The following is a 260,375-nucleotide window of genomic DNA, read 5'->3' on the forward strand; positions in this document are numbered from 1 at the left end:
GAGTGCAGGCACATTATAGCAGGAATGGAGAGGATGGGAAACACAAGGTCTGACAGACTGTAAGCATGAGAAATGAGCAGGGCAGATGTGGGCACATAAATGCAGCACTCTCTGTCCTGGGAGAGAGGGGTTACAGCTATAAAGATATTAACATCACAGTAGTGTTCTCTGATGCAAGCCCTAGCCTGAAGTGGATCTGCCATAATTTGGAAGGTGAGGGAGACTTCCTGGGTCGGAGTACAGTGCTGTAGACCTTTCCCCTCCCCCACTCTCCCTCCCACCCAGTACAGGGAGCTCTTAAACCAAAGCAATGCTCTTAAACCAAGTTACAATTTTGATAAACTGTGAGCTCTTCTTCCAAAATGCTGTTAATCCAAGTTACTCTTAAACCAAGGTACCACTGTATATATAATTTTTTTTAATAACAATGTCTGTCATGTATCTACTACTGTATGTGTATATGTATCCATACATATAAATAGAGTAGATTGTTAGCAGTTCTTAAGATGCAGGGCGCTGCCAGCCATATGCAGCTTTGTGACCACAGGCGTGTAGTAGATAGCCATATAGAATCACTATGGCACTCCATTACAAAAGAGAAAAAGGTATTTTTTTGTACCACAAAAGCAACGCCACATTTCAGTCCAACAATTTTACCTTTCTCAGCATTTCCATGACAAGGTACTAATGTTGTACCCAACCATTATACAAGATCCTAAGAAAGCTGAGTCCCCACATTATACTCGATCCTAGGTATGGATTTAAAAATTGCAGATTGACGAAAACGGCGGAAGAAATCATATGTTTTAATGAGTTTGCCGCAATTGCCAGTTTTAACCCCTTCATGCCGGATCACGTACCGGTGCGTCCAATTCTGCATACCGTTCTGGCATGTGCTAAAGTGCTAAAAGAAGGGAGAATCCTTCCTTCATACTTCATACCTTACCAAACAGCCCCAATGGTTGCTGTGATGTCTATTATTCTAGTTTGGGTTACTAATTGGCCTTTGGTTGTGTTTTAATTGAAAAGTCCATTAAATTTAATAGTAAAAACGAAAGAACGGTGACAAAAGAAAAACTGTGTGTGAACAACTAATAAAAAACGTCCGCTGTTTTCAAAAGACGTCTGAAAATTATGAACATGAACATTATTTTGACGTCTGCAACAATAATGTCCATTATTCAATACATTGTGCACATTGGAAGTCCGTCTTTCCATTGACTTCAATGCATTGCCATTGCAGTCAGTTAACCCTTAGAGGACCGAGCCAATTTCAAATTTTGCTTTTTCGTTTTTTCCTCCTTGTGCTTAAAAGGCCATAGCACTTGCATTTTTCACCAAGAAACCCACATGAGCCCTTATTTTTTGCACCACTAATTGTACTTTGCAATGACAGGCTGAATTTTTTCATAAAGTACACTGTGAAACCAGAAAAAAATTCAATGTGTGGTGAAATTGAAAAAACAAAACGCATTTCTTTTATTTGGAGGGTATTTTTTTTACCCCATTTGCCCTGGGGTAAAACTGACCTTCGCCACTAGACACCAGGGAACGGCTGCATCAGGTAATTGGTTGCAGCTGTCATCTTTGACAGCTGCATCCGATTATCTAATTAGCAGGCACGGCAATCGGACCGTGGCCGCTAATAGCTGCGGTCCCGAGCTACATGCGGCACCCCGGACCGCGGTGGTTCAGAGCGCGGCCGCCGTGTGGCCCCGTTCTGAACACCTGTTGGCGGCCCTGAACGTACAGGTACGTCCAGGGTCGCCTAAGGGTTAAAGAGAGAATCATTCACTAATATATTTTTACTACTAAATATTTCATTGTAGCATGATATAATATTCTAACTAGGGATGGTCCGAACCGAGTTCGGTTCGGGTTCGTACGAACCCGAACTCTCGGTAATGATTCCCGCTTTTAACAGATACTACAGATGGGTGGTCTATCGTTCTTTCACTGTCACTGTCACTTCTATAGGCGGATAGCGGAATACGCCGGCCCATAGAATGGTGTCTATGGAGCCGGCGGAAAGGTTCAAGGCCGTGTGCGCGGACAGACAGCGGAATTCCGCAGACATTATCCGCCAGAATTTCTCAGTATGAACCCACCCTAAGAGATACATTTCCTGATCCAGAGGGAAACTATACAGGTTTTGAGTGGTTTCCAAACTACCCCTCTTTACAGACCCATCCAGCACTTAATTTGTAAGTTAAATTGGTATTGGTATTATTAACCCCTTGTCATGAATGTGCCTGGGATAAACTCCGAGCGCCCCTCAGCTCGTGCTGCGCGGCTGAGATGGCGCTGATATTCAGTGTTTTGTATGTCTTGTGCAGTAACCTGAACCCTGTCTGAACACTGGCCTATTTCTATCATGATGTTCAGCCCCACCCGTCTGCTGTGTGCTCTGGCTATTAAGGAGTTAGGGTCCTTTTACACGGAAAGATTATCTGACAGATTATCTGCCAAAGATTTGAAGCCAAAACCAGGAATGGATTTGAAAAGAGGAGAAATCTCAGGCTTTCCTTTATTACCTGATCTCTGTTTATAGTCCATTCCTGGCTTTGGCTTCAAATCTTTGGCAGATAATCTGTCAGATAATCTTCCCGTGTAAAAGGGCCCTTACACTGCTGCCAGTTCTTATCAGCAGGTGATTCTGTTTGGAAACAGGAGCCTTGTTCAATAGAGGCTGGGAGTTTCTCCTTATTCCCTATAAGTGTTTGGCTGAGGCTCTTTCTGGTGCCGGTTATTGAGCTTGTCTCAGCCTGCTTCTGCCTCTGTTTAGTTCTGTGTTTATTCTGACTATTTTTGCCTTGTATTCTGACTATCCCTGCTTGCTGCCTGCCCCTGACCATATTGCCTTTTTATTGACCTTGCTTGTTGTATTGTGTTTTTTTACTGCGCTGCCCGATTGTTGTGACCCGGACTGTCTACCATTCTTTATTGTGTTTTGTCTGTCTGTCTTGTCTTTGTGTCCCACCAAGCCAGTACAGGGACCGCCGCCAAGTTGCCCGCCGCCATCTTAGGGCGGATTGCGGCAAGAAGGTATGGACAGTGGGCGGGTTTCAGCGTCAGGGCTCACTGTCTTGTATTGTCCTGCTGTCCGGTTCCTGACACCCCTTCAACACATAGCCCTTTGATGCCCAGATGTCCGGGTCAAATTATTGCAATGTTCCTCCCCACCTTCTTAGAGCCATAGCTTTTTATTAGTGATGAGCGAGTACTAAAATGCTTGGGTGCTCGTTACTCAAAACGAATATCTCCCGATACTCTAGTGCTTGTTTCAAGTAACAAACCCCATTGAAGTCAATGGGAGACTCAAGCATTTTTGCAGGAGACTCAAGTTCGGTAGAGGGAAGGTCGTGTGAAAACCTGTCAACCTCAGAAATTGATGGAAACACAACAGAAATTGACAGGAAAGAGCAGGGGCAGCATGTATGCATGCCTCTGAGGCTGCCTAATGGCACCATTATACCTTATTCTGTGCAACAGCCTGGTTAAAACAGAGGTAGGCATATGGACCACCAAAAAACTCAGCCTGACACAGCATGGCAGTGAGAACACAGGGAACCATTAAAACAGAGGTAGCATATCATGAACCACCCAAAAATTCAGTCTGACACAGCATGGCGGTGAGGACAGAGTGAACAAGGTAGAAGCGGTAGCCAGTGAGCCTTCCAAAAATTATACCAGACCTAGCATGGCAGTGAGCACACAAAGAACCATTAAAAGTGAGTGAGGAAGCAAGTGAGCCTTCCAAAAATTATAACATACACAGCATGGAAGTGAGCACACAGAGAACCATTAAAAAAAAAATAATTAAAAATTAAATTGAGAAAATAGTACAATATATCTATACATGGTGTCTTAGTAAGGGTTGGTGTGGTACAAGTGAACTCAAACTGTGCAATCAAACAACAACAACCAATGAAAAGTGAGATAAGTGCAGAACTTTAAACTTTTACAATGTGAACTATGAACTGAAAACAGTCACCCAACATTAGTGACATCCCATTCCCTAGTTGACTAATGTGACAATTCTAAGTGCTAACTGGTTTAAGTGCTGACAAGCTACTGTAGATAGATTTCTCTCTCATACTGTGCAAACCTACAATATGTATATATCCCAACAAATGAAACTGAAGGGTAACCATCATTTCCAAATTTCTGACATGTCACCAAACTTGTTAGGGTCCAAGTGCTGACCCTAACCCTACTTGCTTAAAGGAAGGGGCAGAGGGCCCTCAGCAGAGTGCGGCATCTGTTCCTTCCTGACCATCACTTCCCAGATAGACAAACAAAAACAAAAATGTGATGACCTGACCACCTCTGTCCTATTTTGGCAACTGATGGGGGGTAAGGAGGCTTACATGTCAATATGAAAGTTATAGTCACGTCAATCGTTCTATGAAGTGATAGTTACCCTCCTCTTTAAGGCACAAACAGCATTAACAAACTATTAACTGTGGCAGTGTGTATCCTAAACGTCATTTTTGTCAACTCCATTTCCTCACTCTCCTCCTCACTTTGAGTTACATCCATGACAACAACCTCACTGTCTGACAACCGGGTCTCATCGTCATCATTAGACATCTCTTCCAACCTCGCTTGCAAGTTCCCACTCTCATCAACCACTGACTGCATGAGCTGCATAGTTTGGGCATCAGGACAGATCGACTGCTCCGGTTGCTCTGACTCATGGAAGGGTCCAGAAAAGAGTTCCTGGGGGCATGGTGGTGGAACTGAATCCCTTCTTTCCCTAGAGGGGCCAGGCTGTGGGGAAGGAAGCTGAGCTAATGGAGCAAGGGTTCCACTCCCTTGGGTAGCGTGGGTGGAAGACTGGGTGGTGGATAAGTAACTGGACACATTATCTGCTATCCACGTGATCACCTGTTCACACTGCTGCGGTTTCAATATCGGTCTACCTTGAGACCCCGAAATTTGGGCAGAGAAGCTAGGGAGTGGACGTCTGCGGTGTGCCACTGCTACCTCCTCAACAGGTGCTGCTGTGTCACCCTGCCCTGAACCACGGCCTCCGGCAACGGCATCACTTGGAACCCCACGCCCTCGTCCTCAACCCTTACCCCTGGGGTTCACCATTTTATGGACACTGCAAATTATGGAACTTAGATAGGCCTTGCGTATGAAATACAGAAATCAGGAAAAATACTAAGTTTTGGGGGGCTGTACGGTACAATCTGGTAGTGGCTGGACCTATGCACACTCTGTGAGACCCCATTAAAATGAGCAGTGAAGTGCTATGCAGGTGTACTACAAATCCCAGCAATACAGTTTAATACCCACAAGTTTTGGGGGGGCTGTACGGTACAATCTGGCTAGGCCAGCTGTCAGTCATCATTAAGGGTACACCTGATGCCTCTCGACCGGGGGTGGTGAAGCCCCAGTCATGGCTAGACAAAAAAAAAAATAAAACAGCTGGCTGGTTGGCGGGGGCACGATCGGCGGGCCCCCTGGCAACCAGTCCCGCTCCTCCGCAGACGTAGTGTGACGTCAGAGCATTGCAGTGAGGACACAGAGAAGCATTAGAAGTGAGTGAGGAAGCAATTGAGCCTCCCAATAATTAGGCCAGACACTGCATGGCGGAAGAAGACTTGGCAGTTGGCTAAGAATTGAAGGAAGAGGAGGAAGAGGAGGAGGAGGAGGAGGAGGAGGAGAGGAGATAACAAGAATTTTCATGTTGAGCTGCTTTTCCCGGATGGACAATTTGAATTCAGATAAAATCCAGGCTTTGTTCATTATTATAAACGTCACCCTGTCAGCGCTTTCAGTTGACAGGTGGGTACGCTTATCAGTGATGATGGCACCAGCTGCACTGAAGACCCGCTCTGACAACACACTAGCGGCAGGGCAACCCAGCACCTCAAAGGCGTAAAGCGCCAGTTCGGGCCACGTATCCAGCTTTGCAACCCAGTAGTTGTAGGTATAGTGATCGGGAAGGACGTTGGTATGGTCAGCAAGGTACTCCCTCACCATCTTCCTGAAGGCTTTCCCCCTACTCTGTCTAGACTGGGTACAGTTGACATAGTCTTGCTGGGGTGCCATGAAACTGTCAAAAGGCCTTGGAGAGTGTTCCCCTGCCCCTTGACAAGCTGCCTGCTCCACCGCTCCTCTCCCCCGCTGTTTGGCTCACAGAACTACGTCCTCTGGCGCTAGTGTTGTCAGATGGGAAGTACATTTTCAGCTTCTGCACCAGGGCCTGTTGATATTGATTCACTCTCATACTGTGTTCCTCGGCAGGAATGACAGTGGAAAAGTTCTGTTTGTACCGAGGGTCCAGGAGGGTGAACACCCAGTAATCTGTGTTGTTCAAAACCAGTAGTCAACATGGATGCCATTTAAGGCCCAGCAACAAGGAGGCAAGGGCAGGCACACCAGTAGTCAACATGGATGCCAGTTAAGGCCCAGCAACAAGAAGGCAAGGGCAGGCACAGCAGTAGTCAACATGGATGCCAGTTAAGGCCCAGCAGTAGCCAACAAGGAGGCAAGGGCAGGCACACCAGTAGTCAACATGGATGCCAGTTAAGGCCCAGCAACAAGGAGGCAAGGGCAGGCACACCAGTAGTCAATATGGATGCCAGTTAAGGCCCAGCAACAAGGAGGCAAGGGCAGGCACACCAGTAGTCAACATGGATGCCAGTTAAGGCCCAGCAACAAGGAGGCAAGGGCAGGCACTCCAGTAGTCCACATGGATGCCAGTTAAGGCCCAGCAACACGGAGGCAAGGGCAGGCACACCAGTAGTCAATATGGATGGCAGTTAAGGCCCAGCAGTAGCTAACAAGTAGCCTTCTACCCCCAGAACCCTTTTGATTTTCAATTTGACGGAAGCAGTTGGGGTAACATTCCCTGCAAAATGTATCTACTCACATCTACCACCACCACCCTTTCGATTTTCAATTTGACTGCAGCAGTTGGGGTAACATTCCCTGCATAATGTGACTCACCACCTCTCCCCCCACCGCTGTTTTGATTTTGAATTTGATCCTTGATGATCTGGCAATTGTCTCATGCAAAGGGATCATCACTTGAGGGGTAGTGTACTACAAATCCCAGCAATACAGTGTAGTACCCACTAGTTTAGAGGGGCTGTACAGTATAAACTGGTAGTGGCTGGGCCTAGACACACTCTGTGATACCCCTTACAATTAGCAGTGAAGTTTTATGCAGGTGTACCACAAATCCCAGCAATACAGTGTAGTACCCACTAGTTTAGGGGGGCTGTACGGTACAATGTGGTAGTGGCTGGACCTAGATACACACTCTGTGATACCCCCTTACAATGAACAGTGAAGTTTTATGCAGGTGTACTACAAATCCCAGCAATACAGTGTAGTACCCACTAGTTTGAGGCGGGGGGGGGGGGGGGGCTGTACGGTACAATGTGGTAGTGGATGGACCTAGACACACTCTCTGACACCACCGTCCAATAAGCAGTGAAGTTCTATGCAGGTGTACTACAAATCCCAGCAATCCAATGTACTACAGCAGCACCACCAGCCCCAAAATCAAAAAGGAGTACACTGAGTACTTCTTAGGGGTCTGTATGCAACACCTAATGTCCCCTTTCTGCCAGCAGCCGATCACCACAGTGTGCTGCTGAAATCGTAATAGCAGCACTGCAAGTCCCAGCCAGCAGTCTGTAGTAATACTATTAAAAAACGATTTGAAGCCCTGAAAAGGGCTGTTTGTTTATATTGCTAGTATATACCCTGCCTACTGGAACGCTAAATCCTACACTGACACTCTCCCTAAGAAGCAGCAGCTCTGTCCCTAATCTCTCACAGCATGGGTCTGAAGCGAGCACTGCCGGCTGCGTGTTTTATATGGCAGGGTCATCTGATCAAGCCAACCAATTGCTGCTATCAACATGTATGGGTCCCACATGATCGCAGGATGTACCAAAGAGTCTCCTGCATGTTTATTGGCTGAGAAATAGCTCACAAACTTACAGGAAACGGATGATGAGATTTTCTTGAGTATCGCGAGATGCTTGTCCGAGTAACGAGTACCATCGAGTACCCTAATACTCGATCGAGTACCAAGCTTGGACGAGCATGCTCGCTCATTACTACTTTTTATAGATTTTTTTTCTAATATATTTGAAAAAAATCAGCAATCTTGGTATTTTTTTTTCTCATTTACGCGGTTCACTGTTCGGGAACAATATACTGTTATATTTTAAGTTCTGCATGCTACGATATATATACAGTGGTGCCTTGTATTACGAGCATAATTCGTTCCAGGACTGTGCTAGTAATCTAAATCCACTCTTTAACCAAAGCAAAACTTCCCATAACAAATCACTGAAATGCAGACAATTGGTTCCACACTCTAAAAATAATGATTTTTTATTCTGAATAACATGTAAAACAAATGAAACAAACATGTAGAACCAGCTGAATATGTAATATTATAAGTTACTGTACAGCATAGCAATCAGCATGAGGAGTATAATGTATAGTAAGTGCATAAACCTGATAACACAGCAGCAGTTTGTAGATACAGGATGGAACTGCAGATCCCCGAGGATGGGAAACACAAGGGCTGACAGAGACTGCAGAGAGTATGAAGGAATGAGCAGGACATATGTGGGCACATACATGCAGCCTCGCTGTCTGGGGAGGCAGGGGTTACAGCTATGGAGAGATTACCTCCAGCGTCCTGTCCCCTGATTTGAGCCCCAGCCTGAAGTAGATCTGCTATGATTTGGAAGGTGAGGGAGACTTCCTGGGTCCTAGTACAGGGCTGTAGACCCTGCTATGCAGACCATGCCTCACCTCCACTCGCCCTGCCCTCCAGTACAGGGAGCTTTTAAACCAAAGCAATGCTCTTAAACCAAGTCACAATTTTGAAAAACTGTGAGCTCTTAAACCAAAACACTCTTAATCCAAGTTACTCTTAGACCAAGGTACCACTGTATTTATTTATTTTTTTGAAACATTTTTTTTTATAATGGGCAAGGGGATATTTTAAACTTTTATGGGGAGGAGAGGTTCTAAGGTTTTTTTAATATTTTTAAAAACTTTTTTTTTATTACACTTTTTTACACTTTTTTTTTTTCACTTTAAACATGCAATAGATCAGTTTTATCGGCGATCTGTGCATAGAACCTGCCTGAGAGCAGACTGTATACACAGAACGCCGATCCGACAGGATGGAGGTAAGTGACTCACCCCCACCTGTTGGCACAAGCGACCGAGACCCTGACCCGATCACTCAGTGACGGAAGCTTGTTCTGTCACTGAGTACATTAAATGCTGCGATTGCATTTAAGGGGTTAATGGCAAGGAGTGTGCGAGCAGTGCAGTCGCACAGGGCACTGCGCACCCCCAGCAGGAAGGGGGCGCTACCTGTGGCCCCCTGAGCCTGAGAGACAGCAAGGAGAAAGCTCCTCTTCCCGACATGTGACTGCAGCCTGGCCCCATTTCCCAGCCAACAGATGCCCCTTACCCCACCCCCCCTCAGAACGGAGACAGATCAGCAGTGTGATCCTCTGCTCTACCTAATCCTCATGGGGGGGGGGAGACATCCTCCACTGCTACTTTTGTGTGGGTGAGTATATGTGTGTATCTGTCTGTGTTCATGTCTGTGTGATAGTGGAGTGTGTGTGTGTGTTAGTGCTCTGTGTGGCTGTGGTAGGACAACAACTCCCAGCATGTTGTCACACCTGTGTGGCTGTGGTAGGACAACAACAAATCCGAGCATGCTCCTGTGTGGCTGTGGTAGGACAACAACTCCCAGCATGCTTCTGTGTGGCTGTAGTAGGACAACAACAATTCCCAGCATGCTCCTGTGTGGCTGTAGTAGGACAACAACTCCCAGTATGCTTCTGTGTGGCTGCGGTAGGACAACAAGAACTCCCAGCATGCTCCTGTGCGGCTGTGGTAGAACAACAACTCCCAGCATCTTTCTGTGTGGCTGTGGTTGAACAACAACTCCCAGCATGCTCCTGTGTGGCTTTGGTAAAACAACAACAACTCCCAGCATGTCCCTGTGTTGCTGTGGTAGAACTACAACTCCCAGCATGTTCCTGTGTGGCTGTGGTAGAACTACAACTCCCAGCATGCTCATTTGTGGCTGTCGTAGAACAACTCCCAGCATGCTTCTCCACCGGACTGGATACAGATGAGCAGTATGATCCTCCACTCCACCTCCTCCTCATGGGCAGAGACAGTATCATCCTTCAGCTGCAACAGCTCCCCACGGACCAGACATAGCAGCGGCATATAGTCTGGAACTCCACCACTCTGAGGGACAGTGAACTGGACCCCTGTAAAATGTTTGATGACCCCTGGTCTAGGGTATATATGTAAATATATCCTAAAAAAGAACATCCCCTATGCAAAAAATCAATATTGTTAACTGAGGTCACTGCAATGCAATACTACCTTAAAAAATCCCAAATAAATGATTACTCCAAAATACTTGAAAAATTCATAAAGTTTATTTTTGACACCAATTAATTTCCCATAAAACACATACACAATTACATCACATTAGACAATTCAAAAACAACACCATGGGGGACCGGGGGATACAAGTACATTGTGTAATTACAAACATGGGATGTGCAAAATGTAGATCCAATAAAAAAGTGCAATGAAAAGTTATCCCAAGGGAAGCTGCCACAAACAATGATGGGCCGCCAACCAATACTAGTACTATGCTAATGCAAAATATATATGCGAATATGTTCTAAAGGATATTGCACTATGCCCTGTATTCACTTTTAAGTTGATTATATAAGACCATAAACAATATTGCACAACCCCAGCACTTACATTTCAGACCCAGTGGCCATTTCCCGACACCCAGTCCTCCTCACTCCAACGCATTTCACTGCTTGCTTGTTCCCGGTGCGATGGAGTCAGGGAGGGAGTGAGCTATTTGTAGCCAGGACACATCTGATGGCCATTAACTACTCACTCGAGGCCTCCTTATAGGTGCGTCCATGGGCGCCACGCTACCAGTGAACGGTCGCGACCCAGGCAGCCCCACTTCCAGGTTCGGTGTTGATGCGCCATCGCCGGCATAGGGAGTAACCTGCATCACCGTGGACTCACCAGGCGCACGCGCTCAAGGTGCCACAGCACCCGGGCGCCATCTTAGTTATGGGAATGAGTGGCAAAGTGCCCATAACAGAGAGAGCTACTGAAGAATTGCTGGAACAAAGCGTAAGCGCTTGTGCAATCAGTAAGCAGCTGTTAATATCAGGGGGAAGAAAAGATCCACATCGGCACTATAGGTTATCTTGCAAATGCATATTCCTAAAGCAGCATGATTACTATTAAATAAAAAATAATTCATTTACCGTGTCTACATAATTCAAAGATGATAGTAACTCATAATATATACAACTGAATTTTGTGTAATAAATACAAATTAAAAAGTGCAAATAAAGATAAAAATTAAAAAGAACTATTGTGCTATGAAATGATATAGTGCGAATGCGGAAAAGTGATATATAATACTGATATGTAGTGTTGAGTATGTGTGAATGTGCGTGCAATGATTGTGCATGATGTGAGGATAAAAATAAAGAATGTGTATATACCAATCAAATAACCAATATTATGAGCATAATTGTGACAAAAATGCAATCCTGCCGTGCACATGAATTATAAAAACATGATTGAAAAAAAAAAAAAATATCAAAAACATAACAGTAGTGCCAATTGAAATGAATGTGAATGTTGTGCATATGAAAATGAATGAGTGATATGTGACTGATGAGAGTGATTGATTTTGTGTAACCATACCAATGTCTTGTGCATATCAGAAGAGCGAGTATTTGGGGTGTTGTCTCCCTCATTTTACTACTCCTGTACATTCATATATTTATGTGGTATTTTTGTATCCATGTTAGTGTTATAATAAAGATTTTTGTGATGTGCTACCATTTTTTGTGCATATGCTTTTTTTCTTTTGAGAGGATGATTGGATTAAAAAAAGCGCCAACCGTGATGGGAGGGCTTTCAAATGTTTTCCGCGTATTCGCCTCACTACTCGATTGAATTTGAATCCTTCGAATACCAAAATATTTGATTGAATACCTACTCGATCGAATCGTATTCGCTCATCTCTAATAATATTGTGCAGTGTGATGTGATACTGACACAATGTGAACCAAAATGAAATAATTAATATGAAGTTGTTATAAAAAATACATGTGTTAAAAAACAAAAAAAGATATTAAAAATGAAAATTCGTGATAAATGCATCTGCTTTGCTGTGGCAGAAAGCCTCAGCCGATTTATCCCGTGTATCTTCTGAAGATTGGTATCCACTGGGACGAATAGAGTGATGAGGAATCCCGTCTCTAGTACACAGATACCCTCATCATATCCCCTGCACTGGAACACCTAACAAAAAACACAGAATAATGTTAGTGCCAAATTACCTCACCATTCAAATCGCCACTCCTTGGATACCCTAGCTCTATACTGGTTTCCCTATTCTAAACAAAAACTCCATTTCCCTCACCTATTAAAGTCTGTCACACTGTAAAGAGACCCAGACTACAGGATTAAATATTACAAAAAGCTAGAAAAACTTGTTCATTCAAACCATAGGGGGGACATTGTTCTCAAGGTACATATCCACTTACACTAAACTTTTGCATGTTTCTTCCTGATATCGCCTCCTCTCCCGCCCAGATGTACCACGTCTATTTCTCTGAATTTTAGATCTTGCCAATGCCCTGGATATGCCCATCGAAAATGTCTCGGAATTGGCTTTAGTTTTTGCATTTTCTCGTGGTCTGCCAGATCCACCCTCTGTGCTGCTTTTATATCTCGATTGTGTTCCATTATACAAACTCTCAGCTCCCTGCTTGTTAGGCCAATATATATGAGGCCACATAGGCACGATGCATAGTATAGCACTGCTGAGGACTTGCAATTAATGGGGTGGACTATTCGATATTCTTTGTCACCCATGGAATTCTGAAAGATTTCTGTTTTTATCTTTTGATGGCATGTTGAGCAATTCCCACATGCTTTGGATGCCCACTTTGGGCCTCTTGAGGAGGATATGTAGTTACTTCTTGGTGCCGCATAATGGCTTCTCCCCAACATGTCCTTAATCGTCGTTCTCCTTCAAGCTGTTATCTGTGGCCGAGCTGGCAATATCCCTCTCAAATCACTGTCTTGTTTCAAGATGGACCAATATTTTTGAATGATCTGAGTGACCTCATTCCACCGTGTATGGAAACCCATAATAAGCCTTACTTGGTCATCCTGTTTAGTTGGTACGTTTGGTCGCAATAGTTCTTGTCTTTGAATTTGGCTCTAGTGTATCCCTTTGAAATATCACTTGGTTTATAGACCCTTCTCAGGAATTGCTGTTGAAGATCAAATGACTGTTCCTCAAAGTCGCCTTGTTGTTCACATATCCTTCCTGTTCTTAAAAATTTTCCAATCGGAATTGCTCTAACTAGAGATGAGCGAACCTGGAGCATGCTCGAGTCAATCCGAACACGAACGTTCAGCATTTGATTAGCGGTGGCTGCTGAACTTGGATAAAGCCCTAAGGCTATGTGGAAATCATGGATATAGTCATTGTCTGTATCCATGTTTTCCAGACAACCTTAGAGCTTTATTCAAGTTCAGCAGCCCCCGCTAATCAAATGCCGAATGTTCGGGTTTGGATGGACTCGAACTCAAACCTGGTTCGCTCTTCTCTAGCTCTAACCTTATGACCCGGATGTGAGGAGCCTGCATGTAAAACAGAATTAACACTTGTGTGTTTCCGATACAGTGTTGTATGCAAGTCATCAGCGTATATTTTCAAATCCAAAAATTCACTCTTCTTTTGACTAATTGTGTGTGTTAATTTTATATTCAGCTCTTTCTCATTCAGATCCTGTATAAATGATAGGAGTGACCTTCTAGTGCCCTACCAAATAAACAGTACATCTTCGATAAATCACATCCACGATACAACTTGGCCACTTACCGTTGTCTCATTTGTTAAAACTTTCCCCCAAAATCCAGGAAACAAATTTGCATAGGATGGGGCACAGGTCGCCCCCATTGCCACTCCTCATGTCTGCAGGAAGTATCTGTCTTTAAAAAAAAAAAAAGACGTTATGTTGCAACACAAATTCTAATAGGCACATAAGCAGATCCAGCAATTCAGATTGGATTCCCCTTGCTAGCAGGAAGTATTTACATGCTCGCAACCCATGACTATGGTTGATGCAGGGATATAGCGACTCTACATCACATGAAATCAAGAACATGTTGTCTTCCAAAATTGTTCCATCCAGCCTCTGTAGGACCTCTCCCGAGTCCTTAATATATGAGGGGAGGTACCGCACACCCGGTTCTAGATAGTGATCAAGAAATCTGCATACAGGCTCACGTAGACCCCTCTGCCAGAAACTATTGGCCTTCCAGGGGGGGTTCTCAATATTCTTTTGGACTTTTGGAAGTAAATATATTGTTGGAATAACCGGAATTTCAACCATCAGCCCATGAAATATTTGTCTGGATATTATTCCCAGCTCCTTCCAAAATTTCCACCAGTTGTTGGAATCTAAGGGGTTACCATCAAGTTGTCGATAGCAATTATGATCTCTGAGTTGCCTAAATGCCTCCGCCTCATATTTCTCCACCGGCCATATAACAATGTTTCTGCCCTTATCGGACGGTTTAAATACAACATCCTTCCATCTCTTCAATTCCTTTGATTGTGACCTAGATTATCATACATACTTTGTTTTGACATTTTCTCCAGATCTTCAACTACACATCTTACAAATGCCTCAACCTTGGGGCTAAGGGCTAATGGTGGAAATAAGATGAATTTTTTTTTTATGTGAGATGGTAACCTACTTGGGTCAATGGTCTGTTCATCAAGCAATTCCTCTAGCACCTCTTCGAGCTCCATTTCCGCTGTAAAGATAGGGGATGATATATTTTTAGAAAAATATTTTTTTTTAATTATAACTTCCTTGCAAATAGAAAGATATCCTTAGTTGCAGAAAATGTTAGTCCCAAAGGACAAAATGTTAGTCCCAAAGACAATACAGATTTCTGATCCTCAGTAAGAACATGTTGTGACAAGTTGATTACCTTTAGATGACCAATCTATCCGGGCATCCAATTCCTGAGTAGGTTGCTGCTTTAGTTTCCTCCCTCCTTGTTCTAACTCTCGTCTGTATCCATAGCTGCATACCGAGCTGCTTCTAGACATCATTGTTCACTGTGATTGTTCACTGTTAACCGTTGTCATCGATTCCGTCCTTTCCAACAACTTTTGCTGTTGCCACTTATAAATTTTGTTAGATTAGTCGTCTACCAAATCTCTTTAGGTTGTTGTATGTCTTTATCCCATTTGATCAGTGACTCATTCAACTCTTCCTTAAAATTTGTCATCGCCTCAATGCCTACCGACAATGTGAACTAAAATAAAATAATTAATATGAAGTTGTTATAAAAAATACATGTGTTAAAAAACAAAAATAGATATTAAAAATGAAAATTTGTGATAGATGCATCTGCTTTGCTGTGGCAGAAAGCCTCAGCCGAATTATCCTGTGTATCTTCTAAAGATCAATATCCACTGGGAAGAATAGAGTGATGAGGAATCCTGTCACTAGTACACAGATACCCTCATCACATCCCCTGCTCTGGAACTCACTCAACTTGTGCAAGTTTGTGCAACTTCATATTAGTTATTTAATTTTGGTTCACATTGTGTCAGTATCACATCTCCCTGCACATTATTATCATTCTGATATGCACAAGACATTGGTATGGCAACACAAAATCAATCACTCTCATCAGTCACATATCACTCATTCTTTTTCATGTGCACAACATTCACATTCATTTCAATTGGCACTACTGTTATGTTTTTTATTTTTGTTTTTTCAATCATCTTTTTAAATGAATGTTGTGTTTTATTCAATTGTAATCATGCTGCTTTAGGAATATGCATTTGCAAGATAACCTATAGTGCCGATGTGGATCTTTTCTTCCCCTTGATATTAACAGCTGCTTACTGATTGCACAAGCGCTTACTCTTTGTTCCAGTGATACTGTTCCATAGCTCTTTCTGTTATGGGCACTTTGCCACTCATTCCCATCACTAAGATGCTGTGCGGCCTTCAGCGCATGCGCTTGGTAAGTCCGCAGTGACGCAGATTACTCCCTATTCCTGCGACAGCGCATCTGCACCAAACCCGGAAGTGGGACTGCCTGGGTTGCGGCGGTTCACCGGTGGCGTGGCGCACATGGATGCACCGATAGAGAGGCACTGGATGAGTAGTTAATTGCCATCAGATGTGTCCTGGCTACAAATAGCTCACTCCACTCCCTGACTTCATCGCTTCGGGAACAAGCAGGCAGACAGGGGATCAGCTGGACTAAAAGGAGTGAAGGGATAGAATATGATAACCCTCAACTGATAGAGTTGTGCTGAACAGGAGGCACAACTCTCGGAATAGCATGAAAGGTATAAACCTGCGAACCGCAGCCACTCCCGAACTCCACAAAGGGAACAATGAGGAAAACACCACCAAACTCCAACAACGGGGATCCAGGCCCAGGTCCGACTAATGGTGACCAGATAAATAATGTAAAACTATAAAAGTTTATCAAAAAGATCCAACAGTGTGTTTACAGTGTGCTGTAGTTGGCAGTCCCCTTGTGAGCTTGGTGCTTTTTGGTAATTTTCCGTGCAGTGGGTTATGCACAATTTCATACCTCCTACTGTACTGAAGACGCAAAGAGGAGTTGTTTGTGCCACTCTCTGGCACACCTCTCCACTCCTTCCCCTCCCTCCTCTTCATGAATAATCAAGGTTGCCCGGCCTCCTGCTCACTCAGCTGTCAGCCAGTGTCTCTGATTGCAGATCAGTCCACTGTAGGCAGTTTATGGCTGAAAGAAACATTCAGCTATAGTTGAAGCCGTGGTCTAGGGGTAACTCTCCTGTCTAGTAGACCTACCAGCAGTTCATTCTCTGTTTCAAATCCCCTGATGGGAATGAAATATAGGCCCAGGCTATGTTCACACATAGTATTTTTGCTCAGTATTTTGCAACCAAAACCAGGAGTGGATTAAAAACACAGAAAGGCTATGTTAACACACTGTTGAAATTGAGTGGATGTCTGCCATTTAATGGCAAATAATTACTGTTATTTTAAAACAACGTCCAATATTTGCCATTAAATGATGGTCATCTGCCCAATTTAAACAGTGTGTGAACATAGCCTTTCTGTGTTGTCAATCTTCTCCTGGTTTTGGTTGCAAAATACTGACCAAAATACTGAGCAAAAATACTGTGTGTGAACATAGCCTTAAAAATTATACAATCATGAGAAAAAATGATATCTATTTAATTTCTATCAGGGGATTCAAACCAGAGAATGAACTGCTGGCAGGTCTCTAGGCTGGTGAGTTACCCCTAGACCACAGCTCCAACACATTAGGGAGAAGAGATTTAATTATACCTGAGTGTTTGTTTCAGACATAAACTGCCTACAGAGGACTGGTCTGCAATCTGACAGTGATCAGTGAGTGAGCAGGAGGCCGGGCAGCATTGATTATTCATGAAGAGGAAGGAGGATGCATGCCAGAGTGTGGCACAAACAACTGCTCTTTGACTCTTTAGTACAATAGAAGACATAAGATTGTACATAATCTGCTACACGGAAAATTACCAAAAAGGCAACATGCTCGTTGCAGCACACTGTCAGCACCTCAGGTAGGGCCCAGAAGCTGACAGATTTCCTTTAAGTCTCTGTTTGCTAAAGTGGGGGGTTCTGCTAGATGTAATGAAAGTATTGCTAGACATGTGTTCCCAGTAACTGTAGAAAGGAAAGCGGTACAGGCTCTACTTGATGTTGACAGCCTGATCACACTGGTTAAAGCCTGGTTTTAAACCCTGATAGACTACAGACACATAACATAGGACTTACTTGTATTCATGGTGAAACTTGTGAGCATAATACTGCACTAGTCACTATAGGTGCCCGTGATAATGTAGTAACCTGGCAGGTTGCAGTTGTTCCTGCATTTGTGTATGATGTAATACTAGGCCAAGATTTTCCTTTTTTCTGGCACTTGTGGGAAGAAAGGATAAAAGAGCCTCAACAAGGAGGGGAATTGGGGACACTTGACCCTGATCCTCTTCCTGAGGATGTGTCAGAGGAGGATCCTCCTTTCCCATTTAATGTGTTAGCCAGTGATGCAAAGGCTACCAGTGAAGGTGATACACAACCTAAGGTTAATGAAAATGTGCTACCAGATCTCGAGGTTACCCGAGATAATTTTGTAACTGCCCAGTTGAATGACCCTACTCCTATTTGAGCAAGGGAACATGTTAAGGAAATAAGTGGACAACTGGTGTACCCAGGTCTCCCACTTGATTTTCCTAACATGGCTGTATAAAATAAATTACTGTATTGGGTAGACAAGCAAGGTAAGGATATAGTGGAACAACTAGCAGTACCCAAGCAATTTAGGAAAACTGTCTTAGATCTAGCACATGGGCATCTATTGGGTGGACAGCTTGGTGTGGAAAAAAGCAAAAGAGAATATTCTGAAGCTTCTTTTTCTGGCCTTGGCTTATAGCAAAGATTAAAGATTACTGTGCTTCTTGCCCAGATTGCCAGTACACAGCCCCTTTTCCCAATTACTGGAGTCAGTTATTACCTTTACCCATTGTTGAAGTGCCATTTTTAGATTATGCCACCAGATATCCTGAAGCTATACCGTTACGGAATACAGCTGCAAAAACCATTGCAAGGGAGTTGGTACAGGTGTTTAGCAGAGTGGGAAACCCTAAAGAGATTCTGACCGATCAGGGAACTCCCTTTATGTCCAAGGTTTTATGCCCTGGCGGGAAAATAAATAAATGAATGAATAATTGGATAAATAAGTGGAAGTACCAGAACTGAAGGTTAAGTCTGTAATGGGTGATGTCCGAACAGCAATAGGCAGAGTAGCTATAGATTAATAGGCAGCTATTTGCCACGGAGCTTGCTGTGTGCAATAAATCAGGAGCAATCACATAGTTGTGGCAGTTTTTGCTACCTAAGGGCCGGTTCACACTGAGCAAACACGGCGCAATTCCCACCATGCTTAGTGTGCTGCTTTGAGTGGATGGGAGAGCACGCGCCTGTCTGCTCCCTCTCCTCTCCGCTCAAAGAATGAACATATTCATTCTTTGAGCAGAGAGCGGCGGCAGCGGACAGGCGTGCGCTCTCCCATTCACCCAAAGCAGTACACTGAGCAATGTGGGATTCTGCCATGTTTGCTTAGTGTGAACTGGCCCTAAGGGTATGTGCACACTGCTTAAAACAGACGGAAAGTCCATTGCGTAATTCTCCGCTCACGGACTGCGACATGCGCGCGCGTCTCCGTCCGTGTCACAGACTCCATTCTTTGCACGGGCGTATTCCTTCCTCCGTCCAAAGAATGAACTTGATCATTCTTTGGACGGAGGAAGAAATCCGCCCTTGCATAGAATGGAGTCTATGACATGAGCAGAGATGCGCGCATCCATCGTTGTCCGCGAGCGGGCGCGAGCAACAGATTACTCGACAGAGTTTCCGTCACAATTACTCAGTGTGCACATACCCCAATGTAGCGACCCTGTAACAATCAGCAACAATGAATGTTATGGTGGATAAAGAGATAGCAATCCATAGATCTGTAACCTATAGTAGAAAATCACAAACTGCAGATTTTTAGCAGGATTCTTTGTGATTAGCTGCTGTCAAAACTGCTCTGGAGACATAAGTTTGCTGAGCATCTGTAGCAGGGGCGTAGCTAGGATTCATGGGGCCTCATAGCAAAAAAACTGTATGGGGCCGCCCTCCCCTACACACTATACACAATGTATATAGAGAGAGAGAGAGAGAGAGAGGAGAAAGCCAATGTCTGCTTGTTCTGTCTATCCACTGTAATTAACTATAACAGCCTATTAGAAGCCTCATGGTTATATACTAGGTGCAGGAGCAGACTACCTTCTGCTTAACCCCTCATGTACTACAGTGTGTAAGTGACCCAGTGTTCTCTAACATGCTGTAAGACAAAAACGGGTTAATAAGCTACAGAAAATTAGCATTCTCCTTCACTACTCCTGCACTGATAACCTCTGACCTCTGTTCTCTGAGCTCCTGCAGTGGTCAGGGGTTATCAGATCAGTAAGGCACAGAGCTAATTTTCTTTAGCTTATTAACCCTTTTTTGTGTTGCAGCATGTAAGAGAATACAGGGTCGCTTACACACTGCAGTACATAAGGGGTTAAGCAAAAGGACACAGGAGGCTCTTATCTTCCCTGTGCATTGGGCCCCCTCCCCTCAGGGGCCCCATAGCAACTGCCTTCCCTGCCTCTATGGTAGCTACGCCACTGATCTGTAGTATGTTTGTCAGTATACCGGTACTGAAATGACTGGGATTGCTGGGATCTGTAGTATGTTTGTCAGTATGATATATGAAAGTAAGAAATAAATCCAAGCACTCACCAAGTTTATCTTTGGTGGGATTAATTAGACATCACAGGGAGGGAGCGATGACACTGGTGCGGGAGCGTATAGCAGACAACGGTTTCGTGCCTCAGCGCTTTGTCAAGTCCTACGTTACATTGTGCATAAGTGATTAATAAACAAATAAAGTGTAACAACATAATAAAGTAAATACAGACATGCTCACAAAAAAAAACACCAATCGTTCCTCTCATTGAGGCCATTGGGGCCGGTCGAATCAAGGATAGCAATCCATACCGCTTCTCTCCTAAGGAGGTACTGGTGTCTATCTCTACCTCTATCAGGATGATCTACCCTTTCCAAGCCCAGAAACCGCAAGGAGCTAGTATCTCCGTTGTGGGCGGAATTCACATGTTCAATAAGGCGGAAAACACCCTTCCCCGTCCTTATCGAATAGGCATGTTCCTTATGCCTAGTCCATATCGGGTGTTTTGTTTTGCCCACATAGAAACGGTGACATGGGCGTACCAGTGCATACTAGGTTATTAATATAACAATCTACCCCGTTAAGATTTATGAATGCTGTAGAAATCAGTTGTGGGCAGTATTTACAGCTCCCACATTTCTTGTTACCTGTCAGAGGAGATCTGGTAAACCAGTCATTCACTGTTTTCTTCTTTTTGCACGTGTTCACATTAAGATTTTCGCCTATCGTGCGGCTTTTGCGGTATGTGATGAGAGGTCCCTGAGCTGCAATCTCTTTCAGGTCATAATCCTGTTCTAGGATGTACCAATACTTCCAAATGGCTTTTGCTATACATTGGTTCATTGGTGAATTTTGAAAGACAAAAGAAAACTTATTAGCCCCTTTATATTGTGCAGTTCTGGATTTTAGTAGGTCAGATCTATTAAGGGTGTTAGCTCTATTTCTAGCTTCGTTTATAACTTGCTTAGGGTAACCCCTGGCTAGGAGTCTTTTCTCCATATCTGCAGCTTGGGTAGTAGTAAAGATTGGTTAGTGCTATTTATTCGTTTAAGTCTGACTAGCTGGCTGAATGGAATAAAGTCTTTGACTCTCGCAGGGTGAGAGCTAGAATAGTGTAAAATAGAATAGCGCGTTGTCTCTTTTCTGAAAACAGAAGTATATAGAGCATTGTTCACCACATCAACCTGCACGTCTAAGAATTCAAGAGAGCGATTCCCTATCTTGTACGTGAAAAACATGTTTACATTATTAACTTCATTAAGGTAGGTAACAAAGTCTTGGAACCCTTTAATGTCTCCAACCCACACAATAAAGACATCATTCACGTACTGAAAGTACGCTCTGAAGCCTCCGATGTGTGGGTTGCGAGCGGTAAATACATAATCATTCTCAAGTTTGGCCAAGAAGAGGTTAGCGTACGTGCAGGAGACCGACGTGCCCATGGCAGTGCTGATCTCCTGCCCATACCATCGATCCTCGAAAGTGAACACATTGTTCGGCAAAATAATGTATAGTGCTTCCCTAACAAAGTCCCTGTAGGCCTTGGATTGGCTGGTCCTGGATAGAAACCAATCGATCACCTCTACACCGCATCATGTGCGATGCAGGTATAGAGGCTTTCAACATCGATTGAAGCCAAGATGCAATCGTCGGTGAAGTGCACCGTCGGTGAGTCCAGCATATTAATGAAATCCCCTGAGTCTTTCAGGTAGCCGAGTGTCTCTGCCAGGAGGGGTCTGAAGGACCAGTCCAGACACTGAGATAAAAATTCAGTGGCGGACCTGATGTCTGACACGATCGGACGCTTAGGTGGTTTGTCCAGATTTTTGTGGACTTTAGTGAGAAAATACCACCTGGGCGCTCGGGGTGATAAGGGGTGCAGTTTTTCGGCCTTTTTTTTTGTCGATCGCTCCGGTGCTGCCGTGTTTAAAGCGGACCAATCACAGGGGTTTGGTAATTTGGTATTTTACAGTAATGCAATGGCCTTAAAGGGAACCTGTCACCCCCGTGCCGGGGTGACAGGCTCCCGACCCCCCGTTAGAGCCCCCTATACTCACCTAATCCCGCCGGGTCCCGCTTCTGGAGGTGGTCGGGTGACGGAGATCTCAGCCGCTGCAGCCCGGCGCGCGCGCTGAGAGATGAGTCCAACACCCAGAGAGAATGACAGGAGAGTCGTGCCAATACATTACTGTAAATATATGTCATTACTTTTTTGGCCTCTGTGAGGCGCTATAACAGTTTTTAAAAACTGCCACAAGCCGGCTCTTTTCAAAAGAGTCGGCGTGTGACAGCTTTGACGGATATTCCCGGCATCCTCTGTGCTTTGGAGATACAGAGCAATCTCGCGAGATTGCTCTGTAGCTCTTACTGTCAATGTCCCTGCAACATGTAACTTAGACTGCAGAGACATTACAGTGCCAACCACCCCCGTGCAGAGCAGGATACAGACACAGGGGAGAGAAAGCTGCTCCCTGTCCTGCATCCTCAGCTCACAGCCCGACCCACAGAGGAAAGGATTCACTGCTTTAACCCTTCCTCTCCTGGCCAGCCTGTGAGCTGAAAGTAGAAGTGCTACATACCTACGGAATGGCTGCGCTCAGGGGCGTAACTAGAAATGGCTGGGCCCCATTTCAAACTTTTGATAGGGCTCCCCCCCATCTACGCCATCAACACACTCAGCTCTACACAGGTTCTGTACACCATATAAATTACAGTACAGTTATATCAGGTGACTTACAGGTGACGTCTATTCTGATAAGAGTTGTTTCCTTTTCATCATCTTCTTCATCCTTCCTGGGCCATTAGAACGTCTCCGAGCCACGAATCCACAGAATCTGCCAGACAAACATATTAGACTCCTCACTCTGTCACCATCCTCATCTCTTTACACACTGCACATCTGTATTGGCCCCTTTACTCCCTCATTTAGTGGGTAGCCCTGACACTATGTGACCCCCTTATAGTATATGCCCCTCTGTGTATTCCCCCTTACAGATGCCACTCGTGTTGGCCCCTTATAAATGACCCCCCTGTTTTGTCCATCCCCCTTATAGATGGTCCCCCATGTTTTACCCCTTATAGATGCCCCTCATGGTGTCCCCCTATAGATGCCATCTCATTTGGTCCCCCTATAAATGCCCCCTTATGGTGTCCCCCAATAGATGGCCCCTGTATTATCCCCCTATAGATGGCCCCCTGTATTATACCCCATAGATGCCCCCTGTATATCCCCAATAGATGCCCCCTGTATTATCCCCTATAGATGCCCCCTGTATTATCCCCCTATAGATGCCCCCTTTATTATGCCCCTATAGATGCCCCCTGTATATCCCCCTATAGATGCCCCCTGTATTATCCCCCTATAGATACCCCTGTATATCCCCTATAGATGCCCCCTGTATTATCCCCTATAGATGCCCCCTGTATTATCCCCCTATAGATACCCCTGTATATCCCCCTATAGATACCCCCTGTATTATCCCCCATAGATGCCCCCTGTAGTATCCCCCATAGATGCCCCCTGTATTATCCCCTATAGATGCCCCCTGTATTATCCCCTATAAATGCCCCCTGTTTTATCCCCCTATAGATACCCCCTGTATTATCCATCCATAGATGCCCCCTGTATTATCCCCCATAAATGCCCCCTGTATTATCCTCCCTATAGATGCCCCCTGTATTATTCCCCATAAATGCCCACTGTATTATCCCCCAAAAATGCCCCCTGTATTATCCCTCTTTGCAAAGCAGATAAAAAAACAAAAAAACAAACAAACAAACACAACTCGCCTAACTCCCCGTCGGCTGTCTTCTCCTCTTCTCCCGGGGGGGGGGGGCGTCCTAGGGATTCCCGGGAAGCACAGGTGACGGGCTTAGCGTCTGCCGGGGAAAGTACTTCCGGCGCACGGAGCGCGCCCGCATCAGTTTAACAAGCACTCCTGTGCCGAAAGTACAGGCCGGGGCGGACGCTGAGCTCACTAGTACCTGTGCTGCCGGGACGGCAATACGGTGGTGGCAAGGGGGGTAGCACAGGTACCAGAAAGCTCAGCGTCCGCCCCCGGCCTGTACTTCCGGCACAGGAGCGCTTGTTAGACTGATGCGGGCGCCCTCCATGCACCAGAAGTACTTTCCCCGGCAGACGCTGAGCCACACTGCGCCCGGAATCCCCGGGACACCCCCGGACCCCAAACAGCTGCAGCACCCGGGAGGCCTGCTCAGCCGCCGGGTGCTGCAGGCTATGTAAGCAACGGGGGCCCGCGTCACGGTAGTTCCGCCAGTGGCTGCGCTGATTCCGATGGTGCCGTTCTTTTAATAATAATAATAATTTTTATTTATATAGCGCCAACAGATTCCGCAGCACTTTACAATTCTGGGGGTACATACATAGACAAAAAATCAACATTACAGAGATACATATAATTATCCATACATGAGGAGTGAGGTCCCTGCTCGCATGCATGAGCTTACACACTATCAGGAGGGGGTGCGAGACAAAATGGCAGAGGGGCAAAGTGCATCGTTGTTCTTATGGTCCAGCCATCTTTATAAATAAGGCAGTGCGGGTAAGGGGGGGGGTGAACCTGTCACCAGCCAATGCCTGCATGCACAGGTCTAGGTGCTTAAATGCTTGGTGTGTGTGTGCGTGTATGTATGTGTCTGTGTGTGTGTGTGTGTGTGGAGGGGGGGTTGAGGGTTGAGTCAAAATTAGGGAACCTGGTAAGCCTGTTTGAACAGATGTGTTTTGAGGGCACGTTTGAAGCTTTGGGTATTGGTGGTGAGTCTGACAGTCTTGGGTAATGCATTCCATAGAACTGGTGCAGCTCGGGTGAAGTCCTGGAGACGTGAGTGAGAGGTGCGGATCAAGGTGGATGTTAATCGTAAGTCATTAGAGGAGCGTAGGGCACGGGTAGGGCGATAGACAGAGATGAGGGAGGAGATGTATGGAGGTTCTTTTACAGATCTGGGGCTCGGTTCGTAAGATCGTAACTCAGGAACGGATCTGTTAGCTGAGGATACAGGCACAGGGGAGCAGCTTTCTCTCCCCTCTGCCAGTATCCTGCCCTGCATGGGGGCAGGGGGCTCTGTAATGTTCTTCAGCCTAAGTTATTGGCTGCAGGGACATTAACAGTGTGAGCTGAGGATGCAGGCACAGGGGAGCAGCTTTCTCTCCCCTGTGCCTGTATCCTGCACTGCATCTCTCCCAGCAAGGAAGGGGGGGCACTTAATCCCCACCCTTCCTTGCTTTTATGGGATAAAGGTAAGATCAGTCTGGCCCCCAGGGGGTTATTTGGGGATGCAATGCATTCTCACTTAACCTCCTGCGAGGCTAGATTGTTCAGTATGTCACCCAAAGGGTTAAACAGGAAGCATCCTTGCTTAACCCCTTGGATAACAGACTGTAAGCAGCTATCTGGAAAGATGCTGCATACTATAAGGAGAAGAACACCTGTCACAATTGAGTTTTTCCCTTTTGTTTTTCAGATATCGGTATCCTGTGGATTATGTCGGATTCGTTGGACTACGTCGATGACTGTATGTCCTCGCGCTGGTGGGGGAATTCGGAGCGGGGTCCCAGGTGCCGCATGTAGCCCGGGGCCGCGGTGATTGGACTGTGCCCGCTAATTAGGTCTTCAGATGACAGCTGCATCTGAAGACTTCAGAACAGCTCTTCCCTGGTGTCTAGTGGGGAGAACGCTCCCCCGTGATGTTGTCACAGAGAAACGATCTCCTTGACCTGTGCCGGCCGGGTCTGCGCCGTAATGGCACTGATCCCGGCTCGGCACTCGGTTGCTTCCGGCTGAATAGATCTGAATGAGAGATCAGTGCACTTATACTAGAAGTCGCTCAGGGGGGCTTCTAGTATAAGTGTAAAAGTTAAAAATAAAGTGTCATTATTAATAAAAAGCCCCCTCCCCTAATAAAAGTCAGAATCACCCCCTTTTTCCATTTTATAAATAAAAATAAATAAATAAACATGTTTGGTATCGCCTCGTAATCGCTCAAAATATTAATTTATCACATTCTTGATCTCGTACAGTAAATGGCGTAAGCGCAAAAAAATCCCAAAATGCAAAAGCGCATCCAATCCAGAAAAATTGTAATAAAAAGCGATCAAAAAGTCGCATATGCACAATCAAGGTACCAATAGAAAGATCACATCATCGCGCAAAAAAATGACACCTCACACAGCTGCATAGACCAAAGGATAAAAGCGTTATAAGCCTGGGAATGGAGCGATTTTAAGGAACATATATTTGTTACAAAGTTTTGAATTCTTTACAGGCCATCAGATACAATAAAAGTTATACATGTTACATTTTGTTGTAATCGTACCGACTTGAGGAAAATACACAACATGTCAGTTTTTCCATAGGACACACGGCGTAAAAACGAAGGCCCCCCAAAGAAATTTTTTAAGTTCACCGCGCATATAATTTTTTTCTGATTTCGCAGCATATTTTATGCAAAAATTTAGCCTGTCATTGCAAAGTACAATTAGTGACGCAAAAAAATAAGGGCTCATTTGGGTCTGTAGGTGTAAAAATGCAACTGCTTAAAAGTAGGGATGGTCCGAACCCTCCGAGGTTCGGGTTCGTATGAACCTGAACGCTCGGCATCAGATTCCCGCTGTCTGCCCGCTCCGTGGAGCGGGTGGATACAGCGGGAGGACCGCCTGGAAAACTGGGATACAGCCGTATGGCTGTGGCTGTATCCCAGTTTTCCAGGCGGTCCTCCCGCTGGATCCGCCCGCTGCACGGACAGCGGAAATCATTACCGAGAGTTCGGGTTTGTACGAACCGGAACCAAACTCGGTTCGGACAAGCCCTACTTAAAAGCACAAGGAGGAAAAAACGAAAATGCAAAAACGAAAATTAGGGGTTAATAAAATGGTCAACGAGGGGTGTGGGGGTGTTCTTTTTTAAATAAAATACTTTTCTCTGTTGTTTTGTGTTTTATTTGTCTTTACTTTCAGACTTAGTAGTGGAAGCCGTCTGATAGACGGAATCCATTACTAAGTCGAGGCTTAGTGTTGGCTGGTATAAAATCACAAACACTAACCGCCCCCCATTATTACCCCAGAACCCAATGCCACCACGGGTACTGGGAAGAGCCGGGTGCCAGTAGTCCTGGGGCGTCAAATATGGTGCTCCTGGACTGGGCGGCAGCAGGCTGGTAATATTAGGGTGGGAAGGGCCAAAATAAATGTCCCTTCCCACCCTGGTGTTACTAGGTTGCTGTTGCTTGGTTTTTAAAACAGCTGGTTATGGAAATAGGGGGGGAAAAAAGCATAGGGTCCCCCTTATTTTCATAACCAGACGGGTTAAAAACCAAGCAACAGCAGCCTAGTAACACCAGGGTGGGAAGGGCCATTGGTTTAGGCTCTCCCCAGCCTTAATATTACCAGCCTGCTGCCGCCCAGTCCAGGAGCGCCAATTTTGAGGCTCCCGGACTACTGTCACCCAGCTCTTCCCAGTACCCGTGGTGGCATTGGGTAGTGGGGTAATAATGGGGGGGGGGGGTTAGTGTTAGCCATTTTATACTGGCTAACACTAAGCCCCGACTAAGTAATAGATTCTATCAGACGGCTTGCACTATGAAGTCTGAAAGTAAAGAATAAGAAAACACTACACAATAGAGAAAAGTATTTTATTAAAAAAAGAACACCCCTAGTTGACGTAGTCCCCCAAATCCGATATAATCCACAGGATATTGATATCTGAAAAAAAAGGAAAAAACCCATAAAAAAAGGCCACAAGCAGAACACCCATCATTGTGACAGGTATTCTGCACCTTACAGTAAACAGCATCTTAGCAGATGCTGCTTATGGTCTGCCACACAAGGGGTTAAGTGAGGATGCATAGCATCCTCAATAAACCCTATAGGGGCCACATTGCTGTCACAATGTACACATCACAACAAGGAAGGGGTTAATTCCCCCCCCCCCCCTTCCTAGCTAGGATGGGTACAGTGCTGGGGGAAGAAGGGGAAACCCTATTGATACTCACCCCAAAATCTTTTATTTTCAGCAGAGCCTGGCACACTGAGATACAAGTGTGCCAGGCTCTGCCTCTTCAAAAAAGCTGCCCCAGCATCAGTGTCTGAAGCAGTGTTCCAGCTCAGCCGCTGAAGAAAAGATGAGAGGGTATGTTATAGATACACCTGCCGTGCAGACAGTATCACACATGGCGGGCATAGATGCAAAGTCAAAGAATTCCATGGGTTTAGATTTATCTGACAGATGTTTGAAGCCAAAGCCAGGAATGGATGTGAGAAGAGGAGAAATCTCAGTGTTTACTTTATGACCTATTCCCTGTTTATAGTCTGTTCCTGGCTTTGGCTTCAAAAATCTATCAGATAAATCTCTATGTGTAACATATATGAAGTACCATGTGATTGGATCCAGGAGTTTAGCAGCACAGTACCAATAATCTTTAGATACACTGGAGAAACCCTATAGTCCAAAGCACTGACCCTGCTGCTGATAAGGGGCTGAGGCTGCGGCAAGAGACCACGTAATTGCTCATGAATTTTAGGAATAGGATTTTTGGTAAGGAGTTTATAATTACGGCGATCAACTAGTTGTCTCTGGGCCTCCTCTATATAGTACGAGCGCGACATTACGACAGCTGTCCCCCCTTTGTCAGCCCTTTTCGTTATGAGGTCTAGGCGACTACTAAGCCATTTAAGTGATCTGTCCTCCGCCTCAGATAAATTCTTCACTGCCGCAGGGTACATCAAGGCCTTGACTTCTTGCACCACAGACTTGTGAAGGTGTCAATGGCTCCTCCTGGGGTGACTTGAGAGCAAAATTTTGATTTGTTCCCACCTAGAAACGTTGCTTCAGTGGAGGAGCTAGCTGTGCCTTCATACCCGTCTAGAAAACGTACACACTCAATTTCTTGTGTGTTAAACTCTGCTGGGACTTGGAATCCCAAGGGACCCACAGTGCAAGGAGACTCGGCTCCAGTTTGCTGCTTGGTGTGACTTTTATTAACAGAAAAGTGTTTGACTAAATTCACTTTACGTATACCTTTAAACATGTCAATATCAAATGTTGTAGGAGAAAAGTCCTCTGCGAGACCGTAATTAAGGCCTTTATCCAGCAATTGCTCGCATTCAAGGGGCAGAGGTACACCAGAGGTATTTATGACATTTGGTTTTTCGTTTGGCGTTTCCAGGTGACCTGCTTCCTGTAGCCTTCTTTTTTGTTGTCCTTTTTCCCTCTGGTATCGTGCCTTCCAGCCTCCCCTGCGTGTCTTTCGCCTAAAGGGCCGCTTCTTGACTCTTGTGGTGCACTTAATTTTCCTGTTGTCGTACTAGTGGTAGGCTCATAAGAGACACTAGTGTCCGACTCTGTGGTCCAGTATTCTAAATATATCTCTTTTTCGGGCGTTGATTTCTCCTGTTTTTCTGCACGGTCGATTGCCAGCTGAAAATTTTTTGTGTGTCGTAATCTAACTTGTCACGCATGAATTTATCACGCTTAATTTGTTTAACTTCTTTTTGCATGTCGGTCAGTTTTCTGTCCAATCTAGAAAAGAAATTTGTGGATTGGCCTTCTCCTGCTCTTGCTCTGTATTTACATTTCATGCGGCATAGATTAGCTGTAATGGTTTCATACTCTTGTTGGTTCCGATGTTTGTCAGTATACCGGTGCTGAAATGACTGGGATTGCTAGGATCTGTAGTATGTTTGTCAGTATACCGATGCTGAAATGACTGAGATTGCTGGGATCTTTAGTTCTAAACAGTGCTTGTCCAAGTATATCCTACAGATACTTACTTATTTGTCTAGGGTGAAGGTTATGTAGTAGCAAGGAAAACGTCTGGTGTCTTGGACACCTCTCACCTGTCCTAATGAAGACAATGTAGCAGGAGCGATCAGGGCCAGCCCGTTGCAATGCGTCCTTGTGAAGTGGAATTAGCAGTTCACACACTCTGCGCGCCCTTGTTCTAGCTGCTCTCACCTTCCTCTTGTTGTCAGTTTCTGATGCAGCAATATTCAGGTACAACCACCAGTTTGTTTGGAGAAAATAGAATATGTTGAGTGGGGCCCCAATAGTTAAAATGGTGTATTGGACTTGCTCTTACATATGTGTGGGAGCATAATGTTTAGCCATAGAATATACTTGGACTAGAACTGTATAGAACTACAAATCCCAGCAATCCCAGTCTTTTCAGTACCGGTGTAACAGGCCAAAGTATACCCTCAGCCCAGACTATACCCAGGGTTAAAATGGCCTAGGCTAGATTATACCTCAGGTATATTTTGGCCTAGGCTAGATTATACCCCAGGGTATATTTTGGCCTAGGCCAATTCAAACCCCCTCAGGCCATTTTATACCCCCATGAAATGAGTAGCATTGAGTGATATACACAAGAATTACTTAATTTTTCAGCATTGGGGGATTTCATTTGTTGGGGATTTGGCTTTGGGGATTTGAGAAGCTACCTGATGTACTGACTGACTGACTAAATCTTAAAAATCTAAACACATTGGGGGAGATTAAGCAACCAATCAGATTACACCTTTCATTTTTCAAAGAGTCTGTGAGGAATGAAAGGTGGAATCTGACTGGTTGCTAGGGACAACTAAGCCACTTTCACTTTACACCATGTTTGATAACTCTCCCCCATAGGGAACATTTTTATTTATTTTTATTTTTTTGGCTAATAAGGAGATTTTGTGCACTTCATAAATATCTGTGCAACAAGTAGTTTCCAATGCCTGCACCTTTTTTCATTGTTTGTAGGGGGGGTGGGGGTGGTTGTTTTAGTTAACTAGTTTTCCTTTTTAGTGCAAACATTTTTAGGCTGGGTTCTTACTATGTTTGAAGTCTGAAGCATTTGTGTGCCTCTGTTTTGATCAGTTTTTCCATTGACTTCCATGATCAAAAACAGAGTCCACGCTATTCAGAATTTTTTTGGCTCTGAGCTGGCATAGGTTTCCTGCCGTGCGCAACGGCGCACACGGGATTTATGTAGAGGCAGTGCGCCTCTACATAAATCTCTGTAGTGCCAGAGCTGCAGAAAACGCCGGACTTAATAAATGTTCCCCTTATTCTGCATTCCACCAGTGCTCCGCTGAGCCTATCAGTCTCTAATAAATCAGATTCGGTATGCTTCTGTTCCCCGTACAAAATATGTCCATCTCTTTGCTGCCAAACACTTATCACACTCTGATCATTCTCCCACAATTAAATGTGTGGTGAAATAAAAAAATAAAAAAAACATTTTTTTTTATTTGGAGGGTTTTTGTTTTTACGCCGTTCGCCCTGGGGTAAAATTGTCTTGTTATAGATTTTCCTCAAGTCGTTACAACGATACAACGATATGTAAAATGTATAACTTTTATATTATGTGGTGGCTTGTAAAAAATTCAAACCATTGTTAACAAATATATGTTCCTTAAAATCGCTCTATTCCCAGGCTAATAGCGCTTTCATCCTTTGGTCTATTTGCACCATGATTTGTACTTTCTATCGGTACCTTGATTGCGCATATGCAACTTTTTAATCGCTTTTTATTACAATTTTTCTGGATTTGATGCGACCAAAAATGCGCAATTTTGCACTTTGGGATTTTTTGGCGCTTATGCCGTTTACCGTGCGAGATCAGGTGCGTCTCTAGGTTAAAAAAAAGCAAGTGCTATGGCTTTTTAAGCACAAGGAGGAAAAAACGAAAGTGCAAAAATGGAAATTGGTCCGATCCTTAAGGGGTTAAAGAGCTATACTTAAATGTAAGTGTTGCAGCGACAGTCATGCTTAAATGCACACAACACAGCAATAACCTGTCTAAGTATTACTAATTGGGAAACTAACACACTCCATGGTCCCTATTAACACGGGAAGAACTGGATCGGATCTCCCATTCTGAGGACAGTCCCCATCTCTGGTGGCCATGTCCAGGTCCAGGTCTGGGGGACCACCACAAGTACAATAGGGGAAGTGTTACAACATTTAATACCGACCAACCTACGACAATATTGTAAAGCTGATATAAAGAAAGTTCTAGGTCTGAAATTAATTATCAACAATAGTAGGTGGTGAGGAATTTCTCTCTCTCTCTATTTTTTTTAAATTAATACCCACCTCCCTGTTCACATCTTCATTGTTAAGTTGTTCTTTCCCCAATTTGAGAAAGAATGCGCAGAGAGTTTATAGAAACAGTTTGTTTTCCTAGTGATGTCTCTAGGACACACCCTTTGTCTTCCTTCATTTCCCATTAAACTAGTTTTTCTTCTACAGTTCCAGTTTGCAGATTACACAGACAGCATTGTGGTAAGTTTGGCTTTGAACACATTTTTGTACAAAATAAAATAGAGGGGGGGGGAGGGGGGGTATGCATCTATGGATACAGATAGTTTACGTAATCTAGTTTTGTAATATTTTGTATTGTTTCTCCTCAGACATAATGAATTCTTTCCTAAAGTATCAAAATTATGTGATATCATTAGCTGCCTTCATTTTTCTGATGAGCTTCGTTTATCATCAAAACCATCATCAAAAAAAGGTAAGAAATAATTCTAAGTTTTAAGATTTAATGATACTTATACTTTTTTGTGTTAGTTACAATATTAATATAGAATAAAAGAAAATGTATCTGTTCTCTAAGCATTAAGTGCTAATAGGGTGTTTTGATCATAAACATATAAAATCCTTAGAGTCCTTAAAGCATAAATCTTCAAACACACAGAGTTATATAAGCTTCATAAAATGGGTAATATGGTTTTTGGATTCAGATCTAGAGAGGTATTCCCATCATCCTCTCAATAGCTTGCAGCAATGACTGTCAGTGATAGTGGACAGATGAGGGTTATACTCCTAACCCTCTGTGTTTGTGCAGCACTGCTGATTGAGCAAAATTCAAAGTTCGCTTATAATAATAGATGAAATGTTCCCCCTTAAATGGGGTATATGCATGTTTCTACAACCGACAGATAGCGCTACCCTCCTGGCGATCTGTCTATAGTACAATGCGTGTGCTCAGTCTCTCTCTGTGGGCAGAGCGGGACACCGGTGTTACCAAAGGAAATACTGATCCTACATGGGTGAGATGCGCACCTGCACCAAACGACTTGTATAAGTCTTATGCTGCATTTACACGGAACGATTATCGTTCGAATTTTAGCAAACACTATCGCATTGAGCGATAATTGTTCCATGTAAACACAGCAAACGATCAAGCAATGAGTGAAAAATCGTTCATTTTGATTTTTTAACATGTTCTTAAATCATTGTTCGTCGTTCGCTAAAAATTTGCAGATCGCTTCGTGTATACAGTCTTTCAAAGATTCACCCTATATAAAAGATGGGCTTAAACGATCTTAAAAACGATCGCAATAACGATTTTTCTTACGAATTTTCTCACAAATTTTCTAACGATTTATTCGTCTAAACGCTGATCGTTATGAAATCCAAATCATTGCTACAAAATCGTTAAACGATTGATTGGGTGAATTATCGCTTCGTGTAAATGTAGCATTAGTGTGATAACATCACCATCCCCGTTCTAACTAAAGCGGGGCCTCGCTTCTGGTATATACAAATAGAGTGATAGCTTGGCCAACTCCTTCCTGACTTGTACAGAGGATACAGAGGTTCACTCAGATTTGTTAAGTGTAGACAAATGAGGGGTGACTGCCAGTTGTAAAGCCAGAGAGACTGAGCGTACGCATTGTAATATAGACAGATTGCCAGGAGGGCAGCGCTATCTGTCCGGTTGTAGAAACATGCATATAACCTATTTATTTTAAGCAAACTTTAAATTTTGCTCCATCAGCAGTGCTGCACAAACACAGTGGGTTAGGAGTATAACCCTCATCTGTCCACTGTCACTGACAGTCATTGCTGCAAGCTATTGAGAGGATGATGGGAATACCTCTCTAGATCTCAATATAAAGACCATATTACCCATTTCATGAAGCTTATATGAACTCGGTGTGTTTGAACAATTATGTTTTAAAGGGGTTATCCAGTTCTACAAAAACATGGTTCAGGGAAGAAAAAGAGCGCTGCACCTCACACCTATGGCTGATACTAGTGCCTCTCGGCTGTATAAAAAACATCAGAATTTTGTGTATGAATTGATCAAGCCACACTGCCCCATGTACCATCGTGCAGGTATCTGATACACATGGGTCCCTACACTAAGTCCACACTGTGCCGGTCAGTGACCACCAACCCCGCAGGCGTGCATGGGCAGGGAAGGGGGGCTATGGAATGGCCCTGCAACCCCCATGTCACAGGACCAGACCATCCGAGAGGCACTAGTGCCAGCCATAGGTGTGAAGTGCAGCGCTCTTTTTCTTCACTGAACCGTATTTTGTTTCTCTCTTTTCTCAGTGTTTTTGCACTCCTCCTGGAAAACCCACATGACCGCAATTAGCAGGAGACACCTGAGTGCATGAGCTTTTATCCCTCCTGTTTGTCCCATTCTATTTGCAGTAGCAATGGTGAGCGCAATACTTTATCCAGACTTGTGCTGTTTGGGGGCAGCTTCCTGCGCCGGCGGTGCTGACTGGGAGTTTTTTGGGGGGGCATTTTGGATCTGGTCCTGTGGCATAGGGGTTGCAGGGCCTTTCCATAGCCCCCCTTTCCTGCCCATGCACGCCTGCGGGGGTGATGGTCACTGACCGGCACATTGTGGACTTAGTGTAGGGACCCATGTGTATCAGATACCTGCACGCGGTACATGGGGCAGTGTGGCTTGATCAATTCATACACAATATTCTGATGTTTTATGCAGCCGAGAGGCACTAGTGTCAGCCATAGGTGTGAGGTGCAGCGCTCTTTTTCTTCCCTGAACCTACAAAAACATGGTCACGTTCTTCCAGAGAGAACACGACTCCAGTTCAGGTGCAGTTTGCAATTAAGGTCCATTCACTTCAATGGAACTGAGCAGCAAAACCCCACCCAAGCTGGGGACAAGAGTGGGGGTGTCTCTGGAAGAAAGTGGCCATGTTTTTGAAGTGCTGGATAACCCCTTTAACCCCTTAAGGACAGAGCCTGAAATGAATAAGGACTGTCTTAAGGACAGAGACAAATTTTATGAATATGACCAGTGTCACTTTATTCATTAATAACTTCGGGATGCTTTTACCTATCCAGCCGATTCTGAGAATGTTTTCTCGTGACATACGGTACTTTACATTTCTGGTAAAATGGAGTCGATACTCATAACAAATCTTTATGAAAAACACCAAAATAACGTGAAAAATTTTGAAAAAATGCATTTTTCCAACTTTGAAACCTTTCTGCTTATACAGAAAATGGTTATGCCACATAAATTATATATTAAATAGCATTAGCAACATGTCTACTTTATGTTGGTAGCTTTTATTAAACTATATTTCATTTTTGTTAGACAATAGGAAGCTTAAAACATTAGCAGCAATTTTCCAAATTTTCAGTAAAATTTCAAAATCAGATATTTTTAGGGACCTGTTCAGGTTTAGGCTAGGTTCACACTACGTATATGTCCGGCCGCATATTTTTCGCGGCCGGACATATACGTATGAAACTCCGGCCGGGACTTTACGCAAGTTGGACCAGATACGTACGGACCGCGAACTTACGCCCGTAGCGTACTTACGCTTCCTGAGCGCTCTTCGTAGCGATCTAACAGCGGTCTTTTACTTGGAAATCTTCGCCTAGCCCCGGACACCCCACAGAACCTTTTGGATTGGAACAAAAAGCTGGCAAAATGAAGAAATCACCACTACGTACGGGACCGCATGTTACGCTACGGGCGTAAGTTACGGCATTTCCGTCCCGAAATAATGGTCTGGTTCATTTTTTACGGCGCTGAATACGATCTGGGCGTAAGTTTGTACGTAGTGTGAACTGTGCGCCCGTAGATCGTATACTTTCCATTGTACGCAAACTACGTAAGTTTCCGGCCGCTTATTCACGGAACGCGCTACGGCCGGAAACTTACGTAGTGTGAACGTAGCCTTAAAGTGTATTTGAGGGGACTGTATGTTAGAAAGCCCTACAAAGCACCCCATTTCAGAAACTGCACCCCCAAACTCTGCAAAAGCACATCCAGAAAGTTTTTTAACCTTTTTAATGGAGTCACAGAAATAAAAGCTAAGTGTGTAAGAAATTTGAAAATTTTTATTTTCTGTGCAGAGATTTTATTGTAATCCAATATCTTTCATAATGATAAACCTATTAGCAGAGAAATGCACCCCAATATTGATTGTCCCGTTTCTTCAGTTTATAGATATACCCCATATGTGGCCCTATTGCGCTATTTGACGCAACCACAAGCCTCAGATATAAGGGAGCGCCTAGTGAATTTCAACGCCTCCGTTAGATTTGGTCATTTTTGACTGTACCACTTCAGGTTGGCAGAGGCTCTGGGGTGCCAAAACCTAAAAAACACCCCTAAAGGGACACCATTTAGAAAACTACACCCCTCAAGGAATGTAACAAGGGGTGCGGTGAGCATCTAGACCCCACAGGTGCTTCACAGATTTTCAGAACAATGTGGTATAAAAAAGGAAAAATTCAATTTTTTACACTAAAATGTTGTTCTAGCCTTCATTTTCAATTTTTACAAGGGAATAAAAGAAAAAAAAACACCAAACGTGTAGCGCAGTTTCTCCTGAGTACTGAAATACCCCACATGTGGACATAAAGTGCCAGGCGGGCGCAGCACGAGCATCCAAAGGGAAGGAGCGCCAATTGGCCTTTGCAAGCTGGATTTTACTGGAATGGATTTCAAGGGTCATGTCGCATTTACAGAGCCCTCGTGCTGCCAATACACTGGAAACCTCCCACAAGTGACCCCATTCTTGAAACTACACCCCTCAAGGAATCTAACAAGGGGTGCAATGAGGATATGGACCCCACTGGTGACGGGCACAAATGTGGAACAATGTGACGTGAAAGTGAAAATTTTCACTTTTTCACTTTCACAGCACAAATGTGCCCGTCATCAAGGGATCCATATCCTCACTGCACCCCTTGTTAGATTCCTTGAGGGGTGAAGTTTCCAGAATGGGGTAACTTGTGGGGGGTTTCCAGTGTTTTGGCAGCACGAGGGCTCTCTAAATGCTACATGGTGTTCATCATCCAGTCTGGCCAATTCCAACCTCCAAAATCCAAATGGCTCTCCTTCCCTTCGGAGGCTTACCCTGCACCCGCATGGCGCTTTATGTCCCCATGTGGGGTATTTCCGTACTCAGGGGAAATGGCTCTACACATTTAGTGTATTTTTTATCTTTTAACCCCTTGTGAAAATGAAAAAATCAAGACAAGATCAATGATTTAGTGTAAAAATTAAACATTGTTTATACTATATGTTAGTCTAGCCTTGATTTTTTCCTTTTCCACAAGGGGTTAAAAAAGAAAGTGAACACAAAACGTGTAGGGTAATTTCCCCTGAGTACGAAAGTACCCCACATGTGGGCATAATGTGCCATATGGGCACAGGGCAAGCCACCAAAGGGACAGAGCGCCATTTAGAGGCTGGAATGGAGGATGGAGGCCATGTCGCAATTAAAAAGCTCCTGTGCTGCCAGGACAGTAGAAACCCCCCACAAGTGACCATATTCTGGAAACTATACCCCATAAGGAATCCAACAAGGGGTGCAGTGAGCATATGGACTCCACTGGTGACAGGCACATATGTGGAACATGTGCCGTGAAAATAAAAAATACAATTTTTTCATTTTCACACCACAAATGTGCCCGCCACCAGGGGGCCATATCCCCACTGCCCCCCTCTTTAGATTCCTTAAGGGGTCTAGTTTCCAGAATGGGGTCTTTTGTGGGGGGTTTCTACTGTCCTGGCCGCACAGAGGCTTTGTAATTGCATCATGGTATCCTCTAATGGGTATGGCGGCCATACCTATTTAGCTGGGGAAAAGGGACAATTCTAATTTATTTGGGGGTATTAGGCCAATTTTTAGTTTATAAGGTTGAAAATGACAGGAAGGCAAAAAAACCCTCGTGAGGCAGACGGCAGTAGCCTCATCACAGGGGAAAAATTCCTTCCCGACTCCATATTGGCAATCACAATAATCCCTGGATCAACGTGACCCCTGAAATAGGAATAAGGGACAGAATTTAGATAATGTAGAACTCCGATGACGTGTGGAGCGCCTTGAAGCGATCCAGTATGCAGAGGCCGGGGGGATCAGGACAGGTGTCACACTGGAAAATGGCGTCCTTCCTGATCCCCCTGTTACGCCACACTCTGCACTTCTTCTGGGGTCTCCTTTTTTCCAGTGTGCGGGACGTCACCTGGAAAATGTTTTCCTGGTGCAATACGGGGTCCTTCATATCCAGAAGCGCTGGGTCCGCTCCATGGCTGCTAAATATTTGGGCTTTATTACTGCTTCTGATATTTTCGGATCGTGTCGCAAGCTACAGTAGCTCGGACAGCGAGGGACCAGAAGAGGGGGTGCTGGTATAAAAGTTATCCCCGTACAGGTGGTAACCTTTCTCCAGCAGTGGGAAGATCAGTTCCTGAACGATCTTCCCACTAACTTCGAGGATGGGGGGCCATCTGGGGGGCTGGATTCGGGTATCCCTTCCTTCATACATTCTTAGGGTACGTGCACACTGCGGAATGGCGAAGGATAACCCTTTGTGCATTCCGCAGCTGGCACCCGCAGGCGGACTGATGGAGGCGCGCGTGTCCTCTCGTGTCACACTCCATTCTATGCACGGGCATATTCAGCCCTCTGTCCAAAGAATGAACGTGTTCATTCTTTGGATGGACAACGGAATCCGCCTGTGCATAGAATGGAGTCTATGACACGGGTGGAGACGCACGACTCCATCAGTCCGCCGGCGGGTGCCAGCTGCGGAATGCACAAAGGGTTGTCCTTCGCCATTCCGCAGTGTGCACGTACCTTAAATCTGTAAGTGTACCCTGAGGTACTCTCACAGAGTTTGTAGAATTTCACGCCATACCGTGATCTCTTATTGGGATGGTACTGGCGGAAAAGACGTGTCTGGGGGGCAGCATACGCTACGCTACCCCCAGACACGTCACTGGGTGATGAGAACGATGAGGATGAATGGAGGAACGAAGGATCCCCCCCATTCATCCTCACTGGTTGTTTTGGTGTCGGAGGCAATAATAACGTATGTGTCCAACGCCGAAAACACCCTGAGGGCCATCTTTATACGGGGATTGGTATATGGGGTATGTAAATCTGTAGTGGTGTTTATTTCGTGTAGTGTAGTGTTTTTTACGTGTTTTTTTGACAGTAAGAAAAAATATCCCTACGCCAAGAAAGGAGCTGCTGATAAATGCCGCACTTATGTGCGGCACTTATCAGCAGACAGTGGCGGTAGGATATAGGGGGGAAAAAACGCCGCTACGCCAAAAAGGAGGAGTTGCTGATCAGCGGCGCACTTATGTGCGATGCTGATCAGCACTCAGCGGCTTTAGGGCGCAAAAAAAGAAAAAAAAATAGGAAACAAAAAAAAAATCTTTTTAACCCAAGCGACGCTGCAGGAGATTGCTGAGGCCCGCCGAACCCGAGGACCCGAGGGTTTCCGAAGATTTCTGACGCTGGACGACCGAACCTGGAAGTGACCCGAAGAAGATGCGAAGACGGCGCGGACCGCAGATCGTTGCTCCAGACGCCCAGATCAGGTGAGTATGGTACACCTACACCACACACCTGTTCTGCACCCCTCAGCTACCTAGCTGAGGGGTGCAGAACCCGGCAAAACTGTTTTTTTACAGTTTGATCGCCATGATGGGCTGGCCGGTACTGGCCGGCCTATCAAGGCGATCGTGGGGGGGGGGGCATCGGCGCCATCTTTCCCCAGGACACTAATGGCGATTGGTGCTATCTCGGACAGCACCAATCGCCATTGCTTTCCGGGTCACCGATGACCCGGAAAACTGTTTTCAGCTGCTATATGCTGATCTGTATTGAGCAGAGATGACCTGCTATACATTATAGCAGGCCATCTTCCCCGACCACTGTATGTGAACACACAGCGATCGGGGAAACATCGGGCGTAAGTATACGCCCGTTTACGTTAAAGCCCACCCTGCGGGGGCGTATACTTACGCCCGATGTCGTTAAGGGGTTAAGGACTCTGACATTGTTATTTTACCGCTTTGTATTTTATTCCTCAATTATTTGTTTTGATTTTATTGCACCACAAGGGCCCTGTGGCTTATGGATTTTTTCATATGTTTATGATTAAAACATCCTATTAGCACTTTATGCTTAGAGGACAGATACATTTTCTTTTATTCTATATTTATTTGTTTATGCTCAGGTATTGACATTTTTCTGTTAACCTTAGCATTGGGATTTATTTTAGTGAGCTGCACCTACCCCCAACAATATTAATATAGCATAAATGATGGCAGCATGTCATTCACTGAATGAGAAAGGGAAAAAATATATTAACAGTAGCAAACCATCTGCAAGAAATAGTCATGCAGTACAGTATGTCTGAACTCCAGGTTGCTTCTTCAGACTACATCAATGATATCTTTACCTCTACATTGTCTGATGCTGCATGTTTATGCTTACCTTATTGTTTTGCGTGCTTTTGTGTTTTGTCTACATGTTTTCAAAAGATTTGTTTTATTATTGGCTTCAGTGTAGAACAGTATTCAGTTCCTCAAGTGACAGCTGTAGGTAGCCAGCTTGATATCTTTTAAATCTATGTCTATGCAGGAGATTTGAAGCTATTATAAATACAAAGTTACATCATTATTTCGGGTAAATATATATGTCAGGGGTTATCCATCAGTGACAGTTTCAAATTGCAACTATCTCAGTGATCATCTGATCACAGCTAGTCTGCTCCTCACCCCTAGAGGACACAAGCGGTTTTCACATTTTCGTACTGCCTTCTTAGAGCCATGACTCATGTAAGAGCCATATCAGGATGTTCTTTGGAGGACCAATTTTCAATAATAATAATAACCCCCTAAGGCTATGTTCCCACAATGTCTTTTAAGGTAAATGACCATGATCATTATTAAAGGCCGTCATTATCTAACAATTGCCTTTCTTTTGCCCACAAAAGGCGTTGTGGGAATGTGGCCTAAGGTCGCAGTGGCATGTTCAATAAATACATTTGGTGCTACGGATGGACCTTGGAACTCCCAGAAACATAATTCATTAGGATGCTGTGACTGTACTGCAACAGCCACACATCCTAAAATAAAAGAAAAATATGGCCACAATTTTGAGGTTAAAAGAAGGCAGTATTTTCAATATAGTAATAAGCTCCATTGGAAAATTGTCCGGCAGTGCGCACACAGTAGAGAATAATGACCAAAATATTGGGGGAGATTTATCAAAGTAGAACTGCCCCAGTTGCCCCTAGCAACCAATCAGATTCCACCTTTCATTTTCCAACGAATCTGTGAAGAATGAAAAGTGGAATCTCATTGGTTACTAGGGGCAACACAGTCAGTTCTACTTTACCCCTTTTTGATAAATCTCCCCCATTGTTTTCACAAATTATGGTGGTATGTCGCTGTTATTTTCTGTGTGTAAACCTAGTTTTTGTCATGAAGCACAGAAGGAAAAAAAATAGACGTGTACTACATACATGTATGTAAAGGAGAACAAATATGCTATTTTAGTAAAGTAGCTCACATCACTGTACAATTTTGGCTGGTTTCACACTACATTTTTGCAATCTGTTTTTTTTTTTTGCAAAAAAACAGAAAAAACTGATTAAAAAACAGATGCAATTGTATGCAACCGTTTTGATCCGTTTTTCTATTGACTTCCATTATAAAAAAGATCTGTTTTTTTTAACGGACACAAAAATGAGGTTGACTAAGTTTTTGTGTCTGTTTTGTGTCCGTTTTTTATATTGGAAGTCAATGGAAAAACGGATCAAAACAGATGCACACAATTGCATCAGTTTTTTTCGGATGAAAAAAAAAAACGGATAGCAAAAACGTAGTGTGAACCAGCCTTTGGCCCCATTCACAGAGGACGACTCACAGCGGAAATCTCGCTGCGAGTTTTGCAGCAAGAACCGCTACAAGGTAAGGTCCTGGCAGGTGCCTGTGCTTTGATACTCGCAGCGGTCTTTCGTATTTAATTCACCCGCCCCCTTAACCCCTTAATCGGCTCCCGCTGTCTGTATACATTACCTGTCTCCTTGCTGCACGGGGTCCCGGCTTCCTGCTCTTCCGCCCGGCCAATCAGTGTGTTGCCCAGCCGCAGCCCCTGATTGGCTGGGCGGGAGAGCAGAAAGCCAGGACCCTGTGCAGAAAGGAGACAGGTAATGTATACAGACAGCGGGAACCAATTAAGGGGTTAAGTGGGTGGGTGATTACATACTCGCAGCAGTCTTTCGGACCGCTGCGAGTATGTATTCACAGGGACCTGCCAGGACCTTATCTAGTAGCGGATCTTGCTGCAAAACTCGCAGCGAGATTTCCGCTGCAAGTCGGCCTGTGTGAACGGGGCCTTTCTTTGAACTTATTCACTTTTTGGTTTTCCTGTGACCCTGCTGTTGCCATGCAACACAAGTGCAGACACTTTCCCACAATCCCCCCTGCTTGCATGTGAAGCTGTAACCAACTGCCAGTACTAACAGAACTGCAACTGAATTGAGCTTGAGTGACCTTAGTAAATGCCCTAAGGCAGGCGATATTCAAGACAACAGGTTATGAAGACAAAGCAAGCACAGGAGGGTTTAGGAAGTCTAAAACTCTCAGTCAAAACAAAAGATATGGCAAGCACAGCCTAGATAGCTACAGTAATTTAGGTGCAAATCAGTGTGTCCATATAGACCAAAGAAAAAAGCTACAGATAGATAGATAGATAGATAGATAGATAGATAGATAGATAGATAGATAGATAGATAGTAGCAAGGAATTGCAGCACTTCCAAAATAGTGAAACAACTGGTGGTTTAGTTAGTGAAGCAAATAACAAAAATCAGCAACGTTTCTGTCTCATCACGAGACCTTTCTCAAGCAAAGTAATCAGTGACTCATATCCTTTTATATACTTAGTGAAATAAGAAACAGGTGAGTAATCACAGGGAAATCATGTGACTAATAATATACACAAGTGTTGTGAAAATTTACAAAATCGGATTCCGATCGGGAACATTGTGTAGTTACAGATTACATATATAATACATCTCATCCCCTCACCTAACCCAAAACCCCAGCACATACTGAAGATTTGCATTCCACACTGCAGTATGTCTATGTCCATTGAAAACTGTGCAATCATCAAAATCAGGACAGTGTATGGAGAACAAAAAAACAGCAATAGATCAGAGCAGTGATTGGTGGGCCGATATCTGTGTTGATTTAATCTTGTTCTCGAGATATGAGAACAAGATTAAATCAACACAGATATTCGATCAGAACAAAAAGGTAAGACTTGCCAGTTTCCAAACATTTTTTGGACCTAGGGCATGTTGAAAGGGATCTTAACCCCTTAGTGACCGCCAATACGTCTTTTTACGGCGGCCACTAAGGGTCCTTATTCTGCTGCCATCAGCTTTTTACGGCGATGGCAGAGAATAAGGCTGCGGGGCCGAGATGGCCCCCACTCTATCCCCCCAGCTACCGGAGGTAGCTGAGGGGTTGGGGCAGTGTGTGGGGTCCGTCCCGGCCCCCCCCCCCTTACCGACGACCGCTGCTATTAACGTTATAGCGGCGGCCGTCGGTAAAGGGGACCAATTTGGTCTCTGTCACTGAACTATGATTACTGTGATAGAAAATATCACAGTAATCATAGTAATACAGTGAAAATGTATGTGTAAAGTACAAAAAGTGACAAACATACAAAAAAATAAAACACACACTTTTTATTATAGTAATAATTGCAGTTTACTCCCAAATTACCCCTAACCCTTCCCCAGATTACCCTTAACCACCGCACGTTCCCCATAACCACCGCACGTTGCCCTTAACCACCGCACGTTGCCCGTAACCACCGCACGTTGCCCATAACCACCGCACGTTGCCCGTAACCACTGCACATTGCCCGTAACCACCCCAAATTGCCAATGACCCCCTCCAGATTGCCCGTAACCACCCCAAATTACATTTACCAACCCCAGATTACCTATAGGCACTTCAGTTTAGCAGTAACAATCCCAGATTGTCTGTAACCCTTCCAGGTTGCACATAACCCCCCAGGTTTCCTGTAATCATGCCAGATTACATGTAACCCCCCAGATTGCACGTAACCACTGCATGTTGCCTCTGACCACGCCACGATGCCTCTAACCATCGCACGTTGCCTCTGACCACCGCACGTTGCCTCTGACCACCGCACGTTGCCTCTGACCACGCCACGTTGCCTCTGACCACCCCAAATTGCCAATGACCCCCTCCAGATTGCGGTAACCATGCCAGATTACAGGTACCCACCCGAGATTACCTATAAGCACTTCAGTTTATCCGTAACCACCCCACATTGCCCGTAACCACCCCACGTTGCCCGTAACCACCCCACGTTGCCCGTAACCACCCCAGATTGTCTGTAAGCACTGCAGGTTGCCCGTAACCACCCCAGGTTGCTGTAACCACCCCAGATTACCTGTAAATACCTCAGGTTGCTCATAACCACCCCAGGTTGCCCGTGACCACCCCATGTTGTCCGTAACCACCCCAGATTACCTGTAACCACCTTAGGTTGCCCATAACCACCCCAGACTGCCCGTAACCACCCCACATTACCTGTAATCTCATTTTTTTAATTTTATTTTAGTAACTGCGCTATTCTAATAACCATTACTAGCTGCGGTTTTGTTCCAGCAAATTGGCGCTCCTTCCCTTCTGAGCCCTGCTGTGCGCCCATACAGTGGTTTATGCCCACATATGGGGTACCGTTTTACTCAGGAGAAACTGAGTTACAGATTTTGGGGTACGTTTTCTCTCCTGTTCCTCGTCAAATTGAGAAATTTCAAACTAAACCAACATATTATTGGAAAAATTCGAGTTTTTCATTTTTACTGGCCAATTTTGAATACTTTCCTCTAATACCTGTGGAGTAAAAATGGTCACCACACCCCAAAATGAATTCTCTGAGGGGTGTACTTTCCAAAATGGAGTGACTTATTAGGAGATTTTACTCTGCTGGCACTACAGGGGCGCTGCAAACGGACCTGGTGCTCAGAAACTTCTTCAGCAAAATCTGCATTGAAAAAGCTAAATAGCGCTCCTTTCCTTCTAAGCCCTCCTGTGTGCCCATGCAGTGGTTTATGCCCACATATGAGGTACCTTTTCACTCAGGAGAAGCTGCGTTACAAATTTTGGGGTACTTTTTTTCTCTTGTTCCTCATAAAATTGAGAAATTTCAAACTAAAAGAACATAATATTGGAAAAAATTGAGTTTTTCATTTTTACTGTCTAATTTTGAATACTTTCCTCTAATACCTATGGGGTCAAAATGCTTACCACACCCCAAAATGAATTCTTTGAGGGGTGCACTTTCTAAAATGTGGTGACTTATGGCGAGATTTTACTTTGATGGCACTACAGGGGCGCTGCAAATGCACCTGGCGCTCGGAAACTTCTGCAGCAAAATCTGCATTGAAAAAGCTAATTGGCGCTCCTTCCCTTCTGAGCCCTCCTGTGTGCCCATACAGTGGTTTACACCCATATATGGGGTACCATTGTACTCAGGAGAACCTGCTTTACAAATTTTGGGGTACTTTTTTCTCTTGTTCCTCGTGAAATTGAGAAATTTCAAACTAAACGAACATATTATTGGAAGAATTCAAGTTTTTCATTTTTACTGTGTTCTTTTAAATACTTTCCTGTAATACCTGTGGGGTCAAAATGCTCACCTCACACCAAGATGAATTCTTTGAGGGGTGCACTTTCCAAAATGGGGTGACTTATGGGGGTTTTTCTCTCTGCTGACACTACAGGAGCACTGCAAACGCACCTGGCGCTCAGAAACTTGTTCAGCAAAATCTGCATTGGAAAAGCTAATTGGCGCTCCCTTCCTTCTGAGCCCTGCTGTGTGCCCATACAGTGGTTTACGGGGTATGGGGTACCGTTGTACTCAAGAGAACCTGCGTTACAAATTTTGGGGTGCTTTTCCTCTCATTTACCTTTTGAAAATGAGAAACTTTAATCTAAACGTATATATTATTGGAAAATTTTAATTTTCCATTTTTTTACTGCCTAATTGTGAATACTTTCCTCCAGCCCCTGTAGGGTTAAAATGCTCATTATACCCCTAGATTAATTCTTTAAGGTGTGTACTTTCCAAAATGGGGTCACTTATGGGGGTTTTCAGGATACCAGACTTCTAAATCCATTTAAAAAAAGAACTGGTCCCTAAAAAAAAATCAGTTTTGGAAACTTTCACAAAAATGTGATAATTTGCTGATGAATTTCTAAGCCCCGTAACACCCTAAAAAAGTAAAATATGTTTACCAAATTATGCCAGAATAAAGAAGACATATTGGTAATGTGACTTAGTAACTAATTTATGTGCTACGACTTTCTTTTTTTAGAAGCAGAGAATTTCAAAGTTCATAAAATGCAAATTTTTTTAATTTTTCATGATATTTTGATGTTTTTCACAAAAAACACACAAAGTAGTGACCAAATTTTGCCACTAACATAAAGTGCCATATGTGACGAAAAAACAGTCTCAGAATCGCTAGCTTACGTTAAAGCATCACTGAGCTATAAGAGCATAAAATGAGACAGGTCAGATTTTGAAAAATGAGCCTGGTCATTAAGGCCCAAACTAGCTGCAGCACGAAGGGGTTAAATTTAAGATCTTGGATCATATACCACCCCTTAAAAGAGGAGGTGATCGAACCACACTGCTCAAAAAACGTGAGCTGATGTGGATTCACAGACTCGATACATTGCAACCGAAAGGGTTAAACGCGGAATTTGTAATCACGACTAGAATGTACAGATGAGTCTTGAAAGGTAGTGGTTTGTCCGAAAACTCATCTAGGTTTTTATGTGTTGTTTAACTTTGTATAATGTTGTTACTTATATCCTTTGTCTCTTTTTTCTTTGTAGATTTCTTTATGACACGGCGAGGAAAGCTGCCCACCAATCACTGCTCTGATCTATTGCTGTTTTTTTGTTCTCCATACACTGTCCTGATTTTGATGATTGCACAGTTTTCAATGGACATAGACATACTGCAGTGTGGAATGCGAATCTTCAGTATGTGCTGGGGTTTTGGGTTAGGTGAGGGGAAAAGTTTGCAGAGGGGTTTGGGTGACTTTCTGGGGGTCCCGTGGTCCACATCGTGGGTCCCGGTTTTGACCCCGAGTTTTTCGACTGGTGAGTGAATCCGCAGTGCGGGAACACTCTCCTCTCCACCGGATAACCCTACAACACTGGAATGAGTTCCTATCCCCTGACATCTATAGACCCGTTCCCAGCTACTTTTCTGTGTGCCCGAGTACAGACAGTGTTCTTACTTCATTTTGTTTACACCTGCGATTTTCACAGACTGAGATTCGTTGTATGGGCCACAGATTGACTGAGCATTCCCGAAATTAAGACCACTGTGAAGTTACTCTATAGGCTTCATAAGATCTTATGGCCAAATACTGAGTACTTACTTGACTGTAGTTACACTTTTCCATGATGTTATGTTTCTCTCACAATGACGTAAGCAAGTTGATCACAACCACAGACCCGCGCATGCGGGATGGTAATGTTTACAAACCATTCACCACGAGGGCGGATGAACATGGAGACAGCCGCAGTGTATCTTTTTCACCTTTGAGCAGTGGTGAGTGGAAGCTGACCCCGCCGATTAAACACATTTTAGTACTTATAACACGCTGTATATTTAATATCACTGTATGAGATGTATTATATATGTAATCTGTAACTACACAATGTTCCCGATCGGAACCCTATTTTGTAAATTTTCACAACACTTGTGTATATTATTAGTCACATGATTTCCCTGTGATTACTCACCTGTTTCTTATTTCACTAAGTATATAAAAGGATATGAGTCACTGATTACTTTGCTTGAGAAAGGTCTTGTGATGAGACAGAAACGTTGCTGATTTTTGTTATTTGCTTCACTAAATAAACCACCAGTTGTTTCACTATTTTGGAAGTGCTGCAATTCCTTGCTACTATTTGAAGAGGAGACGTAGATCCAGTTTCCGCTGCTGGCACTCCGAACACCTTTTCTGTGAGTGCACTCCGCTCTGCTGTTTAGATAGATAGATAGATAGTTTGTATCTTGAAGCAGCACAACTGTTGTCAATCAGAGTGGGTGCCAGCAGGTATAGTCCTGACGAGACTTTGCTATGTAGATTTAGAAATCGCCCACAGCACACCGATTGTAGCAAAAAACATGTGAATTTATTCCATAGTGAAACAGCACAACATAATGTTAGATAACAGCGACGTTTCAACGACCTCCGTCGTCTTTTTCAAGCGTGAAAAAGACGACGGAGGTCGTTGAAACGTCGCTGTTATCTAACATTATGTTGTGCTGTTTCACTATGGAATAAATTCACATGTTTTTTGCTACAATCGGTGTGCTGTGGGCGATTTCTAAATCTAGATAGATAGATAGATACACTTAAAGGGGTATTCCCCTCAAAATTATTTTTGCATTAATACGTTGCCCACCCCTAGCTTTCCATCTTTCCAATACCAATGTATTATAAATTCTGCACAGTTTTGCTGTTATCTAGGCGCACTCACCCCCACCAAATGCATAAAATCATCAAATCCAAGTCCAACCCGACACGCTCCCTGCTCCTGGCCCGCACCCTCCGAGACGGCATCACGTGTCCTCCTCCTTCAATGGGCTGGGTTAGCGCTTCTAACCCAGCTCATTTGCGGCATCTCCCACAGTACCCCTGTCACCGGCGGTGGCACTTACCGGCACCCCTGTCACCGGCGCTCACCGGCACCCCTGTCACTGGTGTCGGCGCTCACCGGCATTAGCCTAGCCCCGCCCCCCCACATGTCACAAACTACACCCCCCCTCTCACCCGCGGCCCCCCAACACCTCCCGCAGCTCACCCATGCATGGTGCTCTGTTACACCATCTCAGCTCTGCTACACCATGTCACCATCTCAGCTCTGCTACACCATGTCACCATCTCAGCTCTGCTACACCATCTCAGCTCTGCTACACCATCTCAGCTCTGCTACACCATGTCACCATCTCAGCTCTGCTACACCATGTCACCATCTCAGCTCTGCTACACCAACTTACCATCTCAGCTCTGCTACACCAACTCACCATCTCAGCTCTGCTACACCAACTCACCATCTCAGCTCTGCTACACCATGTCACCATCTCAGCTCTGCTACACCATGTCACCATCTCAGCTCTGCTACACCAACTCACCATCTCAGCTCTGCTACACCAACTCACCATCTCAGCTTTGCTACACCATGTCACCATCTCAGCTCTGCTACACCATGTCACCATCTCAGCTCTGCTACACCATGTCACCATCTCAGCTCTGCTACACCATGTCACCATCTCAGCTCAGCTACACCAACTCACCATCTCAGCTCAGCTACACCAACTCACCATCTCACCATTTCAGCTCTGCTACACCATCTTATCGTCTCAGCTCTGCTACACCATCTCACCGTCTCAGCTCGACTACACCATTTCACCTTATCATCTCTGCTACACCATTCACAATCTCAACTCTGCTACACCATCTCACCTCTGCTACATCATCACCATCTCAGCTCTGCTACTTCACTATAAGCATTGCATGATGGGAAATGTAGTTTCCTATCTTCATAATAGACTATCTTTTAGAAAAACTCAGGAACGGCAGCAGCTAGAAAGACGGGAGACGGCTCAAAATAGTCAGGGGGACTTGGTGAGCAAGACCAGCTAGATTTGGGAGCATTACATTTTTTTTTTGCTCTTGGGGGGAATACCCCTGTAAAGTGGCTAGTAATACAACTAAAATAGACCTAATAAAAATGATCCATTATTTCCTATAATAACTAAGGTCACCTCATACACCCAATATTCATATACAGTATGTGAGAAACAGCTCTTCAATAATAACTCAGGTTAGAGGAACCAAGTCCACAAACAAACCCATCATGTATCTTAATATAACAAGAAAGCAAACATGGTGTATAAACCATACGCAATCCCACATGTTCCGCTTTATATTCATAGCTTCCCCAGTAGTGATGGGGGAAGAATGTGGGGGTCAATATACACATACATTTATAATTACAACTTAAGGCTATGTTCACACTACGTAAGTCTCTGGACGTAGCGCGTTCCGTGAATAAGCGGCCGGAGATTTACGTAGTTTGCGTACAATGGAAAGTATACGATGCATGGCTGCACAGTTCACACTATGTGTGAACTTACGCCAGGATCGTACGCGGCGCCGTAAAAAATGAACCAGACCATTGTTTGAGGACGAAAATGCCGTAACTTACGCCCGTAGCGTAACATGCGGTCCCGTACGTAGTGGCGATTTCTTCATTTTTCCACTTTTCTTTGCCGATCCAAAAGGTTCTGTGGGCTGTCCGGGGCTAGGCGAAGATTTCCAAGTAAAAGACCACTGTCAGATCGCTACGTAGGGCGCTCGGGAAGCGTAAGTAGACTACGGGCGTAAGTTCGCGGTCCGTAAGTAGCCGCTTGCAACTTGCATAAATTCCCTGCTGGAGTTTAACACGTATATGTCCGGCCGCGAAAATATGCGGCCGGACATATACGTAGTGTGAACATAGCCTAAAGGGGTACTCCGGCGCTAATAAAAAAAAAAAAAATCAATCAATGAAACATAGTTTTTACATTTACCATTCCTCTTGAGTTTGTCTCTGTTTGAATTTCCCGCTTTTTGCAGGTCTCTGAACCTCCAGTTTGTGTCTTCATTTTTTCTTTACTTCCTGGTTTGGGCTTTCCCTTGATTAACTTTGTCTACTGTGATGTCTAATTGACTCTGTAAAATTGTTAGATGGCTTACAGCTTGTTCAGCCAATCAGAGCTGAGCAACCTGAGTCATCTGACAAAGGGAGGCTGGCCTAACAGGGCTTAGACCTGCCTCCCTGTTGATGGTGTCATGGTCACAAAATGTCTGCCACAGAAAAGCCTGGGGTCAACAGTCATTAGGTAGGAATGAGTTTACTTCACTTACTGGTGGGGGATTGAGGGGGGAAAAGATAGGGAAGAGGGGAAGATAGGTGATTGAAGCATATAACAAAGTTCTATAAGTTTGTAATGTGTTTCAATTACTGGGGAAAAGCTTTTCGCTGGAGTACCCCTTAAAATACCTATGTGGATCATGCATAGCTGCCAACATGCATGCCTGAGAGGAGTACAAGTCCTGGAGATACAGATCAAATGTTCAAGAGATCATGTGATAACATAAACTACAGCAAGCTGCAGGAGTTAGAAGGATAAGAAAGTCAAATTTGCATATAGAGGCTATAGATAAATATTAGAGATAAGCAAAGTAATAGCGTGAATTGCTTTATTATTTTGGAAATCTGCTCATCAGCCTGCAGCCTTTTAAAGGCTCTATTACTCAGAATGATTATCGGCTGTATTCAGCTGACATGATCAACCGACTGTGCCCACAGCTGAGGGCAACGATTAGCCCACAGCACATCAAGCCCCCCCGCCGGTACTTACTTCCCCCATTCTGGGGGGAACCAGACCCCAGTGGAATGATGCCAGCCGCAGCCTTCCACCCACCAGTTCCCATTTTTGCCGGAACTTTACCGCCAAATTAAGGCCCCGCGGTATGTCCCGGTAAACCCGACCCCCATCCTAACAAGCCCTGCCCCCAGGTGCCGACCGCGAGTGGAGAATTAGCCTGAGGACGCAGGGCCTGAGGATGAGAAAGGGGGCTGTAAAGCAGGAAGGTACTGCTAGTTGGAAGTCACCCAGCATCATGTATGGTAAAGCCCCTAGTAAAGCCCTGGGATTTTTTTGCACTTACGCCATTTACCGTGCGAGATCAGGAATGTGATTTATTAATAGTTCGGGCAATTACGAATGCGGCGATAGCAAACATGTTTATTTATATATTTATTTTTATTTATAACATGGGAAAAGGGGGGTGATTCTGACTTTTATTAGGGGAGGGGGCTTTTTACTTATAATAACACTTTTATTTTAACTTTTACACTTATACTAGAAGCCTCCCTGGGGGACTTCTAGTATAAGTGCACTGATCTCTCATTCAGATCTGTGCTGCATAGATATGCAGCACAGATCGATGAGATAGGCACATCGATTGCTTCCGGCTGCCATTACTGCGCTGAACCCGGAAGGGGTAAGATTTGTGGATCGCTCCTCCCGGAGGAGCGATCCTCCCCACTATACACCAGGGAACGGCTGCATTCGGTAATCGGATGCAGCTGTCAGTGTCAAAACACTGCTGGTGCTGCTGTACTACTGACTACTGACTACTGAGAAGATATTGTAGAAAAGCAAAGACCAAAAGATTAGGAAAACGGAGAGGAGAAACATATAGTGATTAAAAGAGAAATATAGAGAGGGCGAAAGATACATTCGTCATAGGAGAGCAAAGGGTGCATGGAACATAAACATGCTCTACAGATAGACAAGTCCTATAGTTGGACCCTTGTGATAGTGTCTATCACATACGTGTTATCCTGAGAGACAAATATACCTGGTGCATGTGTGTAGCATAAAACTGTTGGCTACTTTTGCTCCTGCCTGGCCTCCATGTTGGCTACTGTTGCTCCTGCCTGGCCTCCATGTTGGCTACTTTTGCTCCTGCCTGGCCTCCATGTTGGCTACTGTTGCTCCTGCCTGGCCTCCATGTTGACTACTGCTGCTCCTGTACTGGCCTTGAATGACTATTGCTGGACCTCCACTGGCCTCCAATGACTACTGCTGCTCCTTCACTGCATTTGTGACCTTTTTCCTGCATAGACCCTGTAATTGTGAATTTCCTGCATAGACCCTGTAATGGTGAATTTCCTGCATAGACCCTGTTATGGTGAATTTTTAAGTCTAAAAAAAAAATTACTTTGAGATTTTGAAAAGATAACGATGTTACTGACATGTAGAGCCCTAAATTCAACCAAATACACTACCCCCGTATCATATAGATCAGACGTGTCAAACTCAGGCCCGCCAGCTGTTTTAAAACTACAATTCCCATCATGCCTGGACAGCCAAAGATAAAGCTTTGGCAGTCCAGGCATGATGGGACTTGTAGTTTTGCAACAGCTGGAAGGCCTGAGTTTGACATCCCTGATATAGATGCTTTAAACTATAGAGTCCACCAAAAATCTTTTTCTTTCAAATCAACTGATATCAGAAAATTATATAGATTTGTAATTTACTTGTATTAAAAAATCTCAAGTCTTTCCATACTTATTAGCTACTATATGTCATGCAGGAAATGTTTTATTTTCAGTCTGACACAGTGGTCTCTGCTGACATCTCTGTCCGAGACAGGAACTCTGTCTCGGTTTTATACGAATCCCCATAGAAAACCTCTCCTGCTCTGGACAGTTCCTGTCTTGCAGAGATAGGAGAGAGCACTGTGGCAGACTGAAAATAAAGCAACATTTCTTGCATGACATATAGTAGCTAATAAGTATGGGAAGACTTGAGATTTTTTAATAGAAGTAAATTACAAATCTATATAACTTTCTGATATAAGTTGATTTGAAAGAAAAATATTTCCGCTAGATAACCCCTTTAAACTAACTTGTCCCTTATTCTCACCTCACTAAAGGGGAGATGAAGGGGCAGGGCACGTGCACCTGCCCCTTCTTATTAGTGGTCGGCAACAGGGTTCTCAGCAGCCGGACCCCGACCATTCTGCACTTCTGACATGTCGCTATGACATGTCAGAAGTTTTTTAAAATGGTAGTTACACTTTAAACGTTACCAAGACAGCACAACTTGAAAACTTTGCCCAATTAGGCCTACATAACATACAGTAAACAAGAACTGCACAAAGGGTGTATACTACTGAGGCTGTATCAGGGGTGTTGCTAAGGTCCTAAAACATCAGGGGCACAGGCCCTCTGACGATCATCAAGTTGTTTTCACTAACTGTTAACTAGGAAAAAGGGAGAACTGATGTCTGATATATTCTAGCCAATTTCAGTTACATTTACTAGTAATCCCTCTTCTCATCCAAGCAACATAAATCTACATTATATTGCAAAATACAAAACAAAATGTACCCTATGGACAAAGAAAAAAATCTTTTGAAACTACTTAACATAGCAAAATAACATCGCCATTCCATGACCACATATTGAAATAAAATGCAAAAAAGAAAATGTGACTTAACCGTAATGGTTAGCGCTGTCCAAATCACTCCAGTAGTAAAAACAGAATAAAAGATAAAAAGTTTAAAATGCACAAATATTTATGCGTTTCAAGAACCATGTCCTCTTCATCAGAATAGCAGTGCATACAGTGGTGTGGATAAGCAGGACTTAAATAATACAGCACATTTTGAAATTGGCACTAGAAACGCCACCTGTGGGCGGGCCTACATTTACAATACAGAAGTAAACAGACAGAAATGCATCAATCATAAAACAAAGTGTATTATACATGTCTAAGTAAAAAACAATAAGAAATGGTAAAAAGAAACATTCATAAATAAAAAATAAAGCACAAGCAGAAGTGACGGCAGGTCTCCATATAGCTGTCATGTAGTACAATGCCACAGATTTTTCAGAAGGTGGATAGATCAGGGATTTTGATCACATGTTGCCGGCAGCCAATCGGGGGCAGAAGGTGTGTGGTGCAACCACAAATCACACAAGGTACGCTGTGAATTTAGAAAGAAACACAAAAATACAAATAAAGATACCAGATGGATAGTCTATAATGTATCTAATTAGCCTGACTTTAAATAGGCTGCGTACAGAGTGGTTGTGGTGTTTATATTAGTAGCGGCTGCCACTCACTATACTAGCAGCGGCAGCTACAGTATTTAGTGCTTAGTGGGCTGAAATGTGAGCACTCCACTAGCACCTTGCTTAACTAACAGACTTGCATTACAGTATCACACAAGGCGCTGCTGCGCCAGGCTTTTTTCTCACTTCTCTTTGTCATGACCACATTTTACCACCACCTAATGAAAAATACCATCAAACCATATACAAAACCCTACATGCAGACCATTTATACCTCTATACATTGAACATATTACAGCACAGTTACTGTACATCCAGTGATTCACAAGTGACGTCTTCTCTGATTGGAGTCTTCCTCTCTTGTTGTCTTTTCCACTTGGCTCAGGCCATGATGACTTCTTCTGCCTTGGACAGAAAGTAGTCAAAATAACCACTTCCTACTATCCTAGCAAATTTACAGTACTAGTGAGGTGCTTGGCTGAGCCGCTGGCTTATCAGCTGGCTGCCTTTGAACACTGTGCTGCTCCATGCAACTCTGCTCCGGGTGCCTGGATAAACTGGGGAGGAACGACGCAGAGTTAAAAGGCAGCTGGCAGACAAGTCCCCGGGATAGCCTAGCGAAGCACTTCGCTAGTACTGTAAATTTACTCATTCCATATTGCCCCTCTAACATCAATGACAGCTTGAAGTCTTTTGTACTTGTTGTGGATGAGGCTCTGTATTTTCTCAGATGGTGAAGCTGCCCATTCTTCTTGGCAAAAGGCCTCCAGTTCCTGCCAATTTCTGTGTTGTCTTGCATGAACTGCGTGCTTGAGATGTCCCCAGTGGCGGATTAAATGTACCCTGGGCCCCGGGCTGTCCACCCAACCTGGGCCCCCCCCCCCAGCCACCCCAGCAGGCTGTGTGGGGTATATAAAAATACAGAGGTCTGAGGGGGATCAGTATATAGAAGTGACCCCAGAACATCACTAATAGGGGATAGGGGGGATGTTTTTATTCTATCCCCTATTAGTGATGTTCTGGGGTCACTTCCCTACACTGAGCCCCCACAGATCTATGTATTCTTATATGCCACAAAGAATCCAGTGTATAATGCACCTAGGACCAAACTACAACAGCTACATGCACTACAACTCCCAGCATGTACTGACAGTCTGCAGCCCTGTCAGACTGTGAGTTGTATGCTGGGAGTTGTAGTGCCTGCAGTTGTAGTTGGGTTCTAGTTTAAAAGTTTTCGCTAGTGTACTGTAGTGACCCTGGGGCTGTGTCAGTACACTACCGCAAACAAAACACTGACCCATTTAGACCCCAATGGTACACAGGCTCTGCACACTATAGGGCTGGGTTCACACTATGTATATTTCAGGCAGTATTTGGTCCTCATGTCAGGTCCTCATAGCAACCAAAACCAGGAGTGGATGGAAAACACAGAAAGGATCTGTTGACACAATGTTGTAATTGAGTGGATGGCCGTCATATAACAGTAAATAACGGCCATTATTTCAATATAACAGCCGTTGTTTTAAAATAACAGCAAATATTTGCCATTAAATGGCGGCCATCCACTCAATTACAACATTGTGTGAACAGATCCTTTCTGTGTTTTCTATCCACTCCTGGTTTTGGTTGCTATGAGGACCACAATACTGACTGAAATATACTGTGTGTGAGCCCAGCCTATAAGTGATTACAGTGCAGTTACTAATGACTCACAGGTGACGTCTTCTCCGATTGCCGTCGCTCACTTTTTCCTTTCTTCTCTATTTGGTGCAGCATCATGAAGACTTCTCCGGCCCCAACTCAACTGCAGGCGGGGAGCTGGGGGTGACTGGGGAAGGGAGGCAGCTGGGGCGACAGGGGGAGAAGCTGGGGCAACAGAGGCCGGGGAGGGGGGGGGGGAAGCTGGGAAGGCAGGGAAGCAGCAGGGGGTGAACATGATGGGGGTAGCAGCAGGGGGAGAAGATGATGGGGGTAGCAGCAGGGGGAGAAGATGATGGGGGTAGCAGCGGGAGGAGAAGATGATGAAGGGTAGCAGCAGGAGGAGAAGATGATGAAGGGTAGCAGCAGGGGGAGAAGATGATGGGGGTAGCAGCAGGGGGAGAAGATGATGGGGGTGGCAGCAGGAGGAGAAGATGATGAAGGGTAGCAGCAGGGGGAGAAGATGATGAAGGGTAGCAGCAGGGGGAGAAGATGATGAAGGGTAGCAGCAGGGGGAGAAGATGATGAAGGGTAGCAGCAGGGGGAGAAGATGATGGGGGTATCAGCAGGGGGAGATGATGGGGGTAGCAGCAGGGGGAGAAGATGATGGGAGTGGCAGCAGGGGGAGAAGATGATGGGGGTAGCAGCAGGGGGAGAAGATGATGGGGGTGGCAGCAGGGGGAGAAGATGATGGGGGTGGCAGCAGGGGGAGAAGATGATGGGGGTATCAGCAGGGGGAGAAGATGATGGGGGTAGCAGCAGGGGGAGAAGATGATGAGGGTAGCAGCAGGGGGAGAAGATGATGGGGGTATCAGCAGGGGGAGAAGATGATGGGGTAGCAGCAGGGGGAGAAGATGATGGGGGTATCAGCAGGGGGAGAAGATGATGGGGGTAGCAGCAGGGGGAGAAGATGATGGGGGTAGCAGCAGGGGGAGAAGATGATGGGGGGTATCAGCAGGGGGAGAAGATGATGGGGGTGGCAGCAGGGGGAGAAGATGATGGGGGTGGCAGCAGGGGGAGATGATGGGGGTATCAGCAGGGGGAGAAGATGATAGGGGTAGCAGTAGGGGGAGAAGATGATGGGGTATCAGCAGGGGGAGAAGATGATGGGGGTAGCAGCAGGGGGAGAAGATGATGGGGGTATCAGCAGGGGGAGAAGATGATGGGGGTGGCAGCAGGGGGAGAAGATGATGGGGGTGGCAGCAGGGGGATAAGATGATGGGGGTGGCAGCAGGGGGAGAAGATGATGGGGGTGGCAGCAGGGGGAGAAGATGATGGGGGTGGCAGCAGGGGGAGAAGATGATGGGGGTAGCAGCAGGGGGAGAAGATGATGGGGGTAGCAGCAGGGGGAGAAGATGATGGGGGTATCAGCAGGGGGAGAAGATGATGGGGGTGGCAGCAGGGGGAGAAGATGATGGGGGTGGCAGCAGGGGGAGAAGATGATGGGGGTAGCAGCAGGGGGAGAAGATGATGGGGGTATCAGCAGGGGGAGAAGATGATGGGGGTAGCAGCAGGGGGAGAAGATGATGGGGGTATCAGCAGGGGGAGAAGATGATGGGGGTAGCAGCAGGGGGAGAAGATGATGGGGGTAGCAGCAGGGGGAGAAGATGGGGCGGCATGGAGAGCAGCTAAGGGGCAAGGGGTACAGCCGGGTGGCAGGGGGTATATTCGGGCGGCAGGGAGCCAGGGTGAGCTTCCGGCAGAAAGAGCAGGCCGGAAGCTCACAGTGCAGCCCCGCGGTGCCCGAACTTCTCTGCTTGGCGGCGCGCAGGATGTGACGTCATCACGCCGCCAGGAGAGAAGTACAGGCACCGCAAAGACGGCAAGGAGAGAGGGGGCGGTGCCGCAGCGGACTCCGACAACAGCGCGCCACAGCAGAACATCACTCGGGGGCCCATTGGGCCCCGAAAGTGATGTGCTGCTGGCGCTGCTATGTAAGATCTTAATGTGGGCGGCGCGGGCCCCCCCGGAGCCTTGGGCCATTGGATGTCCCATCATGTGGCTTATTGATATTGAGATAAGGAGACTGAAATGGTCACTCCAGAACTTTCACTTTGTTCTGCTGTAGGCAATGACAGGTCAACTTGCCGTTTTGCCCGTTTTAGATCGTTGTCATGCTAGAACTTCCAAGTACATCCCATGTGCATCCTACGGGCTGATGAGTGCAATTTGCCTCCAGTATTTGCTGATAAAGTTCTGCATTAATTTTCATTTCATTTTCTTCAACTTTGACCAAGTTTCCTGTGTCTTTGTAGCTCACACATCCCTAAAACCTCAGCGATAAACCTCCTTGCTTTACACTTTCAGCTGGCATTAATGTTAGAGGGGGCAATACACCGGATTAAGAACTGGGGTATGTAAACTTTTGACCAGGGTCATTTGGATGTTTTTGGTTGTCATTATGATTTAAAAAGAGAAAACACAGACAATAAATGGCTTCACCTATCCACTAACCATGACTGCAAAAAAAGTTTTTTGTGTTATAATTTTTATTCTCTAAAAAAGGGAAAAGAAAGCAAAAATTCACCTGGTTGGTGTAATGTGGAGTGGCCTTAAAGTGAGGTTCAAATCACAGCAAGAGACTAACATAGCTTGGACACCTTAAACTCAGTTTTCTTTACTTGACAAGAGTATTTAAACTTAAATGGGTTATCCATTGGTTGAGAAAAACATGGCCTAGTTCTTACAGAAACAACATCACTTTTGTCTGCAGTTTGGGATTGCAGCTCAGTTTCACTAAAATCAATGGAGCCAAATTGTACCACACGATTGTACCACACACAACCTGAAGAGAGGTGTGATGCAATCTTGCAAGAAAAAAGCTTTGTTTTTTCTAATCCTGGATTACCCCTTTAAGATTGGGACACATTGTTTAACAAGGCCACACCCTGGCTATGCTGAGGCAAAATTAGGTTTCTCTTTTACTCTAACCTGCAAAAGTCAGGTGTCATAAAATGCAGGCAGGCGACTGCTGTTTTTACAATTCTTGTTGAGCCAACTGTCTCCAACTGTTTGTGCACGAACTTGGGTACTGAAATTCCCAGCTACGGGAAGCAGATGTTCAAAATATGCAGCAGTTTAGCTGGTGGGATAATAAGCCAGACCTAACCCTGTGAGTTAGTCCATGATTGTGAGGCCCTTGGTTACATCTCCTCAAAATCTTCTCCTGTCTGCCCCAGGGGCGGATTAACTTTACCTTAGGCCCCAGGCTGTTAACCGAACCTGTCCCCCCTCCCACTTCACTGTAACTATGGCAGAACTAGTGTGGTGCTCATAGTACAGGATAGATAATGTCATATTTACCATGTACCTGTAGAGTTTTATGAAAAATGATTATCAGGCAGCAATGTACTCAATTTTATTTTATCTAAATTGCTTCCATTTTGAATTTGGTGCCTAAATATCATAACAGAGGCGCCAGTGTCTCTCTGCTGTCTGGTTCTATGGAGGCGCCATTGTCTCCGCTCCCTGCTTTCTGTAGCTGTGAATTAGGAGGCAGAGCTTCCTGATCCAGCTCCAGCTTAAGCATGGTTAAACACACATAATATCTGAAGAGTCAGATATTTAGAATATGTTTACACAAGGTAAAATAATACCAATATACAGTATGGCCATATTTTTTAGTATAAATAAAACAAGGTGTGAACACTCTGTTATTCTATACTGCGTGTGCCAGCCAATTTTCCATCTCCACTTTAATGGAGCCTATTATTACGACTGTATTTTTACCTCATATTTTACCATATTAGTCTATGTTCCCACACAGTATTTTTGCTTGTTTTGCAACCAAAACCAGGAGTGGATTGAAAACACAGAAAGGCTATCTTCGCTCACTGTTGAAATTTAGTGGATAGCCGCCATTTAACAGAAATAAACAGCCATTATTTCAAAACAATGCCGGTTGCTTTGAAATAACAGCAATTATTTGTCATTAAATGATGGCAAGCCACTAAATTTCAATAATGTGTGCACATAGCATGTCTGTGTTTTCAATTTCCTCCTGGTTTTGGTTGCAAAATACTGAGAAAAAATACTGTGTGGGAACATAGCCTTGAAGTATTTTTACAGTATTTTGGTATTTAGTTCACATTCACATATCCATAGTGCACTACAAAGTTGCGCAAGGGCAGCACTTTGTGTATCTGTAGCCATCGACAATTGCATGGACCCATTCATTAGTGATCCTTCAAAACAGTCTGTATATTGCCTTGTCCCTGGAAGCACCTCCATTTACAATGGCTCTGTCTAGTCGTTTACATTCTTTTGCCCTTTGTTAAGGTGTATCAGATTTTTACAGAGTGTAGTCCATGTTGGCTCCACACTACGCCCCTTTGTGCCTGAATGGCACACAACACTTGGAACACACCCAGAATGAAGTACATATTTTGCTTACGCAATCATCTCCATCATCTGAAAACAGTCCTTTATTTCCTGGCTCTGGCTTTCCTTTGGCTCTTCTGTGCTAGCAATAATACATTTAAAGGGGCTGGGCATTCATGGTCACACTATTCAGTCATCCACATTCAGACTTCTTTCAAACTGCTTGCAAAACATACATTATATTTACTAAAGGGGAGATTTATCAAACATGGTGTAAAGTGAAACTGGCTCAGTTGCCCCTAGCAACCAATCAGATTCCACCTTTAATTTTCCAAAGAGTCTGTGAGGAATGAAAAGTGGAATATGTACACATACATATTTTGACAGCTATATAACACCATTTTAATCAAGAAAAATTATTATCAAGTGGAGAATGCAAGAATAAACAATTTCCTAATTCCTTAAAGGGGTTGTCCGGCGATAAAAAATTATTCACAGAATAACACACATTACAAAGTTATACAACTTTGTAATGTATGTTATGTCTGTGAATGGCCCCCTTCCCCGTGTCCCACCACCCCCACCCGTGTACCCGGAAGTGTGGTGCGCTATACTCACCTGTCACATGCCGACCACGGTCTCCGATCCTCAGCAGTGACGTCTTCGCAGCTTCGCAGCTAATGACGTGGCCGCGTCATCAGCCGCTCAGCCGCGATTGGCTGAGCACAGTTATGCTCAGCCAATCACGGCTGAGCTTCGGATGACGCTGCAGAGGGCGGCCGGCACTCGGGAAGATCCGCCGGCCGCCCGAAGAAGACGTCACTGCTGAGGATCGGAGACCGTGGTCGGCACGTGACAGGTGAGTATAGCGCACCACACTTCCGGGTACACGGGTGGGGGTGGTGGGACACGGGGAAGGGGGCCATTCACAGACATAACATACATTACAAAGTTGTATAACTTTGTAATGTGTGTTATTCTGTGAATAATTTTTTTATCGCTGGACAACCCCTTTAACTAATTTAATGCCATAGTTCGTGATCAGGCTATAACTCCAAGTTGTGAATGTCCATAAAACATAATTCAGTATGATTTTCATCAGCCAATCTCTCTTGCCAATTAGTATGTACAATGATATTCCTTTAGTTGGTAATAGAAAGTCTTTAAGAAAACATTTATACAGACAAAAGGTTAATTTGACTGCCATCACACATATGGCTCATATTCACATCCCAAGATCCAGCACTTGCCAATTTTGCCTTTGATTCACCAAGGGTCCTGAAAATGAAGAACAAGAGCAGATACAGATTCCTATTAGTATAATGTGATAATTGTAACATTAACATTTTCTATATATTAACCCTTTGTGCACCAAGCCCAAAATGACCCAGTGGACAGCGCAAATTTTCATTTTTGTGTTTTTGTTTTTTCCTCCTCCCCTTCTAAGAGCTGTAGCACTTACAGTTTTCTATCTACAGGGCCATGTAAGGGCTTGTTTTTTTACAGGAGTCGTTTTACATAGAATGAAAGACACCATTTCAACCATAACATATATGATGGAACCCCAAAAATATTATTTATGAAGATATAAATTAGTGAAATTGTAAAAAAGAATGTAATATGGTAACGTTTGGGGGGTTCCTGTGTCTACGTAATGCACTATATGGTAAAAGCGACATGATAACATTATTCTATAGGTCAGCTTGAACACAACCACATGCAGGTTTACACATATTTTCTAATGTTATATTTTTTTTATGAAATCCTTTTTTTTTGCAATTAATTATTAATAGAGTGGTCTACTCTATATTATGTTTTATATATATATATATATATATATATGTTTTATTTATATAATGGGAAAGGGGGGTGATTTAAACTTTTATTGGGGGAGGGGCTTTGGGGTATTTGTAAAGACATAGGGTCAATAAGGGAATCCTCATGTGGGTCTGTAGGTGAAAAAATGTAAGCGCTATGGCCTTCTAAACACGAGAAGGAGAAAACAAAAGCGCAAAAAAATAAATAAAAATGAGTCTGGTCCTGAAAGGGTTAACACGTATTGGCACATTGTGCTACTACACAAAGCGATTATCGGCTTTATCAGCCTAGCAATGATCTGCTGCCGTCGCAGATGATCTAAAGATCACCCACCCAGTTCCCTGTAGCCCCCTCTACACTTACTCCCGACAGTGAACGGGAGAGGATGAGCAAGAGAGCTTACTTGCTCCTCTGAATCGTCCCGTGTAATAGGGCCTTAAGAGAGGTCAAGCAATCTGAGATGAACTCCAGAATAGCCAGAATGGTAAATTTTCCCACAAATTGTATATTGGGATATTAACACATTCCTTTTGCGCTTTACAAGATGCATTTTGCTGTTTCTTTGTCTCTCCTTTGTTTACGTTGGGACTTTGCATTATTTGCAGCTCTCTTGTGTACAGTGTCCGTATTAGGACATAGTCAAAAGTCAGAGTGAAGAATAAATTTTACACAAGCGTGAGACTTGACTCTGAGTATTGACAACTAACTTCTCATAACTGACTTCCAACTTCTGACTACTGACTTTGACTCCTGATTTTGACTTTGACTACTGACTACTGACTTTGACTACTGATTACTGACTTTGACTACTGATCACTGACTACTGATCAATGACTACTGACTATTTACTTTGACTACTGGCTTTGATTTCTGACTTTGGCTACAGACCTCTGACTTTAACTACTGATTACTGACTACTGACTTTGACTACTGACTTCTGACCATTGACACCTGACAACTGACTTTTAACTCCATACTACTGACTACTTAGGGAGGGGCAGCGGGGAGGTAAGAAGATAATGGATCACCTAAGAATCAACAATTTGTTGGATCCAAATCAGCATGGCTTTACTGAGGGCCAATCATGTCAGACTAATCTAATTGATTTCTTTGATTATGCCACAAAATTGCTGGATGAAGGTGGTGCTGTGGATATTGCCTATCTGGACTTCAGCAAAGCTTTTGATACAGTTCCCCATAAAGAGCTGATAGAGAAGTTGGAGAAAATTGGACTTAATCCCTGGATAGTTCAGTGGATTTGTGGTTGGCTGAAGGACAGATATCAGAGGGTTGTTGTTAATGGTGTATATTTCGAGCAGAGACTGGTTACAAGTGGTGTGCCTCAAGGATCTGTTCTGGGTCCTATTCTTTTTAATATGTTTGTAAGTGACATAGGAAAAGGTTTGGTGGGTAAAGTTTGTCTGTTTGCTGCAATAGGGTTGATATTCCTGAAGGTGTCAGTAATATGGAAAAGGATTTAGCTTAGCTAGATAAGTGGTCCAAACAGTGGAAATTGAAGTTCAATGTTTCCAAATGTAAAATAATGCACTTGGGGAGGAGGAATCCTCTATCCGAGTATCACATCGGCAGTACTGTGTTGGAAAAGACTTCAGAAAAGAAGGATTTAGGGGTAGTGATTTCTGACAGCCTTAAAATGAGTCACCAGTGCAACCAGGCGGCTGGGAAAGCAAATCGTATGCTGGGGTGTATAGCTAGAGGTATAACCAGTAGGAAGAGGGAGATTGTGATCCCTCTGTACAGAGCTCTGGTGAGGCCACATCTGGAATACTGTGTCCAGTTCTGGAGACCTCATCTAAAAGAACGGGTCCAAAGACGGGCTAAAAAAATGGTGGAGGGTGTGAGGCATAAACCATATCAGGAAAGACTTAAGGATTTGAATCTGTAGAGTCTGGAGTAAAGAAGGGAAAGGGGGGACATGATTGAAACCTTTAAGTATGTTAAAGGACTAAATAAGGTTTAGAGGGGAGTGTTTTTAGTAAAAAACTGAGCTCAAGAACAAGAGGAAACAGTGAGAGATTAGTTGGGGGAAAGATCAGAAGAAATGTGAGAAAATATTATTTTACTGAAAGAGTAGTAGATACCTGGAACAAACTTCCAGCAGAGGTGGTTGGTAAATATACAATAACAGAATTTAAACACGATAATAAGAAAGAAAATACTAAAAGGGCAGACTAGATGGACCCAGTGGTCTTTTTCTACCGACATATGCCCAAACGATGTTTCTATGATCGTTTGGGCAGCCCATAAAGGATAGTGGCGGTCTCCTGTCGCTGCTTCTATTCCACCGAGTGACGGCAGCAGATCGCTGCTATCACAGTCGTTTGTCTTTCATCATGGCATAGCAGTAATCAGTGAATGCAATCTAAGTATTGCATGTAAAAGTCCCCCAGGGGAACTTTAAGTGTGTAAAAAAAAAAAAAAGTAAAAATGTTTCTTACAATACCCAAAAGCCCCTCCCTCAATAAAAGTTAAAATCACCCCCCTTTCCCATTTGATAAATAAAACATATAAAAAAAAATAAATAAACATATTATATACCTCAGCATGCGTAATTGTCCGATTTTTTTTTATAAAAAGTGATGAAAATGTCTGAGCTACACAAATGTGGTATTAATAAAAAGAAGAGATCATGGCGCAAAAAATGATACCCCATACAGCCCATAGGTGAAAAACTAAAACCGTTGTAAGAGTCACAAAAGGACCATTTTATTAATAACATTGCAAAAAAAAAAGGATTTCAATAAAAAAAAAAGAATCATCAGAAAATCTGTGTAAACCTGCATATGGTTGCGTTCAGACTGACCTATGGAATAATGGTATCAGGTCACTTTTACCGTATAGTGCATTGCGTAGGCACAGGAAACCCCCAAAAGTTACCATATTGCATTGTTTTTTTCCTATTTCACCAATTTATATTTTCATAAATAATATTTTGGGGGTTCTGTCATACATGTTATGGTAGAACGGAAGACGCCATTACATAGTACACTTATTCCCTGAAAAAACAAGACCTTACGTGGCCCTGTAGAAAAAAATATGAAAGTGCTAGAGTTCTTAGAATGGGAGGAGGAAAAACAAAAACATGAAAATTGACGTGGTCCACTGGGTCAATTTGGGCTTGGTCCTCAAAGGGTTAATGGAATTTTTTTTATATATATATATATATATATATATATATATATACGTATATATATATATATATATATATATATATATATATATATAATGCTGTGCCTGCTCATTTCACTCTCCCTACTGAACGGCACAAGAATGAGGAAAGACTGTGAGAAAATTTGCCTCAGCATTGCATTTTTATAGCATGTACATAATGTATGTCATGGCGCTAATCATACAGCCAATCACAGTAATGCCAGTAGTGAACATGACTTCTAAATTCGCAGTTGCATACATTCGCATGTTCGAAAATTTTCTTAAATGATTGTTATAACAATTCTGATAATCGAACAAATTGTTTGTGATCGGCGGACATGAACAATTAGCGGCATGCTTGTAAGAACATACGAACATTTATGAACATGTTTGCATATTGCTGGTCATAACAATGCATTCAAACAATAGGACAGATTACTGTGTTAGGGTGGTATTACACTGAACGATTATCGTTTGAAAAATCGTTAGATCATTGGTCGTTTAATAGAATTTGCACCTATTTTTATCGTTAATCATTTGCAAATTGTTCGGTTGTTCGCAGTAGTAGTGGAGACGACAGGACGAAAGCAATAACAATCATTAGTAACAATCATCGTTACTAAGCTTCTAAAGGACACTTATACCCCGTAAAGGGGATTAAGGCCCTATTACACCAAGTTATTATTGTCTATCTTTGGCAATTATCGGTTTTTAGGGCTGATAATCACTTGATGTAATAGCACCTGTTAAAAAGCAGCAAACAGCTGACATGCACAATGTTGGCTGATCCTTGTCTTTCAGCTCCACACCACTGCCCATCCCTCCCATAAACAATGCCTGCTCGGGCTCCCGCTCACCCCAGCCCCCAGCACTGTATCACCCCAGCCTCACTCACCCGCGCCCCCAGCCCTGTATCAAGAGCTGGCACTACCTTTCAGCTCCACACCACTGCCCATCCCTCCCATAAACAATGCCTGTTCGGGCTCCCGCTCACCCCAGCCCCACTCCCCTCCATGGGCAGATGCTCACCCCAGCATCTCCCCCCCACTCCATGAGCTGATGTCCGCTCCAGCTTCCCCAAGCCCCCACCCCCACCCCTGAGTACCAGTGAGCAGGAGCAGGCATCTCCGCTTAGAGGGGAGCTGGGGTGAGTGGTGGGGGAGCTGGAGTGAGCATCTGGTTATGGGGGTATGTGCTCCAACTCCCTCCTGCTCACACCACCAATCCCCTCCAAACCACCTACCCCGGGTGGATGCCTGCTCCAGCATCCACACAACATGTCAACTCTGCAACATCGCCAGCTAGTAAGAAATACATTGTGGGGTGATGTGATGCAAAATCAGAGGAAAAAAAACAGTCCTTTGTTTTAAGTGCAATAGTAATGACAGCAGTGGGCAGAAAGGAAAGCTAAGGGGACGAGTATGCAAACAGACCAATCAGGAAGATGCATGATGGGAAATGTAGTTTCCTGGCCAGAACCATATTGGATATAAATCAGCTTTTAGAGAAACTTGTAACTCAGGAACGGTAGCAGCTAGAAAAACTGCTGGCTCAAAATACTCAGTGTTTGGGAGCATTTCATTTTTTAGCTCTTAGGTGGATAACCTTTTTAAGTGACAGGCTTCCATGATGTACTGGTACGTCATGGGTCCTTAAAGAGGACCTGTCACCCCCGGTGACGGGGTGACAGGCTCCTGACCCCCCATTAGAGCCCCCTATACTCACGTGATCCCGCCGGGTCCCGCTTCTGGAGATGGTCGGGTCACGGAGATATCGGCGCCCGAGAATGACAGGAGAGTCCAGCGCTCCGTCATTCTCTATGAGTGTTGAACTCATCTCTCAGCGTGCGCGCCGGGCTGCAGCGGCTGAGATCTCCGTGACCCGACCATCTCCAGAAGCGGGATTAGGTGAGTATAGGGTACTCTAACGGGGGGTCGGGAGCCTGTCACCCCGGCACGGGGGGTGACAGGTTCCCTTTAAGGGGTTAGTTATTGAAATCCTGGTGATTGCTTCTCTTTAACTATTTTAGGGCCCTATTCCACGGGACGATTATCGTTCGCATAATCGATAATGATAAACGATCCAAACGACCACTACTGCGAAAGACCTAAAATCGTTCACTTATTTACATGGAGCGATAATTGTTACTTATGATCGTTCTTGCAGTCGTCTTGTCGTCGCTATTGCGTTCGTCACTACTGTGACTGACCGAACAACGTCTTATTCAATGCGAATGACTTGCAAACGAGCAACTATAAAAATAGATCCAGGTCTTATTAAAAGAACAATGGTTTCTCGTTCAGTCGTTAATCGTTAACTGCTATTCAATCGAACAATTATCGCTTAGATTCGAACGACTTAATGAAAATCTGAACGATAATCAGATGGAATAGGGCCCTTAGTTGAGAAAACAAAAATTTATATGTTGCATTTAAGCTGATGTTATGTTTCTATTAATATTGTCTATTTTTACAACTACTTATAATATTTTTTCTTTCTGACAGGGTTCTCATAAAAAGACTGTTAATTTAACAACTAATGCTCCTGAGAAGGTTTTGGAAATGGAAAAGCAGATATGGGAAATCTTCAATCCGATAGATCAGAAGATATCTAAAGTAACTTTTATGCATAAAGATAATATAACAATTGCGAAAAATAGCAAAGGTTTCATTATTAACCCCCAAAACAGTTATTGTGTTGGGGATCAAGTACCTGTACAGGTTGATGTGTATGATTATCTGGGAATGAGGAAAGCCTCTTTCAGTAAGCCTTTGCTTTTGCAAATAGATATGATTAAAATGGCCCTATTATAACCTTTTATAACGTTTTTATTTTTTTGCCTACATGGCTTTACAGGATGTAATTTTTGAGCCATGATCTCTAGTTTTTATTTGTACAAGACGTTATGATCACTTTTTATTTTTTTTATATGTAAAATGTACGAAAAAAAATCATCAATCCTGGCGTTTTTTAACGGCTTTTCATTTACAGCGCTCACCATACATGAACAATATTCCTTTATTTTAATAGAGCGATCAATTACGCATGCTATGGTATATAATATGTTTATTTATTTTATTGTTTTTTTAATGTTTTATTTATAAAATGGGAAAAGGAAGGATTAAAAAATTTATTGGGGGAGGGGCTATATCATGTTTTTTTAAAAAACATTTAGATTTTTTTTACTTTACACTTTTTAAGTCCCCTAGGGGACTTTAACATTTTTACATTACTAACACTGATCATTTCTGTGCTATGGCATAGCATTGATCAGTGTTATCTGCCATCATTACATAGAGTTTACCAGCGGTAAAGAGGAAGATAAGAGACCTCCGGCAGTCAGTAAAAATGTTCAGGACCCCCGTATTACACTACGGGGTACCAACTGGACAGTGACAGGAGTGCATCTCCTGTCACTGTTTTGAATGCTGCGGGCGGCTAATGGTGGGTGGCCGCACAATCACGGCAGCCCGTCATTAACAGTGAGGACCCACATACTGTGAAGTGAGTTTAGCTCCTGAGCTCACTTCATAGCACCGCCAGAAACACTGATGTACCAGTACATCATTGGTCCTTAAAGGAGAAGTCCGGCGAAAATTTTTATTTAAGTATTGTATTGCCCCCCAAAAGTTTTATACAAATCACCAATATACACTTATTACAGGAAATGCACATAAAGTGCTTTTTAGTTACCACTGCATCAAGGCTTCACTTCCTGGATAAAATGGTGATGTCACAACCTGACTCCCAGAGCTGTGCGAGCTGTGGCTGCTGGAGAGGATGAAGGCAGAGGGATCCCTCCAGTGCCCTGTGTCCCTCAGTGTCCCTCTGTAGCCCGGGATCGCGGCTATTAGCGGGCACGGTCCGATCGCCGTGCCCGCTAATCAGGTAATCGGAGGCAGCTGTCAAAGATGACAGCTGCTTCCGATTACCGGCTGCAGCACTTCCCTGGTGTCTACTGGGTGAGATCGCTCCTCCGGGACGTTGTCCTGGAGAAGCGATCTCTGTACCTGATGCCAGCCGGGGACCTCTCCAAGATGGCGCCGTCCCCGACTCGGCACTCGTTTCTTTTCGGCTGCAGCAGCCGAAAGCAAACGAGTGCCGATCTCATTGATCTTTGCTGTATAACTATGCAGCAAAAATCTCAATGAGAGATCAAAGTGTATATACTAGAAGTCCCCCAGGGGGGCTTCTAGTATATGTGTAAAAGTAAAAATAAAAGTGATGTTATAAGTAAAAAGCCCCCTCCCCTAATAAAAGTCAGAATCACCCCCCTTTTCCCAGGTTATAAATAAAAATAAACAAATAAATAAATCAATAAACATGTTTGCTATCGCCGCGTCTGTAATCGCCCTAACTATTAATTTATCACATTCCTGATCTCGCACGGTAAATGGCGTAAGCGCCAAAAAATCCCAAAGTGCAAAATTGCGCATTTTTGGTCGCATCAAATCCAGAAAAATTGTAATAAAAAGCGATCAAAAAGTCGCATATGCACAATCAAGGTACCGATAGAAAGAACACATCATGGCGCAAAAAATGACACCTCATACAGCCCCATAGACCAAGGGATAAAAGCGCTATAAGCCTGGGAATGGAGCGATTTTAAGTGACATATATTTGTTAACAATGGTTTGAATTTTTACAGGCCATCAAATAAAAGAAAAGTTATACATGTTACATATTGTTTTAATCGTAACGACTTGAGTAACATGCACAACAAGTCAGTTTTACCCCAGGGCGAACAGCGTAAAAACACAAACCCCCCAAATAAAAGAAATGCGTTTTTTTTTTTCAATTTCACCACACTTTGAATTTTTTTCTGGTTTCGCAGTGTACTTTATGCAAAAATTCAGCCTGTCATTGCAAAGTACAATTAGTAGCGCAAAAAATAAGGGCTCATGTGGGTTTCTAGGTGAAAAAATGGAAATGCTATGGCCTTTTAAACACAAGGAGGAAAAAACGAAAATGCAAAAATTGAAATTGGCCAGGTCCTCTAAGGGTTAAGTGACAGGGTCCCATAATGTACTAGTAAAGTTTTGAGAAACCAAAAACTGATATGCTGCGTTTAAACTGCTGTTATGTTTCTATTATTATTGTCTATTTTTACAACTACTTATAATATTTTCCGTCTGACAGGATTCTGATAAAAAGACTGTTAATTTAACAACTAATGCTCCTGAGAAGGTTTCGGAAATGGAAAAGCAGATATGGGAAATCTTCAATCAGATAGACCAAAAGATACCTAAAGTAACTTTTATGCATAAAGATAATACAACAAGTGCGCAGAATAGCAAAGGTTTCATTATCAACCCCCAAAACAGTTATTGTGTTGGGGATCAATTAACTGTGCAAGTTGATGTGTTTGATTATCTAGGAAAAAGGAAAACCTATGGAGGAGACTATCTTAGAGCAAGAATTTATGATCCAGTCAAGGGAGCCGGATCTTCAGGGAGAATTGAAGATTTTAACAATGGAACATACCATGTTCATTTTATTTTATTATGGGAAGGTAAAGTTGTGGTGACTGTATTTCTCATGCACCCAAGCGAAGTCATCTCTGCTCTCTGGAAGTCAAGAAATAGCTGGTATGGTCAACTAGATTACTCTGGAAAATTCACAAGTGGAAATAAAGAAGTGGTGACAAAGTGTGGATTTGTTCTGGATAAAAAAGATGAACTCTGTGAATATGCTGACCATGAAAATGAAGAATACTTTTATTGTGTCAAGCCTCAAAATTTCAGCTGCGAATCATTTACTGATTTTAAAACTTTGGTAACGTACGCTACACATGTGTCCAATCTGGAAAACAGTCTCCTTACACCGTATGTATTCCAACAAAATGTTGAAAGTTTTTTATAACCAGCCATAGCGCTTTTACTTTTCTTCCTATAGGGATGTTTGGGGCATAATTTTTTGGTATCATATTTGTGTAGATGGGAATTTTTGCGTATTTTTTATAATTTATTTTTCCCCTGAAAGATAATGTGACAAAAAGAAAATCAATTCTGCCCCCCCCCCCTTTTCTTTTGAGCCGTTCACCGTACAGGAACACTATTGTTATATTTTACTAAGTCTGATAATTATGCACACTGCAATGTCAAATATTTATTTCAAGTTTTATATGTAAAATAGGGTTAAACTTTTATTGAAGAAGATGCTTTGTCCAATTTTTTTATTTTAAATTTTTTTTTACAACGGCTGGTATTTTAAGTATCAAATAAGGCGTCATTATAATAAAAAAAGCATTGTGTAAATCATTAGGTAGGTTACACACTTCAATGCTATGTAATAGCATAGCATTGATCATAGTTAGGCTATGTTCACACAACATTTTTTCAGCTCTGTTTAAAATGATGTCCGTTATTTTAAGTCTAATTATTTTAAGTCTCATTATTCTAGTTTAGGTGGACTAATTGGCCTTTGGGTGTGTCTTAATTTAAAAATCCATTGGATTTAATAGTAAAAATGTTTTTTCCATTGACTTCAATGCATAGCCATTGCAGTCAGTTAAATTGCGGCTATAACGTTATTTTAAAGGAGAAGTCAGTCAAAAATTTTTATTAAACTGTTGTATTGCCTGCCAAAAGTTATACAAATCACCAATATACACTTATTATGGGAAATGCTTATAAAGTTATTTATTCCCTGCCCTTACTACTGCATCAAGGCTTCACTTTCTGGATAAAATGGTAATGTCACCACCCGACTCTCAGAGCTGTGCGGGCTGTGGCTGCTGGAGAGGATGATGGCAGAGGTACACTGAGGGACAAAGGGCACTGGAGGGACACTAAGCATCCCTCTGCCATCATCCTCTTCAGCAGCCACAGCCCGCACAGCTCTTGGAGTCGGGTCGTAACATAATCATTTTATCCAGGAAGGGAAGCCTTGATACAGTAGTAAGTGCAGGGAAAAAACACTTTATGTGCATTTCCCATAATACGTGTATATTGGTGATTTGTATAACTCTTACGGGGGCAATACAATAAAAGCGTACGCCTTTTTTCTATTTTTGACCTTGTATGAACATAGCATTATCTGTGATCTTCTCATAGAGTCTCCTGCACTCTAGTTTTTTTTATCTCCTGCAGTCAGGGAAATGATTGGGACCCCTGCAGTCACACTGCAGGGGTACCAAACGGAAAAGGGTTTAAAGTGTACCTGTCTTTATAGAGACATGGCAAAAGTTTTGATACCATCCGATTTGATACCGTACGATTCCGTCCGCAGTTCGTACGCCACCGTACATGTGCGGCTGAAACTATGGGCGTGGGAAAAATCGGCATGCGGCCAGATGCGTACGAACTGCGAACATATGCCCGTAGTACAGTTCTGCTTCCCTAGCTTTTTTCGAAGCGATCTGAAACAGGTCATTAACTTGGAAATCTGCCCAATAAAACTCACAGAACCTTTTGGATCGAAAAATCAAGTTCAATTTGGCTGAAATAAGTACTTAGTACGGGACCGCATGGAAATCCACGGCCGTGAGTTGGAACATTTCCGTCCTCAAACAATGGTCTTGTTCATTTTTCACGGCGCCATATACGATCCGGTCGTAAGTTCATACGTAGTGTGAACTGTGCGGCCGTATATAGTATACTTTCAAGCGAACGTATCAACCTCAAAACTACGTGCGTATATTCGCGGTTCGCACTGTGAACGGAAAGATACGTAGTGTGAACATAGCCTAAGAGGTTAATGACAGCAAAGGTTATCGACAATTGCTATTGCTGTCATTAAAGAGCATGTATTTTCTTTTACTGATTAGAATGAGATACTAAAACATGTTCTTTTACTCAAATCTGTTTCTATTTTCTGACTGTAATTTATCAATTTTATTTTTTGTACATTGTTATGGGGGGCGGCCAATTTGCCGGAGCTTTTTTAAACAGCATGTAGTGACCTGCTGTACAGTGCTGTACATTTAGTGACCTGACTCAAGGACATAGAAGACAATAAACAGACTCTGTTACCTTGAGATGATTGTAAAACATTACCTTTAACCTCTGGACGACCCTGGGTGTACAGGTACGGCTATTAGCGGGCACGGTCTGATCGCCGTGCCCGCTAATTAAGTAATCGTATGCAGCTGTCAAAGTTGACATCTGCATCCGATAACCCTATGCAGCCCTTCCCTGGTGTCTAGTGGGGTGGATCGCTTCTCCTGGACGTTGTCCTGGAGGAGTGATCCACACATCCGGCTCGGGCCGGGGTCTGCGCCGTAATGGCGCTGATCCCGACTTGGCACCCGATTGCTTCCGGCTGCAGCCGGAAACAATCGAGTGCCTATCTCATTGATCTATGCTATATAACTGTACAGCATAGATCTCAATGAGAGATCAGTGTACTTATACTAGAAGTCCCCCAGGGGGGCTTCTAGTATAAGTGTAAAAGAAAAAAAAAAGTGTTGTTAATAAAAAGCCCCCTCCCCTAATAAAAGTTTGAATCACCCCCCTTTTCCCATGTTCTAAATAAAAATAAATAAATAAATAAACATGTTTTGCATTGCCGCGTGGGTAATAGCCCAAACTATTAATTAATCACATTCTTGATCTCGCACGGTAAACGGCATAAGCGCAAAAAAATCCCAAAGTGCAAAATTGCGCTTTTTTGGTCGCATCAAAACCAGAAAAATTGTAATAAAAAGCAAGCAAAAAGTTGCATATGCGCAATCAAGATACCGATAGAAAGTAAACATCATGGCGCAAAAAATGACACCTCACACTGCCCCATAGACCAAAGGATAAAAGCGTTATAAGCCTGGGAATGGAGCGATTTTAAGGAACATTTAATTGTTAACAATGGTTTGAATTTTTTACAAGCCATCAGATAATATATAAGTTATACATGTTACATATTGTTGTAATCGTAACAACTTGAGGAACATATATAACAAGTCAGTTTTACCCCAGGGCGAACAACGTAAAAAATACCCTCCAAATAAAAGAAATGCGTTTTTATTTTACATTTTCACCACACATTGAAAATTTTTCTGGTTTCGCAGTGTACTTTATGAAAAAATTCAGCCTATCATTGCAAAGTACAATTAGTGGCGCAAAAAAAAAGGCTCATGTGGGTTTCTAGGTGAAAAAATGCAAGTGCTATGGCCTTTTAAACACAAGGAGGAAAAAATGAAAACGCAAAAATTGAAATTGTCCCGGTCCTCTAAGGCCCCCTTCACACGTCCGGAAAATCTGTCTGAATATCCTATCAGGAAATCCGGACGAATTTCCGGTCTTATAGGCTAACATTAGACACGGACACCCTACCGGATTTTTTAGATCCTGTCCTATTTTCGTCCGGAAATCCGGCACGGACGCCCCCATAGAAGTCTATGGGAGCGCCGGAATCACGGGCATTTTCCTGATGTATATCAGGAAAGTGCCCGCGATTCCGGATTGGTAGAGAGCCAGCCTCGGACCCGGACCTCAGCACAGGACTGCCTGAGATCCCCCACCACCCGCCCTGCACTCTGGCCGCTGGCTGATCACCCGCACCCCCCCCGCACTCTGCCCGCCGGCCGATCACCCGCACCCACCCCCTCCCCGAAACTCACCGCCGGCCGATCACCCGCACCAACTCGCCGCTCCCCCCCAGCCACGAAACTCACCACCGGACGATCAACCGCATTCCCCCCAGGAAATCACCACCGGGCCGCCCGCCGCATGCTCCGCACCTCAGACCACCGCCCGGACATCTGCACTGCACTCTTCCCGGACCCCAACCTCGACAGAGCAGGATACAGGACAGGTGAGTTTACCCCTTAGGACTACTACTCCCACCATGCTCTGCTGGCAGGCCATGATAGGAGTTGTAGTTATGCAGCCTGTGGCCATCCAGGTTGTAGAAGTACAACTCCCATCATGGCTCTGCTGGCAGGCCATGATGGGAGTTGCAGTTATACAGCCTGTGGCCATCCAGGTACACTAGGGGCTGTGTGGGTACCTGTGATTTATGTTGGCATACTAGACCATATTATCTCATCAGGAAATCCTGAAGGTTTTTCCTGATGGTTTCCTGATGGTAAAAACGGATTACTGTCAGGAAATCCTGATACTTTCCTGATGACCTTTGAGGTCTCCTGATCAGGATTTCCTGACAGTAAAAACTGACACGGACGTGTGAATTGGGCCTAATCCTGATCAGGAGACCTTAAATGTCATCAGGATAGTATCAGGATTTCCTGACAGTAATCCGTTTTTACCTTCAGGAAACCATCAGGAAAAACCTTCAGGATTTCCTGATGGAAGAAGTAAAAATAGGACATGATGGGAGATGTAGTTCTGCAACCTAGATGGCCACAGGCTGCAGAAGTACAACTCCCATCATGACCTGTCAGCAGGGCATGATGGGGGTTATACTTCTGCAAGCTGTGACCATCCAGTTTGCAGAACTACATCTCCCATCATGACCTGTCAGATGGGCATGATGGGAGTTGTACTTCTGCAGCCTGTGGCCATCTAGGTTGCAGAAGTATAACCCCCAACATGCCCTGCTGACAGGACATGGTGGGAGTTTTACGTCTTTGGGGGGGGGGGAGGAGAGCGAGAGCAGTGATCTCACCTGTCCTGGTCTTCTGCTGGGTGAGCGATCGGGCGAGCGAGCAGGCGGGCGGCCGAGATTCGGGGGCCGCCGGTGCTGGCGGTTGGGGGCGGTCCGGGGGGGGGGGGGGGGGCTCGTCAACCTGAAGTCCGGGGGGGGGGTGGTGTCTGTCGGTTGCCGCCAAGCGAGGGGGCCGGGCGGGGGCCGCCAACCCGCGGCCAACAGCAGGACCCGGTGCACTCCAGGACGCGCGGCACCAGGGAGCAGGAGGACGGAAGAGTCGGGTGCAGGGTGAGTTGTGGGGGAGAGGGGTATAGGCGGTGGGGGGTGAGAAGGCAGTCCGGAATCCCGGCCACTTTCCTGATGTACATCAGGAAAGTGCCCGTGATTCCGGCGCTCCCATAGACTTCTATGGGGGCGTCCGGGCCGGAATTCCGGACAAAAATAGGACATGTCCTATTTTTTCCGGATCATTTTTCCGGAACGGACACCCTTCCGGAGAAATCCGGAAGGGTGTCCGTGCCTAATTAAAGTGTATGGGTCCGGAAAACCGTCCGGATTTCCTGATAGGAAATCTGGGTGGTTTTTCCGGACGTGTGAAGGGGGCCTAAGTGTCTCCTTTATCTACTGGTGTCACATTGCACTGCTGTTCAGATCATTTTACAGCAGCCGCCTCTGATTACCACAAACAGAACAATAAGGGGGAGATTTATCAAAGGGTGTAAAATTTAGACTGGTGCAAACTGCCCTCAGCAACCAATCACAGCTCAGCTTTAGGCAGTGCTGAAAGTAAAGCTGAGCTGTGATTGGTTGCTTTGGGCAGTTTGCACCAGTCTAAATTTTACACACTTTAATAAATCTCCCCCTAAGTCTCCGCTTTGTTTTAGCCCCAGTGGGGAGAATGAGAACTGCAAGATTTTAGGATTATTTTGTAATAAAGATAGAAGAATGGAAAATTAAAAAAAAAAACACCAAATATTCTTTAAAAAAAAAACATTATTTAAACAATAAGTAATTTTCTGATGACACACTCCCTTTAACTGTGAGGATGCTCTATGAAGCAAGCTTAAAGAGGACCTGTCACCCCCGTTAGAGCCCCCTATACTCACGTGATCCCGCCGGGTCCTGCTTCTGGAGATGGTCGGGTCACAGAGATATCAACGCCCGAAGCCCGGCATGCGCGCTCCTCAGATGAGTCCAACACTCATAGAGAATGACAGGAGAGTCCAGCGCTCCGTCATTCTCTATGAGCGTTGGACTCATCTGAGGAACGCGCGCGCCGGGCTGCAGCGGCTGATATCTCCATGACCCGACCATCTCCAGAAGCGGGACCCGGCGGGATCACGTGAGTATAGGGGGCTCTAACGGGGGGTCGGGAGCCTGTCACCCCGGTACGGGGGGTGACAGGTTCCCTTTAACTCCTAAGCTCGCTTCATAGAGTCTTGGGACTTCATGGTGTAAATGTATGCCATGCATCGATAAGTGACAGGCTTCCATGGCATTTTTGTCATGTAAGGGGTTAAAAATAAAGGGGCTGAAAATTCTAAACAGCAACAACAAAAAAGGAAAATATATTGCTATTGATCCTGCACAGTGAATGCAATAAGGAGGCTAAGAGGGAATGTATTGTGACCAGTGAACTTATTGAAGTGAGTAAATTATTGACTGCAAGGAGAACAAATCTGGAAAGTTTAATTCAGTCAGATGCATATGACTGTGCTCAACTGCATTTCTGGCTTTGGATTCAATAATTTGTCAGATAAATCTGTCTGTGTAAAAGAGCCCTGAGTAGTGATGGACAGTTGCCATCTCCCTTCCCTGTCAGTCTGTGTTCTGTGTGGTCTGGATATCAGAGAGGTTCAAAAGAAGTTCACTTGTGCTCTGGGACATTACTTGCAATAGTCTCTTGTAGTAAGAACTGGTGTATTGTATCAGATTGCTTGGTATTCTCACGGACTAGCTAGTTGCCAGTCCTGTCAGGGTTCCAAAAGGCACCCCTCGCAATGCAATTGCAATATACCTGATTGTCATTGCAGCCAGGAGCCTTCTGACAAATTTCCACAGACTGTGCTAAGAGAATACAGATGGCAGTAAGCTGCAGGGCTGTGGAGTCAGAGTCATGGAGTCGGAGCTACTTTTGGCTGGAGTCGGAGTTGGAGTCTGAGCTACTTTTGGCTGGAGTCGGAGTCGGAATTGGAGTCGGAAAAAAATGTACTGACTCCGTCTCCAGCTTTAATTTAAAAAAAAAAAATGTAGAATTAAATTTTGATATGAATTTTACAAGTTTTGCTCATGAATATATATTATGAGCAACATTCTAATAGGACACTGGCCCTATTACATAAGGGGGGTCAGGGAATATATCAGTAATAGGACACTGGCCCTATTACATAAGGATGGTCATGGAAAAGTTGTCGGTCACCATTTGGCAGTTTGTTTCTGAGCTGGAAGAGTCCATTGTGTAGGGGGAGATCTGTGCTGTTCTCTTCCTGGATGCTGGATGACTTTATATGAGCAGCAGTGCGTCCGTAGAGCATCACATTTTCACGAGTATCACGCATTTTGCTGTACGAACGCTAGGTCGCAATCTGAGCAGAGATTAGGAAAGGTAGTGGACTACTGCAACAGTATGTATCACGTGCCCTTAGTGGGCTACTGGAACAGTATGTATAACGTGCCCTTAGTTGGCTACTGGAACAGTATGTATAACGTGCCCTTAGTGGGCTACTGGAACAGTATGTATTACGTGCCCTTAGTGGGCTACTGGAACAGTATGTATCACGTGCCCTTATTGGGCTACTGGAACAGTATGTATCACGTGCCCTTAGTGGGCTACTGGAACAGTATGTATCACATGCCCATAGTGGGCTACTGGAACAGTATGTATCACAAGTCCTTAGTGGGCTACTGGAACAGTATGTATCACATGCCCTTAGTGGGCTACTGGAACAGTAAGTATCATGTGCCCTTAGGGGGCTACTGGAACAGTATGTATCACATGCCCTTAGTGGGCTACTGGAACAGTATGTAAAACGTGCCCTTAGTGGGCTATTGGAACAGTATGTATCACGTGCCTTTAGTGGGCTACTAGAACAGTATGTATTACGTGCACTTAGTGGGCTACTGGAACAGTATGTATGATGTGCCTTTAGTGGGCTAGTGGAACAGTATGTATAACGTGCCCTTAGTGGGCTACACCAGGGACACAATGAGTCACTTTTACATACAGGGTACTGAAATGAATACACCTGCTGCTGTTGCTGCTATCTATGTCTTAGCACTAAGAAGTGCTTTAGATTTAGAGATGACTTTTTCGCTACATCTTCGCCCTTAAAAGGACTTTTGGGTTCTGTAGTAAGCCTGCCTGACCAAAATGCTACTAGAAGCGGGCGCCAAGTATTTAAGATTCAAGGTCATGTGGTTCAGCCATCCAATGAGGGTAGACGCCGTTATCATGATTTGAGCAAACTCCCAGGGTCCCTTACAGCCTCCCTGCATGGTGATTGGAAAAAAAGCACCAACTGCGATGGGAGGGCTTTCTTTTGAATACCGCAATATTCGATTGAATACCATCTCGATCGAATCGTGTTCGCTCATCTCTAATAAACACAATTGGTGCTATGTGTGAAAATGTTTGAACCAATAAGATACCAGACATTTCCAAATACCAGAACCTAGTCTTAAAGTTTTTTTTCAGCGAAAAAAACCACAACTTTTTTTTTTGTTGTTTTTGGAATTCCCCTTTAATCCACTGTGTAAGAGTAAAATAATTCTGATTTTCAGATTTTCTGATGAGGTACACATTTTATTTAAATCTTCAGGAAGGTTAGCAAGTTACCTACATTTTCTAAATAAGAAAATTTGATGTAAGAATAAGCATCCATAGAGTAAAATGATTATAACAGGAATAATGACTTCAGTCTAAAAAGAAGAATGGAAAATAAAATATGATTTTTCGGCAAAAGAAATTAGGAAGATCATTAGAAAACCTTTGACATTTATTAAAACAAGATCCAAATTTAGGTCCATTATTACCATGTCATCCTGGGGTGATTTTCACACCCACCCCTTTTCTAAAAAAAATATACTAGCTCCTAGTATTCTCAAACAGCATAAACAACAACAACAACAACAACAACAAAAAATCACCTATAACCAAAGGTAGCTTCAGGTGTAAAAGAGTAAGGTTGTTCTATTCAATCATGCTATTTGGCATAACCGGAAGTTCTGTCCAAAGATACAAAAGAAAAATTCCAAAACAAGCAAATGCTAACCTGTCAGACTATAAAAGCTACACTATTTGAATGTTGCTGTGGAAAACAATTGGTAGGGTGGGCAACACAAAAAAATGTACTGTAGACTAAATAAACACCACAGCCAGCAAAAATATAATTAATGCTTATCTAAAGCAGTGCTTCTCAATTCCAGTCCTCAGGCCTCCCCAACAGGTCATGTTTTGAGGATTTCCCATACAAAGAGTAGCTGTGATAATATCTGACGCACTGAGTATAATTATATCACCTGTGAAATACTAAGGAAATCCTGAAAACATGACCTGTTGGTGAGGCCTGAGGACTGGAATTGAGAAGCACTCATCTAAAGTATACTGTTTTTAGTATACTATTTTTATTTTAACAGCAGGTGTCTGCAACACATACTGTAGCAGCAGATACCCGTTGTATATAGAGTGGTGTCAGCTCCTAGGGCTTCTTCCCCTGCCTAGCCCATTAAATAACATTGGGCAGCCATGAAGGGGTTGATTATTGTTTCAAAATGTTTATAAAATATATAAAACATTAAGTATTTTGTGTCTAAAACCTCTGTACTAAAGCTACCAAACTGTGTTAAAAAATAATATAGTGATTATACAGCAGGTATACATAAAGTCATATGCAGATGATTCAGAAGGTTTATTCAAATCATATTTGTGAAAACATATTTACTAAATTAAAGTATCTTTTATGTTTCATTTAGGTCAAATGTAAGAGTGGAAATTCCAGTTCATATGCAAGCCCTCAATGTAGTTCCCTGTAACAGTAAGTATACAGTTCTTCAAAGGGGGTACATCATCAAAATGAGCTTTTGATTAAAGATGAGTGAACCATAATTCCCAAACCCAGATTTGTTAAAATTTTGGCAAAAAGTTTGGTTTGTGACAAAACCATACTTATTTGCAAATGACATTTATTCTGCTGCCAGACAGTTTAAGAAGTGGCCACTTGATATCACCTGACAGGTGACTCAGATACTTAACTTCACCCAGGAGAGCTGTGGATGTTGGTGGATCACTGACTCATTATACGTCAGTAAACCACAACTGTCCACAGTTCTCATGGGTGAAGTTAGCCCTGTTAAAAAGAGAATATGTTGAAGCAATAATAAAGTGTTGCCACAGCCTAATTCCTATGACTCTCTCTCCTGAGGAGGTCTGCCACAGAGATTGAAGGGGGGCTGCACCTAAGTATTGGTGATATTGATGGATCTTGTAGTTTACCCTGGGGCCAACTCTTATACTGTTATCTGAGGTGATCACAGGAACACCCTTGGTGTTGGTGAGGTGCAGTAGAAATCAAGCAACAGAGAGACGTGGTATTGTGGTTCAACAGTGACTTTACTTGAATATTAGGTAGAACGGGTTACAGCCTTCAAAATGGCCGCTGGCCAAAGATAAGTCACTTAAAAAGACACATCTCTGAATCGGCCCATCTCTTTTGTATACAATAAATTAAACAACAAAAAAAGGGAAGATCCACAAGGGATCACAGAAAATGCAGGAAGTCAAAAATAAATATTATTATAATCTTTATTTGAATAATTCATATTTGATAAAAACTCATACAATACAATACAATACAAAGAATGGTGAGGGGACATATAACAAACTTTATGAGATCATATATTGCACATGCATAAAGATAATACATAGACACTATATACTTGTCACTATATAGCTGGCGAAACGCACGTTGGGGTGAGTAAGTGGGACTTAGTTGAATACACGTATCCTCCTTGGCTTATTTACATTTAATATTCTTTGGTGACTTCACCTTGTGTACAGTACTCACTGAGTACTCTTGGCACTTTACAAGGCTCTCCACCTGTTTAGATTTTTTCTTATTGTTACCTTTATTTAATTATATTTTGTACTTGTTTGCCATCTTGTGGAGGCTACCTTTATTACAACAGCTATATAGTGTCCATGTATTATCTTCATGCATGTGCAATACATGATCTCATAAAGTATATGTCCCCTCACCATTCTTTGTATTGTATGGTTCTGTTTCACTTCCTCTATTTTAATGAGTTTTTATCAAATATGAATTATTTAAATAAAGATTATAATAATATTTATTTGTCTTTCTTTTTCTGTGATCCCTTGTGGATCCTCCCTTTTTTAGTTTTGATTTATATTCTTTGGTGCGTTTAGGACTTAATATTTTTGGGCTGTTTTTTTCTGTGATTAATAAATTAAACATGCATCAAATTACACATAAATATATAACACAGGTCCCATGCTAGGCCCAGCTTAAGGATTTAACATCAGTATGCTGCAAGTTGCCTCTCTTAAAATAAGCTGTCCCCGTGCTTTTCATAATCAGGAATGCTCTAGGCAGATTTTCTACTATTCATCACCTGTGTGAACTCAGCACAAGGCACCTGTGCAGTGTTCAGATAAGTGAGGAATAGGAGAATACCTGGCTGGAGCAATCCTAATGATGAAGAAGGCGGGGAGGAGGGACAGAGAGGTTGTGCCAGCCTAATGCACAGTCACTCTAGGCCACGCCAGTTTGATACAGGGCTGCAAGTTTAAAAGTAGTTTTTCAGGACAATAACTGCATCACCTGCCGAATGGCCCTCAGGACAGATCATGGATTAAAAGCCACTATCCGAAGGTACAAGTTAGGGGGGGGGACAGATTGTGGGTGCAGAGTCACGGCTCTCTGCCTGTCAGTGCACAGTGGGATAACTGACAGGCAGAGAAACCCATTAGTGGCCTCCCTTTCTGTCAATCATCCCCAAACTGCGTGCTGATAGACAGAGAGCCATGAATAGTCACAGGCGGCTGCCTGCCCAGATGACTAGTTGCCACCGCTGTCTTGGTTTTGCGCGGCATAATAAACATCTCTTTACTGATAGCAACTCGACACTACCAGCAATCCAAGTTCATGTGGGAGTGGTGTATGAAAAACCCAGGTGGAAACAGGAGACCAGTGAGATACCGAAGGTGCTCAGGTCACAATTAAAGCTTTGAGAGTATAGAAATCCAGCAGTAAAGATACACAGACAAGTGGCACTCACCGAAAAAAAATCTCTTCTTACAAAAACACAATGGATCAAGCCAGCTTCAGGTGCAGGTGATGGAAGACAAACAAAAAGTGCATATCGCTTCAATAATCACCTTTTGTTTGTCCTCCCTCACCTCGGTGAGGGTGGAGGTTGTGCCACTGCCACAGGCCTCAAAAGTAAGCCATCAGGTGTAGACACTAATGCTGTTGTGGATTCCGTTCCCATTCCACAGAGAGATCCAGGTGGAACTACACCAGTTCATGTGATGGCAGCCTCCCACCAGCTGCACAGGCCTTGCATGGGAGTGTTCTCCACTTCTACTCCCAAAATAAGATTGTGCATATACTCTGGGATATAGTTCCTTTTCACTAAACATTGGCTGAAAAAGAGGGTATCGCTGTTCTGCATCCCTTAGGAAACCATAGCCCTTGACTATATAGAACTCCACCACTACTACTTCTCTTCTGACAGATGCTATGCCCAGCCACCTCCTGAAATTTATCTCCTGCTCTCATCTGTTTTAAAAACAGCTCTGGTAGTTTAAAGGTGGCCGTGAATGAGGTTGTGTAGGTGGGGGCAATTACCATGAAAGCCTGTCAGGAGTGGTTTGTGCTCTGATCATCATGCTTCCTTCAACTGTGCTCACTTCTCTGACACCTACCCACCTACCCTACTTCTCTGAGTACCCACCTACCCACCCTGCTAGGGAGCATGTCACAGTTTTCACAGGGGCAAAAAGAACATTGTGGAACTCCTTGGACTCCAGGAGTTTTCGTGGCAAAAGAGCCTCTATAAACCACTATTGTACCTGCAATTGTTTTTAGTTGTGGTTCGTTTTAGTGTGGTTCGATTAACCCCTTAACGACATCGGGCGTAAGTGTACGCCCCCCACAGGGTGGGCTTTAACGCAAACGGGCGTATACTTACGCCCGATGTTTCCCCGATCGCTGTGTGTGAACACACAGCGGTCGGGGAAGATGGCCTGCTATAATGTATAGCAGGCCATCTCTGCTCGTCAGCACGGGGGGGGGATTAACCCCTCCCGTGCCGACGATCGCTGTTATATGCTGATCAATACAGATCAGCATATAGCAGCTGAAAACAGCTTTCGGGGTCATCGGTGACCCGCTGACCCGGAAAGCAATGGCGATTGGTGCTGTCCGAGATAGCACCAATCGCCATTAGTGTCCCCACCAAAGATGGCGCCGATGCCACCCCCACGATCACCGTGATAGGCCGGCCAGTACCGGCCGGCCTATCATGGCGATCATACTGTAAAAAAAACTGTTTTGCCGGGTTCTGCACCCCTCAGCTAGATAGCTGAGGGGTGCAGAACAGGTGTGTGTGGTGCAGGTGTACCATACTCACCTGATCTAGGCGTCCGGAGCGACGATCTGCGGTCTGCGCCGTCCTCACGTCTTCTTCGGGTCACTTCCGGGTTCGGCCGTCCAGCGTCGGAAATCTTTGGAAACACTCGGTTCCTCGGGTTCGGCGGGCCTCGGCAATCTCCGACAGCGTCGCTCTACTGCCCCCTAGCGGCTGATCAGTGAATAACATTCACTGATCAGTTGCTTTGGGTTAAAAATATTTGTAATTTTTTTTTTCAATTTTTTTTTCTTTTTTTGCGCCCTAAGTAAGTGCGCCGCTGATCAGCAACTCCTCCTTTTTGGCGTAGGGGCATTTTCCCCCCCTATATCCTACCGCCACTGTCTGCTGATAAGTGCCGCACATAAGTGCGGCATTTATCAGCAGCTCCTTTCTTGGCATAGGTATATTTTTTCTTACTGTCAAAAAAACACGTAAAAAACACTACACTACACCACACTACATGAAATAAAGTTTTACACTACACCACTACACATTTACATACCCCATATACTAGTCCCCGTATAAAGATGGCCCCCAGGGTGTTTTCGACATCGGACACTTACGTTATTATTGCCTCCGACACCGAAACAGCCAGTGAGGATGAATGGGGGGATCCTTCTTTCCTCCATTCATCCTCATCATCCAGTGACGTGTCTGGGGGTAGCGTAGCGTACGCTGCCCCCCAGACACGTCTTTCCCGCCAGTACCGTCCCAATAAGAGATGACGGTATGGCGGGAAATTCTACAAACTCTGTGCGAGTACCTCAGGGTACACTTACAGATTTAGGGTACGTGCACACTGCGGAATTGCGAAGGACAACCCTTTGTGCATTCCACAGCTGGCACCAACCGGCGGACTGAAGCAGGCGCGCGTCTCCACCCGTGTCATAGACTCCATTCTATGCACGGGCGGATTCCGTTGTCCGTCCAAAGAATGAACACGTTCATTCTTTGGACAGAGGGCAGAATCCCGTGCATAGAATGGAGTGTGACACGAGCGGAGATGCGCGCCTGCATCAGTCCGCCGGTGGGTGCCAGCTGGTGAATGCACAAAGGGTTATCCTTCGCCATTCCGCAGTGTGCACATACCCTTAGGGTGTATGAAGGAAGGGACAGCCGAATCCAGCCCCCAGATGCCCCCCCCCCATCCTCCGAGTTAGTGGGAAGATCGTTTGGGACTGATCTTCCCACTGCTGGATAAAGGTTACCATCTGTACAGGGATAACTTTTATACCAGCACCCCCTCTTCTGGTCCCTCGCTGCCCGAGCTACTGTAGCTTGCGGCAAAATATCAGCAGAAGTAATAAAGCCCTAATATTTAGCAGCCATGGAGCGGCCCCAGCGCTTCTGGATATGAAGGACCCCGTATCGCCCCAGGACAACATTTTCCAGGTGACGTCCCCCACACTGGAAAACAGGAGACCCCAGAAGAAGTGCAGAGTGTGGCGTAACAGGGGGATCAGAAAGGACACCATTTTCCAGTGTGACACCTGTCCTGCTCACCCCAATCTCTGCATACTGGATCGCTTCAAGGCGTACCACACGTCATTGGAGTTTTACATTTTCTAAATTCTGTCCCTTATTCCTATTTCAGGGGTCATGTTGATCCAGGGATTATTCTGATTGCCATTATGGAGTCAGGAAGGAATTTTTCCCCTGTGATGAGGCTACTGTTATTTGCCTTACAAGGGTTTTTTGCCTTCCTCTGGATCAACACAGGTTGAATTTGATGGACACCTGTCATTTTCAACCTTATAAACTAATAATTGGCCTAATACCCCCAAATAAATTAGAATTGTCCCTTTTCCCAAGCTAAATAGGTATGGCCGCCATTCCCATTAGAGGATACCATGCAATTACAAAGCCTCTGTGCTGCCAGGACAGTAGAAACCCCCCAAGTGACCCCATTCACTGGGGGGGGGGGATATGGCCCCCTGGTGATGGGCACATTTGTGCCGTGAAAATGGAAAAAAAAAATGTTGTTTTCACGGCACATGTTCCACATATGTGCCCATCACCAGTGGGGTCCATATGCTCACTGTACCCCTTGTTGGATTCCTTATGGGGTGTAGTTTCCAGAATGGGGTCACTTGTGGGGGGTTTCTACTGTCCTGGCAGCACAGGAGCTTTTTAATTGCGACATGGCCTCCATCCTCCATTCCAGCCTCTACATGGCGCTCTGTCCCTTTGGTGGCTTGCCCTGTGCCCATATGGCACATTATATCCACATTTTTGTATTTTTGTACTCAGGGGAAATTACCCTACACGTTTTGTGTTCACTTTCTTTTTTAACCCCTTGTGGAAAAGGAAAAAATCAAGGCTAGACCAACATTTAGTGTAAAAAATGTTTAATTTTTACACTAAATCATTGATCTTGTCTTGATTTTTTCATTTTTACAAGGGGTTAAAAGATAAAAAAAAAACACTAAATGTGTAGAGCATTTTCCCCGGAGTCCGGAAATACCCCACATGTGGACATAAAGCGCCATGCAGGTGCAGGGTAAGCCTCCAAAGGGAAGGAGCACCATTTGGTTTTTGGAGGCTGGATTTGGCTGGAATGGATTTCGAGGGGCCATGTTGCATTTAAAAGGCCCCTGTGTTGCCAAGACAGTTGAACCCCCCCACAAGTGATCCCATTATGGAAACTACACCCCTCAGGGAATGAAACAAGGGGTATAGTCTGTACTCGGGAGAAACTGCGCTACACGTTTGGTGTATTTTTTTCTTTTATCCCCTTGTAAAAATGAAAAATGAAGGCTAGAACAACATTTTAGTGTAAAAAATAGAATTTTTCCTTTTTTACACCAAACTGTTTTGAAAATCTGTGAAGCACCTGTGGGGTCCAAATGCTCACCGCACCCCTTTTTACATTCCTTGAGGGGTGCAGTTTTCTAAATAGTGTCCCTTTAGGGGTGTTTTTTAGGTTTTGGCACCCCAGAGCCTCTGCCAACCTGAAGTTGTACGGTCAAAAATGACCAAATATAACGGAGGCGTTGAAATTCACTAGGCGCTCCCTTATATCTGAGGCTTGTCGTTGCGTCAAATAGCGCAATAGGGCCACATATGGGGTATTTCTATAAACTGCAGAAACGGAGCAATCAATATTGGGGTACATTTCTCTGCTAATAGGTTTATCATTATGAAAGATATTGGATTACAATAAAATCTCTGCACAGAAAATAAAAATTTTAAAATTTCTTACACACTTAGCTTTTGCAGAGTTTGTGGGGTGAAGTTTCTGAAATAGGGTGCTTTGTGGGGCTTTCTAACATACAGTCCCCTCAAATACACTTTAAGGCTATGTTCACACTATGTATGTGTGCGGCTGTATTTTTTATGCGGCTGTAAATGTGCGGATGAAACTACGGCCGTGGGAAAAAATAGACATGCGGCTGAAAACATACGGTCATTTACTTGGAAATCTCGTTCAACTAAAAATAACAAATAAAATCTTAAGAAAGTGATGCAAACACCTCTGGATGCATCTGGGAAAGCAGGGAAACAGTTTACATGAATTGCTATTACCAGGGTTTGCGATCCTCTGCAGTAATGCCGATGTTGATGTCTCTCATGGTTAATATATTGAATTAATAAAACACATTTTCATTGTAATAAAGTCCCTTTCATTGTTCAATAATTAAATTTAAACGATTCCATCATTTTGCAATTAAATATACTGTTAAAATAAATATATACATAAATAAATGTATATTTATATATATATTTATTTTTTGACAGTATATTTAATTGCACAATGATGAATTCGTTTAAATTAAATTATTGAACAACTAAACTGATTTTATTTCAACGAAAATGTATTTTATTAATTAAATATTAATTAGTACAGAAAGCTCCAGTAAGCCGTTAATTCATATTGCCGGCAATAGAGCATTCTGTACTAATCATCACTTTACTTTAATTAAAACATCAAATGTTTCTTCTAATTATGTTATCACAATAGCATTATTAGAAGAAACATTTAGAATTATATGTGCACTCAGCTGATTGGCTGATCGGCTGAGCGCACATATAAAGAGCCGGTCCGCAGTACAGTGACTTCATTGTGCTGCGGACCAGCGAAGATACAACATCGGGGTGAGTATAGAGCTCTCCCCACCCCCTCCCCTGCACTGCACCCCTCCCAGCAAGGAAGGGGGGTCACTTAACCCCTTCCTTGCTGGGATGGGTGCAGTCTGACATCAGTCTGGCCCCCAAGGGGTTAAGGGGGATGCAATACATCCCCCCTTAACCCCTTGGGGGCCAGACTGTAAGCAGCGATCTGTAAAGATGCTGCATACTGTAAGGTGCACAACACTGCTCACAATGATGGGTGTTGTGCTCCTGTTTGTGTGTTTTTTGTGTGTTTCTCCCTTTTTGTTTTTCAGATATCGGTATCCTGTGGATTACGTCGGATTCCGTGGACTACGTCGATGACCAGCGGTCGTTTTTTTTTTTTAATAAAATGGTCAATGAGGGGTGTGGGGGTGTTTTTATTTGAATAAAAATTTTTTTTAACTTGTGTCTTGTCTTTATTTCTTTACTTTATAGACTTAGTAGTGGAAGCCGTCTAATAGACGGAATCCATTACTAAGTTGGGGCCTAGTGTTAGCCGGTATAAAATGGCTAACACTAACCCCCCATTATTACCCCAGTACCCAATGCCACCAGGGGTACTGGGAAGAGCCGGGTGCCAGTGGTCCTGGAGCGTCAAAATTGGCGCTCATGGACTAGGCGGCAGCAGGCTGGTAAGATTTAGGCTGGGGAGGGCCTAAACCAATGGCTCTTCCCACCCTGGTCTTACCAGGCTGCTGTCGTTTGGTTTTTAACCCGGCTGGTTATAAAAATAGGGGGGACCCAATGCGTTTTTTTTTTAAATAAATAAATAAATAATTAAAAAAAAACGCATAGGGTCACCCCTATTTTTATAACCAGCCGGGTTAAAAACCAAACGACAGCAGCCTGGTAACACCAGGGTGGGAAGAGACATTGGTTTAGGCCCTCCCCAGCCTAAATCTTACCAGCCTGCTGCCGCCCGGTCCAGGAGCGCCAATTTTGACGCTCCGGGACCACTGGCACCCGGCTCTTCCCAGTACCCCTGGTGGCATTGGGTACTGGGGTAATAATGGGGGGTTAGTGTTAGCCATTTTATACCGGCTAACACTAGGCCCACACTTATTAATGGATTCCGTCTATTAGACGGCTTCCAATACTAAGTCTATAAAGTAAAGAAATAAAGACAAGACACAAGTTAAAAAATTTTTTTATTCAAATAAAAACACCCCCACACCCCTCATTGACCATTTTATTAAAAAAAAAAAAAAACAACCGCTGGTCATCGACGTAGTCCACGGAATCCGACGTAATCCACAGGATACCGATATCTGAAAAACAAAAAGGGAGAAACACACAAAAAACACACAAACAGGAGCACAACACCCATTATTGTGAGCGGTGTTGTGCTCCTTACAGTATGCAGCATCTTTACAGATCGCTGCTTACAGTCTGGGCCCCAAGGGGTTAAGGGAGGATGTATTGCATCCCCCTTAACCCCTTGGGGGCCAGACTGATGTCAGACTGCACCCATCCCAGCAAGGAAGGGGTTAAGGGACCCCCCTTCCTTGCTGGGATGGGTGCAGTGCTGGGGAGGGGGTGGGGAGAGCTCTATACTCACCCCGATGTTGTCTCTTCACTGGTCCGCAGCACAATGAAGTCACTGTGCTGCGGACCCGCTAATTATATGTGCGCTCAGCCGAACAGCCAATCAGCTGAGCGGACATATAATTCTAAATGTTTCTTCTAATAATGCTATTGTGATAACATAATTAGAAGAAACATTTGATGTTTTAATTAAAGTAAAGTGATGATTAGTACAGAAAGCTCTATTGCCGGCAATATGAATTAACGGCTTACTGGAGCTTCCTGTACTAATTAATATTTAATTAATAAAACACATTTTCGTTGAAATAAAATCAGTTTCGTTGTTCAATAATTTAATTCTAACTAATCCATTATTGTGCAATTAAATATACTGTCAAAAAATAAATATATATATAAATATACATTTATTTATATATATATATTTATTTTAACCCCTTAAGGACAGAGCCTGAAATGGCCTTAATGATAGAGACAAATTTTATGAATATGACCAGTGTCACTTTATTCATTAATAACTTCGGGATGCTTTTACCTATCCGGCTGATTCTGAGATTGTTTTCTCGAGACATATTGTACTTTTCTTTTGACATTTCTGGTAAATTGGAGTCGATACTCATAACGAATCTTTATGAAAAAACCCCAAATAATGTGAAAAAATGTGAAAAAATGAATTTTCCAACTTTGAAACTTTTTTGCTTATACAGAAAGTGGTTATACCACATAAATTATATATTAAATAGCATTAGCAACATGTCTACTTTATTAAACGGCATTTTATTAAACGATCTTTCTTTTTTTTTTTGGGCAATACAAAGCTTAAAACATTAGCAGCAAATTTCCAAATTTTCAGTAAAATTTCAAAATCAGATATTTTTAGGGACTTGTTCAGGTTCAAAGTGTATTTGAGGGGCCTGTATGTTAGAAAGCCCCACAAAGCACCCCATTTTAGAAACTGCATCCCCCACACTCTGCAAAAGCATATCCAGAAAGTGTTTTAACCCTTTAGTGGAGTCACAGAAATAAAAGCCAAGTGTGTAAGAAATTTGAAAATTTTAATTTTCTGTGCAGAGATTTTATTGTAATCCAATATTTTTCATAATTATAAACCTATTACCAGAGAAATGCACCCCAATAATTATTGCCCCGTTTCTGCAGTTTATAAAAATACCCCATATGTGGCCCTATTGTGCTATTTGACGCAACCACAAGCCTCAGATATAATGGAGCGCCTAGTGAATTTCAATGCCTCAGTTATATTTGGTCATTTTTGACCGTACCACTTCAGGTTGGCAGAGGCTCTGGGGTGCCAAAACCTAAAAAACACCCCTAAAGGGACACCATTTAGAAAACTACACCCCTCAAGGAATGTAACAAGGGGTGCGGTGAGCATTTGGACCCCACAGGTGCTTCACAGATTTTCCGAACAATATGGCGTGAAAAAAGAAAAATTTATTTTTTACACTAAAATGTTGTTCTAGCCTTCAATTTTTCATTTTCTTAAAGGGATAAGAGGAAAAGAAAGACACAAAATGTGTAGCGCAGTTTCTCCCGAGTACGGAAATACCCCACATGTGGCGATAAAGCGCCAAAGGGGCGCAGGACGAGCCTCCAAAGGGAAGGAGTGCCAATTGGCTTTTGGAAGCTGAATTTCACTGGAAAGGATTTCAAGGGCCATGTCGCATATACAGAGCCCTCGTGCTGCCAAGACACTGGAAACCCCCCACAAGTGACCAAATTCTGGAAACTACACCCCTCAAGGAATCTAACTAGGGGTGCAGTGAGCATATGGACCCCACTGGTGACGGGCACAAATGTGGAACAATGTGACGTGAAAGGGAAAATTTTCATTTTTTCACTTTCATGGCACAAATGTGCCCGTCATCAAGGGGTCCATATCCTCACTGCACCCCTTGTTAGATTCCTTGAGGGGTGCAGTTTCCAGAATGGGGTCACTTGTGGGGGGTTTCCAGTGTTTTGGCAGCACGAGGGCTCTGTAAATGCGACATGGCGTTCATCATCCATTCTAGCCAAATCCAACGTCCAAAATCCAAATGGCGCTCCTTCCCTTCGGAGGCTTGCCCTGCGCCCACATGGCGCTTTACGTCCACATGTGGGGTATTTACGGTCTCGGAGGAAATTGCTCTACACATTTTGTTTTTTTTCCCCTCTTTTAACCCCTTGTGAAAATAAATTCAAGGCTAAACCAACATTATAGTGTAAAAAATTTAATATTTCATTTTCACGCCACATTGTTCCACATTTGTGCCCGTCACCAGTGGGGTCCATATGCTCACTACACCCCTTGTTACATTCCCTGAGGGGTGTAGTTTCCATAATGGGGTCACTTGTGGGGGGTTTTGAATGCAACATGGCCCCTCGAAATCCATTCCATCCAAATCCAGCCTTCAAAAACCAAATGGCGCTCCTTCCCTTCGGAGGCTTACCCTGCACCTGCATGGCGCTTTATGTCCACATGTGGGGTTTTTCCGTACTCAGGGGAAATTGCGCTACACATTTAGTGTTTTTTTTATCTTTTAGCCCTTTGTGAAAATGAAAAAATCATGACAAGATTAATGATTTAGAGTAAAAATTTTACAAAAATTACACTAAATGTTGGTCTAGCCTTGATTTTTTCCATTTCCACAAGGGGTTAAAAAAATAAAATGAACACAAAACGTGTAGAGTAGTTTCCCCTGAGTACGAAAATACCCCACATGTGGGCATAATGTGCCATATGGGCACAGGGCAAGCCACCAAAGGGACAGAGCGCCATTTAGAGGCTGGAATGGAGGATGGAGGCCATGTCGCATTTACAAAGCTCCTGTGCTGCCAGGACAGTAGAAACCCCCCACAAGTGACCCCATTCTGGAAACTACACCCCATAAGGAATCTAACAAGGGGTGCAGTGAGTATATGGACCCCACTGGTGACGGGCACTTACGTAGAACATGTGCCGAGAAAATAAAAAATACCATTTTTTTCATTTTCACGTCCCAAATGTGGCCGTCACCAGGGGGCCATATCCCCGCTGCCCCCCTTGTTAGATTCCTTATGGGGTGTAGTTTCCAGAATGGGGTCACTTGTGGGGGGTTTCTACTGCCCTGGCAGCACAGAGGCTTTGCAATTGCATCATGGCATCCTCTAATGGGAATGGTGGCAAAATCCGGAAAAAGACAAGGCTGGAGCTGAAAATAGCCGAAAAAAGACGACGGGGACCGCCGGAAAGAGCCGAAGACCGAAGGAGAAGACTGAGGACGCCGCGAACCCGGAAGACGCTGATCAGGACCCCGGAACAGGTGAGTAACGTACAAATACCTGCTCTGGACCCCTCAGCTACCTAGCTGAGGGGTCCAGAGCAGGTATTTACTATTTTGGGGGACTCTGATCGCCGTGCCACCGGCCCGATCGCCGTGAACGGCCAGCCGGCCGTTCACGGCGATCGGGCTGGTGGCGCTGTGGCCACCATTACTTTTTACAGTAATGGCGGTCGGTGCCGTCCTCGGACAGCACCGACCGCCATTTTTTTCCAGATCATCGGGTCACTGATGACCCGGAAAGGTTCCGATCGCCACTGTTGGCTGATATGAATTGATTAACCAATAGCGGCGATCGTAAGCATGGGGGGTGTTAACCACCCCCTGTGCCGAGAAGCTAAGATGGCCTGCTATGATTTATAGCAGGCCATCTTCCCCGATCGCTGTGTTTGAACACGCAGCAATCGGGGAAACATCGGGCGCAAATTTACGCCCTGATGCGCTAAGTACCAGGGCGCGAGGGCATAAGTTTACGCCCGATGTCGTTAAGGGGTTAACAGTATATTTAATTGCACAATGATGGATTCGTTAGAATTAAATTATTGAACAACGAAAGGGACTTTATTACAAAGAAAATGTGTTTTATTAATTTAATATATTAACTATTAGAGGCATCGGCATTCGGCATCATTGCCGGCTATTTTAGAAGTACTCCGTACGAACCGCCTGTCAATCCACGGCCGCATTTCCAGCCGCAAACAATGGTCTTGTTAATTTTTTACGGGTGCGTTTACGATAGGGCCGTAGATTCATACATAGTATGCACTGTGCAGCCGTATATCGTATACTTTCCAGCGTACGCATGAACCACCAAAAATACCGCCGCACAATTACAGCCGCAAATACAGCCGCACAGTTACATAGTCTGAACCTAGCCTAAACCTGAACAGGTCCCTAAAAATATCTGATTTTGAAATTTTACTGAAAATTTGGAATATTGCTGCTAATGTTTTAAACTTCCTATTGTCTAAAAAAAATGAAATATAGTTTAATAAAAGCTACCAACATAAAGTAGACATGTTGCTAATGCTATTTAACAATAATAATAATAATAATATTTATTTGTATAGCGCCAACATATTCCGCAGCGCTTTAACAAATAATTTATGTGGCATAACCATTTTCTGTATAAGCAGAAATGTTTCAAAGTTGGAAAATGCATTTTTTCACGTTATTTTGGTGTTTTTCATAAAGATTCGTTATGAGTATCGACACCATTTTACCAGAAATGTAAAGGACAATATGTCATGAGAAAACAAACTCGGCCGGATAGGTAAAAGCATCCCGTAGTTATTAATGAATAAAGTGACACAGGTCATATTCATAAAATTTGTCTCTGTCCTTAAGGCCATTTCAGGCTCTGTCCTTAACGGGTTAACGTTCAGTTCAGACTAACTAAAAGTGTCACTGTCATTTCGTTTTTTTGCAGAAATCAATAGTCCAGGCGATTTTAAGAAACTTTGTAATTGGGTTTATTAGGCAAATATTCCATTATCTGCATTCAAAAAGCCTTTCGCCAGGTCCCCCCTCCCTCCCTCTGTCTCATCCACTTGCTCATTATCGGGAAATCTCGACTCTTTTACACAGTCGGGTCCCGTCTGTTCTATGAAGAGGGGAGGGGGGAGAAGGGAGGATAGAAATTAGTCACCAGCAGAGAGCAGAGAACAAAGGATTACACAGCAGGGAGCAGAGGTCAGAGAGGTCAGTGCTGACCTCAGAGGAGATAGCCTGGTAATGTAGCTGTAAATTAACTCTTTGTTGTCCTGTTTTGGTGCCTAATCTCCCTCAATCTCCCTCAACCAATCATGAAGACAGGAGGGAGAGCTCTAAACTGCTTTTTCATTATAAAAATCGCCAATTTCTGTAAAAGAAATGTAAACAACAGTGACACTTTAAACTTTTGAAAAGTTCAGTGAACTCATCTCTAAATAAATAAATGTAACAATCATTACAGTATTTTGCTTCAGTTTTTGCAAGCCAGAACCAGGATTTAAAGAGTCACTGTCATGAATTTTTTTTCCAGAAATCAATAGTCCAGACAGTTTTAAAAAACTTTGTAATTGGGTTTATTAGGCAAATATGCCATTATCTGCATTTAAAAAGACTTTTCCCAGCCCCCCCTCCTCTCCTTTCTGTCATCCACTGGAAAAAAGGAAATTGTGACTTGTTGCATCAGACACAACCTGCCTGTCTGAGAGGAGGGGGGAGGAGGGAGTTAGCTGGCAGCAGAGACCAGAGAACCAAGGATTACACAAACATGGAGCTGGGTGAAGCTGTATTCAGAGGTCAGAGAGGTCAGTGGTGACTGTCAGAGAAGATAGCCATGATATATTTGTAAATTTACTCTTTGTTGTCCTGTTTTCTTGTTTTATTTCCCTCTCTCCATAGGAGAACAATGAAGACAGGGAGAGAGCTTTAACCTGCTTTTTCATGATAAAAATTCATTTTTCGGCTAATAAACTCAATTACAAAGCTTCTTAAAATTGCCTGGACTATTTATTTCTGCCAAAAAAATTTCACGACAGCGACTCTTTAAGGGTATAAACCCACACACCGTATATGCAGCAGATATGCAACAAATACGCAGCAGATTTGTTGGTACAGATTTGATGCTGTGTTCAGTTATTTAGATCTAATCTGCTGCGATTTTGCTGCGAGTTTGCTGCGAGTTTGCTGCGTATCGCAGCAGTAAATACGCTGCATATACGGTGTGTGGGTTTATACCCTAAATATATTTAGATAACACACCTTGACACAATGGTTATCATAGTTTCTATAATCAGCTACCATAGGTTCTATTTTACGAGGTAACTAGAAAAAAACCTGGCCCTACCCAAGTATAAAGTGCTTATATGTCTTTTGGAGTGTTCATTGAATTTGTTCCAAGGGTGGCAAGGAGGCACCCATGCTTTTTTGTTTATTCCTCGTAGCCCTATATACCCCAGCAGTTAGACAAAGTCATGGGACTGTATAACAGAGCCTGTTGATAAACAGCATTGACGGTTTTTAATTGTTTGTTTCATGCCAGGTACTGTACATAGCTTTTTAACTAACTCTGGAGCAGGCAACATACAATCCTCCATGTGAGAGAGATGCAGAGTTAAGATTTATGCCAGTTACCTGCAATGATTGGCCTTGGGCCTTATTTATCTTAATTGCAGATTAAAGCTTAATATGTCACTGTCGTTATAACTTTCATAATCTAAATCAACAGTAGATATAAAATACCTGTACGTACTGGATCGCCTAGGGGAGTTCAGAGCTGAACCGCCGAGGTCCCGGGTGCCACTTGTAGCCCGGGACCACGGTTATTAGCGGGCATGGTCTGATCACCATGCCCGCTAATTAAGTATTCAGGTGCAGCTGTCAAAGTTGACAGCTGCATCTGAATCCTAGCTGACGGGCTTCCTTGGTGTCTTGTGGGGTGGATCGCCCCCTCCCCGCATCGTTGTCGCAGAGGGGCGATCCTTGCTTCCGGCACCGGCCAGGGTCTGCGCCGTAATGGCGCTGATTCCAGCTAGGCACTCGATTGCTTTGCAGCAGCCGAAAGCAATACAGTGCCGATCTTATGTATCTATGCAGCATAACTATACTATAGATCTCAACAAGAGATCAGTGTACTTATACTTGTCCCCCAGGGGGGCTTCTAGTATAGGTGTAAAAAAAAAAAAAAAAAAAGTGTTATTATTAATAAAGGGCCCTCTCCCCTAATAAAAGTTTGAATCACCCCCCTTTTCCCATGTTATAAATAAAAATAAATAAATATATACATGTTTGGTATCGCCGCGTAATTGCCCAAAATATTAATTTATCACATTCCTGATCTCGCACTGTAAATGGCGTAAGCGTAAAAAAGTTGCAAAAAAAAAGCAAAATTGCGCATTTTTGATCGCATCAAATCCCAAAAAGATTTTAATAAAAAGCGATCAAAAAGTCACATATGCACAATCAAGGTACCGATAGAAAGAAAACATAATTGCACAAGAAATGACACCTCACACAGCCCCATAGACCAAAGGATAAAAGCGCTATAAGCATTTCAAGATTTTAAGGAACATATATTTGTTAACAATTGTTTAAATTTTTTACAAGCCATCAAATTAAAATAAAAGTGATACATGTTACAAACAATAAAACAATAACCCCCCAATTAAAAAAAAACAAAAAAAAACACTTCCCCCCCCCCCCCCCCCCAATTTCCTGACACATAAAAAATTTTTTTCTGGTTTTGCAGTGTTCTTTATGAAAAAATTCAGCCTGTCATTGCAAAGTTTAATTAGCGGCGCAAAAAATAAGGGCTCATGTGGGTTTCTATGTAAAAAAAAATGCTACTGCTATGGCCTTTTAAGAGGAGAAAACGCAAACACAAAAATTGAAATTGGCCCGCTCCTCTAAGGGTTAAAGTTATCATGGAAAACACACCATTGTGTTTAGACTTTTTTTTCCCCAAAGAGTCTATAAACAGGAAGTCCAGTTTTTCCTAGGTCATCTGAACACTCACAGTGAAGGCAATCATGTGAATGACAGACATATTGAGCTGTGACACTCTATTGGATCGGACTTTGTGTGTTTAGTCTCTTTTTTCAACCAGAACAAGACTAAAAAGCTACCTTCAGAAGACTGGACCTGGACACAAGTAAGTATACCTTTGTTCTAAAGCATGATAACTAAAAAAATTATGATTGTAAATAGCAAATTTGCTTTATTTCACATCTACTTTTCATTTAGATTTTGAAGTTTATAATGACAGTGACAATTTAACCGGAAACCAAAATCGTTTAAGTGGGACCATTTCTCAAAAGAAAAATGAGTCAGTTCCCCTAGCAACCATTCACATTCCAGTTCTCATCTCATCACCTGCACTACCTGCTACTGCTAGGTAAAAAATAATAATAGCTGTCAAATTACAAGCATACAATCATAGAGACTGTGCCAGACAAACTCTAATTTTATACTGGTATATTAAAGGCCATTTTGTGCCTAGATGTTGGTCACAATTCCTGTTGTCTGATGAACTGAACTAACAGCATCACAGATCACTATTATTACAATAGTTCAGGTCATTTAACCATCAGTCAGCCAATAGAACACTCCTATGAAACTGGATTAAGGTTATGTTCACACTATGTATTTTTTTCTGACAAGCTCATCAGTTGTTAGCACATAAAACAGCGCCTGTTCTTGTGATAAAATAATGAGCAGCATTAAAGTCAAGGCAAACAGCAGGCGTTGTTCACACATTTGGGACTGTTGTTCGGAAACAGCGGCCACAGATAATTGACAGTTCACACAGAGTGTGGCTGTCATGTCAGCTGTAGTGTGTCTAAAAATCAATGGTTAATTGATTTCCTGGAACACCCATATGGCAGCAGGATTTCATTGATTTTTAAAATAATGTTCATCTGGCTGATAATGTACTATCCGCCAGATTAACATGTAAAATAGCCGCCGTTGTTTGACACTCCCAACACCGGCTGTGTCAAACAATGTTCGTTGTTATACGCCATGTGAACATTGTCCAATAGTGCAACAGAAAAGGTCTTCTACTTCTTCCAGTGTATATTCTAAAATTCACATGTCACAGGGGCACGGTATGTTCCCACCTCGAAATGCACTGACACATACTTCTTTAAAGGGGAACTCCGGATAGGGAAAACTTGTTTTCTATTAAAAGTACATTAAAAGTTATATAGATGTGTCTATACAATGTATTACCATATCTGTACAGTTCTGCCACACTGGTAGCTGATAGAAATCCAGGAAGTGAAGAAAAATGGCCTCTGTGCCAATCCACATTACCTCCTGCTCCAACTGCTCTCCTACCTTAGGAGATAAATATTTCATGCCTCTGTCTCACATTGTGTGTGTTTGCTAGACACAGGCTAATGATGCAGACAGGGCAAAGGGCGTGATTCACCATATCTGACCGGCCAGAAGCAGGTGTTTCACCTTCGCTGATTGTGCAAAAGTCTACAGAGAAATTAGGGCTGTGTTCACACATGTAGGAGTGTCATTGTAGTACTGCAGCATCTGCACAAAGATGATGCAGTAACACAATAAAATGATGCTAAACGGCAGAGGGGATCAGAGCTGGCACTGCCAATCCCACCTGCACAAAAAACAAGGCATAAACAGTATATCCCATGTAAGATAATATCAAATAATTTCCTTATTGTGGAGCTCAACCTCAAAGATAAAAGATACTTGATCATAATATGTGCGTGGAGATGAAAAGAAAAAAAAAATTAAAAAAGTTTTTTGCTTTATTCCAATATCATCGTTACAGGTAGAGAATACAGCGTGCTGTGTGGTGTTACAGGTAGAGAATACAGCGTGCTGTGTGATGTTACAGGTAGAGAATACAGTGTGCTGTGCGGGTGGGACAGCTATGAAATGAAAAAGTACTGCAAATAATTCAGTAACACAATGAAACTGCAATGTGTGAGAACAGCCTAGATTTTCTGCAACAGATTTGGGCGGGGAAAAGGTTAGGGTGGGGGGCTGTGATGGAACAGCTCAGGGAAAGCAATGCATTTTAGAACCTGTAGTGCTGAGTACATCTGCTCAACCAGGAAATACAGATACACAATAATTAATGCTATATGCTTCTGCAGAAGTTTCATTTTTTTTACCTCTACCCAGAGTTCCCCTTTAAGGTTAGAGCAGGTGCAGATGTAGCATGAGGAACCACAGAGTCAAGTAATTAACTTAACCAGGAAAATGTTTACTGAAAAATCTTCTTAAAGTTACAGTACATGCTATACAGTTCTCTCTCAATAAGGTGCAATACTTTGCAGACAGGGATCCCTTAGTGAGCTGGGTACTTGGAATAACTGAATATGATTGAGTATGGAGGGGCCCTATCCAGACCCTCAGGTACTTAGCTGTTGGGATGTTATGGTGTTTTTACACGGAACGATAATTCGCCCGATCAAATGATTAACGATTTCAAAATAACTATGTGTTTTTTCTACCGATCAGCGTTTAGACGGAACGATATATCGTATGGAAAATCATTATGCGATCGTTTGTATCTCACACATAGAGTAAATCGGTGAAAGACTGTTTACACGAAACGATCTGCGAATTTTTAGCGAACGACCGACGATGGTTTGAGAACATGTTGAAAGATCAAAATGAACGATTTCTCGCTCGTCGCTTGATTGTTCGCTGTGTTTACACGGAACGATTATCGCTCAAATGCGATCGTTATCGTGCAAATTTGAACGATAATCGTTCCGTGTAAAAGGACCATTAGACAAGAGTACATACACCCACGGGTTATAATAACCATGAGTCTAATGCTGTCTGTGCAGGGCCGGCCTTTGGGGTGTGCAACCTGTGTGCTTGCACAGATTGCCTCACTCTTGGCCAGCTGGGGGGAGCTCTCCGGGACTGCAACTGAATCCATCTGACACTGTCAGCAGATCTGTCAGTGGCCACTGACAATGTGAGATCGCTTCAGAGACGCTTCAGAGACGCTCTGTCCCTTTCACAGCCAGCCTCACACACACACAGCTACCTTCCCCCAAAGCTTCTATCTCCAGTCCCTTGGCGGCTGCACTCCCATGCTTATCTTCCACATGTCAGGGACAGGCAGGAGAGAAGAGAGTGCAGCACAGTGGAGCTGGATATAGGAGCTTCGGGCGAAAGGAGCTGTGTGTGAGGCTGGCTGGAAGATCCATGTGTGTAAAAATAGCCACTACTGGGACCAGAGCCTCAGGAGGAGAAAGCTGCTGAGAAGAGAGGTGAGTAGGAATGGTCCGAACCGAGTTTGGTTCGGGTTCGTACGAATCCGAACTCTCGGTAATGATTCCCGCTGTCTGCCCGCTCCGTGCAGCGGGCGGATCCAGCGAGAGGGCCACTTGGAAAACTGGGATACAGCCATAGCCATAGGCTGTATCCCAGTTTTCCAGGCGGTCCTCCCGCTGTATCCACCCGCTCCACGGAGCGGGCAGACAGCGAGAATCTGATGACGAGCATTCGGGTTCATACGAACCCGAACCTCGGAGAGTTCGGACCATCCCTAGAGGTGAGTATCCTCTTTTTTTTTTTTTCTGCTACATAGGGGTGCTGGGGGTGGTAGTTGTCTTGGGGGATGGGGGGGTAGTTGTGTTAGGAGATGGGGGTGGTAGTTGTGTTGGGGGATGGGGGTGGTAGTTGTATGGGGAGCTGGGGGTGGTAGTTGTGTTGGGGATGGGGGTGGTAGTTGTGTGGGAAGCTGTAGTTGTTTTGGGGGCTGAGGGTGGTAGTTATGTTGGGGGATGGGGGTGGTAGTTTCGTGGGGGGCTGTAGTCGGGTGGGAGCTGTAGTTGTGTGCGGGGCTGGGGGTGGTAGTTGTGTGGGGGGCTGTAGTGTGGGGTTGGCTGGGGGTGGTAGTTGTGCGGGGGGCTGGGGGTGGTGGTTGTATGGGGAGCTGGGGTGGTAGTTGTGTGAATGGCTGGGGGGGTAGTTGTGTGTATGGCGTGGGGGTCGGGTAATGGGTGTTGTCTGGAGGGGTGGGAGGCTGAAGGAGCTTTATGTTATCTTAAGGGGGGGGCGTGGCAAAAAAAGGTTTTGCACAGGGCGCCTAAGGCTGGCCCTGTGTCTGTGACACTAAATCAGGGGTTTTCAGCTACATTGTGCTTATCTAGCCTCTGACTGAATGAGGATGTGGAGACATACCCACCCAGTGTGGCTAGGGTTGTCCCATGTCTCTCGATCGCAACCACACAGCGGGGCGCCCTAGCCGGACATGGTTAGGGTACATACTTGCAGAAGAATAGAAGGATAGTCTCTCATATAGTACCACAAATGGGTTCTGGTCTTAAGGCCAGGCTCTGAAAGAATCTCTTCAGTAGGCTCTCTTTTTCGTGTAGTCCCTCCCCCTTAATACTCTGACTAGAATCCCCAAACTACTGTTACCTCAGTACTAGAGATGAGTGAGTAGTGAAATATTCAACTTTCGAGAATTCGAATCGTATAGGCACCGAGATTCGACTATTTGAACGACTATTCGATCCCACTATAGTTTATGGGACAAAAATTCTCGTCACTTGGAAATCAAAATTCGACCACTTGGAGGTCACCAAGTCCCCCATGAAACCTCCCTAAACGATGCGAACACCTCCGGAATGACACTGGAACATTAGGGGGAGCATGCCTGGGTGCACCCAACACCCCAAAATCGCAGTATAATGTCACTCTCCGCAGTTGCGAAGGAAAAATATTTGCGAATGCTTTAAGACAATGTTCACACATTTCGTTCGTATTTCTTGCACAGCGTTACATACATGATTCCAATGTGCGTCTGTAGAGCGTCATGTTATTCGCGTTTATCATGCATCATGCTGTACGAAAGTTACTGGAACAGTATGTATGACGTGCCTTTTTGTGAGCTACTGGAACAATATGTATCACGTGCCTTTTACTGCGCTGCTGGCACAATAGGTATCACTTGCTTTTTACTGGGCAACTGGCACAATAGGTATCACTTGCCTTTTACTGGGCAACTGGCACAATAGGTATCACGTGCCTTTTACTGGGCTACTGGCACAATAGGTATCACGTGCCTTTTACTGGGCTACTGGCACAATAGGTATCACGTGCCTTTTACTGGGCTACTGGCACAATAGGTATAAGGTTAACATGCCCTTAGTGGGCTAAACCAGGGACACTATAAGTCACTTGTACGAAAGTTACTGGAACAGTATGTATGACGTGCCTTTTTGTGGGCTACTGGAACAATATGTATCACTTGCCTTTTACTGGGCTGCTGGCACAATAGGTATCACTTGTCTTTTACTGGGCAACTGGCACAATAGGTATCACTTGCCTTTTACTGGGCAACTGGCACAATAGGTATCACGTGCCTTTTACTGGGCAACTGGCACAATAGGTATCACGTGCCTTTTACTGGGCAACTGGCACAATAGGTATCATGTGCCTTTTACTGGGCTACTGGCACAATAGGTATAAGGTTAACGTGCCCTTAGTGGGCTAAACCAGGGACACTATAAGTCACTTGTACACACAGGGTACTGGAATGAATACAGCTGCTGCTGCTGTTATATCATCTATTTCTTAGCACTGAGAAATGCATTGGATGCAGACTCCAGAGATTACTTTTTTGCTGGATATTAGCCCTGAAAAGGACTTTTGGGTTCTGTAGTAAGCCTGCCTAACCAAAAAGCTATTAAAACCTATCTCTCCCTGCTCGAAGAAATCTCCCTATGTTAAAGGTGCATCTGTGGTCGAGAGGCGGAAGTCAAGTCTTAAATATTCGAGGTCATGTGGTTCAGCCATCCAACGAGGGTAGGCGCCGTTTTCGTGCTGCGTGCATACTCCCAGGGTCCCTCACGGCCTCCCTGCATGGTGATTGGATTAAAAAAAGCGATGGGAGGGCTTTCGAATGTTTCCCGCGTATTCGACACATTACTCGATTGTATTCGAATCTTTGGAATGCCGCAATATTCGATTGAATACCTACTCGATCAAATCGTATTCGCTCATCTCTACACAGTACATATACCTCTAGGGGTGATCTATCTGGGCAGGGAGACAAAGAATCTATTATGTAATAGGCTATAGGAAAATGAACTGTGGGGTACCCAACTCAGAGATAGGTCCATAATAAACCTGAGACAGCGGCACAGACAAAAGCAAATATAGAAGGCAATACAGTTTCACAGTTAACCCTTAGTAGCCTCTTCCTTCTGCTGTGGTAGATAGTGGAAAACCACATACTTCCGTCCCAGAGCATACAAACACATAAGTACTGACCTTAATATGCTGCACAAAGAAGTGGCACACCCGTTCTGGGACACTGCATCTATCTATCTATCTAGGCAGAACCCCCCAGCACTCCAAATAAAGTTCAAAAACGTAAATTTAATAAATTTTATTTGGAGTGCTGCGGTGGTTCTACCTACCTATATCGTCATGCAACCATGGCTACTAAATTGCACATCGCTGGCACCCACCTGCATTTTTCCTTAGTGCTGCTCCCTATCAACAACAACTATATCTATCTATCTATCTATCTATCTATCTATCTATCCTATAGCTTAGTCATGTGTGAAACTACAGTAGGTTGGGTGTTTGCAAAACCCCAAACTCTCTGCATGCCCTGATCTTATGCCAGATTGACTATATTGCTTCCATAACCCTGGTACCATGTTACTCTCGTTGCCGGCCCAGCTTGCTGACTACATTTACTCTGCCTGTTCACCAACACTGTTTAGTCCTTAAGGGCCAGCTTCTACTGAACCCTTGTGACAAAAAAGACTAAAGTATTTTAGGAGCGACCAACCCCATTAGGCAAATCTTCTAAGTACTTCCCACTAGACCAAACACTTTCCGCCAGAAGGGACGCTGATCATCCTTTTGAAATCAGCCTGAGTAAAATGGCAAGCACTATGTGTTATGATGCTTCAGCAGGTACATTTCCTGCTCAACATTCACAAATACTGTTTATTGCTCCTTGAGCGGTTATGTGTTATTGAGGGTACAGCTTTGTGGAGAAGGTGATGAGATGATAGAAACTATCAGATTATTACATTATTAATGTTAACGGTTGTGGGTCTTAAGATGCCAGGAATAGATTGTGATTGAGGATAGGATGGGTCATCAGCTGCTTAAAAGTGATTATTGCTGAGGAGGATGAATGGAACGTGAAAGAGTGACTACTGATGGGGATAGAGTTTTAAGTAGTGATGAGCAAATCTACAGTAGGAACGAAGCAAATTTATTTGTTCCTATCTGTATTCCACTCATCAGTCCGCGGGCTTTAACGTGTGCTCCGCTTCCTGACGCTCTTCTCTGGGTGCTGAAAAAATAATGGACCCAGTCCTGGAAAATTGGGAGGTTTCCCAGGACTGGATCCATCTTTTCTCAGCACATGGGGAGGAGCGGCAGGAAGTGGAGCACACGTCAAAGCCCTGCAGACTGATAAGCAGATTGCCGGTAGGAACAAAGCGATTTGCAGAACACTGTCAGGCGGGACGGGTAGCCCCAAGCATAGGAGATGCCATGGGAGTGGAGGGTCGGAGTGACCTGAGCCAGCGACCGTCTTTATTTCATAGTCGTTGAGGAGAGGTCAGACAGCTGTATTTTGCCAAATTTACCAGAAGGTGCCGCACAGTGCCTGAGAGTAGCCAGTAGAGCACGCTTAACTCTGGTGGCAAGTTACTAGGTTTGGGGATTCGCCAGGCCCAGTCCATGGAAAGCTCCTCCCGCTTGTGATTCGGCAACATTTCTCTAATAAAGTCAGCGGCAAAACCAGGCAACTCGGCAGGTGAAACGGCTTCCGGAATACCCCATATCTTAATGTTAAGCTCCCTGGTGCAGTCATCAATAGCTGCAATGGTATGATAGAGGTGTTGTGTCTCAATTTTCAAGGAATGATGGGAGTCGAGCAGATTATTGTATTCATTGATGTCAGTAGAAATGTGATTCTCTGCTAGTTGTAAGTGCTGTTCCACCACCCGGACAGAGTCACGAATGGCGCTAATAGTGTTTTCAAAACCAGTCTGTATGGTGGACTGCAGCATCATAAGGAGGTCCTTGACATGAGTAATGGTGATTGGTGCATTAGAGGCAGACCGGTCATCAAGAAAATTCCCAGCATGGTTGGTTGTTGTAGCTTGCAGATGAGGTGGAGCAGGATTATAAAGACCATGTGTGACTAATATGTGATGCAGTGTCAGCAGTGGAGAATGGAAAAGGAGCAGAGCCTTTCAGGAGTTTAGAAGAAAAAGTCTCACTGCGTTGCTGCTGCTGCTGAGAACGCTGTGACTGACGAGTGCAGTGAGAGGAGAGCGGTGTTGGAAGATGGGCTGCTGAGCGTGACATACAAGGTTCCTCACTGTAAATGAAGGAAGGTCCCCGGGCAGCCGTCTGAACCGCCCCTGCTCCTCTCTGCAATGTGACTCCTTGCCGTTCGGACTGTCGTGACAGTCCAAGGATAGGCTGTGAAGCCAAGTTTGAGTGCCCTGCATGCCCACCTGCGGGTATCGGGGAGGTCTGCCACCCCGGTCCGACCCCTATGCTGTGACGATCCAGCCTGGGAACAGGCGTGGAGCCGCGGCCATTTTGCGATGGTGCGGCTTTAGGCATGGATGCTCGCTTCCTCCTCCGGGCGGCTGCGGTAGCTTTCTTAGATGTCGTCCGCATGGCCAAAGATAGTCGGGACATCGGGGCAATCCCCACGGGTCAGGAAATGTCCGTTCAGGGGAATAAATTATTGAAATAAAGTCGCTGTAGTCAGAGCTCGGGATAGTGCGTCCTCTCTCCTCGGCAGTTAGCCACGCCCCCCTCAGGCCCCCCACTTTAAACTTGCGCTTAAACCTCTCCACTTCCACTGCAGAGGTGTCAAACTTCTTCCATATTCCCCTGGTGACCAGCTAACCATTTATTATAGTCAACCATGGCCCCCAGGGAGGCAGATTTTTAATACACTCAACTCAGAGGCCACGCCGAGACAACTTCCACCTAAGGTCACTAAGACAGAGGATGTCGTCTACTCCTACCTTTGGATATATTTCTCTACATCTTGAAAGCACATGTGGATTAATGATCCACTTGGTACCAGGTGTTTCCTTGACCTAAAAGTTTCTAACCGTGTGAGCAGTTTGGAACATGAATTACAATGCATTGTTAATGTACGTCACACTGCCTGCACCGGGAACGGGACAGGAGAAGCGCGGCTGCCGGGAACGCGTCACAGGTGAGTTAACTGTATGTTTTTTTCTTTAGCTGCAGTTAATAAGGCGAGCACCTGACAATCTTCACGGGTCGTCTTATACACTGAGAAATACCCAGACTACCCAGACTTGAAACTATAGGTATACAGCCATTTCCATTCAATGTTATACAGTTGGGATGAGACCTATCAAATATAGTCGGGTAGTAACAAAGGACACTATTTGTGATGCCATCACATTGCTGAAGACTGTCCTCTCCTGCCTCGTAACTAGCCAATTATACAGTACATAGTAAGGTATGTTCATACTGAGTAAAACAGGCGGAACTCCACCTATCTCCTCCGGAGCCGCCACTCTCTGTTCAAAGAAGTGGCATGTCACTTCTTTGAGCGAAGAGCGGCGGCAACAGAGGAGCGCGCATTCCCCCATAGACGGGCTATGACACACTGAGACAGGCCTGTTTTACTCAGTGTGGACATAGCCTAAAGGTCATATCCTGACTGAAAGGTTATATGGAAATAGCTGTGCATCTGCAGTTTTGTGTCGACATCAGGGCCGGTTTTAGACTAAATGTGGCCCTGGGCAAAGTTAAAGGCGTGGCCCCAAATGCTGAAATATTGTAGCAACAATTTAAGGTCCCCATACATTTTACACTTTTGTTGGTTGTACCTGCTGCTCGTGGTGGGTTCATCTATCAGTGTAAGGTGTATGGAGCCCTCTGGACAGTCCTCTGACAGATGATGTCAGTGGACAATATTACCGCCATAGTGTGAGCACCACATAATGACTCTATATACACACTATGTACAGATCAATACTATCTTTTTCTATCTATGAAGGCAAAATTTTAGAGAAGAAAGAAAACTGCAAAACTGGAATGGGCCTAGAATATCCCAGTGGATATGCTGTGAATGAAATATGGTACCCCAAATCATGTACTATGAAAACTTATTACAGTGCAGAGGAAATGAACACATGTATGCAAGGAAAGTTTTTTCACTTGTTTGGAGATTCAACAATGCACCAGTGGATGACATATTTTGAAAACAAGTTAAAAAGTAAGTATTGAAAACCTCAATGCAACATATAGTTTAGCCCCTACTCAGGAAAAAATTAAATTTGGGGGACAGCTTACTACGTTTGCACCAACAGTTGCCTCCTTTGTTTACAAGCCTTTGAGAGATGCTCTGATATTCTGTACATAGGCATGATGCTAGTTTTTATGTTTTAATATAAAACTTCCCTTTCTGTGGTCCAAATCCACCTTTAAATATTTGGGAATTAACATTTCTCCAGACTTGCACTTTTTAAATTAAATAATATGTTACTAGCAAATAAATTTTAGGCCCCAAGTACTAGTCAATACCCTTTGCATCTTGAATTGGTAGAACGACCCAATAAAATGTCTAATAGTATTGAAAAACATGTACAATACTGTACTACAATATGTACTACAAACAATCCATATTCCAACAATTGCCCCCCCCCCTCAGTTAGAAAGATTATCTACATATTGATATGCCAATCCTCTCAACCAAAGTTCTCACTCAAGATATAACCTGTTCTTAATTTAATGACAAAGCAGTATATATAAACAGAGTATCAGTTTTTTTTTTAAGTCAACCCACGTATACAGTAAATATTATATAGCCATTGTGCATGTTAGCAACATCCTTGGAACAACTAACAGTGGGGAAAGCACTCATCTCATCACTATTTATTTAATTATGTCCTGATATGTAAAATCACAGAATTTAAAGACTGTACATATACTGTAGATAGATATGAAGAAAATTCTTAGCACAAAATTTGAAGTCTTCAAATGTGTCAGATTTAGGAACAGGGGGATTAATCATGTACAGCATTTGAAGCCTTTCTAGGCTAGGTTTAGGCCACCTATTAGTTGGCTTATTTACTCAAACCAGAATTGTGCACAAAAATTATTGCGCAAGTCACATTTCATGAAAATTCTGGTGCATTTGCAATAGTAAAACCATTATTTGATTGTATAGCCCCTTTTGCCCTATCATACAGGAACTGAAGTGCCAGGACTTTAAAGTGTATGGTACTTTGGTTTATATCCCTTCTAAGGATGAGTGTCCCTTCTACACTCTCCTATATATCTTTAAGCCCGTCTTACACACAATATTGAATATTGTGCTCTTTTGCAGTCAGCATAGAATTGCAACTAGACACCTTACAGCCCCATGAGACTTGGGAGCAGCAGCCCTACCGAATATTTGATTATATGTGAACTCAGCTCATCCAGACCAGGTAAGTAGAGAACAGAATCTCCTTGGATCAAGTGCTTATGACTAGGGTTGATCGAACCTCGGAAAATCCTAGGTTCGATCGAACTCAAACATTCACGAAGCTGCTGCATTTGTTTCAGTTCGATCGAACCTAGGATTTCCCGAGGTTCGATCAACCCTACTTATGACCAGTCAACAATCAAGAGAAGAATCGCATCAGTGTGAACCAGAGCAGACAGTACCACAGAGGCAATGTCCTTGATAATGGAATTCTTTATTCTTAGAAGCAATGCATTTTGGCTCAAAAATTACAGTGAGCCTTCCTCAGACGTATGCATATGCTATGATATACCTGAGGAAGGCTTGTTGTAACCCTTGAGCCGAAACACATTGCTTTTAAAGTGTCACTGTCGCTTCATTCCCCCCCCCCCCCCCAGAAATCAATAGTCCAGGCGATTTTAAGAAACTTTGTAGTTGGGTTTCTTAGGCAAATATGCAATTATCTGCATTCAAAAAGACTTTCCCCAGCCACTGTTTATTATCAGGAAATCTTGACTGGTTTACATTGAGAGGGGAGGGAGGGGGGGAGATTAGTCGGCAGCAGAGAGCCGAGAACAAAGGATTACACAGCAGGAGCTGTGTGAAAGCGCTATTCAGAGGTCAGAGATGTCAGTGCTAACTTAAGAGGAGCTAGCCCAGTTATGTAGCTGTAAATGAACTCTTTGTTGTCCTGTTTTGGTTCCTCATTTACCTCCACTCCTCCCCTCTCCTTAGAGAACAATGAAGACAGGGGGGAGAGCTTCAAACTGCTTTTTCATGATAAAAAATGTATTTTTCGTCCAATAAACCCAATCACAAAGTTTCTTGAAATCGCATGTACTATTGATTTCTGTGAAAACAATTTAAACGACAGTGACACTTATGAATATAGAATACCATTATCGAGGACCATGCCACCAATGCTGTTCTTCCCATGATTGTTGGCTGGTCATAGGTGCTTGATTCAAGGATCTCCTGTTTTTCTCTTCTTACCTGGTCTGGGTGATCTGATTCAACTTTTCCACACCCCAGAGGCTCCGGTGGTGAACCTCTGAAAGTTGCAATTTGACCCATTTTTGAACTCCATAGCATTATTCATTGCAAAACCTATTCATTGCAAAACCACACCAGGTGAGTGCATTTGATTTAGGGTGTGTGCACACACCACTTTGCTATAGGAGTCTACTACACCAGGATAGCACCCTCCATTTGTCTTTTTTTCAGATACACTTCTCTCTAAATGGTTATTGAGGATCAGACTAGAACCCTAACCCTGATAATAGTTTTAGTCATCACTATCAACACCCACTTGTCTTGACACCCACTTGACCTGCCTGGACTTCCCTTTTTAAAGGCCTTATTCCACAAAACGATTACCGGCCGATATCGGCCATTACGGCCGATAATCGTCCCGTGGAATAGAAGGCAATGATCAGCCGACATCGTTCATGCCTTTACTTCAATTTGGTCTAACCAAGATTTAAAAGTTATCCAGTGCTACAAAAATATGGCCTCTTTCTTCCAGAGACAGCACGACTCCATTTAAGTTGTGGTTTGCAAATACGCGCCATTCACTTCAATGAAACTGAGTTGTTTACTCCGTCCCATTTTCCGTTTGTTTTGTATTGTATATTTCCTGTTTAGTAATAAATGTTGAATTGTAGTATATCAACATTATGCTGGATCATAATGCCGTTTTGACTAAATATTTGTTTTGTTACTTTCTCAGCATTGAAATTACTCGATGTGTATGATAATTGGTGGGCACATAAGCATCTAGCTGTGGATGCTGAAAGGAATATATACGTTGTTTGGAAAAGACATGGAAGGCCATTTTTTTATCAGGAATTCGCATCAGTCAGAGAAGAGCGCTCTATTCCACGTGAAATCGACCTTATTGGAGGAAACGAACATACTGTGATTGCATTAAACATTGGAGTGCATTTTAGAGCATGTCCTGTCAATCACTATATTAGAAGACTCCTCAATATTCGTCATGCAATAGAACGTCTTTTCATCAGAAGTCCCCAAACAAAAGTCATCATTAAGACTGAAAACACAACTGAGATGGGACATATGTATGAAGGGCTGGGTGATTTCCATGCATATGTTCACTACTTCATAATGGAAATAGTCTTTAAAGGTCTCAATGTCGGCTTTGTTAATGGCTGGGACATGACTACAGCATTTAATACAAATCAAGTACATCCACCAGAACCTTATATAAGAAATGAGATAAACATGCTGATGACATATATATGTACATGAGCTTTAATATTGTTCCTTTTTATATCTTTAAGTTTACATTTACTAATTGTGGTCTTATAGTTCACCAGCATTTTGCACTGTAAAATGCAAGTTATTGGCCTTAGGCTGGGTACACTCTGCATTTTACACTAACATTTAAAAGGAATGTATCACCTAGGTTTTACTGCTTAGAGCAGTGCTTCTCAATTCCAGTCCTCAGGCCTCACCAACAGTTCATGTTTTGAGGATTTACTTAGTATTTCACAGGTGATATAATTATACTCAGTGCATCAGATATTACCACAGGTGTACTTTTTTATGGGAAATCCTCAAAAAATAACCTGTTGGTGAGGCCTGAGGACTGGAATTGAGAAGCACTGGATTAGATCCAGAAATGTTTTTTTTCCTGATCTGTTTCTATTTTTATTTTAGGTAATTTAAGTATTATGGGTGCTGCCATCCAGGCCCCCCCCCCCTGAAAAAAAAAAAAAAAAAAAAAAACGTATAGACTGTATCTGCATAAAAAAGACATGTATACACACTTTTAAACACACTTAGTATGGCATGATCATAAGTTAATGTAAATAGTTTTTTCCCCTGTAGCTAGTGCAAACAATAAGAGGTATTTTCGACATCAATAAAGTGCTTAATAACTTTTGATACTCAATACCATTTCGATACTTAATACAGCGCCCTACAACTCCCAACATACCTTCTTGTGCACTACAACCTCCAGCATACCTATTTGTGCACAAGAAGGTATGCTGGGAGTTGTAGTTGTGCAGCAGCAACCTCCCAACACAACAACTCCCAGCATACCTCTTTGTGCATTACAACTCTCAGCATACCTTCTGCTGCTAGGGTCCTAAAACATCCGGGGCACAGGCCCTCTGAGTTGCTATAAGTGGATCATGGGAGAGATCTCTGCACTGACGTTATTTATATAGTGTACATATGTATGCTTATGTGTATACAGGTTTTGTTGTTCATTCCAGTTAGTGTTTGGAATAGTGACTCACAGTTGACGTCTTCTCTGATCACAGTTGTTCATTATTCTTTTTCTTTTCCACTCACCCTGAGCCCTCATGTACTGTACCACTGTCTCTCCCTCATGTACTGTACCACTGCCTTCACCTCATGTACTGTACCACTGCCTCCTCCAATGTTTTTGTGTGGTACTGAATTTGTTGGGTTTCTGCGCTTGCTCTGTTTACCATGCGTGATCAGGAAGGTGATCATTTTGTAGTATGGACAATAACACTTCAGCTATCAGGGGGATAATTGGGATTGTAGTCATGCAACACTTCAGATATCAGGGGGACGATGGGGATTGTAGTCATGTAACACTTCAGCTATCAATGGGATGATGACTGTAGTCATGTAACACACACTGCTATCAGGGGGATGATGGGGATTGTAGTCATGAAACACACACAGCAGCTATTAGGGCCATGATGGGGGTTGTAGTCATGGAACACCAGCTATAAGCGGATGATGGGGATTGTAGTAATGTAACACACACTTCAGCTATCAGGGGGATTATGGGGATTGTAGTAATGTAACACATACTTCAGCTATCAGGGGGATGATGGGGATTGTAGTCATGTAACACACTTCAGCTACCAGGGAGATGATGGTGTTTGTAGTAGTCATATTTACATCTACAATTCTCATACACAGACAGACAGGCACACACACACACACACACAGCACACACAGCTCACACACACACACACACACACACACACAGCTCACACACACAGTTCACACACACACACACAGCTCAAACACACAGTTCACACACACACACAGCTCACACACACACAGCTCAAACACACACACACACATCATGAGGAAACTACTTTCAGCAGCTCCTTGCCTCCTCCTGCTTCCATCTCCTTCCTGGAGCCGGCACCGGGTTCTTCCGCCCCTCCCCCCACCTCCTCTGTGTGCCTGTCTGTCTGTGTATGAGAGCAGAGCAGGAAACAGGTGATGTGGAGGGAGCAGGACCCCAGATGGCAGGCTTAGGCAGCCTGTCAGTGCAGCCAGGCAGTAAGTGGTGAGGAGGCCTAGCAGCATATTCACCTTCCTCCCCAGCGTCTTCCTTCTCCTGGAGTCTGAAGGATCCGGAGTAGTAGTCAGGAGGAGGAGCGGTTATGACTGCCACCGCGGAACTAGAGCCTGCTCCCCCCCCCCCGCACATGTGAGGTGTGTGTGTGTGTGGGGGGGTAGATCTTGTTTCCTGCAGAGGGTGCTGCTGGCGGCCGGATCCCAGCCCGCCCGTTGGCATGTGAGCCCCACCAGGGGCGTAGCTAGGATTCATGGGGCACCATAGCAAAAAACTGTATGGGGCCCCATGAATCCTGTAGCCCCCCCCCCCCCCCCCGCCAAACACAGACATTGACGCACATATACACACACAGAGGCACCATTAACATATATACAGATACGCCACTGACATACACACATATATACGCTGTAATGTGATTACATTAGTGCTGATGTATACAGCATGAATAGACTGTACACAGGGAAATCATCTCAGTGTAATACGAAATACTCAAGCAGAACTAAAAGAAAATGCAGCAGATATTAGTGGTGGGTTCTTTTATTAGAGCCCAACATTAATAGAAGCTGCTGCAGAACATCTTTGGGAGCAAATACACACATATACACCAGTGCTACAGACATTGCTGACATACACAAACACATATATATAGCCACAGATACATACACATACTGACATATAAATATATACACAGATACATATATACACACACTGACATATACATATACCCACAGATACATATATACACTCACTGACATATACATATACCCACAGATACATATATACACACACTGACATATACATATACCCACAGATACATATATACACTCACTGACACACATACACAGCACTTACAGCTCCCAGGCTTCCCCCTCCTCCTCCTGTAGTCCGGGCTGCTCTTCACATAGGTATTGAGGACCTTTGGGTCATGTGACCCAAAGGTCCTTAATCCCTCTCCTGTGCCGTCTGGCAGGTCCTGCTCCTCTGTTCAGCCCGCTCACCCGGCACTACAGTGAGGGGGCTGAACAGTGCAGTGGGGGTCCCTCTTCCTCTCTGGACCCCTGGGGGAGCGGGGTACCTACCATGAAGGCAGGGCAGGCTTCCTCGGGCCCCCTTCATGCAGGGGCCCCATAGCAGTCGCCTTCCCTGCCTTCATAGTAGCTACGCCACTGAGCCCCACAGCAGCTTCAGAGCTGATGCTGCTGCAGGTGAGGGGGATATGAGGGCGCTGGTGGTATGTGAGCGCGCAGGGGCAGCGCTCGGCAGCCACCAGGAGACGGAATACAATAGCCAGTAGTTAAAAAAAAAAAATTACCACTAGATGGCGCCCTAGGCCATCGCCTACCTTGGCCTACCCTTTGTCCCGGCCAAGGTAGGCGATATTATGGCTTTTAGAAGGTTACAAGGAAAAAATAAAACCACAAAAATGAAAATGTGCTCTGTTCCCAAGGACAAAATCCACTAGCACACAGTTTTCATTTTCAGGTTTTTTGTTTCATCTACCTTAGATGCTAAAAGCCATATTTCTTCCATTCTTCCCTTCAACAGCGCCATATGAGCACTCGTTCTATCCCTCTGGGTAGGGTTTGTGTTCCTCTATGTTTTATTTATTGTATTTATGAACGCTGTGATGTCAATAAAATGCTGAAATTGTTGTTCTTTACTTGGGATATTAAGTAGTCTTTATATCTAACACTAATCTGCTGGAAATAGTTGTCTGTTGGAAGACACAGGCTATGTTCCCACAACAGTAAAATTGTGTCTGTCTTTCCGGACAGTGGTCATTTTAGTGCCAAAAGACGGCTGTAATGACTGCTGGAAATAAAAAACATTAACACCCTTTGTTGCAGAAATGACGGCTATCTGAAAATTTTCCTGTTGTGGGAACATAGCCATGTAGTGTCCTGCATAAGAAGGTAACCTTGTTAATGCTGCTTGTTTCTATTCATTGAGTTTGCAGCAAGTAGGGATGAGCGAAAAGTTGGTTCGGTTCGAATTCAGATTCGTACAAATCGAACCTAAAACGAACCTTGCTATAATGGCTGAACAATTGCAGCTACAATAGTGGGAGCCGGATAGGGTATAGTTTCGTTTAGTTGCAGTTGCCATTACAATGAAAAAAGTGGAAAAAATTAAAGTGCAAAAATAGTGAAAAAAAATAGCCAAGGTGTAAGTGATTACACGGGACATAGGACACAAAGTTCCTTGGAACCAGTAGAGTGAAAAACAGACATTTGACAGTGGAACCATCAGCAGTAATAGTACTGTATTTGACCCAGTGTGGAGGAGGGGGGGGGGGGGGGAGAGGCAGTAGCACTTGATTGCAAACAGCCCAGTATGGTTGAAAAAAGTTTATTGGAGGAGGCGGCACCACTTGATTGCACCCAGCCCAGTACGGTTGAGAACAGACTATTTGAGGAGGAGGCGCCAGTACCTGATTGCACCCAGGCCAGTATGGTTGAGAACAGACAATTGACGGAGGAGGATGTTCAGCCTTGGAGTGGTGGCCTGGGAATCCTTGCTGATGATGTTGTTCAGCACACTTTCCAGAACACGGACGAGTGGGATGATGTCATTGAATCCATAGTCATGCCTGCTCACAGAGTCGCGTCCTCAAAATGGATCAACAATTGGCAGGAAATGTTCGAGGAAACCTGTGCACTATGAGGTTTATCACAATGTTCTTCCCATTGTCGGCTACAACACTTCCCACCGTTAGTTGACGTGGGGTCAGCCATTCATATATCTCCTCCCTGATGGTCTGGAGGAGCTCCTGCCCACTGTGGCTCCGTTCACCCAGGCTCACAAAATGGAGGACAGCCTGAGAGCGCCGGGTCTGACATTGTTGGTAAGACACCGGGGCAGGTTGGACTGCAAAGCGGCGGATGGTTGCAAGCTGGTGGAGGCAGAACTTATGCAGAACTGTCTCCCTAAAGCATAATTAAAGGACCAGACATCAGCACTGGGGTGCACGGTCTCGGACACCAAGAATCCCAATTCGCCAACATTTTTCTACACAACTGTGCAGTGATGGGACAGCCGATGGGACTTATTTTTTTTGGCGGCTAAACGGGGTTCTCCTATTTTTTGAACCTATATTGTAAAGATAGAAACTGAGATTTTCACTTAATAAAGTAGATCAGCTTGAACACTGAAGTTGCTTTCATGTGTCTTTGTTGATATTCATAGGCAGCACCCAGGTATATCTGAGGAGACTAATTTAACCCTTTGACGACCTAGGATCATTGATGCCTCAATGCCCAGGTATTGATTTGACATCAGCTTATGGGATCATAATGATCCCTTAGCTGATGTCCCCTATGTCTGCCCCCTCTCCGCTGTCCCCTGTCGCTGTCATAATCTTTTGACAGCGGCACGTGAGAGAGGGGAGGGCGCCCAGCGCACATCCTGCCTTCCCTCCTGTCCCTGTTTCTATGGCTACCATCGGGGCTCTGCGATCAGTTGGCAGAGCCCCGATGGACACCGGAGAGACAATTCTCCCTCTGTAGAGGGAGAATTGTCTCTCCAGAGCCCTATAGATACTGCGGTCTTGCAGACCGAGGTATCTATAGGATTAACTCTTAGCATCGGAGCACGGCTCCGGTACTTAGAGCTCCGTCAGGTCTCCGGCTATCACTGATAGCCGGGACCCGCTGCGGATGACACAGACATAGCTCCTACGCCTGTGTCATCCTCGGCAGTAAATTAACATCGCTGCAGCACCAGGCATAAGCTGCAGCGCCGTTAATTTACTGTGCAGCAGCGGGAGAAGGTTAAGGTCTCACCCTAACAGGGGTGATGTCACACATCTTGATATTCACAGAAAACCAGGATGCAAGGGTTTATAGGAGTAATAATCCATCGTATCCTGATCTATTCTGTGATTTTATTTGCTATTGTTGTTTTAACCAGATTTGTTACGTACTTTTTCAAAGTTCGTAACAAATCTGGTTCATTACGGTTGAGTTTGCTCATCCCTAGTGGCAAGTATAGGGATATAGGGGAAGATTTATCAAACATGGTGTAAAGTAAAACTGTCTTAATGGCCGCTAGCAGCCAATCTGATTCCACTGATTGGTTGCTAGGGACAACTGAGCCAGTTTCACTTTACACCATGTTTAATAAATATCCCACATAGAGCGTAAAATATAAAGGGGTTATTAAGATTATGCAAAACACAGCAATTATGGTCAGGAAGTGGTGAGGGGGGGCCAGCAGACCCCTATAGCTGCGCCACTGCATTCAGGCCAGAATATATCCATCTAATTTCGAACCAGGCCACAGTATACCCCCTGGGGATAAACTCTATACCTGGGGGTATAAAACAGCCTAGGCCATGCTATATCTCTCTGGGCCATACTGTTATTACTTTACTGGTTTTCTCACCCCTGGCCCATTCAATAGTATACACCAGGGCATATATTTTCATACCCAGGGGTACAATATAGCCTAGGCCATACTATAAACCTGGTGACAATCTAGCCCAGGCTACAATATACCCCGCCAGACTATATCCCTCTAAGTTATCATGTCACTGTTTTTCTCAGTTCTAACCCAGGCTACAGTATACCCCAGGGGATATATTCTATACTAGGGGGTGTAAAGTATAGTAGAGAGAGGAGAGTATGAGTTCGACTGCTAGGGTGCACTTCCAACGAGGTTAACCTAAAAATGTTCCTATACCCCAAGGAAAAAGAGAATATAAAGAGAAGGAAGGATACATATCACTTCATATAATTTTACTTAGCTATATGCCCAATGCTCTGTGTATGTAGATTAATAACACCATTTACTGTATACATTTTTTGTATTGTGGATATTTATTGTGTGGATATTTATTGTGTTTGTATGTCTACTACCACCAATTCCTGGGGATCTGTTCATGTATCAGCTTGTATACTGTTTTTAAAGTATTTTGTACATTATTTTTCTACAGATATGTGAATAAAAGATAAATTATATATTTCCTTACATTTGGTCCTGCATTTGTTTTTTGGTGGTATCATCCCACCTTCTTTTTGGTTTGGTATATAGGGTTTGCAAGAGGACCTGTTTATACATTTGGATCACATATAGGTATACATATCATTTCATTGTATAAAGGACTAACATAAGAACTCGATCATCTGAACTTTACATTTCCATTTCATATTTTTTCGATTTTTTTATTCTTAATTTAGATTTTTTTATTTTTATATTTTTTTTATATTTTCATGCTTTTTGATTTCTTTTTATGGATTTTCATGCATTTTTTGTCTTTTAATTAGAGATCTCTAAATTGTATTATATATTGTATTCTATTATATATCTTTTACTTGTTTTCTACAATATTTGCCGACAGTATCTAATAAATAAATTTAAAATCTAGTAATTTATACACCTGATATAATATATCCTATCCTTTATTCATAATACCAATTTACACTTCTAACTAGGGGGTGTAAAGTAGCCTAGGCCAGACTATATTCCTCTAGGTCATAATGTTATCACTTCACTGTTGTTGTTTTTTTTTTCACTTTATCTCTAATTTCTTGAAAAGTGCGCAGATCTTTTTTTTTTTTTTAATCATCATACTCGGACACACAGCTGCTTCGTCTTGTTGAGAAATACAGTACAGTGCTTACATTGAACTGACAGTAGGTGGCATTGCCCCATCATCTGCACTATTTAAGCAGGTGGAGGTTTTTATGGGTTGTGCAAAATTTTACGGTTGTTGCGCAAATATCATCATTAGATGCAAAGTGTCTTGATACATCTTGCCAAATTTATTGCAGAATTTATGCGTTTTTTGCAGTCCGTTTCTTTCATCCTTTTTTGCAACAAAAAAAAAAAAATGGATTGAAAAACTGATCTTTTTTTAGTGTACACAAAAATGCGGTCAACCACAGTATTTGTGTATGCAAAAAAGGATGCAAAAAAACGAATGGGAAAAAAATGGACTGCAATAACACAGTGTGAACCCAGTTTAAAACAGCTTGGCTACAAAGCTATGCTAGGGTAGGATTTTGCGCAAAAAAAAAAAAAAATTTTGCACCTGACAAATCTAATGAAAACTAGTTAATAGAACAAACCCCCCTCCCCTTGCATACATTGAAAAAAGGTGCAGACATTGGACAGGTATTTATGAAGTGCACAAAAATCTCCTTATTAGCCCCCAAAAAAACAAAAAAAAAACCCAACATAATGATAAATGTCCCCTATGGCCCCGTTCACACTGAGCAAGAATGTCGGAATTCCCGCCGTGCTCAGTGTACTGCTTTGAGCGAAGGTTAGGGCACGCGCTCCTCCACTGCCACCGCTCTCCGCTCAAAGAGATGACATGTCATTTCTTTGAGCAGAGAGGAGTAAGAGGAATGCGCGCGTACCCTCTCCTTCACTCACAGTGAGACACTGAGCACGGCGGGATTCCGCGGAATTCTGACGTTGTTGCTCAGTGTGAACGGGGCCTATGGGGGAGGCAACCAATCAGATTCCACCTTTCATTCCTCACAGACTCTTTGGAAAATGAAAGGTGAATTGGTTGCTAGGGGCAACTGAGCCAGTTTCACTTAAAACCATGGGGGAGATTTATCAAAGATGGTGTAAAGTGAAACTGGCCCATTTGCCCCTAGCAACCAATCAGATTCTACCTTTCATTTTCCAAAGAGTCTGTGAGGAATGAAAGGTGGAATCTGATTGGTTGCTAGGGGCAACTGAGCCAGTTTCACTTTATACCATGTTTGATAAATCTCCACTATGTTTGATAACTCTCCCCCTATGTGTTTAGATTTCTAAAATTTACATCAGTAGCTTCTCACTTACTCAGCAGACAAAGCCGAATTCTTGTGTATATCACTCAATGCTACTGATTTCATGGGGGTATAAAATGGCCTGAGGAGGTATGAATTGGCCTAGGCCGAAATATACCCCGGGGTATAAAATAGCCTAGGCCAAAATATACCCAGGGTATAATCTAGCCTAGGCCATTTTAACCCCGGCCCCGGGTATAGTCAGTTCTGGGGGTATACTGTGGCCTGTTACACCGGCGCTGGAACCGGGGAGATATGTGAACAGCGGCCTGTTTATCCACCCCTTCCCTGGCCATACAATAAAAATAACCCCAGCCCGGAGTGCCCCGTTAACACATACACAAGTGCTTCTTGTTGTCTACATGATGTTTCTTTGTTGTATTTTTATATTAAAATAAAACTTTAAATAAAAAAAAAAAGGGAAAATAAAACCACACACACACACACACACACACACACACACACACACACACACTACTTTAGAACCACAACATTTACTTTCCGATAATGGCACAAAAAACTGCCCAGCATTTAAATTTTTATTTATTTTATTTTTTTCCGTTTGTTTAGTATATATCTAAAGTGTGCACAATTAAAGGATAAATGGCATATAAAAAAGTATTCAGTAGATCAGTGCTTGAGATCTGCATGTAAAAATGATCTTCTTAAAGGGAAAATGTCATTGCTTTCAAGCTGCCAGAACCATATGCTTCTCCCACCATTATCTAACAATTGTTGGGGGTTTCAGCACCAAAACCCTAACTGATCAAAACTTTTTAAATGTCTCTTTACATTTACATGTACAAATTGTGGTTTAAGTAAATGTAAGATTTAAAGGGGTACTCCAGGCTAGGGGTATTTTTACTGTATGGCCGGGGAGAGGGTGGATATAGATGCCACCGTCCACTTATCTCCCCCGTTCCAGCGCAGTGTCCCGGATCTCGCTGCCCGACCGCTACAATCGCTGAATGGCTGAGCGGCCTTGAGACGTCACGTCTCAACTCGCAGCTCAGAACAGGAAGTGGCAGTGGGACAGGATAAAGTGGTGGTGTGATCCGGGACCCTGCACTGAAACTGGGGAGAAAAGTGGACGGCTGCGTCTATATCCACCCCCTCCCAAGCCATACAGTAAAAATACCCCTAGCCCGGAGTACCTCTTCAAAGGAAAAAATACTAATGCTCATGTACATATATATGTCATCAGCATGTTTATCTCATTTTTTATATAAGGTTCTGGTGGATGTATTTGATTCGTATTAAACGCTGTGGTCATATCCCAGCCATTAATAAAGCCAACATTGAGACCTTTAAAGACTAGTTCCATTATGAAGTAGTGAACATACGCATGGAAATCACTTACTCCTTCATACTGATTTGTCATCTCACTTGTATTCTCTGTCTTAATAATAACCTTTGTTTGTGGACTGATATGTAAGAGACGTTCTATAGCTCGTCGAATGTTGAGAAGTCTTCGGATATAGAGATGAACAGGAAATAGTCTGAAATGTTCTCCAATGTTCAATGCAATTACAGTATTGTTGTTTCCTCCAATTATGTCAATTTCACGTGGAATAGAGCGCTCTTCTTTGACAGATGTATAGTCCATATTCACAAATGGCCTTCCATGTCTTTTCCAAACAACATATATATTCCTTTCAACGTCCACAACTAAATGCTTTTGTGCCCAACCAGTTTCATGGACATTAAATAATTTCAATGCTGAAAAAGTAATAAAACAAATATTTTGTAATTATAATTTGATACATAACACTGTATTCCTGATCAGCCTACACAACAACAAATGGCTTAAAGCCCCCTGGGTGCAATCAAACGGAGACAGGTTAATTAGTAATAAATCAATTAAAGCACTAATCCCATAAAAAAAAAATGAACTGCACAAAAAGCATATAGGTGCACTTACCAATTCCCCACTGATCGTTTGACACATTTTCAACTTGTTCACGCTGCTCCTATCCCACGATTAATTTTTACAAAAGGACAGAGGAGTGCAGACAGAGTGGACCAGCTGATTTAGTATGTGATACAGACAAATGGCCCAATTCATGAAACAAAAGTCTGTGAAGCTATGTTTAGTTTTTAATTAGAGCTAATTTGTAATATTTTGCTGTGGATTGCGCAAAAGTAGTAAAAAGCTACATTTTTGTAGGTTTTCTGAGCAAAGACTGATGCAGGCGTGAGGGCATGGTGTGGGCAGAAAGAGGTGGGGCATGGATGTAAGGCACTGAAAAAGGCAGGGATTGTGTATTTGTGTGTGTGTGTGTGTGGGGGGGGAAACAGGACATTCCGTGCACTGCAAAGACTACTGGGAAATGTAGTCTGATGGCACAGGAGGAGGAACAGCAAGCGAGACAGAGGAGCAGAGCTAATGTATAACCACACACACCCATTCTGACAGATTATCTGGCAGATTTTTGAAGCCAAAGCCAGGAACAGGCTATAAACAGAGAACAGGTCATAAACAAAAGATTGGGATTTCTCCTCTTTTCAAATTAATTCTTGGCTTTGGTTTCAAAAACCTGTCAGATAATCTGTAAGATACAGTAGTCCTTTAATTTAGAGAATTTAACCCCTTCACGTCAGCCATCTGTATATATACGTTCCTATTGCACATGCCCCGTGCAGTAGGAATGTACATAATACGTTCCTGACTGACAGGGGCTTTGTGATGAGAACGGGATCGCTGCAGGGACAGCGATCCCGCTCTCATCTGTGTACAGCACCGGAGATAATGAGGATCAGCTGCGATTCCGCAGCTGACCCCCATTAACCCCTTAGTGACAGCCGAAACGGCGGTCACTAATGGGCCGGTGCCGCCGCTGTATTTCATCTCCCCCCACGGTGGGGGGAGATGAAATAAGTAAAAATCAGACCCCAGATCAGCCCCCTAGTGCCCCAGTCACTAACTCCCCCCTCCCGCGGCGGCCATCGGATCCAAGATGGCCGCCGCGATCACTGTGAACAGACTAATGTCTGTTCACAGTGATCAAAAAAGAAAAATGAATGAAAGCCCCATGCTCTCCGCCACCGGAGGTAGCGGAGAGCATGGGGCAGTCATCGGGACCCCCCCTGTGGGGTCCCGGTACAAGCGATCAGCGGTATATACTATATACCGCTGATCGCTTGTGCCATGTGCCGCCGGCACTTTTTATCCCCCGTCACCATGAATGATTGGTGACAGGGGATAAAAAGTGATGTCCCCCCACCCCCCAAGTCGCCCCCCAACCCCCCAGTCACCCCCGTCCCAGAGTCACCCTCCCCTACCCCATATACTCACCTGCTCCTGGAGCTCCTTCCTCTTCCGTGTCCTGGCTGGTTATGAAGTGCGCATGCGCTCCACAACCAGCCAAGCTCTGAAAATTTAAAGTGACAGACCAATTTGGTCTCTGTCACTGAACTATCATTACTGTGATAGAAAATATCACAGTAATCATAGTAATACAGTGAACATGAATGTATAAAGTACAAAAAGTGACAAACATAAAAAAATAAAACACACACTTTTTATTATAGTAATAATTGCAGTTTACTCCCAAATTACCCCTAACCCCCCCCAGATTACCCGTAACCACCGCAGGTTGCCCGTAACCACCGCACGTTGCCCATAACCACCCCAGGTTGTCCGTAATCACGTCAGATTGCCCGTAACCACCGCACGTTGCCCGTAACCACCGCACGTTGCCCGTAACCACCGCACGTTGCCCGTAACCACCGCACGTTGCCCGTAACCACCGCACGTTGCCCGTGACCCCCTCCAGATTGTCCGTAATCACCCCAGATTGCCTGTAACCACCACAAATTACATGTAACCACCCCAGATTAGCTATAGGCACTTCACTCTATCCGTAACAATTCTAGATTGTCTGTAACCCCCCCCCCCCCCAGGTTGCCCGTAACCACCCCAGGTTGCCCGTAATCATGCCAGATTACATGTAACCCCCCAGATTGCACGCAACCACCGCAGGTTGCCTCTGACCACCGCACGTCGCCTATGACCACCGCACCTTGCATCTGACCACCGCACCTTGCCTCTGAACACTGCACCTTGCCTCTAACCACCCCAAATTGCCAGTGACCCCCTCCAGATTGCCCGTAACCACGCCAGATTACAGGTACCCACCTCAGATTACCTATTAGCACTTCAGTTTATCCGTAACCACAGCAGGTTGCCCGTAACCACCCCAGACTGCCCGTAACCACCCCAGACTGCCCGTAACCACCCCAGACTGCCCGTAACCACCCCAGACTGCCCGTAACCACCCCAGACTGCCCGAACCACCCCAGACTGCCCGTAACCACCTCAGACTGCCCGTAACCACCTCAGACTGCCCGTGACCACCTCTAGATTACCCGGAACCACCCCAGACTGTCCGTAACCACCCCACATTACCTGTAATCTAATTTTTTTTATTGTATTTTAGTTACTGCGCTATTCTAATAACTGTTACTAGCTGCGGTTTTGCTCCAGCAAATTGGCGCTCCTTCCCTTCTGAGCCCTGCTGTGTGCCCATACAGTGGTTTATGCCCACATATGGGGTACCGTTGTACTCAGGAGAACCTGCATTACAGATTTTGAGGTGAATTTTCTCTCCTTTTCCTCGTGAAATTGAGAAATTTCAAACTAAAGGAACATATTATTGGAAAAATTCGAGTTTTTCATTTTTACTGTCTACTTTTGAATACTTTCCTCTAATACCTGTGGGGTCAAAATGCTCACCACACCCCAAAATGAATTCTTTGAGGGGTGCACTTTCCAAAATGGGGTGACTTATGGCGAGATTTTACTCCGCTGGCACTACAGGGGCTCTGCAAACACACCTGGCGCTCAGAAACTTCTTCCACAAAATCTGCATTGAAAAAGCTAATTGGCGCTCCTTTCCTTCTGAGCCCTGCTGTGTGCCCATGCAGTGGTTTATGCTCACATATGAGGTACCTTTTTACTCAGGAGAACCTGCGTTACAAATTTTGGGGTACTTTTTTTCCTCTTGTTCCTCGTGAAATTGAGAAATTTCAAACTAAAGGAACATATTATTGGAAAAATTCGAGTTTTTCATTTTTACTAATTTTGAATACTTTCCTCTAACACCTGTGGGGTCAAATTGCTCATCCTACCCGAAGATGAATTCTTTGAGGGGTGTACTTTCCAAAATGGGGTGACTTATGGGTTTTTTTCTCTCTGCTGACACTACAGGGGCTCTGCAAATGCACCTGGCACTCGGAAACTTCTTCAGCAAAATCTGCAATGGAAAAGCTAATTGGCGCTCCTTCCCTTCTGAGCCCCGCTGTGTGCCCATACAGTGGTTTACGCCCACATATGGGGTACCGTAGTACTCAAGAGAACCCGTGTTACAAATTTTGGGGTGCTTTTTCTCTCATGTTCCTTTTGAAAATGAGAAACGTTAATCTAAATGTATATATTATTGGAAAATGTTAACTTTTCATTTTTTTACGGCCTAATGGTGAATACTTTCCTCCAGCCCCTGTAGGGTTAAAATGCTCATTATACCCCTAGATTAATTCTTTAAGGTGTCTAGTTTCCAAAATGGGGTCACTTATGGGGGTTTCCAGTATACAAACCTCCTAAATCAACTTAAAATAAGAACTGGTCCCTAAAAAAATCAGTTTTGGAAACTTTCACGAAAATGTGGTAATTTGCTGATAAATTTCTAAGCCCCGTAACACCCTAAAAAAGTAAAATATGTTTATGAAATGAAGCCAGAATAAAGAGGACATATTGGTAATGTGACTTAGTAACTAATTTATGTAATACAACTTTCTTTTTTTAGAAGCAGAGAATTTCAAAGTTCATAAAATGCTAATTTTTATAATTTTTCATGATATTTTGATGTTTTTCACAAAAAAACACACAAAGTAGTGACCAAATTTTGCCACTAATATAAAGTGCCATATGTGACGAAAAAACAATCTCAGAATCGCTAGCATACGTTAAAGCATCACTGAGCTATAAGCGCATAAAGTGAGACAGGTCAGATTTTGAAAAATGAGCCTGGTCTTTTAGGTGCAAATAGGCTTGGTCTTGAAGGGGTTAAGTAACAACACAAACTTTTTTTTTTTACTCATCGTTAATGGTAAATCAAAATGACAACCAAAAACATCCAAATGACCCTGATCAAAAGTTTACATACCATAATTTTTAATACTGTGTATAGCCCCCAGAACATCAATGACAGCTTGAAGTCTTTTGTGATAGTTCATGAGGCTCTTTATTTTCTCAGATGGCAAAGCCCATTTTAAAAAAAGAAAGAGCCTCATCCACAACTACCACAAAAGACTTCAAAATGTCACTGAAGTTAGAGGGAGCAATATTAAGAACTGGGGTAAGTAAACTTTTGATCAGGATCATTTGGATGTTTCTGGTTTTCATTATGATTAAAAAAAAAAAAAAAAACAAAAAACAGTAGTTTGACAATAAATGGCTTTATCCAACCACTAACTATGTATGAAGAAAAAGTTTGTGCCGTCATTCATATTCTCTGAAAAAAAAAGACAAGAAAGCAAAAATTCTGCCGAGGTATTGAAACTTTTTGAACACAACTGTATCTGTGTGTGTAAAAGAACCCTTACACAGTAAGGCTATAGGTTGCACCTGATGGACTCTTCCCCTTCGCGTCCCATGACGTACCTCGTACGTCAAGGCGGCACAAGGGAAGGTCAGAACGGCGCCGCTCCCGGCTGCTATCTGGGAGCGCATCTATTAGCCGACGCGGGTCTCGTTTCTGCGCCAGCTAATTAAGCATTTAAATGCAGCTGTCAAACGTGACAGCTGCATTTAAATGCTGTGCTTCCAATGTCCGTGTTGTGTAGGGTGACAGATCTGGGGGGGGGAGTGAACAGCCCGGGGTCTATGGTAAAGTTAATCTGTCCCTGCTGATGACCTTCAGGAGGCAACTTGCAAGCTATTTTTCTTAGTACAAGCTCTCTCCAAAGGCATTGAAGGAGACATGGGCCCACCTCAGATCTGTGTTCCTTGAATCAGTAGCGGTCTTTGGCACCAAGCACCCCAAGCAAATGCTTGGGGCCCCCAACATTCAGGGGGCCCCCACACCCCGCTCTTCTGCTCAAGACTGCTGGACAGGGCCACTGCCCTGCTCGCTGCTGCGATCTGAACTGTAACTATGAGCACTCGTAATGAGCGCTCATAGTTACATGCAGCAGCAGCACTGACTGGGTGGGAGCCATTGTCTCCCTTCTGTCAGTCACTCTTGTGGCCGCAGAAAGTGTTTTCACTGCGGTCACAAGTGGCCGCTTTGTCCTTGTGGGGGGTCTATATAAGTGGGGGGGAGCACACAGGGGGGTTATATAACAGGGGGAGCACAGAAGGGGGCTATATATATAACTGGGGGAGCACACAGGGGGGCTATAGACTACTAGGGCTTCACAGAAGGGTCTATATACTACTGGGGCAGCACACAGGGGGTCTAAATACTACTTGGGGCAGCAGAATGGGGTCTATATACAACTGGGGGAGCACACAGGAGGTCTATATCCAAGTGGGGGAGCACGAGGGTGGGCTATATACTACTGAAGGAGCACAAAGGGGGTCTATATACTACTGGTGAGGCATACAGGGGGTCTATATACTGCTGGGGGCAGCACACAGGGGGTCTATATATAACGGGGAGTACACAGGGGTCTGTATACTACTGGAGGAAGCACACAAGGGGTCTATATACTGCTGGAGGAGCACACAGGGGTCTATATAATACTGGTGGGGCACACAGGGGGTCTATTTACAACTGGGGCAGCACACAGGGGGTCTATATACAACTGGGGCAGCACACAGGGGCTACATATACAACAGGGGCAGCACACAGGGGGTCCATATACATAACTGGAGGAACACACAGAGGGTCCATATACATAACTGGAGGAACACACAGAGGTCTATATACTACTGGGGAACGCACACAAGGGGTATATACTACTGGCGGCAGCGCACAAGGGGTATATACTACTGGCGGCAGCGCACAAGGGGTATATACTACTGGCGGTATTGCACAAGGTGTATATACTACTGGGGGCAGCACACAACGGTCTATTGTTGTGGAGCGCATGTTGAGGGGGGGGGGGGGGGGACCCAGACTTAACTTCGCTTGGGGCCCCAGAAATGCCAAGACCGCCCCTGCCTTGAATCTAGCAACAAGAAAGAAGGCTCTTCCCCAGAAGTCCCCATCACTACTACCACCACAAGCACCTATAGCACCAATACAGAGCACCACCACCACCACCACAGGGACTTCACACATCAGGGAGCCACTAACAGTGAGAATTGCTTCTATGATATATCTACCTAATTTCCTACACTTAAGGGCATATTCTGTCCTTATAAATTGAGGCCCTACAGCTTTCTTCTCAGAAAAACAACGGGAACCTAGTTAGTGACTTTAAAACTGTATACCTAAAATACTCCAGCACCATCTACTGGAAAATATGAGTTACTACATGCATACATGTAGTAACTAGTGTGTTCTGGATAAAGTGAATATATTCCCCCCATCTGCAAATACTGGACTTTCCTTATGGAGGCCAGTTTTCCTAAAATGACAGCCTCACAGTTGGAGCTTAATGCCCCCATCACTTTTGAGTCGTTCGTGGAACAGGTCAATAAGAGGGTAATTCAGAAAAGAAAATCTTTCAAATCAACTGGTGCCAGAAAGTGCCAGAGATTTGTAATTTACTTCTATTAAATAATCACAAGTCTTCCAGCACTTATCAGCTGATGTATGTCTTGCAGAAAGTTGTATTCTTTAGCAGTCTGAAGAGCAGGAGAGGTTTTCTAGGGGGATTTGCTATTGCTCTGGACAGTTCCAGTGGCACACTTAATTAGGGGTACAAATCATCAGGGGAAGAGTGGCACAGTTAATTTAGAGGGACAGTGGCACTGTTAAATAAAGGCCAATGGCACAGTCCATATGAGCTCTGGTGCCATAGATTACACAGGGTTCATTAGGAGCACAGTTCACAGTGCACAGTGGCATACTTCTTAAGGGAACAGTGGCACAGTGCATTAGAGCATGGTGGCGCATCTGAACTGAGTGGCAGTGAAGATCATCCGGCCTGTACTGCAGTACCGGATGGGATGATCTGTGACTCAGCTGGGTCACAGAACGGCCGCTGTTTTACGTCATGTGAGATACCGGCGTTCAGTGGCTGGCTGGCTGGCAAACTTTAGCCTGGGGGGCAAGCACACAGCAGTGGCCCATGAGTAGCGGATATTTGCCAGGGCACACATACTTAAAGGAGAACTCTTGCCAAACCTAAACATCCCAAGCTGGCATGGGGTGAGGGGAACATAATAAAGAATCCATACTTACCTGTCCCTATGCCCCCGCAGTGCTGCACCACTGCACACAGACTGGCCTCCTGCAGCTCCTGGTCCTGCAACGTCATGTACTGGGGCGAGTGGGTACTTCCCGCCGGGACATGACAATGCAGGATAACAGTAGCTGTAAAAGGTGGTGAACCTGTCCTGCAGGGGCACAGGGACGGGTATAGATTTTTTTTTTTGTTCCTCCAAACTCTGCCATCCCAGGATTCTTATGTAAGGCCAGAGTTAATCTCTGTACCACTGTCCCCTAATGTACTGTACCACTGTCCCCTAATGTACTGTACCACTGTCCCCTAATGTACTGTACCACTGTCCCCTAATGTACTGTACCACTGTCCCCTCTAATGTACCATACCACTGTCCCCTCTAATGTACCATACCACTGTCCTCTCTAATATACTGTACCACTGTCCTCTGTAATGTACCACTTACCCCCTAATGTACCGTACCACTGTCCTCTCTAATGTATTGTACCACCGTTTCCTCTAATGTACTGTACCACTAACCCCATTATGTACTGTACCACTAACCCCCTAACGTACTGTACCACTGACCCCCTAACATACTGTACCACTGACCAGTGACTCCTCAGCTGTTGCTAAACTACAACTCCTATCATGTCCTGCACCTGGGTATAATGGGAGTTGTAGTTATGCAAGAACTGGAGAGTCACATGTTACAGAACAAAGTACAACGCCCCCCCCCTTCCTCCCCAATATACTCATTAGCAGGTCTGTGCTGCTCTGCTGCTCTGGCCTCTTCTTGTCAGGTCTGGCCAGAGCAGAGCAGAGAGGAACAATTGGCACTGCCTGAATCACGGAGGGGAAGCTGGCTGGCCAGACAGGGAGGTGAGTGTCACCTGCTCCAGCCAGCCCTAGGCTACTGTATTGTATTGGAGTTTTACAGAGACCAGTACTATACAGTACCCCCCCTCCCCCCCAGATCCAACTCAGCAGTCAGGGTGGTGGGCGGCTCCTCTCCCGGCAGGCGTCCTCTTCTCTCTCCTCCATGTGTGGTGCACTGCTCTTTGCTCACTGATGGAACAGGCTGCCTGCTCCACCAGTGAGCAAAGTAAAGTGTGAGGCAGAGTCAGCGCAGCGTTCTGTCACCGCTGCTGACTCCTAGAAAGCAAGTGCAGCCACCGCTACTGCACTGACTGAAAGCATTAAAGTGGCAGAGCGGCCTCAGCAACATCCGGCCGCCGCGGCCCTTAAGTATATTGGGGGGACCGGCCCGGGGGGGCAGGTGCCACCCTGCCCCCCCGACACTGCCGGCGTTCGCACGTACAGCATCCCCAGCAGATCCGCAGCAGATTTAATGGCCCACATTTGAAACTGATGATTTGCTTTAAATCTGCAGCTTTAAATCTACGACATCAAATCTGCTGCGGATCCTGTACACGTGAACGCACCCTGTACATGTTCACACTTTGTATTAGACCAGCTGTTCCGTGACCCGACCAGGTCACGGAACGGCCGGTTTCTGCCCGGATCCTCCCGGCCGGTACTGTAGTAGTGGCCGGATAATCTTTCTGGCATCAGTGCGCGCCCGCATCAGAACTTGCAACTGCACACAATGAAGCAAGGACTTACACTTAGACAAAACCCAATGGACCTGATTATACATCACTGGGGTTCATTAGGTGCTGTTGGTGTGTGCTATACATAGAATCTGGCAGATTTTGGAAGCAACAGTGCAGATGTGAACAGCCTTAGATTTTGCCTGTTTTGTGTCAGAATTTTTAAAACTTACTTTTTAACTTATTTTCAAAGAATTTCATCCACTGGAGCACGGTTGAATCTCCAAACATGTAAATAAACTTCCCCTTCATACATGTGTTCAGCTCCTCTTCACTGTGAAAGGTTTTCATTGTACAGGATTTGGGGTACCATATTTCCTCCATGACATGTCCACTGGGGTATTCTAAGCCCATTCCAGTTTTGCAGTTTTCTTTCTTCTCTAAGTCTTTGATGCCAGAAGAAACTATTAATACCTTATATTACAAGGACATTCTACTTGCATAACATATGCTAATTACAGCAAACAAAAAGAAACAACTCTGGGAAGACATGGCATAACATGCCCATCTTAGTCACAGGTCAAAATACATCAATCTTTGATCTACACAAAACATTAAAAGACTGTATACAGACAAACAAAGAGGGGAGAAACCCTGACATGTGACTCCCCTACAAATCGAGACTGTTACCCAGTGGCCAAAGAATGTACAAGTCCCTCACTATAAATGTATATAGCATGTCAGAAATGTGCCTTTGCACTCCTCAGTTAGGGGCATGCAGCGCAGAAGGCACTGAACCTGGTGTTATCTGTTCAGCCACAAACGTCTTGCCTTTCAGCCTCTGGCAAGGATAGGGTTACTGTTCACTGGTAGCTGATTCCTGCAGCTGAGCAGTCCTGTGTTTCCCTTGACAGGCAGGTGCCTCTGCCCGTGAGGGTCTTTGTTTACCTGAGCGCCAGTCCAATGGCGATCTGGATCAAACTCCTGATTCCTAATAAATAGTCTCTGTGGCCAGCAGTAGTTGCTGGCTATTAGTTTAACCACTTGGCTAAGTGTTCCTGTTTGTTCCTCTGTAATTTACTCTGACCTCTGCTTCTATCCACTGTATCCTGTTTGCCGCCTGCCCTTACCTTTGGCTTGTTTTGGTTTACCCGACTTGTCTGCCGACCTTGTACTTCTGCTGCCCGCCGTTACTGACCCAGATTATTGACCTTGGATTTACTGTGCTTGTCTGTCGCAGTTCTGTGTTTAATCCTATTGGGTATAGGGACTGTCACTGTGGTTGTCCACAGTCGACTAGGACTGTCTTGTGGCAAGTAGGCAGGGACAGTGGGCGGGGTCAGCTTAGGGCTCACTGTCGTGTCTTGTCTGACTGCCTCTTGCCATACCTGGCGCTGGCATAGCATTAATCAAAAACGTGTGCTAAAGCGTTTAAGATGCAATAAAAAACAATGGATAAATCATGCCACAGCAACAATCATTAGGAAAATTAGCAAAATGCCCAAATAAGTTACTATACAGGAGGGGAATAATAATGCATGCGGTAGTGACACCTAACCTCACCCCACGCCTTTCATCAGTAAAATGCTTACTTCTTCAGGGTTGTTCAAAAACACCAGCATTTGACTAACAGAACGTGTGGGATGGGGTTAGGTGTTGGGACTGTTTGTATTCTCCTTCCCATCCTGTATGGTAGCAGAAATGTTAGACTAGGCCCTGCATGTATTTATGACACATCATATGCTCATTTTGACCCTTTCCCCCTATAAATAAAGGTATACTTACTGTTACAGAAAACTACATTAAGTTCCGGTATATTTACTGGAATTTCCACTCTGACATTTGAACTAAATAAAAAAAATTAGATATTTTAATTTAATGTAATTTTGCTAATTACTAAAAAAATAACTAATTTGGCAGTAACCTTCTAGACATCTACATGAGACATTAGATATTCATATAATCAACTTGAACATTATTTTTTTTTTTAATTAAATATACCCCATCACAGGGGTCCTCAACTGGCGGACCACGGAGGCCAGCTGTCCGGACCCTGGCTGCAGCGCTGCTCCCCTTTGTACAGTAACTATGAGCGCTCGTAACGAGCACAACTGCAGTATTTGCTGCAAGTGTCTCCTCTGTTGCAAAAAAAGTTCTCCGAACAATGACTTGTTTCTGCTGTCCCTCTTAGTGTACCATAGTGTACCATACTGTAATACCCTCACTAATATTGCCCAAACTGCTCCCCCTCACTAATATTGACAACTAATGCCCCCACATTACACATACTTATAAATAATAAAATAAGAAAAATTAAAGGGCTCTCGCCATTCAAAGTGACTGTAAAAAAAACCTCTTCATTTCAGGCTTATATCCATACGTGCATGCTGCAATAGATTTTTTTTACTGTCACCCTAAATGATGAGTGCTCTCACACTTGACACATTTTATTTAGAGAGTGAGCACACCATGGTGGCCATGCTCTAAACCTCCATTAAGGCTACTAAGAGAGATAGCAGGGGTGGATAGTGGCAATCTGCTTTATCTATCCTAAAAGTACACATAATCATAAATAATTCTCACTGTGCCCCCATTGTACCCCACTTAAAAATAATTTCTCCTGTGCCTCCACACTGTACTTATACCCTCTGTGTATATTAATTATACTCCCTGTGTTCTTATACAATAATGCCCCCTGTGTCCTATACAGTAATAGTGCCCCAAGCAGTAACTGTGCCCTCTTTGCCTTGATACCGGAATAATGCCCTCTCTGCCCACATACAGTATTAATGCTCTCAGTGCTCCATACATTAATAGTGCTACCTATGCTCCTATAAAGCCCCCTGTACATTAATAAAGTGATAATGCCCCATGTCCCCCATAGATTAATAGTGCCCCCTGTGCCAGCATTGCAGTAAGAATGCCCCCTGTGCTCCCATACAGTCATAATGTAATAGTGTTTCCTGTGCTCCATGCAGCAAAAATACGCCCTGTGCCCCTATAGATTGATTGACATGCCAGTTTACAGACATGAGACTGAAGGCACAGAGTCCAACAGATCAGACCACTACCAATCACCACTGGCATATATATCACTACTTATTGTTAAAAATTTAATATATTGTAATTTTGAAGTGTCACCATCATTATAACTTTCAAAATCTAAATCAACAGTAGATTTGATATTAACCCCTTAACAACATCGGGCGTAAGTATACGCGCCCGCAGGGTGGGTTTTAACGCAAACGCATAGCGGTCGGGCAAGATGGCCTGCTATAATGTATAGCAGGCCATCTCTGCTCGTCGGCACAGATCAGCATATAGCAGCTAAATTCAGCTTTCCGGGTTATCGGTGACCCAGAAAGCAATGGCGATTGGTGCTGTCCGAGACAGCACCAATCGCCATCAGTGTCCCCACCAAAGATTGCGCCTGTGCCACCCCCACGATCGCCGTGATAGGCCGGCCAGTACCAGCCGGCCCATCATGGCGATTAAACTGTAAAAAAACAGTGCCATCGGGTTCTGCACCCCTCAGCTAGGTAGCTGAGGGGTGCAGAACAGGTGTGTATGGTGCAGAAGTACCATACTCACCTGATCTGGGCGTCCGGTGCGACGATCTGCGGTCCGTGCCGTCCTCGCGTCTTTTTTGGGTTACTTCCGGGTTCGGTCGTCCAGCGTCAGAAATCTTCGGAAACGCTCGGGTCCACGGGTTCGGCGGGCCTCGGCAATCTCCGGCAGCGTCGCTCTACTGCCCCCTAGCGGCTGATTAGTGAATATCATTCACTGATCAGTTGCTTTGGGTTAAAAAGATTTTTTTTAATTTTTATTTTTTTCAATTTTTTTGCGCCCTAACGCCGCTGAGTGCTGATCAGCATCGCAAATAAGTGCGCCGCTGATCAGCAACTCCTTTTTGGCGTAGGGGCGTTTTTTCCCCCCTATATCCTACCGCCACTGTCTGCTGATAAGTGCCGCACATAAGTGCGCATTTTTCAGCAGCTCCTTTCTTGGCGTAGGGATATTTTTTCTTACTGCAAAAAAACACGTAAAAAACACTACACTACATGGAATAAAGTTTTACACTACACTACATTACACATTTACATACCCCATATACCAATCCCCGTATAAAGATGGCCCCCAGGGTGTTTTCGGCGTCAGAGGCATACGTTATTATTGCCTCCAACACCGAAGCAGCCAGTGAGGATGAATGGGGGGATCCTTCGTTCCTCATCATCCAGTGACGTGTCTGGGGGTAGCGTAGCGTACGCTGCCCCCCAGACACGTCTTTTCCGCCAGTACCGTCCCAATAAGAGATCACGGTATGGTGTGAAATTCTACACACTCTGTGAGCGTACCTCAGGGTACACTTACAGATATAGGGGGTACGTGCACACTGTGGAATGGCGAAGGATAACCCTTTGTGCATTCCGCAGCTGGCACCCACAGACGGACTAAAGCAGGCGCACGTCTCCACCCGTGTCATAGACTCCATTCTATGCACGGGCGGATTCCATCGTCCGTCCAAAGAATGAACACGTTCATTCTTTGGACAGAGGGCGGAATCCGCCCGTGCATAGAATGGAGTCTATGACACGGACAGACACGTGCGCCTGCATCAGTCCGTCGGTGGGTGCCAGCTGCGGAATGCACAAAGGGTAATCCTTCGCCATTCCACAGTGTGCACGTAACCCCTATATCTGTAAGTGTACCCTGAGGTACGCTCACAGAGTGTGTAGAATTTTCGCAGTGTGCACGTACCCTTAGAGTGTATGAAGGAAGGGACACCCGAATCCAGCCCCCAGATATCCCTCCCCATCTTCGGAGTTAGTGGGAAGATCGTTTGGGAACTGATCTTCCCACTGCTGGATAAAGGTTACCACCTGTACGGGGATAACCTTTATACCAGCACCCCCTCTTCCGGTCCCTCGCTGCCCGAGCTACTGTAGCTTGCGGCACGATCCGAAAATATCAGAAGCAGTAATAGAGCCCTAATATTTAGCAGCCATGGAGCGGACCCAGCACTTCTGGATATGAAGGACCCCGTATCGCACCAGGGCAACATTTTCCAGGTGACGTCCCCCACACTGGAAAACAGAAGACCCCAGAAGAAGTGCAGAGTGTGGCGTAACAGGGGGATCAGGAAGGACGCCATTTTCCAATGTGACACCCGTCCTGCTCACCCCGGCCTCTGCATACTGGATCGCTTCAAGGCGTACCACACGTCATTGGAGTTCTACATTGTCTAAATTCTGTCCCTTATTCGTATTTCAGGGGTTACGTTGATCCAGGGATTATTCTGATTGCCATTATGGAGTCGGAAGGGAATTTTTCCCCTGTGATGAGGCTACTGTCGTCTGCCTCACAAGGTTTTTTTTTGCCTTTCTCTGGATCAACACAGGTTGAATTTGATGGACACCTGTCGTTTTCAACCTTATAAACTAATAATTGGCCTAATACCCCCAAATAAATTAAAATTGTCCCTTTTCCCCAGCTAAATAGGTATGGCCGCCATTTCCATTAGAGGATACCATGATGCAATTTCAAAGCCTCTGTGCGGCCAGGACAGTAGAAACCCCCCACAAGTGACCCCATTCTGGAAACTACACCCCTTAAGGAATCTAACGAGGGGGGCAGCGGGGATATGGCCTCCTGGTGACGGGCACATTTGTGGCGTGAAAATGAAAAAAATGTATTTTTTATTTTCACGGCACATGTTCAACATATGTGCCTGTCACCAGTGGGGTCCATATGCTCACTGTACCCCCTTGTTGGATTCCTTATGGGGTGTAGTTTTCAGAATGGGTTCACTTGTGGGGGGTTTCTACTGTCCTGGCAGCACAGGAGCTTTTTAATTGCGACATGGCCTCCTTCCTCCATTCCAGCCTCTAAATGGCGCTCTGTCCCTTTGGTGGCTTGCCCTGTGCCCATATGGCACATTATGCCCACATGTGGGGTATTTTCGTACTCAGGGGAAATTACCCGACACGTTTTGTGTTCACTTTCTTTTTTAACCCCTTGTGGAAAAGGAAAAAAAATCAAGGCTAGACTAACATAGTGTAAAAAATGTTTAATTTTTACACTAAATCATTGATCTTGTCTTGATTTTTTCATTTTCACAAGGGGAGATAAAAAAAAAGATAAAAAAAACACTAAATGTGTAGAGCAATTTCCCCTGAGTACGGAAATACCCAACATGTGGACATAAAGCGCCATGCGGGTGCAGGGTAAGCCTCCAAAAGGAAGGCATTTGGCTTTTGGAGGCTGGATTTGGCTGGAATGGATTTCGAGGGGCCATGTTGCATTTAAAAGGCCCCTGTGTTGCCAAGACAGTTGAACCCCCCCACAAGTGACCCAATTATGGAAACTACACCCCTCAGGGAATGTAACAAGGGGTGTAGTGAGCATATGGACCCCATTGGTGACGGGAACAAATGTGGAACAATATGGCGTGAAAATGAAATATAAAATTTTTTACACTATAATGTTGGTTTATCCTTACATTTTTCATTTTCACAAGAGGTTAAAAGAGAAAAAACAGGTTTCCAGTGTTTTGGCAGCACGAGGGCACTGTAAATGCGACATGACCCTTGAAATCCATTCCAGTAAAATCCAGCTTCCAAAGGCCAATTTGCGCTTCTTCCCTTTGGAGGCTCGTCCTGCGCCCGCTTGGCACTTTATGTCCACATGTGGGGTATTTCTGTACTCGGGAGAAACTGCGCTACACGTTTGGTGTTTTTTTTTCTTTTATCCCCTTGTAAAAATGAAAAATGAAGGCTAGAACAACATTTTAGTGTAAAAAATAGAATTTTTCCTTTTTTACACCACATTGTTCTGAAAATCTGTGAAGCACCTGTGGGGTCCAGATGCTCACCGCACCCCTTGTTACATTCCTTGAGGGGTGTAGTTTTCTAAATGGTGTCCCTTTAGGGGTGTTTTTTATGTTTTGGAACCCCAGAGCCTCTGCCAACCTGAAGTGGTACAGTCAAAAGTAACCAAATATAACGGAGGCGTTGAAATTCACTAGGCGCTCCTTTGTATCTGAGGCTTGTGGTTGCGTCAAATAGCGCAATAGGGTCACAAATGGGGTATATCTATAAACTGCAGAAGCGGGGCAATCAATATTGGGGTGCATTTCTCTGCTAATAGGTTTATCATTATGAAAGATTTTGGTTTACAATAAAATCTCTGCACAGAAAATAAAAGTTTTCTAATTTCTTACACACTTAGCTTTTATTTCTGTAACTCCCCTAAAGGGTTAAAAAACGTTCTGGATGTGCTTTTGCAGAGTTTGGGGGTGCAGTTTCTGAAATGGGGTGCTTTGTGGGGCTTTCTAATATACAGTCCCCTCAAATACACTTTCTGGCTTTGTTCACACTACGTGTATTTGAGGCTGTATGTTTGAGGCTGTATAGCAACCAAAACAAGGAGTGGATTGAAAACACAGAAAGGCTCTGTTCACATAATGTTGTAATTGAGTGGATGGCCGTCATTTAATGGCAAATATGTGCTGTTATTTTAAAACAACGGCTGTTGTATTGAAATAATGGAAGTTATTTACCGTTATATGGCGGCCATCCACTCAATTTCAACATTGTGTGGACAGAGCCTGTCTGTGTTTTCAATCCACTCCTGGTTTTGGTTGCTATGAGGACCTGACATGAGGACCAAATACAGCCTCAAATATACATAGTGTGAACCTAGCCTTAACCTGAACAGGTCCCTAAAAATATCTGATTTTGAAATTTTACTGAAAATTTGGAAAATTGCTGCTAATGTTTTAAGCTTTCTATTGTCTAAAAAAAAATTAAATATAGTTTAATAAAAGCTACCAACATAAAGTAGACATGTTGCTAATGCTATTTAATATATAATTTATGTGGCATAACCATTTTCTGTATAAGCAGAAAGGTTTCAAAGTTGGAAAAATGCATTTTTTCAAAATTTTCCATGTTATTTTGGTGTTTTTCATAAAGATTCGTTATGAGTATCGACTCCATTTTACCAGAAATGTAAAGTACCATATGTCACGAGAAAACATCTCAGAATCGGCCGGATAGGTAAAAGCATGCCGAAGTTATTAATGAATAAAGTGACACTGGTCATATTCATAAAATTTGTCTCTGTCCTTAAGGCCATTTCAGGCTCTGTCCTTAAGGGGTTAAGCAAGTTGGCAATTTACTATTATTATTATTATTAGGAACTTCCTGTTTTCTGACTTTTTTTCTCAAAAAACAGGAAACAGTCAGAAAAACAGGAAGTCCTTCCCAGGCCTTCTGAGTGCTCACAGAGAGAAGGCAGTCATGTGATTGACAGACATATTGAGCTGTGACTCTCTGTATTGGGTGAATTCCTCCTGTGTTTAGACAACCTAAAAGAAAGTCCTGCCTAAATCGACATACAGTGCAACAAAACAACCATATAGAAAACCGAAAAAAATTGCACAATTATTTAGAAATATAACAAAGTGTTTTAATTACAAATACATGATTTACAAAAATTGATAAAAAACTAGGGAATTACACAAAGTGGAATTTTATACTCACCGTAAATGCTCTTTCCTGTAGTCCGAAGCAGCAGCACATAATGGGGAAGATTCTATCTTCCTGCAATGATAGGACAGATGGTAACAAGCAATAAAGAGTTTATTGCCCCGCCTATAAGGCCCTATGCTGACCCAGCCTCCTTGTGTACTTCTAACGATCTAGGAAAACATAAGCCAAAACACTCAAGGTATGATGCATAAACTTTTATAGGGAGGGTTAGTTTGTGCTGCTGCTTCGGACTACAGGAAAGAATTTACGGTGAGTATAAAATTCCACTTTCCCTTACGTCCTAAGCAGCAGCACATAATGGGGATATAGCAAGATCACATAAAGGGTGGGAGAATCATACAGCAGTCATGAGAACCGGTTTACCAAGATTGGTTGCCCAGAGGTTCTAATGTCCAAAAGTATAAGAAGACCACAATGCAGTTCTGTATATCTGATCAATGGGCATGCACATCTCCTCCACCCAGGATGTAGACATTGCCCTTGTGGTAAGGGCCTTAATGGATTCAGGTACTTGGACTCTCACCTCTTGGTAACACACAGAGTCTGCCGTATCCATCTGGATAAAGTGGCTTTTGAGGACTTCCAAATCACTGTTCCTTCCTGAAAAAGATACAGATAAAAATCTGACTTCTCTGGTTCTCACTAAATAAACTCTTAAGGCTCCGCCCACAACCAGAGAGTGCAGGCCCAAGGCTCCGCCCACAACCAGAGTGCAGTTGTAACGCTTCCTCATTGGAGGAATTTAGGCAAAAACAGGTAACTGAATCTGCGGAGTAATGTTGGATAAGGAAGGAACCTTAAGGGTAAAAGACAAAGTCCTGAAGGATAACAAGATATGGTTCAGTGGCTCTTAAAGTCTGAACATACTCCTGCGTTTAGCAGATGTAATAGCTACTAGGAACCACACCTTAAGGGTCAGGTATTTTAATTCAGCTAAAGATAAGAACTCAAAACGGAGCCGTGCAAGGTGATGAAGGACGAGTCCCGGATCCCACCTGGGAGTTGGATCCATTACAGTTGCTTTAATCCTTTGCGTAGCTTTAATAAATCTCTGTATTAGGGATTTTTTCGGACAGTCAGCTGTCTGGAAGAGCATAAAGAGCAGAGACATGTACTTTGACAGTCGCAGCTTCAGCCCATTCTCAAACCCATCCTGGAGAAATCGAAGGATCGCCTTATAGACAGTGATATGGGAGAAGTCCGATTCTTCACACCAGGATAGACAATGTCCTTAACCCTCAGGGACAATTTCTTTGTGGGTTCTGCTCTTAATAGCAGAATCATGTTTACCACCAATTCTAAAAAGCCTCAGCTCATCAGGCCTGTCAATCTTCAGGCCGTCAATCATAGGTGGTCCAGACCCAGACACAACCTGCCCTTCTGTGACAGTAAGCGAGGATTCTGGGGAAGTCTCCAAAATGTCCTTTTGGACACATGCATCAGGAGAGAACCACCATGCCTTCTTGAACTATTAGGAGTAATGAGGCATGATTCAGTCTTGTCCTTACAAGACTACTACGGGTTGTCGTCCCTAGCAGTTTTAGGGAGTAAAAACCACGTATTCTGGCGTTATCAGAAATGGCCATTAGGTCCACGTAAGGGTCGCCATAATATCTGGTGATTTGCCAGACAATCCGTCCTCATGGGGTAGTAGGTGAGGAATCTGGGGAAGTCTCCAAAATGTCCTTTTGGACATATTCATCAGGAGAGGACAACAATTACCACAATGACCTCTTGGGCCAATCTGTGGCTATCAGGATTAATGAGACTTGATCCTGTATTGTCTTTTACAAGACTTCTACTGATTGTTGTCCACAGTAGTTTTTAGGGAGTTAAAACCACGCACCCTGGTTTTACCCGAAATGGCCATGGGACCAATGGGTCGCTGTAATATCTGACGATTCAGTAGAACATCTCCTGGTCCAGAGACCATTCTTCTGTCAGGGTAATATAATGGCTTTAGCCTTTTACATTAAGGCACTGTGACTTCCCCTTGTTGCTGGATAGATCTCTTGGTCGATGCAAAAAACAGCTTCTGCTTTTAACAGTAATGCTACTGATCACATGCAGCTCTGAAGATCGATATGCACCACTGTAGAGGCATTCTTGAGCTTACTCCAATAGCTTCCCCATAGATTGATGTGCTGAAGTGGACTGGAGCTCACTTACCGCACTCATCTCTCACATGTTGGATGACAGCCACTTCTGTTAGGAACAAAGTCTTCTTCGCCTGTCTCACCCTTTGTTAGATGGATGGGTGGTTTCCTCCACCCACTTTGAGGGCGAGATTGGTCTGCCACTGACTGAAGAAAATGTTGAGGCCCTTTTATCTGTGGGTATAAACCATAACCCAATGTAGGCTGTTTATTCTTTGGTCCCATACTGACAGCATCTGCTGCACGGGGATACATATGCCAACCTGCCTATTCAATTCGTTGCTTGCAGATGTCATGATCATTGGGTGAAGGGACACCAATGGGGAGTTCTAGGAATCCTGACCCAGGAATGGTTACGGGTAGGTAAAAATATAGTACTGTAAGTTTTTGACAATTAACAATCACTCGTGCAGGAAGGAGACAATGGTGATCTTGGATTCTCTCCAGATGGTGACTACAGCTGACATAACATAGAAGAGTGTCCCATCTACTTCCCTTCTTATCTTAGGATAGATATATGTCATCCCAGACCCGGCAGGTAACCTTAGTGAATGTAAAGGGAGCGGAGGTGATTTCAGAAGGATGCAAAGGAATATGCAGTCTTCTCTGTAGCCAGGTACATGTAGATATGTGTCTCTCACAACTAGCATGGTTAGTCTCCTTTAGGAGGGGGAACACAGAGCATATGTTCTCCATATGGAACCTTCTTTGCTTAGAACTGTAGATCTATGGACGTTCACCAACAACTTACCTTCTTTGGATCGGAAACTGTCGAGAATATGGCATAAAAAGGTAAACCAACGGTTGCTGCCAGAGAAGCTTTAGTCACAAGCTTCTTTGTCCCCATCCACAAGACCTCTGAGATGCATGATCCCTTTTAGTGACGGATCCATCATTTCTTCCAGTACCTTCCATGCTGGAAACTTCTATAGAATGGGGAACAAGGGAGGATTTCCTTCTCCTTTTCAGACTGGGGCAGAGATTGTACCTTTCTGTAAGGAAGAGTCCTTCCTCAGAGTGTTCCCAATCGATTCAGGTGGATTCTCATGATATATAAGAGTTTTATTAGAAAGAACATCCATCTCTGGCAAAGTCTAATGCTCCTCTCCAAGCGTGGAGGGGCCATGGATCGGGAAGCCAAATGTGGAGTGACACGCATACTCAGAAGTAAGCACTATATATTCTGTAATGGGTTACAATGAAGATACAATCTACAAACAAAAATAAATTCCACTGCCATTTGGATGTGGACTCTTGCAGGATACACACACATAAGTGACTGAGCTTTCCCAAAGGTTTCCTCACCCTGAAACTTTGGGCATTAGATTCCTGCATTAAGTGAGATAAAATGATGAATAAACCTGTGCCAGGTAAAGAGGCAACAGACTGCTGTGTAGTGCAAGAAAACCAGATACCTCAGAGTAGCTGATACACAACTAGCAATTCTAATGCCCCTATTCCACGAGTCGTTTGAAGGAGCGAACGAGCGCTATTAGCGCTCGTTTGCTCCTCGTTCCCCGCTCGCTGCCGCCGCTATTCAACGCGGCGTCAGCGAGCGGGTGAGGGGCGGCGGGGAGCTGCTGGGGGGGCTGCCCGGGGGATCGCTGATCGTCCGGGCAGCCCATAGGATATAGCAGCGTCTGCTGCCGATGCTCCTATTCAACGGAGCGACGGCAGCAGATCGCTGCTATATCAGTCGCTTGTTTTTCAACATGTTGAAAAACAAGCGACTGCAACGATCAGCCGACATGAACGATGTCTGCTGATCGTTGCACTCTATTCCACGGGACGAATATCGTTCGTAGCGGTCGATATCGGCCGAATACGAACGATATTACTCCTCTAAACGACCCGTGGAATAGGGCCTTAAGGCTGTGTTCACACAATGCAGCCTCCTTGCTTCAATGGATCATTGTTTCAGTAGCAGAACTAATGTAAGACAGCCACCAGGTATACTCTGTACACAACTAGAAACTCTAAAGTTGTGATCATACCCTGCAATATCTTCGTTTTACTATTTTAAAAATAGCAGTACTATACATGTAGCTGTTTCATAGCTTCAATGCAACATTAAATATCAGTAACCGTGCTAGAAAAGACCCCAGATGCTCAATACACAACCAGGAACTTTAGGGTTGTGTTCACACAATGCAGTCTCATAACTGCACTGCATCAAACAAAAAGCAGAGCTATAGCTGACATGTAAGGTGCAATCAATACACCACTAGCAATCCTAGGGTTGTTTTCACACAACGAAGTTTCATAACTTTACTGCCTCATTCAATAGCAGTACTGAATAAAACATTAGGTGTAATTAAAAAAAAAATAAAAAAAAAATAAGCAACTCTAGGCTTGTGTTCACACAATGCATCTTTCCACAGCAGAGCTAGAGCAAGAAATCAGACATTAGGTGCAATAAATAGCTACTCTAGGCTTGTGTTCACACAATGCATCTTTCCACAGCAGTGTTAGAGCAAGGAATCAGAGGTCAGGTGCAATAACAGCAACTCTAGGTTTGTGTTCACACAATGCATCTTTCCACAGCAGAGCTAGAGCAAGAAATCAGACATTAGGTGCAATAAATAGCTACTCTAGGCTTGTGTTCACACAATGCATCTTTCCACAGCAGTGTTAGAGCAAGGAATCAGAGGTCAGGTGCAATAACAGCAACTCTAGGTTTGTGTTCACACAATGCATCCTTCCACAGCAGAACTGGAGCAAGGAATTGTAAAGTGCTGCGGAATAGAATTGTAAAGTGCTGCGGAATCTGTTGGCGCTATATAAATAAAAATTATTATATTATTATTATTATTCACCTAGCAACTCTGGGCTTGTGTTCACACACTGCAGTCTCACAGCTTCACTGCATCCTTCAATCACAGAACTAGAGCCAGGAATCACGCATCAGGTGTCACCAATACACACCTAGCAAATCTAGGGTTGTGTACACACAATGCAGTTTCATAGCTTCAATGCAACAAGAAAAAGCAGTGCCAGTGTAAGAAAGATACCAGGTGCAATCAATACACAACCAGCAACCAGGTGCACAAACAGCTCAGTGACCGCACAACTAACAGCTCTTATCTAAGGCTGCATACACATATAGCAGATCCATAGTTTTTACTCTATTATTACATAGCAGGACCCAGACCACATGATCACATAGCGGAACTGTCTCACAGAACTCGCACAGGCAAAATAAATAAAAATGATAAACTATTATAAATCTCATGAAATTTATATCCATTTGCCTGCACACAGGCCTCCTGCAATACAGGTCAGGCTTCCAGGCACCATACAATTCCTCACAAAAGAGGCCGTATGACTATGACTTACCTCTCTGAAGAGTGACGACAGACACCAGGCGAGCGGCGTCCTGTCTGACCAGTGCCATGGTTAGCAGCCACGTGCAGCCCGGCAGCGGATGGCACCATAATACTTACTGACCAGAGCATAGAAGCTGAGCGATCACTGAGATGGCGGCTGCTTCCATAAGAAAAATAAAATCTTTGCTCTGTACACAACAAAGCAATATAAAAACAAAATACATATACAAATAAACTCTCCCTCTCCACACGACCATGTGGAAAAGAAGAATTATTGGAAGTAGAGCAGAGAAACACACATAGGCCTGCTCCCTGCTCTCCTCCTACCACCTGTCCCACAGAAGGACAGAAAAAAAAACACAAGGAGGCTGGGTCAGCATAGGGCCTTATAGGCGGGGCAATAAACTCTTTATTGCTTGTTACCATCTGTCCTATCATTGCAGGAAGATAGAATCTTCCCCATTATGTGCTGCTGCTTAGGACCTAAGGGAAATAACACTTACTTGTGGTGCTCTAATAATTACCTGGCCGGCCGCTGAGGGATTACAACCAGTCTCTCCTCCATTTATACCATATTATATTATACTACATCTATGCTGGTCATTTTTTGTAACTGCATTGCAGGTTAAATACTTGTCATCTGCTATAATTTCAGTGACCACCAGATGGTAGTGTTGCAATTGGTACACATTATATTGCAGCACTTATCATTTCCAAGTTTATATTGATTTACCACACTGAGATCTTTCTCCCCCTCTGGCCTTGTGTTATTTGTGTAATTTCCCATGAAATTCCCTAGTTTTTATCAATTTTTGTAAATCATGTATATGTAAATGAAGGACTTTGTTATATTTCTAAATAATTGTGCAATTTTTTTAGTTTCCTCCTGTGTTTAGTTTTTTTGGTTTTTTTTTCTTCAGACAGCAAAAGTCAGAAGATCTGCCTTCAGGAGACTAGACCTGGATTTCTGGTAAGTTCAGCTTTGTTTTACAGCATGATAACAACAACAACAACAACAATAATGAATGTATATTGCAGACTTGCTTTATATCACATCTACTGTTTATTTAGACTTTGAAAGTTATAACTACAGCAACACTTTAACCCCTTAACGACATCGGGCTAAAGTATACGCCCCCGCAGGGTGGGCTTTAATGCAAACGGGCGTATACTTACGCCCGATGTTTCCCTGATCGTTGTGTGTTCACACACAGCGGTCGGGGAAGATGGCTTGCTATAATGTATAGCAGGCCATCTCTGCTCGTCGGCACGGGGGGGGTGGGTGATTAACCCCTCCCGTGCCGACGATCGCTGCTATATGCTGATCTATACAGATCAGCATATAGCAGCTGAAAACAGCTTTCCGGGTCATGGTTGACCCGGTGACCTGGAAAGCAATGGCGATTGGTGCTGTCCGAGACAGCACCAATCGCCATTAGTGTCCCCACCAAAGATGGCGCCGATGCCACCCACACGATCGCCGTGATAGGCCGGCCAGTACCGGCCGGGCCATCATGGCGATCAAACTGTAAAAAAACAGTTTTGTCACGTTCTGCACCCCTCAGCTAGGTAGCTGAGGGGTGAGGAACCGGTGTGTGTGATGCAGGTGTACCATACTCACCTGATCTGGGCGTCCGGAGCGACGATCTGCGGTCCGCGCCGGCCTCGCGTCTTCTTTGGGTCACTTACGGGTTCGGTCGTCCAGCGTCGGAAATCTTCGTAATCGCTCGGGTCCTCGTGTTCGGCGGGCCTCGGTAATCTCCGGCAGCGTCGCTCTACCGCCCCCTAGCGGCTGATCAGTGAATATCATTCACTGATCAGTTGCTTTGGGTTAAAAAGATTTTTATTTATTTATTTATTTTTTCTTTTTTTGCGCCCTAACGCCGCTGAGTGCTGATCAGCATCGCCTGTAAGTGCGCCGCTGATCAGCAACTCCTCCTTTTTGGCGTAGGGGCATTTTTGCCCCCTATATCCTACCGCCACTGGCTGCTGATAAGTGCCGCACATAAGTGCGCATTTATCAGCAGCTCCTTTCTTGGCAAAGGGATATTTTTTCTTACTGTCAAAAAAACACGTAAAAAACACTACACTACACTACATGAAATAAAGCTTTACACTACACCACTACACATTTACATACCCCATATACCAATCCCCGTATAAAGATGGCCCCCAAGGTGTTTTCGGTGTCGGACGCATACGCTATTATTGCTTCCGACACCGAAACAGCCAGTGAGGATGAATGTGGGGATCCTTCTTTCCTCCATTCATCCTCATCATCCAGTGACGTGTCTGGGGGTAGCGTAGCGTACGCTGCCCCCCAGACACGTCTTTTCCGCCAGTACCGTCCCAATAAGAGATCACGGTATGGCGTGAAATTCTACACACTCTGTGAGCGTACCTCAGGGTACACTTACAGATCCAGGGTACGTGCACACTGCGGAATGGCGAAGGATAACCCTTTGTGCATTCCGCAGCTGGCACCCGCCGGCGGACTGATGGAGGCGAGCGTCTCCACCCATGTCATAGACTCCGTTCTATGCACGGGCGGATTCCGTCGTCCGTCCAAAGAATGAACACATTGGACAGAGGGCAGAATCCGCCCGTGCATATAATGGAGTGTGACACGAGCGGAGACGCGCGCCTCCAACAGCCTGCCGGCGGGTGCCAGCTGCGGAATGCACAAAGGGTTATCCTTCGCCATTCGCCAGTGTGCACGTACCCTTAGAGTGTATGAAGGAAGGGACACCCAAATCCAGCCCCCAGATGCCCCCCCCCCATCCTCCGAGTCAGTGGGGAGATCGTTCGGGAACTGATCTTCCCACTGCTAGATAAAGGTTACCATCTGTATGGGGATAACTTTTATACCAGCGCCCCCTCTTCCGGTCCCTCGCTGCCTGAGCTACTGTAGCTTGCGGCACGATCCGTAAATATCAGAAGTAGTAATAAAGCCCTAATATTTAGCAGCCATGGAGCGGACCCAGCGCTTCTGGATATGAGGGACCCCGTATCGCACCAGGACAACATTTTCCAGGTGACGTCCCCCACACTGGAAAACAGGAGACCCCAGAAGAAGTGCAGAGTGTGGTGTAATAGGGAGATCAGGAAGGACACAATTTTCCAGTGTGACGCCTGTCCTGATCACCCCGGCCTCTGCATACTGGATCGCTTCAAGGCGTACCACACGTCATTGGGGTTCTACATTATCTAAATTCTGTCCCTTATTCCTATTTCAGGGGACACGTTGATCCAGGGATTATTCTGATTGCCATTATGGAGTCGGGAAGGAATTTTTCCCCTGTGATGAGGCTACTGTCGTCTGCCTTATGAGGTTTTTTTGTTTGCCTTCCTCTGAATCAACACAGGTTGAATTTGATGGACACCTGTCATTTTCAACCTTATAAACTAATAATTGGCCTAATACCCCCAAATAAATTAGAATGGTCCCTTTTCCCCAGCTAAATAGGTATGGCCACCATTCCCATTAGAGGATGCCATGATGCAATTATAAACCCCATTCTGGAAACTACACCCCATAAGGAATCTAACGAGGGGGGCAGTGGGGATATGGCCCCCTGGTGATGGGCACATTTGGGCCGTGAAAATGAAAAAAATATTTTTTATTTTCATGGCACATGTTCCACTTATGTGCCCGTCACTAGTGGGGTCCATATGCTCACTGTACCCCTTGTTGGATTCCTTATGGGGTGTAGTTTCCAGAATGGGGTCACTTGTGGGGGGTTTCTACTGTCCTGGCAGCACAGAAGCTTTGTAATTGCGACATGGCCTCCATCCTCCATTCAAGCCTCTAAATGGCGCTCTGTCCCTTTGGTGGCTTGCCCTCTGCCCATATGGCACATTATATCCACATTTGGGGTATTTTCGTACTCAGGGGAAATTACCCTACACGTTTTGTGTTCACTTTCTTTTTTAACCCCTTGTGGAAAAGGAAAAAATCAAGGCTAGACTAACATATAGTATAAACAATGTTTAATTTTTACACTAAATCATTGATCTTGTCTTGATTTTTTCATTTTCACAAGGGGTTAAAAGATAAAAAAAAACCACTAAATGTGTAGAGCAATTTCCCCTGAGTATGGAAATACCCGACATGTGGACATAAAGCGCCATGCGGGTGCAGGGTAAGCCTCCAAAAGGAAGGAGCGCCATTTGGCTTTTTGAGGCTGGATTTGGCTGGAATGGATTTCGAGGGGCCATGTTGCATTTAAAAGGCCCCTGTGTTGCCAAGACAGTTGAACCCCCCCACAAGTGACCCCATTATGGAAACTACACCCCTTAGGGAATGTAACAAGGGGTGTAGTGAGCATATGGACCCCACTGGTGACGGGCATAAATGTGGGACAATATGGCGTGAAAATGAAATATTACATTTTTTACACTATAATGTTGGTTTAGCCTTAAATTTTTCATTTTCACAAGGGGTTAAAAGAGAAAAAAACACACAAAATGTGTAGAGCAATTCCCCGAGTCCGTAAATACCCCACATGTGGACATAAAGCGCCATGTGGGCGCAGGGCAAGCCTCCGAAGGGAAGGAGCGCCATTTGGATTTTAAAGGCTGGATTTGGCCAGAATGGATGATGAACGCCATGTCGCATTTACAGAGCCCTCGTGCTGCCAAGACAGTGAAAACCCCCCACAAGTGACCCCATTCTGGAAACTACACCCCTCAAGGAATCTAACAAGGGGTGCAGTGAGCATATGGACCCCTTGATGACGGCCACATTTGTGCCGTGAAAGTGAAAAAATGAAATTTTTCCCTTTTACGTCACATTGTTCCACATTTGTGCCCGTCACCAGTGGGATCCATATGCTCACTGAACCCCTTGTTAGATTCCTTGAGGGGTGTAGTTTCCAGAATGGGGTCACTTGTGGGGGGTTTCCAGTGTTTTGGCAGCACGAGGGCTCTTTGAATGCAACGTGGCCCTTGAAATCCATTCCAGTAAAATCCAGCTTGCAAAGGCCAATTGGCGTTCCTTCCCTTTGGAGGCTCGTCCTGTACCCGCTTGGCACTTTATGTCCACATGTGGGGTATTTCCGTACTCGGGAGAAACTGCGCTACACGTTTGGTGTTTTTTTTTTCTTTTATCCCCTTGTAAAAATGAAAAATGAATGCTAGAACAACATTTTAGTGTAAAAAATAGAATTTTTCCTTTTTTACACCACATTGTTCTGAAAATCTGCGAAGCACCTGTGGGGTCCAAATGCTCACCGCACCCCTTGTTACATTCCTTGAGGGGTGCAGTTTTCTAAATGGTGTCCCTTTAGGGGTGTTTTTTTAGGTTTTGGCACCCCAGAGCCTCTGCCAACCTGAAGTAGTACAGTCAAAAATGACCAAATATAACGGAGCCATTGAAATGCACTAGGCGCTCCCTTATATCTGAGGCTTGTGGTTGCGTCAAATAGCGCAATAGGGTCACATATGGGGTATATCTATAAACTGCAGAAACGGGACAATCAGTATTGGGGTGAATTTCTCTGCTAATAGGTTTATCATTATGAAAGATATTGGATTACAATAAAATCTCTGCACAGAAAATAAAAATTTTCAAATTTCTTACACACTTCGCTTTTATTTCTGTGACTCCCCTAAAGGGTTAAAAAACTTTCTGGATGTGCTTTTGCAGAGTGTGGGGGGTGCAGTTTCTTAAATGGGGTGCTTTGTGGGGCTTTCTAACATACAGGCCCCTCAAATACACTTGGGGGCTCGGTTCACACGTTGTAAGAGTGCGGCTGTATGTGCGGCTGTAATTGTGCGGCGGTATTTTTGATGGTTCGTGTGTATGCTGGGAAGTATAGGATATGCGGCTGCACAGTGCACACTATCTCTGAATCTACGGCCCTATCGTAAACGGACCCGTAAAAAATGAACAAGACCATTGTTTGCGGCTGAACATGCGGCCGAGGATTGACAGGCGGTCCGTACGGAGTACTTCAAAAATAGCCGGCAATGGTGCCGAATGCCGATGCCTCTAATAGTTAATATATTAAATTAATCAAAGACATTTTATTTGTAATCAAGACACTTTCGTTGATCAATAATTTATTTCTAACGAATCCATCATTTTGCAATTAAATATACTGTTAAAAAAAATAGATATATAAATAAATGTATATTTATCTATATATTTATTTTTTGACAGTATATTGAATTGCACAATGATGGATTCGTTAGAATTAAATTATTGACCAACGAAACTGAATTTATTTCCAAGAAAATGTGTTTTATTCATTAAATATTAATTAGTACAGGAAGCTCTATAAGCCGTGAATTCATATGCCAGCAATAGAGCTTTCTGTACTAATCATCACTTTACTTTAATGAAAACATCAAATGTTTCTTCTAATTATGTTATGACAATAACATTATTAGAAGAAACATTTAGAATTATATGTGCGCTCAGCTGATTGGCTGTTCGGCTGAGCGCACATATAATAAACCGGTCCGCAGTACAGTCACTTCATTGTGCTGCAGACCAGCGAAGAGGACACATCGGGGTGAGTATAGAGCTCTCCCCACCCCCTCCCCGGCACTGCACCCATCCCAGCAAGGAAGGGGGGGTCAGTTAACCCCTTCCTTGCTGGGATGGGTGCAGTCTGACATCAGTCTGGCCCCCCGGGGGTTAAGGGGGATGCAATACATCCTCCCTTAACCCCTTGGGGGCCAGACTGTAAGCAGCGATCTGTAAAGATGCTGCATACTGTAAGGAGCACAACACCGCTCACAATGATGGGTGTTGTGCTCCTGTTTGTGTTTTTTTTGTGTGTTTCTCCCTTTTTGTTTTTCAGATATCGGTATCCTGGGGATTACGTCGGATTCCATGGACTACGTCGATGACCAGCGGTTGTTCTTTGAATTTTTTAAATAAAATGGTCAATGAGGGGTGTGGGGGTGTTTTTCTTTGAATAAAAACATTTTTAAACTTGTGTCTTGTCTTTATTTCTTTACTTTTTAGACTTAGTAGTGGAAGCCGTCTAATAGACGGAATCCATTACTAAGTTGGGGCCTAGTGTTAGCCGGTATAAAATGGCTAACACTAACCCCCCTATTATTACCCCAGTACCCAATGCCACCAGGGGTACTGGGAAGAGCCGGGTGCCAGTGGTCCCGGAGCGTCAAAATTGGCGCTCCTGGACCGGGCGGCAGCAGGCTGGTAAGATTTAGGCTGGGGAGGGCCTAAAACAATGGCTCTTCCCACCCTGGTGTTACCAGGCTGCTGTCGTTTGGTTTTTAACCCGGCTGGTTATAAAAATAGGGGGGACCCTATGCGTTTTTTTTTTTAAATAAATAAATTATTTTAAAAAAACGCATAGGGTCCCCCCTATTTTTATAACCAGCCGGGTTAAAAACCAAACGACAGCAGCCTGGTAACACCAGGGTGGGAAGAGCCATTGGTTTAGGCCCTCCCCAGCCTAAATCTTACCAGCCTGCTGCCGCCCGGTCCAGGAGCGCCAATTTTGACGCTCCGGGACCACTGGCACCTGGCTCTTCCCAGTACCCCTGGTGGCATTGGGTACTGGGGTAATAATGGGGGGTTAGTGTTAGCCATTTTATACCGGCTAACACTAGGCCCCAACTTAGTAATGGATTACGTCTATTAGATGGCTTCCACTACTAAGTCTATAAAGTAAAGAAATAAAGACAAGACACAAGTTTAAAAAATTTTTTATTCAAAGAAAAACACCCCCACACCCCTCATTGACCATTTTATTTAAAAAATTCAAAGAACAACCGCTGGTCATCGACGTAGTCCATGGAATCCAACGTAATCCCCAGGATACCGATATCTGAAAAACAAAAAGGGAGAAACACACAAAAAAAACACAAACAGGAGCACAACACCCATCATTGTGAGCGGTGTTGTGCTCCTTACAGTATGCAGCATCTTTACAGATCGCTGCTTACAGTCTGACCCCCAAGGGGTTAAGGGAGGATGTATTGTATCCCCCTTAACCCCTCGGGGGCCAGACTGATGTCAGACTGCACCCATCCCAGCAAGGAAGGGGTTAACTGACCCCCCTTCCTTGCTGGGAGGGGTGCAGTGCTGGGGAGGGGGTGTGGAGAGCTCTATACTCACCCCGATGTGTCCTCTTCGCTGGTCCGCAGCACAATGAAGTCACTGTACGGCGACCGGCTTATTATATGTGCGCTCAGCCGATCAGCCAATCAGCTGAGCGCACATATAATTCTAAATGTTTCTTCTAATAATGCTATTGTGATAACATAATTAGAAGAAACATTTGATGTTTTCATTAAAGTTAAGTGATGATTAGTACAGAATGCTCTATTGCCGGCATATGAATTAACGGCTTATGGAGCTTCCTGTACTAATTAATATTTAATTAAGAAAACACATTTTCGTTTAAATAAATACAGTTTCTTTGTTCAATAATTTAATTCTAACGAATCCATCATTGTGCAATTCAATATACTGTCAAAAAATAAATATATATATAAATATACATTTATTTATATATATATTTATTTTAACAGTATATTTAATTGCAAAATGATGGAATCGTTTACATTTAATTATTGAACAATAAAAGGGACTTTATTAGACAGAAAATGTGTTTTATTAATTCAATATATTAACCATGAGAGACATCGGCTATAGTGCAGAGGATCGCAAACCCCGGTAATAGCGATTCATGTAAACTGTTTCCCTGCTTTCCCAGATGCATCCAGAGGTGTTTGGATCACTTTCTTAACATTTTATTTGTTATTTTTAGTTGAACCAGATTTCAAAGTAAATGACCGTATGCTTTGAGCCGCATGTCTATTTTTTCCCACGGCCGGAGTTTCACCCGCACATTTACAGCCGCATAAAAAATACAGCCGCACAGTTACAGCGTGTGAACCCAGCCTGAACCTGAACAGGTCCCTAAAAATATCTGATTTTGAAATTTTACAGAAAATTTGGAAAATTGCTGCTAATGTTTGAAGCTTCCTATTGTCTAAAAAAAATGAAATATAGTTTAATAAATGCCGCCAACATAAAGTAGACATGTTGCTAATGCTATTTAATATATAATTTATGTGGCATAACCATTTTCTGTATAAGCAGAAAGGTTTCAAAGTTTGAAACATGCATTTTTTCAAAATTTTTCATGTTATTTTGGTGTTTTTCATAAAGATTCGTTATGAGGATCGACTCCATTTTACCAGAAATGTAAAGTACAATATGTCACGAGAAAACAATCTCAGTATCAGCCGGATAGGTAAAAGCATCCCGAAGTTATTAATGAATAAAGTGACACTGGTCATATTCATAAAATTTGTCTCTGTCCTTAAGGCCATTTCAGGCTCTGTCCTTAAGGGGTTAAGTTACGACTGTGTGTTGCGTTATGTACACATGGATAGTGAGAGGCTGTTACAAATATAAACATGGCTTAATATGAACTCTTATAATTAGATAGTTTATTGGAAGACATACCTTGTAAGGAGGCTGCTTTCCAGTGCGGACAACTGTGAATAGGGACGTTTTACATTTTTATATGAAGTAAATGATTCACAGCTGAAATTTTGAGGTTTGACACAGTAAAAATATTCTTCATTTTTATAGTCGGCATATTCACAAAGTTCTTCTGTTTTATCCAGAGCAAATCCACACTTTGTCACCATTTCTTTATCTTCACTTGTAAATTTTCCTAAGAAATCTAGTTGACCATACCAGCTATTTCTTGACCTCCAGAGAGCAGAGGCGGCTTCGCTTGGGTGCATGAGAAATACGGTCACCACAACTTTACCTTCCCATAATAGGGTAAAATAAACATGGTATGTTCCATTGTTAAAATCTTCAATCCTCCCTGAAGCTCCGGCTCTCTTATCTTGATCAGAAATCCTTGCTCTGAGATAGTCCCCTCCATAGGTTTTCCTCTTTCCCAGATAATCATACACATCAACCTGTACAGTTAATTGATCCCCAACACAATAATAATTTTGCGAGTTTTTAATGAACACTTTGCTATTGTTCGCACTAGTTGCATTATCTTTATCCATAAAAGTTACTTTAGGTATCTTCTGGTTTATCTGAGTGAAGATTTCACTAATCTGCTTTTGAATTTCTGATGCTTTCTCAGGACCATTTGTAAGGATAATACGATCATTTCTATTAGAACCCTGTCAAACAGAAAAAAATATCAATAATAGTGAGCGAAAAAAAACTAGAATCACTAGACAATGCTAAAGCAGTGCTTATGGAGAAGTCATATGACCTTGAATTACTCTCTGCTCTGATCATGCTTATATTGGGATCTCAATCTACAGGGACTTCACCCCACCTCATTCCTAGGCTGTTTCGCTGCCGCTGACAAAGTGGCAGCAAAACGGCATAGGGGTGAGGTGGGGGGCCAGCGGACTGGGACCTATATGATTGTGCAATCCTACATGTGTGGTATTTTGATTGGCACTTTGTATTTATTCTGTTCAGCATACTACAGCATTTTTGTGGCAGCACTGGCACTTTATTGTTTATTATGCATTTATGCTGACAGGTCTACCTAATATTTATTACATGCACATGCACTTTATACCATTACAGGTCCCAGTAGTGAGGTCTCCCACCTCCCAGGTCCTTGTTTTTAGTGTTGTTTTTGTGATAGATTCAATAAAGTTTGTTATTTATTCCTCTATATACAGTAACTGTGTGATTCCAGTTACTATAGGTTCTTTGTGCCCTATAGGTGTTATATCACTTGCTAGATGGTAACGTGTGATGCCACTTCTGTGGTGGTTGGTCGGAATATAGCTTAGCCAGATGGTATACTGTCGCGACGCCAGTGTCGACACAGGTATGGTGGTACACCTGATTTTAGTTTAGGAAGGCTAGCTATACAATTTCCCCTGTGGTCGGTGACCTGCTGGGCTGTGAGGGGGGTCCCTTGGGTACTTATCACAGTGGTCCGGGGTGGAGTTGTGACCCTCCTGGACTATCAGTACCGCCACCCACAGAAAGGGGAGATGACCCAAGAATGTAGTGTCTACTGTGTTGGTGCTGAAGTAATAACCACTGAGTTCTTTTAGCATAAATAGATCTTTATACAATAGATGATAGTAGAATGTAAACCTGACAAGACGGAACTTTTGTGTAGGAGAGCGGTGAGCAGTTGAGAGGAGTTTTTGCAGAGAGTTTAGAACAGCGGAGGGAGGTTTGTACTGCAGGTTCAGAGTAGTAGAGAGGAGGATGTCGTAAGAGTCCCAACCCAGGGTAGAAGTGTGCTCTGCCGGAACGTTAGATGAAGAGGAAGAAGTAGAATACCATAGACTTGAGAATAGACGTTTACTTGTGCCTGTGTTTTGACTTCTTGTCTTTTCATCACTTTTTGCCCACCAGTGTCAGGCGACCTGTCCTAGAGGGTGACACAAACCCCAGACCCTGTTACCTGGGTTGAGCAGAGTGGCCAAGATTTCCTGGTTACACCTGTGCTGCGAGATAGCGTACGTAGGCTTCTATCAACTTTGCTCTATCCAGACTAGTTCCTTTTGTTATCAGGATACTTTCCAGCACTCTTAGACTGGTTCTCACCATGGGTTGGGGTTTTCTTCGACTTTCCTTTCCCTTGAGAAGCTTAACACTGCATAGTATGTGGAAGTGCAGCTTTCAAGAAAAGGGTGTGTAAGTCTCGCATATACGTCTGCTCTGCTCAACAACTAGACTAAGACTGGAGAGTGTAGCTCTGGAGTGGAGACCTGGCAAAGCCAGGGCCCAGATGGACCACGGTAGGGACAAACTTGTCTTGCTTCCTGTCTGCTCAGAAACTTAGCTAAGACTGACTAGGTGTGGGTGTATGCTTTCTCTCCCCATGTGATGACTTCCTACAGGTGATGTACTAACCCCTGTGAGTGGTGAAGAAGAAAAACATAGAAGAAAGGAGCTCATAGGTAGAGAGCCCTCTATGTTTACCCTTAACGGCCGCATGACGGGTATACCCCGTCGTTAAGGGGTTAAGGCTATGTTCACACAACGTATGAGACCGGCCATTCTGTGACCCGGCCGGGTCACGGAACAGCCGGTTTCTGCCCGGATCATCCCGGATGATCTTTCTGGCCGTAGTGTTCTGATGCGGGCGCATCACCGTGCGCCTGCATCAGAACCTAACATAACACACAATGAAGCAAGTGGTCGGAGCCGCTCACTTTATTGTGTGAACTGACAGGTCTTTCTGCGACATGTCAATTATTTGCGGGTCCGCATGGGATCTCGGCCAGAGCGTATACGGTGTGTTTACACTCCGGCCGGGATCCCATTGAAGTAGAGCCATTGTTCCACCCCGCACAAGTGGAGGAAAGTGCAGGAAAAAATTATGGTTTAAATCCAGCGCTTCATACCGGAATCAATATTTAAGATGCAGACTGGTGCCGAAAGTGTAGGGCAGAACAAGTATTGAATTATAGGCACTGCATTTTAAGGGGTTACCAGAGAAGTCCGTCAAAATTTTTTATTAAAGTATTGTATTGCCCCCCAAAAGTTATACAAATAACCAATATACACTTATTACGGGAAATGCACATAAAGTGATTTTTTTTCCCTGCATTACTGCATCAAGGCTTCACTTCCTGGATTAAATGGTGATGCCACAACCCAACTCCCAGAGCTGTGCGGGCTGTGGCTGCTGAAGAGGATTATAGCAGAGGAATGCTCAGTGCCCTTCCAGTGCCCTGTGTCCCTCACGGTTCCCCTGCCATCATCCTCTCTAGCAGCCACAGCCCACACAGCTCTTGGAGTCGGGTCGTGACATCACCATTTTATCCAGGAAGTGAAGCCTTGATGCAGTAGTAAGTGCAGGAAAAAAAGCACTTTATGTGGATATTGCGGGATTTGTATAACTTTTGAGGGGCAATACAATACTTTAATAAAAAATTTTCAACGGACTTCTCCCTTAAAGGGGAACTATCAACAGGTTAGACAAATCTAATCTACTGGTATTGCTCGTTGCTAGGAGGGTGGGGCAGTGCCCCCAATGGTCATACCAGACCGAGGAGTAAACAATTAAGTGTGTGGGAACGGTGCCGAAGATGAAGTTAAAAGACAAACCTTCATATTTGGTGCCTCCTACACAAAAGGAACATATCAGCAGGTTAGGTCCGTCTACCCTGATGATAGTTCCCCTTTCTTCATTAGGTAATAACATAAAACAATAAAACATCAATTTTTATATTTGCAGTGTTAATAAGTGAACCAGAAGGGCTTTTCAGAGACTGAGCAGAATAGCTGTTTCACATTTTTATATTTGTTATGTCCGCAATTGTGTCTGCAATCAAATAAAAAAAATGTCTGTAGTGCAATCCAGATTTTTTATGGATAACCAAAAAATGGGAAGGTGATTGGTGATGGTTTGTATTAAAGGACAACTCCGGTAAAAATGTAATTTTTAATGCTATTACATAAGAAAAGCTAGACAAATTCCTAATGTACACTAATTTTGAGAAATGTACATATAGTGTTATTTCACTCAATTTAATAGATCAGACAGGCTTAAGTTTTTCTAAAATAAACGTGACGTCACGAATCGGGTGTAATTTACATGAAGTGTCCAGAAGGGGGGGGGCGCAGTATATGTAGAAGTCTATGTAGAGTAGTCTATGTATCTGAGCGTGCATGTATTCACCATAGTGAGAGGGGTGAAAGCCTATGGTCGCTATTCACATTAGATGTACACAGGCTAATGTATGCGCTCCTGACTGCTGCTTAGCTCTGGGCAGCAAGGGGAAAGAGGTGCATCTAACTACCTTCCCCCCTCCCTCCCCGTGCTGCCCGGTGCCTTGTGGGATGAGCAGCAGTCAGGAGCACATGCTGAGAGTTGTAGTTCAAAAGAGTGGAAGAGCGGGATCAGATGTCCCCCACGCTGCCCCCTGTCCCCTATAGACCCCAGACAGGAAATGTTCCCCTCCTACATACTGTGCGGGCTGAACAGCAATCTCCCCACGCTGTCCCCTACAGACCCCAAACATAAGATGCCCCTCTCCTACCCCAGATGGTAGTCAGGCAGAAGTCAGGAGGTCATGCTGAGGGGGACATCTTCTGTCTGGGGTCTGTAGGGGATGGTGCCGTGCTGGCTGAGCAGCAGTCAGGAGCGCATGCTGAGAGTGGGAGAGCGGCATTTCCTTGGGACCTGTCAGAGCCTGTGTACATCTAATGTGAATGGTGAATCGGTTTACACCCCTCTCCCTATGGTGAATACATGCACGCCCAGCTACATAGACTACACTACATAGACACTACATTACATAGACTTCTACATATACTGTGCCCCCTGCTGGACACTTCACCCGATTTGTGATGTCACTTTTTTTTTTTTTTAAATTGAAGCCTGTCTGATCTACTAAATTGAGGGAAATAACACTGTATGTACATTTCTCATAATTAGTGTACATTAGGAATTTGTCTAACTTTTGTAATAACATATTAAAAATACATTTTGGCGGGGGCGGAGCCTGACCGGGGATGGAGTAAGCCGCACGCCGCGTGAGCTCCCGCACATCACCGTCTCATATATGCTCCTGCGGGCTGGAGGACGGCGGCACCCACACACCCCACAGACCGGAGGACGGGGGACACGGCGGGGATCAGATATGGCCGGTGGGACATCTAAAAAGAGCACCCAGGAGCCCAGGGACACGGCGGCGCCATCCCACAGAGGCCTCCAAGATGGCGCCGGCTCCACTGTGCTGCGGTCCGGCGGGGTGCCCATACAGCAAGCTGCGGGCAGGTTAGCGGTGTGTGCTGGGGACCTGCCGGGGGAGCGGGGGGGGCAGCCCAGGCATCAGCCAGGGCCGGGGCCCGCCTTCCCCTGACGCAATCCTGCCTGATCCTTCCTCACTGGGGCCCGCCATTATGAGGCAGCAAAGCCATGAGGCCCAGGTCCACAGGGAAGAGGAGGAGGAGGACGACATGCCTGAGCCCACAATGAGGGAGGTATTTCGAGCCGTAATGAAAGGTAACATGGCCATTGCCTCCCTACAACAGCAAGTAGGCTCTATTCAGGAGGAACTGTCCTTTATGCGCCAAAATGTGCAAAAAGTCAATGAGAGAATGGCTGCTGCGGGCAGAATCAGTGATTTGGAGGATAAACTAGGCCCTGTTGCTAGAGATACTCGCAGACATGATCAGCAAATCTCTGCTCTCCTCCTCAAAGCAGATGATCTGGAAAATAGACTGAGACGCAACAATGTGCGCATTGTGGGCTTCCCAGAAAAAGCAGAAGGCCCTAATCCCACCCGTTTCTTTGAATCCTGGATTAAGGATGCTATGGGAGAGGGGACGCTGTCACCTTTGTATGCTATAGAAAGAGCCCACCGAGTCCCTGCCCGCCCGCTGCCACCTGGGGCCCAGCCGCGCTCGGTTCTAGCGAAGCTGCTTCATTACAAAGACAGAGACGCTATCCTGCAGGCTGCACGCCAAAACCCTGATATTACCTACAATGGTTGTCGCATTTCCTTCTATCCGGATTATTCAACAGAAATTCAAAAGAAGCGGGCACGCTTTACAGAAATTAAACGCAGGCTACGCCAACTTCATGTTCCCTATGCCATGCTGTACCCGGCCAAATTGCGCGTTGTCGCTATGGGGGACACGCATTTCTCCACTGAGCCACGAGATGCTGACCGCTGGCTTGAAGCCCACCAGCAGCAGATTCAGCAGGGGGCCGCTCCCTGATGTGTTCCACGTCCCTTTGCTTTCCTCCATGGCGTGTGGAAATTTTCTCCCTCTGCTGTGGAGACTATCTAACTCCTTATGGTGCCTTTTGTCCTGAGCCCGCAGTTGCACCTTATATCCTGATTGAGGCGGGGTGGCCCAAAGAAGATGCGAGCTTTTCACCTACACTCGGTAGTGTGGAGAACTGGTGGCCCCCACTGTCCACACATAGTGGGCAATTGTTCCTGTTTTTGTTCTTTGTTCTTTTTCCTGTTTTTCTTTTTTCTATTTGTTTTTTTTCTAGTTGCTGGGTCTATCAGGCCCTGTGTTTCTTGGCAACTCCCACACATTATGCATATACTCTTTACCCTCCGATATTTTTCACTGTACTATGTGCTGTGCATTGATATGTCCATATTTACAAATGTATTTCTTTTTGTTCCCCTATGGCGAATGGCATTAGAGTGGTCTCCTGGAACATAAGAGGTCTGGGTGAGGCTGATAAGCGTTACGCACTGTTTGATAAATTACGTACTTTCCACCCCCTCATCTTGTGTCTGCAGGAGACCCACCTTACTAAAGACACAGCTCATTTGTTACACAGGTCGTGGATAGGCTGGAGCTATCATTCTTACTATTCACAGTACTCCCGGGGGGTGAGCATACTGGTCCATAAAAATATACCGTTTGTTTGTCTAAAGGTTCATGCAGACCCTCACGGACAGTTCGTTTGTTTGTTTTGCTCCATTTATGCTACTAAGTGGGTATTGTGTTCACTCTACATACCTCCACCATACAATGGCTCAGTCTTAAAAACAATTTTGGGTTTTGCTGCGTCACACCCGGATGCCTCACTGCTCCTCATAGGTGATTTTAATTCTGTTGTGGATGGCACCCTTGATAGGATGTCTATAGTGGCATCGTCCTCCACTGCGCGCCTGACCCCATTGGATGCGCTCTTACCCGAGGTAGCTCTCTTTGATCTTTGGAGGGCACGGCATCCGGGTGTGCGCGCCTACTCATGTTACTCGGCCACGCACAATAGCCTATCTCGCATAGACCTTGCCCTGGGGGATGCCCGGACACTGTCCTTGGTGATAGAGGTAGAATATTTGCCGCGGTCACTCTCTGACCACTCCCCCCTGAGCCTCCTCCTGGAACACCCTGGGGTGTGGCGACCCACAGTGCGGTCCTGGCGCCTTAATCTGCATTGGCTTTCTATTCTCGAGACGCCTGGTATTCAAATGGCAGCAGAAGAATTCTTTAACCACAATTCTGGTACTGCCACTCCGCAGATTGAGTGGGATGCCATGAAGGCGTATTTAAGAGGATATTTTATACAAACTATTACCCGAACTAAGCGAGCAAGAGGCCGTCTACGGTCTGCTCTCCAGGTCTCCCTTCTACAGGCGGAGGAGAATCACATTGCAGGTAATTCTGCTGTTACCTCAGCTAGACTTAGAGACGCCCAACAGGTACTTACAGATTTTGACCTTGAATCCGCTGCCCATAAGAAAAACTTTGCTAAGCATGTTTTTTGTAGAAGGCGAACGTACTGGGCATCTTTTATCTGTCATCACGAGTGCTCAAAAAAGTTCGACCTTCCTCACCCACATGCGGAATAATGAGGGAGCCCTGGTGACCTCTACCCCTGACATTTTACAAGTTTTTAATTCTTATTATTCCAATCTTTATAGCTCCAAATTGGAGGTCACTCCTAATCATATCAGGGATTTCCTGTCTTCTGTCTCCCTCCCGGTCCTAACTGCTGATGTACGGGAAACATTGGAGACCCCACTGACATTAGAAGAGCTAGAGGCTGCGGCCTCCTCTATCACCAACAACAGGGCACCGGGGATGGATGGGTTGCCGGGAGAATTATTTAAAAAGGTGGGAGAAGTGCTGTTACCCAAGCTGTTGGAGGTGTGGCAGGCCTCTGTGGAATCAGGCTCCCTTCCGGAGTCCATGAGGGAAGCAATAATTGTAGTTCTACCCAAGCCGGGGAGAGATGTAGCCTTGCCGGGCTCCTATAGAGCCATCTCCCTGTTATCTACAGATATCAAGATAGTAGCCAAGGCCATAGACAACAGACTCTCCCTCTACATGAATGCTCTAGTTCATCCCAACCAAACGGGCTTCATTCCAGCCAGATCCACTGCCATGAATATTAGACGGTTATATGTTAACCTCCAGTTGCCTTCGGGGGATTCGGGGGGGAGGGCGGTGTGTTCACTCAACGCTGTCAAAGCTTTTGACAGTGTTGAGTGGGTCCTCCTATGGGCAGTGCTGGACAAGATGGGGTTCGGGCCACGCTTTATTTCTTGGATCCGGCTACTATATTCCTCACCCTGCGCGCGTGTGAAAGTAAATGGTGGCCTGTCTGCCAGATTTGATTTGCAGCGGGGTACGCGACAGGGGTGTCCCCTGTCGCCGCTGCTTTTTGCATTAGCCATAGAGCCGTTGGCATCCCTGATACGTTGCCACCCGGGTGTGGTTTTAAGAGGGGTCCCCAAGAGGAGAAAATAGCCTTATACGCAGATGACTTATTGTTATATCTAAATGACACTGAGGCATCTCTGGCTATGGCTATCACGCTTATTGATGACTTTGGCAGATTTTCGGGATTGTCTATTGGATGGGACAAGTCGGTGCTGCTGCCACTGGATGTTGATGTGGCACACATGCCTGTCCTCCCCTTTCCCCTCAAGATTGTCACGGAATTTAAATACCTTGGCATTGTTATCTCCAAGGATATTAAAGCCTATGAGAGATTGAATCTCACACCGATTCTTTCCAAATTTCAAGCCAAAATGGGGGTGTGGCGTAAGCTCCCTTTATCAGTGGTGGGACGCTCTAATTTGATAAAAATGGTATGGATGCCCCAACTATTATATGTACTGCATAATTCCCCGATATGGATTCCTCTCCGCTACTTTCATAAAGTACACAGTTTATTCAGAGACCTCATCTGGGGTTCCCAGCGCCCTCGTATAAAGCTAGAAACTTTGCAGAGAGCTAAGACAGCAGGGGGGCTGGCGGTGCCTAACGCCATGATCTATTTCTTAGCCTCTCAGCTGCAACATCTTAGGGGGTGGGAGACAGATGCGTTAGTGGACCCTACTTTCCAATTATTACAAGCCCACTTTGGTACGGGGCAGTTATTTGAGGTCCTGGAGGCTAAACGTTTTTCAACGGCTGCAGCAGGCCTCCCTACACTTCAGCTTTATCATAGAGTCTGGTGGAAGGTTAGGGACATGTATGGGTTGTCCAGATGCTCTGCATACACCTCTATATGGGATACCCCCTGGTTGAGCGAGTTATTTTTCTTGGAAGGGTTTACACCATGGCGGGCACTTGGCCTTAGACGAGTAGAGCAGCTATATGTCAATGGTCAGCTAAAAAGTTTTCAGCGGCTGTGTGAGGAATTCCCCATCCCTAGGACACATTTTTACAAATACCTCCAGTTACGCCATGCGTGTGATAGTGAGGGGGACATTTTGTCCCGGGAACGGGTAATTATTCCGCCTATTCATATAGTGGGTGACTCTACTTCCACATCTGGTCTCATTTCCTTACTATATATCCACTTGCACAACAAGTTTTTAGAAAAACATCCGTTAAACATAAAGGAGAAGTGGGAGGCCGACTTGGGTCCCCTAGAAGATGAGTTGTGGAGGGAAATCTTGGAGATGACGCCCCGGTTGTCTGTGGGGGAGCAGCACCGACTGTCCCACTTGTATCTATTACACCGTGTCTACAGAACCCCGGAGTTCTTATTTAGAGTGGGACTTCGTCCCGATGCCCTATGTCCTAAGTGCTGGAGAGATGAGGGAGGGATCCTGCACATGTTCTGGCGGTGCCCAAAATTAACGAGGTATTGGCAGGAGGTTGCCTCAATTATTCACAAAGTCTATTCTGTTCACCTTGAACAGTCTCCCTTAGTTTGCATTTTAGGCTACATAGAGGACATAGCCTTACCTAATCCTGGTAAAATAGCTGTTGCTAGAATATTGTATATGGCTAGAAAGCTGATTGCTCAATCCTGGCTCGACCAGGACCCTCCGACGAGTACTGTCTTCTTAGCTAAAGTCAATTGGCTCATTGCCAACGATAAATATGCCTATGAAAAGTGGGAGGCAATGAAAAAATTTGAGAAGATTTGGGCCCCTTGGCTAGATACCCCCGGCATGGCACCGCTATCACTCACTAGAGGCAGGCTCTCTCCCTCACCGGCCACCTAATTATGTGTCTAGGAGTTTCTGCTTATAATGGAGGATATAGAACCTATTTACTGGTTTGCTGTTTGCACTGCTGTATGCTTCTCCTCTTCTGAAGGGATACCTCTTTGGACTAGGTTGGTGGTTGCCAATTTGTTGGGTTTCTCCCCTTTTTTTTTCTTCTTTCTCTTACTTCTTTTTTCTTTTATCTTTCTCGTTTCCTGTTTTGTACTGTTTTGAGCAGGGTTTGAGCTATTGCGCTAGCCTCCCTGTAGTTCTGTGTACTTTACAAATGCAAAACCTCTAATAAAAACTATTTGATTAAAAAAAAAAATACATTTTGGCTGAGTTCTCCTTTAATGTGATCTGTATTTTTTGCGGACATTATTAATGTAACATCCATAGCGTCCGCAAAAAATGTGGATCCCCTAAAGTTTTTAGCTAATTGTTCAGTAATTACGGTCTGCACAAGGACATGTCGTACTGTTTTGTGGAATGAATTATGGATCCCTAAAATTACAGATAGTGTCCGTAATTATGGATCCACAGTTATGGAACGTGTGAACAATCTCTTAAAGTATACCTGTCATGACATATAAGAAGAAAAAAAAACAGTAAACGTAAGTGCATCTCAATAAATTTAAATATTATAAAAAAAAGTCAAGGCTGGGGCTATCCTGGTTGCTTGTGCACCTTTTTTTACCATATTTTTTCCTTTCGCTCAACTTTCCATTTATATGCTTTTGATAAACCATTTTGTGAACAGCCAGCTTCTTTAGCAAATACCTTTTGGGGCTTACCTTCCTTGTGGAATGTGTCTGACTGCCTTCTGCACATCTATAAAGTCAGCAGTCTTCCACGTGATTGTATTGCCAAACCTAAACCAGGATTTTTTTGAAAATGCTTAAGAAGCCTTTGCAGGTGTTCATCGGATTTAGCAGGTCTATTGGAGGATCCTCCTGAGAGGCAGAAATTTGGAAGAAGTCTTGAGACTCCCAGAGTTGATACACCCCAAAACAGTGAGAAGAGCCAGGCAGGGGAAGCTTTTGGATGCAGTAGGGGGTCAGACTGCATGGCTATGGAGGAAGAAAGCTTGGGAGAGCACAATTTTGTCCCAGATTATGATAATGATGACGTTGCAGACCCCACTTGGAATCAGGGTTCACAAATGACATCCTTGTAGTCATTATCAGAAGATGAAACTGTGTCTGTGCCACCAACCCAGCGTCAGTTCCTATCCAAAGATTCTGGGTCAGGATAGAAAAGACGTCAGGGGGGGGGGGCGTGGCTTTGCTATGGAGCTGTAAAGACGCACTTACTGGGAGCTCCGTGCCAGCAACTGCGATAGACCATCTTAGCTGAAGCGATTTCAAGATTTTTGGGATGCATAAACCCTTGGGGACACCTGCTGACACCCCGAACCGCCCGGTGACCCGATCGGTAGCCTTTACGGGCGGCATAGAAAGTTTCTTCCTGCCCGTGTCCCAGCACCTCACAGAGGGCAACATGGCGCCCACAGCATCGGGACCCGCTGGTCAACAGGACGTTCCTGGCCGTGTTACGGGACACACACACCTGCTACACCCGAGAGGGGAGATATCTGGTTCTCCTCCTGACCCACTGGCTGATGAGAATGGCGCCTTTGTTGGGCTGTCGTTAGCGCACAGTATGCTGCCATTAAGCTCCCCGTCTGATGTAGTGCAATCCGAGCTGCAATTACTAAGGAGCCTCATTCAAGCACTGCCGTCTAAGCAGGACCTGGACCTAGTGGTACAGCGGATCGAGGCGGCACAACAACAGGCCCTGGAGGCGGTAAAGGAGGAAGTCACGAGCCTCTTCACATGTACTACCGCAAATGAAGATGCCATTGCGGCCCTGACCACGAGGGTGGCCAATCTGAAGTCGGACTCGGCCCTTCAACGGTCCCAAGTGTGCTCCCTCACTATTCTTCTAGATGATCAGGAGAATCGAGGAGAAGGAACGATGTGAGAATTAAAGGTTTGGGGTAACGAGAGGCGCAAGAGGACTTGTTACATCGGGTCACAACATTATTTAGCAAGGTGACCGGGCGCCCGGAGGATGCCACATTTGCTGTGGACCGTGTGCACAAGGTCAACAGACTTCAGCAGGATGCAGGTACACCGAGAGATGTATTGTGCAGATTGCACCATTATATAGAAAAGGAGGCCATACTTAAAGCAGTGAGGGATTGGGACGCAGACATTTTATTTAAAGGGGGGGTGGGGCGGCTGTTCCCAGATGTCTCTGCACGCACACTCTATATGAGGAGATTTCTCCAGCCATTGTTGACACGCATCTGGGAGTGTGAGGCCTCATACAGGTGGGGACATCCTTTCCACCTTAAAGTGAGGAGACAAGACCGCCCATACATATTGAGATCCCCAGACCAACTGGGGGGACTATTCGCTTTTCTGAAAACTAGGCCCTTGTTGTTCCCTGACTGGCTGTCTGCGGAACGTGTTCCTCCTGGGACACTGAGACCCCGTTCAAGGAGGAATGAGAGGCGCACCCGGTCCAGATCGGCCCCTAGGACCTGTCCTGATTTGCCTCCCGAATGAAGCCTGAACTGTTTCTCTCCTGTTATGGCAGACCGCTTTGCAATTCTGCTGAGGGACCTGCTCTCACTGTCCATGTTGCTCTAAGGGACACTGCATTCTATGTTTGATCCTCCTTGCATATGTTCATGTTTTGCGGGTGATTGTTATATATGACTGGATTAGCAGACTTAGACAACAAGTTAAGGCATTACACTATGTGCTACGGGGGCCATAGTTAGTTGTAGTTTCCCATGGGCTCCCAATTGGGAGGGCGATAACTTGCTGGTCCTTTCATGCCGACCCATCGTAAAGTCTGCCACATAATTTTGTATGGGACGCCAGTAACTTTGTTCCTGCTCTTGGGTTCTAGCCCATCTAAAGGTGGAAGGTGGTGGATAGACATTCTAATAGGTCTCCATTTTACCCACAGATAGTTTTCTGTTTTCTTAGCAGTACTCAGGTATGGGTTTATACGAGAGGGTTGCTGTTCATATCCCATGACTGCAGTTAATCTTGTTGATGCGTATATTTCAGTTAATGCACTGTGCCCTGCGGGGCATACGGCGCCTCTAACCTACCCTTGGGGTGGGGTGGTGGTTGGTGCAGGCACCTGCAGTGTTGCTGGTTATGGACCTCCTCCATGGATTTCCACTTCCTCTCAGTTTTTTTCCCTCTTTTTTTGCCCTACAGGGCTCCTTTGGTTCTCTGTAGGTGCCTTCTTCCGGGCATTGCCCATTTTCGCTCTTCTTCTTTCATTTCCTACTACCTGCTTCTCTCCTGTTCCTTTTTCTCTGACCAGGCACTCCTCCTGCATCTTGTTGCAGAAGAGTTTCTGAGTGCCTGACTATCTCTGCCTCCTTAGCTTTCCCTCCCCGCTCTTTCCCCCCTTCATTCTCTTTTTTTCTCTTCCTGAGTTACTTTTTTCTTTTCTCTTCCCCTTCCTACTTCCCTTCCCATCTCCTCTTCCCAACCCCCCTCCTTATTTATCCTTTGTCAGTTTTTCCTCTCTCTCCCCCTTGCGATGGCCCCCACTTCAGTGCCTTTGCGGATTTGTTCGCTAAATGTAAAGGGACTCCATGACCCTGGCAAGCGTTCCATTCTAAAAAAACTTCCTGCGCAAGCAGAATCTACATGTAGTGTTTCTGCAAGAAACTCATTTGTTAGCCACTAATCAGATTACACTCACTAACGTCACTTTTCCCTTTGCTTACCATAGCTATTCTCCGAACTCCAAGGCGTGTGGATCTTGCATCTTGATTTCTAAGAATCTTCCTTGGTAGCACGTCGGGACTCTGTGTGATGGTGCAGGTAGGATGGTTCTTCTCAAGGGCCGTATCGCAGAACATACCTTTACCTTTGCTTCCTTCTATCTGCCAAATACAAACCAAGGTAAGGCACTCTTCCAGATGCTGGATACGCTGGACGACTTTGTGGAGGGGACATTGGTGTTAGGAGGTGATTTCAATGTCGCTCTAGAACCCCGCTTAGACACCTCCTCTGGTGTTTCACATATTAGCTCTTCCACTTTATATCGCTATTTGACACCTGGCGGGTTTGTCACCCCACGGAGAGGGACTTCTACTCCCTCCTACTCCCTTGCACACAACATCTACTCTAGACTGGACTATTTTTTTTCTGCGTCATGGGGATCTCTCCCTGCTTATGAACACCCGAATTGACAGCATTACATTTTCAGATCACGCTCTGGTGGTGCTTGCCCTGGAAATGCCTGCGTTGCAGGCCTCTCAATGGCAATGGTGTTTGAATACCTCACTTCTACAGGATTTGGTGGTCCAACAAGAAATTCACACTGAATTGAAGACCTTGGACCCCAGGACATGGGTCAGTCCCCAATAAAATATCTACAAACCTTAAAGAGGACCAATCACCTAAAAATCACTGTCCCTATTATCAAAGGAAATCTCTCCCTAAGTCTATCTATGAAGATACAGACTGCCTGTGCAGTCTGTATCTTATCCCTTTACCCAATTCTCTTGATAGCTGAACGAAGGCCGGGCGCCGCCATCTTGATGACGTCACTTTGCGTTTCACCGCTGGAACGCAAGTGACGTATTCAAGATGGCGTCGCCCGGCCTTCCAGCACCGAACAAGAGCATCAGGTAAAGTATAAGCTACAGACTGTAAAGGCAGTCTATTTATGAAGATACAGACTGCCTTTGCAGTCTGTATCTTATACTTTACCTGTTCCTCTTGTTTGCTGCAGCAAGGCCGGCACCGCCATCTTGATTACGTCGCTTGCGTTCCACCGCTGGAACGCAAGTGACGTATTCAAGATGGCGGCGCCCGGCATCAGACTGCAACGGACAAGAGGATCAGGTAAAGTATAAGATACAGACTGCAAAGGCAGTCTGTATCTTCATAAATAGACAAAATGAAGATACAGACTGCTGTTGCAGTCTGTATCTTATACTATACCTGTTCCTCTTGTTCGGCCCGGCCGCCGCCATCTTGATTACGTTACTTGCGTTCCACCACTGGAACGCAAATGACGTAATCAAGATGGCGGCGGCCGGCCTTGCTGCCGCTGTGGATGACGGGAGCTTCCTGTCTCGAGCCGGCTCTTTTGAAAAGAGCCGGCGCGAGACAGTGAATTGAAAAGTTAATAAAACAAAAACGCGGCCGAAAAAATAAATAAAAGTATTTACAAATGTAATTAAATAAATAATTACATTGAATTAGAAAAGAAAAAAAATTTAAATTTCTTCCGTGATTGGTTCTCTTTAAGTAAACAATAGGATAATCCTGTAGTAAATACCCATAGTCAATTCGGATATAAAAAAAAAAAAAACCTGGGGCAGATTTATCAAAGTGGTTTAAAGTAGAATTGTCTCAGTTGCCCCTAGCAACCAATCAGACTTCACCTTTCATTTTCCAAGGAATCTGTGAAGAATGAAAAGTGGAATCTGATTGGTTGCTAGTGGCAACTGAGCCAGATATTCTTGACATCCCTTTAATAAATCCCCTTCCCCATCTTTAACCCCTTAAGGTCAAAGCCAATTTTCGTTTTTTGCACTTTTGCTTTTTCCATTTTATGTTTAAAAGTCCATTGCGCTTGCATTTTTTCACCTAGAGACTTATATGAGCGCTTATCTTTTGCAAAACCAATTGTACTTTGCAATGACAGGCATTATTTTTTCATAAAATATGCTGCAAAACCGGGAAAAAATAATTTGTGCTGTCAAATTGAAAAAAAAAAATGAATTTGTTTTGATTTTGGCGAGTTTTGCATTTACGCCGTTCGCCCTATGGTAAAACTGACTTGTTATGCATGTTCCTCAAGTTGTTATGATTACAATGATATGTAACATGTATAACTTTTATATTATGTGATGGCTTTTAAAAAATTCAAACCATTGTTAAGAAATATATGTTCCTTAAAATCGCTCTCTTCCCAGGCTTATAGCGCTTTTATCCTTTGGTCTATGGGGCTGTGTGAGGTGTAATTTTTGGCGCCATGATGTGTTCTTTCTATCGGTACCTTGGTTGCGTATATGCGACTTTTTGATCACTTTTTATTACATTTTTTTTCTGGATTTGATGCGACCAAAAATGTGCAATTTTGCACCTTGGTATTCTTTTGCGCTGACGCTGTTTACCGTGCGAGATCAGCAATGTGATAATTTAATAGTTCGGGCGATTACGCGCGCGGCGATACCAAATATGTTTATTTATTTGTTTACACTTTTTTACATGAACTAGAAGTCCCCCTGGGGGACTTGTGTATATATACAGCACTGATCTCTCATAGAGAGTGATCTATTGCCGAGCCGGGATCAGCGTCATTGCATACCAGGTACGTCTTGGGTCGCTAAGGGGTTAAATTTAGTGCCCATACCAAAACATTTCTAACATAGCATACATTATCCACACCTGCTTAAAGGGAACCTGTCAGCTGGGATGATGGCACCGAGCCCACCCGACCCCCCTGGTGGAGCCCTGGATGCTTACCTTTTCCTACAAGTACCGCTCCTGGACTTGGTCCCGGGTCGGAGATCCCTCAGTCAGAAGCCTTGCATGCGCTCAGCAGAGATGAGTCCAATGCCCATAGAGAGTGACTGCTCCATTCAGTCTTTATGGGCATCGGACTCATCTCAGATGATTAGCATACAGCTCACCTTCCGGCGCCGATATCTCAGTCCGGGGAAAGGGTCAAAGAGCGGGACTTGCAGGAAAGGGGAGGTATCCGGGGCGCCACCAGGAGGGTCGGACGGGCTCCCTTTCCCTTCTTGTTAACCATAGCCGTGGGGTTTCAACCCTGGCACTGGAATGCCAAGGAATCTTACCATTCGTATCCCATTTTTCAGGAAAATAATTGTTCTTGGGATTTTTAAGATATCACTATGGTACTTAGAGCTCGCACAATGGGATGTTTTAATGGCTGTTGTGGTTTCTTGAGTGGTCTAAAGCTATAGGCAGGATTCTTGATTAGGTATATACCACAGAGGATTTTGTCCTCTAACAGTGTTTTAAGAAACCTCTAAAGCTATTATTAGAAGCTATCTGTTCCTGAAAGGCAGGTTACCTCTCCTTATTTAGGCTATGTTCACACTACGTAAAACTACGGCCGTTGTTGCCGATGGCAACAACGGCCGTAGTTTTTTCGGGGAGGAACAATGCCTTAAATTCAATTGGAACCCGGCTGGAGCGTATGCACATCGTATACGCTCCAGATGGGATCCCGTGCAGCGCCGCAAATATCTGACATGTCAATTTTCTGCGGCCGCAATTCAATGAATTGTGGCCGTAGGAAACCCTGTGAGTTCACACTATGAGGCGAGCGGCTCCGGCCTCTCGCTCCATAGTGTGCACCGGGGAAGCTCTGATGCGGGCGCACGCTGATGTGCCCGCATCAGAGCTCTGTGGCCAGACAGATCATCTGGCCGTTACTTAAGTACCGCCTGCGATCCGGGCACAGAACGGCCGTTCCGTGACCCGGCCGGGGGCACGGAACGGCCGGTCTGATACATTGTGTGAACATAGCCTTATAGTGCATTCATACGTGAATGGTTGCTATTTTGTTTCTGCTGCCTAAAACCCTCAGTGGATGCACAGCTGTATTTCACCCACTTTTCAGTACTATGGGGCGGGCAGAGGATAAAAAGTTCAATGTGAAACATCATAGTTCAACACTGAAACTGCGTATTTCTCAAAATCCACATAGTACTGACCGGCATAAAGATCCACCCTCAACTGTCCTAGGCCCCTCAGGGTCAAAGTGCTGCCCCTGCCACCTCTTGGTGTCTGTCATAGGCCCCTCAAGCTCGTAGAGAGTGAGAATGCTGCTGCTGCCTATTCCACCAACAGATCTGACAACAGATTATCTGCCAAAGATTTGAAGCCAAAGCCAGGAGTGGATTTGAAAAGAGGAGAAATCCAGTCTTTCCTTTATGACCTGTTGTCTAATTATAGACTGTTCCTGGGTTTGGCTTCAAATCTTTGGCAGATAATCTGTTGTCAGATCTGTTGGTGGAATAGGGCCTTAAGACATTGCCCCAGATGGGGCTGCTGATTTAGAATGTCTACTACTGTCATGGGAGAAAGTGTAATTTAATGTCGCTGATCCACTGACGTCAAATATAACAATCGTCATAGCGAACGGCGTAAACGAAAAGAGGGAAAATACTGTCGCTCCAGGATTACCCATTTTTTGTTACATGACATATAAAAAAGGTGATCAAAACGTCCAATCTTGTATTAATAAAACCTAGAGATCATGGCGCAAAAAAAGGTGAAACATTTAAACCGTAGGTGAAAAATTAAAACCGTTATAAGCGTCACAGTAGGGGTACTTTATTAATAATCAATTGAAAAAAAAAGGATTTAATAAGAAAAAATATATAACAGAGAATCTGTGTAAACCTGCATATGGTTGTGTTCGTGCTGACCTATAGAATAATGGTATCATGTTGCTTTTACCATACACACACACACAGGAACCCCCCAAACGTTACAATATTGCATTTTTTTTTACAATTTGACCAATTTATATCTTCATAAATAATATTTTTCGGGTTCCATCATACATGTTATGGTAGAATGAAAGACGCCAATACAAAGTACAGCTATTCCTGTAAAAAAATAGGCCCTTACATGGCCTTGTTAATAGAAAAATTAAAGTGCTAGAGCTCTTAGACAGAGAGGAGGAAAAAACAAAAACACAATGAAAATTTGCGTGGTCCACCGGGTCATTTTGGGCTTGGTCCTCAAGGGGTTAACAAAAGAAAATCGCTACTCTGTAATAGTCCCACTATTGTAGCTACTATAGCTGTTTTAATTAAATTCTTCTGCATGTGATTTGTGAATTAGCACAGATCCGACCCAAAATTTGCGGAACCTGGCAAAATGAATTTTCAACTTCTTTGCTCATCTCTAGATATAATCACTAACATTAAAAGAAATAAACACTAGAAAACATTCCCTCTGTAATGACTGAATATAGGTGTTTCACTTTTTGAATTGAATTACTGAAAAACAAATAACTTTTTAATGATATTCTAATTTATTGACATGCATCTTTATATAGTTAATGGTTGCCTTATGTATTCTATTGGTTTTTATTTTTTAATTCTGTAACTCCAGTGGTCATCTTCACTGGACCAGTCTTTGCAGAGCAAAGGGACAACTGACATCACTTTTTGCATTTGGTCTCTTTTTTGCTATTTATAAAGACTAGTGATGAGTGAGTACTAAAATACTCGAGTGCTCGTTACTCGAGCAGAGTATTTCCCGATACTCGAGTGCTTGTTTCGAGTAACGAACCCCATTGAAGTCAATGGGGGACTCAAGCATTTTTTGAGGGGACCCAAGTTCGGTAGAGGGAAGGTCGTGTGAAAACCTGTCAACCTCAGAAATTGATGGAAACACAACGGAAACGGACAGGAAACAGCAGGGGCAGCATGCATACATGCCTCTGATGCTGCCTAATGGCACCATTATGCCTAATTCTGTGCAACAGCCTGGTTAAAACAGAGGTAGGCATAGGGACCACCCAAAAACTCAGCCTGACACAGCATGGCATTGAGAACACAGGGAACCATTAACCCCTTGCCTCTAAAGCCTGTTTTGGCCTTAAAGGGGTTGTCCGGCGATAAAAAATTATTCACAGAATAACACACATTACAAAGTTATACAACTTTGTAATGTATGTTATGTCTGTGAATGGCCCCCTTCCCCGTGTCCCACCACCCCCACCCGTGTACCCGGAAGTGTGGTGCGCTATACATTACCTGTCACGTGCCGACCACGGTCTCCGATCCTCAGCAGTGACGTCTTCTTCGGGAGGCCGGCGGATCTTCCCGAGTGCTGGCCGCCCTCTGCAGCGTCATCCGAAGCTCAGCCGCGATTGGCTGAGCATAACTGTGCTCAGCCAATCGCAGCTGAGCGACTGATGACGCGGCCACGTCATCAGCTGCTCAGCCGCGATTGGCTGAGCACAGTTATGCTCAGCCAATCGCGGCTGAGCTTCGGATGACGCTGCAGAGGGTGGCTGGCACTCGGGAAGATCCGCCGGCCTCCCAAAGAAGACGTCACTGCTGAGGATCGGAGACCGTGGACGACACGAGATGCGGTGAGTATAATGCACCACACTTCCGGGTCTAGCGTGGGTGGGGGGAAACACGGGGAAGGGGGCCATTCACAGACATAACATACATTACAAAGTTGTATAACTTTGTAATGTGTGTTATTCTGTGAATAATTTTTTATCGCCGGACAACCCCTTTAATGACCAGGCTCATTTTTTAAAATCTGACCTGTCTCACTTTATGCGCTTATAGCTCAGTGATGCTTTAACGTATGCTAGTGATTCTGAGATTGTTTTTTCGTCACATATGACACTTTATATTAGTAGCAAAATTTGGTCACTACTTTGTGTATTTTTTGTGAAAAACATCAAAATATCATGAAAAATGTAAAAATTTTGCATTTTATGAACTTCTGAAATTCTCTGCTTCTAAAAAAGGAAGTCATAGCACATAAATTAGTTACTAAATCACATTACCAATATGTCCTCTTTATTCTCGCATAATTTGTGAAACATATTTTACTTTTTTAGGGTGTTACGGGGCTTAGAAATTTATTAGCAAATTATCACATTTTGGGAAAATTTCCAAAACTGATTTTTTTTAGGGACCAGTTTTTTTTTTTAATGGATTTAGAAGGCTTGTATACTGGAAACCCCCATAAGTGACCCCATTTTGGAAACTAGACACCTTAAAGAATTAATCTAGGGGTATAATGAGCATTTTAACCCTACAGGGGCTGGAGGAAAGTATTCACAATTAGGCCATAAAAAAAAAAAAAAAAAAATCGAAAATTTTAATTTTCTAATAATATATACGTTTAGATTAAAGTTTCTCATTTTCAAAAGGAACATGAGAAAAAAAGCATGCCAAAATTTGTAACGCAGGTTCTCCTGAATACAACGGTACCCCAGATGTGGACGCCAGGTGCATTAGCAGAGCCCCTGTAGTGTCCGCAGAATAGAATCCCCCTAAAAGTCACCCCATTTTTGAAAGTACACCCCTCAAAGAATTCATCTTTGGGTAGGATGAGCATTTTGACCCCACATGCATTAGAGGAAAGTATTCAAAATTAGACAGTAAAAATGAAAAACACGAATTTTTCCAATAATATGTTTGTTTAGTTTGAAATTTCTCAATTTCACGAGGAACAAGAGAAAAAAAGTACCCCAAAATTTGTAAAGCAGGTTCTCCTGAATACAACGGTACCCCATATGTGGGCATAAACCACTGTATGGGCACACAGCCGGGCTCAGAAGAAAAGGAGCGCCAATTAGCATTTTCAGTTTAGATTTTGCTGAAGTAGTTTCTGAGCGCCAGGTGCGTTTGTAGCGCTCCTGTAGTGTCCACAGAAGAGAAACCCCCCAAAAGTCACCCCATTTTGGAAAGTACACCCCTCAAAGAATTCATCTTGGGGTGTGGTGACCATTTTGACCCCACAGGTATTAGAGGAAAGTATTCAAAATAAGACAGTAAAATTGAAAAACTTGAATTTTTCCAATAATATGTTCGTTTAGTTTGAAATTTATCAATTTCACTAGGAACAGGGGAGAATCTGCATGCCCAAATCTGTAACACAGGTTCTCCTGAGTAGAACGGTACCCCATATGTGGGCATAAACCACTGTATGGGCACTCAGCCGGGCTCAGAAGGGAAGGAGCGCCAATTAGCATTTTCAGTGCAGATTTTTCCGAAGAAGTTTCTGAGCGCCAGGTGCGTTTGCAGCGCCCCTGTAGTGTCAGCAGAAAAGAACCCCACCAAAAGTCACCCCATTTAGGAAAGTACACCCCTGAAAGAATTCATCTTGGGGTGCAGTGAGCGGTTTGACCCCACAGGTATTAGAGGAAAGTATTCAAAATAAGACAGTAAAAATGAAAAACTCGAATTTTTCCAATAATATGTTTGTTTAGTTAAAAATTTCTTAATTTCACGAGGAATGGGAGAAAAAACGTATCCCTAAATCTGTAACGCAGCTTCTTCTGAGTAAAACGGTACCCCATATGTGGGCATAAACCACAGTATGGGCACACAGCCGGGCTCAGAAGGAAGGGAGCACCAATTTGCTGGAGCAAAACCGCAGCTAGTAATAGTTGTTAGAACAGTGCAGTTACTAAAATACAATAAAAAATGAGATTACAGGTAATGTAGGGTGGTCACGGGCAACCTGGGGTGGTCACGGGCAACCTGGTGTGGTCACGGGCAACCTGGTGTGGTTATGGGCAACCTGGGGTGGTTACGGACAATCTGGGGTGGTTATGGGCAACGTGGGGTGGTTATGGGCAACGTGGGGTGGTAACGGGCAACGTGGGGTGGTAAAGGGCAACGTGGGGTGGTTACGGATAAACTGAAGTGCTTATAGGTAATCTGGGATGGGTACCTGTAATTTGGGGTTGTTACAGGCAATCTGGCGTGGGTTACGGACAATCTGGAGAGGGTCACTGGCAATTTGGGGTGGTTAGAGGCAACGTGCGGTGGTCAGAGGCAAAGTGCGGTGGTCAGAGGCAACGTGCGGTGGTCAGAGGCAACGTGCGGTGGTCAGAGGCAACGTGCGGTGATCAAAGGCAACGTGCGGTGGTTACGTGCAATCTGGGGGGTTACGGGCAATCGGGGCTGATTATGCACCATCTGGAGGGGGTCACTGGCAATTCGGGGTGGTTACGGTCAACATGTGGTGGTTACAGGCAACGTGCGGTGGTTACGGGCAACGTGCGGAGGTTACGGGCAACGTGCGGAGGTTACGGGCAACGTGCGGAGGTTAGGGGCAACATGCGGTGGTTAGGGGCAACGTGCGTTGGTTAGGGGCAACAAGCGGTGGTTAGGGGCAACTTGCGGTGGTTATGGGCAACGTGCGGTGGTTATGGGCAACGTGCGGTGGTTATGGGCAACGTGCGGTGGTTATGGGCAACATGCGGTGATTACGTGCAATCTGGCGTGATTACGGGCAACCTGGGGCGGATATGGGCAACCTGCGGTGGTTACGGGTAATCTGGGGGGGTTTAGGGGTAATTTGGGAGTAAACTACAATTATTACTATAATAAAAAGTGTGTGTTTTATTTTTTTGTATGTTTTTCACTTTTTGTACTTTATACATTCATTTTCACTGTATTACTATGATTACTGTGATATTTTCTATCACAGTAATCATAGTTCAGTGACAGAGACCAAATTGGTCTCTGTCACTTTAAATTTTCAGAGCTGGCTGGTTGTGAAGCGCATGCGCACTTCATAACCAGCCAGGACACCGAAGAGGAAGGAGCTCCAGGATCAGGTAACGTATATGGGGAAGGGGGGTGACTGGGGGACGGGGTGAATGGGGGGGTGGGGGGCGACTTGGGGGGGCGACACACTGACACTTTTTATCCCCTGTCACCAATGATTTATGGTGACAGGGGATAAAAAGTGCTTCTTTGCACTGGGAACAGGCTATCAGCGGTATATAGTATATACCGCCGATCGCCTCCTCCGGGACCACACGGGGGGGTCCCCGATCACTGCCATATGCTCTCCGCTACCTCCGGTGGCAGAGAGCATGGGGCTTTGATCATTTATTCATTTCCATCCCTGCGAACAAACATCGTTTGTTCGCAGGGATGGGGGCGGCCATCTTGGATGTGATGGCCGCCAGGGGAGGGTTAGTGATCGCCCACTAGGGGGGCTGATCTGGGGTCTGATTTATACATTTTAATCTCCCCCCACCGTGGATTCACGGTGGGGGGAGATGAAAGCGATCGGCGGCGCCGGTAATACCCGTTGCCGGCGGATCGCCGCTATAACGGTAATAGCGGTGATCCGCCGGTTTCGGGGGACGAGGGGGGGGGGTCGGGGGACACTTTAGAAGTGGCGGTGGGAGGAGGCAACGTTCTGCAGCCTTCTCCCACCGCCCGATCGGCGGGAGAACACAAACGTCATTCCCCAAACGTCATTTTGCGGCAAGGGGTTAAAACAGAGGTAGCTTATCATGAACCACCCAAAAATTCAGCCTGACACAGCATAGCGGTGAGGACAGAGGGAACAAGGTAGAAGCGGTAGCCAGTCAACCTTCAAAAAATTATACCCGACCTAGCATGGCAGTGAGCTCACAGAAAACCATTAAGGTTACAAACCCACTTGCCGGATCTGCAGCGAGTCTCCTTGCTGCGTTTTTGCAGGGAGACTCGCTGCAGATCCCGGCCCTATACTTCAATAGCAGAGATTTTGTCTGCAGCCCGCCCCATTAACCCCCCAGCCGCCGGACATTATACATTACCCGGTCCCCGTTCCTGCTTGCTTCGGGGCTCCCGGTGTCTTCACGGCCCGCCCGGGCCAATCAGTGCGCTGCGGCGGGGCAGCGCACTGATTGGCCGGGCGGAACGTGCCGGGAGCCGCTGAAGCAAGCAGGAGCCGGGATCAGGTAATGTATATCCTGCCCGCCCCCCTGCAGCCCCGATCGCCCCCAGCCCCGGCCGCACGATCGCCCCCAGCCCCGCAGCCCCCGGCCGCGCGATCGCCTGCAGCCCTGCAGCCCCCGACCGCACAATCGCCCCCAGCCCCCGGCCGCAGGATCGCCGCCAGCCCCCGGCCGCATGATCGCCCGCAGCCCCCAGCCCTGCAGCCCCCGGCTGCATGATCGCCCGGTGGGGGCGATCGTGCGGTCGGGGGCTGCAGGGCTGCAGGCGATCGTGCGGCCGGCGGCTGCGGGGCGATCGTGCGGCCGGGGGCTGCGGGCGATCGTGCGGCCGGGGGCGATCGGGGCTGCAGGGGGGCGGGCAGGATATACATTACCTGATCCCGGCTCCTGCTTGCTTCAGCGGCTCCCGGCACGTTCCGCCCGGCCAATCAGTGCGCTGCCCCGCCGCAGCGCACTGATTGGCCGGGCGGGCCGTGAAGACACCGGGAGCCCCGAAGCAAGCAGGAACGGGGAACGGGTAATGTATAATGTCCGGCGGCCGGGGGGTTAATGGGGCGGGCTGCAGACAAAATCGCAGCAGGGATATACATCCCTGCTGCGAGTTTCTCTGCTATTGAAAGTATAGGGCCGGGATCTGCAGCGAGTCTCCCTGCAAAAACGCAGCAAGGAGACTCGCTGCAGATCCGGCAAGTGGGTTTGTAACCTAAAAGTAAGTGAGGAAGAAAGTGAGCCTCCCCAAAATTAGGCCAAACACTGCACGGCATTGAGCACACAGAACTGCCGGGATCAGCAGTAGCCAACATGGAGGCCAGGCAGGAGCAACAGTAACCAACATGAAGGCCAGGCAGGAGCAACAGTAACCAACACTTGATCAAATACACTTTCAATCCTTTAAAGAGTCTCTAAGAGACGGCAAGTGCGGTAGCCTGTGTATTAAAAAGACCTGGTCAATCCTGCCTTCAAAAAGGCTACTACAACATCCAAGGAAGGAAAGAAGCTACTGGTAAAAGGCCTGGTCAATCCTACCTTCAAAACAGCTAAAACATCCAAGGAAGGTAGACGGTGCTGTTCAGCAGTTTGAGCACCACCTGTTGGCGCTCACCCACGGCAGTGCTGCTGCGCCTAAAACTAAAATAGCCGGATTATGGCTAGATTTAGCCTCACACCCTCATGCAGTTGTGCGTGATAGGCATATCTTTGGAGGTAGGGACGAAGAATAACAATACAGTCGTCTTAAGGACGGCAGAGAACCCCCGCAAGTTGACATCCACAGATTATATGGTTTGAAATGGATAACACAAGGATGGTAAATTAGGATCCACCATTATCACTGTCTGTTCCTTTGAACAGTGGCGTGTATCTTGGAGATACAATAGATGACCAGGCAGCCCTGCAAATTGCACTTGAATTAAAGTCGATTTGATTTTAAAATTTAAATAAAAGGTTAGAAAAAAAAAAAACATAAAGTGGCCACTTTATTACCGGCCACTTAGGCCTGATACAGTAGAGTAAGAGTAAAAAAAAAATAGCTGGCTGGTTGGCGGGGGAGCGATCGGCAGACCACCGGCAACCAGTGCCGCTCCTCCGCAGACGTAGTGTGACGTCAGAGCATGGCAGTGAGGACACAGAGAAAAACAAGGCAAAGGCAGGCACACCAGTAGTCTACATGGATGCCAGTTAAGGCCCAGCAACAACGAGGCAAGGGCAGGCACACCAGTAGTCTAAATGGATACCAGTTAAGGCCCTGCAACAACCAGGCAAGGGTAGGCACACCAGTAGACTACATGGATGTCAGAGGTAGGCATATGGACCACAAATCATTTGGTACGAAATGGACAAAACAATGAGGCAAAATTAGGGACGCCAGTAAACTATAGGCCCAGCAGTAGTCGACATGGATGCCAGTTAAGGCCCAGCCAAAAGGAGGCAAGGGCAGGCACACCAGTAGTCAACATGGATGGCAGAGGTAGGCATATGAACCACAAATAATTTGGTTTGAAATGGAAAAAACCGAGGTTGACATCTGGCATTCCACAATGGCTCTGCATTGCTGGTAAACCCTGGCTACCATCTGGAAGGTGGAATTCCACCTCGTGGGCACGTCGCACAGCAGTCTGTGAGCCGGCAGTTGCAAGCGCCTTTGCACTGCCCTAAGGGTGGCAGCATCCATGGTTGACTTGCGGAAATGCGCACAGATGCGCCGCACCTTGGTGAGCAAGTCAGCCAAATTCGGGTAAGTCTTAAGAAACAGCTGGAACACAAGGTTGAACACATGGGCCAGCAGTGAAGTTCTATGCAGGATGTACTACAAATCCCAGCAATATAGTGTAGTACCCACTAGTTTTGGGGGGGGGGGGGTGTACGGTACAATCCGGCTAGGCCAGCTGTCAGTCACCATCAAGGGTACACTTAATGCCTCTCGACCGGGGGTGGTGAGGCCCCGGCCACGGCTAGACAAGAAAAATTAAAATAAAAGAGCTGGCTGGTTGGCGGGGGCGCGATCCGCGGGCCCCCAGCAACCAGTCCCGCTCCTGTAGCAGTTGGGGTAACATTCCCTGCATGACGTGACTCCCCACTCTTACCCCCACCACACTTTCGATTTTTAATTTGAATGTAGCAGTTGGGGTAACATTCCCTGCATAATGTGACTCACCACCTCTCCCCCCACCTCTTTTTTGATTTTGAAATTGACTTTGATCCTTGAGGATCTGGCAATTGTCTCACCCTTACAAGTGAGTGAGGAAGCAAGTGAGGCTCCCAAAACTAGGCCAGACACTGCATGGCATTCAGCACACAGAGAGCCATTACAAGTGAGTGAGGAAGCAAGTGAGCCCACCCAAAAATTGGAGTGAGTCCAGGGGCTGGGATAAATAGTGGACATGAACCCGGGTGCTGACAGCTAACTGGCTAGGCCTGCTCTCACTCACCACTCACCATTAATAGTACACTTGATGCCTCTCGACCAGGGGTTGGTGAGGCCCCGGCCACGGCTAGACAAAAAAATAAAAAAATAAAATGAAACAGGTGGCTGGTTGGCGGGGGCGCAATCTTCCGCAGACGTAGTGTGACGTCAGTGCATGGCAGTGAGGACACAGAGAACCATTAGAAGGGATATAGAAGCAATACAGTATATTACAAGTGAAGAAGGAAAATGAAACTGCACTCACTTGTTAAAATTTCTTCGTATTTATTGGCACATCGTAATAAAAATTGGACAAGGTGCAGACACAGCGGCGGCAGACGCCATGGAGATGAGGTTACAGGCTTGTTTCACGCCCTTACGGCGCTTCTAAGGACCACCCCTACGGACCAGGGGTGGTCCATAGAAGCGCCGTAAGGGCGTGAAACAAGCCTGTAACCTCATCTCCATGGAGTCTGCCGCTGCTGTGTCTGCACCTTGTCCAATTTTTACTACGATGTGCCAATAAATACGAAGAAATTTTAACGGGTGAGTGCAATTTCATTTTCCTTCTTCACTTGTAATATTTTGCATGTGCCTACATATTTTGGAAACTAGCACCACCTGAGTTTATCGCTGTTAACGGGCTGTGAGCAAGAGGATTGCTGGGAGCAGTAGTGCCACCATCTTCTGGTTGTGGATACAGAAGCAATACAGTGTTGTGCCCACTAGTTTAGGGGGGCTTGACGGTGCTTTCTGGTATGGGCAACAACTGTACACGTTTTGTCACCCCAATACAATGAGCAGTGAAGTAAGTTCAATGCATTATGCACTACAAATCCCAGCTATACAGTGCAGTACACACTAGTTTAGGGGGGACTTGACGGTGCTATCTGGTATGGGCAACAACTGTACACGTTTTGTCACCCCAATACAATATGAGCAGTGAAGTAAGTTCTATACACCAGGACCACCAGCCCCAAAATCAAAAAGGAGTACGCTAAGCACTTCTTAGGGGTGTGTATGCAACACCTAATGCCCCCTTTCTGCCAGCAGCCGGTCACCACAGTGTGCTGGTTAAATCGCGGTAGCAGCACTGCAACTCCCAGCCAGCAGTCCGTAGTAATAGTATTAATAAAAGCTTTTAGCCCTGAAAAGGGCTGTTTGTTTATATTGCTAGTATATACCCTGCCTACTGGAATGCTAAATCCTACACTGACACTCTCCCTGACCAGCAGCAGCTCTGTCCCTGATCTCTCACAGCATGCATTTGAAGCGAGCACTGCCGGCGCCGAGTTTTATATGGCAGAGTCATCTGATCTGGTCAACCAATCGCTGCTATCGACATGTATGGGTCCCACGTCATCGCAGGATGTACCAAAGAGTCTCCTGGATGTTTATTGGCTGCGAAAAAGCGCGCAAACTTACAGGAAACGGATGATGAGATTTCCCTGAGTATTCGCTCATCTCTAATAAAGACCAAATATTCTTCATGACGGAGCCTTGACTGCAGTTTTCGGTAGAATCTTTTAACAAAACTGCTAGAAGTGTACTATCTTATTGCAGTTAATAGAGATTCTTGTAGTCTTCTAAATTAAAACTTCACTTTTCCTTTCTTAACTGAAAATTGTAATGATATACATACCTATTTTAATTGGTATATCCCTTTGGCTGTGTTCTTTTTTTGCATTTTTTTCTATAATATTTTACTTTTATAAAAAACATACACACAGGGCCGGTTTTAGACTAAATGTGGCCCTGGGCAAAGTTGAAGGTGGGGCCCCAAACGCTGAAATATTGTAGCAGCAATTTAAGGTTCCCATACACTTTACACTTTTGTTAGTAGTATCTGCTGCTCGTGGTGGGTTCGGCCATCAGTGTAAGCAGTATGAGGCTCTCTGGACAGTCCTCTGACAGATAATATCAGTGGACATAGGGGGTTAGGCTTGATGAAAAATCAATGCCCAACCTCTTTGTTCTCAGAGAGACAAGCCGCCATCAGATCTCTATCTCATTAGTGATGTGTGTGCAGCCCTTGCTGTATATAGTGAACAATAAAGATATATACTACCTGATCATGTTCCCCGATGTCCTTGTCTGTGCGATCCCCCAGTCCCAGCTCTCACTTCTGGTCCTCTCTCTCAAGTGATCGGTCGTTCAGCCAGTCACTGGCCGTAACAAACAGACAAGGCCTGAGGACACCGGGGAACGTGATCAGGTAAGTAACAGCTTTATTATGTTATACGCACAGCCAATGATTTTTACACTTGCCAAAAGACAATGATCATTTGATTACTGTTGTCTCTATATACACAGAGCGGTATTGGCCGGATTCGGACAATTTTTCGCTCCGTGTATTATGGCCCTTAGTCACATTGAGTCAATTCAGAAGGTTACATGCCAGGACTGCCGCTACGTGCTGGGACTGCCGCTACATGTCAGGACCGCTGCTACATGTTAGGACTGTCACTAGTTGTGTAAACACAAAAACTATTTATATGCATTGTTTTAAAAAATAAAATAAAAAAATCACTATATCAGGACCAAATATTACCTCCTTACCATAATTGAAGAAAACTTTACTATATATAGGCCAATATTACCACCATAAAGTGACCGCCCCATAATGACACTATATACACTATATACAGACCAATATTACCGCCATAGAGTGACCACCACATAATGACACTATATACACGCCAATATTAGCACCACACCATGACCGCCACATAACAATTCTATATACACTATAAACAGACCAATATTACTGCCATAGAGTGACCATCACATAATGACTCTATATACACACTATATACAGACTAGTGTTGCACGATGTACCGATATATCGATACTACTATCGATATTCCGGGCCGAAAAAAGTTCGATACCAGGATTTCCTGGTATCGAAACTTTATGTTAAACTGCGCTATTATGCAGTTTAACATAAAGTATAGCGCAGAGAACAGAGTTCTCTGTGTGCCGCCCCCTGCTCCCACCTGTCACCTCCTCAGCGCGCACCCTCTTCCCCCGTCAGCGCCAAATTCAAATAGCCGGCACATAGCTATTGCTAGTGCCGGCTATGTAACTATATAGATGCCGCTGTCACACTGACAGCGGCATTACCCCCCTCCTGTGTGTAGCAGACCCCCGCTGCTAATGACTGCAGGCAGAGCAGGGTCACGGGCTGGAGAGGGAGAGCGGTGTCCGGGAGAGGAGAAGGCTGGAGCAGGGGTCGGCAGGAGATGCAGCCACTACATCTGCACCGGACTATGAGGTGGTGGGGGCGGCAGGAGTGTGAGGAGGCGGGAGGCCGGGGCCGGCAGGAGACTCCGGAGCAGACACAATGTGGGGGGGTTTACAGTCAGCCTGACTCTGACTGGGAGGGGGAGGGGGGCTGTAACCTGCAGATCACAGACAAATCCAGGTCACCGGTAAGCATGCCCTGACACCAGGAATAGTAAAACTACAGCCCCCATCATCCCCCCTGCTGGCTGGTGTGTGTTATATGGCTACAACCCCCATCATCCCCCCTGCTGGCTGGTGTGTTATATGGCTACAACCCCCATCATCCCCCCTGCTGGCTGGTGTGTTATATGGCTACAACCCCCATCATCCCCCCTGCTGGCTGGTGTGTTATATGGCTACAACCCCCATCATCCCCCCTGCTGGCTGGTGTGTTATATGGCTACAACCCCCATCATCCCCCCTGCTGGCTGGTGTGTTATATGGCTACAACCCCCATCATCCCCCCTGCTGGCTGGTGTGTGTTATATGGCTACAACCCCCATCATCCCCCCTGCTGGCTGGTGTGTTATATGGCTACAACCCCCATCATCCCCCCTGCTGGCTGGTGTGTTATATGGCTACAACCCCCATCATCCCCCTGCTGGCTGGTGTGTTATATGGCTACAACCCCCATCATCCCCCCTGCTGGCTGGTGTGTGTTATATGGCTACAACCCCCATCATCCCCCCTGCTGGCTGGTGTGTGTTATATGGCTACAACCCCCATCATCCCCCCTGCTGGCTGGTGTGTGTTATATGGCTACAACCCCCATCATCCCCCCTGCTGGCTGGTGTGTGTATATGGCTACAACCCCATCACCCCCCCTGCTGGCTGGTGTGTGTTATATGGCTACAACCCCCATCATCCCCCCTGCTGGCTGGTGTGTGTTATATGGCTACAACCCCCATCATCCCCCCTGCTGGCTGGTGTGTTATATGGCTACAACCCCCATCATCCCCCCTGCTGGCTGGTGTGTGTTATATGGCTACAACCCCCATCATCCCCCCTGCTGGCTGGTGTGTGTTATATGGCTACAACCCCCATCATCCCCCCTGCTGGCTGGTGTGTGTTATATGGCTACAACCCCCATCATCCCCCCTGCTGGCTGGTGTGTGTTATATGGCTACAACCCCCATCATCCCCCCTGCTGGCTGGTGTCTGTTATATGGCTACAACCCCCATCACCCTCTGATTGTTAAAGTGTTACATGACTACAACCCCCATCCTCCCCTATAGCAGTTGTGTGTTACATGACTACAACCCCCATCCTCCCACCTGATAGCAGTTGTGTGTTACATGACTACAATCCCCATCCCTGGCAGCTGAAGTGTTATTGTCCATACTACCTGTCACTTTCCTGATCACGCACGGTAAACCGAGCAAGTGCAGAAACCACCCAATTCAGTACCACATAAAAAGATGGTACTAAATAAAACTACAGATCACAGCACAAAAAATGCCCCTCACCCCCCAGCCAGACAGGCGGAGAGATAAAAAAAAGTGAGTCAGAGTTGGGCAAGTTTTTATTTATTTTAAATAATGGGGACTTTATTTTTAAAGTAATAAAATTAGGGAACATAAATTGGTTCGTACTGACCTGAACCTGGGGGAGGGGGGGGGGGTCATTTCTATTCTTGTGTTTTGTTTTGTTTTTGTTTGTTTTTTCTTAAATATAATTTTTTAAGTATCGAATTGGTATCGCTAATACAGACCAATATTACCGCTATAGAGTGACCACCACATAATGACTCTATATACAGACCAGCACACACCATGACCACCACATAATGACTCTATATACACTATATACAGACCAATATTACCGCTATAGAGTGACCACCACATAATGACTCCATACAGACCAGCACACACCATGACCACCACATAATCTCTATATACAGACCAGCACACACCATGACCACCACATAATGACTCTATATACAGACCAGCACACACCATGACCACCACATAATGACTCTATATACAGACCAGCACACACCATGACCACCACATAATGACTCTATATACAGACCAGCACACACCATGACCACCACATAATGGTGGAGATTTATCACACATGGTGTAAAGTGACACTGGCTCAGTTTCCCCTAGCAACCAATCAGATTCCCCCTTTCATTTTCCAAAGATTCTGTGAAGAATGAAAGGTGGAATCTGATTCGTTGCCTGGGGCAACTGGGCCAGTTTTACTTAACACCATGTGTTTATAAATCTCCCCCAATGACTCTATATACACTATATACAGACCAATATTACTGCCATGAGTGACCGCCACATAATGACTATATACAGATCAATATTATGTGGCGGTCACTCTATGGCGGTTATAATGGTTTGTATATAGTGTGTATAGTGTCATTATGTGGCGGTCACTCTATGGTGGTAATATTGGTCTGTATATAGTGTGTATAGTGTCATTATGTGGCTGTCACTCTATGGTGGTAATAACTCTATATACACACTATATACAGACCAATATTACCACCATAGACTGACCACTGCATAATGACACTATACACACTATATACAGACCAATATTACCACCATAGACTGACCACTGCATAATGACATTATATACGGACCAATATTACCACCATACAGTGACCACCACCTTATTTTTTTCTCAATAAAATACACCGTATTACCTTAGTGACATCATCATACACTATACATAGGAGCTGCAGCCAATTACCGATCACCTGCAGCAATTACATAGGACTGATGAGGCCAGAGAATGGCTGCAGCTCCTATACACAGTGTATTTACCTCAACACTTCTAATGCACAGTGGAGTCAGCAGGGGTGATACACACACTAATTATATTATATATATACACACACACATTATATATATATGCACACACCCAAACCATCCAGTCCATCCACCACACACATGACATGTAACACACACTACATTCATCCATTATACACATAGCATTCATACACACACTACATGTACAGTATACTTACCCCCTCTAACAGCATGCTGGGTGTAGTTGTCCTTGTCCATGGCAGCAGCAGCAGCAGAAGGCTGTGATCCTCACCCTGCAGCCTTCTCCTCTATCGTCCCGACTGCCACATCAGTCTCACCAGGAAGACCAGGTCACATGGTGCAGAAGGGAGGGGGAGGGGGAAGCTACACACTCCGGAGCAGAGTGTCCTGTAGCCTCTGTGTGACCCCTGATAGCAGCCATAAGCTGCAGCCAGGGATCACTGACAGAGGCTGCAGGACGCTGTCTGTGCGGTCCTGCACCTAACACTCACTGTAACTGGGGCAGGGGGCCCCTGGGGGATGGGGGCCCTGGGCAACTGCCCTCTTTGCCCCCCCCCTAACGCCGGCCCTGCATACACAATACATGATCCCATCCCCAACCAGTATTATACATAATATTCATAATCAATGCATTCATACATACGTATGGTATGAAATTACTATACAGTTATGCAGTTATTTTCTTGTAACCTGTAATGGGACCCAAGGGCTAATACAGGTCCTTTAACCTCAGCATGTTGGTTCATCATAATTTTAAGTTAACAGTAATTTTCTGTACCGAAACGATAGAAAGGAAAGGGGGGGGGGGGGGGGGTATAACCAGACCATGAAAACAATTAGAAAAAAATCCCTGTCATCCATTTACAGTTGGATGAGGAAAATATCCATATAGCAGCATTTCAGAAGGACATACAGAAATAATACTAGAGTAGGTAATCACTTTCTTTGTGCTGTTGGGTTAAGTGGTATTCAGGTCTGACTCATTAGGCAGGGTATTGAAAGCTCCTCCATACCACATATCTGGTCAACTTTCAACCGCCTCTCCTCCAAAGTGGCTAATTCAGACAGTGTATTGGGACCAGTAATGCTGGGTTTACACGGAACGATTATCGTGCAAATTTGCACGATAACGATCGAATTCGAACGATAATCGTACGTGTAAACGCGGCGAATGATCGAACGCCGAGCGAGAAATCGTTCATTTTGATCTTTTAACAGGTTCTTAAATCGTCGTTCGCAAAAAATTTGCTGATCGTTCCGTGTAAACAGTCGTCGCGCGATAGTCCGACCGCCCTCCACCCGGCCCCCCGCTCGCAGCCCGCCCCCCCCCCCCCGCTAATCCGCAGCCCCCTGCGCCGGCTCGATCGCCGCCACCGCCGCCGCTCCGATCACCACCCCTGCCGCCGCTCCGATTGCCACCCCCGCCGCCGCTGCTCCGATCGCCACCCACACCACCGCCGCTCCGATCGCCCCCGTCCCCCGGCCGCGACCATATTTTACCTGCTCCGCATAGCAGGTCTTCCACATCCCCGGCTCCCCTCTTTAGTGCACTGATTGGCTGAAGAGGGGAGCCGGGAATTTCAAACGGCTCTTCTTCAGCCAATCAGTGCTCCTCTTCAGCACTGATTGGCTGAAGGGGAGGCGTTTGAAATGCAAGGCAGCACTGATAGGTGGCGATCGGAGCGGTGGCGGCGGGGGTGGCGATCGGAGCTGCGGGGGTGGCGATCGGAGCGGCAGGGGGGGGTGGCGATGGGAGCGGCGGGGGTGGTGATCGGAGCGGCAGCGGGGGGGCGATGGGAGCGGCGGGGGTGGCGATGGGAGCGGCGGGGGGGGCGATGGGAGCGGCGGGGGTGGTGATCGGAGCGGCAGCGGGGGGGGGCGATCGGAGCGGCGGGGGTGGCGATCGGAGCGGCGGGGGTGGCGATCAGGGTGGCGCAGGGGGCATGCGGTTGAGCGGGGGCGGACTGCGGGCGGGCCGGGCTGCGGGCGCGCGATCGCAAAACGATTTTTTCGTACGATATATTGTACCGTCTAAACGCTGATCGGTATAAAAAAAAATTGTTTCTTCGAAATCGTTAATCGTGCGATCGGGCCAATTATCGCTCCATGTAAACTTAGCATAAGGGTCCATTTACACAGAAAGATTATCTGATAGATTATCTGCCAAAGATATGAAGCCAAAGCCAGAAACAGACTATAAACAGAGATCAGGTCATAAAGGAAAGCCTGAGATTTCTCCTCTTTATAAATCCATTCCTGGCTTTGGCTTCAAATCTTTGGCAGATTATCTGTCAGATTATCTTTCTTTGTAAATGGACCCTAACCGTGCAGCAGATACCAGGTGATGGTACACAAAGCGTTGCAGACCACATTACAGGCCTGAAAGATAAGTACCCACCAGGTATGCAATGCTGCACAGGTCCACCAGATGTGGAAGAACCAACCATAATTGTGGTTACATATTCGACAAATGGAAGAGTGTTGCGTAGTATAAAGGGACGTAGTGACCGGTGTTTTGTACCATCTTGATAAAACATACTGACTAGAGATGAGGGAACCAGTTCGGCCGGTATGGGATCCGGTTCGGATTTTTCCAAAAGTTCGGTCCGGTCGGATACGGATTTTTGGACCCACGGTATCGCAACAAGCTGTGTGAACTCATTCACCCTTCCCAATTGGAGAAAAAAATGAATTATTATAGAGAGGAGCTGGGTGCACAGTCAGTGGCAGCCTTTGGAACACTGCACTCTCATTCACACCATTCCCACCAGGGCCACACCAGCAGCACTGCCTCCTGCACATCCTCCTCTAGCAACTTGGGTGGCATGAGCAGCTGCACCAGTCTGAGCCTGATGTCCATGATGCACGCTTTCATGCAGCCACAGGCCGGGGTAACTGGAGCACCCGCACAGCAGCAGGACATGGCGGCACACCTCAAACAGCAAGCCCAGGTGTTTTTGGACTCCACATTGCCACCTAACGTGCCGGAACCCCTGGACTACTGGGTGGGAAAATTAGATGTCTGGCCACATCTCGCTGAATTTGCTTTAGACATACTCTCCTGTACGGCCAGCAGTGTGTCATCCTTGCGAGTTTTCACCGCAGCAGGTCATATTGTCAGTCCCAGGAGAACCAGATTGTCCTGTGATAGTGTGGAGCGTCTGACTTTCATCAAAATGAACGCCACATGGATAGATAAGGACTTGAAACCTGCTCCTGATACCACAGAGTAGGATTTGTTCCTGTTGTCACCAAGATGTAGGACCTTTTCTGCTTATATTATGGCCTATATGTGAACTAGACCTTACTGGTCATTTCACCATTCCTGCTGCTGCTGCCCTGCTACCTCTCGCCTGTCCATGGACCTTATTATTCTGCTTCTGCTGCTCACGTTTCCCCACTACAACTGCTACTCCTGCCTTCACTGGCCTCTATGTTGACCACTGACGATCCTGTACTGGCCTCTATGTTGACTACTGCTGTGCCTGCCCTTGCCTCCATGTTGTCTACAGCTGGGCCTTCACTGGCCTGCATGTTGACTACTGCTGTGCTTGCCCTTCCCTCCATGTTGACTACTGCTTTGCCTGCCCTTGCCTGCATGTTGGCTATTGCTGGGCCTTCACTGGCCTGCATGTTGACTACTTCTGTGCCTGCCCTTGCCTCCATGTTGTCTACTGCTGGGCCTTCACTGGTCTACATGTTGACTACTGCTGTGCCTGACCTTGCCTCCATGTTGGCTACTGCTGGGCCTTAACTGCCCTCTATGTTGACTACTGCTGTGCCTGCCCTTGCCTCCATGTTGACTACTGTTGCTCCTGCCTGGCCTCCATGTTGGCTACTGTTGTTCCTGCCTGGCCTCCATAATGAATATTTTTGCTCCTGCCTGGCCTCCATGTTGGCTACTGTTGCTCCTGCCTGTCCTCCATGTTGACTACTGTTGCTCTTCCTGGCCTCCATGTGGTCTACTGCGGCTCCTGTCTGGCTTCCATGTTGGCTACTGCTGCTCCTGTCTGGCCTCCGTGTTGGCTACTGCTGCTCCTGCCTGGCCTCCATGTTGGCTACTGTTGCTCTTCCTGGCCTCCATGTTGGCTACTGTTGCTCTTCCTGGCCTCCATGTTGACTACTATTGCTCCTGCCTGGCCTCCATGTTGACCACTGTTGCTCCTGCCTGGCCTCCATGTTGGCTACTGCTGCTCCTGCCTGGCCTCCATGTTGGCTACTGTTGCTCTTCCTGGCCTCCATATTGACTACTATTGCTCCTGCCTGGCCTCCATGTTGACTTCTGTTGCTCCTGCCTGGCCTCCATAATGAATATTGTTGCTCCTGCCTGGCCTCCATGTTGGCTACTGTTGCTCCTGCCTGTCCTCCATGTTGACTACTGTTGCTCTTCCTGGCCTCCATGTTGACTACTGCTGCCCCTGCCTGGCCTCCATGTTGGCTACTGCTGCTCCTGTCTGGCCTCCATGTTGGCTACTGCTGCTCCTGCATGGCTTCCATGTTGGCTACTGCTGCTCCTGCCTGGCCTCCATGTTGGCTACTGTTGCTCCTGCCTGGCCTACATGTTGACTACTGTTGCTCCTGCCTGGCCTCCGTGTTGACTACTGCTGCTCCTGTACTGGCCTCAAATGACTATTGCTGGACCTCCGCTGGCCCCCAATGACTACTGCTGCTCCTTCACTGCATTTGTGACCTTTTTCCTGCATAGACGCTGTAATGGTGAATTTCCTGCATAGACCCTGTAATGGTGAATTTCCTGCATAGACCCTGTAATGGTGAGTTTCCTGCATAGACCCTGTAATAGGGAATATTGAAGTCTAAAAAAAATAAATTGACTTTGAGATATTGAAAAGATAATGATGTTACTGACATGTAGAGCCCCAAATTCAACCAAATACACTACCCCCGTAGCATATAGATGCTTTAAACTATGAAATCCGAAGAAATCCGAAATTTGGCCGAACCAAACTTTTAAAAAAAATCCGGAAGTCCGGTCGGAACGAACTTTTGAAAGGTTTGCTCATCTCTAATACTGACACTTTTAACAGCACCTACATATGGTACTCTACCAATAAAAACCTCTGATTATGGGACAAAATCATGGATTATCCTACAAACAGGCAAAAATCATGGCTGAACTGTATACCTGCTGCTACACCTTTAGTAAATCCTTACGGCTCTTTTGCACAGGACGATTATCGTGCAAAAAAATCATTATATTGTTTGAATTTAAACGATAAAGCGTTCTGTGTAATTGCAGGCAATGATCGGAACATTGTTCGTATGTTGATCGTTGATTTATGCTACGTTTTAATGGAGCGATAATTCGCCCAATCGATCGTTTAACGATTTTGAAGCAACAATTTGGTTTATATAACGATCAGCATTTAGACAGAGAAAAATCGTTATTGCGTTTTTAGGATCACTTAAGCCCATCTTTCAGATAGGGTGAATTTTTGAAGGACTATTTACACAAAGCGATCTGCGAATTTTTAGCGAACGATTTGAGAACATGTTAAAAGATCACAATGAACGACTTCTTGCTCGTTGCTTGATCATTTGCTGAGTTTACACAAGATGATTATTGCTCATATTATATCATTATAGCAAAAATTAGAACGATAATTGTTCTGTGTAAACGCACCATTGGATCTGAACCTAAAATTATCGCTAATCGTTAGCTGTAATTCCACATTTGTTCGCTCAAGTTCCGCATTTTTTCACTAATCGTTCAGTGTAATTGCACATTAGCAAAAAACAAAAGAGAATTTTGTCAGCTCACCCACTCAGCCTTACTTCACCTGATATATGGATGTCAGGAACCGGTGACACCAGACACACAGAGACAGTGCACCCTAAGCTCAGCCCCGCCCACTGACTCTACCTACTTGCCCCCCTAGGCTAAACCCTAGGGCAGCAACTGGGCGGCGGTCCCTGTACTGGTTTGGTGGGACACAAAGACAAGACAGACAGACAAAACACAATAAAGAATGGTCGACAGTCCGGGTCACAACAATCGGGCAGCGCAAGGTCAATAAACAGGCAATATGGTCAGGGGCAGGCAGCAAGCAGGGATAGTCAGAATACAAGGCAAAAATAGTCAGAATAAACAGAGAACTAAACAGAGGCAGAAGCAGGCTGAGACAAGCTCAATATCCGGCAGTGAGAGGCAGGCTGGCAGACACTATATAGGAGACCAGAGGTCCAGTGCAGGAGCTGATTGGACCAGACCCCTAATCTCCTCAGAACACCTGGGGCAAGAGCAACCTGACCAGACAAGTTAACCAGCATCAGAGTTAACTCCGAAATGGCCAGGAGTTTCTCAGGCGGGTGTGGCTGAACAAACACAGAAGGAAATAGGCCAGTGTTCAGACAAGGCCCAGGACACCGCACAAACATACAAAAACACTGAATATCAGCACCATTTCAAGCGCGCAGCACGAGCCAAGGGGCGCACGGAGTTCCGCACAGGCACATTCATAACAGTACCCCCCCTTTTATGAGGGGCCTCCGGACCCTCACTTGATAAATCAGGTGTAGGTGGAAAATTACCTCTCACCACACAGGTTTGAATGTCACTAGCAATATCGCTATCCGTCTCCCACTCATCAGCGGAGGACTCTGAGATAGAGACAGATGAGCTACAGACAGAGTTATCATCACCACAATTTTCATTCACATCAGGCACAGGTATGGCAGGTTTATCAGAGGAACAGTGTATGCCCATTTCACCAATGGTTACCTGTGCGCCCAGATGACCTTCCTGGTAGCCATCTGGACGCTGATGATGTTCTGCTCGCTGGGGACGGATGGGGCAATGGCTGATGTAGTGACCACTGTTCCCGCAGTAAAAGCACAGGCCATTATGTCTCCGGAATTCTTGTCTGGTCCTGACATTCAATACTCCCAGCTGCATAGGTTCCTCCTCTGAGACGTCAGGGGAGGATAAAGGTTTTTCAGCAGGAAAAGAAGCGGAAGGTTTGAAGAGGTCAGAGTTTGCTTTCGCCCTTTTTCTGTCTCGTAGTCTGCGGTCAATAGAAATGGCCAAAGCCATGGTCTCTTTAAGGGTTGGAGGATCTGGGTGACCTACCCAGGCATCCTTAATGCCCTCTGCCAATCCTTGTTTAAAGAAAGCCTTCAAAGCTGGTTCACACCAAGCAGTCATCACACAAAATTTCCTAAACTCAGAGCAATATTCCTCTGCTGGTCGCTTACCCTGACGGAGAGAGAGTAGATTGTTCTCTGCCAATGCCATGTGATCTGGTTGAGCATATATAGTACCCAGGGACAAAAAGAATTTCTCCAGGCTACTCCATTCCTCCGCCTCAGGAGGGATTTTGAGAGCCCAAGCCTGAGGATCTCCCTGCAGCAGTGAGACCACAATACCAACCTTCTCCAGCTTAGAAGAGAAGTGATTGATCCGAAAAAACAACATGCAAGCACCCCTAAAGGACTCAAATTTCTCCATATCACCAGAAAATCTATCAGGGAGCAACATGACCGGTTTTCTAGGATTTTCCACCACTGGGGGCGCTACCACAGCATTATTCTGATTGGCAGACAAAACTTGAACCTGTTTAGCAAGGTCACCAACCAGGCAAGACAAAGCCTCCATCTTAGCCACCAGGTTTAAATCCAATAACTGAGTTATCTGGTTTGCCAGTTGGACCACCAGGCCTGACACCCCCTCCACCCGGGTAGCAAGATCTTCCACAGTAGCCATGGCACCAGAGGGGGGCAGTATATATATTTGGCCGGATATTCTGTCAGGAACCGGTAACACCAGACACACAGAGACAGTGCACCCTAAACTTAGCCCCGCCCACTGACTCTACCTACTTGCCCCCCTAGGCTAAACCCTAGGGCAGCAACTGGGCGGCGGTCCCTGTACTGGTTTGGTGGGACACAAAGACAAGACAGACAGACAAAACACAATAAAGAATGGTCGACAGTCCGGGTCACAACAATCGGGCAGTGCAGTACAAAAACACAATCCAACAAGCAAGGTCAATAAACAGGCAATATGGTCAGGGGCAGGCAGCAAGCAGGGATAGTCAGAATACAAGGCAAAAATAGTCAGAATAAACAGAGAACTAAACAGAGGCAGAAGCAGGCTGAGACAAGCTCAATATCCGGCAGTGAGAGGCAGGCTGGCAGACACTATATAGGAGACCAGAGGTCCAGTGCAGGAGCTGATTGGACCAGACCCCTAATCTCCTCAGAACACCTGGGGCAAGAGCAACCTGACCAGACAAGTTAACCAGCATCAGAGTTAACTCCGAAATGGCCAGGAGTTTCTCAGGCGGGTGTGGCTGAACAAACACAGAAGGAAATAGGCCAGTGTTCAGACAAGGCCCAGGACACCGCACAAACATACAAAAACACTGAATATCAGCGCCATTTCAAGCGCGCAGCACGAGCCAAGGGGCGCACGGAGTTCCGCACAGGCACATTCATGACAATGGATCTCCGTGGTTTGAGAGCTCGCGGGTGCTGTATTGTGGGCCGCAACCCGACTCATCCAAGATAGGAAAAACGTGTGCATCCGCAGCTTCATAAAAATCAATAACTTTTATTAAACGTCACAAAACATAAAATAACAAACTGGTTAAAAGACACGCCAACGCGTTGCAGGGTGAGAACCCCTTAATCATGGCAATAGTAGCATGGTTACAACTTGTTTAAATACAGATAGGATGTGACGTTAGACTGGATAGAACCGCCCACCAGAAAACTACATACACCTGGGCGTCCACTCCAGATAAGTCACATGACTATTTACATCGCACATAGAAGTGTAGCAGTGAACATAAAACAGGCAACAATCATATACATATTGGAAAGTCATAAACAAAAAGCAATGTAACTATCAATAAATGTAGTATAGGTCAGTTTTATAATTTAGCCCTTTAGGGAACCTAGTATTAAGATTAAGAATCCAAAGCGCCTCCCTCTTTCTAACCATACGGGTCCAGTCACCCCATGTTTAGGTCTATTAACCCTTTCAATAGCGGAGACTTTTAAACCACTCGTATCCCCTGCGTGACACTCAACATAATGTATAGCAAGGCCAGAAAGTGAACGGGTACTGCGAGATGAAATGGACATTTTAATGTCAGATAGGTGTTCTCCGAAACGGGTTTTAAGCTTCCTGATACTCGATCCCACGTACTGCAAATCACACACCGTGCAGTGTGCAACATACACGGTGTGGGAGGAATTGCAGTTGAGGAAGGATCGGATCCTGAACTCTCGGCCCGTACTGGATGACACCACTGCAGGTTTTTTGATTACATAACGGCACAAACCGCATCGCGGTACCGCACACGGGAAAAAACCTGTGGTTTTAAGCCAGTTTGGTGTATGTGGCTGTGAACTGTTACCAATGTCGCTCGGGGACAACAAGTTACCCAAAGTCTGACCTCTACGTGCAACATATCTTACCCCGTTGCCTAGAATCTGTTCACACTTGGGATCAGAAAAAAGTTAAGGTAAATATTTTTTTATAATATTCCGTATATCATTATATTGTGGACTATAATTAGTTGAAAAGGTAATGCCACATTTATCACTAGACCCTTTAGTCTCATCTGTATGTGTGTTGCCACCTCTGTCTCGTAAGTGATACTCTCTGTCTTTCTGCTCTGCTATGTAGCGAGCCCTCTTAATGATGTGGATTTTGTATCCCCTAGCCTGGAGTCTCTGCTTCAAGTTTTGAGCACCCATTAGGTAAACCGCATGATCTGAACATGTGCGAATCAGACGGATAAATTCCCCAATTGGAAGATTCCTGGTGACATGGGGGGGGGTGACTGCTTCTGGCATGCAGCAAACCATTTCCCGCAGTTGGCTTGCGGTACAGGTCAGTAGCAATTTTACCGTCCACAAAGTGCAGTTTTACATCCAAAAAAGAAATGGACTTGGGCTCAAATTGTGCGGTAAATTTTAAGTTCAGGGTGTTAGCATTCAAATAACGCACCAGATCCGCAGCTTGACTCTCTGACCCCTGCCACACCAGGAGGAGGTCATCTATATAGCGCCCATACCAGGTGATGACACCTAAATATGGGTTATGGACGCTATATAGAACGACCTCCTCCCAGTAGGCCATGTATATATTGGCCAGGGAAGGTGAAAAACTGGCGCCCATCGGGCAGCCAAGTATCTGGAAATAAAAGTCATCAAGAAACTGAAAGAAATTATTGGTCAAAAGAAAACATGTAACAGTGAGGACATTGTCCGATAACTCTCTACCATAATTGCTATACTTGCCGATGTGGAAAGCCAGGGCCTGGATGGCCATATCATGGGGGATATTAGAATAAAGAGCTACAACGTCACAGGATAACCATGACGCGTTCTCCATAGTAGGTAACTTTTCCACACTGGCAAGTAAACTTTTACTATCCCTGACATATCCCATCGTCCTTACTGCGAGAGGTTGGAGCAAATCATCCAACCAAATACACAATCTTTCAAGGAGAGAACCTATGCCAGAGACAATGGGACGTAGAGGTGGTGGGAACTGATTCTTATGGGTTTTTGGTAAGGCATGGAAAATTGGCACTACAGGAAACAAGGGCAAGAGATATTGCCGTTGTTTATCATTCAGAACCCCCACCTCTACGCCAGTGTCTAATATGTCAATGAGGCGTAGCCTCACCGCATCAGTGGGGTCAGTAGGTACACGTCTATATGTGGTAGGATCGTCCAGTATGCTCTTAACCTCCCTAATATACAGATCTCTATCTAAGACAACCACCGATCCCCCTTTGTCTGATTTTCTTATAACTACATGGGGGTTATCCGCAAGATCTTTTAGAGCGGCTCTTTATTTTTTAGTGAGATTATCTTTATTTTGTTGTAAATTTACATCAGGTCTATTGCTCAGCTCTGTAAGAGCTTCTTCGACCTTGTGCTGAAATACATCCATGGCCGGTGTCCTGGACTGGATGGGATAATATGTCGGGTTAGGTATGGTAAGGCGATTTCCAGTGTCTGTCACTAAATCCGACAGACACAGGGCATCGGACTGTAAATCCAATAAAGATTGTATACACCTTTGTTCTGTAAATAGTAAATCTAATGGAGTAGACCCTCGACCCACAGTGTTAAGGTCCGATGTGGAAGGACCCGACATACATCTATTGGCGGAGGACTCATCAGTAAAAGATGTTTCTGAGACATCCGCCAAGAAATGTCTTTTTATAGTGACCAATCTCATAAATTTGTTTACATCTTGAATTGTATTGAACAAATTAAACCTTTTACTCAGTACAAAAGAAAGCCCTAGGGACAAAACATTCTTTTGGTCATCTGACAAACAACATGCAGAGAGATTAATCACATCAAGACTAGTGGGGCTCAATATCTCCTCCTTTGGCCTCCCCACCCCCTGTATCCTCCCCCTCCCCCTCTGATGTTTCCTCCCTGCACGCCTGGGCCTGGATCGTTTTTTGATTGTCCCATACCAGCTACAGCCCTTGAGCGTGTAATCGGAGGATCACGGTGAAAGTTTCTATTTTTATTTTTACGTCGGGCACCACTGGGGGGGCATTACCTCGGGGGTTAGCTGATGTCTCAAAGTCCTCCTGTTCGGAGTAGTCCGTCTGGGTATCCGTAGTGTCCTCCTCAGAGGTAACAAATGAAACCGATTTTGATTGTCCCACAGCAGCATTGGAATTTTTCAAAATAGACGCAGCCTGGCGATGCTTACGCCTGAACTCCCACCAGGTGTAAACCATATCAGCTGAGTAATCTTTAAGATCTCTATCAAACTTTGTCCTCTTTCCTTCTATGATGGTATTTTCCGTATCAGCAAGTATTCTGTTAGTAGTTTCCATCATCTGGGCATAGTCCGGCCTAGCATGAAATACTTGTAGTTTAGCATTCATATCGGTAAGTTCACGGTAAGTGGACGCCCAGGTGTATGTAGTTTTCTGGTGGGCGGTTCTATCCAGTCTAACGTCACATCCTATCTGTATTTAAACAAGTTGTAACCATGCTACTATTGCCATGATTAAGGGGTTCTCACCCTGCAACGCGTCGGCGTGTCTTTTAACCAGTTTGTTATTTTATGTTTTGTGACGTTTAATAAAAGTTATTGATTTTTATGAAGCTGTGGATGCACACGTTTTTCCTAATTGCACATTGTTCATTGTTCTGCTGGGATCAGAAGGAATAAATTATCATAGTAACGATCGCAATAACGATCGTAGTAACGATCGTAACTAACGACCATCGCTCTATGTAATATGGTGACCGATTTCAGGTTAACGATAAACAATCTCGTTTGCGATCGTTAGTCGTTAATCATTAAAAATCACTCCATGTAATCGCACCCGTAGTAAATATGCAAATCCTGGTGCCACAAAACATTTTTACAGCAATTTGGAGAATCTCAGAAAAATAGCACTGCTATTGTCAAAAAATCCTAAAAGAAATGTAGTTAAGATTTACAAAGAACATGGGAAATTTTTACATTGCATTGACAAAAATGAAAAAAACTTGCTAGTGTTATATTTATGTAAGTGCAAATGATGGTTGTATTGATTACTCATTGTTTTCAGACAGGGTCCTCTTTCCTTATGTATCAGTCTGCAATTTACCGTATTCATGTTATGCGTTTCTTGATTTTTTTTCATGTTCTGTATGTTAAATAGGTATTACAGCAAAATGTTTTTTCTTTCAAATCAACTCCTACTGCTAAAAATTTCATACTGCTTTGTTCCTATCACGGAGAGAGGTGGCAACAGGGAGCGCCATGTCAGAGTGGAGATTTTTAAATAGAAGTAAATTACTAATCTTTCTTTCTGACACCTGTTGATTTAATATTTTTTTTTTTTTTTGCTGGAGTACCCCTTTAACACCTAAAACTTTTCATAGCATTCTAGAATCAAGGAAACTAAAAATGTGTTACCTTTTTTAAGCCTTGATGATGAATAACGCTCACCAGGAAACAAAATGCAGTTAAAGACATCATATAACGTTTATATATTTGGAAAGATCTCATTATGCCTGAAAAAAGAAACAAGAAAAATACAAGGTATTACAAAAGCAGCTTTCGCAAGATCTCTCTCTCTCTCTCTATCTCTCTCTCTATCTCTCTTTATCTCTCTCTATCTCTATCTATATTTTAGTGTACAAACTGTGCAAAGAATATAACTTACCACAATGCTGGCTGTATCATCTCCAAATCCAATTTAACTGGGACTAAGGAAGTAAAACTAGTTTAGGACAAAGAAAATGAAGGAGGATTAAGGGCGTTTATATCATTAGAAGGATGTATCATTTTATAGTCCAACTGTCCAATCAAAGAATTATTCAAATCTAAAAATGTTTTGCCAATGATGCAGAGAAAACTATAAAACTGTGAGAGGAATAAATGGGACACAGCAAGGTATGTGTTGCTGAGGTTAAACATGCAAAAAGTAATTAATTGTTCCTTTTTATAGGATGACTCCTATTAAAATACATAAATGTTATGTTATAGAACTAAAAATAGAATATGACTAGGCATAGTTGACAAGAGCAATTCATCTCCGATGGTACATTGTGATTATTGCTGCTTCTATTAAAGCTGAGGGGTCCTACAGTACTGTATATCCTATTCCCTACAGTTTTTTCATTAGTTCCATTTTAGAGAAAAACTGACTTTTAAAGCCAAGTTGTTTGACTTGATGAATGGATCTCATCCTAGAGCCTTGAGAGACCTATCAAACATGCTGAGCTGGGCATAGAAAGCATGGGAAAAATACATTCTATAGACTTTTTAGCTGTAATGTTTGTTGTGTGAAATTAGGGTGGCCGTCAGCAATTTGTGTTGCCTGTGGTTTGGGCAGCATAAATCTATTTGAGATGTCCCACCACTGTGGTTCTTTTGTGTGTCTTATTCGCACCGTTCGAAAAAGTTTTGTATCCAGGTTAATTGAGGATGAAGTACTTTTGTTGTTTCATCACTAGATGTCAGTGTTGTATATGTCTGAAATTGCACAGCTGTTGTTTATAATGGGATAAGGTTTTCTGTGTTTCTGACCAATAGAGATACTCTTCTTTTCTGACCCATCCTTTCTCTTCTTTTCTTGCACACATTCCTTTCCACCACTCACAGGGTCCTTTACATACCCCTGTAGGAAGAAGTCACTGTGTGGGAGGAAGTGTAGCAGTAGTCTTACTCAGATTCTTGTGTGAGAAGGACACACAAAGCAGACGTCCCTGCTGTAGCCAAGCCAGGGCCTGGCTCAGCCAGGAACCTTGTCAAGGACAGTTCAGTGTGTGTTAATAAGTTGGTTAATACATACACGTGTATGAGACAGCAAGAGACACTCAGTTCTTTTAGCCTATCTATGTCCACTATGCAGTTCTAGACACTCTCAAGAGGGAGAAAAGTTGGGGATTATCTCAGCCTAAGTGCAGGGCAGTATACTATGCTACAAAAGGAACTACCACGATTCTCTCCAGCTCACTTAAAATGCAATCTTTAATTCATATATTATTAAAAAGTCGACGCGTTTCGGGCTGGCTTGCCCTTAGTCATGGCTCTGTTTCCTCGGGTATGAAAACGACTCACAAATAAGGAGACCGCCACCCAAGGATGGTAATGGTAAGGGACAATCATAGTCCGTTCCCCATAGTGTTGAATCGAAAGCGGCGTGTATAGCCACACACTATAGGAACTAGCCTTGATAGGACAAAGCTACTAGAAGCTCTTTGTATCCTATCTCGCAGTGCAGGTGACACCGGGGAACCCCGGACCCTATTAGGATGGGAAACGCGACACTGTGGGGCAGAAGGTGGTCAGACACAAGTCTAAACACAGGTACAAGTTAACTTCTCACTCTCAAGTCTTAAGTATTTCTCTTAAGTTCCGGCAGAGCACAGTACTACTTTGGGTTGGGACTCCCTTGACATACTCCTCTCCTCTACGCTGCTCCACTCTACTCTACTCTTAGCTGTGCAAGCACTGCCACAACTGCCTCTACTATATTCAGCACTATTACCTGTACAAAGATTATCTATTTGTTGACGAAGTGTTATGTATTATTCAAAGACTGCACAGTAAAGCTGCTCTATTTTTCGAAGTAGAGAGAAGAAAGTTGCGGGCACTCACTGGTTCTGTTGCGGTATTTCTTTATTTATTCACAATTAAAATATGGGATCAGTGCATGTATCTGGGACGTCAGATGCCACATCTCACACGTGCATCACACACATGACAGCCATTTTGCGCGCATGCGCGCTTCATCAGATGACGCCCACTCTGCCGGTAACAGGTAAATACCTTTAGTGACGTATGCGGAGTAGGCGTAACTAAAATACGGGTATTCAACCCTTGTATAAAGTTAAAAACAATGTTTATAAGTGCTTATACAACAATTTACAAACTGTGACATTCCAATTATACCATTTTACTATAGTTCTATTCAGTGTGCAAACATGCCTAATTCTGTTTTATCATTAAGACCACAGTTCCCTTGCTCGCCAGTTGCAAGTATCAAACGTGTTTCTATTTTTAATAACTTTAAATAGAAACACGTTTGATACTTGCAACTGGCGCGCAAGGGAACTGTAGTCTTAATGATAAAACAGAATTAGACATGTTTGCACACTGAATAGAACTAAAGTAAAATGGTATAATTGGAATGTCACAGTTTGTAAATTGTTGTATAAGCACTTATAAACATTGTTTTTAGCTTTTTTAACTGGCGTAGGTTTCAAAATTTTCCTACAGACTGACTCTGTGCACTCGTGATTTATGGATTTCACATAAATCCACTGAGCTCCGGAGCTGCGGGGACATTTGTAAGACTGGCGTAAAAAACACCGGATTTCAAAAATGTCCCCCATAGACTTCATTTAAATATAGTTGACCAATGATTAACGTCCAATACAATCACACCTGAGCCAATAACATTTGTAGCTTGCCATCTGTTAGCTTGGTAGAAATGGAACATGTGAGCTATTCACACGTCCACAACATACGGTCTGTGCATGGACAGTATTCTGCTAAACAGACTTGGCATCAGCATTCATTGTGATGCTGGGAGCCCTTTAGTGTGTTTCATTTCTACCTAAAAGATGTGTAATAGGGCCTTTAGTAAAACTGTTGATTGCTTAGAATTAGGAAAAAGGGTGAGGGGGCAGAGATATTAGATCCTTAATATAAGGATTCTGTCAAATAAAGAAGGTGGGGCCTATGATAGAATCAGAGTTCAAAGCAAAAAGGTATGATGGAGGCACCCATTGAAGCAAGGAATGTCGGGTAAAAGTAAAATTCTTCCCTACACACACCCAATGTTTAGAGGTACAATATTGGTGCCAATCAAGTACAAATATAAAATGCACCAACATGTTACATCTGACATAAAACACATTATGCTATTAGCACATCACATTTTACAATCAGTAAATATGTCAATGTCTTTAGATATATTTTTACAAATGCCCTACTTTGGGTAACAGTGGCTATCAGTGTAGCTATCTATAAGGATGGATAGATGGACAGACAGACAGATAGGCAGCTGCATGGGTGTATGTTATCCATGGTAGAGCATGCCCAATGCAAATGGGGGTGTGGTAAAAAAGGGAGGTGGCTGGTGTTGCTAAGTAGGTGAGACAGGCGCAGTGATAGGTATTAGATATGCAGTGAGAAGAGAGAGCTGCCCACCACCAAAGGAAATAAAGCATGGCGTCTCCTCAAGAAGTCACAGTAGGCAGTGCTAAGATGAAATTTAATTTGTAGTATGATGACTGATTATATCTGGGGGCCGTGTGCTGAATGAGTTTTTACTACTCGATTGTATTTGAATCTTTCGAATACCGCAATATTCGATCTAATACCTACTCGATCGAATCATATTCGCTCATCTCTATGGTCGCTCATTAAAGTAAATGTAGTGAGACCATAGATCTGTAAAACCTGTGGGTTCTTTTTTTTTTTTTTTCCCAATATTTTATTGGTTTTCAGCATTGTGACAAAAATAAATATTTTGTACAGTATCTCATGCACTATATTATGATAGGATGGTAATTACTTAACAACATAAGATAAAAGAAAAAATTACATTTCTGTAGTGTACAAATCAAATATAAAATGTCCCAAAAAGTGTACCTTAGTATGTTCCGTAGAAGTTGAGAGGTGGGAACATCACCATATGCATATAAATTATACTGTTAGAATGGCTTTAATAAAAGGAGGCTATATTATATAATAATAGAACAGTTTCTTACTCGTACCTAATACCAGAATATTTTAAAGGAGAAGTCCGGCGAATATTTTTATTAAAGTATTGTCTTGCCGCCCCAAAAGTTATACAAATCACCAATATACACTTATTACAGGAAATGCTTATTAAGTGCTTTTTTTCCCTGAATTTAGTACTGCATCAAGGCTTCACTTCCTGGATAAAATGGTGATGTCACGACCCGACTCCCAGAGCTGTGCGGCCTGTGGCTGCTGCAGAGGATGATGGCAGAGGGATGCTCAGTGTCCCTCCAGTGCTCTGTGTCCCTCAGTGTCCCCCTGCCATCATCCTCTCCAGCAGCCATGGCCCGCACAGCTCTGGGAGTCGGGTCGTGACATCACCATTTTATCCAGGAAGTGAAGCCTTGATGCAGTAGTAAGTGCAGGAAAAAAAGCACTTAATAAGCATTTCCCGTAATAAGTGTATATTGGTGATTTGTATAACTTTTGGGGGGAAATAAAAAACTTTAATAAAAATTTTCGCCGGACTTCTCCTTTAACCTCTTTAGGACGCATGACGTACCCGTATGTCATGTGCCCGTAAGAGGTGTTCAGAGCGGGGCCGCGCGACAACCCCGCTCTGAACCGCCGCGGTCCTGGGTGCCGCTTGTAGCCCGGGACCGCGGGTATTAGCGGGCACGGTCCGATCGCCGTGCCCGCTGATACAGTAAATAGATGCAGCTGTCAAACTTGACAGCTGCATCCGATTACCGGCTGCAGCACTTCCCTGGTGTCTAGTGGAGGAGATCGCTCCTCCAGGACGTTGTCCCAGAGGAGCGATCTCCGTTACTGCTGCCGGCCGGGGACCGCTCCAAGATGACGCCATCCTCGGCTCGGCACTCGTTTGTTTTCGGCTGCAGCAGCTGAAAGCAAACGAGTGACGATCTCATTGATCTTTGCTGTATAACTATACAGCAAAGATCTCAATGAGAGATCAAAGTGTATATACTAGAAGTCCCCCAGGGGGAATAACCCTAACCCCAGGGGGGCTTCTAGTATATGTGTAAAAAAAAAAAAAAAGTATTGTTATTAATAAAAAGCCTCCTCCCCTAATAAAAGTTTGAATCACCCCCCTTTCCTTTTCCCAGGTTTTAAATAAAAGTAAATAAATAAACATGTTTGCGTAATAGCCAGAACTATTAATTAATCACATTCCTGATCTCGCACGGTAAACGGCGTCAGCGCAAAAAAATCCCAAAGTGCAAAATTGCGCATTTTTAGTCACATGCTGAAAAAATTTAATAAAAAGCGATCAAAAAGTCGTATATACGCAATCAAGGTACCGATAGAAATAACACATCATGGCGTAAAAAATGACACCTCACACAGCCCCATAGACCAAAGGATAAAAGTGCTATAAGCCTGGGAATGGAGCGATTGTAAGGCACATATATTTGTTAACAATGGTTTGAATTTTTTACAGGCCATCAGATAAAAGAAAAGTTATACATGTTATATATCGTTTTAATCAAAATGACTTGAGGAACATGCACAACAAGTCAGTTTTACCCCAGGGCGAAAGGTGTAAATACACCATCCCCCCAAATAAAAGAAATGCATTTTTTTTTTCAATTTCACCACACTTTGAATTTTTTTCTGGTTTCGCAGTGTACTTTATGCATAAATTCAGCCTGTCATTGCAAAGTACAATTAGTGATGCAAAAAATAAGGGCTCATGTGGGTTTCTAGGTGGAAAAATGCAAGTGCCATGGGCTTTTAAACACAAGGAGGAAAAAACTAAAACGCAAAAACGAAAATTGGCCCTGTCCTTAAAGGTTTAAAGGGGTACTCCAGTGTGGGGGCTATTTTTGGATGTGGCCAGGGAGGAGGTGGCTGAAAAAAAGACGTCCACTCACCTACCCGATTCCAGCGGCGGGTCCTGCATCGCGGCGCTCCGGTGCCCGGTTCTCGGCCGCTTCCTGGTGTCTGACGCGGGCCCGAGACGTGACGTCTCAGGTCCGCTCAGCCACTCAGTGAAGGAGGCGGGATCCCATTTGACAAGGAAAAAAAAGAGATAAAATCACCCCACAATGTATTCTGAAATTTCTCCCGAATAAAAAAAACACCCCATATGTGGTCCTAATATACTGTTTGGGCACCTGGCAAGGCTCAGAAGGGAAGGGGCGCCATTGAGCATTTTTAGCACAGATTTTGCCGGAATTGGATTCAGGCACCATGTCACGTTTGCAACATTCCTGTGGCATAAGTAAAGTTGAAACCCCTAGAAGTGACCATTTTTAAAAACTAGACCCCTCAAGGAATTCATCTAGGGGTATAGTGAGCGTTTAGTCTTTGAGGAAACCAATTAGCATATTGCGGAGAAAGTGAAAATTTAAATGTTTCTTAAAATTTCTACCTTAAAAAAAAAATAGCCATTTCACAAGGAATAAAGAATTAAAAGCACCCCACAATGTATTCAGCAATTTCTTCTGAATAAAAGAACACCCTATAAGTGGTCCTAATATACTGTTTGGGCACTCGGCAAGGCTCAGAAGGGAAGGGGCGCCATTGAGCATTTTTAGCACAGATTTTGCCGGAATTGGATTCAGGCACCATGTCACGTTTGCAACATTCCTGTGGCATAAGTAAAGTTGAAACCCCTAGAAGTGACCATTTTTAAAAACTAGACCCCTCAAGGAATTCATCTAGGGGTATAGTGAGCGTTTAGTCTTTGAGGAAACCAATTAGCATATTGCGGAGAAAGTGAAAATTTTAATGTTTCTTAAAATTTCTACCTTAAAAAAAAAATAGCCATTTCACAAGGAATAAAGAATTAAAAGCACCCCACAATGTATTCAGCAATTTCTTCTGAATAAAAGAACACCCTATAAGTGGTCCTAATATACTGTTTGGGCACTCGGCAAGGCTCAGAGGGGAAGGAGCGCCTTTGAGCTTTTTTAGCACAGATTTTGCTGGAATTGGGTTAAGGCACCATGTCACATTTGCACACACCTGTGGTATCTGCCCAGAGATTAAGTTTATTGGTCCATGATCTCTGGGCAGAAACCCGGGAGAAGGTGACACTAAGGGTGTGGGGGAGTATTTGTGTGTTGGGGGGTGGGGGTGGCGGGAGACTGAAAAGGAGAGGGAAGAATTCTGGAGTTCTGGGCTGTACTATTGATTGATGGCTCTCTTCACCCTTCACCAGATAATTTCTCTCCAGCTGCTGTCCCATGGGATTTCATTCATTCCCCTACTCAGGGGCGTAGCTAATGTCTCCTGGGCCCTGGTGCGAGAGGCCAACTTGGGCCCCCCCCCCTCCTTTCACGACCAAGTGATGCTATTGTTGTGTGTGTTTGTGTATATATATATATATATATATATATATATATATATATATATATATATATACACACACACAGTGGTGCCTTGGATTATGAGCATAATTCGTTCCAGGACCGTGCTTGTAATCCAAATCCACTCTTAAACCAAAGCAAATTTTCCTATAAGAAATCATGTAAATGCAGACAATTGGTTCCGCACCCCAAATATATTTATTATTCTGTACTGTACAGTAATGGAGAGGATGGGAAACACAAGGGCTGACAGAGACTGCAGGGAGCAGGAAGGAATGAGCAGGACAGATGTGGGTACATACATGCAGCACTCTCTGTCCGGGGAGAGAGAGGTTACAGCTATGGAGAGATTACCCCCCCCCCCACAGTCCTGTCCCCTGATGTAAGCCCCAGCCTGAAGGGGATCTGCTATGATTTGGAAGGTGTTTAGAGTACAGTGCTGTAGACCCCGCTATGCAGGCCATGCCCCTTCTCCACTCACGCTCCCACCCGATACAGGAAGTTCTTAAACCAAAGCAATGTTCTTAAACCAAGTCACAATTTTGAAAAACTGTGAGCTCTTAAACGAAGTTACTCTTAAACCAAGGTACCACTGTATGTATATATATATATATATATATATATATATATATATATATATATACACACACACACACCAAGACAGATATTACCTATTACCGCCATACTGTTACCGACCAAATCCTGTATACTGAGACCAATATTACCAGTAATACCAGTATATAGGGAGGAAACATTACCGCCACACCACAACCACTACCATCACCACCATATTGTTACTGACCAAATCCAGTATACTAAATCACCTCATCCAGTCATATAGAGGTGGCCCCAGCTCTACACAGGCTCTATACACCATATACATTACAGTGCAGATATATCAGGTGACTCACAGGAGACGTCTTTTCTGATCAGAGTTCTTTCCTTTTCATCATCTTCTCCATCCGTCCTGGGCCGTTATGAGAACTTCTCCGAGCCACGAATCCACAGAATCTGCCAGACAGACATATTAGGCTCCACACTCTGACACCATCTCCATCTCTCTACACACTGCACATCTGTACTGTCCCCTTTACACCCTCATTTAGTGGGTAGCCTGACTCTATGTGACCTCCTAATATATGCCCCCTTCTGTGTATTCCCTCTCCCCCTATGTTGCCCCCCCAAATAGATGGCCCCCTCTACCCCCTCCCTTATAGATGGCCCCCTCTACCCCCTCCCTTATAGATGGCCCCCTATACCCCCTCCCTTATAGATGGCCCCCTCTCTCCTCACCCTCCCTTATGGATGGTCCCCTCTCCCCCCACCCTCCCTTATAGATGGCCCCCTCTCCCCCCACCCTCCCTTATAGATGGTCCCCTTCCCCCCCCTCCCTTATAGATGGTCCCCTTCCCCCCCCCCTCCCTTATAGATGGTCCCCTTCCCCCCCCCTCCCTTATAGATGGTCCCCTTCCCCCCCCCCTCCCTTATAGATGGTCCCCTTCCCCCCCCTCCCTTATAGATGGTCCCCTTCCCCCCCCTCCCTTATAGATGGTCCCCTTCCCCCCCCTCCCTTATAGATGGTCCCCTTCCCCCCCTCCCTTATAGATGGTCCCCTTCCCCCCCTCCCTTATAGATGGTCCCCTTTCCCCCCCTTTATAGATGGTCCCCTTCCTCCCTCCCTTATAGATGGTCCCCTTCCCCCCCCACCCTCATAGATGCCCCCCTCTTTCCCCCCACCCTCATAGATGGCCCCTCTTTCCCCCCACCCTCATAGATGGCCCCTCCTTCCCCCCACCCTCATAGATGGCCCCCTCCTTCCCCCCACCCTCATAGATGGCCCCCTCCTTCCCCCCACCCTCATAGATGGCCCCCTCCTTCCCCCCACCCTCATAGATGGCCCCCCTCTTTCCCCCCACCCTCATAAATTGCCCCCTCTTCCCCCCACCCTCATAGATGCCCCCCTCCTTCTCCCCCACCCTCATAGATGCCCCCCTCCTTCCCCCCCACCCTCATAGATGCCCCCCTCCTTCCCCCCCACCCTCATAGATGGCCCCCTCTTTCCCCCCACCCTCATAGATGGCCCCCTCTTTCCCCCCACCCTCATAGATGGCCCCCTCTTTCTCCCCACCCTCATAGATGGCCCCCTCCTTTCCCCCCACCCTCATAGATGGCCCCCTCCTTTCCCCCCACCCTCATAGATGTCCCCCTCCTTTCCCCCCACCCTCAGAGATGTCCCCCTCCTTTCCCCCCACCCTCATAGATGTCCCCCTCTTTCCCCCCACCCGTACAGGCTGATAAAAAAAACAAAACTTAACTCACCTGACATCGCGCTCCCACGTTGATCCTCACTCCTCCTGGTCTGTCCCTGACTGCTGCGCGGCTGCCGGGGGTGTCGCGTCTTATCCCCGGCAGCGCGCGCATCCCAGAACTCCCTGCGCGCCGGAACCAGAAGTCAGGGCCCAAGGCGCGCAGGGAGTTCTGGGATGCGTGCGCTGCCGGGGGTAAGACGCGACACCCCCGGCAGCCGCGCAGCAGCCGGGGGAAGACGGAGCCCGACTCTTGTGACCGCAAGCAAAACAATGCTTGCGGTCACAAGAGTGATTGATCGGGGGGCCCCGCGGGCCCCCCTTGTGGCGGGCCCGGTCGCGGCGGCGACCCCCGCGACCACCGTGGCTACGCCACTGCCCCTACTGTATGATCGCTGTCAGAGCTTACTGCTGAGAACTATAGTAGAATATTGTCTGCTTCTATTATGTGTAGCACTGTAAATCTAAGCTCTGAGAGGGATAATACAGCAGGGGAATGAATGAAATCTCATGGGACAGATGCTGAGTCTTTTCTAAAGAAAGCCATCATTCAGTAAACTACAGCCTAGCTGTAGTATAGAAGATATCACTGCTTCTACTATGTGTAGTACAGCACTTCTAAGCTCTGACAGGGATCCTGCAACAGGAGGGTGAAGGAGATCCCATGGGATTGCTGCTGAAAATTATAAAGGTAAGAAACATAAAGAAATTTCAGCAGCAATCCCATGGGATCTCCTTCACCCTCCTGTTGCAGGATCCCTGTCAGAGCTTAGAAGTGCAGTACTGCACATAGTAGAAGCAGTGATGTATATACTACAGCTCTTATTAGTGTTTTAGTGACTGTTATCCTGTAGTTTACTAAATGATTGCTTTCTTTAGCTGTCCCAGCTGCTGTTTCATGAGATTTCATTCATTCACCTGCTGTATGATCACTAGCAGAGTTTAGATTTACAGTGCTGAGAGCTATAGCATATTAGAGAAGATAGGCTGCTTCTACTATGTGTAGCACTGTAAATCTAAGCTCTGAGAGGGATCGTACAGCAGGGGAATAAATGAAATCTCATGAAACAGCAGCTGGGACAGCTAAATAAAGCCATCATTTAGTAAACTACAGGATAACAGTCACTAAAGCACTAATAAGAGCTGTAATATATATACGTCACTCCTTCTACAATGTGTAGTACAGCACTTCTAAGCTCTGACAGGGATCCTGCAACAGGAGGGTGAAAGAGATTAGAGATACTACTCGTTACTCGGACGAGCATCTCGCAATACTCGAGGAAATCTCATCATCCGTTTCCTGTAAGTTTGCACGCTTTTTCGCAGCCAATAAACATGCAGGAGATTCTTTGGTACATCCTGTGATGACGTGGGACCCATACATGTCGATAGCAGCGATTGTTTGGCCAGATCAGATGACCCTGCCATATAAAACTTGGCGCCGTCAGTGCTCGCTTCAGGCGCATGCTGTGAGAGATCAGGGACAGAGCTGCTGCTGGTCAGGGAGAGTGTCAGTGTAGGATTTAGCGTTCCAGTAGGCAGGGTATATACTAGCAATATAAACAAACAGCCCTTTTCAGTGCTTAAACGCTTTTATTAATACTATTACTACAGACTGCTGGCTGGGAGTTACAGTGCTGCTACCTCGATTTAACCAGTACACTGTTGTGACCGGCTGATGGCAGAAAGAGGACATTAGGTGTTGCATACACACCCCTAAGAAGTGCTCAGTGTACTCCTTATACCAGATAGCTCCGTAGAGCCCCACCAAACCATTGGTTACTACAACAATTTTTCAAGATATCTGTATTTCATACGCAAGGCCTATCTCAGTTCCATACTGTGCAGTGTCCATAAAATGGTGAACCCCAGGGGTAAGGGTCGAGGGCGTGGGCGTGGGGTTCCAAGTGATGTGGTTGCTGGAGGCCGTGTTTCAGGGCAGGGTGACACAGCAGCACCTGCTGAGGAGGTAGGAGTGGCACACTGCAGACGTCCCGTGGCCAGGGCTAGACGTTCCAAAGTCTGGAGGTTTTTTAAAGAAACTGCGGATGACCGACGGACTGTAGTGTGCAACATGTGCCACACCAGGATCAGCAGGGGAGTCACCACTATCAGCCTAACCACTACCAGCATGCGCAGGCATATGAGTGCTAAATACCCCACTCAGTGGAACCAATGCCGTTCAGTGACTGCAAGTCGCACCCCTGCTCCTTCCCCTGTGTCAGGTGCTGGCTCTGTCAGTCTCCCCGCCCAGGCCCCAGGCATGAGCACCTCCCACACGACACGCACCCCTTCACCTCCACTATGCTCCACACCCTCCAACAAGGTGTCCAAGCGCAGCGTTCAACTGTCCCTGCAGCAGACCTTTGCACGTCCCTTGGTACTCTGTCCCCAGCCGCCACTACTTTTCACGGTGTGCCGTCCCAGCCCTACACCAGCACGTGTCGGATAACATCATCCGTGCCCTGACCAAAGCAGTCAGCGACAAGGTCCACCTAACCACGGACACGTGGACAAGTGCTGGCGGGCAGGGACACTATATCTCAACTTGGTGGAGGCTGGGACAGAGTCTGACCCTGGTTCCGTTCATGTGCTGCCCACCCCGAGGATTGCGGGGCCTACCTCAGTTGCAGTCTCTCATGAGTTGTACACCTCTTTCTCCTCCACTTCTTCCTCCTTCTCTCTATTACCCTCCACGAGCACGTCACCTCAATCTCGTAGCATCAGCAGTGCGGTGGGTAAACGCCAACAGGCGGTGTTGAAACTGCTTAGCTTAGGCGACAAGAGGCACACGGCCCAGGAGCTGTTGCAGGGCATCACGGCGAAGTCAGATTTTTGGCTGGATCCACGGAGCCTCAAACCAGGCATGGTTGTGTGTGACAACGGGCGAAACTTGGTGGCAGCTCTGCAACTCGGCAGCCTCACACATGTACTATGCCTGGCCCACGTGTCCAAGCTAGTGGTGCAGCGGTTTCTTAAGAACTACCCCAATTTGGCTGACTTGCTCACCAAGGTGCGGCGCATCTATGCGCATTTCTGCAAGTCAACCACGAATGCTGCCACCCTTAGGGCAGTGCAAAGGCGCTTGCAACTTCCGTCTCACTGACTGCTGTGCGACGTGCCCACAAGGTGGAATTCCACCTTCCAGATGGTAGCCTGGGTTTACCAGCAACGCAGAGCCATTGTGGAATGCCAGATGTCAACCTGCGAAGCGGTAGTCAGGTCAGTCAGCTACCTCAAATCTACAATGAGGAGTGGATGTGGATGTCTGCTATCTGTCAGGTACTGGGCCCCTTTGAGGAGTCAACACAGATGGTCAGCGGAGATGACGCCATCATCAGCCTCACCATCCCGCTGCTGTGTCTGCTTAAACCTCCCTGCTCAGCCTGAAGTCTGACACTTTGCCTTTGTCTCAGGAGACGGGTGAAGAACAGCCGCCGCTAGATATCCAGACCACCCTGACGTCAGTTTCTCAACACCAAGAGGAGGATGAAGAAGAGGAGGAAGAGGAGCAGACTGGTGCCGCCACTGAAGAGGGTACCCATGCTCAATCCTTACTTGTTCAGCGTGTATGGCTTGAAGAGGGTGAATTGGTGGTGGTGGTGGAGGAGGAGGAGGAAATTGAGGCTAGTCAAGAGAGGGAGTCTGGCGCACATGGCTGACTTTATGTTAGGCTGTCTTTCCCGTGACCCTCGGGTTAAAATTTTTTTTGACAACACAGATTACTGGGTGTTCACCCTCCTGGACCCTCGGTACAAACAGAACTTTCCCACTCTCATTCCTGCCGACGAACGCAGTATGAGAGTGAATTAATATCAACAGGCCCTGGTGCAGATGCTGAAAATGTACTTCCCATCTGACACCACTAGCGCTAGAGGACGTAGTTCTGTGGGCCAAAGAGCGGGGGAGAGGAGCGGTGGAGCAGGCAGCTTGTCAAGGGGCAGGGGAACACTCTCCAAGGCCTTTGACAGTTTCATGGCACCCCAGCAAGACTATGTCAACCGTCCCCAGTCTAGACAGAGTAGGGGGGAAGCCTTCAGGAAGATGGTGAGGGAGTACCTTGCTGACCATACCACCGTCCTTCCCGATCACTCTGCTACCTACAACTACTGGGTTTCAAAGCTGGATACGTGGCCCCAACTGCCGCTTTATGCCTTGGAGGTGCTGGCCTGCCCTGCCGCTAGCGTGTTGTCAGAGGGGGTCTTCAGTGCAGCTGGTGCCATCATCACTGATAAGTGCACCCACCTGTCCACTGACAGCGCTCACAAGCTGACGTTTATAAAAATGAACAAAGCCTGGATTTCACCTGAATTCAACTGTCCACCCGGGGTAAGCAGCTGAACATGAAGATTCTTGGTATCTCCTCTCCTCCTCCTCCTCCTCCTCCTCCTTCTCCTCCTCCTCCTCCTCCTCCTTCTCCTCCTCTTCCTACAATTCTCAGCCAACTGCCAAGTCTTCTTCCGCCATGCAGGGTTTGGCCTAATTATTGGGAGCCTCAATTGCTTCCTCACTCCTAATGGTTCTCTGTGTCCTCACTGCCATGCTCTGACGTCACACTACGTCTGTGGAGGAGCGGGACTGGTTGCCGGAGGCCCACGGATCGCGCCCCCGCCAACCAGCCAGCTGTTTTATTATATTTCTTTTGTGTAGCCATGGCCGGGGCCTCACCACCCCCGGTTGAGAGGCATCAAGTGTACCCTTGATGGTGGGTGCTGACTGACAACTGGCCTAGCCAGTTAGCTGTCAGCACCCGGGTTCATGTCCACTACTTATCCCAGCCCCTTGACTCACTCCAATTTTTGGGAGGCTCACTTGCTTTGTCACTGACTGGTAATGGTTATCTGTGTGTTCAAGGCCCTGCTGTGTCTGGCATAATTTTTGGGAGGCTCACTTGCTACCTCACTAAGGCTGCATTCACACGTTCCGGGAAGTTTTCCGTACTCACGGACAATTTTACAGCCCATTGCTTTCTATGGGGCTATTCAGATGTTCCGTGATTTCACGGATCCGTGATCCGTTCCGTTAAAAAATAGGACATGTCATTACTCGGAACGGATGCACGGAAAGGATTCCCCATAGAAATGAATGAGATCCGTGTTTTTCACGGATGTAAACGGATGTGACATCCGTGTTCATCCATGAAAAACACGGATGTGATGTAATCAATGTCATTCAAAATGCTGTAAGACAGATCCGTGAAAAAAACGAACACGGATACAAAACGGATGCAAAACGGACTGTTTTGCACGGATCACGGAGGTAGCTGCCGGACCACAATCACGGACCGGGAAAATCACTGAACGTGTGAATGCAGCCTTACTTGTAATGGTTCTCTGGGTGCTCAATGCCATGCTGCTTCTGGCCTACTTTTTGGGAGGCTCACTTACTTCCTCACTGACTTGTAATGGTTATCTGTGTGCTCAATGCCATGCTGTGTCTGGCCTAATTTTTGGGAGGCTCACTTGCTTCCTCACTTACTTGTAATGGTTCTCTGTGTGCTCAATGCCATGCTGTGTCTGGCCTAATTTTTGGGAGGCTCACTTGCTTCCTCACTTACTTGTAAGGGTTCTCTGGGTGCTCAATGCCATGCTGCTTCTGCCCTAATTTTTGGGAGGCTCCCTTTTAAGGATTATCTGTGTGCTCAATGTCATGCTAGGTCTGGTATAATTTTTGGAAGGCTAACTGGCTACTGCTACCTTGTTCGCTCTGTTCTCAACGACATGCTGTGTCAGGCTGAATTTTTGGGTGGTCCATATGCCTACCTCTGTTTTAACCAGGCTGTTGCACAGAATTAGGCATAATGGTGCCATTAGGCAGCCTCATAGGCATGCATACATGCTGCCACTGCTGTTTCCTGTCCATTTCCGTTGTGTTTCCATCAATTTCTGAGGTTGACAGGTTTTCACACGACCTTCCCTCTACCGAACCTGAGTCCCCTCAGAAAATGCTCGTGTCTCCCATTGACTTTAAAGGGGTTCGTTACTTGAAACGAGCACTCGAGTTTGGGAGATATTCGTTTCGAGTAACGAGCCCCTGAGCATTTTAGTACTTGCTCATCACTAATTCTGTGCAATATTTTTATCTATTTATTTATATTTATCTATTTTTCTAGTCATAGGGTTTTTTTTACCCTTCAGATAAAATATTTTTGTTTTCCACTAGATGGCAGCAACATTCTAATTATTTTATATCTAGATGTAATATTCTTGCAATCCACTAGATGGCAGCAACACTTTATTGCTGGAATGCCCTGTAAGTTTCTATTTGTCCACTAGATGGTAGCATTGCTCCATTATTGATTTTAACTGCACATTTTTGTATGTTCTGTTAGTCTATGACCAGCAAGTGGCGTTAATATATTTTCTTTTTACCTCTCTGCATTGCACGTGTCTGCGTCCCTATGACACGGCAATGGCGCACACCATGTGAGCAGCCGTCATGGCGTTAGTCGTCATGATGCCCGCACTTCTTGTCACTTAACACATAGGTAATATCACTTTTTCTTATACCATTGTTTACAGCCCCTCTCTTACAGGTTTTTCATAGGCATTGTTAGGTTTTCACATGTTATTTATAGCACTTAGCCTTCACAGACTTATGATAGATTTTTCTGTTTATCTAATTTTGCCAGTACCATCTATAGTCCATCTGTAGCAGCCCCTTTTTCTTGTTTGCTGTTTTTAACTACTATCTGCAGCCACGGTTTATTGTTTTATAAATCATGAATTGTCATGAGTCCATATACTTTTAACAATAAAGTTTATTTATTGTATTGTGATAAATCAGAGGTTCAGTGTTTTTTTTTATTGGTATATGGTTAATTACTAGAACCCAATTTTCTCACTACCCTAATACTTATCCCCCTTTACAGTATTATATATGCAATCCTCTGTATAGTGGGGTTCTGCATACTATGTATTGGTGTGTACTGATTTTTTCAATCCAGGGAGCGGTCCTGGCAAAGCCAACTGGAAAGAGTTTTTAACAATGAATCCGCGGCTGAGGGCAATAGCGGTTAGAGAGAGATGTGCAAGGTTTACAAAACACATTGAGCCATTTATTATATAAGTGCACAAAAACCTGGTGGAACAAAGCTTATCTAGAAAACTATGTACAGCGTAAATTGGTTCCCCGGGGTTTGCGCATACAAGTATTCCCATTTCCGGTAAATGACGAGATGTTTACCACCCAGTGGGAGGAAATATGTACCAACAACTTCCATAAATTTATGGAATTACTTATTGGACTGAATAAGAGGTCCCTGGAACAATTGGACCTTGAGATAGAGAGCCTCCAAGAACAATTGGAAGAGTATTGGAAGAGTAAGATGACAGATGAAGAGACAGAGACAGAGACCTTTAGGAAATATATGGACTCTCAGTTCTCTGCATGGGAATAGGGCATATAAAAGAAAGAGTAAGAAATTATCAAGAGACTTTAATGATTTTAAGCAGAAAAAGATGTATAAGTGGCAAACTGGGAGAATAGTGAGACCTAGAAATAGATCCATGTCTGTATCCTCAATGTCATCTGTCAGTGACAGGAGCGATGCTGGGGGAGCAACCGGCTATTCTTCACTACAGAGATTTCAACGGAAGTGGGACAACAGAAACGCCTTGAGTCGGAAGAAGTATGAACTACAGAGAGGAGCTATGGGTGGTTCCAATAACCCTAAGGTAATTAACTTATCCTCACAAGTCTTATTTCCTACAGACCTTCTCCCCCTGTGCCTGCTTTGACAATTTCACAGTGACAAAAGATCTGCATGTTTAAAAAATGGCACCATCGCAATCGAGTGTGAGGACCTATTTCCATCTACAATGGAACAGGAAGCATTGCACACTCTGAACGATCTATTGCAGGAACAACAATCTTCAAATAAAGGTAAGGTTCCCGCCTGCATTGGGAAGAAATCACAAAAATTTCCCCCACTCGGCCTATGTCCTTCGATTTTTGTGCGTCTGGTAAAACAAGATTTGTCCCATATTTCAACCAATATTCACCATGACGATTTATCTCCTATGCAACAAGCAAGTACCCGAACATTGAGACAAATGGATGATGTCACATTCAAGCCCGCAGATGAAGGCGGTAACACAGTTATATGGCCCAAGAAGATGTACGAAATGGAAGCTTTTCGTCAGGTATGTGATAACACCTGTTAAACACAGAAAAATGCAACAGCAAGATACAGACCCACTACAGACATGAAAATAGTTAAAAGCAGCCCCCCCAACTGCCAAAAAAAAATTCCCACAAAAAACTAACTAACGTTTAACCCACTATCTGCTTATGTCTGCAGCCTTGAGGAAATCCTTTCCCATGCAGAGGATGAAGATATTATTTCCAGAGATCTTCACTCAGCTCTAACAGTACAGAATCCCACCATCCCTACACTACATCTCCTTCCTTAAAATGATAAAAATGCGTCAAGACCGCCAGGAAGACCCATAATCTTCGTAAGAAACAGCTGAACGGAGAATGTGAGTAAGTTCATTGACCACTTACTAAAGCCAATTGTGGAATGCTTACCTTTCATGGTTACATGCGACTTAAAATCCCTCTACATCAGCAATAGACATGAGGATGGGGTAGCAGCAGTGGATTGTGGATTTCTTCCTTGAAGGCAGCTCTGTAGACGAAGATGGCCGGTCTGGTAAGTAGACTACTTAAATTTACACTAAATCATAACTTCTTAACCTTTTTGGGGTCCCTCTACCTGCAGCTCCAGGGTTCTGCTATGGGGGCGTCTTGTGTGCCCTCTTATGCAAATTTGTTCCTGGGGCTGTGGAAGAGGGATCTGTTCCTGACAGATCATGGTCCGTCCTCGATGGACCGCGTCCTCTTCTGGGCGCACTACATCGACGATGTATTCATGATCTGGCAGGGTAACACAAGTCAGCTACAGTCATTCATCCATGAACTGTACAATACTAATCGAAATATTAACATTACATATACATGTAGTCATGACCAAGTTGATTTTTCGGACATTACCCTTCGTAGAGATGCCAATGGATACATACAAATTGATGTCTTCCGGGAAAAAAAACTGGTTGAATATCCCTGCTAAAACGCAGTAAAAATTCAAGTCGCCCTCTCACATCCCCTGGCGCTTTTTTCCAGCCAATAAACATGCAGGGGGGAGGGACAGTCACTAGGAGTAGGCAGGACTTAAAAAAAAAAACTCTAACTGTGATTGGCTTGCTAAACCATGTGACCTCCTGAATAAAAGAATAGTGATTTGAGATTCGTGTCACTTATTGGTTGGAACTAGAGAGGGACAGTCTGTAAAGCAGGGAGAGGAAGGTTTTAGGTGAACTTAGGTAGGATGGGACCCTCAAAAGCCCTTGTTAGGGCTGAAACTATAGACATTTACAAGCTGTTTTGACACAGGCAGTGTATACACACACTGTATAAGCAGTTGTGAGACAGGCAGTGTGTCTACACTGTATAAGCTGTTGTGAGACAGGCAGTGTATACACACATACTGTATAAGCAGTTGTGAGACAGGCAGTGTGTCTACACTGTATAAGCAGTTGTGAGACAGGCAGTGTATACAGTGTCGGACTGGGGTACCTGGGGCCCACCAATATAGATCCAGTGAGACACGACATGCTGACCCCGTCCTTTCGTGGATTCATCTGTATCTGTGACAAATCCTTTGTGAATAACATTTTCAGTCGAACTAAAACTCTCAGAACACCCTACATTTATACAGCTCTCAGTGTATGCTGGGAGTTGTAGCTTCTAAGTGAACAACCCTTTAATAAACCACTGTATGCAGAGTCTCCTGGTGGCTGCAATCTGTGGGTGACAACCATCAGCCCTGAAGGTCCAGCAATACATCTGTCTACAGCAGCACTTATCAGAGGGTTGTACTACTGTACTCCCAGCATATCCTGTGATGTGTGTGTGCGTGTATATATATATATATATATATATATATATACAGGGGCGGACTGGGCCACCGGGGGACCGGGGAAACCCCCGGTGGGCCCCAAGCAGGAGTAGGCCCCGCCCCCCCAGTCAGGGAGCACGGTCCCCCCGCATTGGGGGCCCCCGTGCTCCTGGGGGGCCCACTCAGCCGCCGATAGCTGGCCGGCACCTTCCCTTCCTTGTGATCGCAAGCTTGCGATCACAAGGGTGCTGCCGCCGCCGCCGCCCCGACAGATGAGCAGCTGCTGGTCCCGGCAGCGTCATCACCACTGAGCTCTGTGCGCGGTGCGGCTGCTAGGACTTCCGGTTCACGTAGCGCATACCGGAAGTCCCAGCCGCTGCGGCGCGCACGGAGCTCAGTGTTGATGGCGCTGTCCAGGACCAGGAGCTGCTCGTCTGTCGGGGAACAGAGGAGAAGAGACCAACGACGGGGGAGCGTGTTGACAGGTGAGTTGAGTTTCGGTTTTGTTTTTTTTATCATAGGGGGGAGATGGACAACATGAGGGGGGTGGGGGAGAGATGGACAACATGAGGGGGGTGGGGGGAGAGATGGACAACATGAGGGGAGGGGAGAGATGGACAACATGAGGTGGGTGAGGGAGAGATGGACAACATGAGGGGGGTGGGGGAGAGATGGACAACATGAGGGGGGTGGGGGAGAGATGGACAACATGAGGGGGGTGGGGGAGAGATGGACAACATGAGGGGAGGGGAGAGATAGACAACATGAGGTGAGTGAGGGAGAGATGGACAACATGAGGGGGGGGGGGGAGAGATGGACAACATGAGGTGGGTGAGGGAGAGATGGACAACATGAGGGGGGGTGGGGGAGAGATGGACAACATGAGGGGGGTGGGGGAGAGATGGACAACATGAGGGGGGGTGGGGGAGAGATGGACAACATGAGGGGAGGGGAGAGATGGACAACATGAGGTGGGTGAGGGAGAGATGGACAACATGAGGGGGGTGGGGGAGAGATGGACAACATGAGGGGGGTGGGGGAGAGATGGACAACATGAGGGGGGTGGGGGAGAGATGGACAACATGAGGGGGGTGGGGGAGAGATGGACAACATGAGGGGGGTGGGGGAGAGATGGACAACATGAGGGGAGGGGAGAGATGGACAACATGAGGGGGGTGAGGGAGAGATGGACAACATGAGGGGGGTGGGGGAGAGATGGACAACATGAGGGGGGTGGGGGAGAGATGGACAACATGAGGGGGGTGGGGGAGAGATGGACAACATGAGGGGGGTGGGGGAGAGATGGACAACATGAGGGGAGGGGAGAGATGGACAACATGAGGGGGTGGGGGAGAGATGGACAACATGAGGGGAGAGATGGACAACATGAGGGGGGTGGGGGAGAGATGGACAACATGAGGGGGGTGGGGGAGAGATGGACAACATGAGGGGAGGGGAGAGATGGACAACATGAGGTGGGTGAGGGAGAGATGGACAACATGAGGGGGGGTGGGGGAGAGATGGACAACATGAGGGGGGTGGGGGAGAGATGGACAACATGAGGGGGGTGGGGGAGAGATGGACAACATGAGGGGGGGGGGGGGAGAGATGGACAACATGAGGGGAGGGGAGAGATGGACAACATGAGGTGGGTGAGGGAGAGATGGACAACATGAGGGGGGTGGGGGAGAGATGGACAACATGAGGGGGGTGGGGGAGAGATGGACAACATGAGGGGGGGTGGGGGAGAGATGGACAATATGAGGGGGGTGGGGGAGAGATGGACAACATGAGGGGAGGGGAGAGATGGACAACATGAGGGGGTGGGGGAGAGATGGACAACATGAGGGGAGAGATGGACAACATGAGGGGGGTGGGGGAGAGATGGACAACATGAGGTGGGTGAGGGAGAGATGGACAACATGGGGAGGAGAGATGGACAGCATGAGGGGGGAGAGATGGACAACATGAGGGGGGGAGATGGACAACATGGGGGAGAGATGGACAACATGAGAGGGGGGAGATGGACAACATGAGGTGGGTGAGGGAGAGATGGACAACATGGGGAGGAGAGATGGACAACATGAGGGGGGGAGATGGACAACATGGGGGAGAGATGGACAACATGAGAGGGGGGAGATGGACAACATGGGGGAGAGATGGACAACATGAGGGGGGGGATGGACAACATGGGGAGGAGATGGACAACATGAGGGGGGTGGGGGAGAGATGGACAACATGAGGGGAGGGGAGAGATGGACAACATGAGGGGGATGGGGGAGAGATGGACAACATGAGGGGGGTGGGGGAGAGATGGACAACATGAGGGGGGTGGGGGAGAGATGGACAACATGAGGGGAGGGGAGAGATGGACAACATGAGGGGGGTGGGGGAGAGATGGACAACATGAGGGGGGTGGGGGAGAGATGGACAACATGAGGGGAGGGGAGAGATGGACAACATGAGGGGGTGGGGGAGAGATGGACAACATGAGGTGGGTGAGGGAGAGATGGACAACATGGGGAGGAGAGATGGACAGCATGAGGGGGGAGAGATGGACAACATGAGGGGGGGAGATGGACAACATGGGGAGGAGATGGACAACATGAGAGGGGGGGGAGATGGACAACATGGGGGAGAGATGGACAACATGAGAGGGGGGGGAGATGGACAACATAGGGGAGAGATGGACAACATGAGAGGGGGGGGAGATGGACAACATGGGGAGGAGATGGACAACATGAGAGGGGGGGAGATGGACAACATGAGAGGGGGGGGAGATGGACAACATGAGGGGGGGATGGACAACATGGGGAGGAGATGGACAACATGGGGGGGAGATGGACAACATGAGAGGGGGGGGAGATGGACAACATGAGAGGGGGGGGGAGATGGACAACATGAGGGGGGGGATGGACAACATGGGGAGGAGATGGACAACATGGGGGGGAGATGGACAACATGAGAGGGGGGGGAGATGGACAACATGAGGGGGGGGATGGACAACATGGGGAGGAGATGGACAACATGGGGGGGAGATGGACAACATGAGAGGGGGGGGGAGATGGGCAACATGAGAGGGGGGGGGAGATGGGCAACATGAGGGGGGGGGATGGACAACATGGGGAGGAGATGGACAACATGAGGGGGCTATAGGGGGGGATGGACAACATGAGGGGGCTATAGGGGGGATGGACAACATGAGGGGGCTATAGGGGGGAGATGGAAAACATGAGGGGGCTATAGGGGGGGTGGACAACATGAGGGGGCTATAGGGGGGATGGACAACATGAGGGGCTATAGGGGGGAGATGGACAACATGAGGGGGCTATAGGGGGGAGATGGACAACATGAGGGGGCTATAGGGGGGAGATGGACAACATGAGGGGGCTATAGGGGGGAGATGGACAACATGAGGGGGCTATAGGGGGGATGGACAACATGAGGGGGCTATAGGGGGGAAATGGACAACATGAGGGGGCTATCGGGGGAGATGGACAACATGAGGGGGCTATAGGGGGGAGATGGAAAACATGAGGGGGCTATAGGGGGGTGGACAACATGAGGGGGCTATAGGGGGGGTGGACAACATGAGGGGGCTATAGGGGGGGATGGACAACATGAGGGGGCTATAGGGGGGAGATGGACAACATGAGGGGGCTATAGGGGGGATGGACAACATGAGGGGGCTATAGGGGGGAGATGGACAACATGAGGGGGCTATAGGGGGGAGATGGACAACATGAGGGGGCTATAGGGGGGAGATGGACAACATGAGGGGGCTATAGGGGGGGATGGACAACATGAGGGGCTATAGGGGGGAGATGGACAACATGAGGGGGCTATAGGGGGCAATGGACAACATGAGGGGGCTATTACTGAGGAATCGACAACATGAGGGGGCCATATGGGGTGAATGGACATGAGGATATCTATATTGAAGAAGGACGACTTGAGGGGGCTATATATATGGGGATGGACAGCATAAGGGGGGTACCTATATGGGGGATGGACAATATGGGGTGCCATTTATAAGGGGGACAACAGAGGGGGGACCATATATTGTAAGGAATATATATATATATATATATATATATATATATATATATATATGAGTGAGGGCGTACAGGGGCCAATACAGATGTGCAGTTTGTAGAGAGATGAGGATGGTGACATAGTGAGGAGCCTAATATGTCTGTCTGGCAGATTCTGTGGATTCGTGGCTCATAGAAGTTCTCATTATGGCCCAGGACGGATGGAGAAGAAGATGAAAAGGGAAGAACTCCGATCAGAAAAGACGTCCCCTGTGAGTCACCTGATATATTTGCACTGTAATGTATATGGTGTATAGAACCTGTGTAGAGCTGTGTCTACCTCTATATGACTGGATGAGGTGATGGTGATCTGTGTACAGTGAATCTTATTCAGTAGCAGTGGTGGTGTTAGTCAGTATGTGGTGGTATTAGTCAGTAGCAGTGGTGGCGTTAGTCAGTATGTGGTGGTATTAGTCAGTATGTGGTGGTATTTGTCAGTATGTGGTGGTATTTGTCAGTATGTGGTGGTATTTGTTGCTTGTAATCCGGTACTGTTTTTTATTGTTCTTAGTATACTAGAATTGGTCAGTAACAATATAGTGATGGTATTGGTTGTGGTGTGGCGGTAATATTTTCCCCTTGTATACTGGTATTATTGGTATACAGGATTTGTTCAGTAACAGTATGGCGGTAATATGTATGGTGATAATATTTCCCTCTGATATACTGGTATTATTAGTAATATCACTCTCAGTATACAGGATCTGGTCAGTAACAGTATGGCGGTAATTGTGGCGGTAATATGTATGGTGATAATATTTCCCGCCTATATAATGGTATTATTGGTAAAATCAGTCTCAGTATACAGGATCTGGTCAGTAATAGTATGGCGGTAATATGTGTGGAGATATTTGCTCTTTATATACTGGTGTCATTGGTAGCTGTATGACTTTTGTATCTAAGTATACAGTGTTATCATACAAAGGAAATTGTCTTATAGCCCAATTACCCCGGCCAATTATCGGTAACAAGCGCTCCTAGGAAGCCCCATGTAAAAGTGTCAGAGATCAGCTGACAAGCAAATGCCCCATAGTCGGCTGATTTGATCTTTTGTGCGGCTGTAAAAATCATTGCTGTCGGCTGCACATCTCTGTGTATTCCTGCCCTGCTGATTAGCAATCGTTTGCAGCCCCATACTGCCCCAAATCACGCCATGTAACTGGACCCTTATTAATGTTACCATAGATAAGTATGGTGGCTGAAGGGTGGGCCCCAAGAATGATTTCCCCTGGTGGGCCCAAGGCACTCCAGTCCGACACTGTATATATATATATATATACAGTACACACACACACACACACCAAGACAGGCATTACTGACCAAATCCTGTATACTGACCAATATTGCCAATAATACCCGTATACAAGGGGGGAATATTACCGCCACACCACAACCACTACCATTACCACCATATTGTTACTGACTAAATCCAGTATACTAAATCCAATAAAACACAGTACCAGATTACAAGTGACAAATACAACCACCACATACTGACTAATACCACCATATGCTGACTAACACCACCACATACTGACTAATGTCCCTGCTGCTACTGAAGAAAATTCACTGTACACAGATCACTATCATCTCATACAGTCATATAGTGGTACGAAGCTCTACACAGGTTCTGTAGTCCATATACATTACAGTGCAGTTATATCAGGTGACTCACAGGGGACGTCCTGGGCCATTATGAGAACTTTTCCGAGCCACAAATCCACAGAATCTGCCAGAGAAACATTAGGCTCCTCACTCTGGCACCAAACTGCACATCTGTATTAGCCGCTTTACCTCCTCATTTAGTGGGTAGGCTGACACTATGTGATCCCCCTTATAGTATATGCCCCCCGTATAGCCTCCTTATAGATGCCCCACCTGTATCATCCCCCTATAGATGGCCCCCTGTTTTATCCCCCTATAAATGGGCCCCTTGTATTATCCCCCTTATAGATGGTCCCCCTGTGTTGTCCCCCTTATAGATGTCCCCCCCATGTTATCCCCTTATATATGGTTTGCCCCCCCGTTATCCCCCTTATAGATGGTCCGTCCCCCTTATAGATGGTTTCCCCCCTGTTATCCCCCGTTATAGATGGTTTCCCTCCTGTTATCCCCCTTATAGATGGTCCCAACCCCTGTGTTATCCCCCCTTGTAGATGGTCACCCCCTGTTATCCCCCTTATAGATGATCACCCCCCTGTTATCCCCCTTATAGATGGTCACCCCCCCTGTTATCCCCCTTATAGATGGTCACCCCCCCTGTTATCCCCCTTATAGATGGTCACCCCCCCCCCCCCCCCCCTCAAAGCAGATTAAAAAAAAAAAAAACACAACTCACCTTACAACACACTCCCCCGTCGGCTCTCTTCTCCCCCATGCGGTTCTCTCTGTCCCATCCGGCGCACAAAACACTGAGCTTCTCCCCCGGCTTCTGCTCGGCTCCTTCTCGGTTCCCTATGTCCCGGCCGGCGCAAGCATTATCACTGAGCGCAGCGTACGCTGGGGCCGGTACTTCCGGCACACGCTCCCTATGCCGGAAGTCTCCGCCGTCGGCGCACACTGCTCTCAGTGATAATGTGTGCGCCGGGAACCAGGAAGGAGCCGAGCAGCAGCTGGAGGCCAGGGTACCTCTTGTGACCGCAAGCGAAAAACTGCTTGCGGTCACAAGAGGACGGGAGCAGTGTGGCGGGGGCTTTTGCTGTCACCTGACTGGGTAGGTGAGGGACCAGTCAGGTGACAGCATTGCTAGAGGGGCAGCACTGTCACTTTCTGGGGGCCCTGCCGCCCGACAGTGACAGTGTGTTAACTGTGTGTGGGGGGGCTGGGGCCCACCAGAGGATCCTCAGGTCCTCCGGTAGCCCAGTCCGACACTGGGTATATACACACTAGGGCTATGTTTACACTGTGTACGATTCCGGCCGCATTTCGTACGCCGCCATACATGTGCGGCTGAAACTACGGGCGTGGGAAAAATCGAAATGTGGCCAGATGCGTACGAACCGCGAACATACGCCCGTAGTACAGTTATACTTCCCTAGCTTGATTCAAAGCAATCTGAAACAGGTCATTTACTTGGAAATCTTCTCCCAGCCCCGTAAACCACACAGAACCTTTAGGATCGAAAAATCAAGTTCAATTTGGCTGAAATAAGTACTTCGTACAGGACCGCATGGAAATCCACGGCCGTGAGTTGGAACATTTCCGTCCTTAAACAATGGTCTTGTTAATTTTTCACAGCGCCGCATACGATCCGGCCGTAAGATCATACGTAGTGTGCATTGTGCGGGCGTATATCGTATACTTTCAAGCGAACGCATCAACCTCAAAACTACGTGCGTATATTTGCGTTTCCACTACGGCCGGAAAGATACGTAGTGTGAACATAGCCTGTATAAGCAGTTGTGAGACAGGCAGTGTGTCTACACTGTATAAGCAGTTGTGAGACAGGCAGTGTGTCTACACTGTATAAGCTGTTGTGAGACAGGCAGTGTATACACACACTGTACAAGCAGTTGTGAGACAGGCAGTTTACTGTATACACACACTGTAGAAGCAGTTGTGAGACAGGCAGTGTGTATACACTGTGTAAGCATTTGTGAGACAGGCAGTGTGTATACACTGTATAAGCTGTTGTGAGACAGGCAGTGTGTTTACAGTGTGTATACCCACTGATGGTGTATACAGCTGTAGGCCAGGTTCAGACTATGTAACTGTGTGGCTGTATTTGCGGCTGTAATTGTGCGGCGGTATTTTTGGTGGTTCATGCGTACGCTGGAAAGTATAGGATATACGGCTGCACAGTGCACACTATGTATGAATCTACGGCCCGATCGTAAACGGACCCGTAAAAAATGAACAAGACCATTGTTTGCGGCTGGACATGCGGCCGTGGATTGACAGGCGGTCCGTACGGAGTACTTCAAAAATAGCCGGCAATGATGCCGAATGCCGATGCCTCTAATAGTTAAGATATTAAATTAATAAAACACATTTTCTTTGTAATAAAGTCCCTTTCGTTGGTCAATAATTTAATTCTAACGAATCCATCATTTGGCAATTAAATATACTGTTAAAATAAATAGATATATAAATAAATGTATATTTATATATATATTTATTTTTTGACACTATATTTAATTGCACAATGATGGATTTGTTAGAATTAAATTATTGACCAACGAAACTGAATTTATTTAATCGAAAATGTGTTTTATTAATTAAATATTAATTAGTACAGGAAGCTCCATAAGCCGTTAATTCATATGCCGGCAATAGAGCTTTCTGTACTAATCATCACTTTACTTTAATGAAAACATCAAATGTTTCTTCTAATTATGTTATCACAATAGCATTATTAGAAGAAACATTTAGCATTATTAGAAGAAACATTTAGAATTATATTTGTGCTCAGCTGATTGGCTGATCGGCTCAGCGCACATATAATGAGCCGATCCGCAGTACAGTGACTTCATTGTGCTGCGGACCAGCGAAGAGACAACATCGGGGTGAGTATAGAGCTCTCCCCACCCCCTCCCCTGCACTGCACCCCTCCCAGCAAGGAAGGGGGGGTCAGTTAACCCCTTGCTTGCTGGGATGGGGGCAGTCTGACATCAGTCTGGCCCCCAAAGGGTTAAGGGGGATGCAATACATCCTCCCTTAACCCCTTAGGGGCCAGACTGTAAGCAGCGATCTGTAAAGATGCTGCATACTGTAAGGTGCACAACACCGCTCACAATGATGGGTGTTGTGCTCCTGTTTGTGTGTTTTTTGTGTGTTTCTCCCTTTTTGTTTTTCAGATATCGGTATCCTGTGGATTACGTCGGATTCCGTGGACTACGTCGATGACCAGCGTTTTTAATGTTTTTTTTGAATAAAATGGTCAATGAGGGGTGTGGGGGTGTTTTTATTTGAATACATTTTTTTTTTAACTTGTGTCTTGTCTTTATTTCTTTACTTTATAGACTTAGTAGTGGAAGCCGTCTAATAGACGGAATCCATTACTAAGTTGGGGCCTAGTGTTTGCCGGTACAAAATGGCTAACACTAACCCCCTATTATTACCCCAGTACCCAATGCCACCAGGGGTACTGGGAAGAGCCGGGTGCCAGTGGTCCCGAAGCGTCAAAATTGGCGCTCCTGGACCGGGCGGCAGCAGGCTGGTAAGATTTAGGCTGGGGAGGGCCTAAACCAATGGCTCATCCCACCCTGGTGTTACCAGGCTGCTGTCGTTTGGTTTTTAACCCGGCTGGTTATACGGGTTTTTTTTTTTAAATAAATAAATAATTTAAAAAAAACCGCATAGGGTCCCCCCTATTTTCATAACCAGCCGGGTTAAAAACCAAACGACAGCAGCCTGGTAACACCAGGGTGGGAAGAGCCATTGGTTTAGGCCCTCCCCAGCCTAAATCTTACCAGCCTGCTGCCGCCCGGTCCAGGAGCGCCAATTTTGACGCTCCGGGACCACTGGCACCCGGCTCTTCCCAGTACCCCTGGTGGCATTGGGTACTGGGGTAATAATAGGGGGTTAGTGTTAGCCATTTTATACCGGCTAACACTAGGCCCCAACTTAGTAGTGGAAGCCGTCTAATAGACGGAATCCATTACTAAGTCTATAAAGTAAAGAAATAAAGACAAGACACAAGTTAAAAAAAAAATGTATTCAAATAAAAACACCCCCACACCCCTCATTGACCATTTTATAAAAAAAAAACATTAAAAAAACGCTGGTCATCGACGTAGTCCACGGAATCCGACGTAATCCCCAGGATACCGATATCTGAAAAACAAAAAGGGAGAAACACACAAAAAACACACAAACAGGAGCACAACACCCATCATTGTGAGCGGTGTTGTGCACCTTACAGTATGCAGCATCTTTACAGATCGCTGCTTACAGTCTGGCCCCCAAGGGGTTAAGGGAGGATGTATTGCATCCCCCTTAACCCCTTGGGGGCCAGACTGATGTCAGACTGCACCCATCCCAGCAAGGAAGGGGTTAACTGACCCCCCCCTTCCTTGCTGGGAGGGGTGCAGTGCTGGGGAGGGGGTGGGGAGGGCTCTATACTCACCCCGATGTTGTCTCTTCGCTGGTCCGCAGCACAATGAAGTCACTGTGCTGCGGACCGGCTCATTATATGTGCGCTGAGCCGATCAGCCAATCAGCTGAGCGCACATATAATTCTAAATGTTTCTTCTAATAATGCTATTGTGATAACATAATTAGAAGAAACATTTGATGTTTTCATTAAAGTAAAGTGATGATTAGTACAGAATGCTCTATTGCCGGCATATGAATTAACGGCTTATGGAGCTTCCTGTACTAATTAATATTTAATTAATAAAACACATTTTCGATGAAATAAATTCAGTTTCGTTGGTCAATAATTTAATTCTAATGAATCCATCATTGTGCAATTAAATATACTGTCAAAAAATAAATATATATATATATAAATATACATTTATTTATATATCTATTTATTTTAACAGTATATTTAATTGCAAAATGATGGATTAGTTTAAATTTAATTAGTGAACAACGAAAGGCACTTTATTACAACGAAAATGTGTTTTATTATTTTAATAGATTAACCATGAGAGACATCGGCATACTGCAGAGGATCGCAAACCCCGGTAATAGCAATTCGTGTAAACTGTGTTCTCTGCTTTCCCAGATGCATCCAGAGGTGTTTGCATCACTTTCTTAACATTTTATTTGTTATTTTTAGTTGAACCAGATTTCCAAGTAAATGACCGTATGTTTTGAGCCGCATGTCTATTTTTTCCCACGGCCGCAGTTTCACCCGCACATTTACAGCCGCATAAAAAATACAGCCGCACAGTTACATAGTGTGAACCTAGCCGTAACTGTAATTGTGGGATAATACCTTTTATCTTGCTACCACAAACTTACGCAGTCTGCGTCCAGTGAAGGCGCTGACCAGCACTTTATTTCTATTGCAAAAACGAATCTATATCTGGTATATGGCTGTATACAGTGTGTGGGATAATATAGCTATTATCTCGCTTCTACTGATTTGCGCAGTGTGCGTCCAGGGACAGCGTTGACCAGCCCTTTATTTCTATTGTATAAACAATTCTACATCCGGTATACGGCTGTATACAGTGTGTGTGGGATAATAGCTGTTATCTTGCTACTACAGATTTGCGCAGTGTGCGTCCAGTGAAGGCGCTGACCAGCCCTTTATTTCTTTCGTTGTAAAATCAATCCTATATTTATTTTTTTTGGAACCTATGCATTTGTGTGTGTTAACAATGACCCATGTTTAGATCTCATTCACACCCACAGTGTGTTTTTTCCCCACTTCCAACTCTGCTCACAAGTCCCACTTTCATATATTGCACTTAAGTTATTTTATAACTTTTTATATTGCACATATGTTTGATTTTTGTTTATTCAGTACACTTGAGTACAATTGTTTGCAGAGTTATATATTGCCCAGCCAGTGATGTTAATTGCACGGCAATAGAGTCTCTCTCCCCATGCTGTTTAGCCAAACAGCAGTCCTTTTATTTTTTGAGGCAATGGAAAAGCCAGAAATATGTGGGAGCAGTCATCCAACGCATCTGAGTGCTAGAGTAAAGCCGGTCCCGGATCAGCTGTGGAAACATTTAATAAAAGTGTCAATAACCTACAGTTACTGTCTAAAGCTACTGGTTAACTTCACCAAGGCCAGGCACCTCAGTAACACGTATCTGTCCTCTAAAATGACAAATAGTATCTTCTCACAAGGCCCATGAGGTGCACCCTCAAAAAATTAGCTTGAGGCCCATGAGGTTAGCCCTCAAAAAAACTATATGGAGGCCCATGAGGTGAGCACTCAAAAAATTGTTTATAGGAATATGAAATTAGGACTATGAGGCGAGCCTCATTTTAATGAGCGTCAGCCGGTCAGCACTGTCAGTTGACAGGCAGCTGCGCTTATCTATGATGATGCCCCCAGCTGCGCTAAATAAACAGGACAGGACAGGCCAGCACGTCCTAGGCAGATGAGAGTTTGCTGAGGGCGCCGAGGGATCGGGGAGAACAGGGTTTTGCTCAGCCAGGTACTTCCGCAACATCCGCCAATACTTGTCCCTCCTGTTCGTACTAGGCCCTGGAGTGATGGAACGTTGGCGAGGGGGTGCCATGAACATGCCCCATACTTTGGAGAGTGTTCTACTGGCGGCTGTGGACCTGATGGATGTTGTCCGGCTTTGGGAGGAACTCTCTTCTCTGGTGCCAACAATGGAAGGTGGGAATATCTCTATCATATTCTGCAGCAGTTCTCTCTGGTACTCAAGGAACCTTGTGGTCCTTTCCTCTACTGGAATGAAAGAGGAGATGTCCATCATTGGGAACACCCAGTATATCTAGGCAACACACTTTCACCAGTAGCTCCGGCAGGTCGGGATAGGTATTTAAAAAGTGCTGCACCACCAAATTAATAACCAACAATTAAAAAAATTATACTTTATCATACTAATTATATAACGTTTTTTTTTCTTCAACAGAAATACCCACGGACTTCGAATTGGAGGTAGCATGTCCACCTGCCTTCAGGGTATGTGCACACTGAGGAATTCTCAAGGAATTGTAGCTGAAAGATTTCTGCTTGAAATTCCTTGCCTATTCAGCTCAGGCAGAGCTGAATTTGAGCAGAACTCGAGCAGAATTCAAGCTGAATTCCAGCAGAATTTCAAGCAGAATTCAAGCCCTATTGACTTCTATAGGATTCCTCTAGCAGAATCAGCCCTGAGGGTGGGTTCACACTGAGGAATTCTCGCGGATAAACTCCGCGGAATTCCGTCAGCTGTCTGCGCACCTTTCCGCTGGCTCCATAGACTCCATTCTATGGGCCGGCTGATTCCGCATTCCGCCGAAAGAAGTGACATGTCACTTCTTTCAGCGGAGTGCGTAATCAGCCGGCCCATTGAATGGTGTCTATGGGGCCGGCAGAAAGGCGCGTGGCCGTGCGCGCAGACAGCTGACGGAATTCCGTGGAGTTTATCAGCCAGAATTCCGAAGTGTGAAGCCACCCAAAGAATGAACCAGCTCATTCTTCGGGCGAAACACGGATTTCAGCTGTGTGCACAGACTGATGGAATTCCCATTTTGCTCTATAAAAAGGAGCAATGTTGCATTTAAACGGGCGGAATTCCGTGCGTATTCCGCGCATATTTTGTGGCGGAATCCGCACGGAATTCCGCGAGAATTGCTCAGTGTGCACATACCCTCATGCAGCGAGTCACCTGCTGAGAGGCCTGCAACTTGAGCTTGCAGAAATGCAGGCAATGCTGGCAAGGCGACGCCAAAGACAAAGTCATTTATTTTTTTCTTTTTTAAAAAAATTCTTATTTTATTGTTAATAAAAATGTTATTTGTGTATGCAGTGTTTGTCTTTATTTTTTGAATTCATTTTTTATCATCCACCTTGCCACCTTGAGTCTATGGGACTCCACAGTATATTACACACCCCAGTATTAGGCTCCCAGCATATTACACACCCTGGCTTCTCCCTGGCATTCTCCCTGATGGCGATGAGGGATGCTTTAACAGCACATAGGAGTGGGATGGTTATGCTCACTATGGCATCGTCGCAGCTGACCCTCTTGGTTGACTCCTTGAATATCCAAGTGCCACACTTTCACCAGTAGCTCCAGCAGGTCGGGGTAGGTCTTCTGCACCACCAAATTAAAAACATGGGACGTGTTGGAGTTCTCCAAGCTCCAGAGCTGCCACCAGGTTATGGCCATTTTCACCCACGACCATGCTTGGTCCCAGCTGCAACAGCGACAGCCAAATTTCTGCCTGCTGCAAGATAGCATCCTTTATCTCTGGGACAATGTGCTTCTTATCACCCAGGCTTATAAGCTTGAGAATGGCCTGCTGACGTCTCCCCACGCCAGTGCTGCAGCGTTTCCAGCTCACTGCTGAGGACAAGTTTACGGAGGAGAGGGTGGGTTTGTCAGAGCCTGTGCTGGCAATCTTAGGCGGGGGGAGAGGGAGGCTGTCCCTGTCTGAGACCCGGTACCCGCCTCCACAACATTAACCCAGTGTGCTGTCAGAGAGATATAGCGTCCCTTGCCAGCAATTTGGAAATGTGGCAGTTTAAGGCTTAGGCAGAGGGGTGAGTAAAGGGGTAACTATGCCTGCGATCAAATGCCTACATGATAAACAGTTGTGTGAAGAAGCGCATGACGGTGCAGGTGAAGGAGCAGACACAGGCGAAGGGGAAGGTGAAGAAGGCATCAAAGTGGCCAAAGCACAGGCAGATGGGCAAGGTGTCCTGTCTGGTGGTCTGGACTCTAGCCCTAGCAGAGAGAACAGGGGAAGAGTCAGCAGCGGCAACGCAAGGCGCAGGTTCTCCTGCGTTTGCTCTTTCCAACTGAGCCCAATGCTTTGCTTCCAGGTGAAACCGCATGGTCGAGGTGGTTAAGTTGCTATTCTACGAGCCTCTACTTATTTTTGAGTGATATAGTGTGCACACCGTGCTTAGCTTGTCATCCGCGCAAACATTAGCAAACCTCCACACCAAAGAACTGTGTGACCTCAAAGGGGAGCTTGGTGTGACTGGCTGCTTCATCGTCCAGCCCCTCCTCTTTTATCTCCTCACTCTGCTGCTCCTCCTGCACACTAGGCATGTCAACTGTTTGGCTTAAAGGGGTTATCCAGCGCTACATAAACATCAACTGGACATGGCGGAAGCAGCCGGAAGTAAACGAGTGCCTATCTCATTGATCTCTGCAGCATATCTATGCTGCAGAGATCTCAATGAGAGATCAAAGTATATATACTAGAAGTCCCCCAGGGGGGCTTCTAGTATATGTGTAAAAAAAAAAAAAAAAGTATTGTTTATAGTAAAAAGCCCCTTCCCCTATTAAAAGACTGAATCACCCCCCTTTCCCCAGGTTTTAAATAAAAGTAAACAAATAAATAAATAAATAAACATGTTTGGTATCGCCGCGTGCGTAATCGCCCGCACTATTAATTAATCACACTCCTGATCTCGCACGGTAAATGGCGTCAGCGCAAAAAAATCCCAAAGTGCAAAATTGCGCATTTTTGGTCACATCAAATCCAGAAAAAATGTAATAAAAAGCGATCAAAAAGTCGTATATGCGCAATCAAGGTAAAGATAGAAAGAACACATCATGGCGCAAAAAATGACACCTGACACAGCCCCATAGACCCAAGAATAAAAGCGTTATAAGCCTGGGAATGGAGCGATTTTAAGGAACGTATATTTGTTAACAATGGTTTGAATTTTTTATAGGCCATCAGATACAATATAAGTTATACATGTTATATATCGTTTTAATCGTAACGACTTGTGGAACATGCATAACAAGTCAGTTTTACCCCAGGGCGAATGGCGTAAAAACACAGTTCCCCCAAATAAAAGAAATGCGTTTTATTTTTCAATTTCACCACACTTTGAATTTTTTTCTGGCTTCGTAGTGTACCAAATGCAAAAATTCAGCCTGTCATTGCAAAGTACAATTAGTGACGCAAAAAATAAGGGCTCATATGGGTTTCTAGGTGGAAAAATGCAAGTGCTATGGCCTTTTAAACACAAGGAGGAAAAAACGAAAACGCAAAAACGAAAATGGGCCCCGTCCTTAAGGGGTTAAATGGCTGCATGATAAATTTTCTTTTGCTCAATATTTGGCTTTCTGTCCACGCTAATGTAGAGGAAATAAGTTGTCCGAGTATTTTTTCCATTATGCAAAGCAGTTATATTGTGTTTGGAGTCTATATTTGATAGTCTGTGATAGTGGCGTAATACTTCAAGTGGAAATATATATGCAATATATACATGTGTGCAATTCACATCACTGGCTGGGCAATATATAAGTCCACAAACAATTGTATTTCACAAGTGTACTGAATAAACAAGAAACAAACATATGCTAATATTACGCACCACCTAATACGTAGGCAAGTACCACTAGACCAAAAGGTACACTTGTACTTTACGTTCATGTACCCAGGCATGCTTCCCCTGCTGTCCCATATGCATTCCAGAGGTGTTGGCATCAGTTCCTGAGGTTTCATTGGGCACTTGGTGACCTCCTATTGGTCGAATCTTGATTTCCAAGTCCCAAGGATTTTTCTCCCATATACTATAATGGGATTCAATATTCGATCGAATAGTCGAATATCAGGAGCTATTCAAATCGAATATTTCACTATTCGCTCATCTCTACGAACTATCACAATCAATGGGAGCAGATGAGACAATGTTTGGCTAAACATTGGCCTGTTTTGCTTGCAGACCCAATACTGTATACCTACCTGCCACCACAACTGGCAATTACTGCGCGTAGAGCTAAAAGTCTCTGGGATATCTTAGTCAAGAGTGAACATCAAGCCAAAGCGGCAGGTAAGGCCTTTGAGTCAAAGGGCACAAAATGGGGGTTTTACCCTTGTGGGGCTTGTATTGCCTGTCCAAACATGGAAAGAGCTGTGGAGTTCCCTGACAGCTCAGGGGAATGTAATTACAGAATTACCCAACACATAACTTGCTCTACGAGAATGGTAGTGTATCATGCCACATGCCCTTGGGGCAAAATATATGTGGGGCTGATGACCAGGGAACTCAAAACATGTGTGAGAGAACACGTAAGAGATATTCTGCGACCATCCCATGCCGATAATCCAGAAGGTCTTAAACCGGTGGCAAAACACTTTTGGAGATTCCACAGATGTGACCCTACGGGATTTAAAGTGAAAGGAATAGAAAGAATACATGTGGGACTGAGCGGTGGAAACAATTCAAAACGTCTTGCTCAATGTGAGAGCGGGTGGATATGGACACTTAGGACACTAGACTCTAACGGCATGAATGAAACACTAAGTTATGCACCTTTTCTCTGACCGCTATGCTTACCAGTGGTTCTCTCTTTTAACCTAACCACTTTCTAGATTTGTTTGTAATCATATTTTGTGAGGTTTTTTTTGCATTTTAGATATTGTTTATAACATCCGATCCGTGTGTGGTAGGACTTTCGTCCCTCTCCCTTTCTTCTTCTTCTTTGCCACTGGAAGAATGCATCATAGACTGCAACCATCTAAACTGGACGATTGCAGATTGCATGTTTTGCAACAACAAAATATGTTTACTCATAAACCTGTAGGTGGAGATGTATTATTTCATCTCAATGTTTGCATTCGTTAGTATGACTTTATGGCATGCCTGTCTTGGTGGTTCCTCCTTGCTGACCGCTACTCTTTATCAGTATGTTTTTGACCTCCTATAGCACTTTTTATTTAGCGTATCATGGTATGTGATCAATTGTGTCTGTACTATTCGTACATATTCGTCACTATTATTATTTTTCTTTTTATTTCTAGCCCGCGTTTGGGACATTGCAATCACTTTTCAACTTTTGTGGTATATTTTCATAAGCAATTTTATTTTTACCCCTTTTCACTTTCCTTTATTCACGTCACTCACTGCGCACGTGTTGCACTGCACTTTAGTACCTTAAAGGGGTTGTCCAGCGGAAAAAAAAAATCTTTCAAATCAACTGGTATCAGAAAGTTAAATAGATTTGTAATTTACTTCTATTTAAAAATCTCAAGTCTTCCCATACTTATACACTGTAGTATGTCCTGCAGGAAGTGTTGTTTATTTACATTCAGAAACAGTGCTCTCTACTGACATCTGTGGCGGAGTCAGGAACTGTCCTGAGCAGGTGAGGTTTTCTATGGGGACTTGCTGCTGCTCTGGACAGTTCCTGACTCTGCCAGAGATGTCAGTAGAGAGCACTGTTTCTGAATGTAAATAAACAACACTTCCTGCAGGATATATAGTAGCTTATAAGTATGGGAAGACTTGAGATTTTTAAATAGAAGTAAATTACAAATCTATTTAACTTTCTGAAACCAGTTGATTTAAAAGAAAACATTTTTTCGCTGGACAACCCCTTTAACATTCATTCACCCCATATACTGTATGTGTATTTATGTGGATTTTTTTTTTTATTACTTGGATGTTTACAATATATATATTCTTTTTTTGACACGCTGTTATGCATTTCATTATTATGCATCATCTGTCCACCATCACTGTGATCTATTGTTACGTAACATAAGCGTATGCGTAAGCGTAGCGTATCAGCTACGAGTTACCCCTATTTATTCTTGATAGGCATGCCATTTTGTGTAATATTTTTATATATCAATTTATTTATATTTATCTATTTTTCTAGTCATTATATCTAGTTATTTTTACTATTCAAATTGTAATACTTTTGTTTGAATTATTTTACATCTAGATGTAATATTTTTCTAATCCACTAGATGGCAACAACACTTTATTGCTGAAATGCCCTGTAAGTTTCTATTTGTCCACTAAATGGTAGAATTGCTCAATCATTTGAAAAAAAGGAAAAAAAGTTGCGGGCACTCACCGGTTCTGTAGCGGTATTTCTTTATTTATTCATGGTTAAAATATGGGATCGGTACATACTGTATATCTGGGACGTCAGACGCCACATCTCACAGGTGCATCGCACACATGATGGCCATTCCACGCGCATGCGCGCGAAATGGCCGTCATGTGTGTGATGTGAGTGAGGAGGGGGCCCTGCTTGCACCTCCCTGTGACCCACCTTTCCTGTCTCTATATAGTACACTTACTGTATAGAGACAGGGAGCAGGCTGACAGGAAGGTGCAGTGTGCGGTACAGCTGTCAGGAGCCTCTGTGCAGGAAGGCTGGATGGCCGGGCCCCCCTGATTCCAGTTTTGGCTCGGGCCCCTGACAGCTGTACCACCAATACTGCCCTGATGGCGGCCCTGGTCCTCAGGGTCATGATGCGGCAACGGCGCGCACCATGTGAGCAGCCGTCATGATGTTAGTCGTCATGACGCCCGCACTGGCGTGTGCCGGACCTGGAAGTGGTGTTAGCGCGGCGGCCAGGGCCGTAGCTAAAGGGGTTAGCTGTCCCGGGCGTCGAATCCAGGGGGGACGCCATCATAGGGAGCAGAGAGAAGGATCACAGTGGATGAGGCAGCCTGGAAGCGTCCTGCCCTCTGTCAGTGTGAGGAGGCAGGGGGCGATTTTTACTTCATGAAAAGAGCTATTTCCCATACTGCATTGTCTCCTGGTTGCTGTTTAGCTGTAATTTGCGCAAAATCGCAGAGTTTTTACCGCGATTTTGGTGAAGGACCTTGACATGTGACGTTGATGACGAGGCTGAAGTTGGTTTCTTATTCGGGGCTGAAGTTGGTTTCTTATTCAGCAGTTTCTTATTCAGAGGATTTTTCTTTTTCCTGTTTTAGCTATTATTCTTACAGAAAATGTATAATATTCATAACCTGCTGAAAGTGAGGAGCCCTGAGGAGATTGGTGATAAAAATGGCCAAAAGGAGCCCAAGATAGGCATAACAATGGGCATCAAAGTGAAAGCACAAAATTATGATTTAAAAATAAAATTGACTTCGGGCCACTCATCTCACATGGATAATACACAGAGAGGGATGCCCTGCATCACATCCAAGAGAGTCCAGCCTGGCCCAAAATGGTTCTGGGTATAAAAACTGGTATCAAAGTGGGGAGACGGGCATTTTTTCCTAATTTGAATAACAGGTGTTTTCAAAGGGTTAAATGAGTTTGGGCCACTGAACTCACACTGTGTACACACAGAAAGGAATGCCTCGCATCACATCCAAGAGAGTCCAGCCTGTCCCAAAGTGGTTCTGGGTATAAAAACTGGTATCAAAGTGGGCAGACGGGCATTTTTTCCTAATTTGAATAACAGGTGTTTTCAAAGGGTTAAATGAGTTTGGGCCACTGAACTCACACTGTGTACACACAGAAAGGAATGCCTCGCATCACATCCAAGAGAGTCCAGCCTGGCCCAAAATGGTTCTGGGTATAAAAACTGGTATCAAAGTGGGCAGACGGGCATTTTTTCCTAATTTGAATAACAGGTGTTTTCAAAGGGTTAAATGAGTTCGGGCCACTGATCTCACACTGATAACACACAGAGAGGGATGCCCCGCATCACATCCAAGAGAGTCCAGCCTGGCCCAAAGTGGTTCTGGGTATAAAAACTGGCATCAAAGTGGGCAGATGGGCATTTTTCATGATTTGAATAAGTAACAGGTGTTTTCAAAGGGTTAAATGAGTGCGGGCCACTGAACTCACACTGCGTACCCACAGTACAGTCTGTCCAGTGCGATCCCTCCTATAGACAAAGCACAGTACACAAATCCAATATTATGGCTGTGTTTCTAGTACGCCTCAATTATCAATAGCCAAATCACAGAAAGGGGTGTAGGACATCTAAAATATAAATTTTAATTTATCTATGCTAAAAAGAACCCCACATACACAGACCAACAAACCACAAAAAACACACATATATGTAGCCACTATAATATATACACTGCTACCAACCAATATACCTTATACAACCTATTGGGTAAGCCGTTCAGGTGCTTCGGAAAATAGGGTTAGTAGCATTGAAAATACTCACGTCAGGGTAGGGATCAACTCACCCTGTTTTGCCCTATTAGGATGTTAGAGTATGGCACTCCCCCTGCTCGCACAGGGTGGAGCGGGGCACTCGCCCTAATAAGGGTGACCCCTACCCTGATCTACCCCTTGGTACACTCCCTATTACACCCTATATTATTAAGCGCAGGTCCCTTACCTCTGACGTGTTTCCTCTACGTTGCCGGAATCCTCAGGGAGGTGGGGGTGCATGAAGTGGGGGGAGAGACAATTGCTTAAGGGGTTAACTGTGAAGAAACAGAAAAAAACAAAATCCATTATAGGTACCAATATGAAAACGGATGCCATTATCCGTCCCGGGTCCATTACGTACCGGCTACTGCAGTGGCAGGACGCCGCGTTGCACTCCGTGCCCTTTGCACAGAGTGTGTTAAGATAAATATGGCCGCCGTGCACTTCCGCCCATAAAGTGACATCAATCCCCCCCCTCCCATAGACAGACTGTATGTCACTGAGGCAGGTGGGATTTGGCAGCGGAGAGTTCCGACTTTTTTTACTCTGTGTGAACTGGCCTTAAAGGGGAACTACCTGGAGGTGAGAGTAATCTAACCCACTGATATGTCCCTATTGCAGCAGAGACGCCATGGATGAAGAGATGTCTCTTATCTTCATCCTCGATGCTGTTGTGGTGCAGTTTGGCGTTTGCTCCACTGTACGGTAAAACCATTAGGAGCACTGGAGCTACTCTCTGTGTATTATCAGTGTGAGTTCAGTGACCCGAACTCATTTAATCCTTTGAAAACACCTGTTACATATTCAAATCATGAAAAATGCCCTTCTGCCTACTTTGATGCCAGTTTTTATACCCAGAACCACTTTGGGCCAGGCTGGACTCTCTTGGATGTGATGCGGGGCATCCCTCTCTGTGTATTATCAGTGGGAGATCACTGGCCCGAACTCATTTAACCCTTTGAAAACACCTGTTACTTATTCAAATAATCAAAAATGCTGATCTTTCCACTTTAATGCCAGTTTTTATACCCAGATTCACTTTGGGCCAGGCTGCACTCTCTTGGATGTGATGCGGGGCATCCCTCTCTGTGTGTTATCAGTGTGAGTTCAGTGACCCGAACTCATTTAATCCTTTGAAAACACCTGTCACTTATTCAAATTAGGAAAAAATGCCCGTCTGCCCACTTTGATGCCAGTTTTTATACCCAGAACCACTTTGGGCCAGGTTGGACTCTCTTGGATGTGATGCGGGGCATCCCTCTCTGTGTGTTATCAGTGTGAGTTCAGTGGCCCAAACTCATTTAACCCTTTGAAAACACTTGTCACTTATTCAAATTAGGAAAAACTGCCCATCTGCCCACTTTGATGCCAGTTTTTATACCCAGAACCACTTTGAGCCAGGTTGGACTCTCTTGGATGTGATGCAGGGCATCCCTGTCTGTGTATTATCCGTGTGAGATCAGTGGCCCAAAGTCAATTTTATTTTTAAATCATAATTTTGTGCTTTCACTTTGATGCCCATTTTTATGCCAACTGTGGGCTCCTTTTGGTCATTTTCATCACCAATCTCCTTAGGGCTCCTCACTTACAGCAGGTTATGAATATTATACATTTTCTTTAAGAATAATAGCTAAAACAGGAAAAAGAAAAATCCTCTGAATAAGAAACTGCTGAATAAGAAACCAACTTCAGCCCCGAATAAGAAACTGACCGAATAAGAAAGCAACTTCAGCCTCGTACTATGATGTCACCACAGGTCCTGTATGTACACTGCACTATGGAGGAGGATAAAGAAGATACAGGTGTTTGGGAAGGGGAGGACAATCAAGGGTGCACAGTGTGGGGAGGGGGGTGGTGGTTGCCCAGTGTGAAGTGAGGAGGGGGGCAGGGGGGTACAGGGTGAGACCAGTCTGGGATGGGGGGAAACACATAAGAGAGTTGGGGTCCAGTGTCTATTTAGGGGTCTGGTCTGGTTGTACATTATTCTATACTTAACCCCTTAATAACTGCCCTCTCCAAATATATATATATATATATAACATTCACGAACCTGCCGCATTAGATTGCTGATGCCTTCCTGGTCCGTGGGGAAGGAGGAGACTGTCCGGCTATTACCTAGGCCGAATCCCGGAATTCCTTTCACTATCCAGGTAGTCTCCTTCTTTCCCACGGACTGGGAAGACATCAGCAATCTAATGCGACAGGTTTGTGAATGTTTGAGTTCAATTGAACCTAGAATTTCCCAATGTTTGATCGACTCTACTGCTGAGCGTATCTGTGCATTAGGAGACGGCACCATACAATCACATTACACTGGGTGTCACACTGGAGTTAGATCAGGAAGCTTCGCCTCCTAATTCACAGGTACAGACAGCAGGGAGCGGAGACAACTGCGCCTCCTCAGGTACAGACAGCAGGGAGCGGAGACAACTGCGCCTCCATTAAGGTTTAGGGACCAAATTTTAAATGGGAAAAATGGAATTACTTTAAAAATGCTGATTGAGCCCAGAGCTGCCTGATAATCATTCTTCATAAAAACATTCCATTTACACAGTAAATATGACATTATGTATTCCATATTGTTAACACCACTCTAGTGCTGCAAGGAGAGATGAGCAAATCGCTCATCTTAACTTCATAAAAAAAAATATATATATATACTCTGGGCCCCCCTGTGCTTACTGTGCACACGGGGGGGGGGGGGGGGGTGCAATTTAATCTTTGCACCGGGTGCAGGAGAGCCTAGCTACGCCTCTGGCTCTGTTACATCTGTGAGGTGGAAATAGGATTGGACAGCGATATAGCAGCATGGGTATTTATATCTTAGCTCTCCAGCAGTAGAGTACCCCTCGAAAAAGGCATCGCTGAAACGTGCGTCAGGGCAGGGGCAGCCAGTGGACGATTCTTGTCTATTACCACATACAGTAGGTAATATTACTCTCTCTTATACCATTGTTTACAGTCCCTCTCTTCAGGGTTTTTCATATGCATGGTTAGGTTTTCACATGTTATTTATAGCACGTACGGTATATACACACTTAGTAATTCTCGAGGAATTGGGGTATGTGCACACTGAGCAATTCTCGAGGAATTGAAGCAGAAAGTTTTCAGGCAGAATTCAAGCAGAATTTAAGCCCCCATTGACTTCTATAGGATTCCTCTAGCAGATCTACAGCAGAAAATTCTGCTCGGAAATTCTGCAGTGTGAACAACAGAGCAGAAAACCCATTGAACACAATGGGACTTTGCTCTGTACATATTTTACGGGAGGAATTTCAAGCTGAAATTCCTCTTCAATTCCTCACCTAATTCCTTGCCTTTTCCTCAGTGTGCACATACCCCTTGGGAGGAAAACGGATCAGCAGTAGAAAATTCTGCTTGCAAATTCTGCAGTGTGAACAACAGAGCAGAAATCCCATTGAACACAATGGGACATTGCTCTGTTCATATTTTATGGGAGAAATTTCAAGCTGGATTTCTCTTCAATTTCTCATTTAATTCCTCACCTTTTCCTTAGTGTTCACATACCCTTGGGGCTCACGCACACTGAGCAAAAGACGAGGAATTGAAGAGGAATCTGCTCTTAAATTCTGCTTGAAATTCCTCCCGTAAAAGAATGAACAGAGCAATGTCTCATTGTGTTCAATGGGATTTCGGGATGGTCCAGGACTCAAAGGCTATGTGTACACTGAGGAAAAGGCGAGGAATTCAGCTTGAAATTCAGCTTGAAATTCCTCCTGTAAAATATATACAGAGCAAAGTCCCATTGTGTTAAATGGGTTTTCTGCTCTGTTGTTCACACTGCAGAATTTCCGAGCAGGAATCCTATAGAAGTCAATGGGGGGCTTAAATTCTGCTTGAATTCTGCCTGAAAACTTCAGTTCCTCGAGAATTCCTCAGTGTGCACATACTCTTACACTGGTGAGCAGATACGTGTCGTCGGGCTGTAAAAAGGTCATATTTACCTGCTACTCACCATAATCTAAAGGAAGGTGAGATTGTGGAGTACACGCCATGTAACTTTGGAGAGAGTAAAGTGGGCTGCCGTGATTACCAGGCCTAAGTTTTATGTCCAGGAACCCTTTAAGCCAACTGCATCACAGGACTGAAACTGGACTTTGGAAGCTTATCACCGCAGAAAAGCCTTAGTTGCTGTAGCTATAACAACTAGATCAAAAGCTCCATCACCAACCAGACTAGATGTCTCTTTTTTATGTATGTGTATATGGAAGCTGCACAGCTGAAGGATTGCAAAGGTTTATGGTTTTCAATGTGTCACCAGAATATTTAAACCAGTAGGAGTTCTGTTTTCTTCTTTCCTATCATCTTCCTCCTTTCTTCTTCTGTTGCACTCTTCCATCCACTCACAGCGCATCCTACACGCTAGAGAGGAAGTAAGTCATATGCGTGGAGGAGTCGCAGAGAGTCTTTCGTTCTGGACATTGTGGAGGAAGGATGCAAGCTAGATAGCTCTCCATAGTGATCCTATCTGGGCCCCGTACCCCAAGTCAGTCTTAGTCAGTACCCCGCATAAGAAGGACGCAAAACAGCAAGACAAGTCTCTTACAACTTTCTTACAAGTAACACTCCAAAGCACTATGCAAAACACTATGCACTGTTAAACTCCTCTTAAGAGAGGACTAGCCAGAGAAAACCTCAACCCATGCCGTGGACAAGGAGAAGTCACAGAGCAGGACAGTATCCATTACAGAGCCAAAGAGCTAAAAAATGTGACTATAAAACTCCAACAAAGTTTTGGTAAATTCACACTTCTCTTCGTTCAGAGCGAGCCCCAGAGATCCTTAGCATTGAAAGACATCATGTAGCGCACGAATGTGTTCAGCTTGGGTTTTGCCAAAAACTAGAATGTCATCACTGTAGTTGAAAGCATTAGGGATATGTTGGATTACACTTCTTATGGCATCTTGAAAAATCTCTGCAGCTGAACATACCCCAAATGTCAGCCGTTTGTACCGTCTTAGGCCTAAATGTGTAGAAAATGTTGTTAGATATCTGGACTCAGCTCCAGCTGATGGTTACTTCTGTTAAGGTCCAGCTTAGAAAAGAAAGTTGCTCCATTCAGTAAATGAATAATTTCATTAATTGTGAGAGATATGTGTCTTTCTCTCTAAATAGCAGCATTTGGCAGGCGCACGTCAACACACAGTCTCACCTGGTCAGGATTTTGGGGGTTTGGAACCACAACAATTGGAGAGACCCATGGAGTGGGACCAGTGACAGTTTCAACAATTTCATCATCTTCTAAAGACTGGAGTCCCACGCTGTATGTAAATTTATGGCAAGTAGGCACGGTGGGCGGATTTAGTCAAGGTGGGCAGAATCAGTCACAGGTCCTGGGCGTCTGTAATGGCTGTAATCACGCCCAGAGGGGCGTGCTTGAGGTCTGCCTTCCATCCACATGACCCAGCGGCTTGCGTTTCACGTCGGCATCACGCTGACATCATCCGCACGCAGCGCAGACGTCTTCTGTAGTCCGCGCATGCGCAGTACGGCGCGAGACGACGCCGACGTACTGCGCATGCGCGGACTCCGGAAGATGACGGCGCTGCGTGCAGATGACGTCAGCGCGCCGCCGACGTGAAGCGCAAGCCTCCGGGTAACGTGGATGGAAGGCAGACCTCAAGCACGCCCCTCTGGGCGTGATTACAGCCATTACAGACGCCCAGGACCTGTGACTGATTCTGCCCACCTTGACTAAATCCGCCCACCGTGACAACTTGCCAGAAATTTACATACAGCGCGGGACTTCTTCAAAGTAAGATTACTGACTGATGGAGGGGGCACGGAGGTTACAGGGGGATGTTTAGGAAACGTGCTGGGTGATGTGCCAGCAAGTTTCTTTATCTTAAGATGGATTTTCGGCGTGATTGGTTCCCTTTAAAAAATCCAAGTGCACTGAACATAGAGGCATATTCATTAATCAGAGTTTTTAAATCTTTCTAAGCAGGATCACTTATTGTACGGATCATCTGAATGATATGGCAGTATGGTAACTGAGAATACAGCCTCCAGAACCTTTTAGGATGTAAAAACTTGTTTTTTGCATCTTGCCTCTGTAGCTTATTTCAGTTTAAAATTTTCCCACTGTAGATAGTGGGGTCTGAGATCCATATGGGATGCTTCAGATTTATGCACAAGGATGTCGCCCCCTTTTTCCATTGCAGTGGCCTGCTGATCTGCTATTTCTATGGCCCGGGCCATTTTGAGATGGTCATGCAGGGAGTAATCCTGCTGTAATGCTTTGCATCTTTTAGTAAACGATGTGCAAAATACAATAATTTGTGTGATACTTTCATCATCCACATCAGTAAATGCATACCTCCCAACCGTCCCGGATTCAGCGGGACAGTCCCGATTTCGGGGTCCTGTCCCACTGTCCCGGAACAGCCCCCTTGTGACTCGCTTCCCAAAACATACCTGTCCCTTTAACTGTCCCTGATGGAGCGCTTGCAGATACGGGCTGTGCACAGCTTCCTCTAGTGGCCGGAAGCTGCTTTCTGCCTCCGGTCAATAGAGGCCTCTCTCATCCCCTGCGTTCCCGCGCGGAGCAGAGGAGTGATGTCTGCCCAGAGCCGAGATGGAAGGAGACGCTGGAGGGCTGAAGCACAGAACTTCAGTAAGTATGTGCTTAACGAGGGATGGTGGAGAGGCTAGCTGACAGGGAGGGTTTTGGACATAGTGAGGGGTCCCTGGGGGGTGCCGCGTTTACATGTGGGAGGGGGGTGCCGCTGCTTCCACAAACTGACCACTGACTGACACTGAAGGCCATCTGACACTCAGCAGCTGCGGCCTTCAGTATCAGTCAGTGGCCACTGACAGGACACATTCTCTGTCCCTTTCAAAGCCCTGAGCAGGCAGCTCACATACCGCCCAGCCCCCGAAGCTCTTATCTCCAGCCCCGCGGCACTGGCATTCATCTTCCCTGCTTATCTTCTCCCCTGCTTATCCTCTCCTCGCTGCTGATGAGGTCACCTGTCTGGGACAAGCAGGAGAGAAGAGAGTGCAGGGGCCGCGGGACTGGAGATAGGAGCTGCGGGGCCTGGGAGCTGTGTGTGAGGCTGTGCAAGTAGCCACTTCTGGTGAGAAATACACTGGTGTGCTGCCATGTGAGTATCCTTTTCTATTTTTCTGGTACACAGGGGGGCTTTACTTAGATAGGTAGATAGATAGACTATCTATCTACCTACCTATCTCCTACCTGTCTGTCTATCTATCTATCATCTATCTATCTATCTCCTATCTATTATCTATCTCCTATCTATCTCCTATCTATCTCCTATCTATCTCCTATCTATTTATCTATCTATCTATCTCCTATCTATCTATCTATCTATCTATCTATCTATCTATCTATCTATATATAGCAATATAAGCAGCACCAGGCAAAAACGAATGTGTGTGCCAGCCAAGACAAGTCCCAGACCTAGGACCACAGTCAGCTACTTCGGAAATACTCTGCAGCACGCAAACGTAGGTGAAAAAATTGTGTAAGAATTTATTCCATAAAAAAAGTAAGTCACAGCAAACAAGGTAACACAGCACGACGTTTCGGCGTACCTTACGCCATTTTCAAGTGCAACAAAAATACAAACAATCACGTGTTATATACAGGTGTGTTGATCAATACATAGATATGATAGGTGCTCAGACTTGTCAGTCAAGGAGCATTCCAACTCCCCTCCCCATAGTCTGATTCATGCTCACAAGTGTCCATCAACTGTCAGAGCCCGTGCGGCATTGCAATGGTGTAGAAAAATTAGTGAGTTGTCCATTTCATAAGGATGATAGTGTCCATTAATAGTGAAAGAAAAAACTAAACTTGAATGCGGCGTAAACATGACAATAATAATAAAAATAATAATGATCACATGGAGGCTTCACCCACTCACAAATGCTCCGTTCAAGCCATAAGCTCATAAGCGAGCTGTACGAACTCACGATCTAGGCGTATCTGGGTTTCTTTCGGGAGACCGCCCCCTCCTGGAGTCACTGAAGATCCTCCTCCGGACGGACGAGAGATCTCCAGCTGGGATACCGCCCACCCGCAGAGTGAAACACACCCGCCGATAGCCGGATCCTCCTCCTGAAGCGTGACTGCCGTCCCAATGAAAACCGCATCTTGATCGCCATATGTGAATGACCATCTGGTCCCGAAAAAAATTGAGTAATTTATCCACGCGCTTGGGCTTGAACTTGTGGATAGACATGGGATTGCCTCCTGTGTTACAGAGATGTCATCGTAATCATTCTGAAAAGCAATCAGAGAATTAGGTAAATAAAAAAATATATATAAGGTATAATTAGCCAAATATATCTACAGTATATGATAGGATTGTTTGTATACATATCAATAACCAAAGGTTTGCAAAGAGGGGCACAGGTAAAGATCCATAGTGTAAACAATCACCTGAACATAGAATTGTTGATTTTATATTCAACATTTAAACCTGATGGCGACACAGATTGGAGTTCATAAATCTAATATGGTTCCCTACGGAGCAGTAACATTTTTCTATCACCACCCCTTTTAGGCTGCATAACACGATCTATAATCATAAACCTTAAATCTTTTTCATTATGTCCAGCCTCAGAGAAATGGCAAGAGACCAATAAATCCATTTTGCGTTTTCTTATGCTATACCGATGCTGACCAATACGTGTTTTTACATCCAAGGTGGTCTCCCCAACGTATACTAAGTCACAAGGGCACAGTAAGACATAAATGACCCAGTCAGAATTACATGTCATGTATTGATGAATTTTGTATTCCTTTGATGTTTTGGGGTTTTTAAAGATGTTACCTTTAATCATATATTTGCAATTAACACATACACGGCACGGGTAGGAGCCCTTCCCCCCTGGTGTGAGAAGACGCTGCACCCCCCCCCCCACTACAACCTCTCTCCACATCAGTAGATACAATTTTGTCCCGTATAGTTTTAGTTCGTCTGTAGGAGAAGAGTGGAGGTGTCTGGAATTCAGGTATTGTGGGATGTTGTTGTTGCACCATGTACCAATGTTTCAAAACAATCTTATTGATGTCTTTGGATATGTGTGAATATGTACTCACGAATGGTATGCGATCCAGGGACTTAGTTCTAGAGCTAGGTTCAAGTAATTTATTACGGTCAGTGTTTTTAACCTTCGTCTTGCAAGATTGTAATAATCTCCTAGGATATCCTCTCTCCCTAAAGTTGGTCGTCATTCTGTCCAAGGCTTTCTCAAGATTGTCACTGTCCACTATAACCCTCTGTGCCCTCAGCATCTGGGAATAAGGGAGAGATTTAAGCATGTTTGTCGGATGACAGCTATTGAAGTGAACAAGGTTATTACAATCTGTTTCTTTTACATATAAGTCAGTTGTCAGTTTGTTGTCTCTCACGGATACCTGTACATCCAAAAAATGGATGCTTTGCAGATCCATGTGTGCAACAAATTTGATTGTGTCATCGATGGTATTGAGATAGTTGATGAAGTCACATAATGTCTGCATGCTGCCTGTCCACAGTAAGAACACGTCATCAATGAAACGCCACCACGACAGCACATTGTTGAAGTGGTGGGTTCCATAAATAGCCTTCTCCTCCAGCTGGGACATGACGATGTTGGCATAAGTAGGTGCCACATTAGCCCCCATCGCCACGCCACGCTGTTGAAGATACAGTTGTCCGTCAAAGGAAAAATAGTTGTTAGTTAAAACTAACTCCAGAAGTCTCAATATAAAGTCTTGTTCGCTAGCATTGTACATTGTTGCTAGCATAGGTACGTTATCGCTTCTGTAATGGCCTGCATGCCCCTCTGATGGTCTATAGATGTCTACAGACTTGCGACATCTAATGTAACCAATATGGTTCCATCAGGTATTTGCAAGTCCGCTAACTTCAAAAGGAAATCAGTAGTGTCCTTTAGATAGGATCTGGCCCCCACTGCGAGAGGTCTCAGAACCTGATCTAAGTAGATAGAGATATTCGAAAGGATGGAGCCCCGTCCAGACACAATGGGTCTACCTGGGGGGCTCCTGACATCCTTATGAATCTTAGGGAGTAGATAAAGCATTGGTAAGGTAGGATGTGTCACTGTTAGAAAGTCGACTGTCTTTTCATCAATAATATTCTGACTTATGGCTTCCTGTAAGATATTATCTATTTTCCTCTGTATGACCAATTTAGGATCACTTTTTAATTGTAGGTACACCGTGGTATCATTTAATTGTCTGTAGGCTTCCTGTAAGTACATCTGTTTGTCCATAATGACGATAGCACCTCCCTTGTCCGCAGGTTTGACTATGAAGTCTCTGCCGCGGGCAAGGGAGTGTACAGCTTGTAGCTCACCAGTAGTTAAATTAGGAATAATTACATCCTCATCACCTATTCTGGCTCTTAATTTTTTAATATCTTGTCTTACCAGATGTAAGAAGGTTTCCACTGCAGAAGATGACAACGGAGGCATAAAATCACTCGGACTTCTAAGTGTAAGTTTGTTAACAGACAATCTAGGTAACAAAACCTGTTCACATGAAATAGGCATAGTCTGAAAATGTATTTTGAGATTAAGACGTCTGATTTTTTTTTATGGAATAAATTCTTACACAATTTTTTCACCTACGCTTGCGTGCTGCAGAGTATTTCCGAAGTATCTATCTATCTATCTATCTATCTATCTATCTATCTATCTATCTATCTATCTAACTACTATCTCTATAGTTGGAGATAGATAGATGATAGATAGGAGAAAGATAGATAGATAGATAGATAGATAGATAGATATATAGGTAGGAGACAGATAGATAGATAGATAGATAGATAGATAGATAAATAGGAGATAGATAGATAGGAGATAGATAGATAGATAGATAGATAGATAGATAGATAGAAGATAGATAAATAGATAGGAGATAGATAGATAGATAGATAGATAGATAGATAGATAGATAGATAGATAGATAGGAGATAGATAGATAGGAGATAGATAGATAGATAGATAGATAGGAGATAGATAGAAGATAGATAGATAGACAGACAGACAGACAGACAGATAGATAGATAGATAGATAGATAGATAGATAGATAGATAGGAGAGAGATAGAGAAAGAAGTGTTTATTCCATCAACATGCAAAGCATTAACAAATAGTGCAGCACGGCAAACACACAAACGCTATGTTTCGGCGAGTCAATCACCATTTTGAAGTGTGAAAATGGCGATCGACTCACTGAAACGTCGCGTTTATGACTGATTTAGGGGTGTGTCTTGTGGTTTAGGGGTGTGTCTTTGGGTGGGGTTAGGGGCGTGTCCATGTCCCTCTTTCCTCTCGCCTAAAGTTGGGAGGTATGGTAAATGCACACCCCTGTGCCAGTTCCCTTAAGCGTTTGACATATGTGTCCGTGGATTCTGAACTTGTATCTCTCATATCTGATGTTTTGCTTAGGATTAAAGTAATCTGTTAAGGCTTTGGCGCAGCGGCTATAAGTGTCAGTGTCCGCAACAGGTAGGGTGCTGTAAATGTCATACACCTCTGCGCCAGCATAGTGCAGCAATAAAGCTCTTTTTCTTTTATCATCTTTTATGTCTACTGCTTCCAGAAAGTTCTCAAAACCGTGCATATATTTTCTCCAGTTATGAGCCAGGTTATGGTTGTCATTGGTATAAAATTTTGGGAACATATGCATGTAGTCTGCCATTTTCCTTGTATTCATCAATGTAGTATAATAGACAATGTGCTGTAGTCTGTATGCAGCTTGTCTCTGTATGTAGATGTATAAGCACACTACTTGGTGTCTGAATTATGCAGATGGCAGCCTGTACTCACAGCAGCAGAACTCTCATCCCATCCTCGTTGCCAGTTGTGATGTCTTCAAGAAGTATTAGGAGTCAGGGATGAAATCCAACATCATCATTTTTTTTTTTTTTTGCTGGGGTACCCTTGCCATGCCTGAGCATAAGACGTTTTTCCGATGCAATTGATGCTCAATGGCACATGACAAGTTACTGAGACATTAAAGGGGTATAATAAAACGGGTTATGTTATGTTAATTTTTAAGACACTGATAAAGGAGCTAGCAGCCTTGAAACGTGTCTGGTGCATTGACACCAAATTTATGTATTTGACAGACAGGCTATTGCAATCCTAAAATTCATCAACTGATTCCACATGGCTGCTGTCTTCACCTAGTAAATTATTGCCTAGTGAAACTGAAGCTGTTTACATCATCTGCCTCAACTCCACTCTCCGCTGAGACACCAGGATGCCGGAGACAGCGGGAACACACTGACTGCAGACGGGTGAGCAGTGCACCAAATGCTGTAATACTGTATCATCTTCCCCCACTGCCAAAAGCTGTTCTGATATCTGGCAGTTCTGTTATCTGTCAAACCACCTGGCGATATCTTACTGACTATTGCCTGACACAGCATGGCGGTGAGGACACAGAAAACCATTAAAACAAAGGTAGCATATGAACCATCCCAAAATTTAGCCAGACACAGCATGGCAGTGTATCTGAACCTGAGCATTCGACATTTAATTAGCGGGGGCTGCTAAAGTTGGATAAAGCCCTAAGGCTATGTGGAAAACATGGATATAGTCATTGACTGTATCCATGTTTTCCAGACAATCTAGAGCTTTATCAAACTTCAGCAGCCCTGATAATCAAATGCTGAACGTTCAGGTTTGGATGAACTCGAGCATGCTCAAGGTTCTCTCATCTCTACAGAGAACCATTAAAAGTGAGGTAGCAAATGAGCTTCCCAAAAATTAGGCCTGACACAGCATGGAGGTGAGGACACAGAGAACCATTAAAGCAGAGGTAACATTTGAAACTAGGGATGAGCGAACTTTTCAAAAGTTCGGTTTGGTTCGATCCCCCAAACTTTCCTGAAGTTCGGGTTCTGACGAACCGAACCGAAAACGAACCTTGCAATAACGGCTGAATAATTGCAGCTACAATAGTGGGAGTGTGATAGGGTATAGTTTTGTGTAGTTGCAGTTGCTATTACAATGAAAAAAGTGGAAAAAATCAAAGTGCAAAAATAGTGAAAAAAAAAAAAAATAGCCGGCAAATCGGCAATAATGCAGACTCCTCTAATGGTTAATATATTTAATTAATAAAAAACATTTTCGTTGTAATAAAGTCACTTTCGTTGTTCAATAATTTAATTAAAACCAATCCATCATTGTGCAATTAAATATACTGCTAAAATAAATATATATATATAAATAAAGGTATATTTATATATATATTTATTTTTTTACAGTATATTTAATTGCACAAGTATGGATTCGTTTAAATTAAATTATTGAACAACAAAACTAATTTTATTACAACGAAAATGTGTTTTATTAATTAAATATTAATTATTACAGGAAGCTCTATTAAGCCGTTAATTCACATTCCCTGTAAAAGAGCAAACTGTAATAATCAATACTTTACTTTAATTAAAACATCAAATGTTTCTTCTAATGATGCTATCACAATAGCATTATTAGAAGAAACATTTTTATAATCATGAGTAAATAAAAACGCAAAAGTCTGTACTCTAGGTCACAGATAATGATAAATAAATAAATACAAATTAATAATAATAAATCGGTTATTTACTGAATCAATAAGACCGTATCATAAAAAAAAATTAATGAGCAATGGAAAAAATACATATGGAGAAATACATATGGAAAAATATACAATAATAAGATAATGGTTAACATAAATGAATTACCAGAGGAGCGATAAAATACATATAAAAATGAGTTAGCATAGATTACTTAGAATATATGATTGTACTAATATATTAATAATAGTTAATGAGCAAAAGATGTATTCACAAGAGCAGAGATCACCCTTAATAACAGTAGTGGAATACAACTCCCATCATGGATAGTGAAGCCGGCAAATGATGGGGACAGTAGTTTGGTAGCACTTAGTTCAGGATGGACAGCGCAGGGCACTAGAAGCGCACAGGGATTGTTATCCCATATGTTGTATCAACTTTTGGAGGGTTCAGCAGTTAAGTGTATATTGAAAGAAAGTTACAGTTGTAAAACTTTGATTACAGCCTGTTTGTGTGGGCCGACTTGTAGCTGGTGCACAGCCGTACTGCAGTATTTGCTCTGTTGTAAGAGCTTTGTTTGTAATGACTGCTTAGTTGCGGCACATTCAAAAGGGATAAATCATGTCTCCAAATGTCTTAAAAGCAGTTAGCAAGATGAATTTTGGTGCACAAGCACCGCTCACCACTCCAGGAGGTCGGATCTCTAGCGTCCCCGGTAAGCGTGTGCTTGTCTGTTCAAAAGTCTCTGACGTCAGCAGCCTCAGTATCGGTGAGTGAAAGCGGGGCCCCGCTGTCTTGCAGTAATTAATGCTGAATGTTGGGGTGTCTTTGCACCCCAGAGTTTGGCACCCCATAAACTTGAGCAAAGACACCCCAACATTCAGCATTAATCATCCCGCTGTCATTCACCGATACTGGGGCTGCTGACGTCAGAGACTTTTGAACAGACAAGCACATGCTTACCGGGGACGCTAGAGATCCAACCTCCTGGAGTGGTGAGTGGTGCTTGTGCACCAAAATTCATTTTGCTAACTGCTTTTAAGACATTTGGAGACATGATTTATCCCTTTTGAATGTGCCGCAACTAAGCAGTTATTACAAACAAAGCTCTTACAACAGAGCAAATACTGCAGTACGGCCATGCACCAGCTAAGTTCAAAAGTTCACAAGTCAGCCCACACAAACAGGCTGTAATCAAAGTTTTACAACTGTAACTTTCTTTCAATATACACTTAACTGCTGAACCCTCCAAAAGTTGATACAACATATTTGATAACAATCCCTGTGCGCTTCTAGTGCCCTGCGCTGTCCATCCTGAACTAAGTGCTATCAAACTACTGTCCCCATCATTTGCCGGCTTCACTATCCATGATGGGAGTTGTATTCCACTACTGTTATTAAGGGTGATCTCTGCTCTTGTGAATGCATCTTTTGCTCATTAACTTTTAATAATATATTAGTACAATCATATATTCTAAGTAATCTATGCTAACTCATTTTTATATGCATTTTATTGCTCCTCTGGTAATTCATTTATGTTAACCATTATCTTATTATTGTATATTTTTCCATATGTATTTCTCCATATGTATTTTTTCCATTGCTCATTAATTTTGTTTTATGATACGGTCTTATTGATTCAGTAAATAACCGATTTATTATTATTAATTTGTGTTTATTTATTTATCATAATCTGTGACCTAGAGTACAGACTTTTGGGTTTTTATTTACTCATGATTATAAAAATGTTTCTTCTAATAATGCTATTGTGATAGCATCATTAGAAGAAACATTTGATGTTTTAATTAAAGTAAAGTATTGATTATTACAGTTTGCTCTTTTACGGGGAATATGAATTATTGGCTTAATAGAGCTTCCTGTAGTAATTAATATTTAATTAATAAAACACATTTTCGTTGTAATAAAATTTGTTTTGTTGTTCAATAATTTAATTTAAATTAATCCATACTTGTGCAATAAAATATACTGTAAAAAAATAAATATATATATATATATATATATATATATATATATATATATATATAAATATATATTTATTTATATATATATTTATTTTAACAGTATATTTAATTGCACAATGATGGATTTGTTTTAATTAAATTATTGAACAACGAAAGGGACTTTATTTCAACGAAAATGTGTTTTATTAATTAAATATATTAACCATTAGAGGCATCGGCATTACTGCAGAGGATCGCTAACCCCGTAATGCCGATTTCTCTAATACTGTTTTCCTGCTTTCCCAGATGCATTCCAGAGGTGTTTGCATCACTTTTTAAAGATGTCTTTGATTTTATTTGTTATTGTTATTTTAACCAGATTCGTTACGAACTTTCTCAAAGTTCGGTTCGGTGACGAACCAAACTTTTTGCAAAGTTCGTAACGGATCTGGTTCGTTACGGTTCGGTTTGCTCATCCCTATTTGAAACACCCCAAAATTGAGCCTGACACAGCATGCGGTGAAAACACTGGGAACCATTTAAACACAGGTAGCATATGGACCACCCAAAAACTTAGCCTGACACCACTAACCCAGACCAAGATGGACAATACAATCATCCACTAAAAATAGCCGGATTATGGCTAGATTTAGCCTCACACCCTTGTGCAGTTCTGCATGAGAGGCATATCTTTGGAGGTAGGGACGAAGAACAACAATACAGTCTTCTTAAGAGGCCCCGGAATTTTATTAAAAAGACCTGGTCAATCCTGCCTTCCAAACGGCTACAACATCCAAGGAAGGTAGAAGGTACTGGTGAAAGGACTGCAGAGGACACCCGTAAGATGACATCCACACATAATATGGTTTGAAATGGACAAGACAAGGATGCTAAATTGAATTTGACTTTGAATTTGACTGTAGCAGTTGGGGTAACATTCCCTGCATCATGCAACTCACCACTTCTCCCCCCACCGCTGTTTTGAGTTTGAATTTGACTGTAGCAGATGGAGTAACATTTCCTGCATCATGTCAATCACCACTTCTCCCCCCACTGCTGTTTTCAGTTTGAATTTGACTTTGAATTTGACTGTAGCAGTTGGGGTAACATTCCCTGTATCATGTCACTCACCACTTCTCCCCCCACCACTGTTTTGAGTTTGAATTTGACTTTGAATTTTACTGTAGCAGTTGGGGTAACTTTCCCTGGTTGACCTGCGGAAATGCGCACAGATGCGGTGCACCTTGGTGAGCAAGTCAGCCAAATTGGGGTAGGTTTTAAGGAACCGCACCAACACTAGGTTGAAGACGTAGGCCAGGCATGGTACATGTGTGAGGCTGCCGAGTTGCAGAGCCGCCACCAGGTTCCACCCATTGTCACACACAACTAAGCTCACTTCTAATTATACAGGGTAATTAGCAGTGAGCTTGGATATGGCTGCAATAAGAAATAAATAAGAAAATCGTCAACCTGTCAGCGCTGTCAGTTGACAGGCGGGTACGCTTATTAGTGATGATGCCACCAGCTCCACTGAAGACCCGCTCTGGCAACACGCTAGGGGCAGGGCAGCCCAGCAACTCCAAATCAAATTTGAAATCGAATCAGCGGTGGGGAGAAGTGGTGAGTCACATCCAAGCTCACTGCTAATTGCCCTGTGAAAGATTGTGGCATATACTATGTAATAGTAAAAATAATAATAATAATAATAATAATAATAATAATAATAATAATAATAATAATAATAAAATAGTACTGAGGACTTCTTAGGGGTC

The 260,375-nt window shown here is 44.7% G+C and overlaps 2 protein-coding genes across 7 annotated transcripts; one reads left to right on the plus strand and one right to left on the minus strand.

The window, feature by feature from the left end:
• Positions 1-32,652: 32,652 nt before the first annotated feature.
• Positions 32,653-116,626, plus strand: LOC138769040 (NXPE family member 1-like). 4 transcript variants are annotated; one of them, XR_011359202.1, is made up of 8 exons: positions 32,653-32,726; positions 32,855-32,958; positions 68,762-68,872; positions 71,397-72,082; positions 81,774-81,835; positions 108,948-109,166; positions 112,129-115,622; positions 115,656-116,626. XR_011359202.1 is itself a non-coding variant. In XM_069947203.1 (7 exons), exons 2-7 carry the CDS (start codon positions 32,860-32,862, stop codon positions 112,665-112,667), a joined length of 1,716 nt encoding a protein of 571 aa, XP_069803304.1. In that variant the 5' UTR covers positions 32,653-32,726; positions 32,855-32,859; the 3' UTR covers positions 112,668-116,626. The 4 variants fall into 4 exon arrangements, 3 of the variants coding, with proteins under 3 accessions (XP_069803304.1, XP_069803306.1, XP_069803305.1); XM_069947203.1 differs by having other exon boundaries at positions 112,129-116,626; XM_069947205.1 differs by lacking the exons at positions 32,653-32,726; positions 32,855-32,958 and adding an exon at positions 42,985-43,073 and having other exon boundaries at positions 112,129-116,626.
• A 5,441-nt stretch (positions 116,627-122,067) lies between these two features.
• Positions 122,068-203,014, minus strand: LOC138769042 (NXPE family member 1-like). Of its 3 annotated transcripts, XM_069947207.1 has the most exons (6): positions 202,928-203,014; positions 202,678-202,775; positions 155,880-156,565; positions 134,174-134,235; positions 132,622-132,834; positions 122,068-123,221 (listed from the first exon to the last, which is right to left on the minus strand). In XM_069947207.1, exons 2-6 carry the CDS (start codon positions 202,768-202,770, stop codon positions 122,683-122,685), a joined length of 1,593 nt encoding a protein of 530 aa, XP_069803308.1. In that variant the 5' UTR covers positions 202,771-202,775; positions 202,928-203,014; the 3' UTR covers positions 122,068-122,682. The 3 variants fall into 3 exon arrangements, with proteins under 3 accessions (XP_069803308.1, XP_069803309.1, XP_069803310.1); XM_069947208.1 differs by lacking the exons at positions 202,678-202,775; positions 202,928-203,014 and adding an exon at positions 189,959-190,042; XM_069947209.1 differs by lacking the exons at positions 202,678-202,775; positions 202,928-203,014 and adding an exon at positions 170,067-170,147.
• Between the last annotated feature and the right edge of the window lie 57,361 nt (positions 203,015-260,375).

The sequence above is a fragment of the Dendropsophus ebraccatus genome, chromosome 12 (genome assembly GCF_027789765.1).
Source record: "Dendropsophus ebraccatus isolate aDenEbr1 chromosome 12, aDenEbr1.pat, whole genome shotgun sequence".
NCBI lineage: Eukaryota > Metazoa > Chordata > Amphibia > Anura > Hylidae > Dendropsophus > Dendropsophus ebraccatus.

Bases quoted from the DNA above. Each gene is read 5' to 3' on its own strand.
- LOC138769040 (XM_069947203.1), top strand. From the start codon at position 32,860: ATGAATTCTTTCCTAAAGTATCAAAATTATGTGATATCATTAGCTGCC. The intron at 72,083-81,773 runs GTATGTATTCCA...TGTTTCATTTAG, and splicing joins GAAAACAGTCTCCTTACACC to GTCAAATGTAAGAGTGGAAA. The intron at 109,167-112,128 runs GTAAGTATTGAA...TTACTTTCTCAG, and splicing joins TTTTGAAAACAAGTTAAAAA to CATTGAAATTACTCGATGTG.
- LOC138769042 (XM_069947207.1), bottom strand. From the start codon at position 202,770: ATGAGATCTTTCCAAATATATAAACGTTATATGATGTCTTTAACTGCA. The intron at 132,835-134,173 runs GTAAGTATACCT...CTGGCATCAAAG, and splicing joins TAATGTAGTTTTCTGTAACA to ACTTAGAGAAGAAAGAAAAC. The intron at 123,222-132,621 runs GTAAGTTTTAAA...TTACTTTTTCAG, and splicing joins CTTTGAAAATAAGTTAAAAA to CATTGAAATTATTTAATGTC.